The sequence below is a fragment of the Pituophis catenifer genome, unplaced genomic scaffold (genome assembly GCF_029215685.1).
Source record: "Pituophis catenifer annectens isolate HBS135680 unplaced genomic scaffold, rPitCat1.0.hap2 SCAF_3, whole genome shotgun sequence".
NCBI classification, from domain to species: domain Eukaryota; kingdom Metazoa; phylum Chordata; class Lepidosauria; order Squamata; family Colubridae; genus Pituophis; species Pituophis catenifer.
Window position 1 is genome coordinate 52,021,398 of NW_027256883.1, and position 288,358 is coordinate 52,309,755.

Here is a 288,358-nt window from a genome sequence, read left to right on the forward strand (position 1 = left end):
TCCTGAGACTTTTGTCTTATTTAATTGGTAAGCAGAAAAAAGCTCACTGCAAGAAAAAAAAAACCTCTCTTCATTCCTTAATTCATGGAGGAGGATGGTTTTTATTGAAAAACTGGAAAATAAAACCTGAAGGGCTGACATGGCTAAAATTGCTGATAAACCTAGTGAAGCTGATACATTTCTGATGTATGAGAGAGAGCTATTTTAATTCTGATCCTGTCAGCATTCCGGAAACTGTAGAAGTTTCTAATTCAGAACTCCTGGTGCTTTTGAAATCTCTTATTCAGCAGCTACAAACATATTTAGCTAAAGGTGAGATAATTAACCAGAAATTGGATGACTTCTGTAAAGAAATGAAAGATAATTACGAAGTCCTTTAAGATAAGGATCGGGCAACTTGAAAAATACTGATAAGAAATAGACAAAGATATTGGGATGCACCAAGATAAAATACTCTTTCCAAGGTTCATTGTCTATAATTTATTTACACAATGACACCTACTCCTAAGACTTACAATAACATAAAAACCATTGAAAACCTCAAAACAAAGCATTAAAGTGCATAAAATAGATCACATGGCCCTAAATTATGTAATACATCCTCCCTGAGTTGGCTAATTCCAAATAAATTGTGGCTTTCTGATAAGAAATTCAGGAATGGACAAGCTGCTCCACAGTGAGGGAGCTTGTTTCCTGACTCCCTTTCCTTAACCTCTTGTGAAGGAGGAATTCTCAGCTTGTCCTCTTGACTTCTAGTCAAAATCTACCTAGGTCAGGTTGTAAATATAGTGAGGATCCAATCCATATAAGGCTTTATAAATAATAATTAGCACCCAGTGGTGAAATTCAATTTTTTTTACTACTGGTTCTGTGGGTGTGGCTTGGTGGGCGTGGTGTGGCTTGGTGGGTGTGGCTTGGTAGGTGTGGCAGGGAAGGATACTGCAAAATCTCCATTCCCACCCCACTCTGGGGCCAGCCAGAGGTGGTATTTGCCGGTTCTCTGAACTACTCAAATTTTCCGCTACCGGTTCTCTGAACTACTCAAAATTTCCGCTACTGGTTTTCCAGAACCTGTCAGAACCTGCTGGATTTCACCCCTGCTAGCACCTTAAAGTGGCTCTAGTAACCTGATGACAACCAAGGCAGCTCTCACAAGATAAGTATTATACTCTTGTACCACTACTTACCCGTTAGCTGCATTTTGTAGCTTCTAAATTGTCTACTTGGGCAGAGAAGGGTAGATTAAATTGTATTGAGAAACATATAATAAGAGTCTATGAAATCTCCATTTTATGCCTGGGCCTGAACCCAAATTGGAAAGGTTCCAGATAACCTTTCACCTAGAGTCAACTATAAGTGCTGCTATGCCATATTCTCAACAATATTCTCATTTTTTCCCTCCACCATAGTGAGCAAGCAAATTTAGATATTGAATCTGCATATGGTCTGAAGTACTATTCTCATTTAAAATTTAAGGCCTGAACTGAAGCTAAATTGTTTAGATCAGTGTTTCTCAACCTTGACAACTTTCAGATGGGTGACATCAACTCTCAGAATTCCCCAGCTTTCAATTGCTGGCTGGGGAATTCTGGAGGTTGAAGACCACCCATCTAAAAACTGCCAAGATTGAAAAACACTGGTTTAGATCAATCTGTTCAGATAATATTTTGCAGCTTTCTAGGCAACTGTCTCTTTGAAATAATTGAAAATGGAACAAAGATTATTTTTTCCTGATTCATTTCCTCAGTTAATCAACAAACACAGATAGTTTTGTGAGATTCATCTTGCATCAAGATGGAAGATGAAAAAACGTTTTAAGAGCCTGGCAATTTTTGTTTATCTCTATATTCTAGAAAGAAAAGAGTCCGTGGACTGAATGCTAACTAGCACATGGTTTGGAAAAAGAAGATAAGTTTTTTTATATAATTTAAATTATTCCTATTGTAATAGTTTAGTCCTTAGCTCATTGGGAATTTTCTGCCTTGTGTCTTGAGATGCTCCTTCTGGAAGTCCATACAGTATATTTGTAGTATTTTTAAAATTACTATTATTTTGTTCTCATTTTTTGATTTGTGGATTATGCTTGGGATTACAGGTAGAATTAGAATTATCCTAGGTCAACACATTATTAAGATATTTGAAATTTATCTGAGGTCTTGAAATTGGTCATGAAACAGAGGAGATTCTTAAATTTGTCCAGGTGCATATAAGAGATAAGCCACTGCTCAAATTAGAGCAATCACTTTATATACAGAATGTTTATGTTGGATTAAGATAGGCTCTTATCTGATGTTCCTAAGACCTACTTGCAACTCTGTGTAGACCACGGAGTGTCAAACTTGTGGCATCATGTTGCCATCATGTGACATTTTGTGACGTTTTTTCCCTTTGCGGAGCTGGGGTGGGCATGGCCTGCGTGTGATGCATCCGGCCTGCAGGCCGCCAGTTTGACACTCCTGATGTAGACAATACTTAGCTAATTGGACCAATGATCTGCCTTGATCAAGGCAGTTTCCTAAGAAGGCCAAGGAACTGCAGTGTTCATTGCATTCTTCATGAATATCGGGAGTGAAATGTCTTTTATGCAAGCCCTGCATGTTGACATAGGCCACCATTGTTCCACTGACAATGTTCAAATCTTTCTTCCTGGATGTATCCTATATGCATATACATATTATCCACATACTTTCGTCATTCCAATAGAGGACATATACTAATGGAAAGCCAATGATTCCACTCGAGGTCATGCTACAGAGAAGTCAAGGATGAAAAAATCCCATAGAAGCCTCTTTACATTTTTTGCGGGGTGGGGAAGAAATTTTTGAACTACATGCTAATGGAGTCAATACCTCTGGGGCCCTCCTGGAAGAATATGCACAACATGCCCCCAATCACCCTTCTCAATGACGCTTAGGACCTTCAGTTTGCTTTGCAGCTCAAGCTTTGCAGCAAAGAACAGAAAGTAGCTCAACATTGGCGATCAAGCTGCTAAGAAAATGCCCTGAGGAGCAGGGTGGCCAAGACATCAGCTAAGGTATAACAATGACATCTGCACCAGATGGCTGAAGGGACAAATGTGAGCAGGTAGCACCCTGGAGAGGAGAAAGTGGTAAGTTTGCTGCTCAGTGCTCCACCACCACAGATGGCTTCTCAGTCAGGCAGGTGGGTGCTGAGCAAAGACTACAGCTGCAGCATGTTGGATCCCAGCAGGTTTATTAAGAAGCTGGAAGTATTTCTTCAGAGGAAAACCAATATCTTTGGGTTGTTGATATGTGTGTATGTGTGAAATAGATGGAGAGAATTAGCAAGGGACAACTCCAAGCTTCTACCATCTGATCCTCTGTTCAGCACCACCATATGCAGTATAACCATGAGAGTCATTTTAGAATAAGGGTCATCAAAGGAAAAAAAATATGAATTGCTTCCAAAATTTTGTGAGAAAGTCTATATTAATTACTTCACTGCAGACACCTCCTTCCCCTTGTATATCAATAGGAGAAACTTGCACAGCTTTTAGCACAGAAAGGGCTATTTTCAGTTAAGCTAAACAACTGATGTGTGGGAGAACAATTTCTAAAATGGACCTTCTAGCAACTGTTATCCTTATTTGATGGACATGTATTGTGCAGATTCCATTTTTTTTTTTACGGAGAAAAGTGTGTTGACAATGATGAAACATTACATTTTAATCTGAAGATGAGTAATTGCAAGGAGTTTTCTGTCATAATTTTCTATCATAATTTTCTTGATGAAGCAATTTCACTATCCAGATATTCATAAGAGTGAGCTGGCAAGGACTAAAGATTCTGTGTGTGTAGGTTTGTGTGTATTTTTCTGCATTTATAACAAACTAAAAGTTGAATGTAATCGATGTAAAATAATCTTATGTTCTTGTAAATTTCTGGCTGTGGATTTTGAGATGTGTTTTAATTCCATGGGGTCAATGCTATCCAGACCCATTTCCGAAGTTAAGTCAGGAAGGAAACCTGCAGTTTCACCCTTATATATTGCATGAGAAAATTTTTTGTTGTATCCCTAGCTCAGAAACAGCAGCCAGGGGATGTTTGGGATATTTGTTGGAAAAAAGTATATTGTTTTTAGTTTAGATTCAACTTTTAGCCCAAATTACAATTTAGTGGAGGAGAGGACAAATGATACAACTTTGAGTGAAAATATTACATGCTGATTTTAGTGGAACTTTAGATATGTGTGCTTAGAATTGTAACAAAAATAAAAGAAGTGACACATTTGAAGGTAGTAGTTAGGGACATAATTTATGTTTTCAGACAACCAAAGTTCCTATATCCTTACCAATCCAAAATGCATTTTTAATTGATCTATATTTTTAGATATACGTACATGGAATCAGAATACTAAGAGCACAGGCTAATATGAGTGTTTATTAGAGAGATGCTACCTGATAGCATTGATCCTTTCTGGCCTGTAATTCCATTGCTTGCCAGGAACTGAATGCATTACACTACAAACCAGGGGTGAAATCCTTCCGGTTCAGACCGGTTCGGGCAAACTGCTAGGGATTATGAACATCAGTTCGCCAAAAAGGTAGTAATTACCTGTCCTTGGCCCCAGCCACGCCCAGCTGGTCGCCGCTCACCTCTTCTGGCCACTCAATATTCCACAGAATTCAATGTTAAATGCAGCAGAGAGAATGCTAACTTTTCTCCCTCCATTCAGAAAGGAGCTGCTGCAGCCTGTCCCTTTAAGGTAGTCCCCAGGAGGGAGGGTGCCAGGAGGGAACCATAAAGGGAGCAGCAGCTTCGTTCTGAATGGAGGGAGAAAAGTTAGCATTCTCTCTGCTGCATTTAACACTGCTGCAGCCTGTCCCTTTTAAGGTAGTCCCCAGGAGGGAGGGGGATGGGGGGAGCAGCTGGAATGGAGCCGTTTTTGTGAAAAGCTGGAAAATGGGTAAGGGGATTTTTCTGCCTGTCATCCATTCCTCAATCTCAGCACAGAGTGAGGGAAGGATGGTAGGTAGGAATATTCCCCTCCCCATTTTCCTGCCATTTGCGACAAGGAGTGGCTGGGGGGGAGGAGCCAGTGAGGAGTCGCTCGATGTGAGTGATGTCGAGTTGGCCGCACCCACCCAGTCATATGACCTCCCCCCAACAAGCCACACCCACAGAACTGGTAGGGAAAAAATTTTAATTTCACCCCTGCTACAAACCTATGCCTAGACCATGCCTAGGTGGGTTTCAGCAGGTTCTGATCAGTTCTGGAGAACCGGTAGCAGAAATTTTGAGTAGTTTGGAGAACCTGGAGAACCTGACTGGCCCTGCCCCATCTATTCTCTGCCTCCCGAATCCCAGCTCATCAGGAAGAAATGGGGATTTTGCAGTAACCTTGCCCTGGATTGGGGAGAAAATGGAGATTTTTCAGTATCCTTCCCCTGCCACGCCCACCAAGCCACACCAACCAAGCCATGCCACGCCCACCAAGCTACACCCACAGAACCGGTAGTAAACAATTTTGAAACCCACCACTGGTCTAGACACATATGATTTTAATCTCATCATTAGAACAGAAATAAGGCGCTAGTATTTTTCCATTTTGCAAACAGCGCCATGATGACAAACTTCCATTCTTGTGTCAAGCAGTCCATTTTGCATTTGGGTTCTCTTCTTAAAGCATAGCAGCTGCATACCACTATGATGGAACTGAATCAGAGTTCAGATCATCCCTTCAAGTGCAAGGCAGGGATCTGTTGCAGAAGAGGCAAAATGGAGGCCTGTTAGAAATGCAATCCACTGAAATAATGAGAGATGGAAAATAAAACATATTTCCATCTTCCATTCTTCTAAGTGTTTCAGGCAGGATGTGTAATCAAACCCTCCAAAAGTCTATATTTTTTCATAATCGCTATCCATTAGCCACATTACACGGGACTGATGGGAATCCCACGTCATTCTATAGGATGTCCTATTTTAAAGAACTTCTATATGATTGATCATAAGGAAGGTTCTCCTCTAATACATCATCTTCACTTAATGCAGTTATATTGTTTTAAATTATTCTTTAATATTTAATGAACAGTATCTGCGCTTTTAAAATATGAATAATTTAAAAGTATTAAGAGAAAGTACCAGCATTGTTAACTGCCTGAAAATTGCATATTTAATTGAATAGTATTGCTTGTCTTCACCTATATTGTTTCATGCTTTACTAAATGGAACAATGAACTCTGTAGAACAAATGCAATATTAATAAGAACACAGTTAACTTCACTGTATTTTTCTGTGAAAATCTCTTAAGCACTTATGTAAATGAACAGTAAAGTTTTTCTATTCTGAAGTCTGACAACATCTACATTTATATGCTCATTCCTTATGCAACATTCTCTAAAGGTTGAAAATTTCATGGTTGCTGCATCTTACAAAGTTGTACTTGTAGACTCCAAATATTTCTTCAGAACTATAATTTGCTGATAACATAAACAGAAAGAATTGGTCAAAACTAATTTGTTGCATTTTGATAAGCAATGCTTTGCTTTCTCCAGTAATGATATTAAAGTCAACCTTGGCTGGGAGACACGGAAGTCTTCACTTCAGCACATAGAATATCTGTTCTATGGAAAATAAAAGGCTGCTAACATTAGAAGGACATGATCTAACTATAGGATGGCACTCATATTTATGGGGAGGAAAACAAAATATTTATGGATACTTTAGAAGGCACACAATTAGGAATTCTTTAATAATAATTTGGAATAAAATTAAAAAAACAGCATTATATACAAATCCCGTCTTGGATTTCCCCAGAGGAAACTTTAACATATCCAAATTTAGTAGACTGGACAAAAGTACTTAGGTATAGAGACATAATAACCAAGAGGGGAATATTAAAAACTAGAAACGAATTGGAACTGGATTTAGGAAGGGAAGTGCAATGGTGGACATATCTGCAGATAAATTCAAAGTACACAGAGGATATAAAAAAAGATCAAGTTCGACTAGAAGAAACAGAATGAGATAAAATCATACTAGGAAATGATCGAAAACTAATAAGTAGATTATACAAGTTTCTAATTTGGTATAAAATGGAAGAGGAAACGGTGAAAGACACGATGATCAAATGGGCATAAAACTTTAACCATGTGATAGAACTAGACAAGTGGGAGAGGTTGTGGAAAACGAACATGAAACTAACAATTGCGACGGCATACAAGGAAAACCAGATGAAAATGTTTTATAGATGGCACCTCCCACTGGCCAGAATTGCAAAAATGTTCCCTACCAACTCTCCGAAATGTTGGAAATGCAAGACTGGCTACGGAACATACTATCACCAATGGTGGACCTGTACGATGGCACAAAAATTCTGGAAGAAAATCAAAACTTGGATAGTAGAAATAATTCAGAACCCAATAGAGGGAAAACCAGAACAATTTCTGTTAGGAATCTCAATAGACAATTATACTAAAGAAATACAGTACCTTATATTGCATATATTAACTGCAGCACGTATTGTATATGCACAATATTGGAAGAAGGAAACACTATCAACGGAAGAGGATTTAATTAAAAAAATTCTAGAATGTGCAGAATTAGATAAATTAACTAAAGAAATTAAGGGGAAAGAAGAATTAAAGTATTATAAGGTTTGGAGTAGATAGTATGAATGGTTGAAACATAAGGAAATAAGTTAAATGACAGAAAAAAGGAGGGAGGAAATGTGTATGATCTTTTGTTAGTAAAGAAGAAATGATATAAAGTAGAAAATGAACGTCAAATAAGTATATACTTAAATATTTGTAAATATTGATGTATAGAAAGAGCAGACCGCTGTGTATAGCTGAAAGAAAAGTGATATTTTTCTTTTTTGTGTTACTTTTTGTTGTATATATGTTTGATTTTTAATGTGTTTTTAATGTGTTTAAAATAAAAAAACTTTTTAAAATTAAAAAAAAAGAATATCTGTTCTGAGCCACATGTGTAATTGCATGCATAAAATGCTATATATATGATTCATCATCTCAGTTCTTCTGTGGTCTGAAATCTAAAACGGACATGATATTAAATGTAGTAATATATTTATTATAATTGTTTTCCCTCTCTCAACAGTAGCAGCCAGGATGGCGAGAACGGGAACATGGCATTTTTTTAATACATGATATATTTCCATAATGTTTCTTCTACGAGAAGGAAAGGAAATTTTCTTTGGTGCCAAAGAAAACTTATTTCCTGTGCCAAATAATAGTTCCTGAAAGTGGAAATTTTGGTTGGCTCATGGGGAATGGGGAGATTCATTCTTCCATGTCTTTAAAGAAAAGATGATCACAGTGAATATATTTAAATATTTTGGCTATACCAAGATGGAATATGTGTGTGTGTGTGTGTGTGTGTGTGTGTGTGAGAGAGAGAGAGAGAGAGAGAGAGAGAGAGAGAGAGAGAGAGAGAGAGAGAGAGAGAGAGAGAGAGAGAGAGAGAGAGGGAGGGAGAGAAAGAGGGAGAGAAGAAAGAGAGATTCCTCCCCCCCCCCACTTTCTGTTTCCCATGTCAGGAATTTCCATAATTTCCTGAAAGGATACAAGTAAGTCTGTTAAACATAATCTGCAGAAGAAGATTGTGTATCTTATCTAGCACATGTTTCTCATGGATGCAGAGTAATGACATAAAAACATAAAGCATTTATTTTGATAAAATGTACTGCCAACAGTTCATCTCTACTGACTCTTTGGGTAATATATTTAATTATTCTTACTAAAAAAAAAGGTACAAATTACTTTTACAATTCTTTTCATCATTTTATTTTACTGCATCATTTCATTACATTCTATGACTGTTTTCACCATTTTCACTCCTGATTTTCTCAGCTGTAACAAGAGTCAACAGATTGTTATGTATCAACAAATGAATAATTCAAGCAAGAATCTTGATGCAGTGATAAAATAAACACCACAAGGGTGGATGGATTCGCCCTTTGTTACATAGTGGAAGCTTCTCTATCTGCTGCTAATAAAGAGGGATGGTGGATGGTGTTAGAGTCTATGTCAAGCGAAGAGAAGCAGATGAGAAAATCTGGAACTGGGAGTTGGAGGCAAAAATATTAGAAGAAAATTTCAAAAGCTGTTTTCTTTTCATACTATTGAATGAGAACTAATAGAAAAAGTGCTAGCAAGTCTGGGTCTCTTATATGCACTACTCATAAGGTATTTTCCTATGAAAAATTGAAAGATGTGGTTCAGAGACAGTCCTATGTATATGCTAACAAGTTTCAAAATAGGCTAGAATTCAAGATAGCCAGCATGTTAAATCCAATCTCCATATGAAAGAAATGCTTTATAATGATAACATAACTTTTTAATTTGAAACAACAGGTGATAAACAGGAATTCAGAATTTTCCTGATCATCCTAAGTATTATAAATTTCCTTCAGTCACAAACAAAGGATCTGATTTAAAGCTAATCCAGCCTTCGGAGACCAGAGATCCTGCTTTAATCATTATAGAAAACAAGCACCAGGCTTAAAGTACAGACCATCAAAACAATTCATGATTCATAAGAGAGTCACTGTTCTCTTCATTAAATGCTAATTTCATTCATTAAAGAGAAACATTTTTTTCTCAATATTGAATGATAGTACATTAATCACACAATTAAGTATAATTAATTGAACTGTCAGTCAAGGAATTTTGGCTGGTGGGTTCTTGGAAAAGAGCCTTTTCTGCCATGGTCCCCATTCTCTGGAACATTTTGCTGCCAAAGTGAGGTCCGCCATTACCCATTGGGCCTTCCAGAAGGGCCTTGAAACCTGGCTCTGTGATTGGCTTGCATCCCCAGATGGCATGATATGCTGGAGGTGGTTGATGGAGTAATAGAAAAGAGCCCACCCCTCCCCCAGTTCTGTACACGCTCTCAGGTTTTAGTTTAGTTTTTTTAATTATTAATTTTAATGCTTCGTATTTATCATTTTAGGTTTAGGTTTAGGTTTATTTGGATTTATATACTGCCCTTCTCCCGAAGGACTCAGGGTGGTGAACAGCCAAAGATAGAACACATACAATATAAAATTTAAAAACAATTTAAAACATATTAAACAAATTTGGCCCATACTAATTAAAACACCCCTTTTTTAAAAGCAAATTAAAATTAAGCAATTAAAAAGAGTTAGGCCAGCCCAGTTTGTTGGAATAAAAAAGTCTTGAGGCATGGTGGAAAGTGCGTAAATCCGGGATGCTCCATATCTCTGGGGGAGCTCGTTCCAAAGGGCAGGTGCCCCCACAGAGAAGGGTCTTCCCTTGGGGGCCACCAGTCGACACTGTTTGACTGACGGCACCCTGAGGAGCCCCTCTCTGTGGGAACGTACTGGCCGGTGAGAGGCTACCGGTGGCAGAAGGCGGTCTCGAAGGTACCCAGGTCCTAAGCCATAGCATTGGAAGCCACCATGAGTGACTTTGGGTAGTGAAATGGGCAGAAGAAAGAAAGAAAGAAAGAAAGAAAGAAAGAAAGAAAGAAAGAAAGAAAGAAAGAAAGAAAGAAAGAAAGAAAGGTAAGCAGAGGCTTTCTAATTTTAGATAGAATAGAATAGAATAGAATAGAATAGAATAGAATAGAATAGAATAGAATAGAATAGAATAGAATAGAATAGATTTTTTTATTGGCCAAGTGTGATTGGACACACAAGGAATTTGTCTTGGTGCATATGCTCTCAGTGTACATAAAAGAAGAGACGTTCATCAAGAATCATAAGGTACAACACTTAATGATAGTCATAGGATACAAATAAGCAATCAGGAAACAATATCAATGTAAATCGTAACGATACAAACAAAAGTTATTTTGGTATTTTTGTGAATTTATTCTTTCATTTTCATAACTTCTGAAATACATCTATATTAAGCCATAATTCAGATATCTGAACACATGAACCAGATATTTTAGGACTACAACATTTAGAATTCTCATGCAGAAACTCCTGAGAATTGTGATCCTCACACAGTTGGAGGGCAGCAGTTTAGACTAGACCATGCATTAAAGATTATAGGACATTATACAATATACACAACAGTGATAATATACACAGAAAAGGATAACCTCACCAGTGATCCATGCCAACAAGACTGAACAGGAGGTGTCATACTTTGTGTAGGAGCTTTCTGTGTAAACAAGTTTTGCTTTGAATGTTTTTACTTTTAGGTTGGACTAAGACATTTCCTGCATTGGTTGAGTATATCTGTATATTCTTTCTTGGATAATTTGGATATTTCTTTACTGACTTTGCTCATCCTTACTATCTGCAAGGGAATATTTTAAATGTTTACAATATTTTGGTGAAATTCTTTGGGCTATCTGGATGAAACTCTTGGCAAAGTTAATATCTTTTAAAGGATGTATTTGTACCATCTGTGCTATTTTCATTCCATTCTGCCAGAAAAATGACTCCAATTTATTCATATACTGCTAACAATGATAAACCACCTGGCTGATTAAAGTTATTTGATTACAATTGAATGAAGATATTCTTTTCGCACATTTTCTCAAGTCTCTAAACTCTAGATTCATGGTTATTTTGAAACAACTTTTATGATAGAAGAGTATATAAGAAAAAAGGAGGAGAATTTTGAAGATATCAAACTTCAAGTATCCTTTTTTAAATGGATGTATTTTGCAACTAAATAGTAATGCCCAAAGGGAAGAAAAAGAGGTGAAAAGGAAGAATTTTTCTGGGATGTTTCAAGAACTGTGATTTTATCCAGGTCTCCTACATGGAAGGAACTCCATCCATCCAAAGTATGCTTCAATATTTGTAAAGATCATACGGAGCAATCCTTTTTAGTCAAAACAATAAAATACATAAGATTAATAAAATTCCAAGAGTTATTTTGAATTTTTAAATACACCCACATACAATTTATCAACCATTGTTCTGAATGGACAAAGAATACAATAGAATACAAAAAAAAAAATACATTGAGAAATGATATAGTGGAAAAATATGAGTGATGAAGAATTTAAATTAGCATTTTGCCCCTGGGCTTCTCTTGTTCTTAAAAAGGCACTGTTTGAGGTCAATAGCTCCTAGCCATATCATTCAACAAGACATTGTGCAGGAATTCCACCCCACATTCCAGATATTTTACATGATAAAAAAGAAGACAAAATAATGTGAGAATTATAAAAAGGAGATAAGATCTGGAGTTCTCATAAAATTCTACTCAGTAAAAATCTCATCTGGAAGCATCCCAGAACTCTCCTTAAAATTATTTGAGTCTTAATTTATCTCATAAAATACTGATTTAGTTATTTCTGTGGAATCAGAGTACAAAAGCTTCCAAGAAATCCTATTACGTCACAAATTTTCCAAGAGATTTTTTTAATACTTCTCATGCTAATACACTAGACAGAATACACTGGCTACTGTCCAGAATTTAGTTGGGCCTAATAGCAAAGATCAATCTAGATTCTAGCAACATTGAGACCTTTGACTATGGAATTTTATCATCAGTGAATAAAGTCCAATTATACTGGAATTTAATATAGCTTTAAATTATTTTCTAGAGCACAAACTCAATATTAGAAAAATGATGGGATGTATATTGAACAATGTATTCACCAAAATAACTAAGACAACAGTAAAAGATAAATGGTACATTATGCATACATGGATAATACATACAGATTACAACATGAACACACACACACACACACACACACACACACACACACACACACAAAATCTTAGCCCTCAAATAAAAACTAGCAAATTGACAATGTTGTTTGAACCAGTCCTCTTGTAAAGTGATAGCAAATATAGAGGTATTCTAAGCTTACAGATGTCAGTTGATTTCATTCACATGTCAGAAGGTAAAAAAAACCTTCATAGATCCTACTGATAAAGAATTTGAAATTTTGACTTCCAGAAGGTGAAGTCAATGCACAATGATTTTTTTTTTTATAGAACAAGCTAGTATTCACCCTCCCTTAAGTGGAAAAATATCTCATTTACTTCTGAAAAGATATAAAACGGTTGGGGGTTTTGGTTCTTTTTTCCTTTTCTAATGAAGTCCATTCTTTTGCCGTAACATGCCATTAATATCCATCATATTATGTTATATCTCTAATATTGTATATTAGAAACATGAATTTATACTATAGATATTCAAATTTCTATACTGAATTTTGTACCCATAAATGTGTGCACAAAGATAAGAATATGCAAAACCAAACTATAGTAAAACATCCATTCCTGCAAAGGAATAAATGATTCAGAGTCAATAGAAATCCAGTGGCATATAAATTTATAAAATTATTATTGTTATTAACTCAACAACTTGCTAAAACTGTATTATATTTGCAGACAGATTCCCATTTTGATCATAGAGCTGAGCTGAGCTCTCCGTACAAGATTTATCATAATGTCCTATTTACCACAGAACAAGGACAGCTTGCTTACTGATTTAAAGGACTATTTCCTCATATTGTCGGTCCGGTCTCATTTTCAGCCTGCTGTGGCAGCACAAAAGGATTGTTTTACTTGATCTGATGAAAATTTATGCTCTTCTCCCAATATCGCATTTGCTATATGAATAACTGAGAGTACCTTGATGCTGACACCATCAGAAGCACCAATCTGCTCAGTTCCTAATGGCTGAGTAAGTTTACTATAGAGTATTATGACTATTACCATTTTATCTTTTATGCAAGAAAAACATCTCATTTGGCTTCCTAATTTTCTCTTTTTTTTGCTGTCCGAATAGAATATCAGTCTCCAAGGCAATGGTTGCTTCAGAATTGGGCTGATACAATCATGCAAATTATGCCTTATTGAGTGAGGCATTTTTGTGATAAGGAGATGAGACAGTTCTTTTTCATTTCTCATGAATAGTCTCCCAGCTTCACTAATGTCCTGGAAGATGACAAGTACTATTGGATTATTTTTCTCCCTCTGGCAATATAACTAAAGTATTTGGGTGGAAATATTCTACCTACTCTGTATTTTTTTCCCACTCTTAGGTCAAATACTTTTTGGATTGCTTATTACTAGCAACTTTTTTATTGGATAAATATGGTGTGAAAATATTTTAGATTTCTCTCACCAGATTCACACTCGCTCACATGCTTATACTTCCCTTTGCTCCGTTGAGTGATTTGCTAATACATCTCAGCAGGTTGCTTGTGACATAATTAACATCCGAATTTATTTTGTAGTCTACCAAAATTTTGGAGAAATAGCTTGCAAGAGAGAAAAACATGCTCAAGAAAGATGGGAAGAATGCTACCCTCCCTGGCCAGATAATGGGAATTTTCTGGATAAAGAAATAAAAGAAGGAAAGGGAAATGAGAGAGACGAAGAAAAATTCCTAAGCTTATTCTCATAAACAAAATTTACTCTGTAAAACTTAATTAGGGCAGAGGGGGGCATATTTATAGTTAGTCCTTTCAGGTCTTGGTAAAAATGATTTTGGGGAGGTAAAGTAAATAATTATCTTGAATGCCATCAGGGGAAATCATAAGGCTGTTGAAGGTCTCCCAAAGTAAATTTAAAAAAAATAAGTGGAGAGCAATAAAAAGAAAGGAGACCAGACAGTTAAAGCTTCTTAAAGTCTTTTACATGCAATTTTCCTTATTTTGCAAAACGGATTATGTTTTCTTTTGAATTTCTATTTCTTTCCCCAACAGGTCCTTTGGTCTCAGTCACTCTGAGAGGGAGCTACTGGAGGCTGTCAAGCCTCATTCAAGCCTCATTCAAGGACTTTGGGTACCTATTTTTTGTTTTGGGAGGGGAAGTGGGAAGATAAGGACTGCAAGGAATATGCCAATCATTGGTGGACATAACATGGTCCTGTGTTTAAAACAACAATATTGCCAGTGTTGTCACTCAGGCACAGTGTAGTTTATGTTAATATACTTTTCCACAAACTTACGAAGGGGAGAAAAGCACATGAAAGCAGCTGTCACTTAATAAGCCCCAATGTTGCATTCCAATATACTAAACTATTGACTGGAATCCACAGAATTTTAAAATTCAACTTTCATTTTTCAGAAAACGAGATGTTGAGGTTCAAATATAAATGAAGTAGATTAGCCAAGAAAACCAAAACTGATTACAAAGCAAAGACTGAATTTGAATTCTAATTCTCTAGCTATATACTTCCTATATGCAGTATATCAGCAAGGATTTTCATGATGCTATCTACCTCAGTATATATAGACAAAGATGTCCACACATATGTCAATATCAAAAAATGAGATAACACACATCCATCATGCATATAATACACATACGTTCAATGCACACCTATATAGAAGGAAAGCACAGTACAAAGAAACCACATTTGTTCTAATCTAGGACACTCCTTATCTTTTTCATAACTAGATATACTTTATATGTAACAACAAGACCTGGCTGGACAAAGAGGGAAAAATGAGATCTCTCCAGTTAGATCTGGGAGAATGTTTCAGCCTTAAATCCAGAATAATGGTGGTTGTTTACCTACAGTACACTGGCGACCTCGGCAGTTATAAGGAACTCAGTCTTACAGGTGTTCAATGTTAAATTGATATTATCTGGCTTTCAAAGGCTGAGTACTGCAGCTAGCCTGATATAATACCCTCAGCTGTCACTGAGTTGGTTGTTGTCCTGGCCTCCATACTACACAGTGACATCCTTGACAGTGTTGCTTGAGTCCATTGCTGGGTGGGCAGTGACGTTTTCAAGAGCAGACTTTAGCCTGCCCTCATGTGAGATAGAATCTGAAGAAAGTCATGAGTTCATGATGACCCTGGTAATAATGGCTCTAATCAGGTAAGTGAAGGACTGTATGGGCATAAACAAACTTAAGTTCAACACTAGCAAGATTGGGTGACTGTGGTTACATGAACCTTCCAAATCCAGAGACTTTCCATGTGTAGTTCTGAATGAGGTTACAGTCTGCCAGATTGAAGTAGTGTGTAATTTGGGAGTCTTCCTGTACTTTCAACTTTTGTTCAAATAGACAGATAGATAGATTTGATTTGATTTATATAGCTGCCACTTTCACTATTACTAAGCCAAGTTTTCAAGGCCTTATGTCCCTCAATAGGGACAAAGCTAATCTAATCTCGGGGCAATTATGACAGATGTAACCAAGAAGCGTTATCTTGTGCATAGTTGTACCTGTTTCTGAACTGCTGTACTAATTGTAGCCCTACTGAGAGTAGAAGGTGATGCAAGATGCTGGTCATTTATTTAGCGAATGACATATCATACCTGGACTACAATATAAATCAACATAAGAAACTGAAATAAACTCTTTTTGAAAACTTGTCCTTCTTATATATGCCTATTTCATATGTAAATTATTAAGACTTGACAAATGCTGACCGACTAGAATCTCTGATGCTCCATATCTGTATAATATATATGCATTATGAAATTTTACCTCAGTTTTAATCTAGCAATGTTGAAACTGAACACTAAACCAGCTTCCACTTTCACAGCATATTTGCTGTGCTTTTTCATCTGGCATGAGTGGAACACAAAAAGACTTTTTGAAATGATTCCAAACAACGTTTTAGCAAAAGAAGAAAGCTCTTTAGGTTTAAATAGTTTATTTAATTCTATAATGGATTCCACTGAGCAAAGTTTCATGCTCAGTGTATATTGGAGTCAGATAAATATCTTTAATCAACTAGGGATAAAAATAGAATTTTTTTGCCAGAAGTTTGATCCTGACTGGCTCAAGGTTGAATCAGCCTTCCATCCTTCCAAGAATTGATAAAATGAGGATCCAGATTGTTGGGGCAAAACTCCAAGGATCTGTGCTCTCTCCACTTCTCTTCTCTCTATATACCAATGACTGCATCTCAAATGATCCATCTGTTAAACTACTGAAGTTTGCAAATGATACAACAGTGATTGGTCTAATTTGGGACAATGATGAATCCGCATACAGATGAGTGGTTGAACAACTAGCCTCATGGTACGACTGGAATAATCTGGAACTGAACACACTCAAAACCGTAGAAATGGTGGTAGACTTTAGGAGAAACTCTCCCATACTACCACCTCTTACAATACTAGACAACATAGTATCAACAGTAGAGACCTTCAAATTTCTAGGTTTCATATCTCAAGATCTAAAATGGACACCTAACATCAAAAACACCATCAAAAAAGCACAACAAAGAATGTTCTTTCTGTGCTAACTCAGGAAGCTCAAACTGCCCAAGGAGCTGCTGATACAGTTCTACAGAGGAATTATTGAATCTGTCATCTGCACCTCTATAACTTTCTGGTTTGGTTCTGCAACCCAACAAGACAGACACAGACTTCAGAGGATAACTAGAACTGCAGAAAAAAACAATTACTACGAAGCTGCCTTCCATTGAGGACCTGTATACTGCATGAGTCAAAAAGAGGGCTGTGAAAATATTTACAGACCCCTCGCATCCTGGACATAAACTCCTACCCTCAAAACGACGCTATACAGAATTGCACACCAGAACAATTAGACACAAGAACAGTTTTTTCCCCAAAGCCATCACTCTGCTAAACAAATAATTCCCTCAACACTGTCAAACTATTCACTAAGTCTGCATTACTATTACTATTTATCCAAGTCTGCATTACTATTACTATTTATCTTCTCATTGTTTCTGTCATCCATCTCCTCCCACTTATGACTGTATGACTGTAACTTGTTGCTATATCCTTATGATTATATTGTTTCCTAGTGTGATTTGATTGCTTATTTGTACCCTATGACTATCATTAAGTGTTGTACCTTATAATACTTAACGAATGTATCTTTTCTTTTTATGTACACTGAGAGCATATGCACCAAAGACAAATTCCTTGTGTGTCCAATCACACCAATAAAGAATTCTAATTTAATCTAATTTCTAATATGTTGACTCTGTAAACCACTTAGAAAGTGCTATAAAGCACTATTGAGTGGTATATAAGTCTAAGTGCTATTGCTATTGGATGAACAATGTATGCCCAAATAGTTTTGTTTGTGTATGAATTAGTGGGTTTAGTTCTAGAGAAGTACATTTGAAGCTGAATGGATCTCATGCAGTGGATAGTGGTTTCACCTCCTGTAACCACACTACTTACTGATATTCAAATGACTCGGTTCTTGCCCAGAACCAATTCTGCCCTTGAGCTAAAACAAGTTCCTCATTCTGTCTCATACAGTGACTTCTCAGTTCATTTTAATTTTCTTCTGTGTGTGCGCTCTCTCTCTCTCCCTTTCCCTCTCCCTCTCTCTTTCTCTCTCATGCCTTCTAGTCAATCTTGCCTCTTGGCAACTGCCTGGGCAAGTCCATGGAATTTTCTTAGCAACATTTTTAGAAGTGCTTTCCCATTACCTGGTTCCTAGGGCTGAGATTGAGTGAGTGACCGAAAGTCACTCAGCTGACTTCTATACCTAAAGTAGGACTAGAATTCACAATTTCAGTTTCTATCCTGGTACTTTCACCATTACCCAAAACTGACTTTCCTTCCTTCATTTTTAATACTATCAGATACACATTTTCTACTCCCAGTGCATCAGACTTTTAGGTTATCATATTTTTTTTGCATTACATATGAAAGCTTCTTTTAGAGTGTTGAATATTGATATATGTCAGTCCAATCAAATAATATTATGAATGTCGGCCTCATTTTCCCTTCTCCAGATATACCAACATCTGAGAGAAACAGATTATCTATGATTTTTGGAAGGGTTAAGGCATTAGATTGCAGTCAACTGATACATTTCTATCAGTTATCCCTTTGTTTTGTCTAATCTTTAGCTTTAGGAATGATGTTCTTGTGAGTCTCCAGAACAGCTCAGCATTCATTACACTTGAGACCTTTTTGCTCTTGAACTGTGGTTTGAGGATGGGTTAATTGCAGTGTTCCCAGAGAACCTAATCTGAGCAAGGAATAGCAAAGCAGCTCATTGCAACTTTAATAGAAGAGTGATTTATTACAGGAAACACAAATCCTAGCTCTGGGCTAGCCACATCTATCAGGCACAGAGTTAGAGATCAAGCGCCCTTGCAATGACAATGGCCGGAAGGAAGCATCCTGAGATTAACAATTTTACAGACAAAGAGCAGACAGAGTAATATATAAATAGGGAACACAGAAGAAATTTCTAACTATCTTTATGCACTCCACTGCCCCTTGTGGTTATGAGATTGAAGAGTTAAAAGTCACTGCAAGTGAAATTATACTTCCAAATCTAACCATAATAACATCTCAGAAACAGTTTTTTCCCCATCCAAGTCCCAGGACACCAGTAAAACTTGCTTAAATTGTCCCTAGCTGGATAATAAGTAGTATCTCTCTCACTCCCTTATTCTAACATTGTCCAAGGTGGCCTCAAACTATGTGAAATATGTTAGGCCTTGTCCCCGTTTCATTGGAGGGGAGCCAAGTGACTGGAAAAGATTTGAAATGGGGCACTTGAGATAGGGTAAAATGATCAACAGGGATGGCACCAGTAGAGTTTTAAAAATTATTTTTATTGTACCTTCAGTTTTCAACTCCTGGCGACTACAGCTTTCTTGGCAAGATTTTTCAGAAGTGGTTTGCTTCTGAAGACTGAGAGAAAATGATTGTCCCAACATGACCCAGCTGGCTTTCATGCCAGAAGCAGAACTAGAACTTAACCAGCTCTTGGTTTCTAGCCTGATGGTTTAACCACGATACCACACTAGGTATAGGTATAGGTATAGGATTGGGCTGATTAAAGAACAGGTGGATACCTTCAAATTTATGAATGGGGAGTCATTTTATCACATTATCTGGAGTTACTCCAGAATATTTGTATCTAATACCTACTACAAGTGAAATGGAAATGGAAAAACTACATTAAAACTGGACCCAGCTTAAAGGGGTCCTGTCTACCCTGGTATGCATGCAAAACAACTAGATCTGCTAATGATTAAAATAATTTGGATCTTGAGAAGTTTGCAATAGGTTTTTCTGCCCACCTTGTCTATAAACTAACTTTGAACAGCCATAGAAATGCATTGAAGTTGTTCAAATTTAGCAGAAATCAAGAGGAAATGTCAAAACTTGGCAATATAATATCTGTGAAGAAGATACTGGAATTAGGCCTTGATAGAGAAATACTAGAAGAGTACTGGGAATAGATGTGCACAATAGGAAGATAAAAAATCAAGATTCAGTTGTGACTATATCATTTCAACCATCATATTGACTTTTTAAAATCCCCCTTTCCTTACAGATATCCCTGAATTAAAATGAAAGTGGGAAAACTTTGAGGTTCCTTCCTAGCAACTTTCCAGGGACCACAATGAAAGGATTTGTTCCATTGTATCTCGTTCCAGTCATAATTTCATGCATAATGAAAACAAGTACAAATTTTTATTGATTTTTTATTTGTTAAATTTATTTGCCACCTATCTTGCCATGGGCTACTTTAGACATCTTACAAGAATAAAAAAGACGAAATAAAAAGAGTATAAACAAAACAGAAGTAAAATAATAGAACAATGAAATAAACAATGAAAAAGAAAACAATGAGAATACATCAATATGATAAGAAACAGATAGATGGGTGGAGAGCAGAGAGTCTGCCATCAATCCAACAGCCACCTCCAGTGTGGAACTCTTCCATTTGGTCCCCAGGCCAATTGGCAGAGCCAATTCTTCAGGCTCTTGGTGAAGGATAGGAGAGTGGGGGTAGATCTTACCCTAGAGCGGTGGTGGGGAACCTTGGCCTTTTTATGACTTGTGGACTTCAACTCCCATACTGGCTCAGGAATTCTGGGAGTTGAAGTCCACAAGTCATAAAAAGGCCGAGATTCTTCACCCCTGCACTAGAGGATTGGATGTTCCAAAGGATAGGCACTGCCTAAGAGAAGGCTCTTCTTCTGGATCCCAATAGTCGTATTCTTTGACCAGACGGATCCATAATAGGCTCTCCATAGTAAATCAACAAAGCTGCTTTCTACATTTGTTCTTGGTGCATTGGTATAGGTCCCAGAATTTCTAACCATTAGCCATGATGGTTGGCAATTCACAGATTTGTGATTCTCAATTCCCTGAACTGTGGAAGGGTGAGATGCAGTTTAAGGAAGATGGCTCCTCCAGAAGGCCATAGGAATATTCTGAAACTGTTGCAACAGGGTTAGAAAGTAGAAATGTTGATTGGTAAAAATGTTGATTGGTAAAAATTCTGGAGACTGTCAGCGACGTTTCTAGGAGGAATTCATTTAGATTGGCAGCCATTTTTAGAAAACAGCAACATCTTCAAGTACTGTACAGAAAAATCTGTCACATTACCATCCTAGTTTGACAACTAATGGCAGAGCAGATTTTCTGATTTTCAATAACTTTTACAATAATAGTGATAGAAAACTTAGGCACAAGAAAAAGTACATACGGTATTAGGGTTCTTTTTTAAAAAAATGAGGGGCATTATTTTTTAATAAGCGTTTTTCAAAAACAGGAAGTTGGAGAAATGTATTTATTTTCTTCATTTCCTTTCATTTATAAACCTCTCTATATTTAAAAGAAATCAAGAGGAACTTCACAAAACACTGATTACGTTTTCAAATTGAGATTATGCTATAGTTTCCATAATCTGCCTCTTGTTGAAGAAGAATCAAATGATTTGTAAGAAAATGAAATAAGCTTTAGGGAATCATCACAAAAAATGGTGTGAAAGAACAAAATTTAGCTGAGAAAGAAGAAAAAATGCTAAAGCTTTTATCACTGTTGCTTTTCCCTCTATGGTGACTCTAGGAAATATCTCTCACTTTTTTTTTTGCTTGAAGGCTTCTTCGACACTGCTCCCCCCACCTTCAAAGAAAAAAAAAATGTACCACCAACATAGAAGAGAAAGAGATTTGAAAGAAATGTGCATATCATAGAAAGTTTGTACAGATGTAAATTTACAAACAATGGTTTTATATAATGGAGAAAAAAATGTGATAAGGTGAGCTGATTCCTAAATCTTGTATAACTCTAATTATTCAAGAGTCACATCTCTTGTGCTACTGAATGCAGACAACCTGATTTGGACAGTACCATACTGAAGCATCATTCTGATCTAGCACATATGATGGCTTACCGTAGTTTATTATGATTCTATACTTGTTGGAATCCATAAGGGCTTATCTCAATGTCTACCTATTTATTTGAATATGCTTTTAAATGTATGTTCACCGCCCTGAGTCCTTCGAGAGAAGGGCAGTATATAAATTTAAATATTAAATTAAATTAAATTAAATTAAATTATTCTGAATCTTATAAATAATAAATAAATAAACATATTTATATATTTATATAAATATGTTTATATAAATATAAATAAATAAACTTAGGGCTAAGGTTATTTCCAATCCTTCTTGATCTTGTAGTACAGGGACAGGGACTTATTTTGATGTGGGTGCATATTTTGAAATGTTATTGTTTTTAGCTTTGAAGGAATATTTTGCTTGGTTTCACTTTGTTTTGCTTGCTCTGTATTTCCCTCCCCCAGATTTTGACAGCTTTAACAATTGAAGACTTCAATTCCAAGAATTACCCAGCCAGTCAAAAGTTAAAGTTCACAAGTCAGTTATCCCAAGGTTGGGCACCCCTACTGTTATTGGAAGAAATATCCATCTGGTTCAGTTCCAAGCCAGGAGAAAGACACTGGAAACATGGAGGCTGATTGGAAAGATGGTTTAATGATGAAGCAGAACCACCAAGCACATGGTTCTCTGGTGCAGCTGAACACATGGAGTTGAGAATGAGGGTATTTATTCTTTCTCTTGGGCTTTGAACTTGAACTTCCTGTTCCTATGCAAAAACATGTATTCTATTGGCTGTTGTAGGGTTCATAGCTAGCTCTATAGGTTGTCCCAGGATTGGTTGAAGTTTGCTGGATGATCCAATGTCCTTAGGAGATTGTGCAATGTGGTGAACTCTGCTGCTAGTGGGTTAATCCTATTATGTCCTGGAGGGTCATGTCTTAATCCCATCATCCTGGACCTGAAGGTCTTTTGTTTTGTAGATAGGATGGCCCAGTCTCTCTTAATGGGTACAAAATATTTGCTGGGTAGTGGGAGCTGGGGCTGAGTTTCTGTCTCCCTTAAGATTTTTATTTCTCTTTTAGGGGAAATATTTCATCCTGCCTTTTTTAAATATTCCTCAAAAATATTTCATTTTTCTAGGAGACGTGGGTGCTAACTTTCTACACTGTAAATGATGAAAATTGTTATCCATCACATCTGAAAGATACCTGATTGGACCAAACTATATAAAGTAATTTAAACCATACTTTCAAACAAGCATTCCAGTATAGTGGCAATTAATATTTAATCTACTCAATAAAAATAGGTTTCCGGCAAATGCTTTGCCACACAGATGATTTCATAAACCCTTGGGATTTAACTCTGCTTTCCATATAATCAATAGTTAGATCTCTCTTTCTATAAAACAGAATGGCTGTGAGCCCACAAACACAAAAAGGTAAAAGTTGCAGAGTAAATGAGTAATAATAAGTGGAACTAATGGAAATAAAAGACATTTCAAGATTACTTTAAGAATGAAGAACTTTCAGTGTTTGAGGCAAGTTAATAAGTAAATTGTGTTACTGCAGTTCCTCTGGCTGCCAACCTAGTTTCTTTCCTTAGTACCTGTTAATGTCTTCTCAAGTATTCTTCCCTACCTCACAAATGCCAGCTTTTTATTATATATTACAGTGATAGATACAGGGAGTAGGAGAAAAGTAAAGACATTACTTTTAGTTTTAACTTCTTGATATATTTTACATTGCTTTCCCTTTCAATTATGTCTACCTATTTTCATAGAATCACCCCCCCTTTAAATGAATGAATGAATAAATGAATAAATGAATGAATGAATGAATGAATGAATGAATAAATGAATGAATGAATGAATGAATAAATAAATAAATAAATAAATAAATAAATAAATAAATAAATAAATAAATAAATAAATAAATGATGTAGTCTAACTACTCACACTCTAATTTAGGACAAACTGAAATGAGAAAGTGAAAACAAAACCTTATGCTTCCAATTATTTTAATTTATAAAAGAACTTTATCATGTGAACTTATTTACATCGGTATATTTATTTTGCATATGTTTATTTTTCATGTTTTGACATAGCTGTCAAAGAGTATTTTATTCTTTTACACTTCTAGTTCCACTTTTCTAATGGAAAATTAGGGGAAAAAATCTAATCCCACTTTTTTCCTTTTTCTCTTTCTCTGTCACTGCATACATACCCAGCAACTCAGGAATTTGATGGATTAAACCTTAGCCTCTGAAAGTGAGAACATCATAAATACCATAACAAATGCATATATCTTTAAGGTGCCACATGAGGTTGCTTATTTTTAACTATTATTTATCACATGGGAAAGGTATTTATGTACCTGGCAATACATCTGGAAAGATACACTGGATCAGTTTCTAGAAGTAGACACAAGTAGTTAACGTATTTTTGTAGATAAAGCTGATGTATGCTAAATAGGTTTTAATTGATATGGACTGCTTTCTTTATTTTGAACTTAATATATTTTAATAGAGGCTCTTTATCATCAACATGTACATTTAATAAATGTTAAACAACAACTTTCATCGCCCAGCAGTGGATCATTCAATACAACCTAGTTTTGTAATGAATGTTGAAGTAGATAGGCTGTGCCTAATCCAGCAAAAGTTCCAGTAAAGTACATCTCATGATCTCAAGTTAAAAAAAAAAAGCATTCAGGACAGTGGTGGTATTCAGCCTATTCTATCCGGTTTGGGCAAACTGGTAGCGGCGGCAGCAGGAGGCTCCGCCCACCTGCCCGGATGTAATCACGCCCTGTTTTTGACGCTCTGTGAATGCTTGGAAGGTCCTCATTTATGAACAGGTAGTGAAGGTAAGTGTTCTGGTCCCTGATTCAGGACCAGTGAAAGAAATTATATATTATCTATTAAAACAAACTCTGAGTAGGCACTTTTGCTTTGTAAATATGATATATGCTCTGAATACTAGCAGTTCTAATTAGTTTTTTTTTCCTTAGCAAATAGTGCAGGACTACAGTTATTCCTTATTCTACATGATATGACAGATGTGTCAGCAGCTGCTCATAGAACAGATGCCTCTTATAATAAATATTCTAGCTCATAGACTTAAGACTACTGTGGTATGATAGGGAAGGCAGTGAATGCTGGACATCTGTTTTGTTGACTCAGGCAAGGGTCTACTGATAATAAAATGATTGGCAAATCTTGGGTCTGAGTTATTCCTGATATGTTATCCTCCAGTTCTAAAGTTGCAGTATATTTTCCTCAAGTAAGAATTACATTCCTGAAGATGGAATTTGTGCCATCTCAATTCAGTCCTTAGCTTCATCAGAAATCTCTGCCTTTTAATAATTTGTTCTGTAGGGAAGAAGAGGAACTGGAGCCAGGCCACTAATGTTATTTCTTAAATACACAGCTAGTAATTAGATCATCTATTATGAAATGTGCCAAATGCAAATTCCAGGCTTCTCTGTCTCCTTTCCCTCCTCCTATTTTTTTTAAATATAAATGGAGGACAATCTGACATCACTCCACTGTACTATACCTAGCTCTGGCTATAACAACAATTTCTGTCCTCTGTGTGACTAGAACTAGGAGTGGAAAGCATTCAATGACAGGACTCTTAGGCATGAAATTTACAATACTAGATTTTAATATATATTACTTGATGCTGCCTGACAATGCGTTGGTAGTCATGGATGATGTCAAACAGATACTGGGCACTGTCAACTTTGACAAGACTAATCTAGGCATCCCTCCTTTCTCTATTCTTCTTCCCTGTTCCCTATGTTTCTAAGTACATCACTTCCATTATATGAAAAAACATTATATGTTCCGAATAGACAGGGGAGTCTATTTTATTGTGCTATCACTAGGTCATATTATTTCTAAGATTAGGAATTTCTCTGGGATGTTCCCAAAAATAGTATTCCCAAGAAACAATATTTATATTTCAGTTAAATTTGTTTTATTTGGGAAGGGACAGAATAATATTTATTTATATTATTTCAGTTAATATTTATTTTATTTTGGAAGGAACAGAAAAAGAAAAAAGGCTAGAAATTTGGAAAGTGTGGGTAGTATAAATATTAAAAATTTATAATATGTGGTTTGCAGTTTCTGTTATCAGAGATGAATCTGAGGCCTTCTATGATATCAACTGATGATTATGTACTGCATAGTAATTATTCACATTTTCTTATTTTTTAAAATATTTGCTTTATCTTTTAGTGACACTTTTCCCAATATCTAGACAATCTATTCTGGCTAAATTAGATATCTGGCTAAATTTTAAATATGCCACTGCATTTGTGGAAAGCAGGACAACAGCATATAGTTAATTGCTTCTGATACCAGAAGTGTTCCTTCTGTTACGTGCTCCCTTGATGGAAGTTAGCCTGTGGTTCCCTAGGCTTACTGAAGGAGAGAAAATGAAAGGAATAGAATTACAAATAGAAATATGGTACAATAGTATCTAGTATATAACTGGACAAGCTAGTGCTGTCTTCACAAGTCTGATAGCATTAGAAGAACACAGAAAATAGTGAAATAAAATCATTTGCCTTAACACCTTTGCAAACTTCTAAAAAGTAGAAGGAGACAGTAATTCTGGAGGAAAAAGGACTAGTTTGAAAACAACATACAGTCTATGTTCTAATTGTGCTAACCTGTATTAAGTAGTATAGATTGTTTTAGACAAAAATACTGAACCATATTAGCCAAATATCAATCATTCTTATTCCACTCCATTGTTCTAAACAATCTATCAAGGATAACACATAATTGTATCCATTTTGCTTTTACACTGTATGTGAGTCATGTATTTTTTATCTAGGACAAAATGTTTACCTCATTAATGGATGAACTTAAAATAAATAAGAGATGCTAGAAATGATTCTTTACTTCTATAGGAACTTGTGCTTTTAAAGATTTATATGCCTTAAACAATAACTGGTAGATAAATTCAAATGTATCTGGAATAAAAGCTTCCCTCTCTTTTTAGGTTAAAATCAGATTTCAAAGGATTTGAAATCCTTTTTTGGCAGTTATACAACATTGTCTTTCTATAAAAATATGTTTGCTTTAATCATAGAACTAACAGAATGAATGGTTATAATTTAACATTACTTTTGTTCTGTCTTCTATATAACCCATTTCAGTGCTTATCATTTACTGTATAGTGCAATTCAGGAAGAAACTGTACTCTAAAGTATTTGAGAATGTATATCATTCTACTGCACTGAAGCATGGATGATTTTATTTGACAATGTATTTTCCTGACTCAAAATTACGTTTTACTTTTTTTTTAATGGAATGGGTGAATTTCTGACATTTTAAAAGTTGACTTTTTCAAACATACATTATTATTTTTTTTGTAAATTACTTCAGGCAGTGTTGTTTCAATCACAGCCTCTATGGTTGAAATCCCAGTCTTTTGTGGTTGAAATAATGATAACCATCCTTATATGAATCATAATGGCTGAGCTTACCTCTTCCATTTAATCAAGATTTTTAAAGCATGATATGTTGAACAAGTGACAGAAGTTCAGGCTGAGAAAATTACTAAATTATAACTGACTAAGAAGATCTGGGTTTGCCATAGTTAACTATAGAGTAGCCTGAGGAATATATACTGGTAAATGTTCAGATTCTTTATCCACACCATCAATCTCCATACCATGTCTGCTTTTCTCTAATAGAGAAAAATATGCACAATACCTCTTTTGCTTATTTACAGTAGGCAGTGGTTACAAATGGTCCCTAGGTGGTACACCTCTTAGTATTGCCTGGTTGGCACTTCTCTTGATTTTTTTTTCTCAAAGAGAAGTGCTTAGGACAGTTGAGACTAGCTTTTTAAGTGCCAGTGTAGGAAGGTGATCCTCATTATAGGCATTTTCAAGCTCATATTATTAAGAAATAGCCACATCAGAGCACTTTTAATTTTGAAGCACAAGCCCCTGTGTGGTGAATCAAATCAAGGGACATGGTTAGTAATATGGCACCAGCATTGTTGAGGGAAAGGTATGTGGTAGGTATCAAGCCTACCCTATTAACTATTCTTAAATTAAAGAAATTCTGCTGTTCCATTTTTATACAATTTGTAAAGTGTATAACACAACTATAACTGTTGTGGTCAACTATAAGAATGGCAAGCTGTAGAAAGTAATTCAGAATTTAAAAGCTAGCAGCTACTTGGTAGGTCCCTGCTCATAAAGTTTTCATAAAGAGTTTATATAGTTAAATAGAGGACATAAAAGCAATAAGAGGGAACACATGTCCAGGCCCATATCTCAGTTATAAGCCCATGTTCATGTCCTATTTTACTTTGGGACAGATGTATGAACGAAGAAGCTATTAAGCAGGTAGACTTTGAAAAAGAATAACCAGTGATGAATTTGAGAAACTCATTGATTTATAGGCAGCTCCAAGAAACTGAAACTGAACACTTTTGAAGAAAGATAATTCAGACATTTGAGTGGAGGTAATCTTTATTAAGGCAAAACTCAGGTAGTATACACTTCTAATAAATAAATAAAAAGGTTAGAAATAGGAAATATAATTGAAGTGGCTTTTGATCTGGTCTGGAGTAAATAAAAAAGACAGTCAGTAAAAGAAACAGTTTCCTATAAAACTAAATACAAGAGTGGAATATATTATTCATATAAAAATCATAAACAAAAGAAAAAGAAGGAAAAGTGTGAAATTGAAATGAAGAAACTCATTGTTTAGGGGATTGTTTTTTGCAAAGACTGTCAGTAATTATTGATTTAATACTTTGTAATTGATTACTAAAAAACCCTATCATTTGGTGAACTATTATTTATTTATTTATTTATTTATTTATTTATTTATTTATTTATTTATTTACCTAATGTGACTTCAGAATATCTGTACAATATCTCCAATAATGTCTTTGTGCCTTTGACAAAAAGCCAAAATAGATAGCATATTCAAAATAAATACAATCTATAGTTCTTATAGAACTAATATAGTTAGTATATTTCTATAGAATATATATTAGTTCTTATAGAACTAAATAGTTCTATATTAAAAGTGTATTTAAATACAGAAGCTTAAATGTACATAACTTCTGACTTTTTACCTTTGTCTCCACCATTAAGATAATGTCATACGTGGATAATCATACCAGCATATTATTATACCTCTGGATATATAGAATAATCATTTTATGTTACAGATTAATAAAGAGATCCTGACCTTATGGAGGATAAATACTCCTAGCATATAAATTCCTTGTCATGCAGGGAAAAGTATTGTGGATTATTTTCAGCGGTGACAGCCATAAATATGGGCAGTAAAGAACATATTTTTTGAACTCTTTGCTATATTAAAAGCAACATTCTATAAATAAGGAGATTTTGGGAATCACTCATATATATTAAAGGCATACTGTATCTGTATGACAAGAAAAGGCATATGTTGGAGTAAAGTTGGACCATGGCTTTTTTTTAGCTTTGGCGATCCATAAATCATTCATCTGAGATAAAGGGGAAATAAGAAGGAATTATGTTTAATTTCTTTTGTGGAAGAGGCCAAGTTATCCATGCTGTAACTTTTCCAATACAGTTTATTCAATCTTTTACTCAAAGTCCTGGGTGTATGGCCAGGTTCTTATTTTCTGCAGACATCCCAATCTATCTTGCCCTATATTACATTGATTAGCGGTAATCCTGAGAAAGTTTAATGTCTCAGTACAATTCTGCCATCACTGACTTGTTTTAAAGTTCTCAGACAGCATTAAATGGTGAAATGGTGAAATTTTAATAAGCCCAACTAGTAAAAGTGAAGCAAAAAGCAAAATAAAGACAAAGTAAATTAGATTTAGGATGATGTTATTTTTTTAAAAATGCCAATCTCAAGAGACATATTGACTGAAATGTCTTCCTGTCTCTGATCTTAAACATTTCTGTCTGTTCCCTAATCACATATTTCAAAAGAACATACTTAGTTCTGTTTTTATTTCCATGAGTATGATAACCAGTTTGAAAGCGTCCTAAAAAGTTCACAATTTTTGAAACAAAAGAAATATACATATTTTACTTCTCCAAATCTGAATGTTATAGATATTAAGTTCCTCAGCACAAAACTGAGCCATAATTTCAAAAGCTCACATCCCGACATTAAATTAAAACCTATGTTTAGTTTGTGTGTGTTATACTTCAACTGTCAAATCCAGAGGAGTATGGTAATTCTAGTAAAACTCTATAACAATTTATAAATCTTTAACTGAGACAAAACCAGAAAATGATATTGTTTTTCAATATTTGTAAGTAAAATTAAGCATAATTGACTCTGCAGGCCAAATACTATTCCATGAGTGACTTATTACTTACAAACTTTTGAGTTACAAACTCTCACCGATTCTAAAAAAAACCACCCCTGCCTGCAACTCCATCCTAAAGGGTTATATGCTAGGAGTATTTATTGAGCATAAATACTCAGTTGGGGGAAGGCTAATTGTTTCCTGCCTTCTTCAGACTACCCCTTGCATCTTTTTTAATGCTTGTTTGGAGTTATAAACAAAATAGACTTATAAGCATTCTCTTTGTAATCCTTTTGTAAGTAGAGCACTGCCTGTAGTATGTAGCTTGATTGTAGCCAAATCAAGGCATTCCTTCATAACTGTTACATAAATAAAAGACATGTTTTAATGATATCATATTCTTGGGGACTATCTGGATTAATCCCTGCAGTTTTCTTGGCAAGGATTTTCAGGAGTGGTTTGTAATTGACTCCTTCCTAGACTAAGAGAGAGTGCCTGGCCCAAGGTCAACCAGTTGGCATAATGTCTAAGGCAGAACTGGAACTCCCGATCTCCACTTTAATCACTACACCGAACTGGCTCTCAGGCCAAGTTCTACTCTGTATCAAACCATACTCAGACCTTGTTTTATTTCTTATAGGGTTGAGTCAATATAATTTAAAATAAATTTGATATTAAGTTGACTTAAAGACTGTGTTCACACATTACACTAAATCAAGGCAGTAGTTTGTGACAACAGTTACAACAGTTTGTTTAGTGACTGTTTGAAATTACAATGGAACTGAATGGAACTACTATGGCCATTTTCACACTTACAACCATTACATCATCCCTCATCCCTACGGTCACACGATCAAAATTCAAATGCTTGGCAACTGGTTCATATTCATGACAGTTGAAGAGTTCTGGGGTGATGTGACCATCTTTTGTGACCTTCTGTCAATCAAAGTCAACGGGAAAGCCTGATTCACTTAACTACCTGTGTTACTAATTTAAGAACTTTAGTGATTCACTTAACAAATGTGGCAAGAAAAGTTGTAAAATGGGACAAAACTCAATTAACAAATTTCTTACTTAGCAATATAAACTCTGGGCTCAATTGTGGTCATAAGTCGAGGACTACTTCTATAGTTTCTTTAAAAATCTATAACTGGCTAGATTTCTACATAAAAATGATAAAAAATAGATAAAAAATACAAAATGGCTGGGCTAGAAAATTATGCTAAAAAAAATAAACAAACCACATTATTAGTTATAAAACAATGTATATCTCAGACGCTTGGCCACACTTGTGCTGAGCCCTTAAAATCAACTGGAAACACATGGAATGGTTGCCAGATGTGGGTTTATTCCTGCTACAAGCTGGCTACAAGTAACATTGAGCTTTGACATTCGCAAAGTCGGCGCTGAGAGCTTTCGCCTCCCAGCGCCAGTTTTCAAAGCAATGCCCCACCCCTCCAATTGCCTAGGCGCGTGGCGGTGGCTCTCTCAGCTGTTCTGCGGTCTGAATGAAACGGGCTGCCCACTTGCCGCTCCTGATGTCATCCGATAGCGCTGTAAGTCCAACTCGCCCAATCGATCACCCCGTGCCACCACCACCAGTTGTGTCCCCGTCTTTGTTGCAGCTTCCCCCCCCCCCGTGCGTTTTCTCTCTGCAGGCCCTCGCGCCCCCCGTGCATTTTCTTGCTACGGCCCCTTGCACCCACCCGGCTTCCCACATTTCCGTCTCATTTGCGGCTCATGTATTGAGCTGCGGACATGGCTCGCCAATATGATCCTATTTTTATTTTTAAATATCATCTTATATTACTTCAGACCAATAGCATCATTAATTTTATAATTGTCATTGAATATTAGGGAAAGTTATATTATATGTACAAAATTTACCAGTATGTTGGGCATGAGCCAATATATTCATATTCAGTCTCTCAAGCAACAGAATGGAATTTTTAGCGCATTAACGTCTATTGGGGCCAGTTTAAATTAACACTAGTATCACATTTGTTCCCACTCAAAATATAGATTTACGAAGACATTCAATGTCTGTAACTATTTCTGTTTTTTCAAAAAAAAAGAATTATGTCAGTTGAAAGCAATATGATCATAATGTCTATTTTCATAATATAGAAACATGAAATTCTTCAGATGCAAGAACATCTTTTATTTATAGATTCTGTATCACCAGAAACATTATTAATAGAACACTTTTCACATATCTTCTAATTGTGTCAAAGTGAATACATGGAACAAAATCAGAATTCCACATGCTACTCCTTCATGTTTAATTATGGCCTATACAATACAGGATACAAAGGTATAATCTGTTTGCACTTGAATGGTAATGTTAAATAATATTAACAGTCCAAAATATTAATATGCATTTTATTTCATGATAAGGTGAGGATTTCTCATTTGCTATCTGTTTGTTACGCCTAATTTCAATGTTATTACTTTTCTGATATAAGTGATTGGAACCAACTGAAGGTCGCTCTCATGATATCTTTATTTGACAAAAGGCAGGTAATCCTTGATTTATGACAATTGAGCCCCAAATTTTTGTTGCTAAGTGAAACATTTGTTAAGTGAGTTTTGCCTCATTCTATGACCCTGCTTGCCAGTTGTTAAGTGAATCACTGCAGATGTTAATTTAGTAACACGGTTGTTAAGTGAATCTGGCTTCCCCATTGTCATTGAAGCTTGCAAAAGGTGATCACATGACCCTGGGACATTGCAACCATCATAAATATGAGTCAGTGGCCAAACATCTGATTTGTGATCACAGGACTATGGAGATGCTGCAATGATTGTAAGTATGAAAAATGGTCATAAATCACTTTTTTCACTGCTGATGTAACTTTGATTGGTCACTGAATAAACTGTTGTAAATCGAGGACTACCTGTAGTCCTCAAACCTGAATGGAAAGTTCTTTATCTTTTCATTTCATTAAAGATTTCTGACAAATGTTGAATATCATAAAGCTCAAACTGTTTTAGTTGAGACAAAGTGGCATGGCACACCCTTATGCAAGTTTTTATCTGTGGTGCATTTATGGAAGAGCTCAATATATCATAAAAAATATGCCCTGGTCAAAAATCTGGACTTTTCTTGCAATTGGGATGGTAGGGGAGTGTTGTTGAAGGACAAAATTAATGCTGTCAAAATTGCAGATTCTTTTTAAATTCCTGAACCTATCTCTTCAAAACAGCCCTAAGATTTGCCCACTCCATTTTTGAAATGTGAACCTTGCCATGCTACTCAAACTTGAGATGTTCCTTGACCCAATGGAACTACATTCTAGGTCTAGTTTAATACTGATGATTTTTACAATGCAAACAGTTAACCAACCAACCCAACTTTCACTTGGCTGTCTATTCTTGAAAAGTTAATTCAAAGGCAGAAATCAAAAAAATTTCTATATCAACTAACAGATTATAGCTTGACTCTAAATTCATTAAATATTTAGGTGGCGTGCTTGTCAGGGTAGATGGCTGGTATATCCATCACCCTGATTTAGGGTATTTTTTTTTTTAAATGTGTTCTGCATTCTTATTTATTTTTATTTATTTTATTTTATTTTGAATTTGTATACCGCCCTTCTCCCTGAGGACTCAGGGCGGTGAACAGCCAAGTAAAAACATCAAGTACAAATATTAAAATACAGTTAAAATATACATATATAAATTTGGCCCCATTAATTAAAAACAATAAACAAAACACTTAAAAACACTTAAAAAATTAGGCCAGCCCGGCTTGCTGGAAAAGGAAGGTTTTAAGGGCACGGCGGAAGGCACCGAGGTCTTGGATTCTCCTTATCTCCTTATCTCCTTCTACATTTGGGTTGCACTTTGTGCTTTATTATGTGTTCCCATAATTTCTTTTTGTTTAGAAATCTGATGTACAATATGATGGGGTGGGTTTTTTCCTCCTATGGTTTAGATCCTGTAGAAGCCAAATATTTTGCAGTATGAGAAAACACGGAAATAATTGCTCCGGAATGTTAATGGTTACAAGTGTGCAGCAGTATAAGTAATTGCAATGAAATACAGTACTAAAGAACTAAATGAAGAGTGGAACCCACATTAACAATGTGTCATTTCGCTTTTGCTGCTGTTTGCAAATTCCTCCTCCACTGTTAGTTTATTCTTGTAGCATTTGCTGAATATGCACCACCTTTCATTTGTTTTTCTAGAGTCATACCGCTGTACAGAAATGACTGATCTGTTTAGAGTTTTCCCTGAGCTTCAAGCATTCATTGGTTAATGTTTATTTCCTGCCAGATCACAGTGATGATGTCAGCTCTCCAAATTGAACAAATGAAACACTGCATATAAGAAACAGAACTTTATTAGATAAATAAATTAATATAACATCCCTTTCAGATTAAGCCTATAGAGGTTTGTAAATATACAAACTATGACTAAGAACTACATGAATGTAAGCAACAAAAGGAAGAAGGCTTAGAAGCCTTAGAAGATTAACATTAATTGTTTCCATAACACTGTAACTAACTCCTGGAAGATCTGAAACTTCATTCCCTCTGTGTAGTTGGATACAGAATGTTAATAGAATCATAAGAAATGAAAATATTGAAAATGAAGAGAAAGACCTAATAAATTATTAGTCTTTCAATTAAAACAGCAAATAATAATAATAATAATAATAATAATAATAATAATAATAATCAAGCAAGTTCTGATTTAACAAAAACAGAATTTTTTAAAAAAATTACTATCTGTTTTATCCTGCTGACAATAACAGTTGAATAAGACATTAATTCTTATTTTTTGTTATATATTTTTTCTAATAAAGTTGTTTATAAAGTTATACTCTCCAGAAATAAAAATACTGCTGTATTAAATCTATGAGCACAAGAAAACTTCCTAATCCTGATGGTTATCTAGTAGAATAGTACAAGATATACATTATTTTTTTGTTTCTATTAACACTGAATGTTTATATATTTTTTTCAAGCTTTACAAAACAGTGAAGACTGTCAAAAGTCTGCTAATTGGCCAAGTTGTTAGCTGGTTTCTTTGTTTAATGTTGATGCCAAATTTTTGACATGTAGAGTACATATTACTTCTAATTCACCATTTGTGCTATATGATTTTATCAAAAGGTTAAAAGCCTTGATAATATTAGCTTATTAACTGATTAATAGATATAAATTAGCAACATATTTCTGCATTAAATCTGTGCAGAAAAAGCTACTGATACGGCACAATGGAAGATTTTGGAGCCCATTTTGCTCAAATGTGGATTTCCTTTTCTTTTTATTAATTGAATTAAATGTGGTTTCATGAAAGATTATAACAAATGAAATTATCTCTTGATCTATCAAGATGTTCTATTGAATGCATCAAGGATTGCATTCATTGCACTTTAACTATTCTTAAATTAAGACTGATAAGAACCATTGGCCTCTCTTATCAGGTAACTGGAAGTCCTTTTTTTAGCATAACAATAAATGGAATTATTATTACATGATAATTTACTTTAATATATCACTATAAAATGGGTTGATGTAGCACAATCATTTGGCAAATTATCAGAGTATTCAATTCACTGATGTTTCATCTCCTTTCTATATGTTCTAAGGCTGTGATGGTGAACTTATGGCACATGTGCCATACGTGGCATGCAGCACCCTCTCTGTGGGCACGCGAGCCATCGCCCCAGCTCAGCTCTGCCGCACATGTGTGTGCCTCCCGCCGTTCAGCTGGTCTTCAGGTCTCTGCTGTGCATGTGTGTGGGGGCGGGGCACATGCAGGGGGGCCATGCAAGCATGCGCGGGGGTGGAATGCATGTGGGGGCGAAGGTGCATGTGTGGGGCACATGCACAGGACCGTGTACACATTGCATTTTCAGGTTGCACTCGCACATGTTTTCTGAGTCCTTTCTAAGGACCTGAAAAAAGAATATTCTGTTGTTTGATGGTATTAAAAGGTCTTATCACAAGATGTTAGCTGTTCCTAGTAAAGCTGGATTTTGCAATTGAATGCTGGTCATTTTGATGCCCATAATGTTCAAGTGGTGCTCCAGATGTTTTGGGAATGCACCCAAGAAACCTATTACTGTTAGTGTTATTTTGGCTTTCTTTTGCCAAAGTCATTCTATTTATGTATTTTGTGATTTTGTCCACTTTTTTCCATTCTGCTCTCTTCAGGTACTGCTATATCCGCTATCCAGACTTTTTTGTATTTTTATTGACATTGTGAAGTGTGAGCAAGTGTCTGTCTGTTTGAATTCTAAAGTCTCAGAGTATTTAAGCTTCTTCATTTTCTATTGCAGCAAAATGATATTTTGCAGGTATTCCAATGCACCATTGTGCTACTTTGTCAGGCCATTGTTTGTAGTCATACTCTATGATCTTCTTGCAGCAGCTAACAAAGTAGTTTGTTATTATTGTATTCACAAAAAAGGGGAAATCATAGCTGTGAGTTCTTTAGCAGGTATTGGTCTTCATGCGCATCAACATTTTCCCAGAATCTAAGATATCATAATGTATTGGTGTAGTACAGTGTGGATCCAAGCAACATGGCCTTTTGTAACTGACCAATGGAAATTTTGTCAATGATTATATTGTTATTATTTCTACCTAGTTATGTGGGAGCTTCATCACTTGATAGTTTCAATAAAAGATTGGACTGCCATTTGTCAGGGTCTCCTGCTTGAGCGGGGGGTTGAGACTAGATGACCTATAAAGTCCCTTCCAACTCTGTTAATCTGTATGAGTTAGTTGGGCTGAAAGAGTGTGACTGGCCTATAACTCATAGGATCCCAGTTTCTAGGCAGCATCTTAACCACTAGAACAAACTGTCTTGTAAAGGATATCTGTGTTGGGTAGGAATCGAACCTGGGTCAACTGCTTCAAATTTTAAAATATTTCCAGTGTAAAAGGCTCTAAAGCATATTTAAATGTTGCTGGATGAAGGCACAAATTTAGCCTATATTCATATGTTACATTTACACTTTTCAATGATTCTAGTTTGAAATTATCAGACATTTCTTTTCTTTCTAATTAATGGATTAGTTGATGTATTGATATTTTAAATTAACTTCCTAGTCAAGTTTTTAAACCACTTGAATTGTCATGTCACACTGCAAAAATGGCAAAAGTAGCACAGCATTTAATTATAACACCTGCTCATATTAGAATTCAGACCAAATTGTATTAGTAATATCTAAATATTCATAATTACAATTGGCATTGAAATGTGTTTTGGAATGATTCCAAATCTACAGTACTCTTTCCATAGAAAATTAAAGTATTGCTAAGGTGAATATTGGTTATTCGCAAAAATGTTGGTAGCATTAAAATATCCCATATTAACGATATATTTATCAGTGGATAAAGTGTGTTTCCAATGTTTCTAAATAAAATGAAGTTTTTCACTGAAACAGATACTTCATTAGAGGTGTAAAATGATGTAAGAGACATCTACACATATTATATTATGTAGCATGACTACTGTTCTGTTTCCTAATATGTTTATTAATACTACCGTTTCTCCAAAAATAAGACATCTCCTGATAATAAGCCCAATCGGACTTTTGAGCGCATGCGCTAAAATAAGCCTCCCCCCGAAAATAAGCCCTCCCTGAAAATATTTAAACACAGAGCTGGAAATTAGTTAAGATGGCAAGAGGAGCCCCATCTTGCTCCACGCACCCCAAAATAATAAGACCTCCCCAAAAATAAGCCTGCTTATTTCAGGTTCAAAAAAATATAAGACAGGGTCTTATCTTCGGGGAAACACGGTATTTGGTTTTGAAAAGAGTAATGTAGGTTTTTTTAAAAAGTATGTGATTTTGAATCAAATAGACCATGTTTGGAATTTTCGGTACAGAAAAAAACTATGGAATTAGCACAATGAGTTGCAACAAAAAAAAAAAAAGTACTGTTTTACAATGGAAAAGCAATGCCACCCTGGATTTAGACTTAGATTGATATATCTTTGCTCTCTGCTTCTGAACCGTCTCTATCTATGCAATGAAAGAAATGGATTAATATTCTTCCATATTTTCTTTAGAAACCGATCTTTCGAAAAATAAATATAATTTGTGAGGGTTTTTTTTTCCCTTTCATTTCTTTTTTTCCCCTTTCTGCATACTCAAGCGATAACATACGCGTGTAAAAAGAGGAAGAACCCTGAGTTCGCATTTTCTTGGAAAACTTTAGAAAAGTACAGCAAAATGCGGAGGTGGGGGGGAGAGGTGGGAGTAGACGGAGGAGTATGGGCTTCTGGACTTCAGTGCCACGCAGGGCAGGGCTTCTTCTGGTTTCTAGTTACTTAGAAACTCGGGGCTTTCTTCGAGGGAGGCGGGCGAGGGGGCGGCGTTTTGGAATCTACGTTAATTCATATGTTCTGGCAGGAGGAAGAGCCTCGTTCTCGCCTGCCCGGCAATCCGTAACAAGGGAACGGGCTCTTAAAGGGCAAGGCCATGCCTGCCTGGCTTGACAGAGTCCTTTGATCCAAAGAAGCCAAAGGCTTCCCGTAGACAACTTGTCGGTCGCCAGGCGTTGAGGAAGACATGCGCGTCCCATAATGGAGATAAAGGATTCGGGCAGCGTGGTGCTGACAGCCTACCATTCTTACACTCCATCCCGGCTGCCGAGCAGGGTGGAGCAGAGCTTTGTTCCAGAGAGTCCCCCAAGGCGGTCTTCTCTCAGGTAAAGTGGAAGGGGGGAAAAAAAGCGCTTGGTCCGACCAGACGTGCTTTTTTTTTTTTTTTTAATTGTCCGGGCGTTCGGCTCTTCCCTCGCCTGGCGGACGCTGCCATTGCGGGGGAGTTTTGAGTCGCCCTTCGGGAGGAATCCCCCCACCCTCCCTTCGCCGCCGTCTTTCAATCTTTCAATCGGGGAGCTGCAGTTAGTTGCTCCGGCTTTTAACGCCGTTCCGCTCTAAGGCGCGACCCGAGGGAGCCCGTCCACTCCTGAAGGAATGCGCGGTTCTTCTGGTGGTGCCCTGGCGAGGGGAAGCAGTGTGTGTGTGTGTGTGTGTGTGTGTGTGTGTTACGCAAATGGCCAAATGGCTCCGTTTCAAGGCACCGGAGAGAGCTCGCAGATCAAGTTTGTTTGCTAACCGAGATTAGCCTGGAGATAACCTAAAAAGTAATGAGGGGACAGAGAGCGGAAGGGACGCGGAAATGGTCACTTATTAAGAAGAGGCTCAGTTCCGAGTTAGGGAATCAGCTGGCAGACGGAGCGTCCCTTGCCTTCAAACAACCCCCAAGTTATTCCCTCTCCCCATCATTTCAGAACTAGGCTAACGAGACTAGCGGCCAGAGGAAGGATTTAGGATTGCGGTTAAGGGGGGGCGGATTTCTTCTTATTTGCGCACCTGTTGATTTTATAAATACATCTGTCTGGATCTAATTTATAATACTCAGTTGTGCTCATTCCGAAAGGAGGTAACCAGTCATTCGACTAGCAATCCATCAATTGAGTTAAAACAGTATACAGGATTCTCAACCAACACACACACACACACACACACACACACACACACACACACACACACACACACACTTTGTTTCTTCCTTCCCCTGCAAGGTAAAGCATTTCACAATATTCGTGTGTATCTTGGAGACATTCCTAGCATTTGTCCCAGATAAAATTGCTGATAGAGGAAATAGTTTGGGTAGTATGTTCACCAGCAACACCTTTTTTCGACTGGGCGAAGCTGACCTTTCTTCCCCCTTGGGAATCTGAGTTTGGATAGCCTCTGCAAATTGAAACAATTATAAAACGGAGATGGTAGGGTTGAAGTTATTGCACTTTGTCCTTTAAATGTGGATATTGGTTGCTTCGAAAATAATACAAAACGAATAAATCAAAGGTAACAGAGTCACAATACTGCAATGTTCCAGACCTAGTACCGATATTAGCGATAAATTAGTTTATTAACTGGATGCAATTGATTCACTCATGCTGCTTACTCAGCACTTTAACAATGACCAGTATAGGCATGACATGGCCAAACTAATCTAATCAAATAGCTTGTCACGATAGGTTCAATATTTGGATAGGGCAGTTTCCAATTGGACTTTTAAAATAGCTTTTTAAAGCCTCTTCTCTCTCTAGTTCTGATTTTTCTATCCTTTATACTTTAATGATGTCCATAAAAAGACACTATTTTATATTATACCATAATTCTATATTTGTTTACTTTATAGTTAAAGACACTGCATGCAATAGAAGTTTCAGTCTAAGAACTGGCATAATTATAATAGCTGTATTATGTGTGTTTGTATAATACCTGTTAGCTGCTTGTACAATCTAGAATTGGTTGGAGAGAAAAGAAATAGTATATTCCAGGTATAAAACCTAGATCTTCCAGATGTTTTGCATCAATCATATGCTAGTATGTTGTATTGCTCAGGTTTAGTTTTTTTCTCTTCACTTTTGGCATAAGAAGGAGAACTTTAATGCTTTAAGCATCTAAGACCCAAATGTTGGCCAAAAAGAAGAGTTTGTTAATAAAATAGATAGTTGTTGTTTGTCTTGCAGTACCAACCTTGACCATGAAGTTGTATGTGTGTCTGTGTCTGTGTCTGTGTGTGTCGCGTGCATGTATATGTGTAAAAAACTGCAGAAGGGAAGTATTGAATATCTGGAATTATAAATTGACATAATTCTTGTAGTGCTCTTACATACAAGGAATGCACCACCTCAGCCCAAAGGTAAACTATTTAAACTATTACTGTTTGTTTTGTATATCTCTACCTGTCTTTTGAGGAGCACAAGATGATGTAATGTAAGGTCAGCCTCTCATTTATCTTCATTCTGTTCCTGTGAGATAGGCTGGAAGAAGAGAAAAGGACTAGCTAAAAGTCAGGCTAGAGAATTTTCTGATCAAATAATGATTTCAAATTGTATCTTCCTGGTCCAGTTCAAGATTGGATCTCAAGACAGAGAAAAAGAAATGTTACCTAGATCTGATAGGAGGTAGTATAGATAGTCCTCACTTACTGACTGCCTCGTTCAGCAACTGTTAAAAGTTATCATGGTGCTGAAAAATATAACGTTATGATCTATGGCTGCATTTACAACCTTTATAGTATCCATCAGTCACATGATTGCCACTGCAGTTTATTAATACATGACCTGTGCTTAACCTATTGTTCCCCCCCCAAATGCAGAATGGCAAAAATGGAAAACAAGGGATGAGAAACGAGGTACAATTGGGAATGCCCATCAAAAGCAGTGTGCTGCCAGTGACAGCTCCAGCACACTATGTAAAAGCCTGTTGTATTCCCCATTGTGTGTCTGCTTACTCTCTTGTAATCCCTTCCTCCCCAATATCTATAGTCTATGGAGGAAGCAGGAAAAAAAATCTATAGGCAATCTTTCCTGTGCCTGATCTTGTTACTCTCCTCTCCACAAAGCAAAGAGATTGTAGAGAAAGGGATTACAAGAGAATAAGCAGGCATTCAATTGGTACTACACCAGGCTATTTATAGAGACTACTTATGGCTGCAGGTGCCAGCATATTGGTATTGATGCCCCATTATATGCTGGCTTTTCTTTTGTAAAATAAACATTAGTTCACTAATGTTAATTATCCATAAGTAAGTAAGTGGGAAATCATGTGATTGTGACTGTGCTTTCCAGTTTGAAACTGACAAGACTAATCAGTTTTACACTTTTTTTTTTTTTTTGCCTCGTAACAACTATCCCACCCTCACCCTCAGGGTGAACATTCCAAAGGCTGGGGGAATTGTTAGGAGTTAGTATTTAGCAACTACTTCACTTATTAATGGAGTTATTGATTCCCAACTTTGGCTGCTAAATGAGGACTACTAGTATTCCTATGCATCTTTTGTTACTATTGTTGATTCTGCTTAGGAACAGAAACACTATACAAAAAGAACCTATATACAAAGCTTCTCCAAACTTGTGTCCTCCACACTATTTGGGACTACAACTTTGAGAACTCCATTAGAACACTTCCTTTTTATCCTGCCAATCAATTAAGATCCAATGATCTCATTCATCAAGCAACCCTAGAGAGGGTATTCTCAGTAAAAGCACTCCAGTTGTGGAATTTCCTCTTTGTTCAGTTACGATTGGCACAGAGCCTTATGAGATTTTTATGCCAGTTTAAGACATTCACTCAGCCTTTTGTTTCAATTTAAATGTACTGTGCCACATTTATTATTTTGCATTCTGATTTTCACTCGTAATGCTTACTGTTATTTGATTCACCTCCCAAGTGATCAAAACATACTCATTCACTTATTGTTGAAACTTATTATTATTATTAGCCAGGCAAAAGAGGGAATGGAAACTAAATCTGAAAGTTCTCTCTATGATTTGCCCCTGCCCTACTAAAAGAGACCCCTTCCTATTTGTTTGAAGAACAGTCTGGATCCAATTTAAAAGTATAATTTTACTCCTAACGTACCAGTTAAGGAGAATCAGTTTACATGCTTTCCAAAACAGATTCAAAATTGGCTAGAATTCTAAACTTTCTGAAATATTCCCGAAGAGTTACAATATGATATACAATCTGTAACAAATATATGTGCAAGTAAAATGTTATAACAGGGGCTCTATGTGAGATAATATGAGCAACACGTTTCATGAGTTCCTGCAAAATTCAGAACACCAACAGGGCTTTGGAATGGCTGTCCTAGTGAGGTTGCCCACTTCCTGCAGCTGTCTGGTTGCAATAGCTAGTTATTGCCATATGGGCAGTCAGAAACTCCATCTGTGTTTCCAAAACATGCTGTGCAAGGTTATATTACCTCAGCATTGGCCTAGCGGAATGCAGAATGCATGAAACAAATGAACTGGTGGTGTCAGACTTCAAAAGACTAGATGCATGAATGTTTTCCAAATCTTTTTTTAATAAATACTGTCATATTAATTCTCTTACTCTCTTCCTTATTTACGGTCCCTATTGGTTCATTTGCAGACAGTAATCTACTTACTGTCTAATGGATCAAATTTTCTATAGTAGTAGTAATAATAATCTAAGAAAGCATTAGAGAACATCAGAAAATATCAGATTTGAAATTTGAAGTTGAAAGATTATGGCATAAACTGGTATGGGTGCTCCCAGCGGTTATTGGCACTCTGCGTACCAAATGAAACAATTTTGGACGGAACTTAGAAAATCTGCGTATTGACAACATTTTCATCTGTCAATTACAAAATGACACACTGGTTACATTATGACATCTTAGTTTATGGAAAGAACTTCATACATATGAAGACCAGTTAAAGTACCGGTGATTTTATATTGTTGTGCACAAAATAATCATCTAAGCTTTTTTGCTTGTGTTTGCTGAAGAAGTAAAAACTTTAATGTGGAATTATTGCAAAAAATTTACACTGATGTCCAAAGTTACTGAATTAAGTATGTGCCACATTGCATTAGTGTATGGTGTTACATAGAGAAACAAAGATTTTTAAATTCAGACAATAGGTTTTCCAGAATTGAGATGGCTTTCACCTGTACAGCCAGTTTCATTTCAACAGAATAGCTATGCCTGAAATTAATGATAAACCTATGATATGTCATGACAGGTCTAGAGAATAGCCTGTGTGAAATAGGCTGTTTTCTGCAGCTGAAGCATCAAGGAGATTTGCCCTGACCAGAACTGGAGGAAGGGTCTTAACTGTCTCAATTGGCAGCTGATTTCTAGAAATTGCAGAAATCTCTCCATTTATTTTAACAAAATAATACTGCTGTTCTGTCTTTTAGAGGCAGGAGGCACTTTATCAGAATGTTTTGAAACATGAAACTTGATCAAAAATGTTGTTGAGGCAAAAGACTTCTTTGAAATTGGACTGTTTTTTTTTTTCCTATTCCATCATCCTGAAAGCTGTAAAGAAGACAGCTTTCCAGATTTTAGCTCCCAAAGTTTAGCATTACCTTTTATTTTAAGAATGATTCGTTGAATCAAGAAAGTTTCAAAACCATGATTTTTGAAGATTAAGCACACATGACATCAGCTATGGTTTAGTCAACAAATGCAAAGTCTTCTAAGCAGTTCCTTCTGACCTCACTATTGTAGGAGAAAGCAATGTCATGGCTGAGGCTATAATATCTTGTGTCTTTATAATGAGCACAATCAGTATAAAATTCTTTATTCTAATATTTATCATATATATTTATATTCATAGGCGGCAGTGGGGTTCAACATTTTTTACTACCAGTTTTGTGGGTGTGGCTTGGTGGGCGTGGCATGGCTTGGTGGGTGTGGCAGGGGAAGGATACTGTAAAATCTCCATTTCTTCCCGATCAGCTGGGACTCAGGAGGCAGAGAATAGATGGGGGCGGGGCCAATAAGAGGTGGTATTTACCGGTTCTCTGAACTACTCAAAATTTGTAAATAAATATAAGATATTTATACTGCTTTATATTGCTATTTATACTGCTTTATAGATTTTTCCAAAATACTTTTGTTTTAGGATTTGGCATTCTTGGATCTTTCATAAAATACTATTTTAGCTCCATGAATAAATTCAGAGGAAAAGTAGCAACAATGATCCTAAAATAAAATATTAACTTGATGTGGCTAAAACAGAAGTCCAGCCTTTTTACCTCTATGGGAGTGGTGCTCAACCAGAGGTCCACGGACCTCTGAGGGGATGTGATGTTGTCACAGGGAGTCCACAAAAGGTTGAAGAAATGTTATGATTTAAATTTTGAGTTAAGTCTTGGTGGTTCATGGCCATGCTTCATGCCCACAAAAGGCCATTTAAAGTGGGTCCATGGTGAAGAAAACTGTTGAGAACTACTGCTATATGGTTTTGGGAATAATACAGCTTTTTTCCCCTCTGCTTTCAGAATCAACTCATTTATTTTCAACATATATATACTGCTTGCCATGCAAATCTTTCTTAAGTGTTAAGCAACAGTGAAAATGCAACATAAAATGTGACTAAATAAAACACACAAAGCTATATAATCATAGCCATGACATGACAAGCACAGGATATCATGAAAAATGAGGATAAGAAAAAAATCCTGAAATGTAATTATGTTGCCATGTATACAGTAGGTTATCTAGAAGAAGGAAATATTACCTTCTATTTCATTTGTGCTTGTATTTGATTTTTAAATATATGGAAATAAAGCATGCATTCACAATTAGCGAATGATAAGTGCATAGTGTTCTGGAAAAACTTCATAAATCAAATAGGGATTGCTAATACATCAGTACCTTTGTGGAAATAAAATAAACTGATTAACAATTCACAAAGCTATTGCAATTTTCAATGGAAAGAAGTTCTTAAATATTAGATATGCAGAAAAATCAATATGAATTTGAAAACAGTAATTCTTATTGAAATATTTTCTTAAATTCACAATGTAGTAGTTCCATAAATTATAAACGGAACTGGCTTCATAATTCATTGTCATCTTCTTTATTTTATATTGTTTCTCATAAACACAAAATTTTGGCAAACTTCCTTTGTTACTGTAATTGAGGATATTAATCTAGCTTAAAATGATTCATCTGTATTTCTTGAAGGAGTTTATTCCCAAATACACTTTTTTTTGCTCTATCAGGTGATATATTTCTCTTTACAGAAATAAAATCAATGTATCTACCAATCTTAATCATTCATTATACACAGTGTTATATACCACAAAATATGTGTTCCTCGCATTTCTTTACATATTTCGTAAACTCTCTTACACAGTGATAAAAATTAGCTCGTAATGTCCAGTTGAGAAAAAACAGTCATTGAATTATAGTATCAGTACATTGGATGAAAATAAGAAATGACATTTAATGCTCAACTCTTTTTATAGTTGGATCATTGAGAAATTTATGTGTGTACATATGGAAGTCAGTAAGAAGGTTAGCTGATTTACAAAATGTGTTATAAAGTGAAAAAGCCTTAATGAAGAGAGGGGTAAGACATTTAAAGAATAAAAGGTAATATATGAAACAGTGTATGAAGAGGTGGAACAAGGTCACTTTGAGAAATGAAAGGCCGTTGAGAAGAATATTGTTGATGTAAACTAGTTTTAGATGTTTTCTTTTTCTTACCTCAAGCCTTTGTTTTGGATTACTATTTCATGCTTCCTTTTGCAGTCTGTATAATGTTGCTTATTCCAAAAGTGAATTATTTGGTGTATGTGTGTGTATACACCCAAACACACATAAACACAATACCTATAACACAAAACATTCTTGAGATTATCTTCCATCTACCATTTGATTGACAAGCTGCAGAAGAAATTTGTTAGTTTAAACTGCAACTTTTCTAAAAGTATGGTTCAGGTATTGCTGTAAAACAAGATTATAAACCAAGCAGTGCTTAAATTGCAGCTTCCTGATTTGAGTGTCATAGGAAACCTTTGGTATATAAGAATTTAGGAAGGTGGTTTTTGTTTTTGTTTTTTGCTTATACTCATCTGCAATAATTCACCCAAACCTGTGGCGAAATGAACAGTGGTAATACAGCCCAGTTAAGGAATAGTAATAGCCAAATATGGTCCTTGATTTATAGCCATTCATTAGAAATGACTCAAAGTCATAATGGCACTGAAAAAAGTGACTTACAACTGGTCCTTACAGTTACGACCATTACAACATTCCAGGGGTCGTGTAATCAGAATTCAGGCACTTAGCAATGATAGTAGCATTCCAAAATCATATGATCATCATTTGCGACCTTCTCAGATGACTTTTGACAAGCAGTCAATAGGGGAAACTGGATTAGTGTAATGACCGCATGGTTCATTTAACTGCAGTGATTTGCTTAACAACCATGGCAAAAAATATAGTAAACTAAGGCATGTCTCACTTAACAACAGACCCTGTTGTTCCGCCAGGCCGGGCTATCAACTTAATAATTTTAAATTGGGGTATTTTAAATTTTTGGGGTTTTAAATCGGCCAAATCTATTTAATTATTTTAATTTTTAATTATTGTTGTGTCTTGTGTTTTTAAATTGGCTGTACACCGCCCTGAGTCCTTCGGGAGAAGGGCGGTATAGAAATAAAATTATTATTATTATTATTATTATTATTATTATTATTATTATTATTATTATTATTATTATTATTATTATTGCCTGCCTTGCTTAACGCTGGAAATTCTGGTCCCAATTTTGGTTGTAAGTTGAGGACTACCTGTACTACTGGTTTACAATGATAGCCAATTGCTTTGTGCTTCACCCTTTTTAGATAGATGAAATAATAAGATAGAATTCAGGACTCTTACTTCAGGCATCATTAATTGAGCATTTTAAATAATGGTATCTATTTTAATCTTTAGAAAAATATGTTCCAAGCATATTGCAAGGCTACTTTATCATGCAAACAGTTCATGGCATATTGTTTCATGAACAACCATTCCTATATATTTCCTTAACAAACATTGATATGGAGAAAATCCACCAAGAAAATGAAAGGTTCTTTGGGTGATTTTCAGCAGCTTCGTTCTACAGTTCCATTTGAGATACAAATGATGTCAAGACCCTTCTGTTGAGGTGCCGTGTAAACAGTCTTAGATTATTCTTGATGTTGTTCATTAGATCATAAACTCATCAGTTGATGGGAATGGAATGATTTCAAGTGTCACTTTTTAAAAGTGTATCAAAGTTAAATATAAACATGTGTTTTTCTTATTTATGTATTGGTTTAAAAAGCTATGTAATTTTGAAAAATAGATGAAATAAAACAGAAGTCAAGATAGAGAAATATGAAATGTCTGTATTTCATTTGGCTTGGGCAAATAGTGAATGGCTTTTTTTAAAGAATGGAATGTAAAAGTCACTTTTTAACCAGAATTTTGCAAGCCATTTGTTTTTTTCAACTACAAACTATTGTTAAATTATATAGGAAGTAACACTTATAATTAAACCAGACAATTGTAGATTCAATTTTTCCTATACACTCTATAGACTGATTCTTTGAGACACTGACTAAGGAAATGCAGTATTTATAGTCTTGATAGAATTTCATGTTATGATTGAACTTCTCTGGCTTCTTTAGCATTAGTGCCCTGCTGATTTCCCTGGTGCCTTCATATGCAGAACTTATGAGAAACATCTGGCACTGTCTTTTTGATCAGCTTGTTTGGTTAAACATTTGAGCAGCTGCCTTCCATTTATTTTAACAATGTAACTTACTATACATTGATTAAATGTGCTTGAAGTACTTGCAGAAAGAAGAAAAGGTTTATTTCTAAAAATGGATTCAAGTGTGTATATCATTATATTCCAATGATTTTATTAAGAATTATATTAAACAGAAAAAAAACAACCAAGATAACTCATACATACATACATACATACATACATACATACATACATACATACATATATACATATATACATACATGTATATATATATATGTGTGTGTGTGTGTGTGTGTGTGTGTGTGTGTGTGTGTGTGTGTGTGTGCAGAGTTATTAAACATCACCACAAATACTATCCCTTATTTAAGTATCCAAAAATAATAATGTAAATATTACAACCTAATCCATTACAACATTGAACATTTCCAGAAGAGAAACTATCCAATCCATATAACTATTAAATATTACTAAAGGTAGCAATTCACAGTCAAGCCAATTGTATGCTTTTTTATCTTCTTCCTCCCAGCCATCTTTAAATCCTACAATAAAACAAAGCAGATTTTCTTTCCTCACGAGAGGATTTTTCCGATTAATTCAAAGTCTTTCTTGAAATCATTCTCACAAAGCCTTTGAAAACAACTCTAAAGTCACTTCTTTGCTTTGTATTGCAAAAAGTTACAAAAAGCATTTAAAAAGCTGTAAAAACATATCAGAGTTATGGTACTAAGATACAGTGGCTGTTAAGTGGATCACCATGTGACTGTATTTAGTTTTATGATCTTTTTTACATAGTCATTAGATAAATACCACAGTAGTTAAAGAAGTCTGTTTTCTCCAATGGCTTTTTTTTTTTTCCTGAAAAGCAGAAATAAACCCTGAAAACCCATAAAATATGTTGAAAATCAGAGTTAGGTGACTGAGGGATGCTACCGATGGCATACCTAAATGCAAGCCAGTTTCCAAAATGCAATCGCCAGACTGTGTGTCCATCAGAACTTTGGAAATAGTTATAAACAGCTATGCTATATTAAGCCACCTTGTTGTTTAGTGAGGACTACCATGGTTTCCTTTCTTAGTAAATAGATTGAAGGGAAACTCATCCAGAGCCTTGTAAAAGCCCCTCATTGTTCAAAGGGTTATATCAAGGGTGTCAAACTCACATCATGGCAGCTTCACATGATATGGGACTTTTTTCCCCTGCGCTAAACCGGCCGTGGCCGTGGCCAGCACATGACACATCTGGGCCACGGACTGGGAGTTTGATAGCCCTGGGTTATATGGTGCTATACCCATGAAGGTCATGTGTGAATCCTGAGACCAAAATTTATAAACCAGGGTTTTCTTAAATTTAATAATTTCATATATTTGTTTTGAAAAAAAAATCGTATAAATATCTTAGTCAGAAAGCTTCATTTTTTTGCTAGGGAATGAGATTTTAATAGTTTAAAAATGTTTAATAAGATATAACTTTTTTGGCAAGTTAAAGAATACCCAGTTTTGCCTCTTAGCATGTTTGAAACCTCTTATCACTTAACATGGCATTTAGGATACATTTAATAAGGGAGACATACTGTATGAACACCAATTGACTGATTGTATGCCATCAAATCAATGTGGACTATTTGTAACTACGTAGATGGGTTGTCTCCAGAATAATTTGTCTCCAACCTGGGTTGAGAGAGAGAGAGAGAAAGAAAGATACCCAGCTGGCTTTCATGGCCTAAGGTGGCATTGAATTCACTATCTTCCACTTTCTAGCCTAATGCCTTAAACTGACTCTCCTTCAAATCTGAAGTTATTTTCTGCTGAACTTTTTTAAATCAAGACAATTCTAACCAGTCATTGCTTCCATTAGAACATGACTTTCAGAATATAACTTAACCATTCCAGAGTACTCACTCAAGGGCTCATTTACATACTAGTTTCTAGGAATATATGGCACTTTTACAGGTGTTTTACAGTGGGTCTTGTTTCTAAGGGATCAAGTAGAATTGCTAAGACATATTACCTTAGATAACTAAAGTAGATTCTCTACACAGACCACATTTTCTTTAGTTCTTGTTTAATCCCAGGGACTTGTCTCCATTCTCTCTCCTGTAAGTATTATTGAATTAGTCTTACTATCTTATATGTTCCTTAATTTATCTATTCTAGTTATTGTGCGTGTTGTATTGGATAGGCAATAGCCTTTCCAACTACAGAGCCAGAAGGTATAATATTTATTTTAACTTTGAAGTTAAAATAGTTCCTCAATGATAGCCATTGAGAAATCATGCTTAACAGTCTTCTACAATCAAGACATGGGAGGAGATGCAAAACCTTTACTCATACTGTTTCTATGCATGTCTAGTTTTCACATGTGCTTGTTGTGTGGCAATTTCATATGTATATGCAAACATACATTTGGTCCATCATCAGTCATTACCCATAAAGAAAGTGTCTTTATCCATCACTCTGCTAAACAAATAATTCCCTCAACACTGTCAAACTAGTTACTAAGTCTGCATTACTATTAATCTTATCGTTCCTATCACCCATCTCCTCCCACTTACGACTGTATGACTCTAACCTTGTTGCTGGTATCCTTAAGATTTATATTGACTGTTTTTTAATAGGATTTGATTGCTTATTTGTTCCCTATGACTATCATTAAGTGTTGTACCTTATGATTCTTGACGAATGTATCTTTTCTTTTATGTACACTGAGAGCGTATGCACCAAGACAAATTCCTTGTGTGTCCAATCACACTTGGCCAATAAAGAATTATATTCTATTCTATTCTTTTGAACTCCACTTTATATGTATATATATATAGTTGCTATTGTCTCTCTGTTTTGTAAGCTTTCAGTAAAATTATATTTTCTATTACTTAGTGTGATTGTCAGGAATCATCAGTCATATAAGAAGTGTGTATTTAAAGTCAAAGGTTATCAATATATATTTTTGCTGAAGAAATATTACAAAATGTGGTAGCTGTTCAAGCATGAGAAATATTGAAATTATGTTGTGACATTCTGTATTATTCATTAATACTGTTATTGTCAGTATACAACAGCAAGTCTGTTGTATTTCCCACTGGCCTTAACAATGACTGGACAGTCAATTTCCATGTACAATTTATATTGTAGAAATTGCTTTAAAATGAAAAAGTTAAGGAAAGGTTACATTTAACAGGTTAGGATATGCAAAAATGAATTGACTGCAAACTGGAATACAGTTTGGAATACAGTGGTGTAATTAAACTGATTTATTGCAAATTCACAATTTACTTTCCTACTAGGCCTCATACTACTACTTCAAAATGGATCTCTTCTTGAAATGTTAATAGTTTATATAAATTAAAAACAGTAATACATTGTTCTCATTCTCTTATTTCTACATAAACACTGAAAAATACACCATTATCAAAAATACAACATTTATAGTATTTATTGTAAATTCAAATTAAAAGTCATTAAGTAGTTATTGGTTAGCGTGGGCAATGCCCACTTAAATTATTTCAGGAATTTTGTGTTGCTAATAACAGCTTCCTTTTAGACTAAGCCTGCCAACTGCAACTAAGCCTGTGTAGGCTGACAAAGTACATTCCTGACTGTATCAGAATATAGAGAGTTAGACTGCATTGCATTCTTGGTGGTTGTTTTAGATGAGGTTTTTTTTTATAATCAGGATAGATTTTAATATTTTATTGCAGCATAAACTGTGTATTTTTATTTACTGTGTTTATTATATTTATCTAAATTTCAAAAGACTACTTTAGGACTGAAAAGACTGTAGGAAACAGTGAATGCTTTCTTTCACTTCTACATTCTGTGTGTGTCTCAGTGATCTATATAGATCACTGGTTGATCTATGCAAGGAAAAGTGTGTGGTTTTGTCATGTAGTCTCTAGATTAGATCTCTTACTTTTATAAATAGCATGAACATCTTTGGAATCAAATTGGACTTTGGTTCTACCTATAATATACTGGCTAAAATTTTCTTAAATTGACTGATTTTATTTCTTACTACTAGCAGAAAATGTTGATGTGGCACTGGTAAGGCTGTTTTACCTGGTCTACATCTTCTCTGTATTATTATAAGGTATGATGTAAAAGCTTAAACTGACCAGAGCCATAATAGGTGGCAGAGACCTAGATCTATATATTTAAGAATCCAACTGATGGTGCCTGCAGTGTGTAAAATATTATGATAAGGAATAAAAGAAAATAAAAGTAGTAAAGAGTATAGCTGAATGAGGACAGGAAAGGAAGGGAAGGGAAGGGAAGGGAAGGGAAGGGAAGGGAAGGGAAGGAAGGAAGGAAGGAAGGAAGGAAGGAAGGAAGGAAGGAAGGAAGGAAGGATGGATTTTGTTTTTCTGTGAAACAAAAGAAGGGAGAAGGATTAATAGAGCCGAATTAAGAAGGCTTATTTTTGTGAAAAGGAATTCATGAATACATGTAAGGCAGTGAAGATGTAGATATGAATGAATGAAAAGGCTAAGAAAATATAAATCAGTGTCACCTAAGCTGATGTAGGCATGTATAAAGACAGAATTCATAAGTTAATTGATAGTTACTTATTCTGTTCTAGTGAATGTTGATAATAGAAGAACCAAAGAGAAAATTTGTGCAGCATTCTGAATGAATGTGATTTGTAGGGATAAAAATTATTCTGCTAGGTGACGTGAAATGAGAGAGTACAAAAGAACCCAAAAAGTTTGGGCCATTTGGAGATCAAGAAGAAATGTAAATGGTCTGTTTCATATAATTATTGGAAGCAAAAGATAGTCATATGTATTGAATATATGAAAGATATGGTTGCCTAGTGGTGAAAATGCTTGCCTCCCACTTGGAAGGTTGGCAGTTAAATCCTAGGTAGCTGCAGATGTTTTTCTCCTAGGGGGCAAAGAAAATATCTGCTGCAAACTCTGCATAGGCATCAGGAAGGGCATTCAGCCAGTAAATGCTCAACTCCATCTAGTTGCCCTGACTCTACCCAGATTTAAGAGATTATAGGGTAGTAAAATGGGAGTTTTTTGTTGAATATATGAAAGATAAAATTAAAGATTGACTATACACCTGAAGCATAATTTGACTGTTTCAAAAGTGGATTTAAAGAGAAATGAATATAGAAGATAAGGATTGAAGTAAAACAAGAGTGGAAATAGAATAAGAGCAGGACAAGAAAATAGGTGTCCTGAATGAAAAAAAAGTATTTGAAAATAAATTGAAATAAATTGAAAATAAATTATTGTTTGACTTCCAGAGACCTGATTTCAATAATTTAGAGCTTGAGAAAGATTCCATCGATGAGAACTTGGGAAACTTTGAAAAGTGAGATTAAAAAAGCCTAGTCTAGCACAATTCCAATGAAGAAAAAAAATCAGAATTCTCAAAGTAAACTAGTATGTCTGCACAAAAAATTCTCTGAAAAACTGAAAAACAAAAAGAACAAGTATAAAAAGTGGAAAGAGGGGCATATAACTAAGGCAGAATATCAGTAAATAGCCAGAACGTATAAAGATAAAATCAGAAAAGCTGAGGCTCACAATGAACTAAGCCTTGCGACAAAAGTCAAAAATAGCCCAAAAAAAGCTTCTTTCAACATGTGAAAAACAAGAAAAAGTTAAGGAATGAGAGAGGGAATGCTGGAAAGAGTATCTTAGAGATGTTTGTGAGAAAAACAGTAATATACCAAAATGGAAATTAAGACTTAAATGCAATAAGAATATTAAGCAATTGCAAAACTGCAAGTATAATTGCAAAAAATGATAAATTATAAATATATTTAGTAATGGGTTGTCTGTGTCTTTTGTTTGCACTTTTGAGAAAACTAACAAAATGCAAAGACTAGATTGGCTTGACTGTTCCTGGGAAGGATATTGTCAGCATGTTGACTGAAAGCAAATTACTGGTGACAATTGGGAAATGCAGTATAATCCACAAATGATATACAGACAAGATATCTGATTTTTAGTAGGTCACTGAAAAATGTCTATGGAGATTCTCAGTCATCCAGGACATGGTTGTCCCAAAGGTGCTTTTTCAAAAGGCAACTGGACTTTGTTTTTCTTTTAAGACATTTGCTTCTCATCCAAGAAGCTTTTTCAGTTCTAACTGAATGGTGGACAGTGGAAGGATTTATTTTACTTGCAATCATCTGGCTGTTAACATTCATTCTGAGAGTTGTTGAAGCCACTTGGAGGTTTATCTGTGCCCTCAGGATCACTTGAATAATGCAAATGGGTGTGGAACCTTCTTGGAACTGCTGAAAGGACTGTGTTGTAAACAGGAGAGAGGTGGTGTCATATCCCTTCCCCTGTAGATGACCTCTTTGACCCCTCTTTCAAACCAGTAGTTCTCTCTGTCCAGAATGTGGATTTTGTTGTCTTCAAAAGAGTGACCTTTGTCTTTAAAATGCAGATGGACTTCTGAATCTTGTCCTGATGTCCATTCAGTCAGAACTGAAGAAGCTTCTGGGATGAGAAGTCCAGTTGCCTTTTGAAAAGGCACCTCTGGGTTACTGAGAAATATATATCCCCTTTTAAAACGGAATAAAGAGAAAATCAAAAGTCCCTTCATAGCTGTAGTTTAGGTAGAAAAAGCCTACTGGTGTGTCCTTCCCATAAAATGTTCTTAGCGTATTATTAATCCGGTTCAAATAAGTTAAATGTATTAAGGTAGAAATGAGAGCCAATTTGGTGTAGTAATTGTAAACACTGGCTAGAACTGGGAGATCATGTATTCTAACTATGTTTAATGTAAAGAAGTTAGATAGGTGGCTTCAGGCTACTAATTGTCCCAGCCCAGGGAAGAGGGCAGTGGCAAGCCACTTCCAAAAATGTTGCAAGTCAGCTGAAGTGACTTAATAGACACCTTCCCCACCCCACCCCCAGAAAGTGTGTCGTATGTTCATTATTAGTATAAATTACAATCAGCAGAGACCAGTTGTTTCATTTTAATTATAAATTATATATGCTAACTACTACAATCATCTGAGAGCATAGTGCTGCTTAGGGGAATGTATTAGAATTCCTATTCATCTTTTATTTACATAACAAAATGTTCATCCTTTGTTTTGGAAGTAGCACAAAACTGTTTCCTTATGTTACAAATGGAAATTTTATCACATGTTAACCTTGGACATAAAACGCAAAATAAAACAATATAGCAACACAGTTCTTCCTTCCTTTTCCTGATTGCATCACTGGAATCACTAGCTAAGAAAGGGATTGAAGGGAAAAAAAACCTCTTTAGCTTGCATTTCTCTTAATGCTTTAGCATCTGAATTGGTCTGCATCTGTGGTTTCATTACATGAATTAAACTTAATGAAGTTAAGTACAATGCAGTAATAATAGCCTATAAATAGCCTCATTATTACTGTACTACTTTTTAAAGAAGGAAAAATACAGATGCAGTTTCTTGACAAGCTGGCTTTGTGGCAATACAATTATTATGGTCCCTGAACCGGAGATGTAAGCAGGTTCAAAGGTCCTGTTCCTTGTGGATATAAACAATGCTTCTGCTTCAGATATACCAATGCCTGAACATTTGGAATTAATCAGTTAAGCTACATTGTGAGTATGTTTGTACAGTTTTTCTGGTTTTTTTACCTGTAAGCATATATTATTATTCTTCATTTTGCATGCATTGTTATTTTTGTAAATATACCCACTGATTTCAAGTCTGTGTTTGAAATGGGAAGAAGGTGGGTTTTTTTTTGGGGGGGGGGGTTTGTTGTATCCCATGAACTATCCTTGCTTGGGTGACATTTATGAGAATAACAATAATTCATATTATGACTGTAAGACATTTAAGGGGAAACAGATATAATTGTGGGAGTGTAGAACATTTAGGAGGAATCAATATAATAGATTTATATTGTTCTAAATTTGCTGGAAAATAGTATTTTGGATCAAATGTTTGTAAAATCAAAAATCTAAAAAAACAAAAAAATAACCTTTTTTTAAACTAAAATTTTAAATAGTCCTTTTAAATCTTTATATAATATACAAAGTATATTACACTAGGAATTATGTGTGATTATTATTAATTTTATAATTGTAAATAATTACCCAAACACAAATAGCTAACTCTACGGCAACATTTTCACAATTGTATTGATTTATATTTCTAGACTGTCAGGTACTATGTCTGGCTCAGCCATAACAGAAGGTAGAAAAACTAAATCATTTCAAGCCACCTGAAGCAGCACTTATATTCCCAGTTCTAAAATGTATGGGGACCAGTGTCATGTGAAACCTGATGAGTGGCATTTGCTAGTCTAGAATGGACTAAAACTGTATTTTATGTTCTCAAACTCCCTATAAAAAAGCCAGACACCCTACAGAAACCAACAGTATGATGCCTAAACTCCCAGTTGTTCAACCCAAAGATCTCTCAATACATAGCAATTGCATCTGTCTGCTATAGAAGCAAGAAACCAATAGATACAACTCCACAAGGCTAGTTTTGAGTATCAAAACTATTGCAGTATTTTATTTAGCAAATTTATCAATTTATTAAATTTATATGGCTACCCATCTCTTTTCCATCTCTTCCTCTTGCTAAACTGTAATGGAAGGGAAAGTCCATATTAATGGTTGGGAAACTGAGCCTTTTTCTCTCAAGCAACACTTCTTTAGCAAGGCATGTTTCACATTTTGGTAACCAGTGCTAAAGAGTGTTTGGAAAGTATATAATTATGAAACATGATTAAATGTGATCACTGCAATTAGAAAAAAATGAATTGCTGGCAGCTCCACTTAAACCATGATACCTTATCATTTTGAAAAGTTTTCTTTTTTGATCCTCCTCTTTCCAAACTCTGGTTAGCAACTTTTTCTTGCAAAAGCTGACAAAAGCATTTGAGTTATCATTTTCTAACTTTCCTATGTATAGATAAAATGCTTATCTCATTTAAAATTGTGCAGGCCAGCAAACAAAAGTATTGTGATGTTTTAAAAAAATTGTTTTAACACGTTGGAGAAAGGAATGCACTTTCAGATAATTAGCTGAATCTGTGAAAGCCATTCCCAGTAATCATTGGTTATTTTAAAGCAGATATTGAAATGGGCTGGGCTAGACTGGGCTGAAATAGTAGGTTTTGTATTCTTGAAAAGCCTAACTACACATTTTAGAAACCTTACATTATAATACAGTTTTGAAAGAGAAGTATCAAAGAAAAGAAACTCTTAACTGTTTCATAGCAATCCACTGCTAAATTACTTTTAACCCCATTTTTTAATTGATAAGTGACTGTGATTTAAACCAACTTGGTCATCTACTTTGATTGGAAATCAGAAAAACATAACCAAATGGTGGAAAATGATAACACTGTTGTCTGGATTAGCAATGTTCAGTGTTTATATTTAAATCAGTGACAGCTGGGCATATAAAAATTGACTGCATGCTAAAATTATGGAAAGGTAATTCAATTAAAAATATATATATAATTAGCTACCTGGACTCCACTTGTATCACACTATTCTGTCAGAAGTATAAGAAACATAATTATGTGACTAGAGATTCAAATTGTTGATATTATAACATGAAAATTTGATTAACTTTTAACTGAATAATTACCTAAAGGTTATAGAACAGAATATGTTATATCTGTCTAAGTTTGGAAAAAAGATGTATCTTAGCACCTTGGCAGCATACATCATAAATAGATTACCACATTATTAGCAATTAAGATGCCCTGCAATAAAGTATAACAAACAAAAACAAATATTTTTATACAAAAACAATATTTGTACAAGAATAAAGACGAATTAATAACATTGAAAGATTTCAAAGATGAAAATTGTGAAGGAATCTTTGTATATAGGAAAGATGGTTTACTGTCCAATTCCATAAGCAGCTGTATTTCAGATATCATAATAAACTGTAGAATTCCCACAAGATGAAATGTGAACAGTGTGAGTAAAGAAAATACGTTAAATAATTCATAATCATTTTTAATTCTCCCATTCAAATTTGTAAAATTTCTCCAGTCTGTGCTATAGGGCTTTTTCAAGAAATTCTATTTACAGATTGTTAAAAGTATCAGTGAAGAACCTTTGAAAGATTATCAATTAAGTTAGTAAATTCAGCTTCTTAGTAACAGTAAATTAAACAATGACAATGGGTAGAAAGTAGTTGAGAACAGATAGGAATATCAGGGACGATAGAGAATCAAGTAGTTTTCAATCCTTAGGCTATAATAAGAAAGGGAAAGATCAGATGAGGGCTTTTTTGTCCTGAAGTATGAAAAATTCTGAAGGAAGTATGGTGAATTTAAGTCAGCTGTGGAAAAGTAGATCTGTCAACTACAGCAAGGACAAGTAACCAATTTGTCTATTGATAAGAGATGGGATGTAGGATGAAGAATTAATTTTTTGTAACCTCAGAGGGGTGAAGAGTCCTTGAATTTTTATTTTTTTCCCTCTTTTTTAGTTCATATTATATTTTATAATCAAAAAACTTATATAGGTATATCTGGCAGCCACAGCCATTGATCCAAGCTCTGAACCTTTTTGCATGTCTCTTAATTTTCTTTTGACCCCTGGACATTGCTGGTGCGATGTGCTTTAGTCCACTCCTTGTACAGGTAGCCCTTGATTTACTACCACAATTGAGCCCAAAATTTCTGTTGCTAAGTGAGACATTTGTTAAATGAATTTTGCCCCATTTAACGAACCTTCTTGCCACAAGTGTTACATGAACCACTGAAGTTGTTAAATTAGTAACATGGTTGTTAAGTGAATCTGGCTTCCCCACTGACTTTGTTCGTCAGAAGGCCACCAAAGGAGATTGCATGATACTGGGACACTGCAATTGTCATAAATACGAGTCAGTTGCCAAGAGTCTGAATTTTGATCACATGACTATAGGGATGCTGTAATGGTCATAAATATGAAAAATGATCATAAGTCACTTTTTTCAGTGTCATTGTAATTTTGAATGGTCACTTAGTGAATTGTTGTAAGGACTATCTGTACTCTAATAAAAATTGCATTTATAATTGTATTGTCTTTCCATGAAAATAGCAAATATTAGAACCAAATCTGTCATCCCTGGATGTACCCAAATGAACATTCCCCGACACCATACTCTTCCAAAGCTTGCTACAATTGAATTCCTCATTTTGGTTTATAATGAGTTTGCTTGGTCATGAGCTCTTCATTTATAGAAGAGATAACTACATTAAAAAAATTAAAATGTGAAATATGAAAATAAATATAAAATATTTTGGAGAGTAGTTGGAGGACCAGCCGCTCCGAATCCGACCGAACACTGGTGAGGTCTCATATTAAGACCTACCTAGTGGCGATAAAAGCGGCGAAATCTAGCTCTTATCGCATCATCAGATAATCGCCCGGCCGCCCTGTTTAGGGTGACCTGCTCCCTCCTCCATCTGGAAGCGCGGGATGACCCCTTGCAGGGCCGGGCTGAGGACTTTGTGCAGTATCTGTATGACAAAATCGCTCAGATTCGGGAAGGGCTGGCCTCTGACTGGGTATGTCCAGATGGGATGACTGAGGCAGGTCTTGAGAGTGTTATCTGGGGGGAGTTCGATCCTGTGGCTCCCGAGGACATGGACAGGGTCCTGGGACAGCTGAATGCGACCACATGTTTATTGGACCCGTGTCCCTCCTGGTTGGTACTGGCTTCCCGGGAGGTGACATGAGACTGGCTCCAGAAGATTGTTAACGCTTCTTTGAGTGAGGGGGTCCTGCCGGCTGCTTTGAAAGAAGCGGTTGTGAGGCCCCTCCTCAAGAAGCCCTCTCTGGAACCGGCTGTTTTGGCTAACTATCGTCCAGTCTCCAACCTTCGCTTCGTTGCGAAGGTTGTTGAGAGTGTGGTAGCGCAACAGCTTCCCCGGTACCTGGATGAAGCTGTCTATCTAGACCCGCTCCAGTCCAGCTTCCGGCCTGGGCACAGCACGGAAACGGCATTGGTCGCGTTGGTGGATGATCTCTGGAGGGCTCGGGATAGGGGTTGCTCCTCTATCCTGGTCCTGTTAGACCTCTCAGCGGCTTTTGATATCATCGACCATGGTATCATGTTGCACCGGTTGGCAGGGTTGGGGGTGGGGGGCACCGTTCTGCGGTGGTTCTCCTCCTATCTCTCTGACCGGTTGCAATCTGTGTTGACGGGGCAGCGGTCGACCTCGAGGCACCTTGCTTGTGGGGTGCCACAAGGGTCGGTCCTCTCGCCCCTTCTGTTCAACATTTATGTAAAGCCGCTGGGTGAGATCATCCGTGGCTTCGGGGTGGAGTTCCATCAGTACGCTGATGACACCCAGCTGTACATCTCCACCCCAGGCCACCCCAACGATGCCCTTGAAGTGATGTCCCAGTGCCTGGAGGCCGTGCGGGCCTGGATGGGGAGAAACAGGCTCCGACTCAACCCCTCCAAGACCGAGTGGCTGTGGCTTCCAGCGTCCCGATATAGCCAGCTGACGCCATCGCTGGCTATTGGGGGCGAATCACTCACCCCCACGGAGAGGGCTCGTAACTTGGGCGTCCTCCTGGACGCACGGCTGTCTTTAGAAGATCATGTGATGGGCGTGGCCAGGGGGGATTTTATCAGGTTCGCCTGATACGCCAGTTGCGTCCCTTTCTAGATCGGGACTCTCTACGCACAGTCACTCAGGCACTAGTCACTTCCCGCCTGGACTACTGCAACGCTCTCTACATGGGGCTCCCCCTGGGGTGCACCCGGAGGCTCCAGCTGGTCCAGAACGCGGCCGCGCGGGGGATTATGGGGGCGACAAGGCGCTCCCATGTGACACCTCTCCTGCGCGAGCTGCACTGGCTTCCGGTGGTCTTCCGGGTGCGCTTCAAGGTGTTGGTGACCACCTTTAAAGCGCTCCATGGCTTAGGGCCGGGGTACTTACGAGACCGCCTTCTGCCACCAATAGCCTCCCACCGGCCAGTACGCTCGCACAGAGTGGGCCTCCTCAGGGTGCCGTCCGCCAGACAATGTCGGCTGGCGACCCCCAGGGGGAGAGCCTTCTCTGTGACGGCGCCCACCCTCTGGAACAACCTTCCCCCAGAGTTACGTACAATAACAGACCTCCGGATTTTTTGTCGGGCCCTGAAAACCTATTTATTTCAACTAGCTGGGCTGGCTTGAGTTAAATTTTAAATTGATTTTAAATTGGGTTGTTTTAATTTACGGCCAAAATATTTAATTATTTTAATACTGTTTTTAAATTTTGTATGCTCTGTTTTTACCTTGGCTGTGCACCGCCCTGAGTCCTATTTGGAGAAGGGCGGTATAGAAATTTAATAAATAAATAAATAAATAAATAAAATATTTAAACACAACAAATAAAATACTTATGTTTAAATTTAAATTAAGTTTTAATATAAAACTAATACAAAATAATAATGTAGCTTAAATATTAATGCAATTTACCAGTTTAGCAGTCAATCGTGCAGCAAATTGAAAAAAGTTAATTATCCTAATAACAGAGATATATTTGCTCTTGGGCAAACAGGATTAATTTGAGTTTCCTGATTGAAAGATAGTTTTGATGAGGCTACTCGCATATCTCTAATGGAAAAAATATGCAGCAGTCTGGTACTATCTGTACTTGCATAATATCTAAGAGAGAGTTTCATTATCAAATATACAGTAAATTCTAAAAATACTTGACAATTCAGGAAGAACTAATTTTTATAATAAAATTTGTGAGTTTTGGAAAGAGGCTGGTAACTGGAACGTCTAATGGAATCTTGGATAGGCAAGTATAGAGACAGCGCAGAATTATGTTGTTTAGATAATATTTTTAATGTACATCTAAACAGGTGAGTGAACGGAAATTTTCCTAATGTTACCTCTCTGGTTTTTTAAGATATTGGCTCGAAAACAAAACTATTACCTGTACTTAAAAATATCCAGAAATAATTTATTCCTAATAGAAATCTCATTGTCCTATATTATGAGAATTTAATTCATTTTCTAATTGCTAGTAATTTTTAAAATCTTTTCCAGAATTATAATTAATTTATATAGCTTCTAACAATTTAATGTTAAATAACCATATGATTTAATTTCCTTAAACATAGCCAAGTCTTGTTATACTGCTAAAACCAGACACACCTTGAATTCCCGTCAATAAACCAGGGGTGAAATGCTCCCATTCGGACTGGATCGCCTGATCCGGTAGCAATGGAGGCGGGTGGTTCGGAGAACCGGTAGCAAAAATCCCTGCCACCCACCCCCCACTGCCCAGCTGATCCACGCAATCATCAGAAGCTTTTTTTTATTTTTAAAAGCATTTTTTCTACAACCTCTTTGGCCGAAAAAAATGCTTTTAAAAGTAAAAAAAAAAGCCTCTGATGATCGCGCAGCTCAGCTGGGATCATCAGAAGCTTTAAAAAAAAAAAAGAAACCCTCGGCCGATCAGTCAAGTCAGCCTGGGATTGTCAGAGGCTTTAAAAAAAAGAAAGAAAGCCTCTGCTGATCAGGCAAGTCAGCTGGGATTGTCAGAGGCTTTAAAAGAAAAAAGAAAGCCTCTGCAGATCAGGCAAATCAGCTGGGATTGTCAGAGGCTTTAAAAAAAAGAAAGAAAGCCTCTGCCGATCAGGCAAGTCAGCTGGATCGTCAGAGGCTTTAAAAGCATTTTTTTTACAACCTCTTCAGCCGAAGACGTAGAAAAAATGATTTTAAAAGTAAAAAAAAAAAAAGTTGGCCATGCCCACTCAGTCATATTACCCCACCACCAAGCCACGCCCACAGAACCAGTAGTAACAAATTTTACATTTCACCACTGCAATAAACCCACCACTTGTAACATTCTTATCTCATTTTGGGGTTTTCTTATTCTTATTTTTCAACTCTACTCCGTGATCATAATAAACCCCATCTAATAATTCATAATTCTTTCAATCATTTTGAAATCAAATTACTATTTTCTTAAAAGAAGAAAGTACTGTATGTATGTTTGAGATGGAAATAATTGCAGCATCTCCCATCACTCACAGCAAGCAGCACAGTCTTAATTTTTAGACCTTATCATCTAAAAAATCATAGTTAGAAAATAATTTTAGATTTTAGAAGTACTTTCCCAATATAGTCCTTCAAGGCTGGCAGATGTGTGTGTGGAACTGTCTGTTTGGTTAAAATAATCTGCATTGCTTAGAGGAATATTCCGTTTCACGGGAATACTGTGATTCAGTGAAGACATATAATCTGTGCATGTAAAGTTGTATTACCATAAAATGATAAGGTAAAGGTAAAGGTTCCCCTCGCACATATGTGCTAGTCGTTCCCGACTCTAGGGGGCGATGCTCTAGGGTTTCAAAGCCGAAGAGCCAGCACTGTCTGAAGATGTCTCCATGGTCATGTGGCAGGCATGACTAAACGCCAAAGGTGCACGGAACGCTGTTACTTTCCCACCAAAGGTGGTCTCTATTTTTCTACTTGCATTTTTTATGTGCTTTTGAACTGCTAGATTGGCAGAAGCTGGGACAAGTCACGGGAGCTCACCCTGTTACACGGCACTAGGAATTTGAACCGCTGAACTGAGGATCTTTCTATGAACCTTTCGAGGGTCTTAGCCACTGAGCCACCACGTCCCTATAAAGTGATACGGACCATGCAAATCTTTGAGGAGGATACTTTACTTTAATGAAAACTTGGGTCTCTCACTTGAGCCGTTCTTTGCCTCCTTGACACTTTGCTTAGAGATTAAAAATAGTGACTTTGTTTCCTTTAGCTTCCTGCTGTAATTCTAATAATCAAAAGAAGCTCTTGCATATTCTGTATATGTGCAGAAGTTTCTTCTGATGCTTCTCATCAGCTGCTGAATGTCACTTTTCATTAATGGAGCTTCAAGTCAAGGCTTTTAGGACATGTGAAGTGTCTCATTGAGGCAAATCAGATTGCCTCTTCACTGCAGTGAATGGAATAGCAGTGTGACTCTGGAACATGAAGAGCTTCATGAAGACAAATCAAAGTTAATTTTCACAGATCTACATCTTACTGGCAGGCAAATAGCAAGAGAATTGCCTCAGCAGACATGACAGGGTTTTTTTGGTTGTTGTTTTGTTTTTGATGTGTATATTTGAGGGGGGGAGATAAAAGTAGGGCATAACCCTGTTGCCTAGTTACATAGTGAATATTATAGCACCCCTGCTTCAACTGACAACTCATACAAGATGCATCATTTACACACAATCAGGCTAAAATATATAGGCCCAAGGCAGTGGTGGGTTTCAAAAAATTTTTACCACCGGTTCTGTGGATGTGGCTCGGTGGGCGTGGCATGGCTTGGTGGGCATGGCTTGGGCTTGGCAGGGGAAAATACTGTAAAATCTCCATTCCCACCCCACTCCAGGAAAAGGATACTATAAAATCTCCATTCCCTCCCCACTACAGGGGAAGGTTACTGCAAAATCCCCATTTCCTCCTGATCAGCTGGGACTTGGGAGGCAGAGAATAGATGGTGGCGGGGCCAGTCAGAATTTTTACTACCAGTTCTCTGAACTACTCAAAATTTCTGCTACCGGTTTTCCAGAACTGGTCAGAACCTGCTGAAACCCACCTCTGGCCCAAGGACAGTTTTCAGTCTTTGCTGTTATAATGGGAAATATGGTAAGCAATAGTAAAATAAATTCATTTTTCATTTTTTTTTTGTTTTATTTGTTTCCTCAGTTCATTGATATGGCTGCGAATGGCAGAGATCAAAACTGGTATTGTGGAAAGTTCGTGGGTCATTCAGTGTTTTAAAGCATTGGAATAAAGTATAGTCATTTATGTATTCTGGACAAGTTAATCTGCATTATATGCTTTGTTTCCTATCACATGTAGTGTTTTTATTTTATTTAATCTGATTCTAAGATTAAATGGTATTTTAGAATCAAAGTTGGAGTTGCACTTCCTGAGACTTCCTTTTCTCATAAGTGTTTTTACCTAGGACAGCTCTGTAGGCAATACACAACAGCACTGTCAAAGATAAATTGATAACTTTTCAAAATCAGTATCTTTTTCTTTATATTTTTAAAGTTTACACTAGCACATGTTACAGAGGATTATTGATTTTTACATATTTTTAATAATGCTTTATTTGCATAATTGGTTTTTTATTACTGTCTAAGTACACATTTGTAATATATGTTGTTACATTTACATTAATAAATTTCAGTACATGGAAACAATGCAGTTTTGATTGGTTGTTGATCAGTCTCTAGATGAGATTTTAGAAAGAAGACAAATAGCATCATTATTCATTACAAAATATATTATTAATTAAAATAGTGTTATATGTAATAACAGATATTTAGATGAATAAAAAATTCAAAAATGTTCTTTAAAATTATATTCACTATATCACTATTTCTCTGCAGTTGTTCAAAATGATGTCATTCAACTAAGATAGTAGTACAAACGCTTAATATATCCTAGAAGAAATTTTAAAATGTTCACTAATATATTTCTGGGGAGAGTTAAACAGCTGGGCTGGATCAACATAGCTACAGTTAATAAAAGAGATTTGAAAATATTCACTGAAACAACTGTTGCTGCATACACCTCTCCCCCCCACACACATAAACACACACATTCAGAGAGAAATACACAAATATACCTATACCTGCCCAGGTAAGACTGGATTTATAGATAAACATTTTCATTATATAACAATCAAAAATATAGATACTACACAAAAGTAGTAAATTCAACAATATAGTAGATTCAACATTACTTAAAAATTCTCTGATACATGTACCCATTTCCACAGAATCAAATATATAATAATAATCCTCCATTAATATAATAAGCTCACCAGCGTGCCTACTGTCCCTGTTCTACTGTCCCCGTTTATATGTAATCATTCTATGTGTTTATGGCTATGTTTTGCCTATTTATTATCCTTTTATTTGTGCCAATTTTTTTCATGTGTCCATGTCCATGTCTATACTGTTACTTGTTTCCTTGTACTTGTTGACAAATAAATAAATAAAATGATTTGCATGATGGGCAAAAAAAAAATAAAAATAAAAAAATGAGATAGACTGTACTGACAATAAAATTAAAGTACCTTTATCAATAGAGTTTACAGGATTAAATAAAGAATTATAAATCAGATTTTTTTCCCAAGTAGCATGCATTTTTGTTCTGGATAATGTTACATCCTTTCTGGCACTTTTTATATTGACTTTGGCTTCAAATGCGAGAGAAACTCTCCTCTGAAACAAATTGTGGGCCATTAACATTTTCTATTTTGTTCTGGCCATTGTGCCCCTGAAAATAAACATCACTTGTCCTCATTCCTATTTCAGTTGCCTCAAATGTAGCAACACATTTCATGCATTTCATACCACCATGATGCATAGATGCAGAAGTGCCTGCTTGGTCTAGCATATTGTGAAGCTTGCCAATGCATTATTAAAGCTATTCGATACAAAAATCTTGTCAATATTTCCAAATTATCCTATATAAAGTCCTATTAGAGCTGGGGTCTCCAGCCGTTTTGGATCTGTGCCAGTGGTGGGCTGCTACCGGTTCTCCTCGGTTCTTGCGAACCGGTAGTGGAAATTTTGAGCTAGAAGGAAAAAAACTGTTTAAACTCTTGCCCTTCAGAGAGTTTAAACTCTCGCCCTTCAAAGGGCTGCCCTACAGCTGATCAGCGGTAAAAGGCAGAGTGGTGGTAGACCAATGCGTTCCAAAAACAAATGGGTAGACCAAAAGTGAAGAGCTGACACAGCGTGCCGGGGGAGCGTATCGGTTTCTCCCCGGGCTGGCTGACTTGAACTTTATTTTTTGCGGTTGATGAGGCTGCGGTTGTGATCATAGGCGGCCAGCTCGATCGGGCTCAGCGAACACTTGCCCAGCAGGTCGGTGGCGGCCAGGGTACTCACCAGAAGGTAGAAAGCAGACACCCACAGGCGCCCCTGCCCGCGCTGCAACTTCACCTTGAGATGGTGCTGCCACACAGCAGCCCCAACACCAACACGTTGCCCAGCAGCCCCACTGCGAAGAGTAAGGAACTCGGCAGCACCGACTGACCTGCTTCGAGCCTCAGGATCCGGTTGCATCAGTAGTTGCCTGCGGCCATGGAGAGGGTCCAGCTGGGCTGGGCGCAAGGGGCAATGGTGCGTGTAGGGAGCCGGTGGATGCGGTGTGTGTGTGTGTATGTGTGGGAGGAGTGGGGACCATAGATAGAGCCCTACTTATGAAGGGAAGTAAAGGAAATGGAGGGGGAAGACGAATGAAGAGATGCTTGACGGGGCGAGAGTGGGGAGGAAAAAGGGCAGGGAGGTGGGACAAGACAGGCGTTGGCTAACAGAAAAAGGCCAGTCTATACTGCAGCGGGGGTGGGGGGAGCTGTTTGTTCCCACGGAGACCGGCGAAAGGAGTCCTGCCCTTCCTGAGGAAGAGGAAGGGTGGCAAGCGAGAGAGGGAGAACGCTGGGAAGCTGAGAGCAGGCAAAAGTTGGTAGATAATCTTCTGACCAGAAACCTTGACTTCTCTTAGTCTCAAGTTGATAGAAGTGATCTCTCTAGAGTCGCCGGCAGAGTTTTGCCAACATCTGAAAATGAGTGAGGTTTTTAGCTAGGCTTCAGCACCAAACGTTGAAGTAGGCAGAGGTCCATGTCATCTCAACCTCAGTGGAGACCAGAGTGAAGAGTTGGTTAGTCTCTATTGACTAATTAATAACATGCTGAGTAATAGGTTCTTTCAGATAATAATGGGGGACAATATAAATAAGGTAAGAAAAAAAATTATGAGCAACTCACTCCTACCAATGCATGCTGATCTTCCTCATTTATTACATATTGTTTTTGTGATTAATCATTATGCTTTAATTATGTTCAATTTGTAACAATGAAAATACATCCTGCATATCAGATATTTACATTACGATTCATAACAGTAGCAAAATTACAGTTATGAAGTAGCAACGAAAATAATTTTATGGTTGGGGGTCACCACAACATGAGGAACTGTATTAAAGGGTCGCGGCATTAGGAAGGTTGAGAACCACTGACCTATAGTATGAAGTAAATTCAAAAATATTTTCAGTGGATACTCTGCCAGGATTTGGAGAATCCTGATTATGAGTTATGCCTTGGAATCTTCTTCTGTTTCTCTGTGCAAGGAAATCTTACTGAATTTTTTCATCTCAAGACAGCTAGGTCATCACTTCTGAACAAAGGATAATTTTCCAGCCTCAGGATAAAGATACTACAGTCTTAAAACCTTGACCAAATCTTGTTTCCTGATAGTGTTTAAATAACTGGAACAATACAGTATACTTTTCCAGCAAGTCCCGATACTAGTCATATACATGATTTATCATTTTTCAGTATTCTACAGACTTTGCACCACATTCTCACAGTATGAAATAAAGGATAAGATATTTTGCTATATGAGAAAGAAATATTATTTCCAGTTATTACAGTACCTCTGAACATAAACTGTTTTTTCAGAAAAAAATTCCTTTGTACATGTTTTTTCTTAGACTTACTATAACATGACGTCTTCTCTTGATCACCATGTTTTGAAAATCTTTGAAAATCTATTTCAAATAAGGAAATATGTTTACTTTCAAACTGGAATGTTGCTAAAATTGGAATTTTCCCATGTACAGGTAGTCTTCGCTTAACAACACTGACTGGTCAAAGTTACAACAGACCTATTCAAAGGGTACTTACAACCAAGTTCTGGCACTTGGTATCTGGGTTTACTTGAATTCCTCAGATTCTTATCAATTAGGTTCAGGACATCCAAGTGATTCCTGATATTTGTCTTGAAATAGTGAGTATATGCTCACAATCATAGAAATGGGTTTGCTTTGTTCTTTTGCTTCAGCTTCACTTGGAACTTGTGAATCTTTGTAATTCACAAGGATTCAAGAACCTTGTAAAATCAGCTTCAGAATATCACATCTTTTCTATTATAATTGATCTCTTCTACCTCCACGTACCAATAATATAGTTCATTTTATTTCTGGGTACTTTCTAAATGGTTAAGAGTAGTTTGACTGTGGAAGCAACTGTTCAGAGAAGAGAAGGACTCCTTTCAATGAAGTTAAATGGCCGTCTACCATTTATTATGATTTCTATATTGGAGTTGAATTAAATTCCCTAAGTTTGATCACTAATATTTTTGATATTGCTGATAGATTGTCTGATCATTTTGTTGCAGATGTAATCTGCAGGTAATCCTTACTTAATGATCACCTTGTTTATCAATCATTTGAGGTTACAACAGTATAAAAAAACAGTTTTGGAACCAATACTCACATTTATGACCATTGAAATGTCCAAAGTCATGTGATTGCTATTTGCATGCTTCCAAATCAGTTTGCAACAAACAGTATTAGTGGAAAATGTGGAAATAAAATCATAAGTCACAGTCACATAGTGTTTTGCTTAATGACCACAGTGACTTTCTTAATGGACAAATGGGAAATAAGTATGTTGTAGTCACATAATTCTCCACTTAGCAACTATGGGACTTAGTGATGGAGTTTTGCTGCTCCCAATTGTGGTAGCTAAGAAAGGACTCTTTGAAGTATTCTTTAAAGCAGAAATGTAACTCTCATTGTTTTGTAACTTTTAAAAAGACCACTTTTCAAGAAACTTTTCCAAAGAATGATTTTAATAAAGATTCTTTACAAATTTTATGAATTTATATTTTCAGTGCATTTTATTGTACATTATAAATTCTGGGCAGGATGATGGCAATAGATTCTAATTTCTTAACTAAATGAGGTATTATAGTCTTGTAGTGGAAAATAAATAATTTTTGGTTTGTTTCCCCCATTCTTAGAAATGGAGCTCTTATGAATCATCAGGATTACTCACAGCCAATTGAGCTTTAATTTTTTTACTAGGCAAGTGTATGAAAGGTTTAAGTCCTGACACAGCCAGAAAAATGTAGTCCAAGCATTTGTCCTGAAGGCATCAAGCATTTAATTAGTAACTGTGAAGAGAGGTTCTATTTCTCTCAAAGACCAACAGTCTCTCTCCCTCCTTTTTTTGCAAAGACGAGAACCTTTTTTTAAAACCAGAAATACAAAGCTTTAGTCTATCTTATCAGAGGCAGAAGAGTTTCAGAATATGTATGTTTGTTAGAAGAAGATCAGCTGCCACGGGTTTATGACAAAAGGCATTATTTTTACTCTATATTTTCAATAAAAACCTAACCCACTAAGGTAAGTTGTTCTATAGACATAGCTCATCAATATTTTCCTCTCATTTTAAAAAATAACCAAGGGTTGCAGAAAAAAACCCGAACATGCAGTTACAATCTATATTACCACAATATTGAGCAAAATATAGCTTTAAAAAAAGAATAGATACTGAAAAGTGAGATTATATGCATTTTTCTAAGAGTTGATAGTATTGTGAATCAGATCCAAACTTTCTATATGCTAGTAAGTTTAACAAATATTTGCAATCCAAACTATCTATGCACATTATCTATTGTGTAGATATATAAATATGCTTTTCAAATTTAAAAATGATAGATATTACCCAAATTGACAAATTTTTACAGGGCATTTGAAATAAAGTTTGAGGAAAATGATGGTGAATATATGTTGCGGGTTTCTTTCTAACTAAATGTTCATAAGGTTAATACTCTATAATGTCACAGTACTTTTTAGCTAAATGATTTTATGAGTGTTCATTATTATCAGTAAATATAGAAACAAAACTTTAATAATAGAAATATAATTCAATTCTATTTTAAAAATATGAAATGCATATAAGTATAATTGCAGCAAATGTTCTGATTTGTAATCATCACTAAGTTATTACTTTAGAAAATGGGAGATAAAAGTACAGTATGCTAGAAGTTGGTTCTATGCTATTTAAGACTTGAAAATTGTTCTATTTAACAAACTTAGAGGCAAAACATGTGATGCTAATTTGCCAAATATTTTATGAAGACTACATAAAAATCTCTCATTGGGAATTTATCCTCTTTGATTTCTTACGTCAATGTCTTAAATATTTTGAATTCTGCCGTCTTTCTATGTTTCCTATTTGTGGAAGACAAAAAGGTTGAATTAGGATTGCCAATTCATGCCACATATTCAGAAGATATCAACATACTTATAAGCCCAAATTTAGGACATGTCATGATTTATATGGGAAAATAACAGGTATAGCAATATATATTATTTCTTCTTGTATACAATTAGAAATTTTCTTCAAATCAATTAATTGAGGATTTTGATGATGCTAATTAGGGGTAAATTCCAAAAATTAAACTTTTACTATAAAATGAAAGTGTTAGTAAATTACATCATCTTAAATAACCTCTCAATTATATCCTGCACTAGCTTTTAATTTGCACTTTTCTATTGATTTTGAGGTGCTATTTAATCTAGTCAAGAGATGATTGTGCAGAAAAATCTTTGCCAACTTGACCTCTCTTTAATAACAACTTGTTATTTAACAATCAGTTTGATCCCATCATCCCATCATCCCTACTACTACCTTTTCTTTTAATTCCTCCAAGCTTTCCCAACATGATCGTTTTTAATCTATCATTCATTTACAAACACGAAGTCTGTGAGTTTCTGCTCAAGGAGACATTATATTTTTATTTGATCCATTAATAATAGTAATTTGAAACTGGTCTTTTCAAATTCTAGGTCACCTAGTCTTGTTCCATACATTATTAGCATTCCATTTCTGTATCTGGGCTCAAGGCCTAATAACACATCATAGGTGAAGGGTTTATAATTTGAGAGCTACTAAAATATGAATATGGTTTTCTAATAGAGTAGTTTTATAAGTGACAATGCATGTGAACACCACAACTGAAACAAATCGATAAATAGAGGTGAAAAAAATGATAAAAAGGATGAAATAAATGTAAGAACATTGAAAGAGATAAAGCTGCAGGTATAGATGGTATAATTGGGGAACTACTAAAATATGAATGTGCTTTACTAATAAAATGGGTTTAAAACTGGTTTGATGAATGTTCACAATTGTGGATTTGAAAAAATGATGTTTTGCTCTATAAAGAGAAGATAGTTATTGCTTAATGACTGGTCCCTTAGAGATTATTCAAAATTATAATGGGCCCCCACCAAAAAGTTTTTATGACACCAGTTCCAGAATTCCAGCAGCAGCAACCCCACCACCCCCTATGATCACATTTTATATGCTTGACAACAGGCTCACCTTTATGGCTTATGCAATGTTGTGCAATTATGTAATGTGATTTATGATTTTTTTTGTTGGAAACCAGCAAGATACAAGAGTTGGAAAAGAACAAAATTTGTAAAATGCAGTATAATTAACATAATTATACCAGGCAAACATATACATGCCAAATTTTTACTCTTCAGCAGGTCTTTGAGAAATGAATTGATATCACAAATAAAACTTATTCTGTTCTCTGGTTTAGATAAAATAAATGGCTTTGAATTATAGGCTGCTCTGTACAAAAAACTACATCAACTAAATGATTTGGTATGTTGCATTAAAGTTTAAGCATGTAACAATAAAAAGGAACTCCCTTGTCCCTATCTTATTGATTCATCCTACATGGTCAAGCAGGAAAAGTATGTTGCACACTGATGGTTAAAATAATTTTGGCTGGCAGCGTTTAGAAAGAGAGCTTTTCCTACTGTTGTCCCCACTCTATGGAACATCTTATGAGCTGAGATGGGCCACCACTCTTCTGGTCTTTCAGAAAAGTGTCAAGACCTGGTTCTGCCAACAGGCATCGGGACTAAAAGTGGCATGCAACTGTGCAGGTAGTTGGAAGAAAGTTGGCTGAAAGATGGACAGCTATATAAATATTTTGAACACAATACAATGAATGAATGAATGAATGAATGAATGAATGAATGAATGAATGAATGTTAAGATAGTCTGATGATATAAGGTGATTCAATAACAATTTCTTTCAAATTCCTGAAAGAAGAGTGAATAGGATTAAGAAGAATAGAAATTTGTTTCAATGGAGTTGATGGGAGCCTCAAAAGGAGGAAGTTGCGAAGTTTAAACAACAAAAGGAAATATATGAAATGGTGCATTGATGTGATGGAACAAAACTTGATTTCTATGATAGGAAATTATGGAGTAATCTGATGAATAGTTTGGGTGTGAACAAACACTTTAATTTTATTTTTATTTTTTCCTACCTTTAATTTTGTTCGGCTTTCTAGTTTTTACTTCTTTTTTGTGAATTGCTTGACAGTGCTTATTGCAAAATGAAATAGCCTGATAGCTGTGTGCATGATGAGAATTTTCCAATGCATTCAAGGCATCCTTTTCAAAACCAAATGTGTTTTTAAAATGTTTTTTTAATGCGTGTATATATCATAACAAGAACAGAATGTATTTTTGTTCAGATTGTTTTGATCAGATAAAAATTAGTCAACCAATGAAGATTTTATCAAGACTACTGTATCTGGGCTCACCACAAGATGTAAGTCTTCACTGCCATCTAGTTTTTGTTTGAATTTTTGCAAACCAGAAATAGTGGTCATATAACATATTAGGTAAATATTCTGTTAGCATTGTTTTCATAGAACATTAGAACAGATAGACTGTCTCTTTCAAAATAGCGGTGAGGATAAAAGGACCAGAGCTTTAGCTGCATAAACAAAAGCCAAAAGCAACCCCAGAGCTGTAATGCACTAACATGCACTTTTGAAAAAGTTATGACCATGCAGTGCATCAAAAAGCCATATACCTCTCAGGCAGTGGTGGGTTGCTCCCAGTTCTGTCTGGTTTTTTAGAACCAGTAGTAAAAGTGATAGGAAGCTCCGCTCACCCACCTGGATGTCATAATTGATGATCTGCCCATGCACAGAAGTGTGCGCATGAGCAAAGCGAGCTCCTGTTGCGAACCAGTAGTAAAGGTAAGTAGAACCCACCCCTGTTCTCAGGTATGGGAGTCCTTTGGGCTTTTTTCCCCCTTTATGGAATCAAAGCTTTACCCTGCCAGGAGCTCCTTGCAAAATAATGTTTTGGGGTTTTTTTCCTCACCATGAAGGTAGCCTGAGCCTGGACCAGAAGTGAGCAAAGGAGTATTCTGGTGCACTGTGCCTCTATGGCTACAAAAGCAGCCCCTGCACTGCAGCAAAATCCAGCCCCAGGCCAGCCCATCAATCTTGCTAGGCATGCCTGGTGAGAGCAAGAAGATGGTGAAGGTCACCTGGGGTGGCAGAGTGCAAGACAGCAAGGGGCCAAAAGGCATAGATGGGGAGCTAAGCAGAGTTGAAATGCTCCCAAGTATGGCTGGGTTGCCTAATACATAAAATTATCTGCTACAACGTCCTACCTGTCAATGATTACTTCAGTTTCAACCACAATAATACAGGAGCACACAATAGATACAAACTCAAGGTAAACCGCTCCAAACTCTATTGCAGAAAATACAACTTCAGCCACAGAGTGGTCAATGCCTGGAATGCACCACCTGACTCTGTGGTTTCATCCCCAAACCCCCACAACTTTAACCTTAGACTGTCTACTGTTGACCTCACCCCATTCCTAAGAGTCTGTAAGGGGCATGCATAAGCACACCAACGTGCCTACCGTCCCTGTCCTAATGTCTTCATTTATTCATATCTATTTCATATATTCATAATCATGTTTATACTTATATCTGTTATCTTATACATGCCTAGTGCCTGAATTTTGATCACAACTGGGGGGGGCCTGCAATAGTTGGAATTTTGGGTATGAATTGTTAAGTCCCTTTGTTCAGCGCTTGTCCTACTGTTGAATGGTTGCTGAATGAACAATCCCAAGTAGTACCCTATCTGTAAATGTAGCCTGGCAGACTAAACACCTATCAAAAGAGAGAGAAAAAACCCAAATATGGTACCACAAGAAAATTTATTCTTCACACTTGAAAATACCTCCTTGATTCACTTTTTCTTCCATATACTTTGATATTATTTATTTATTTATTTATTTATTTATTTATTGGTTCGATTAATATGCCGCCCTTCTCTGGAGACTCAGGGCGGCTTACAATGCGTTAAGCAATAGCCTTTATACTTTTGTATATACCTGCTTAGTAGGGCTTTCGCACCCCCCCTAAGTGGTGTTCTTTTTTATACAAAGTCAGCTTATTGCCCCCACAATCCGGGTCCTCATTTTACCTACCTCAAAAAGATGGAAGGCTGAATCAACTTTGAGCCTGGTGAGATTTGAACTTGCAGTAATTGCAGGCAGCTAGTGCTACTTAACAGCGCTTCAGTCTGCTGCGCCTCCAAGGCTCCTATGGTCTATATGCTAATAGAGCTATACAAAAGCATTAGAATTTGGAAGAATTACATGTAGAATATGTATCTATTTCATGATTCTTGTGAAAGCCGAAAAAGAAATGCTTCTCTGGCTAACATCAAATTGCATCCAGAACGCTTAACATTTCAAAATTCAATATGGGAGTCCTTTCTGAAAGAAGAATTGACTAATAAAACCTTTCAGCTGAGCACAGGATAACACTGATGGATAACACTGCTTTTTTAATTGTATACTATACTGCATACAATATTTTCTCACCCAGTTAATTTGAAATATTATGTACCATCAAGTCATTGTTGACTCTTAGCAACCACATAGATTTTCTCCAAGACAATCTGTCCTTGACCTGCTCTTTCAGGTCTTCCAACAATCATTGCCACTGTAATTGAGTTATTCTCAATTAGGTCTTTGCATAATGTGTGAGAAGTAGGATGAGCCTGTTCATTTGTGTCTTGAGTGAGAAATCTGGGTTGTATGATGAACCATTTGTTTGTTTTCTTAGCTGTCTCCGGTATTCCATTACTAATTGAAATGGAATGCCATTTAAAGCTCATGGTTTTTTTCTCCCTGGATTTTCCAGGGAATCTTCAGGTTTTTTCTGGTTCCAGGTTTTCCAGAAAGGTGGTTTTTTTTTTTTGGCATCCTTTTAAATCAAACTAACACCATCATGCAATCCCTGTCTTTCACCTTCAGTAAACACTTAGCAAAGGGCAGCTGGATAGTAGTGTTTGTTTCATATCCTCTTCAATTATCCAATTCAGGCATTATTTTTCTACAGGCATTCGACTCAGTTCATCTAGCTGACATTAGACCCAGATGATTTTGTACATTTAGAAATGATTCTGTAATCTCGTTCACATCATTTGAAAGGTAGTGAAGATCAATGGAGGAACAAAAGCATATTGGTATATAATTAATTATTTTGGCAAAAGAATTTGATTGATTGATTGTAATTTATCTGCATATTGCTTCTGCTACATGGACCTTGGGAATGCATAGATAAAAAGACAACCCAAACATTTTCACATAATTATTGTCGCAATGGGGGCAGCCAATCACAGAATACCAATTTCCAAGTTGGCTAGTAGGTTATTTCCCCATGAAATATAATATAAACTTCAGTCCATACTGCAATATAACATGCACATCAAATATCCATTTTATACAAGCCAGTCTTGAAGACCTCTGTGTGTTTCATACATTCATGTTCCTATAAGATGTAAATACTAGAAAACAATATAATCACAAAATTAAACTGCATATACTCCATTCATGTCTTAGATGTTTCTTAGATGTTTCTTGCTTAATTGGTCTGAACAGCTGTGAATGTCCTTTTAAACAACACAAATGAGTTGAATGCTACAAGTGTGACACAATCAGTTTTGTATTTGTTTCTTACATGGTACCATAATAAAAAGAAAAGCCTGCTGTTGAAATCACAAACTCTTTTTTTCCTTATATGGTGGTTATGCTAACAAAGTAATGGGGCTAGATGAGGGCAAAGATCATGTTAGTGGCCCTTTCTCTGAGAGACAGGAATGTTTTAATTTCCTGACAGTGATTAACAGTCCATCTAATCCAAGCAAAACCATTTTGTTCCTCTATCATCTCTTCAGTCCTCAGATGCCTCTACAGCATGAAACCGATTATATGAAAGAATGGTCCAAAAATAATACAGCTTGGAAAGCTGCTGTCATGTGCAACGTTTCATAATTTACAATGAGTTTATTTTCTTAACTGTTACATGTAATAAATACATCTTGCCCAAACTTAAAAATCTAAAAATGTTTGCACTTAAGATAATATGAAAAGAACAGCTGTGTTGTCTATGTCATTGTTATTATCTGATCCTTTCTGAAGTGCTTCCTATGTACAGAAGTGCATTGTTCACACAACACTATTTTAGATTTATATTTTATATTTCTTGAGTCTCCATAAGAAATTATGTAGGGAAATTCGTTATCTAACACGTAGCTATTGTTTATCTACAATAAGTAGTTAACAATTGTTTCTAAACTTTCTAAAGTTTTTGGACTTGTTTGCAAAAGAGGGCAACACCATAGTATATTGTGATATATATATCAGCTTATTTCCTGATATCCCCAATAATGCATGCAAAAAATTAAGTACATTTTAATGGCCGCAAGGTTTTATAAGTCAACAAATACACATATATACATATACATACATACATACATACATACATACATACATACATACATACATAAATATATGCATGTATGTAGATCTTTGGTTATTCGGGTTTTCTCCTGCGTAAAATTGGAAGTGTCTTGGCGACGTTTCGACGAAGTCTCATTCATCATCTTCAGGCTGGTGTTTTCGGCTTTGTGCTTCTAGGAGTAATGTGTGATTGCAGCTGTTTCTTCCTTTTATCTGCCAGTGGGGGTGTGAACTGATTGGGTGGGAGCTTGGCTGTGTTCTGATTGGGTGGAGGTGTGTTATGATTGGTAGACACTTCCAATTTTAGAAAACAAATATGTATGTATGTATACACACACACACACACACATACACAAATATAAGCTAGAAGCTAGGCTAGGATAACTTATCTATACTTCGCTTACTCTTGCATGTAAGCAAAGTATAGGTTTGGTGATGCATGTGCCTCAAAATATTTTGCCGTTCTAAATCCTCTCCCACTGCTTCCCATTTCTAATTTCTACTGTGGCACTTATCATGGCATTCAGTTCCTACTTCTATAGGGCCGTGGCGCTTGATCCTGTTACTACTTCCCACTTCCCAGCTTTATGCTATTATTCAGCTTTAATTTCTTAATTTTTTTATATGGTTTATGTAAAGATTCTGCCTATTCTCCTAGTCACAAGCAATTGTACCCAAGGAGTACCATAACTAAAATCTGAAGAGTCCTACGTAGAATTTTGTAATTCTTTGGGATTGTGATAGGATATAAAAATAAAATTAATTAATTAGGACAAATTGCCTTGCTTCTTCAGCTTGGTAGGCAACCAGTGTCATCATGAAATAAAGCCCTTAATAGATATAATCATGATTGCTTTGTGATTGTTAAGACCAACACTTACCTCAGTCTAATATCATTCAAATATGCAGAGTTCTGGCAAGAGACCTCCAACTTTATACAGCAGCAGTTATGTGTACTCTCTGAAATTAAGTATCATGTGATATTTTTAAAAAGTAAACTTCATCTGTTCATGTAGTAGCATAGGAATGACAACTCTAGAGGTAAACTAGAGTTAGATTTAGTTTCTTCTAAAAATCATAGTACAAACAGCCTTTAAAATTACTTTATTCCCTTTTTATGCAGTACCAATAACCAAACTAGATGGAATCCACTTCATTGACTTGAGTCATTTAAATATACTTAATAATATTTGTTCTGTATCTTATCTATCTCAAAGCAGTAACTGTCCTAATGCATATGAAATATGAAATATTTGCATTTACCTACAATTAATATTTTTTCTTCCATAAAAATATTACTCCATAAAACCAAAAAAGTTATTGTTTTTTGCAAAATATACCATCTGCTTTAAAAGTCTGAATTATATCTTATCATTTGACAGATGGTTAATAGGTACATTTGGTTAGAATCATTTCACTATTGTTTATTTGCATATCACAGAGTTATGTGGAACATTCTTTTCCACTGACTTGTATAAAACTTTCTCTTACAAAAACTTGCCATTTTGATTTTTCCTTTCATACAATTTGATTTTTCTCTATATCCTTAAACTTTTAATCTTGACATTAAAGATTAATGGACACAGTTACTTGGAAAGCAGGCAATTTATTGTAATGCGTTAATAACAAAACCATACTTGCAATATTCAGACACTTTTTCTCTTGATTATTAAAACAATTATAATCCTTTATAATGTAGTACTGGAAAAATAGGACACTCTCTCTCTCTCTCTCTCTTTCTCTCTCTCTCTGTCTCTGTCTCTGTCTCTCCCTCCCTCCCTCCCTCCCTCTTCTGTGTGTGTGTGTGTGTGTGTGTGTGTGTGTGTGTGTGTGTGTAAACAGAACATGTGCTTTACTGTCTTCTTTCTTTATTATCTGGAATATCATTATTTAAGGCAGTGGGGACAATCTACTATAAACTTAACCATGAGCTCCATTTTTGCAACCATTAATATTTCCCAGATTGTGCTGTCAAAACTTATGGCACACTATCATATAACATGAATACGATTTTCTACTGTTTTGACTTGACATAAAACACAATGCAGGTAGTCCTCATATGGCAACCACATTTGATTCTTATAAGTTGGTCATTAAGTGAAGCAGTTGCTAAGTGAAAACCACATAACTGTGCTTACAATTTTACTTCAGGTTTTCTTTGCTTTAAAGAGTCAGAAGGATATGACCTCAAACAGTTTGGTGAGCCCAAACACCAAAGTGGGGAAGTTTGAATGAATGATAGAGATTCCTGATTTTTATTTTCCACCTGAAACTCACTTTTACACATGCAGAGAACAAAATGAACAGCTTGGCTAATTGAGTATAAATACTCAAGAATCTGCCCATTGGGTGAATAATATAAGATTATTTCTTCATTATTCTCCTGATCTTTATTTTTGTTTTGTTTCAGGAAATCTCTCCCTCGGTGCCAACGAATTAGCAGAATGCTTTCCAATGAATCATTGCGCCCTCCCGTGTATAGCCGTTCCAATTCTCAAGCGTCTGTTGATAGCACTTCAATGGAGGATTTCTGGTGTGAGGTAGAAAACATCAAGGAGAGCACAGAAGACAGGCAAGATGAGCAAAACCTGTTAGAAGTCAAGCCTCCTGATGGTATGAATAAACAATTCTGATCTTCCTTGATCCTTGTTTTTATTCCAAAAAAGTGCTGGTGTAATAAATGTTCATTTATGTTTGAGAACTGAATCAGAAGCACTGCAGAGCTGTATTCGATAATAATATTTCTAAGGTTTTAAATTTTACTGATTTTAGAATGAAGTTTTGCATGAAAAACACAGAAGTGTATAAGAAAACTGAGGGGGAAGATTGAATTCCTGGATAACATTTAAAAGATAAAAATAAGTATCACTGCAGGATGGATTCCATGATTAATTGACTAATGGTTCCCTGTACAAGACTTCAACAGAAATTATACAAAAAAAGAGTCAAATGCAGAAGTTTGTGGTATGATTTTTACTAGCCATAATTCTTTGAAATTGTATTTGTCTCCTTTTGGATATATAGAGAGTCTGGATAAACAACTACCCCAAAGTTTGTTCCTTTTTTCATTTTATTGCATTAAATAATCAGTGTGAAACATTGGTTCCTGATTCAATTAATTCATTTAAGTCAGGGGTCCCTAACCCCTGGTCCATGGACTGGCACCAGTTCATGGCATACCTTCGAGACCGTCTTCTGCCACCAATAGCCTCCCACCGACCAGTCCGTTCCCACAGAGAGGGTCTCCTCAGGGTGCCATCAGCCAAGTTATGTCGGCTGGCGACACCCAGGGGAAGGGCCTTCTCTGTGGGAGCCCCAACCCTGTGGAATGAACTGCCCCCGGAAATACGTAAGATCTCCGACCTCCGGGTGTTCCGCTGCGCACTGAAGACCCTGTTGTTCCGCCAGGCAGGGCTGTCAATATAATAATTTTAAATTGGGGTATTTTAATTTTGGGGGTTTTAAATTGGCCAAATCTATTTAATTATTTTAATTTTTAATTATTGTTGTGTCTTGTGTTTTTAAATTGGCTGTACACCGCCCTGAGTCCTTCGGGAGAAGGGCGGTATAGAAATAAAATTATTATTATTATTATACCCGAAACTGGGTTATACAAACAAGTGATGCTCCATCTGCGGGATGCAGGCAGCACACAAAACCACACCCCATTTGGTCCAAAGAAAAATCTCTCCACAGAATTGGTCCTGGTGCCCAAAAGGTTGGGGGCCGCTGATTTAAGTTGGCAATTGAATGTGTGAGTACATCATAGAATAATCAATACTAATATGGGACAGCCCACTGACGCACAGAGCTCAGGTTTTAAACCTGGGTTGCCATCTTTCCAACTGACAAGTTTAGTATCTTTAACCACTGACCCATCACACTCCTATTTAGGACAATATTATTCAAAGATATTTGCTTTTTCGTAGCAAGAAATTGATATAAAGTTTGTTTACATGAAGATCGTTTCAGTGAGCACTGAAATGTCTTCCCTATAGCCACACAAGATAAATACTTTCAAAAATGTGCCCTGTTGTGCACATGTCAAGTTGCTATGGCTCAGCTGGAGTGATAAAAACAGCAAATAAACAGAGATTCATTATTTTTCCTTTGTATTAAAGGCTTACATCTTCAAAATTTTATTCACAATTTGGTTAACACTCTTTAGGTCTCATTGATTTTAAATGGGGGAAGTACTCTGAAGATGAGCACATTTTTAATTCTTCTACAAAGATTATTGTTTTTTCTGCAGTCTCTAAGCAGTTATGCAAAGGCTTATTTCTTGACAAGTAGGATAACACCACAGCCTTGACGTCCTTTACTCTGAATGGATTGCATCCAGCATTTATTTAAAAAAAACACAGAGCTATATTTATTTCGTATGTGGGGAGGAAAGGGGAGAAAAGATCTGTATGAAGACCTAGAGGTTAAATATTGCCTTGGAACCATGGATATGAATTATAGTCCCAGTTGTGTCTTCTAAGCATAAAGTTTCTTGAGCCTTGGGGGCTAAGTTAATGAATCAGTTATACAGCTTTATTAAAATTGTGTTGATAAAATCATGAGGCAGCATTCTTCTAGAGCTAATCGAAAGTAAAGCTACATTTATACTGCAGCATCAAATAGCAATTTAATTTTCTGCCTCTTTTTTCTCAAGATTAGGTCAAAGTTTCTAAACATAAAAATTATTTCTGAAGTTTTCCTTACTTTCCCATTTTATTCCTTTAAAGATATTTATTTGTTAGGATTTTAAGTCTGGAAGCCACCCAAAGTCCTTCGCTACAAGATAGACATCAAATAAATTCAATAAATAAATAAAATAAATGTCTATGCCTTGGATCACTCGCTGTTTTGGTTTCTTTCTCCACCTGAATACAACATAACCCCCAACGCAGCCCTTGTCATCTTTTGTAGTAATAACTTCAGCATGCTTTATGTGGCCTACCTTGACATCTACCTGGAAGCTGTAATTGTGGCATCACACCAGTACAGTAGCTCTTCATTGGTTACTAGTAGGCTTCAAAGATATTCAGCTGAGCTTTTCAAAAGGGCCCTTGAGAATTAGTTCATTGTCATTGGGATGCCTTTAATAATTTTAGTAATGATTTTATGATTTAATAATACATTAATTATGTATAGTAGCCTGATTATGGTTTCTCGGTGGCCATAACCCCTTTTGGAGAATTACAATATATAATATAGAAAACAAATACCTTTTTATGTTACTGTATTGTGCTACTCTCAATAACATAGAAAGATACATATTGAGTCAGGCCAAAGGCAAAATTAGTCCAGTAATCTGCCTCCAAGGACCTCTATTGGAAGCTTACAATGATATCTTTCCATTTATGTTTTTCAATAAAAGACAGTTGTGAAAGTATTTAGATGCTTTTAGCTTATCCATGTATTTTAGTGCAGAGATAGGGCAATGTTTTTAAAAATATTGGTAAAATATAACATATAAAAAGTAATGCAATAAAGAATATGAATGATACAATTAAAAATCAACTAAAACCTAAGGGAGAATCCACAGTACAAGTTCAATGCTTTAACAAATTATTAAGAGCCATATATAAACACATCATCATTTTTATACTATAAAATACATACTTTATTTTACTTAGGTATTTGCATCCTGTCTTTATTATTTTTTATAAATAACTCAAGGCAGCAAAAATATCCAACACAGATTCTTCCTATTTTCCCCATAATAACAAACCTGTGAGGGTAGTTGGGCTGAGAGAAAGTGACTGGCCAAGGTCACCCCACTGGTTTCATGGCTAAGAAAGGACTTGAATGCATGATCTCCCAGTTTGTAGTCTGGTGCCTTAGCCACTAGACCAGGGGTGTCAAACTCAAGGCTCGTGGGCTGGATCCAGCCTGTGATGCGGTCAGATCCAACCCATGGAGTCGTCCTGCTCTACCCAATGTGAAGAGGAAAAATCAGGTCAGCATGTCTTCAGCCTGGTCTACCCAATGTGAAAAGGAAAGATCAGGCCAACGTAGCTTCAGCCTGGTCTACCCAGTGCGAAAGGTCAGGCCAGAGTGGCTTCAGCCCAGTCTACCCAATGCAAAGAGGAAACATGGCAGCAGTTTGGGGACTGGCAGCAAGCTGGCCGTGCCCACCCATTTGGCCATGCCCACCCGGTTGGCCACACACCCCCAGTCAGCCATGCCCACCTGCCCCCCCCAAGGTTAACCACAGCCCTACTGTGGCCCTCAATGAAATTGAGTTTGACACCCATGCTACTAGATCAAACTGGCTCTCTATCAAATATTAACAGTTAATATAAGTAACACATCCTTTGAATCCACTAATACTATTTCTCTTATTACCTACATAGGGTAATTCTCTTTCTGGAAACCTTGTCTCAGAAGACATAAAAATCTCCATAAAATGTTAAATTTCATTTTATTTGATGAAATGATTTTCAGCTCATGAAAGTTGATGCCTTTTCATAAAATTTATTAGTCAGAAAAGTCTGCTACCAGATTTCTTCTGATTTTGGATATCAAACACTAATATGGCTCACCAGGAGTAGCCTGAGGAGATGGTGGTGGTGAACATCTCATGAAGGGACCCGAGCTCAGCTACCCATCACCACCTTGATCAAAGAAGCATCTTGTGCACAAATGGGCAAAACTAACCAGGAGTTATTGGCTCAGCCCTCCACAATAATTCCAGTTCCTCATGTGCCCCTTGGGAAAATTAATTGCTCATTCCTGCTCCAGACCATCCATACTGTTGACCCCTGATTCAACCTCAAGCTATTCTAAAAGACCAGGGTGGCTACAAAGAAATCACATCTCCAAGGTTCCATCACATGACAGTGTTTAAAGAATGGATCTGGAATGTGCCCATTGTACCTGGTCTAGTTGGATGGGCAGGTGTTCTCACATTGAGGCAGTCCTGAATATAACCTGGGTCTATGTGATGTAGAATTTTAAGGGTGATAACCAGTAACTTGAATTGCACCTGGAAAGCAACTCAGTACAGCTCATTCAATAGTGGTGTAACACTAGCATGGACAAACCACAAAGTGCCCAGAACTGCAAATGCCACATTCTAGACTATTTTCAGCTTTTGGATGGTCTTCAAGAGTAGCCTCATGTAGAGCACATGGCAATAATCCAATATATAAAAAGGGCTCTACATAGTTAAAAATAATAAAAAGGAACAAATTCACAATATAGAGTCACATATATTATAGTCCCCTAACATCTCAGTCCTAACATCTGGGGGCCAGGTGTTGACAGCCTTCCGAAAGACCAAGAGGTTGGGGGACTCAGACTCTTTGGCTTAAGGCATTACAAATAGAAGCTATGTGTGTGCCCCTGCATATTCCAAATCATATTTTCTCTTCAAAATCAGATCACTGTGCAACCCTTGACCCTAGAATGTCAAATACCAGTATTCTCAGCCAATTATTTTTAAAAGATGAAAGAACTTGTCTGCAAGATGACATATAAGCCTGTTTCAAAGATATAGACAGATATAGTTTGTCTTAGATCAGTATGATTGTGCAGAAAGGTTTCCCTGATTTATTCCCAATATCAAAACATTTTGCATTTAGACATCTCAAACATATATCCTCCCCTCCCTACTCTTTTCCAAATTTGTTCTTTCAAGTTTTCTGAAATGTTTCTACTAAACTGCGTTGTTCTACGGATTTTGTGCCTGCCTGCTCATACAAAGCTGTTTTCAGAAGTATATTTTAACAAAGATTCTTATTAAAAGAAATTGTAACCACATAGAATCTAGCCCTACAGAGGTGAGCATGATTCGTGGTTATGGCACACTGACTAGCAATTAGATCAGGTGAGGAAGGAAGAATGAAAAAAATACTAAAATAATGTTGAAAGGATCATGTTTGTGGGTCTTGAATAACATTGGTTTACATCACAGTATTTTCTTGTGGATCTTGCTAGTTATCTCCCTATCAAAATTTGAGAACCAGATGATCAGACGAAGAAGGAATTTTGTGGTGACAATCTTCTTGTCCTTTCATCATATTCCTAATGGTAATCTGACCCTGGACTTATCTTTTTGGACTAATAGATTAAAAGATATGAATTTTCATGAGCTGGACCTCACTTCATCAAATTCTTAGAATGGCTAGATTGATAGAAGATTTAAACTGGGATGATATTAGGGGTAAGGAGTAGAAGCAAATTGGTCGTGCAGATACAGGTTACATGTGAAACAGATTAGATGTATCTTATCAATTAATTACAAAAATGTGTTAATCAGAAAAGGTGTGACCAGACTCCTTATATTTTGCTACCATAGACTAACCCAGCTTGCTTCCTGTAATATCTGCTCCTCTATAGAAGGTGAACTAGAAGCTGAATGGTTGCAAGATGTTGGCCTGTCTACATTAATATCGGAATCTGAAGAAGACAATGGAGAAGCATTGCTATCAACATTGACCCGAACTCAAGCAGCTGCAGTGCAGAAGAGATATACCACATATTCTCAGACCATGAGAAAGAAAAATAAACACACAATCAGAGATGTGCGTGATATCTTTGGTATCCATAATTCCTCTGTAAGTGAACTATTTTAATGCTTTAGACATTTTTGAAATTTATTTTTTTATTATTTTGGTTACTGGTTGATTACTCTGTGGAGTTTCACTGTAAATTGGTATAATACTCTGTACCAAAATGCTGAGAAAATGTTTAGGAAAGCCTTTCAAAAAGTAGTTTCTGCTTCCCTTTTTGTTTTATACATTCTGCTCTTGAATGTGATGACAATACATAGGAACTGCACTCTTCTTTAAAACTTTCACCAGATAGTGTTCATAAATTCAAGTCAATTTTTTTTCCTATAAGAGCTACAAAGTTGAAAAAAAAAGAATTAAAAAATTACATGATTTATCTAATCACCTTTTATGTGTTTCCATGAAGAAATTATGTAACATTAAACCTCATTTAAAGTTTGTAAAAAGGAATGCAGTATGTGCAAGTACAAATGTGTATCCAATTATTTAGGCCACCTCATTCTTTTTTCTAAACTTATTGGTTAGTGATTAACAAAAAAAATATTATGACTATACCATATGTTTATATGTAAGGTAGATGTTTTGCAATAGAAGTCTACTTATTCTTTCAATATATCTTCACTGAAGTATTTTATGTATAGGACTTAATAATTGTTTTAAAAAATCACGTTATTATTGAAACTAAAATGCCTTTCTATGAAATACATATCAAAACTTCCTTTTACCCACAGTTCTGTCAGTTAAAAACTTGTGAAATTTAAGGCAGTTTTACCATCAGTAATATCAGTACACAAGAACGCACTCTGTTATCAATATTTTGTTTTTTATCCTGTTCATTAATAAATTATTTTATTTCCAGTTGTCATTGTATAATTTCATTTATATGATAAGCAGAGCTAAAATGGGAGAAGCCATACTTAACTATTGTATTTCAATCAGTGTGAATTATTTTTTAAATAAACATACTATTTAATTTAATAATTTAATAAAATATTTTAATATTAAATATTAAATTAAAATTTAATAAAAATAATTTAATAAAAAACTAATTATTTCAATTTGTACTTTTAGGTAATTAGGTAATAATTCCTTGGAATTGTATGTGGTTTTCTTTTCCCCTTTTTGTTTTAATGAACTATAATTTTATTTTAATTATAATTACAATTTAATTTGTACAGTATGAAGAAAGAAAAATTGTATAATATTAAGTAAAGTCAATGAATTGTATCTTTAAAGATTGTATAAGATTTGTATCAGAGATAAATTATTCTAATGTTTTCTTGTCTTCCAGCCTACATTTGAGACGATACCAGCGTTACCTGTTGCAACCAATGGTATCAATTTTTCTGTGCAGAATCCAGATTGGAAAATGGTTAGCTGTGAGTACTATTAAATAATATAGCTTGTTTTTTTAAAAAGAAATCTGGGTAATAATTTGATCATTGGTGACAGTATCCAATTTAAATTTTATGCAGAAATCCTATCTATTATTACTTCAGAATAAATGTCTTTTATCACTATGGGATTTATGACTAATTATTTATCAGATTTTGTCCTAGGTTTACTAGTCTACTAAATTTTATGCTATTCTTTCTGACCCCAGAATTTTTTTTTTATAATACATTTTTATTAGTTTATAAAAATATAAAATACAAAGAGAAATTTTAAAAAGTAATAGTAAACTGGGGGAAGAAAGAAAAAGGCATTGACTCGCAACTGTCTTTGTCAGAGTATGAATATTCATAAACTGGAATAGATCAGCCAATGAATAGGCACAGCAACTAAATCACCCAATTGGGAACTGAGACAGACTAGAGCCAGGGTGTGTCTTAGTCTTCAGCTTCTGAGTCTGTGCAGAGAAATAAAACTGAAACCAGTGTGTTAATATGTCTGCTCTGGTGAATTGAAACTAAGAACTGTTTTCTTCTCTGCTTGTGAACCAGCTATTGTTGGTGAACTAACATTACATCTTCAACTTTTTACTTTTTCACAACAGTATATACTAGCCATTTCTATAGCAAAAACCTATCTAATCAGTAAAAACAAAATCAAAGGTTTTTTGGCAAGCACAAAATCTGTGGGGAAATCTGTGGGGAATGCTTCTGTTTACTTATTAATCTTTATAATATAATGTATAATAGAATATAAATCTTTCAAAATGTATATTAAAAGAATTCCTTATATTATTTCAATTTTTTTTAACCCTTGTTGGAAGAAATGTCCTTCTGGGTTCAGTTCCAAGTGGGAAAAACATGGAGACTGCTTGGAAAGATGGTTTAATGGTGGACAGGATCACATGGTTTGAGTTCCTGAACAGAAAAGGGATGAGATGCTGAGCGTGCCTTGGTTTTATGCCCTCTCTGACCTTTGAACTTCCTGGGGCACAGGAAGAATATCCTGATTGGTTGTCAGACTCCCAGGGGGTGGTGGTCTTACCTAGCCTTGTTGGCTGATGTAATCTTCCCAGGTGCCTCGTGGCAAAATTTCTGTTGCTAGATGGGTCCTATTGTGTTGTAGATGATGGTCCATTGACAAAGGTGGGGGAGGATTGGGTTTCTGCCTCTGGCCCATTGACAAAAGGGGGGGGAGGCAAGAAGCTGCTTTGTCTTTAAAACATGTTTCTCCATTTCTCATCCAGGGAAATATAATATTCTGCCTTTTTAATATTTCCTAAAATATTTCATTCTTCTAGGAGAGGGGTGCCTTTTGGCAGAAACCAAACCAGGGATTTTGTTACCATGAGCATCATATTGTCTGCACCTGATTAAAACCCATTGAGTTTACAATTGGGAGAAAAAAAACCATATATTTTTTCAGGTCCCTCATTTCTGAGTCCTGGACCTCAGTTCAGAAACTGAGGTAGAATAAATGAATAACAAATATCTTCATAATTCTTTCATAAATTACCATGTAGTTCTTACTATAAACAAACAAAAATATATGGTTAATGCTCTGGAATTAGTTTATCCAGCCTTTGAGTATGTTTTTTTTCCCCATGGACAAATACAGCATTCATGAAAATTGTCCCTTGATTTCAGCTAGTGACTGTATGGAATATGATAAAGGCAGCCAGTTGGAGAAAGAGGAGCTTTCCCTTGAAATTTCCTTCTCAGAATCAATCACGGTGCCTCCAAAACACAGAGAATGTCACAAAAGTCAAAGGTTAAAAAAGGACGATTCTGCATTATCTGTAAGTTTAAGCTCCTCAAGTTTATGTACTCTATATCATGACTGAATTTCTTTCAAGCATAATGGCTATCTTAAAATATGTTACATTGAAAAAAAAGGAAAACCAGTTTGTTTTCTAACATGTGCTATTACTCTGAAATGAATAACAAAGAAATAACAAAGAAATAAATAACAAAGAAATACAAACAAAGGTAACTTGCTGAAATTATTCACAGAATACTCATATTGGGAGAAAAGTCTTTGACAGGCTTTAATTGCAAATTATGAAAGGCAAGAGAAATTTCATGCCCTATCAAATTTTATTAAAAATGCCTAATAAACAGCCACATGCTATATTCAAATTAGTCAAAGTTACTACAAATTTGGTATACAAAACCTTGTTCTATCCGTCAAAAGTTTTAAAAGGAGCAAAGAACTTAATAAAATTACTTTATCTCTCCTCCTGAACTCAAGCACATTTTTCATGAGTTCCAGAATCTGTTGGGCAAGCTCAGAAAAGGCAGAAGGCTTTAAGATCCCAAGGTTTAGAGGGTTTTCACCCCCCAGAAATTGAAGAATGAGTGCTGCTTCAGGAGTTCCATAACAATATAATAATTAGCAAAAACATAGAAAGAGAAAAATCTCAGTGTTAAAAAAACTAATTATTGTAAAACAGCATTTTGTATAAGTGGATAAATAAAATAATTATATCAGGTTTTTTTGCCCTCTATAATTACATAAATTACTACATGAAGTGCTGAGAGCTATATATCAAGATGTTTTGAATAAATTCATAAATATTAAAAAAACAATAAATATTGACTCTTAATATTCTGTTGCATACAAATATTATTTCAGAATTTCCCATACAATGGAAGAAGGGAAACATTGGGCTGGTGTATAGGTCTACTATCTATAAATACTTGAATTTGTACAGATTTTCCCATGTATCAGATCACATACATAATCTTTGTTTGAAAACACTGTTTATAATTTATTTGTCCTTCTCTATTAAGTTTATCCTTCATAGGAAGACTTGCTGGTAATTGCTACAGGGATGCATATTAATATATAATAATTTCCCTAAACATAAAATAAATTTAGTCTAATCTTATGCATAATTATTCAGAAATAAAAAACAATTCTAAATGAATTTGGATGGGAGAGTGAAAAGGTTCCATGCTACTTGTAAGTCTTCTATATTTGCACTTAACAAGGCAAGAATTCAGATACAGTTTGTTTAATATTTTTCCCCTAAATCCCTACAACATAAAGAGAAACTAACTATGCCATCTATAGACTGAGGATTGTATTCAGCACTCTTCTTAAGAGAATGATTTATAATTTGATTCATTTGCATTTTAAAAAAAAATACACTTAAGCATGAAGTACTATATGCATGCATGCATACTTAATAATGTTTTAATGTTAAATAATTATTTAAAATCTATTACAGAAATATACAATTAGGAAAAGTCGACTTGGATTAACTGAAGTTGGAGATTTGTCTCCTGAGGACATGAAGAAAATTCGTTATCTCTCACTGATTGAATTAACTGCTGTCTACGATGCTTTAGGAATAGAGTTGAAAAGGAACCGGACAGAAAGGATGAAAAGGCGAGGTAGTTACAAACAATGTTATGACATTATATATTTAAGTTTTTAGTAACCAGCAAAATGTTACTTAGCTGAAGTCTCTTATTTAAAATTATTTTTCTTTAAGAAAATGGTCTTTTTGGAGTTCCATTAGCAGTACTCTTGGAAAATGATCAAAAGAAGTTTCCAGGAATTAAAGTCCCCCTCATTTTTCAAAAAGTGAGTACTTTTTTAAAGAACTTAATCTAAATCACCATTGCACATATAAGGAATAATAGTCATTAATCTTATAGTTTCAGGGCAGTTGACAAGATTATTTCTGCTTATGTTTTGAGTCAGAAAGATATAACTTCAGGTAAAATCATTCCTCTCATAGATCACTGTGCATATTGTGTTTCCTCAACCTGAAGCCTCCAGATGTATTTTGGATCATAAACCCAAGAATTCCAATAGTTTGTTCACAGAATAGCTAGGAATTCTGGGACTTACATTCTAGTCCTTCTAGAACAGGAGTGTCAAACTCATATTGTCATGGTGTCATCACATGACATATCGGGACTTTTCCCCTCTTCGCTAAACCAGGTGTGGGCGTGGCCAGAGTGTGACGCATCCAGCCCATGGGCTGGGAGTTTGACAGCCCTGTTCTAGAAGATTCCAATTGGAGGCCCTGCTCTAGAAAAGATAACATAGTCACCACTGAGTACAAAAGTTCAGTTTGCTGACTCTTCATTAAATGATAAAAATAGGAACAATTGTTTTATCTCTTGATTTTATTTGGCTTGTATTTTCTTACTAAGAATAACATTAGAATTTAATAAGTGATTACTATTATTATTATCTAGAAGAACATAATACTATTTTATTTCTTAAAGAGCCCTAACAACTTCTTCAATAGAAAGTTTTAATTTCTTGTTAAATTTTGTTTTGGGCAAAAGTTCAGGGTATCTGTTATTTTTAAGTTTCTCACTCAGTAGATGGAATTCAAAAACTAATAAAAAAAAGCCACTTAGGGATTTGGACTCGTTCTGCTTACTTAATCACACAGATTATTTTGGTTAGGCATAATGTTTTACGTTTACAGGAGCCAATTGTTGTAAAAATGTCTCTTTCTATATTTAAAAAAATCTCTGCACTAAAAAATTGCATAAAAGTACTTTGTTTATTATGACATAGCTATTGCTCAAACTTGAGGAAACTGGTCTGGAAACAGAAGGTATTCTTCGAGTGCCTGGATCTGCTTGCAGAGTGAAGGTAATCAGTTTTTTCTTTCAGAATTAAAGACCTTTGATATTGATGTAGGGAGAAAATCATTTATGGGCAAGTTCTGTTTACCACTGCTTTATAAAATTGCAGGGTGCTAATGAATTCCTCTTGCATGCATCTTTGAAATTGAATCCAAAGATGCATGCAAGAGGAATTCATTAGCACCCTGCAATTTTATAAAGCAGTGGTAAACTGGTCCTATGGTTACCCCATGCAACTGACTTTGTACATCCCAAAGCAACCTTTCTGCATTGACTCCAAACAATCCCTTAGAGCCCCGCCCCCTTCTTTTTCTTTTTCTTTTCTTTTGTTTAGGCATGTTCAATTCTCAGAGACTGTCTGGACAAGTCCCTGCAGTTTTCTTGGCAAGGTTTTTGAGAAGTGATTTTTCAATTGCCTCCTTCCTATGGCTGAGAGAAAGTGATTGGATCAAGTTCGCATCGCTGACTCTGTGCCCAAGAAGGCCTCCTGGTTTCTAGCCTTATGTTTTAATCACTATACCAAACTGGCTCTCATCCCATACCCATATTGAGTATTAAATATGCTGAGTAAAAACAACAAAGAAATTAATGAAGTGTGGCAAATAGGTACTGTATATTCTGTCCAGCATCCTATTTCTGCAGATCTGCAAATAATTATTGACTCTTAGTAACCACATAGCTTTTCTCATAATGTTATGTTCCTAACTAGGTCTTTCAGACCTTTCAATGGTCACCTATTATCACTATAACTGAGTCAATTCACCTTGTTGTTGGTCATTCCCTTTTCTCTTTCCTTCTGCCTTTCCCAGAGTTAGAATTTTTTCCAGAGAACTAGGTATTTAACCTTTTTGCCATCGCATGCCAGGAGGTGGGGGGCGGGGGAGGTTTGTGCGTGCATGTGCCCACACCCATAATTCTATGCACCCCACCTCACACATGCACACATGATTCCCTCTTCCCCCCTGCTCTTGTCACACAACGGTCCGGAAGGCCCATTTTTCTTTCTCACCTGGCTCCAGATCCTCTCTATGTGCCTGGGGAGGGTGAAAACAGCCTTCCCCACCCCCTCAGAGGCCCTCCGGAGGCATGAAACGGCCCGTTTCCCAACTTCCGGTTGGACAGGAAGTGATTTTTTTGCTGTCCCCAGCCTGCAGAGCCTCTAGGAGTCTCTGGAGGCTGGGAATAGCAAAAAACATCATTTCCTGTCCAACCGGAAGTTGGGAAATGGGCCATTTCGGGCCTCCAGAGGGCTTCCGAGAGGGTGGGAAAGGCTGTTTTCGCCCTCCCCAGATGCATAGAGAGGATCTGGAGCCAGGTGAGAAAGAAAAATGGGCCTTCCCACCCACCCCCACCCCCCAGGCCCTCTGGAGGCAGGAAACAGCCTGTTTCCCTACTTCTGATGGGCCCAAAAGGCCCAAAAATCAGCTGGTTGGCACACATGCACCTCAGACCTGAGCTGGCATGCCCACTAATATGGCTACACATGCCACAGGTTCACCATCACAGGTGTAAGTTATCCGAAGGATGACAACTTGAGCTTGTTCATTTGTACCTCTAGTGAGAATTCTGGTTTTAAATTTTTCATTTGATTTTTTTTTTCTTGACTGGTCATATTATTTTCAGGAATTTTTCCCAATATCAAAGTTCCAATGTCAATAATCTTCCTATCCTACTTCTTCAAATTCCAATTTTTACTTCCATAGATTGTCACAGACAATACCATGATATTATGATCTTTGTAGGTATAGACACATTGTAGCATTTCAATATCTTTTACAAAGTGAATTGGGTCTGATAATTTTGTTAAATCATTACAGTATTTGCTGCTATATTTGCTGCTATAGTGTTATTAACCATGACAGTTATCATCTGCTTGCTTTAGCTCATTGTTTAAAACTGGGAAAAATACTTAAGATTATGTATGTATGTTTGCATCTTTGACCTAGATCTGGTGTACTGTTTTGCTGCATAATGCATTATCCCACCCATCAAGCTTTCCTGAAGATGGGTGATATCATCTCTTTTAAATATTAAATAAACATGCTGAAGTGATGCAGCAAAAGAGTAGATGTGAAGGAGAGAAAGAGAGAGGCAAAAACAGAGGCAGAAAAAGACTAGACAGAACAGTTCTTCCACCTAAACAAAATCTCCTCAGAAGATATCTTACCAAGACCTTCTGTTTGGAGGCCTCTGTCAGCCTTGCCAATTATATTCAATTTATGCAAGAGAACAAATGTATAATTCAAAGAACACAAAATTCCATTACTATGGGAGAGATTATTCAAAATAAATTATAAGATGATGCTACTTGTAAGGAAGTCGTCTTCTCTATCTTTTTCTTTTAGAAGTATCCATAAAACCCAAGAGTAAATAGCCCTATTACATTACCATAGTTTCAGATACATAATTCTAGCTTATCAGTTCTTTGGTGCATGTATCAGATTTCCTACTGATAAAGAGCTAATTTTGCTGATGTTCCTCAGTTCCAGTTTTGAGTCAATAAATATTGTTGTAGCTATGCTAATCTGCTTCTTGCCTACTGAAGCTCACTACACAATAGCTGATATTACCAGTAAGAAGCCATGTGGTGTTATGCTAGGAGAAGGAAGACCAAGTTCAAATTCACCTCCAGCCATGGAAACTCAATGGGTGACTTTCTCGCAGGGCTATTGTGAAGCGAAACAGATGAGGTGAATGCTATGCATTCTGCATTGAAGAGAGGCTGGATACAGCTCTGAGAAATCTGACTACAACTAAAAAATAAATCCATTAGAAACACCTTTCCATATTAATCTGAAGTATCTTGTATCTTTAGCTTGGATTTTTTTTTCAACTGGTCATTTCCTAAACATTCAATGCTTTATCTGTTCCAATTATTATATATTGCAGCAAGAACAATACTATCAGCATTAGATTTCATACAGTTTATAAACTGCCTTATTTGTTTTCTTTATTTGTCTTCTGAGCCACCGTGATATGTTTTTACTAGGTCAGACTTCCCTGTATTAGAAGAAAAGCCAAAAATCCCTAGGAAAAATGAAAATGTAATGCTTTTAATTTCAGTTATTGAATCATTTAATGTTAGCCAAAAAGTGGAAACAGAAAAAGGACATTTTTAAAGCTGATCCAGATTTAACCATTCAAAGCCATTGTTTATTATGTTGACATTCCCATTTGAAAACATTCCCATTTCTTAAAGAAAATACATGTGGTTCTGATTTAAAATTATTCTTTGAATGTAACAGCTGAATAAAGTCTCAAAGAATCTTCTGTGTTCTTTAATTTCTACTTGTATCTATAAAAGGTTGGTGCCAGCTGGGCCATGTTTCAGTGCAGGCAAGAAATGTGCAAAGCTATCTAGATATTGTGTGGGGTTACAAACTTAAGAAGATAAATAATCTATTTTAGAGTGATATGTAAACCATTAGTTCAAATATCTTTATTATCTTTTATATTACTTGCTTCATGAACATTACCAGAACAACAAGAATTTGTCATGGGAGTTATCCACCAAAATGCAGACATAGAGCAGATTTTATTTTTGCCTGTGCTATATCATCTTCTCCTTTGTCAGTGGGATTTCTCTGCTTAACTTAAAATTTCTTGTGATAGCTACTTCAGAATTAGAAAATACTGTGAGAAAAAAGACTATTTCATTATTCTACTGCACTGCTCAATGCTAAATTGCAAAGTCTTGAGTCTATGTATAATCAAAGTACAGCTTAGTCTAATTGAATTGAGTATTATTTGTATTATTACATATGTTTGATATTGATATTCAAACTATATAAAATGGTTTAAAAGTGTTATACTTAATCCAGGAGCAAACTATATATACTTTATAAATTATATGATAAATAATAAATTAATAAAATGTATTAATTTTATATTAAGTAATTATATTAATTTAATAATAACTTCATTGATAAATACTGTATTCTGTCTAATCGAGTTGTTTCAAAACAATAAAATATAATACAATTTCTTTTATCAGTGGTCATGTTTAACATTAGTCACATTTGCTTATCCTGTAGAGTCTTCGCCAAGAAATTGAAACAAAATTTGATGAAGATACTTTTGACTGGGATCAAGTACGCAACAATGATGCCGCAGGACTGCTGAAGATGTTTGTACGAGAACTACCAAGTCCTCTGTTCCCTGTGGAATATTTGCCTGCTTTTATCACATTAGTAGAAAGTAAGTAGGGAGGACTCAGTGTTTCACAGACGAATTGTTTTTATTAAAAAAATTAAGCACTGTAGTATATTTTTTAATTTCAGCAAATTCATCTACCTCACTCCATGTCAGCTGTAACTCCACATCAATACACATAACTCCTATTGCTTTTCCCAGGGGACATGTGCATTTCTGATTTACTTCTATTAAATCTGTGAGATTGCTTCCTCCAGCTCAGGTACCTAGTCTGGATAGTTGGATAGAATATGCCATGCGTGCCATATAATAGAGAGAAAAATGAAGAGAGAAAAGTGAAAAGTGAAATTTTTGGCTGTATCAATAGGTACCATCTCTCAGGTCTAGATGGTACTCTTTCAAAATACAGACCATGTTCATAATATTTATAACTTGAAAAATGTATAAGCAGTTTATTAATAGAAAGAACTTAGTCTCCATGACAAATCTACAGTATTGTAAAATATATCATTTAAGTTATGTACATCTCATTATTCCACAGTCATGTGCAAAGGACATTCTTTCTTATCATGATAAGCCAAAAGTAAACAAACCACAAAATGACTTGCCTCAGTGTATAACCAAGGCATAATTTGAGCTGGACTTGCAGTTTAGTGGCCCAATGCTGCTAGACCTAGGCAACGTGACAATAGTGATAGAATGATGTAAAGCAATGCTCTTCACTTGTCAAAACACAAAAGTGAAAGAACTCATCTCACTGGGGTGTTTTATGTCATTCCAACACCACCTACAGTTTCTAGACCTGCACATGAGTAGAAGTCTCTGACAGCATTTTCCAATACCCCATAGAAAGCACTGGAAGAAGCCATTGGAGCAACATGAAGAGAAATAATGTGCCCATTTATTTTTTAGAAGCAAGAGAGCAAAGAATACCTTTCAAATGTAAAATACCTCAACTTCAATAGGATAATATTAGTACACAAGAATGCACCCTGTTATCAATATTTTGTTTTCTATCCTGTTCAGTAAAAATAGATCATTTTATTTCCAGTTCACATTGTATAATTTCAGTGATTGCCAGTGCTATTGTAAGTTATATGGCATTCCAAGGGCTAATGATGGGCAGAGCTGAAATGATACATTTCACCTTGATAATACCATAGCTAAGCAAATGGGAGAAGCCATACTGAACTGCTGTATTTCAATCAATGTGAATTATTTTGTAATGAAAAACTAATTGTTTCCATTCATATTTTTAGATAATTGGGGTATAATTTTATGGAATTCTATGTGGTTTTCTTTTCCCCTTTTTGTTTTAATAAAATATAATTTTATTTTAATTACAATTACAATTTAATTTGTATGGAATGAAGAAAGAAAAATTGTGTAATGCTAACTAAAGTCAATGAATTTTGCCCAAGCAAAAATTAAATTATATTTTGATCTTCATTTTGTTTGAAATACTACTTTGCGTTTATATCAGGCTCTATCACGCTGAGAATATTTCAAGCTTGAAATAGCCACATTTTCAGCTCAAAATCCCTGTTTCATAATAAAAGCAGAGCAGCTTTAGCCTTAAAACACTTCTGGTATAGTGGGAACAACTCCTTTTTAACTCTGAAGAATGTTTTAAGCTCAAATTATTTTTAATTAAAATAATTAAATGAAATTGTACTTTTAAAACATGCACAGTATAGCACTAATAGGTGGTTTTTAGGGAGGATTATAGATCTGATTATATAAAGTCCAGCTTTGTTGAAAGATATTTCTGTGAATTTTTAAAGGATTTTTACTGATCATCTAAAAACAGTTAATTTTTCATAACTCCAGTTCATCTTTTCAGACAGAAATGTTATGCTATTTCATATAATGTCTGTGGCATTATCCCCTTTAATAAAAAACACATTTTTTGGACTGTTGAAAGAGGATCTTCTGGGAGACAGTTCCATGTTGTTTATTATTGTAATGTCTTGTCCCTTAGCTACTTTTTATACTTTCATCCATGCAGGATATAGAATCCCTGCCAAAGGCAAAACTGCCAGTGATATCAGTGATATAATTGGTTGAGTCAGGATAGTCTGTATCACAGGATTTAAATAAACTGCTGGGAATTGATGCCAACCAATCCCCTTATACCCCCTTTACTTTGGGTTAGAAAGACAATGTTGTTTCTATGCCATTTACAAATCCTTGGCTAATATGGTTCAGTACTTTCATATAAACTGATGGCGAGTGATAAATTATCCTAGGACTGTAAAAACGTGAAGGAATTTTTCAAACTGATGACGTTTTGATTAAATCAGCCCATTGAGACATCTCCAATGAAGGGACATGGATCCTGCTTCCAGCTAGTATATTGAATTAGGAGAGTTCAAAGTCCTTCATAGGCTTTGAAGTGCTTCAGAACTAATTGGCTTCGCAATTATTGTTATCTCTGCCTCCTAAGGCAGGCCCTGCAGGTACCTCAAAGTGATTTAGAGTAAAGCATATGATGAAGTAACTTATGATACATGGCATAGCAAGAAAGTTATACCATGGGTGTCACAACAATTAAGTGGTCTCAAAAAATACTTCTTAAACAGTGTTTTAACTATGGTTTCTCAAGGATTTATCATTAAGTAGAATTCAAATTGAATTTGACAGGTTAAATAAATGGGCTGTAAATAACACAATGGATTTTAATAGAGACAGATACAAAGGTATTTCCTTAGGAAATAGAAATCAAATGTATTGACAATGAATGAAAGACGTCTTGCTTTAGATTCATTCAATGGGCAAGAAGTAGATTTAACAGAGACAGCTTTTTGTGGTTCTGTCTGGATTTTAGCAGAGAGAATTTTACAATGCTTCAGTTAAGATTTTTCAACCAACTGCAAAACTATGTTCAGGTTGGATTGTCATTTCCCTATAGAAAAGATGGTTTTCTCATCAGTGAAAAGTAAATTGAGGTTTTTATGTATTCTCCAAAATAGTTTCCAGATTGTAGTGGTGTTTTACATGAGTACTTTGTGCCTAATCTAATTTTGGGATCTTGGAAATAGCTCTGCAGGCATTAGTCATGGTCTTTTTTCTTAAGAGGCTATAAGGAGAGCATACATCTACCACTCTTCAGTGTAAGGCGCCTCAGGATTCATTTAAAAGCTTATTGTTGTTATTGCTTTTAATAGGGTTACTGTTATTTAGAATAGACTCTTTCATAGCCACTTAAACTGGCCTTGCTTCAAAATGAAGAGAATAAGGGGTGGGGATGGGGTGGGTGGGGAACGGCTCTCACCCTGGTCACCACTTTTTTATCATCCTACCATCGGAAAGGAGATATAGAAATATAGCCAGATGCACAAACAGGCTGAAGAACAGTTTTTATCCGTGGACTGTCAGATTCCTGAATGAGAAATAACATCATAACTACGCAGTATGATGGACTGCAGGGCCAATGTGTAACTTGTTCACACTGGTGTAATAGGACTGGGTGTTTTGTTAATATGATTTATTGGGTTAGGGATTTTCTGTCTACACTGTGAGTTGTATTGTGTTGGGGTGTGTGCACTGAGTGAGCTCAACCAATCTCATTGTACATATGTTGTGCACTGACAATAAAGATTTGAAATTGAAATTGAAATAGGTGGAACTGGTATATATGATAGAATTATTAGAAAATTACGGGCCGGGCCGCTATACATTTAATCAACCCAATCACTAATTAAATTACAATAATTGAGAAAATGCAACCCTACTGCATATTCCAAAGCCTTCAGTAACAATAGCAATAGTTTAGTGTCAGGGCTTTATTTTCCATGGTCAGTAACTGAATTAGGTAACCAGTTTTGTTTTACATCTTATTCAAGAATAAATTCTAGGAAGCATAGCTAATGAATAGAACTGCTTGAAGGTATTTAGTAATATCTGGGGTATTACAGGTTGCTGACTCTGTAATTTCAGGTTTTTTAAAAAAAATTAGAAAGAGGAAAAGTGTCACTTTATTATGGGATTAATTTCTAGACTCTTTTCTTATCCTTGCACCTTTTGCATGTGCAGGCAAGATTTAAATCTGCTCTAAGACATGGCAGAGCCACTCTGCTTTTAGAAAGCTAAAGTATTGAAATGAACTATTTTCAGCTATCAAGACAGAGATGTATTATGTTATACAGAGGACTTGTCCTTTGAACTAAAAATTATGGTTTTTCAGACATCAAAGAACTGATTGGCAAGCGATAATGAAAAATGGCCTGTTTGTGACCCAGATAATATCAGCTATGCAGAGAATGAATCCCGAAAGACAAGGCTTCCTTGTGAAGGATATAGTATTTTAATAGCCCAAGCAGATGTTTTCCATATTATATAATGCGCACTTGAGACTGACTAAATAAATAAATGAAAAAAAAAATACCCAAACTGCATAGAAATTAAGAAGTAAATCCATACTCAATTTCAGGTGTGAAAAAACCTCCTAATCTTGAATATGAATCTGTAGAATGTGAGGAACTACAAAATAATATTTTCTTAATCATTGCTTTATCAAATGTTTTTGTTGTGGGTTGTGACTTTTTTATTATCACTACAATAATCCAAAGGTTAGTGAAAACATCAAGAAAATGATATACAAATTAGACCATTCTGGAAGAAGGATTAACAATATCAAAAAAAATATATACCAATGCAATCTTGTTGATTTTTTTTTTTTTTTGGTTCCAGAAGAATGTCCCAATCTGAATAGACTATTCATCTGATGTCATCAAAACAATCTTGTCTGTTTTTCTTTATTTATTTTCCTCCCAGGCAAGAATGGCAAAATAATTAAGACTTGTGCCAGCATGTGGACAGGCTAGAGCTATTAACACATTCAATTCTAACATTGTTAATAATAGAACAGAGTTTAGCTAAGACTAAAAATAGTGCTCTTAGTGGGGCATTAGAAAGCATGCAGCGTATTGCCAATTTTTAAAGGGAGATTACACAGTAGATCCAACAAATTGTAAGAGCTGTAGGCTTCCTGCAGGAAGCCAGAAGGCAAACTTGGAATGTAGAATGGGTCTAATGCCCATAGAAAATAATCATCCTACATATACAGTACTTTTCAATTGGCACAATATCTGAAAAAGTAAACTAATGAGAATGCTCCATACTTTTTCTAACCACCAAGGTTACTCTCTGCTTTTTTCCCCCAACTATCTTCACCATTTTATTTTCTAAGAAAATTTTACACATGCCCTTAGGGCATTCCTGGGATTTATTTGATAAGTTATTGATATCCAATACTTCACTTTGCGCTGTCAAAATTTTCACTTAATTGATTACAAAATATATTTAACATAATATGAACCTAAAATTTTTAAAGTTAAATTGATTAGGGAATTAACATCAAAAAAGAAACACAAGAATTATCAGATACCACTTCAAATGTCAGGTCTAATGACTTTAGAACTCAGGAATAGCACAAATCTGACATAGATTGTTCAGGCTCTATTTCAGACATTTGGGAATTTATCAGTAAATTATGAATTAATAGAATCTCTACATGCCTGAATAGAATTAAACTCATTCAATGAGGATAATTTTAGTAACAGCTTTTCAGCTAAGAAAATGAAAAGCTATATATCATTGCCATTGTACATCTCTGCCACAGCTTAAAACCAGTGTTTCCCTTTCTGTCCTATTCCTTAAAGCTACTGAGGAAGGAATAGTGAATGAAGTTTACTTCTTGTTTGATTTATGTTCCTATTTGACAAGTATCTTTAATCCTTACCTATGACATTCATTGAAAGCCATAGCTTCATATGTCATGCTAGATTCCTACCAGGTAGCCCACTTCAGTTGTTTTACAGACTTTTTCTGATCTTTCATTCTTAGAAATCTCCAAAATCAAACTGCAGCTTCAAGCTTTGCATTTGCTGATCATGCTTCTTCCCGATGCTAGTCGCGATGCAGCCAAGGTAGGCATTTGTTCAATAGGGCTTGACATTAACCTATATTTGATCATGTTCCCGTGATCCAATAATAAATGCAATAAATAAAATTCCCCCAAGCCTTCAACAAACCTGCCACTTTCTTGTCCTTAGGCAATTTCCTCAGCCTGGAACCTCCCAGCTTCCACAACTCCCAGCTCATTTCTACATAAAGCTCTTTTTGAAGTGAAAAGACTAGCAGAGTTGTATCTATGATTTATGGAGCTCCAAACCTTTTCTCTGAATTCTCAGGAAAAATGCTTTATAAATGTACTTAATGAGGCTGAGTGAAACTTCAGTTTTTCAAATCAAATGGACTTATTAAATTGAATGACAATCATATAGGATATTGGGTGATTCACACTTGGTTACTTGGTAGGTAATCCTTGGTACTGGCATATATACACCAAATGGAATAATTTGTACAACAAACGTGCAATTTGTACAATTGTAATTATAACTTCGATCGCCTTATGAGATGAGTCCACACATTGATAGATTAAGGACAATCTGTCGTATAATTTCTTCAATTTGATTTTAAATTGGCAGAATTAAAATATTTCAAATACATAGTGTTATACTATTATATAAGCTTTAGTTGTTTTTTGGGAAATATAGTCCAGCGTTATTTAAATCCATGGAAATAATTTTTTTTTTTTTTTTTTTACAAAATGCAATCAACAGCAGTGTTTATCAATAAATATCAGTGATTTTATTGATTTTTATTTAGGCCCTTCTACAGTTTTTGAAGAAGGTAGTTGCTAATGAAAATAAAAATAAAATGACTTTATGGAATGTCTCCATGATTGTTGCCCCAAACCTCTTCATCTACAAAGGCAAACATGCCAATCAAGAAGAGATGCTAGCAGCGGCCACCACTGCTCATGTTGTAAGGCTTTTGATTAAATACCAAGATATCCTATGGATGGTAAGCAATGATTTCAGTTTTACTGTTAAATAGTATTGCCATTTTTCTTGCAGAGATCTTCCCTTTGTCTGGGTCTTAAAATATCTAGAAATTATACCCATGTAAAGCTAGCTCAGTGACTAAGACACTGAGCTTGTTGATCAGAAGGTCAGCGGTTCAGTGGTTCAAATCCCTAATGCCGCGTAATGGGGTGAGTTACTTGTCCCAGCTTCTGCCAACTGTTACTTGTCCCAGGTTCTGCCAACCTAGCAGTTCGAAAGCACGTAAAAAATGCAAGTGGAAAAATAAGGACCACCTTTGGTGGGAAGGTAACAGTGTTCTGTGGCCTTTACTGTTTAGTCATGCCGGTCACATGACCATGGAGATATCTTCAGACAACGCTGGCTCTTCGGCTTTGAAACAGAGATGAGCACTGTCCCCTAGAGTCAGAAACAACTAGCACATATGTGCGAGAGGAACCTTTACCTTTACCTTTAAAGGTAGCTGCCTTGCAAGATAAAGCTGATATTTATGTTTAAATTAAGTGCTTATTCAGCAGCAATAAAGTCATGCCTTCCCAAGCACTAGTAGTAAGCTTTTTCCATGTATTTAGAAGTTACAAGAATCTATAAGGAGTGCTGATTAAATAATACCACATTTATAATTCACCGATTCCTGTATTGTTGTTTTCATACTTTTCGGTCCATGACAGTATTTGTGAATGGTGTAGACGCAAATAAAATCTGATTTGTGTAGCCATGAAAAGAGCAGGCACCAAGATAAGAAACCATATATGTTTTCATCCTATGAAAGTACTTGTAAAATGGTGGTTCTGGAGCTATAGAATTATTTTTTTACCTCCTTCACTTGTGTCCGATTCTTGGAGACTTCCTGGACAACTCCTTGCAGTTTTCTTAACAAGATTTTTCAGAAGTGTCTCCTTTCTAGAGCTGTAAGAAAGCGACTGGTCCTATTGCTATTTGTTCATTCATTCATTCATTCATTCATTCATTCATTCATTCATTCATTTGCTGCCCATCTTAACCTTACTTTTTACCTTTATTATTCTGATGAAACTCAGAAAACTATTTGTCATGTAAACTTATCTTCCTTTTATTTTTATATGTAGGTCCCAACATTTCTAATTACTCAAGTGAGAAAGATGAACGAGGCAGCAATGAACAATATGAAAAAGCAGCTCATGTTTGACAAGGGTGTAAGAAAACTATTGAGAAGGAAAACTATGGACCGGGAGAGACCAGAAAAAACAGAGGTTGTTATTTTATTAAGAAAATAAATTTTCTTAAACAAATCAGCATAGATTCCAAATAATGTGCAATAAAATAAATGAAATAATATAATGGGATCCAGAGGAGATTAACTAGTCTTTGTAGAATGAATCTAAGTGCTATGGGTTACAATTGCCTAGGTGCCAAAGTTTTATATTTGCACATACAGTTATTTATTTAGAAGTGCTAATTCTATCTATATTAGTTTTACTTAAAGAATAAAACTTAACTAAAGACAGAGCAGTTAATCCAGTGGTTGCCTTTTAAGGGGTAGGCTTTTTAGAATAGAATAGAATAGAATAGAATAGAATAGAATAGAATAGAATAGAATAGAATAGAATAGAACAGAACAGAACAGAACAGAACAGAACAGAACAGAACAGAACAGAACAGAACAGAACAGAACAGAACAGAACAGAACAGAACAGAATAGAATAGAATAGAATAGAATAGAATAGAATAGAATAGAATAGAACAGAATAGAATAGAATTTTTTATTGGCCAAGTGTGATTGGACACAAAGGAATTTGTCTTGGTGCATACGCTCTCAGTGTACAAAAAAGAAAAGATACGTTTGTCAAGAATCATAAGGTTCAACACTTAATGATAATCATAGGGTACAAATAAGTAATCAGGAAACAATATCAATATAAATCGTAAAGATGCAAGCAACAAAGTTACAGTCATACAGTCATAAGTGGAAGAAGATGGGTTGTGGGAACGATGAGAAGATTAGTGTAGATTTAGTAAATAGTTTGACAGTGTTGAGGGAATTATTTGTTTAGCAGAGTGATGGCGTTCGGGAAAAAACTGTTCTTGTGTCTAGTTGTTCAGGTGTGCAGTGCTCTATAGCGTCATTTTGAGGGTAGGAGTTGAAACAGTTTATGTCTAGGATGTGAGGGGTCTGTAAATATTTTCCTTTTTTCTTTTTTTAAGCAATGCCTCTGTACTTAAGAATTTCATTTGTTATTGGAGTTTATTTTTCAGGAGGCAGGTACAGTATTCTGCTATAAGTGAAATAGCTATTTGCCATGCACTATTTAGGCAGCTCCAGTGGATGGATTCTCCTTGTTTATGAATGAAGATTTCATAGATGATAAGTCTAGAATTTATGACCAAATTTACAGCAAGGCTTTAAATCTGGTGTGCCAATTGACAGAAAATATTTCTATCCATAATAAGAGATGAAACTGATAGTGCTTGGATCAGTCAGCTAAATGTTTGTGAATTTAGCATAAATGTTAGTTTTCAGAACTTTTAAATTATGCATGCCCAGAAAGAGGAAATAAACTGTTAAATAGTTGTTCTTTTCTTTCAGTGGCACTAATTGTTTTAAGGACTGGAAGCAAGTATTACAAATTAAATTATTTTAATCTGATACTTTTCAAAAAAAGAATTGGCCATCTGTAGGCACCTAGTGTAAGGCCAGTCAAATTGTGTTTGCAACTACCTTTTCAACCAGCAATTTACTTTAGTATTAACTGCAATAATAAAATTACTGTCTTTTTATGCCATCAAATTACAATTGAAATTCTCATTAAGTGGATAATTTATTTTATATGCCATTACATTATGTGAGTAGAGTAATAATACTTTGGAGGACAGGAGACTTCCTATCTTATTCAGGAATACTGTTCACAGTGAATCTGTGCTGTGCTGTTTACATATGGTTTTAGCACACTGTGTAAATGGTCAATAAACAGTACCATTTGGTCAATATACAATTGGAAAAGATCCAGCAATTTCTAAAGTTAGTTGTTAACCTGTGATCACTAGTCTCTTACATTCAGATGAGCAAGAGCAACAGTCTCAAAGTTATATATATAATGACAAAGATAGTTGGTCAAAGATAGTTCAAGCACATGCACAATTATTGAGATCCCAAATTAAAATGTGTACATATATAGCATAGTCTTGGACATCTTGTATGTAAAGCTGTTGCATTTCAAAGAATCTCCCTAAACTCTGAATGATACCCTTATAGTTATATAAACCAATTGTCCCTTGCATTTATTATAATTTACTGTGTTGTTATGCCCTTGCTTCAGTATCAGAGCTTGCAATAACACTGTAATATAATACCTATAGTACAAATCCTAAAATTTTCTTGATTAGGTCTCTTGATTTTGCCTACAGTTGCAAACACAAAAGGATTATTCAAAATCCCACTTGCAAGCAAAAAGTACACTTGCTATAGTCCTCCTAGGCAAAATGGGACAACTCAGTCCGGCCAGCTGGGGATGGCCTCCTCACCACTGCCAAGTCTCCTCTGCAAACTCACTGCTGCCAGATCATTGCAAGACAACTCAACATGGGCAAATCACTGTGGAGAAAATACTCTGGGTATATAGGTTTCCACCCTCCCTTACTGCTGCCACAGCCGTGCATTCTGTCCATCCACTCACTCACTTGCCTGCCTCATTTGCACTCCTCTGTCTCTCCATCTGGGTGCCAGAAGCAAGTTGTCACCGCAGTGAATTGCCCATGTTGAGTTGTCCTGCAATGACCTGGTGGCAATGAGTTGGCAGAGGGGAATTGGCCATGGCGATGGGGCCATCCCCATCTGGCCATGCTGAGTTCTCTTAGATCCCCCTCCTAGGTTTACATTCACTTGGACTACTTTCCTTGATTTAGACTTCTCTTGAATCCTTTCTTTAGCTTGGTTTCAGAATCCTTTCACCTTCCTTTTTTATGTGACACTACAGAAATACAGCCAGTGGGATGGGGTGGGGGAGTTTTACAGACTGATACATAATTATTTGACAAAGTTGATTTCAGGTTAGGGTTTATTGAGAGTGCATTTTTAAACACTTTTTGTGACTTTTTTTTTTTTGAAAAAAACCTATGCTTTAATTTAAATCTCAACCATTCTTGTAGGTAATCTTTGAACGGTAAGAAATTTAGCAATAGTGGCAGAGATTCAGAGGCAGAGAAGAGATTTTTTCACCCACTTGTGTCCTCTGCATCTCAAAAAAAAAATTTCATGTATGTTTTCAAGATGTACAGTAGCTGTCCCTGTAAAACCCTGGAAGTGTGAAAATGCTGTGTGAAAATGCTCTGAAGTGAAAATGCTCTGCCTTTGCTGTTTTGCCTCTTCCTTTGCAGCCTTTTTCTCAGAGTTGGTCTTTTCTGAAAGTATCCAGACCAGGATTGGCTTTGTACAGGAGAGAAAGTTGCCATAAGGAAAAGGAGGCATGAAAATGCAATTCAGTATAGCATAGTGATTTACAATCATACTATAATATATATTAAATACCGCAGTGGTTTTGCTAAATTATTGTTTGTTCCTTTTTTTGTAGTCTGATATACCTGAAGGTGTGATAAGAGTCCATGCTCCACTGCATTCAAAAGTTTCTATGGCAATTCAACCAAATAATCAAACAAAAGCCAAAGATATTGTGGCACGATTCTATTGTGAAAACAGGCAAGTAAAAGCAGAACAATGGGCGAATAGCCCAGATTCAAGGTTCGTTGTTCAAGTAGCCTTTACCTTGTTGAAGAAGTAAAGAAAGCTTGAGCTTGTATTTGACTCTAGTTAATATGCGAGGTTAAGATGGGTCATTATTAATGGAAAGCATCCGTGTGATTGCTCTGCCAGAGCATTAATCTACTGTTCATTCACTTGTTCAAGTCATAATTTCCAAGTTTACTAACTTTAGGAACTGAGCTCTGAGCCAAGAAACAAAAGGGAAACAAAAAATGAATTGCTCTAATATCAGCTGAAGCCAAGTGTTACACAAATGAGACCCATTCACCAGTGTTTTCCCCCCCCACAAATTGCTCATATTAAAATGAATGAATCTAAAAATTACAACAAGCTGGTTTTAATTATAGTTTCTCTGGCTCAGCTAAGAAAACTAGCTCTGAACAGCATTTCCTCTCAACAGGCAGAGTAATTAAGAGAAAACCCATGGTTCTTAAAATGCCACTTGCAAAGTCCCATTAGGTGTTCACAGACAAGACAGCAGGTAGACAATTTTCATATAGCTTCTTTTTATGGCTTTACAACTTCACTTTTTTTTCCCCATTGTCCATTGCTTCCCACTTTTAATGACAGCTGGATAAGTTTACAAGTTCTAAAGCTAGCATAATTTCCCTCCATTCAAACATATATTACCAGGGATTTGGGTCCATAAATCACTGCGCCCACTAGTGTTCCAATGGCAGAAGAGTGCTGAAAGTTGAGCCTTTTTTTGATACAAAATCTATGGTATCTCCTCTACCAGTGTAGAAAGACTTCCAGTATGTCCTACAGTTTTTTGTAATTTGTAATTAAAGAGAAAGGTGCATATTTTCAATATGTGTGCCAAACAATTGCATTTATTTACTGAGAATCTAATTTAATGTAGGGAATCTTGAAGAAAAATGTACAGCTAGAATTTGCATAATGTTACATTCACTCCACCAGAAATGCTTGACAGAAATTATCACAGAATTTCATTCTAATTGTAAAATGTAGCTATCCAGAATCATGATGGAGTTGGGAGGTCTGTAAATCAGATTATGAAATAAATAGAATGAAGCTAGGTACAGTATACTGTTGATTCTACACAGAAGACTTAAAATTAAATTTGTAGCAGCAATTCCATTTTATATAAAAGCACTACAATTGCAAAATAGTTAATTTGATTAAATGGTTCTGTACAAAAATAATAGATGTAAATCAGGGGTGATATCCAGCAGGTTCTGACAGGTTCTGGAGAGCCGGTAGTGGAAATTTTGAGCAGTTTGGACAACCAGAAGCGGAAATTTTGAGTAGTTTGGAAAACTGGCAAATACCACCTCTGGCTGGCCCCAGAGTGGGGTGGGAATGGAGATTTTGCAATATCCTTCCCCCAGGAGTGGGGAGGGAATGGGAATTTTGCAGTATCCTTTCCTGGAGTGGGGTGGGAATGGAGATTTTGCAATATCCTTCCCCTGCCACGCCCACCAAGCCTCACCACACCACACCCACCAAGCCATGCCCACGGAACCAGTAGTAAAAAAAGTTTGGATTTCACCACTGATGTGAATTCTTTCCAGACGCTTTTAGGATCCAGTAAACATTAGCCCCAGACAACATAGCGAGAGGTTTAATTCCAGACTTAATCAGAAACCTACCTCTTTGCTACTAGAATGCTTTATTTTTCTATTCTTAGATCTGGATCATCAGAAGAATTGAAAATGCCAATCCAAAGTTTATATGAAATTGGAGGAAATATAGGTAAGTCCTTATTTAAATCTCAGTAATAGCAACTATGTCTTTGATGCTACCGTTGTCAGTCCAGCCAAGTAGAATATGCAGCAAGTATGATAGGGCTACACAGTGCTGCTCCAATTTCTTTTAGTACCTAATCCATTTATCTTTATAAAGCAAGATATGAATATGGGACCCCACTAGATCGATGTTCTGCAAGTCTTAATTGTTTTCTGCATAAGTGCCATGTACCAAGTGCTTATTTCAATGCTGTAAATTAGAGCATCTCAGAGGAAGTAAATGGATTTACTAAGTGATTTTAGGACATGATGTAATCTGAAAAGACACTCACCATAATTGTTTTTGGTTTTTTTAGTTTAGAATTAAATTATTTTTCAAGATGAAAGGCAGTGGGCCAGCTAGCTGCTCAGTCTTAAGCTAGAAGGTCAGGGAATCTGTCTTCTCTGTTGGCAACTGCATCATTGTCTGTCTACACACTAACTTTTACACAGTCAGTGTATAGAATTGTCATATATATTTCTCAAGATTCTCAAGACATCATAATTTGAACACCAAGGCCAAGCATTACGTAAGTTCTCCAAAAAGGGGTGGCTGCTTTAATACTCCAAGAAAGGATACTTCACTCATCCTAAAATGCTTTGCGTAATCCTAAATGTAAGGAATTTTTTAAAGGTTAATTTTTTTTTAACAGCTGATGTTTCTTTCAGGGGAGCACTGTTTGGATCCAGATGCGTATATGCTGGATGTGTACCGTGCCAATCCTCAAGCAGAGTGGGTAATTAAAGAAAAAAGAAGTTCAGTATTTTAAAGACATATTGGCAGAGTGCCTGGGTCAATCTGAAAAGAACAATGCAAAAGTCTTCCCATCAGGAGCCATAATAAAGCCAAGCAGGTGTCCTCTGTATCTTTTAATCATAAACTAAGCCCTTTATCCTCAAGTATTATAGAACCTGAGAGAACTTCAGGTAATAGTTTGTTATAATAATAATAATAATAATTTATTTTTAGTGAATACATTTTTACTGGTTTTATTGGTACAGTTGATACGGTTAAAGAATACAATTTGAAACGTAAATCAACAGAAAAGAAACTTGTTTTTTCCCCCAATGTCCCTGAGAAGGGAGTTGTACAGTGGCATCCCAAGACCAAGAATCACATTTTAATAGTAAGGTTCTCAATATAAAGGGGATAGCATTTTTTAAAACAGATGGTTTTAAACAGAAGGGTAGATGGTCAGAATGCTATGATAACTTTTTCCTGTTCAAGAACATTTTTTTTATTGTGAAATATTATTACATCTGTGACTCAGTTCCTATTACTAGCTACCAATGAGAAGGAAAACTACTGTGTAAAGTATATTTAGTGTATTGTATATGAATATAAATAGTATATAGAATTGCCATTTTTTCTGAATTTGCCCATTATTGTACAGCTAACACCATTTAATATACAGTATAAATATTTTGTATGGTATACCAATGATAAGCTTACATATCACGTTGAAACTCCCCCCCCCGTACAGAAAAAAAATGTAAATGTAGTTAGATACTTCACAAAATGTTCTTTTAAAATTTAATATCCACACCATATTCATCCAGGTAGTGCTCGACTTGCAATAGTTCATTTAATGACCGTTTTAAGTTACAATGGCACTGAAAAAAATGACTTAAGATCGTTTTTCACACGTACAACCATTGCTGCATCCCCATGATTACGTGATCAAAATTCAGAACTCTTGGCACGGACTCATATTTATGACAGCTGCAATGTCTTGGGGTCATGTGATCACGTTTTGCGACCTTCTGACAAGCAAGTCAGTGCGGAAGCCAGATTCACTTAAAATCTGTGTTACTAACTTAACAACTGTAGTGATTCACTTAGCTCTGACAAGAAAAGTCGGAAATTGGACAAAATTCACTTAACAACTGCTTCACTTAGAAACAGAAATTTTGACCTCAATTGTGGCTGTAAGTCAAGAACTATGTGCAGTTGTTTTGCAAGTACAGAGAGTTATTTGTCTTCCTTGTCCAAAACATATTTTCTTATTTCTTTTGCTTGATGTTTAAAATATATCATGGAAAATGATTTCTTTTTGAAGTTTACATAAAATATAACTCTTGATTAAATCAATGCCTATTAAAGCCGAGTGTCCTTTAAATGTTGTACATGTTCACGTATGAGAGAACATATGAAAGAAGCGTATGGGTGGTGAGAAAAGGAATAAATAAATCAAAATAAAATAAATATTGGTAAAAATACTTTACTGATAAAATTGTAAATACCCATTTTTGAAGAAAAGCAGCAAACTTTGAGTGAATTTGCCAAAAAACAGATTCATTTCATTGTTTTAGGCCAGGGCTATCAAACTCGCAACCTGTGGGCCGGATGCGTTTCACTGGCCACACCCATGCCCAGTTTAGCGGACAAAAGTCACAATACATCACGTGACAATGCAAGTTTGATACCCCTATTTTAGGCAAAAACCATTGCTGCTTGAAATTCAGATAAAACTTGGACTTGGTATATTTTGTTCATTAAATCTGAATTATTTCAAAATGAGACCCAGGCCAATGGTGTTATGGTATAGATTAGTGTTATGGTTCCTTTATTATATCATCTCTTACCAAAGAAATTATATATCATTTTCAAGCTCCTATTAAATGTTTAGTGCTTTTAAGCCCAATGGTTTCAACTGGAAAATTGAGAAGGTGCTTCAAACATTTTTGCCTTAAAACAAATGGAATGTAAAACACTTGTCTGAATGACACAATTTATCTCCACTCTCAGTCAGTTGACACACTTTGTGGCATCACTTGATCTCAGATGAGCTTGTCAATCATTCAGCAGCCATGATTCTCAATTATGGCAAAGGACTCGCTTTCCAAGCTTTCCTTCTATGGTGGTACCTTCAGGGCTGGTGCAATTATGCGTCATCCTACCCATTTCTTTCTCATTTTAACTGCCTCTGGCTGTGAATAGCAAAATGATCACAGACAAAATGCGGAGAAGCCAGTTTTGTAGGCATCTGGAAGATTTCATCCCAATGAAGGACAATGGCAAGGCAGTTTACCCTCTGGCAAGTAGTTCACATAATATTGTGGGAGTTGATAGATCAGGAAAATTAGTTTAGCCGTAAACAAGACCAGATCGGATTTTAATATTTCTTGCTTAATTGGGTCAATCAAGTGACTCCAGCTTAGAGTTTGCATCCTGTACTTTACCCACACCTATGATCTAGTTAAGCATGTTTGCAAACTGTATTAAAATGTAATATTTAATAGATAATATTGTGTTTCTCAATGAAGCGAAACTAATCTTGAACAAATAAAAACACACTGTAAAAGAGAGAAATTACTGATGTGGTTCAAGGGGTATATGTCTACTGCATGAACTTTGATATTTTTGTTGTATTTTAATAACTCTACTTAACAGTGTGGTTATAATTCTCATAAGCTACAAAATAGAATTTAAGCATATCTAAATAATGTAAAATATTTACATGGGTGGCTCAGTGAACTTTGTGAATCTTTAAAAAGAGTCAGCTATAAAAGAAGATAAATTCCTTTGAAATGATACATATTTGAACTACAGTAGGTCTGTGGGATCATTCAAATATAACATATTCTGGGTTGTACATCACACAATCAGTATCTTATGATGTTATTTAAAGATGTGTAGTTATACCCGTATGAATAGCGTATAGAGAAAATACAGGTAGCCCTCGAGTTGCCTATGATGGCAATTGGGACCAGAATTTCCATCACTAAGTAATGCGGTTGTAGTCTGGCCACATCACTTAGCAATCTCAATCCCTGTAGTTCTTGTTGTCATTGACATACAATGGCTTCCCATAACCAAAATCACCGGGAAAGAGGCAGGAAATTGCAAGTCCCAGGCCTGAAGGCAGGTAAGGCACCATGCAAGTTGGGAGGTTGGTGCATGAGAGCTATGGGTTGGGGAGAGTAAGGGGTTGTGCGAGAGGTGCAGCACAGGCAGGATGAATGAGGGTACACAAGTGGTTAGCATGGGTTGAGTTCAGGCTAGACTTACTAACTTGCAACCTTCTCTGCTGGCTTCCACTTTGACTTTCTGTAGAAACTAGCATGGAAGCTTGAAAATAGTAATTAGATGATCTCAGGGTGCTTGGCAACCAATCGTTTGAACAGGTTGCCTAGCACCCAGTTAGCGATGATGTGACCACAGCGATACTGAGATGGCCAAAAGTCTGAAGACTAGTAATAACTACCATTCATTCAGCGCTGTCCTAACTTTGAATGTTCGCTGAACAAATGGCCACATGTCAAGGACTACATGTTTTTTAAAATGATTTGGAGCATTAAAAGTTTTATTGTTTATTCTTTGAAAGATAGACATCTACAAAATATCATTTCCTAATTAGTTTCAACATTCCATGTTTTATCAAATACATAAGGGAAACATTCTATGCAGAGACTTATTTCCTTGTTTTTTCCTATTTTCTGCCTCCATCTTTTATATCCTACAGATAAATATCCCTGAGGAAAGTGCTTATTCAATAGCCTTTTGTAATTTGGTCTCAGTATGAAGGGAAGCATATGGAAAACTGTCACCCTTTTAGTCTGATGATTGGCTTGGCTATCAAAATGCAGTATAATACCAGCAGGCATACACAGTGAATGCCAGTCTGAAGGTATTAAATAGGCCAAATTTTCTCGTTGCTTTCAAAAGTTTCACTCAAATCAATATTGCCCTTAATATTCTGGATGTTTGCTCTCTTCTAAATTGCTAAAACTACCATCATAGTTAAAGACTAATCATTCACCCTCGAGGTTCTTGTGTCTTTTCAAGGCTAAATCTGGAAGTTAGCCAATGTTGAATATGCGGAATAAAATCTAAATGTACTATGTGAAAAGACACACAGAGGTGTTCAGTTTTATTGTTATTCTACTCAAAGCAATTTGAAGTGAATATAAAAAAGGTATCCCTTTTAAAAGTCTTTAAAATGCTTTTCTAGTAACAGTACTCTGCTGAGTCAAGTAATTTAGTGTTTGTTTCCATTGCCTATATTTCATAGTTTGAATGCAGACATTGTCACTGAATGCAAAGGTTTTAGAAAGAATTAACCTATATGTATTTAATCCATGTTAAACATGAACCACTATTAATTGAACCACTAATATATTTCATTGAATCCTACATTAAAATATAGTCTAAAAGTAAATTTATTAATGATACACTCCATTAATCTATTAAAATAAAGTGCTATATAAACATATATTTTGCATAACATTTAGTAAACTGTTATAAATCCCACTTATTCTTAAGAAACTAGGTCAATAATATAAGTAATGCTATTTGTTCCTTATATTTGTGCCAGAAATAGGCCTGTACTCTGATTTGATAAGTTGCTCTTCATGCAGAGAAAAACATATGCCAAAGAGTAATTATTGTTTAGTCTTCTCCCTTATGTGATACCTTTTTGTTTTGATGACTGCAGAGCAACGTTCGAACATCTACTGTGTCCCACACTTATCAATACAGTAGTTCAGACCATTTTACGAGATTAAGTATTTCAAACTGATCTACAAAATCTTATCTGGAAGAATAGAGAACTAGTGGAACCCCAGTGTTAATGCCTACCATACAATATAGAGAGCAGTCACACAAACAGTAAACAAATGTTTTGTACTTGGAACAAGTTAGATCTGCTCAAAGAACAGTTACTAGCACGATCAAGCATTTTATGTTCCAATGAAACTTCAGAATCTTGTGTGTGTTATTCCTTTGAAAACAGCGGATTTAAACAATGAACCACCACGGAATTAGGTGCAGTTAGGATATGTGCTATGTGTGGGGGAGGGAAAGTAAATAGGATGATTTAAAGAAGATTTTAAAAAATTAACCCAGACCACAAATAAATTAACTACAAAAAAAACCCCAGCAACCAGTCCTCTGTACATGACCTTGAGGCTTTTTCCAAATGCACATATGGAGTGCACACATTTTGCTTTTACCATCCTGCCTGCATACAAAACAGCAGTTGACAAACAATCCAAGCACACTTTTGCACATTGCCTTCCTTTTTGAGACCGATGCTTCAGTGCAGAGAACATAGATGGGCATACATACATGCAAGACACAAACTTTCTCAAAAGTTAAATCACATACATACAGTTTCCTTAGCAACAATATTAAAATAGCCTGTGTCTCTTTGTCTTGGATATGTTTTTAATCTAGTTTATGGCCTTGGGATCCTGGTGGTCTCTGGTTGAAACATTAGCCAGGCCTGGTATTCCTTAGTGTCCAAGCCCAGAGTTAAGCATGCAAACAATTAAAACCATAATAAATAGATTGACTGGGCAGTCAACGTTCCCTTTCTTATTCTAAAACAGTTCTAAAAATATGAATCCCTTTTTGCTTGAAGCATTCTCTAATTCTGCAACTCTGGAGAAACATAACATTAAGGCCCAAGCAGTAAAAAAGAACATGAAATAAAATGTCTGCATTTTGCCCCAAAATAAGAACAAAACTCAAGCTCCCCCCCCCAATTTCAGAACATTTTGCAGTCTTCGTAGAAAATAAGCATTATTTAATAGCCCACAAAACTTATGTTCTGTACCCAGTCTTTAAACTTTCAAATTTCATCTGAATTATTTTGTATGCAAATTAAGACTATGAAAAAAAATGAATCTGGTATGTTTGATTTGGTTCAGGTTTTTCCTCCCCTTAAACCCAAAGTTAATTCCATTCAATTGCTGCATCTATTTTCATATAAAAATCATTAATATATTAAATATATTAATGTAGTTTGTTATGTATACATAACATGTATACATAATGTTATGTATTTTGTTACATTTTTGTAATTCTGGGCTGATAACAAAATTAGGAAAACTTGCCATCACTTTTATATAACTATTCCAATTTATACCACATTTTAATTTCTTCCCCAATGCTAAATATCAGTGGTAGCATCAATAAAGATTTTGTCAGTAGTTACCTGTGTTTTGCTAAATGTGTTAGAGAAAATGTATTTGAGGTTAGCCTTCAGCTTCTATTTTAGCTGCAGCAATTTTAGCAGTAATTAGGGATAAAAGAAAGTTATGAGCAAAATTTGTTGAAAATGAGCTTTCTACTAATTCATCTCTAAATGTATGCTATATTACTTTTCATACTTAAAATCCACACACGGCATGAAAGAATATGTTTGTTGACTAGGGCCTTATATTACATATTTATTATAAATGGACCCATATACGCCAAAGTAATAAAGGTTAAATAATTAACAAAAGATTTATTGTAAATACTGATTTTAAAAATCTTCCATCAACCATAAAAAACAGATTCAGCAAATGTAGTTAATTTTTTTTTATTTTTAAAAATGTGTAGATGTTCTAGCTAAAAACATATTTTTCTTGAGCTGGAAAGTAAGAGGGAAATCGCTTAAATCAGTATTATCATTAAAAGCATTCCTTTTTCATTAAGAGTTGATAGACAAAGCCTCTTAAAATGGAACATTTTTCTTCCCATTTAGTAGTCAGGCTGCAGGGCAGGAATGTGGAAAAACTCCACGCAGGTCAAAGGCTTCACTGAAGTCTAAGAAATTTGCTTGCTGGGCTTTAATCAGCATAAAGTTTCTCAAACACCCTTGGAAGGAATTCTTAGTGGTCAAGCAATTTTGTTTTATGTCAGCTGGAAAACAAATGAAAGAACACAGAAGACATGTTTACTGTGTGGATGAGACTGAATGTACATCTTGAAAGCAATAATTGAAGATAAATTGTCAAGTTAGAGCATGCAGTAATTCTTTCAATCAATCTAATTTGCATATGGTAGCTTCATGCAATAAAGGGAATCTTGTTGATCATAAAATCAATGAATGAAAATGCTGGTCTGTAACCGTAAGAGTAATTATTATATTATTATTAAATCAATGAATAAATAGTTCTTAAGGGCTAGATGGATGTCTGAGCCCAGGATTGTGTTCAGACAGATTTTCTGGGGGCCTGAGGTATAAAGCTGTAAGAAAAGGAACAAAACCGCAACCAAAACACTTAGGTAAATGAACACTGGTGTTTTAATAGGCTTCATGTTTCAGAGAATTAACTTTATGTGGTTTACTATTTCTACATTAGTTACTTAGAAAAATATGCAACAAGTCAAGATTAAGTTAAGATTATCTTCTGCTTTGCTTTGAATGTGAATTACATACCAGGATACCCTCCAACATAAATGGGATTATTTGTATCTGCAGAGGTTGAATGAACATGTGGATTATCAGTCTGAACCACATTTCCATCAACTGTTAGAGCAATATGATGCTTGTTTTTCTTAGCCTCCACTTTATGCCACTGTCCATCACACAGATTAGACATTCCTTTTGGTTCATAGGAAGCCGTTATTCTTCCAGCTCCATTATTGACATTGAATAAAATCTACAAAAACAAAATAAATCACAACTGAACAGCCAAATGGAGTAAGGATAGAAGATGGTTCTTTTAACCCAATACATTTTCAGAACTGCTGTGAGAGTGGGTAATTATTAAATCAATGTTCATTTAATATGTCTTTCTTAGCTTTGCATTTTGCCAAGAAACAACTAATTTAATGTACCCTATTTCTATTTCAATTCTGAAAGATTTGTTTTACATTATAGTCATTTCTCCTCCTCCACCATCCCCTTGATAACTTATGATAGGTACATTTCTAAGTATAATGGTAAAGTATAGACAAGGTTTAAGAGACGAATACTGACTATGTATCTTCCCTGAAAACTTTAATGTTAGATTCTGCTGTCCAGCAATTGATTAAAATGGTTAACTATAGTTTGGACCAACTTTCATAATAAAGGGATTCTGAAAAGGGGGAAATGTGGAAGCTCCCTTTGATACTTTAGGGAACAGTGATATCTTGATGTATGTAGGCTGATTATTTTTGGAGTATGGTTCATGCAAAAATAAACATCAAGGTTGACTCAGCCTTCCATCCTTTCAAAGGTAGGTGAAATGAGGACCCAGATTGTGGGGGCAATAAGCTGACTTTGTATAAATATACAAAAGTATGAAGGCTATTGCTTAACGCATTGTAAGCCGCCCTGAATCTCCGGAGAAGGGCGGCATATAAATTAAAGCAAAAAAAAAAATCTGTTTTTTTTTCAAACAACTATTCCTAATGTTGGTCTGGGAGCACTTTGATTCCCCCCCCCCCAATTTCTTTTATTTTAACCACTGAACTTTTCACACAAGCCAAAATAATAAATATATTTGTAAAATCTTAGGCATTTGTCTTCAAATTGGTTTTTTTATCATTTCATCTATTTCATAATTTTATTTCAGAGCTCTCTCACATCACCAATTGAACTGTTTCTTCTAGTATAACATTCCTTTTTTCCTATGTATAATATCTATAAATAGCAAATTGTAACTGTCTTAATAATATAAAGCTAGTTTTCAGAATACAAAATTCTATTCCTGAAGGATAGCCAGATATGTTTCACAGAGATCATGAAAACATTAATTCCAGAATCATTATTATATATTAATAATTACCCCAGCTTTTCTCTCAAAAGTTGCATACGTAACTTTCTTATATATATTCAGATCCATCAGTTTAGGTACCGCTTAAGATTTATTAGGATAAATATATTGCAGTATATCCATTTCAGAACCTACCTTCCCATTTACAATCTCCAGCCCAATGGCATCTATTTTAGCGTTACTGATTCCAAGAAGAACTCCATTCACAACATTCGTACGGAATTCAAATGTAATGTTAACTTCAGATCTGACTTTATAGCCTTCCCTAACTACAAAAGAAAGAATGAAATTTATGAAGTTAGAGAATTGTTGTCTATAACTGACATTATCAGTAGATCCAAAGAATTTTGAGAAAAGGTTTAGAATAAAATAATATATTATATTGCAGGTCTAATCCATATTAATTAAAGGCATCCATATTGCATGGTGTCCATATGTTGCATGGAAACCATAAATCTAATATATCTTGGTTTGTGCTCCAAAGACAATGCTTGCCTTTTCCTACACAAATAGGAAAGGAAAGGATCCTGACCAAATGAACAGACCAATCAAATGACCACTTGACCAAAACAAGACGTAAGAGATAAATACAATGAAAAATAAAATTAGCAAAACCACTAAAAATAAGAGTTTATTGAACCATCTGCAAAAAATTACATAACCACCAACTTCAAAACTAAATCTGTGTCTAAATGACACTTCAGTTAGCAGTTTACAGAAACTGAATAGGCCTCCATTTTAAAGAATTTCCTACTTATCTTTTATACATGAAAGTTACTGTAAAAAACATAGCTATCTAGGTGGGAATGTGTGCTCACTTTAAGTCTCTCCTTGAACTAGACAAGTGGGTTGGCTTTATTGGAAACAGAAGTTGTCTGCAATACAGAGATTTCCTTGTTCTTCAGTGAAGCCATACTATTTCTGAGCAAGGGAAATTATTTTATGATTCTTACCCACTACCAGCAGCTACAATAACTCAGAATTGGAAATAAAAGAACAAGAGGAAAACAAGAGGAAAACATTTAATGTTACTGGATATTTTTTATATTTCATTTTACACATATTTGGGGCGGGGGGTGGGGGATAAAATAATACTTTACTTACCAAAGGCAGCAAAACCACTTCCATCAAAGTAAGTTCCTTTCTGGATTGCAGCATAGCATTTATTCACAGCAAAAATTGAGACCGGACTATCTAATTGCTTACTATTAATGGTTACTTCACTAATGCATGCAGGAATGCTGTGAGTAATCTGCAAAGACAATTTGGTAGTGTAGTTACTCCTATAGAACAGTATTTCTGAATCTTAGCAACCTCAAGACTTGTGGACTTCAACTCCTAGAATTCCCTAAAATTCCCCAGCCAGCATAATCGTCTGTTTCCAAGATTAAGAACCATTGCTATAGAAAATCTGTATAATGCAGACATCTGTCACAGATATATCATTGAGAGCCTTGCTACTTTATAATGATTAGTCATTGAGAAATTCAGACATCTATTAGAGGAAGTCACTCAAACTTTGTGGTAAATTTACACATCATTTTATATAGCTTTTTGTTTTCACATAGGTCCCATTGCGGCTTGGTGGCCTAGATGGGGGCAGGGGAGAGGGGAACATGCAGCTCAAATTGTGCGATTGCCTGCTGGCCCACTGCTTGCGCAAGTTGAGCAGCATGTGTGCACGCACTCCAGCCAGCCACTCGCACGATCCAATTCTGAGTAGGCCATGGGCCGGTAGTGGGGTGCAGCCCAGAGACGGGATCCCTGAGGTAGAGAGCAAAGGATTAAAATCTATCCCTTATACAAAGGTTCAGGGCAGACTGGATATTCCCTTATATTCTTTTTTTGCTTATCTTTATGCTGCTATAGGGACGCGGTGGCTCAGTGGCTAAGACAGTGAGATTGTCTATCGAAAGGTCGGCAGTTTAGCAGTTCGAATCCCTAATGCTGTATAACGGGGTGAGCTCCTGTTACTTGTCCCAACTTTTGTCAACCTAGCAGTTCGAAAGCATGTAAAAAATGCAAGTACAAAAATATGGACCACCTTTGGTGGGGAGGTAACAACATTCCATGTGCCTTTGGTGTTTAGTCATGCCAGCCACATGACCATGGAGACATCTTCGGACAGCGCTGGCTCTTCGGCTTTGAAACTGAGATGAGCACTGCCCCCTAGAGTCGGGAACGACTAGCATATATGTGCGAGGGGAACCTTTACCTTTACCTTATGCTGCTATAGATTAAAAATAATTTCACAGGAATATTTTTTTAAAAAAACAAGGAACAGAATGGGAAATCTTAGATGGGGGGGGGAAAGAGAGCTGAACTATAACAAATACAGTAGGTACACTTTTGCATTTTATGATAGAAATAAGATAGGATACAGAAAATCTGTGATCAGGGGTCATCAACCCAGCCATTTTTCTATGCTTTCCTCCTGACCTTGCCCTGTCAGTCTGAGTCTTGCTGTCATCTGTCTGGAACTCCTTGTGGGGAAAACAGATGCAATCCAAACAACAATGCTTTTTTCTGTCGTAAATCTGAATAGCTATTTGGAATAAGGAGACGATTTAGGACAGAAAAACAGCGCAGCAAAAGGTTAATTCTGCTCTTTTCCACTACCGCTGTGGAGATCAAAATCCGACTTACAAGAGTTGTTTTATTTTTTAAAAAATGTTGGGAAATCCATCTGTTTTCCAGCTTAAAATAGTTTCTTTCCATAGTGTGCAATTTAATACTGCTATTGTTATGGCTGTGACCATGAGCCTGCTTATTATGGTTACTGGAGGAGCTGAACATGCTGTTTCAGATACAGACATGTTTGATATCTTTTAACAAATTTAGTAAAAAAAAAATAGTCTTGTTATTTGAAGTAAAATGCAAACAGAGGAACTGGAATGTTTCAGATCAAATGTGGATAAGCAATTATAAAATACCAAAATAGCATGTATAATACAAATCTATTATCAGCATTATCCTGAGTCAATTCAAATATATTACAGAGGGAATTCAGTTCTTAATTCATTCTGTATGTTATCACTTGACAGCTCATGGTAAACAACAATTCCTATCCTTCCTATGAAACTTCCACACAACTAATAACAACCACTATTTACACTTCACAACTCTACCAATTAATTTTGAACTGGCAAAATTGCCCTCAATTCTAGCTTTTGAGACTCATCTGAACAGTTCAGAGCTCACTCCTATCCTCTCAACTTGGCTAATGGCAGAGGGCAATGAATCGGGAGGCTAGCAATCTTCTGCCCCTTCTGTCTGGTGCCTTGCTGTGTTTGCAAAAGGGTGTATATAGGGAAATCCCTTGGATTGAGCAAGACAACATTAAGGAGGGAAAGAAAAGGAGCCTGAATATGGCACAAGTCCTATCAATGGAAATAACCAGTTGCCCACCAGAGGAGATGCAAAATTATCTTCACAAGAGCTGATGTGAGCTGTTCTATATACAAAACACACCACCCTACAAAAACTTCATATCCTGGTGGAGTCACAGCTTTTCCTTGGATCAGCGGAACATTGATATGAAATATAGTATGATATGTTTGCATACCTGGCACACAAAGGATCAATAAGAAAGTAAAGTCCTTACATTTCTAACGTTCTTTGTGAGGTAACCTAAGGGTAGACCCCCCAAGTACAATTTCCCATCCACATCCAAGGTGTTTCCGTCACCTGAAACATTGACAGCTTCAATTGCCTGCCCATCAACTATGATTACACCTTTCCTCTTAGCATAATCTGTTTGCACCTGTAAGATAAGACACATTATTTGTGAGCAGTTATTCATAGTTAAGAAACATGCAACTAAGAATAGTATTCCATGTATTTATCTGTGACCAGAATTTTTTATTCTTATTTCACAATTGTTTAGGCTTATAAATACATCAACCAAATAGGTCAAATGCAAAAACTATTGTGTACCTAATAAAATCCCCCTCCCTCGCTTGGGAATTTAATGTACCAAAACATTTATGTATCTGGGCAGTTGAATATAAGAATTTAAGAAATGTACCGTATGCCATTTTCCATCGCTGATCACTGCTCCATGAGAAACTATTGACTGTCCTTTTCCAAGATCAAATGAAAAACGAAGCTTTCCTTCTTGTAGTTGAAGGACTGCATAATCAACTTGCTTCTGATGTGCTGTGTAATATATTAGTCCACTAGAAGCAAGGGTCCTGACTCTTAATTGGACAGAAAACCTACAAAATAAGATATGGAACTGATCAAAGTTTGGACATTTCAATGCATCCTATGAATACCATTGAAAATACTGTCTTTCTTCCGGTTTGATGCCATGGCGAGACAGCCAAATGAAAGCAGGGCTCTGCATTCCATGACTGATTTCTTTCTGCCAGAGGCCCCTAAGGGCCTGTAGAGGTGGCAATAAAAGTGGAAATCCTGTAGATCCCATCCTGACGGCAGTTGGCACGGTAGATTCAATAAAAACCCTCTAACTGACAGAAGAAAGGGCGCGGCTTTCTTTTTAAAGACAGAAAATAATGTTAAGTTCAATAAATATTCTAGGCTGAACTGTTGTGAGCTACCCAGAGTTGTTGAGAGTCAGGTGGCATGCAAGTTTAATAAATTGTTGTTGTCATTCAAGCATGTTGAGGAGCCGTGATGGTGCAGTGGTTAGAATGCAGTATTGCAAGCTAATTCATCTCACTGCCAGCAGTTCGATCCTCACCAGCTCAAGGTTGATTCAGCCTTCCATCATTCCTTCCCAGGTTGGTAAAATGAAGTCCTAGATTGTTGGGGGCAACTGATCTGTCCCCATCCACACACACACACAAACACAGCCAGCCGAGGGTTAAGGAAACACTTTGGCACACACCCAGGTCTTATCTCCAACTTGGCAGCGATTTACACACCGTCTGCCAAGTGCGTTTATTTCCACAAAACAGAAAGATAAGATACTTAGCGTACAAAAAGTCCAATCAGAATAATTTCTCTCAGCAGTTCCGGACGAGGCTTTAGTGACTATCCAAGGTTTACTTTTGTTCGTCACAGGGATCACTGGCCACCACCCTCTATTATATAGTCTCTGGGGTGTGGTCCAGTAACTCAGTTCTAATCCCTAGCACGCCTCCTGAGCTGCTGCAATTGTTTATCACGCCTTCGGAGGCGTGCGTCCAGGAATGATGTTTCTCCTCCGCTCTCATCCGAGCCACCTGTCTCCCTGCTAATCTCCTCTCCCTCGGCCGGCACCTGAGACAGTGCCAGAGGGGAGGGGCCTGGAGAGGGAGGCCTGGCTGACTCCTCTTCCTCATGCTCGGAGCTTTCTTCCTCCGATGGGACAGGCTCAGAGGGCGGGGCCACAACAGCAACATGCTGACTCTGTGAAACACTTACAGAGGACTGTAAAGCACTGTGAAGTGGTATATTGCTATTGCTATGTTCAGAGAGAGGCATTCACAAGAAGCAAGATAAACCAATTGATGAAAGCTGTGTTGTGTTGTTGCCCATCACTTTATTGTGTGGCTTATTATACTGCAAACAAATACCAAGGGCAGAGTTTATGGAAAAGTGATGCAAGACTACTTTCACAATCTTAATGAAAGTAGATCCTGCAAGGATCTTTGGTTCAAATATTCTGTGATCCTTCTTCCTCCGACTCTAAATAATATCATCCATGCTATTCAGGAAGCTTGGCAGATCCCCTGGAGTGGCATCGCAGATAATACTGGCAACTATCCACCGGTTTCTAGTTCCCTCTAATGGGAAATTCCCCTAACATTAACTGGAGTAGTCATAAATGAAATCTACTTTCATTTTCTGAGTGTTATAGTAGGCGAATAATTATTGTAGAATAATACAGAAATTCTAGGAAGCTATTACCCATGAAGAAATCCATTGGAAAGAAAATAGTATAGGCAGAAACTAAGGAAAAGGAGTTATAGTAAACTGCTAACATTCCAATTTACACTTAAAATTTTGTCTATTGTAATGGGAAATAACTTTTAAAAATAGCTATGAGAAAGATCAGTGAACTTTTTTTGGCTATTTTTAAATGAAGTGTTTAATGTTAGTTTTATCTAGTTTAATAATATCTACTCTACATATGACTGACAAGGAACAATCTCAATTATTTTCAGGGTCTGCACAACCCCCAATCTTTAATGTTCAGAAAACTATCCTACTACTGCATATGTATGTAGGAGCAGGAAAAGCATTTTAAAAAATGAATGAAAAATAGGTACTTGTTATGTGGCTATAGATAACAATACAAGAATGAATGGAATTTAACAGTGCCACATAGTGTAATTCTCTGAATTGTTATTGCTTAACTTCATGTTTTCTAGCTGCACATCTAGCTGCACATATTCTATCTCACATGTAGCAATTCTATACAATAATTTAAGATATACCTACTTTTTTCTTACTGTAGACTGATTGAAAAGTAGCATTAAATGACTGTTTCTGGTAACACCAAACTGATGGGCATTGGAAATGTACTTCAGCTCTCCACTTTCTGCACACTGTTTCTGTAAATAGAAGAACTGAAGTAAATGAACTAATTCTCCATCCAATATTCATTCTCTTGTTTTATTAAATATTGACGACATACAAAATTCATGTTCAAATTATCATAATCCAAGACAACACAAGCCTGATTTTCATCTGTTCAGGCAACTGTGGTAGCTTTATTTTATTTTTTTAAGGACAACGGACCATTTTCATGTCTTTCCTGTGAGGTGGGTTGAACTCACAGACAGACAGACAGAAGGACTGGCTCTAAGTCACCCAGTCAGTTTTCATACCTAAAGCGGGACTAGAACTCACAGGCTCCTGGTATATAGCCTGGTGCCTTAACCACTACACCAAAATAGTTATCTTGCTTCCTTCAATTCCAGTAATAAGCCATACTAATTGGAAATAAGGAAATTATGTTCCATTGTTTTTGTAGGATACTAGGTTAGAGATCAGCACTGTGGTACTTCCTCATTTTGATGATCAAAAGAACTGAATTTGTGAAATATCCTCATGTTTAAAAGCAAAACTAGACCTACATTCAAGACAATCTGCAGCAGAACTGAGTACAGCTTCTATCATTTTTACATCTATGTTTATAATGATACACAATTGAAATTATACATATCTAACTTTATATACAATGATACTTATTGATCCAGTATTACAGTTGCAAAAACACACACTAATATCCAGAAATCACGAGTAAAAACCAAATAAAAATAAAATAAAATTGATTTTATTTATGTGTATACTTAATGAAAAGTAAATGAGTTAATTAAATATGGTTAATAGGATTACTTTCCCATGTATTTAATAAATTGCCCTGTGAGAGAGCAGGCTGCCCAGAAAATTGCCAGCACCTGTGCTGCTTTCTTTCCTTCTCTTTAAGCTGTCTCCCCAGTAGCAGTACAGCAAAGCTGCCTATAAAAGGATTATTGTGAAACAATGGAGGTGGGGAGGTATGTGTGTTGTTTGTAATGAAGAAAAGTAACCTAAAGTAGCAGAAAGCAGTGAGAAACTATTTTTTTTTCTAGCAGTACTCACAAGGAGCATGAGCAATAGTGGAGAAGAATGAGTAGTAGAGAATAGTGAGTAATAGTGTGTGAGTACTATGTGTGCTTGTGTGTGTTGTCTAGGCACTTGTGTTGTTGTTAACTCTTTTGTGTCTTGAATCCACCAAATTGGGGCATAGTTAAAAGAACCCATAACAAAGTGGTGGCTTTATGATTTACCTATGGTGAAGAGGTGAATTATGAAACTGAAATTGGAAAACAGGAAAAAAAAATCATTCCCAGCTTAGTTTTGCTTCATTATGATCATAAGCACAGATATAACCATCATAACATACTTCCTTAGTCTGTGAAAAAGACTTTAAAGAACTTGGCAGCATCTGTGTTTCAGATCGGATTTCAAAGTCTACTGGTTGAATAGCAGGCTTAGATTTCTCTGAAAGAAAGCAGCTGTCCATATCAACACCTTCATACCTTACTGCAGTGGTGAAATCCAGAAATCTGTATTTTTTTTTTTAAAGGAAGGGAAGGAAAGAAGAAACAAATCACAAGAAACATGAATTATTTTTCAGGCATAAGCTGAAAACTAAGAACACAAAACTATTTATCAAATGCCAACTACTTTTCTCACATATCTTTGATGTGAAATTCTAAAGAATTATCATGTTTACTCCAATCCAACACTGTGCAAGTCCATGATTTCCATGTTATATATCTATGGATCTTATTTGCTATCATGTTCCATATAAGTGACATCTTCTATTGTAGTCAATAGTTACAGAATAGTCTCAATGTCTGTAGACCAAAAATTATCCAGCTAAATATGACATTTTCTCCACTGAACAACTAATAAAATCAGATATATTTGGTGTGAAAATAAGTTCTATATATGGACAAAGGAGAATAATTTAAAATCAAATCTGTCCATTAATAAAGCAAAAGACATGGAAATCAGACCTTCTGCCTAAAAGAAGGGACCAGCCAGCCAATTGCATTTTAGACAGGAAAAAGGGAAACAAGAATTCAAACACTGTTTCACTATAAATAGACTGGCACTTGATACTCAGCATTATTTGGAATTCTTTAATAATGGTTCTTGGCTTTTCTACATAAAACACTGGATCAGAGTTTCTGGATTCTTCCATGCCTGTTAAGTGGTTTTAGTTTAAGCTTCTCTGACATTTGGCAGAGAAGATATTGATTTAAAAAATGCAGAACTATCATATCATGGTAAAAACAGTAAATGATGCCCTCCAATAAAGGAATCCTTCTGGAGATAGTATAGTAAAACCGAAGTAAAGGTTATTTTTTAAAAAAATGTAACTTTTTATCCATTAGTTAATAAAATAACTTATATAAAATATATATTCTTTAGAACTAAAGAAGCTTCTTGGAAGAGTTTTCACAGAAAAAAACCCAAGAAAATTCTATTGGCTTTTGGAAAAAGTATCTTTGGGACAACCAGGATGACTGAGAATAATAGTATAAGGTGAAATAAGAAATTTCCCATGCATGGAAACTAATTTTAACTTACTGTGTGTTAAATATCACATTAGCTATACAACCATAGAAAGAATCCATCATCATTAATCCTGAAATGCTTTCTCCAGCAGGAATTCCACCAATGAAGAGTATTGATATATTAATTGATCTGCTTTCTGCCATGAGCCCAAGTCTAATTTCTTCAGGTTTACTTTCATCCACTTGTACACTTATTACTCTGTGCAGCAAAAGAAGTGGGGAAAAAACAGAGAGAAATACAAGTCTGTAACAATTTTTTCAAGAGAATAATTTCAAGGAAGAGAAATCAAGTAAATTTTGCAATCCACCCTGAATAACTAGAGCATAAATTTGGTTCTCCAACATGTGTTAGAGACTTGCTACTGTGAGACATCAGACTTTCTAATGACTTTCTAATTAATTTCTCTTGTAGGCTTTTTTTAAAAAATACATAAGACCTGAAGGCTTCTTAGTGTAGACATCTTAAAGTTAATTATGTATTTTTATGTTCTACAAATATTTGGTAACATTCCCTTTGGAAGTCAAAGCATCTACAAATTATAAAGGGAATAATCACACACATTTTAATCAGTACCCAGACACAAAATATAATTAACACAGGAAACTGAACTACCCTGAACAACAGGAAAATATGTGATTATTTTTCTGAAATAATGTTAGTTCCTTAGACAACATAGTAGGTAGCATTAAGTGGGAATTAAATTACTACTTCAGCTTGTACCTCTTATTCCGAGTGAGGATAACTGAATGTTCTTTTCCATCACTGTAAGTTCCATTAGTAGATTTAACCAGGACCCTTTTTGCACTTGCTCGGTCACCAGCAAGGACTTGCACAGCCAAGTGACCATTCACTAGCATGATGGAGAAAAAGGGCTACAAGGAATAGGGGGGGAAGAAAAGTTCCATTATTGCTAGGCCTGTTAAAATGTGGAAAGGGGAGGAGAGGGGAAGGACATCTCTCTTTCTTCCTCTGTCTGCCTTGGAATTTTATTTTATTTTATTGTTTTATTTTTTGGAGAAAGGGTTTGACATAAAACTGTACAGGTAAGCCTCAACCTATGACAGCAATTGGAACTAGAATTCGCTAAGTGATATGGTGATAAATGCAAACGCATTTATCCTTGTAGTCCCAAATTGCCGTTGTTATCCAAATCCCATTGTCATTCGGCAGGGAAACTTCCTGCCACTTTCCCACAACCAAAGTAGAGGACACAATACAACAAGGGTCAGGAAAATGTAGCAAGGGTCAGGGAGGTTATACAAGGTTGTAGGTCGGGGAGGATTTTATTTTATTTATTATATTGCCGTCCATTTGCACATGGCGACTCAAGGCAGTTTACAGAATATAAAACCTCATATAAAAACAATAAAAGAAGAGTCATACAATAAATTAATGTAATAAAATCACCCCCTGCCCCAGCGACAGCACCTCACATGAGTCATTTAATGGGCTCCATCCTGCTCTGGCTTCCCCAGGTCCGCTGACAGGTATTCAGCGCCTTCTGGAAGAGTGTGGAGTGGGGGCCATTCTAATCTCTGGGGGAATGATGCCCCAGAGAGAATAGCCACCACAGAAAAGGCCCTTCTTCTGGGTCCCACTAGGTGTATCTCCCTTGGGGATGGGACCCGCAACATTCCCTGTCTCCCTGCTCTGATGGGTCGGGTAGATGTGATCGGCAAGAAACGGTCCCTCAGATAACCTGGACCCAAACCATGAAGGGCTTTAAAGGTGACAACCAGCACCTTGAATTGCACCCAGAAGCAAATCGGCAGCCAATGCAGTTCCCACAGGAAAGGTGATACATGTGCACGCCGGGGTTTGCACAAAACCATGCTGGCCGCTGCATTTTGCACCAACTGGAGCTTCCGGATGCTCTTCAAGGGCAGCCCCATGTAGAGTGCATTGCAATAGTCAAGATGGGAAGTAACTAGGGCATGAGTTACTGTGAGTAGGGATTGTTGGTCCAGGAAAGGGCGTAACTGGCTCGCAACCTGCAGTTGCGCAAAGTCCCTCTTGGCCACAACCGCCACCTTCTCTTTGAGCACTGAAAACCCTCAGATTATGCCCAGGGCCTGTGCATCCCATCCAAGACCAGAGGTGGCAATTCTCCCTGAGCCAACGAACCCCAAACTGAGAGCCACTCGGATATAAGTCAGAGAGAGTGACTTATCAGGGAGGGTATGCAGGCAGCACAAGGTGGATGTATAAAGATATAGTGGTGAATGGGAAAGATGTGCAGGGGTGCACAAGTGAGTGATGCAGTATGACACAGAGGGACTCAGGCAGGAAGCATAGGTGGAGGAGACTTACACCAGCAATTTGTGACCTTCCCTGCTAGCTTCCCCATTGGACTTTCTGGAAGTTGGCAGGGAAGGTTGCAGTCACATGATTGCAGGTTGCTGCAACCAGTCGGTAGAGACCTAACTTCAAAAAGTCACTGAACAAATGGCTGTAGGGCAAAGACTACCTGCTTACCATAGTGATGCGCACTCTTCTACTCAATCCATTTTTAACAGAAAAGAGAAACTGTCATTGTCTCAAAATGTTCTCAAACTTTACATGTTTATTGTACCGACCAACCCAATTTTATTTGCAGAATTCAAACAGAAGCACTCACTTATGTGAGCATCCTTATTTCTTTTATGCCACCCTAACCTTTAATGGAGTAACAGCTGATGATAAACATCTGTATTTCCTCTGAATTGAACTCAAGGTCTAGTGACTTCACAGGCTTGTAATTTCTTGGCAATAATGCAGAACTGGCTTGCCACTGCCTTCTTCCTGGATAGTCTGTGATTTTTTCCAAGCTAGACAGCAGCCCTGGTGGTCTCCAGCCCAAGTATTACCTCAATCATACCCTGCTTCACTTTTAGAGATTAGTCAAGATCCATTCCAGAAATAACTAAAAGTATAAAATTAAAGGTGACTGGGTACTCACAAGATGGACTTGCCGGCGTCTTCGTTTTGCTTCACCTTTGCTAAGCCCCACAAGAATGATTCCACTGGAGTTCTTTGTAGCAAAAGTAGCCATAAATTCAGATTCCACCAAAAGGGGTTTGGGTGGCAACTCAATGTAACCATTATGTAAGATACTAGCACTGCGTATAGGCTAGATTGCAAAAGGAAAGAAACAATCAGTTAATACATCACTCTAAATAAAAAAAACAAAAAAATAGAGCTTTTGATTATTTAACACTCAACATACTAGTCATTATAAAGTCAACATGTATGATTAATTAATTTTCAGTAGCAAACAGTTTAAATCTAGTGAACAGAACTGCTGGTATGTTTAGTATGTCTTACCTCTAGGATACAGCCTTTTCTCACACCATATGAATTTTTAAGCAAGTCAAAAGTAGATCGGGATATTTCCAAGTTCTTCATGCATCCCACGAACGTTCTGCTTTGAACCCCTTTCCTAATAAAGGAAAATACTGTGCTGTTAAAATTGAACAAAATACTGAATTCTTCATAAAAGTCAGGATGGAATCACTGCGTAATTATCTTCTGACAAATCAACACTTTTCCAACAATACTCAGAGACTACATCAATTACAAAATATAACAATAATTCAAAAAAATACAAAGCACAATAGGCAGCTTTTCTTTCCATTTGATGTTGGCAGTCCTTGTGTTCTAAATTTCTATAATGAATTTTTACGACTGATGAGTAAAACTGTCATTAGGTGTTTGTACTTTTTGTTGTTGTTTGAAACTAAGAGAAGTCTCTTTAGGTATCAGGGAAGGAAAGCAAATGAACCACAAAGTATGGCCCTTCCCCTCCTCTTCCCCATCCAATTTTCTGATGTTTATAGGGAAGGTCTGAAGTAAGAGTGGCTGATAAAGTTAGTATCTCAACCAATGGGGAACTTTGATCTATGTAATCAGGGTGGCAGGTGCTCAGGCAATTACTGTTGTTATAGTCTCTCTTTCCAATCTAATACAAAGAGACAGAAATGAAAGCTATCAGATGGCATGGATATCTCATTTCCCCTCCATGCATTCTTTTTCCTCATGCCTTAAGAAATCTCTGATCAAAAGAGTGAGTGTACGCTCCATATTAAACATGAAAGTGGAGAATTGTAAGCAAGTTTTTTAAAAACCCTCACAGTATAGTGGATATTCTTTGTTCAGAGCCTTCACTCAAAATCTGTGTTTGAAAGTACGTATTTCCTACTCTTAAGGATTTCCCTTGAACATGCTTAATTGTACCTTACTGTCCTTGATCTTGGTAATCCTCCAATGTAAATTGGGTCTTTATCAGAACGATTCAGGTCAGAGGCTACACCAGGGGATTCTCCTTGCTTGATTTCTTTAGAATTGAGGCTGTAAGCATCCATGACTGCCAAAATTCCTGAAAGATAAAAGAAATATCTAAGGTAAGCAAATAGGAACAGTTTGTAGGAATTCAGGAATTTCTATTTAAACAAACAGTGCAGAAAATGTAACTAACAATACATTGTTTTGTTAGTCATTAAAATCATTTAAACCCCACTCTCATATAGTAGAAATATGAAGCATATTATATTCATGTTATTTCAGACAGTACATTTACAACACATTTCAATTTAAACAAAATAGCAAGAAAACAATCTACCCTTCGTTATTCGACAATTGAAAGTATTATAAATATGTACAAAGAAGATTTATTTTAGGAGAAATGGTTTTCGGCTAACCCAATATGATATGATCTCAAAATTTTAGAAAAATGCCACATTATTTAATATCCACCCAGTTTTATCAGGTAATTGTTAGAAAAGTGACAATTTCAATCTTTTTTTTTTTTGCTTCAAGATAACCAACCAAGTCTTGAGATGGAATCATTTTGCTTTATAAATGTCTTGCTTTTTTCAGCTTCATCTCATTCATTGTTAAACTGATATAAAGATGTTTCGTCTAATTAAGATAATTCCCAAATACTAGAAGCTCATACAGAATCCATTAAAGACCATCATCTTAATTCACCTTTCTGCCGAATTTTCAGTTGATTTTTTTTAAAATGCTATCGGACTTGTAAACTATCAGATACTGGTAGTATTTGAATAAACCATTCAAATCGAACTTCTACCAAAAAGCAACAAAAAACCCCTGTTCATTTTAATTTTCAAAACTTTCTTGTATGTGCAGAAACCATCGTTTTGAAGTGAAAAATTAGATGAAGCAGGTCAGTTCTGCTATGTGCTTTTTAAGGTAGAACGTGCCACTTCTAATTCTTCAATTTCAGTGAAAACATGGTGCCACCTCTGATTCTTCAATCAAAGTAATAAAGGGATTGTGTCTAATTTTGATAGTCCTATGATTTAAATTTTATAATTAAAATCAACGTCAAGGACAAACACACTCAACTACGTCTGGATTGAGCTAACATATTTTACCTTCCTTTTTGTTTCGGCTGAATGAAAGTTTATACCATGTTCCATTATTGTACCGGTTTTCTGTTTTAAGTGTAAGGGGACCTGAACCAAGATCAACAGTTACTTTAATTCTGCCATCAACAAGCTCCAGAGACAAAAAATCCTTCTGCAGAAAAAGAAACAAAAGTTAGGGAAATGCACCACATTCAATGCTGTAACTATTCAACTATACAACAAGTAAAATAACCTTGGAAACTTCTAACAGTTGTATTATTATATTATTAGTTGTATTATATGAAATCAAATGTATTTCATTTGAAAATCAGAATGTGTCACATATATTATCTTGATACAAATTCTGTATTATTAATTCTATTCTGAAAATGAGGAGCTGAGATTTAGTAAAAGCTACTAACTCTCTATTATAAGTCATGACAGATTCAACGATAGTTTAGCTAATCTATCATACAATGTAATTTATGTAATTTATTTTTGAGTGTTCACTATAGCAATGTCCACATGGGGTCAACAACATCCAAATTACTGGACAATCAAATCCCACTCATTTTTATGAGAATGCTATGCATGTAACACTGCACAGGTATGCCATTCTTATAAGGCATTAGGCATGAAAGCTAACTGGGTAACTTTGGATCAGTCGCTCTCTCTTAGACCCACCCACCTCACAGGGTTATTGTAGGGAAAATAAAGGGGAGGAGGAAGGAGTATGTTCATTGCCTTAAATGACTTATAAAGTAATAAAGGCAAGATAAAAATCTAATAAATAAATAAATAGCTGATTGTTAGGCATAGGGATGAATTTATTCATTTTTATTTAGTTACTTATCAAAAAATACCATAAATACCATAAAAGATTATGGAACTGATTATATCTTTTTTGTTAAATTGGGATGATCTTACTGTGCCATTGGAAGCCAGGTATACTAAGAGTCCGTTAGTTGAAAAAGTGTTGAAAAATACAATTATCTGGGTCACAGTGGAGCGAAGTGCTTTCTCCACCACTGAATATCCACTGCCATCAAAATGAAATGAAGGATCTTCATACTGTGGGCTAGAGAAAACAAAAAAACGGAAGATTGAGACTGGCAGGATATAACTAAGTTCTTAACAAGATGCATTTTGCTCACAGAACTCTACATAACTATACTCTGTAATGAAAATCCAATTTAGCAACAGTCAAAATAGGCATCAACTGAATCTATGTGTAAAATTGCTGAACTGCTTTTTTAGCCTAGGAATAAAAGTAGTGCAAATGATCAGGACAAAATTAATTTGATGTAATTTAATGTACATCTAAATTTTGGTAAAATTGTATTAAATTAATTAAAGACAGTTTAAAAGTATATACAAGTAGAAGTGATTTACCTTTTGAAGTCTGATTTAAATGTATATATGAAACTTTCTAATATATTATTTTCCTTTTTCAGGAAAGAAGGCAATATATGAATTTCAAATATTTTCACCACATCAGTAAAATGGTCACATTTAAAAAGCAATATAATAAACCTTTTTATAGTGTCTTCAGCAATTTAAAGGAGAATACTCTATTATCAGTAGCCATAACTCTACTGTTTATTAGGATTCTGCAAAACAGATTTATAAAATAATCATCTATCTCCCTCTGCTGGTTAAAACATATTTATACAGGTACGAGCCTTTTTTAAATTGGTTTTGATATAAAATGATCATTTACAGAATTATCTCTGAATCATCTCTTAGCTCGGAGGAAATCCAGAAGGTAATTTTCAAGAGACATCATTACAACAATTTAAAAACAGGAAAACAACATTGAAGTCCAGGAGCACCCAAAATGGAACATGATATAGAGGCATTTGTAAAAAAAATCACCCAAAAATTGAATGTACAATAATGCTTTTACAACCTATCTACAAATTTGCTTGCCTTCTGAACAGGTAAATTCCCCATCTAAGTGTGCTTTGACAGAAATGCCTTGCCTCATCTTTATTTCACAAGGCAGGTCAGAAGGAAAGCTAGAGGGTCCCATGGCATTCTTCACTTCCGGATTGTGATAGATGATCCAAACAATTAGAAAGATCACTTATTTTTTTAAGTTGCTTTATAGTGATCAGGGAAACCCTAATTAGATTTATAAACGCCTCAAGTACTCCATATGGCCATAGGCATAGTTTTCAAACCCTAGGTACTTGTAGGCCCCAAATTAAATTCCTTTATCTATTGCCTCAGATGATGATATACAAAATAAATAAATAAAATGGATATCAGCAGCTATTTTCTAGTTCTCACCTTCCAAAGCATCCAGTGCACTTGCCTTCTCTTTCCATAAAATTCCAAAGTCCCACTGGTCTGCCATTCAGGAATGTCTCCCCAATGCACCCTTTGAAATGTGTTACCTTAATTGATGGTGATTTCTATAGAACACAGAACACATTTACAGTAAATAAAATAAGCATTGGCTATTTCAAATTCCTTCAGATACACAGTTACAAAGGTAATCGAAAAAAAAGTTTGATTTATTATTCCCTGCTCTTTTATATATATATATATAAAAATCGGATCAAACAAAATCAGTTAATAGAACGATGTTTTATCTGAGCTCCACTGTGGAACTCTACTGCATTTGAGTAGCCATAGTCCGCACTGCAAAAATGAGACAATGGTATTTAATTCAAATCAAGTTAGTATTGACTAACATCATTAATCCCCATATATGTAATAACTTTCATCTATCTCCGGTGGTATCCTCAGGGACTTGCTGCTTTTGGCAGTATTGCAGCACAATACTGCAAAGTCTGTTCCTGTGTGTGTGTTTGCAACAACATATGTCCAAAAGAGAGGAACTTGAGTCTTGAAATTAGTTTCATGAATTTGTCCCCTAGCCCACCCCTTGTTCCACAAGGATGGTGCAATTTCTCACATTAAAATTATAGTCACTGGCAATTTTTTAAAGGACTTTGGTTTACAAGAACAAGCAACCTTCATATAGATGTCTTTCTTTTCATTTCTGAATATTTGACAGCTCTTACAGGTTCATCACAGTGAAAAGGAAATCATGTTTAATATTCACCAACTGAACTATCACAATATATTACAGTAAACCGTTCACCTTGATTTGTCCTCCAAGTCCACCAATGAACATTAGAGTTGACGGATTTACATCTAGCACAGTGGCTGTTCCAGGGGAGGTGGCACTTCTTCTGATGGGTTTCTGAGGCGAAGTAGTCTCCTCTACACTCAGAGTGCCAGTTTTTCCAAACCTAAGTAGAAAAATAATGAAGGAACTAAAATAGTTAAATCTGCTAACTAGTGTTACACATAGCAGTTTAAGAAAAAGATGCAAATATTTATATAGTTGATGGCAACTGTTCTAAATACCTTATCATTTAGATGTTATTTACTGATTTGATTTACCGTATTTTTCTGACTATAAAACACACTTCCCCCCACACCCCTAAAGTGGGTGGAAATGTCTGTGTGTCTTATAGAGCAAATATTGTAGCAGGGGCAGGGAGGGGGGTTGGTGTGGCGCCAATTAGCTGTTCTAGGCTGCAGGGATAGATGAGGTTTCAGCCTGAGCCAAAAAAATGATGATTTACAAAAATTCCTCAAACAAGATTTGGAATGGTGTCTATTTGGAAATAATTGTTTAGAATTTTGGGCGATATAGTAGAATGATAAATGTTTAAAATAAGATTTTTTTTCTTTTTTTCTTTTCTTTTTTTAAGATGTAAATGGATAAAATTTAGAACAAAATTGGTTGAGGAATGTGAGTAATTTTACCTATTTTATACCGGATCAAATCCTTGCTCTAAAAAGATGTATTTTATGTTGTATGTCTAAAAAAATAATAAAAAAATAAAAAAAATCCTCAAACAGCATTGCCTCTCTTTCTTAATTCCAAGAGGATACCAATTCTAATACAAGTAACTTTAGGTCTGCACAATGAATGCTTTTTAGTCTGTCTATCTCATAGAATTGACACAGCCTTGACATAATGGTGATATTTTTCAGCTTAAAAAGTACCTGGGAGTCAAATTGCATTAAGCTACATAAATTGCAAAAGCCATTTAAGTGAGTTTCTGTGGTAGTCAGTCTCCCTGCTTCTAGTGTAACTCTTTAATGAAGGCTCCTGGGCTGAGAGAGAGAAATTGGCCCAGTGAGCTTTCTTATCTGTGGATAATTAAAAGGCTCCTCTCTTCTACTCCAACCCCTTAACTATTGTACCACACAGCTCTCAAAATATCTATGTCTGTATTGGGTTCTGTGATTATGTGTGACTTATCAGCATTAAAGTCAATATGTTTTTACATTTGGGAGAATGAAGATGGGTTTTAAAAGGCAGAACGATTACTTTATATTTTACAAAGGTTTAAGGCATCACTTTCAACATTTAAAATTGTTGAATGTGCTCAAAATTTGGTATTAACTAGCTGTTGAAATTACAAAACCAATAGTATCTATATATCTCTGGTTTGTATCTGTTTATCTCTTACATCATTTTATGATAAATACCTTTATCAGATAAATTAAACTATTATTCTAAAAATGCGAAAAGCTGTTTATTCCCAATACAGTTTACCTTTTCTAGATATCTGATGTCCTACATAGATAGTATCACATCTATAGTATTTTTTACCTTGTAGCATGTATTCTATGCCACTTGTTGTTGTTAATAGATAAATCAGGATATTCCAATCTTGTTGATCCAGACCCCAAATCCCACAAGAAGGCCACCTTGCCACGTCTCATCTCCACTGCCATGAAATCAGTCTAAGAAAAAGTTTGTGAATATTAAAGGACCAACATGTCTAAAAGTGTTCTAAAGTTTTTAAAAATCTTTTTAAAACAACCTCAATCATTGTGATTCCATAAGAGAAACTATAATCACAATCATTTTAATTTTTACTTTACCTTTCTGGTCTTGTGAAGGAAAACTGCTGTGAAGTGGGCTATCTCAAATACAGCAACTTAAATATGATATATACTATACAGCTGAAAGTAGCCAACCACAAAAAACACATTGGAAAGCCCAGGGAAAAAATAATATAAGGTAATATTAATGCCGATCACAGTCATATTTGAAAAGTCAGTAGGATACACAAAGTGTGCTAAACTTTTCCAACTCAATTTTAAGAACTTAAAATGAAGTGAGGGACTGTTAGACATTTTGCTTGTAAATGAAGCATTCAAGAAAAAAACATTTTGAAAATGTAAAGACCACATACAATTATATAGGCTTAATTAACCACAGAATCATTTAAATGAACATACTGTACCTCTAACTCTACTATAAAGTACAAGCCATGTAGTTAAAGAACAAATTAGTATTGCATAACTATAAACTACTATAAAAATCAATCCAAATTAACTGTACCAATTGAGATACAATTGATTATAATTAACTGATTGGTAGCAATTGTGATGGTAAAAAATGCAAAAAGAAAAGAAAAGATAGCATTGTTTTTTGAAATTCACGTAATTTACTATTGAAATTCTTTTTTCCAATTGAACAGCTACCTACTGCCACCTATAAAGGTTAAAGGAAATAGGGTTTCATTACCTTATATATAGATTTCTACTGACCATCATAGTTTACTTCATGTAAAAGCAAAAAAGTATCTTTAGATGTATCAAATTATGGTTTGTATAATATCTTGTCATTTGGCCATGCTTCTGGCCTCATGAGAATTAGTCCATATTTCACGTCCAGTTTTAAGAATCGTATTTTCTGATCATTAATGTTTGAATATTTAGGATACTAAATTTAAGAGAATATTTATTACTGACCCACTGAAGTCTGACATACTTGAAATATGCAAGAGATTGCACCCTTGCCTTTCATAATAACCCCAAATATTATGCAACATTATTTCATTATCTCATATATTAAGAAATATTAAAGTTGCCACTATACTCATAAACATGGCCAAAAAACCCTCTTTTATAACCACTGAAATTGACCACTGAAATGTAACTTATTTGTTGTATGGATGTCAGATAATATAATTCAGTAGAAACCCAATGTAACTCGGGACTAATAGTTGGTAAAGTACCAAGCCTATAGAAGAATTGAGATATAAAATCCTTTACTTACTTTACCACTGCTACCCAGATAGAACAAAAGATTGTCAGGTTCCATTGTTTTAACATTTAATGTTAATGTATTGTAGTTAGTAGATAATATCTGGGGTTGGTAGGCCCGAATACAGTCTTTTTCCACAGATACTGCAACTTTAATCTGACAAAAGGAAAAACAAAAAACTTACATAATGCAGGTATAATTTACACCCATACGTATACATTTAGAGACACATAATGGATATCATAGAAATATTATTTCCATTAATGAATAAAATACTTGACATAATCAATATGCTGACTCTATAAACTGCTTAGAGAAAGCTGTAAAGCACCGTGAAGCGGTATGTTAAGTCTAAGTGCTGTTGCTATTGCTAATCAGATGTATGAGTCAATAAGATGGGCAGCATATAAATTTATTAAATAAAAAATAAAATAAACCAATGGGAGGGAGCATCTTTCTTTACGTCTTTATATTTCACCAAAATCACGAATGGTATTTCTATATGTTGCTGGTGGAGGCTGCTCTGTATATCCTACAATGCAAAACATATTGAGGAAATAGTAGATAGTGGAAAACAATGCATGTTTTTTCAGGACCTTGGTTAGTTGTACTTGATTAGGGACTTATGTTCCCTAAGATGTGGGAAATAGCTGATTGAAGCAAAAGCCACATGCAAAGTATAGCTTCTGAGAAAAGACTGGAACAGATGGATTAGGTAGTTCCTAAGGTGATAGTTTTAGGAGGGAACAGGAATTTTTGAATCGTTGAAGACAGCACTATGCAGAATGGATTGATGAAGGGTCCTTAGTGCTCTCTGAACTTGGTTGTTTTCTTGCAGATGTTTCATTACCCAAACTAGGAAAACATCATCACTGTTAGTTATCATTTAGCACTGATGATGTTACCTAGTTTGGACAATGAAATCTGCAAAAAACTACCAAATTCAGAGAGTTCCAACGACCTCTCATTTCAAACTTGAGCTACAAATAGTCTCCTTTATTAGAAAGAAATGAAGAATGTCCTGGGATGAAAATAGAGAGATGCAGGAAGGCCATTGAAAGCTTTGACAATAGAATCAGTAGTTTGTACTAATTAGTAGTCTCATACATTGCATGCACCTGTTCTCTTTGAAACTGCATTTTTGAAACTGAAAGATCATAGGTAGCCATGGAAGTGGAAGAAAAATACAAGTCCTTTCCTCCCTCACTATCTACCATAGTAATAGTAGATACAACTATTTAGGGAACATATGTACTTTGACAGTTATAGTTTATTACAATGATGCAACTATTTAGGATATATCCTGGAACAAAATAGCAGTTTCTTTTCTGGAATACACAAAAAAAGTTAGATGCTTACAGAAGCTGCCTGTTTACGAGCCTGGTTTATGAGCTCTTTAATTTCAGAGATGTTTCTGCTTAAATTCTCCTCCAATATTTTTAGAGGTTTCAATCTTCCATATAACAGACCAGCCTGGATTTCAACTTCATTCACTTTTTTTTCAGCTGATGCTGCTGCCAAAACAGAAGTGGAGATATCCTGAAAAAGAGTTTTGGGGCAATTCTGCTAACTATTTATTCTTGTTTTAAACTGCAAATGAATAATGAATACACATACAAAAAAATATGTAACTAAGTACATTTAATTTTTTTTACTGATTTTTCATTCAGCCTTGCTAGTCTGAAAATGTCAACTTTCAAACAAAAAAGATAGCAAATCTCATCACAAGTATACTAGTACAAACTGCTTTCAATGTGAACAGGATAAAGAATGCTTTAGGTTAAAAATTAATCCCACTCTTGCATGCAGTAACATTTCTAGTAAGCAATCAAGCAGCAAACCTACCAGCATTTGTTGAGTCAATTATAAGTGCATTTGTTTTCTGCAACGTATCATTAACCTTAGACAATGCAGATGAAGAATTCAACAGCTTCTCACTAAAACCGTCAGTATGGCTTATACCATTAAGGGCAGTCAAATTAGCAGAAATAGCCAGCCTTTTTATTGCCAAAATATTTTTATTAGTATCTGCAACAAATGATCAACATAAATTTGATTATCTATCATCATGCTTGCAAAGAGTAGAAGACTCATTTTTTGAAATTTGGTTACTATCACCCTCAGGAACAAAATGAACCTAGTACAGAAGATCTGTGATCAGAATCTCATATTTATTTTAATTCCCTAAAGTGTAGCCTACTCTGATAAATGCAGTAGTATCTTATGTCTGTAATTGAACAAGTAATCTCAGCATAAAAACCCCCTGGATGCAGTATGCCTGCTCACTTCGTTTAGTCACTGATCCCCTATTATATGGTGGGACTATTGAAGTTCATATAAATTGAAATAAAGGCTTTCCACATGACTGTTCACTATCACATAAACTGGTCAGTTTACAATTAAATGAACACAAGAATAATCAGACTCTGCTATATAACTATCAAGGTTTGGAATTAGGAAACGTGAGTCTGCAAGCAGTTCATTTGCTTTTGTACTTTGGGCATAAAACGATCCTAATTATCTCAACAATCATTCTAATGTGACACCTGTCAAATTAACAGTTAAATTTAGGGTTCTTTTTAATCCCTATATCCAAATGTCCTGAATTGGTTTTTGTTTTTAATCTTAAAGAATTGACCATCAAAACCCGAGTTAATGTGGAAAAACTAAAGTTATACATATAGTTATACATATAAAAGTTATTCATATAAACATTATATGATTTTTTTTCATTGCGGTTTTCTTTTAGCTCCGGTATATTAACTAGGTGACATCTATTACAATGAAGAAGTAAAAGTAGTATTATCTTGAAAAAGGAAATGAATAACATTTCATCTATTTGTTAATACAAAAAACTGCTACTATGAAGCTTAATACAACTGGTTATTACTTATACATGCAGTGTTAAATTATGGTTTATTGGCCGTGAAAAAGACCAATAAAATACCATTCAAATCTGCAGTCCTATTTCAGCATGGCTAGGTTTCAGAGCTTTAATGGGCAGAAATCCAGCCAATGAATCTTTGCTTAGACGATGCACAGCAATGTAATTTCCTATTCATTTTTTTTCTTTTTTCTTTTAAATGAACGAGAACATGCTGAAAACAGCAACCATATATTGTCCTCTTACACACATGCAATAAATAAATAAATAAATAAATAAATAAATAAATAAATAAATAAATAAATAAATAAATAAATAAATAAATAAATCTGAAATAAAAAGTTCAGATTTTCCTGTGGTGATGAAGTTAAATAGATGTACTTTCTAGAATGAAGTAGAATGTTATCAAGATGAACTTCCCTTACCTCTGGGCAATGCAGTCAGCTGAAGTAGAGAATCATTAAACCTTTTAGCAATTCCACTGGCTTTCGCTTTAAGTCTTTCCACTTTTATATTAATTTCATTTAACCCTGACCTGAGTCCTACAAAGAAAAATAGTTGTAAATCCAAAGCAGATTACTTTTTGTAAGAAACTAAAAGCAGTGAATTGTGCCTTACATAATCTGTACTCTATATGCTAAAAAGATACCTATTCAGCAGATGGCTATATATAGGTTAAACTAATGAGCAAAGCCAAATGTTGCCAGGAATCACACATAAAAAAATGCACTAAAACATAATTGCCGCCTGTGCCAAATAGGTGGCTGTTTTATTGCTTCCAGGAGGATAATTTGTATGTGGCCCAAGTTTATAGGTTCTTTATTACAAAATTTCTCATGCTAATATACAGCAACCAATATTTACATCCTGCAAACGTGGAGTAAGCACCTTAATTTTATTAGCACAAGAGTCTTGTGATGATAAAAGGTCTAACATTTCCCGGTAAGCTTCATTACTGAGCAAAAATTAATATCTCAACCTATATGTAATGAAACCTACCATCATACTTCTTGTGAAGACGTTTTGCATCAGTTAAGACTGTCGAGCCAAGCTGAAGAACATTTTTCCCAGTAGTGTTAAAGGGCCCTCTTTGCTTAAAACAATCACAAAACAAGAAAACATTATTTATGCGGAAAAAGCAATATTAATATTACATGATTCAAGCATAAGATACCCCCAAAATAAGACCTCCCCTGATAATAAACCCAATCGGGCTTTTGAGCGCATGCGCTAAAATAAGCCTCCCCCAAAAATAAGCCCTTCCTGAAAATATTTAAACACAGAACTGGAAATCAGGTAAAATGGCAAGAGGAGCCCCATCTTGCTCCACACGCCCCAAAATAATAAGATCTCCCTGAAAATAAGGCCAAGCGTTTATTTAGGAGTTCAAAAAAATATAAGACAGGTCTTATTTTTGGGGAAACACGATAATTTTGGGAAAACCCTGTTATATGTTATGTGGCTATAAAAAAACTCATTTCTATAGTTTTATATCATTTTTAGCTTAAGCTTCCAATCTCAAGTCCTATGATCAAACACATCAGATATATTAATATGAGACATGAGACAGAAAACCATAAAAACATATCTTCACATACATAACATGCAACTATATTAGAAATAGGGTATTGTGAAGATCATGAATGCTTACTAAAATGTTTTGCTAAAATGGCCTTGTACAGATGTAGTTGATTTTCATCAACACATTCCATAGCTGCTGCTGTGGCTTGGACTTGTTCCCAGAGATCCCGGGGTTGCACCAAATGCTTACATTGTGCATAATTATTTGGATTTCTGAGAACTTTGACCTCGAGAAGAAGGGTCTCATCCCTTAACCCATTTACACAGTAAGAAAAAAAAAGATTATGCCAAAGGTTAGCCAGGTGTCACAACACAAAGATTAGGTCTGCCTAAAACTGAAAACAGTTACGCTTTCCAATTCTTTTCAATGGATTGAATTTCTTAAAAGGAAAAGTAAGGAGATACAAGTACAAATAAGGAGATACTTATCATTCCTTGCTTTCATTATGTTTTCAGAAGATCGGAAAAATATTGAGTTTTTATAAATTCCAATACAGAGCTTTCAACAAAGAAAAATTATGATTGATGAACAAGCTTTTGAACAAGTCAGAAGCTACTTCCATTGTATGCAGTGGTGCTTATTTTTTGTAAAGCTTACATAATTTCATAATTAGAAAGAAAATCTGGGCATTGTAGTTAGCCATTAGAACATTCCAAAGCCTTTCATTTATTTGAGAAAGGAAACAAATTCATGTGTAGGATTTTTAAAAATCTGATATTGTGGGGTCCAAGCTATACATACTCAAGACACAGCTGCTTTAAAGAGTTGCATTAGAGACACAGGTATTTTAATGAGGCAACTCCACACATTTTTTTCAGGTTTACTTAGAAAAATGTAGGTCCTTTAAAAAGATGAAGGGTTTCATTCCCAGATGTTCCAAAACATCTCTACCATGGAAGTTTTGAATGATGAATATCCATATTGAAGAATGTATACATGTATTGATCTTACCCAGACTTATTAAGCACTCACCACATGTATTGGTTCATAGATAATCTTAGTGATATCGCTTGCCAGGTTCTCTGCACTTTCAACTAGATTTCTGATAGTAGAGTACACATGGACAGAATTTGTCACATTCACAGTCACATTTCTAACATTCAAAAGGCCACTGCAATAGAAGATGAAAATTATATCTTTTGCATAGAATTTAAACCTATTAAAATACTAGAACCTAGAACCTATTTTAAGCCTTATATTTGGAACAGTTTTTTATTTATTTTATTGATTAAATTGCTACAATGGCCATCTCGCCTAAATGACTCAGTGATTTACAACAACATGCACTTGAAAAAAAATAGCATTGCATTCTTTTAAAAACATAGAATGTAAGTTGCATATTGAACAATACATTGCCTTTCATTCCTAATGCAGTCATTAATTCCAGTGTCCTGTCACAATTGAAAGTTTATTTTCCTGAATAATTATATGATATTCTAAATGAAGCAGCTTATGCATTTCAGTTTCAGTAATACTTTGCCTATCTATATGTAGTAATTAAATATGTTAGAGCTTAGTATAAAAGAAACATATAAATTCAGAAGAGCTGCAGCATCAGTATTGGTTACAATTGCTGAAGAAGGAAATTGTGACCATCAGTTTGAAGCACTTGTCATAACTTCATGTATAACATGCATATAGAATCTATGTCCTTAAAATTCTACGTGTGCCGAATTCATAATTGATTTCTGGTTTGAATGTAAGGGTTGAATTCCATACTTTAGGCTGGAAGTTTTATATTTCCTATGTAAAGTTTTGTGTCTAATAATCTTTGAGGCAGAAAGCCATTTCTAGTAGACATTTTAGGCACTACAGACTGTCTACGATCTATTTAAGTAAAACATAACCTAATGATGACACTCTTACCTGTCTAATGCATGAGCATTTTTTTCTAACTCAGCAGCATGATCTTCTGTTTTATAGACAAGTTCAAGAGCACCTCGAGTAGACATCTGCATAACCAGGTCATCCACATGTTGTCTTAATTTACTATTCCATAACATCAATTCATCCTGGTGGATTTCTACATCCTAAATATTCAAAATCAGTTAATATCATATTATGGTTAATTAACTATGTATAATTTAAGATTATGAGTGTTCAGTGACTTACAGATGTAGAATTAAATATATCCCTTGCAAAGGCAGCAGCAGCAGTTGTTTGGATTTTTCCTTCTTTTATCAGTGTAATAGAGAGCTCCTCATCTTCTTTAACATTCAGCTTTTTATTCTGAATACAATATTGGGTATAATTAACACTTTATGTCAGCTATTACAGAGTAAGTATATCTTACATAAAATCCCTTTATGCTTAAAAGGATGCAAATGTTAAGTATAATATACTGTACTTTGCCTAATGCTAATATTAAACCTAATTTTTTTCTTTAAAGACTATTTTACACACTCAGACAAATCTACTATAAAATCATGTGAAATATGTCGCGAGTCTCTTCTTACATTTAACTCATTGAGGTTGTTATTAATAAGAACAAGCAGACGTCTAGCCTCTTCAGTGTTACTGTTTGCTACGTTCATAACATCTTGGGCTTCTTGATGTTTGGTGCTATGGTCAGATAAGGCACGTTTTGCTGCTTTTTGAAAGTCCTTAATTTTTTGCTGTGGTCTCCAATATTCTCTCTGGATTTGTGTCAGCAATTTTTCTGCACCTCTAATAAATATAGAAGACATACACAAAGTCATATAATCCTCTTGAAAGTAAAAGCCATTCTGGAGGAAGTTAAGATCTGTCTCATATAGCTAATGAGAAATTTGACTATTGTTTACTTACATTGTTTGTAGCCATTCTATAAAATCATTATTCTAGGATTACAGGCTAGTGCTTATGATATAAAGTGCAAACTTGCATTTAATCTTGGCTTGTTTGACTGGACTAAAGTATGACTTGTGTTTGAATATCACAAGATGTTATTCCCAAAATATTTAAAGGAAAGGAGATAAAGAAACTATCTCCTATTTAGTGACAAGACCATGAACATTCTGTGCATTCTTAAAGCACTTTTTCAAAAAGGAGCTGGACTTCTTGAAGATGTTTTGCTTCTCATCCAAGAGGCTTCTTCAGTTCTGAAGAAGCACCTTTGGGGCAACCATGACCTGGATGACTGAGAATCTCCATAAGACATTCTGTGCATTCATATCCCAAATTGTTAAACTTATCTGTTTGGTATAAAGTAGTGAATGCACTTAACTTTTATTCTTGCCATGAAAAATCAGTGGAAAAGTATCAGAACTCTTGATGGAAATCAAGAGACCTTTTCTTGGATGGCATCTTCTTGACTATAACTTTAAGAATATTTCTGAATTCTTTTATATATATTTTACAAATTTATTTCATACATTAAATCAGGTTTTGTTATTTTCTGTTTTTTTTTTTTTTTTACAAACTCCCATTTTGATATTTTGTCTAAACCTATACAAAATTACATTAAAACACAGTTTTGGATTTTATCACAAGCAAAATCTTGGCTGTGGTTCTCAGTTAAATATCTTTGATATATATCCCAATAAGAGAAATTTTACCTTCTACTTCTAACACTTCTAACTTCTAATCTAAATTCTAAATCAATTTACTCTAAAGACAGCTTGAAACAATTTATCTGCATGAGGTATGAATTATGTACAATAGACCGTTTAATTCTGCAACTGGAAAAATTTAAAGCACATATGAAAATCAATGAATCATGTTATACCTTTAAAAAATTAAGTATTCTAATTTTAGTGAAAATCCCCTGTTGTTTGATGACATTAAGCTTTTAATTTGATTTAATACATTAAGCATTTTAGAAATTACATTTAGCAATTCATTCTTATCATAAAGGTCAGATACATTTTTCTTTACTTGTCTTAAATATTAATTATGAGCACTGCAGCAAGCCACAAAAAGACTTACTTTAATTCACGTATACTATTTTGATGTAGTTGTTGGAAATATCTTCCACGCATTATGTCCAACATCATGGGAATATCATCTTGCAATTTCTGAAGTGTTTTATTTGATTGTGGGAAATCACTATCTACTGTTGTATTAAGAGTAGCTGCCATTTCTACAAGCACTTGGTGGAGAAAGAAAAAAAATAATTGGGAAGAAAAAAGGATTTAAAAAATCACTTTATACAAATGCAGGAACAACAGATTTTTATTTATAAATATCTTATTCCTACTCCAAAATTATAACATCCCCAAGCCAATCACCACATTACCTTTAATATTTGCCTCCAATGTGTTGATAAATTTAGTCAATTCTTTACTCTTGCTCAAGGTACCTTCTGAAGCATTGTTGAGATGTTCTCCTCTTTCTAGTATTCTTGTTAACTAGTACAAAAGCAAATATATATTTTTTATGAAATACACTATTGAAATTGTGGCTCTTAATTAGTGTAACAAAGAATGAGGAACATATCTACAATTGTGACTCTGTTATATGCAAATCTTTTTATTTTGTAAAAATAGCATTTTATATTATTCTTACCAAATCAATACTGCAGAAAGAGTAAAATGTTTCAGATATTTAACATCTATGTTAAAAAAAAAATAAGTGGAAAAGTAATGGCATTTATAAATACTTGCATAGAGGAGATAATCTTATATTCCCTAAAAAAAGCTTAACAGAGCCAGTGAAAGGTAGAGGTAGAAGTTTTTGCTGCAAATAATGAAAAGAAATGATTGGAGAAGGGAGAAACTACCATGCACCAGAAGATGTGTAAGAAGATCCTAAGTGAAGTAGAGATCAGGATTCCATGAACGTAGGCAAAGGCATTGAACTCAATAGCATTTATTCTAAAGTAAGCATGCCAGGATGTCCTTTTTGTTATTTCATTAACTTATTATCATCTCTACAGCCTAATTGATCCTCATTCTTTTTAGAGCAAGAAAAGTAAGACTCTTTTGACAGTACTTCTAAATTTCTTCGAGCTGCTAAGTAGACTGGACTAAGCAGCAACTAATGCTGGACTAAGCAGCAATTTAGGAATAAGAACTACTAAACTCTGTGCAACTTACTACAAAGTAAAGGGTGATTAGGCCTAGGTTCAAACCCTTTCTTGTGGTTTTCAGACTTCTTTTCTTTCTCTTTTGTCCTTCCCCATGCCTATTTCAATCTAATTGTAATTATTGTTGCAGGGGGTGTATGTGATTATATTATACGTGAATTGAGAGATATGAGAGAACAATTAATTCTGCAAGTCTTTTTTTTTACAAACAATTAATTTTAATCAATGTATTAATATTAGCTGATTTATTTTCTTAATTTTCCGTGTTTTGGAGTGCAGTATACACACAGACACATATCTCACACTTTCACATCTCACACTTCCATACATGCACACTGCTAGGGCAGAAAAATATCAAGGATGGGTTTCAGCTGAGCTGAATCCCTAAGGTGGCCAAAACAAAACAAAACAAAACAAAACAAAACAAAACAAAACAAAACAAAACAAAACAAAACAAAACAAAACAAAACAAAACAAAACAAAACAAAACAAAACAAAACTGTATCAAAACACATAATAATCACAGATAATTAGAACTGCAGAAAAAACAATTGCTACCAACCTGCCTTCCATTGAGGACCTGTATGCTGCATGAGTCAAAAAGAGCGCTGTGAAAATATTTACAGACCCCTCACTTCCTGGACATAAACTGTTTGAACTACTATCCTCAAAACGAAGCTAGAGGCATTGCACACCAGAACAACTAGACACAGCGACAGTCCTCCCCATGCCATCACTCTGCTAAACAACCAATTCCCACAACATTGTCAAACTACTTATTAAGGCTGTATTACTATCTTTCCTATTATCTATCTCCTTTTCTACTTATGACTACAACTTTGTTGCTTGTATCTTTATGATTTATATTGTTTTATTTAGTTTCCTAGTATGACTTTTGTTGATTGCTTATTTAGTATCCTATGACTATCACTAAGTGTTGTATCTTACGATTTATGATGAATGTATTTTTATGATGACTATAATCATGATTTATCACTTATAGCTTTTATGTACACTGAGAGCTTATGCACCATAGACCAATTCCTAATGTGTCCAATCACACTTGGCCATTAAAGAATTCTATTCTGTTCTGTTCTGTTCTGTTCTGTTCTGTTCTGTTCTGTTCTGTTCTATTCTATTCTATTCTATTCTATTCTATTCTATTCTATTCTATTCTATTCTATTCTATTCTATTCTAGATAAGCTTTACAGTAAATATGGAAAATTCCTGCTTCTTTTTTAATTATGGAACAGGTTTTCACCCAGTAAATATAGAGCTAAACATTTACAATTACCCGGTTCAATTCAATGTTGTTGTAAATCTTCTACTTGCAAGTCTACTTTTACCAATTTTTACTTTACCTATTTTTCTAATAGGTAAGCTTAAACTTGAAGGCACAAAATTCCTACCTCTTTGTAGTACTGATACGAAACATTTGATATTGTATCAAGATTGCCATTCATAATTTTCATTAAAGAGTTTGGACTTCCTTCAACGCCCAAAGATTCCTGGAAATAAAATGTGTATGCAAACAGCGTCAGGATTGGAGACAAGGATTTAAATTTAGACCTTTTAGCGTGCAATTATTCCCACTTAAGTGCTTTAACAGTCCTATTCATCAAATAACTTTCCTAGAAAACTTCAAAATGTCTATATAATACCTAAGCAATTTGTTGGAATATAATAGAAAATGAAATAAAAACTATATTACATTGGTATGTAACTGAAACTGATCAACATGTGAGATTTTGATTCAGTCAAGATGTCAGTGAGACAGTCTAAAAAATATTAAGTTACAGATTCAATTGATGAATCTTGGAAAACCTGAATCTGTAATAACATTTCAATGTAAGTTTACCAGTGCTGTACAGTGATCCAGATTTGAAGGGCATAATGTGATTTAGAACTCGCATAAGCACAAACATAGCACCTCTCAGGAACACCTTAAAACAAATCAATATTTCTTAAGAATCAGTGATGAAGGAAAGGGCACTGGGAGCATCCACATATGCTCCCGTTCACATGTTGCACACTGTGCAACATGTGAATGGAAGCATATATTGGGGCACAATGATTAGAATGCAATATTGTAGACTAACTCTGCCCCAGGATTTCGATTTTGACCAGTTCAAGATTGATTCAGCCTTCCATTCTTCCATGATCGGCAAAATGAGGACCAGATTGTTGGACGCAATATGCTGACATCTGTAAACAACTCAGAGAGTACTGTATGGCTATATATACAACTATGGAGTGCTATATACATCTGAGTGCTATTGCTATTGCATAGCTGCATGTCTAACTACAAAACTGCCCCTCCCAGTTTTATTACAGAATATTTGAAGATTTTTTATAAAAGCAATTATATAAGTAATTATATTAATAACAACTTAATTCTTATTAGTATCATCATCACTGAACATTAGAAATTTAACATGTGAAAGGATAGTCTCTTTCCAGTAGATAACACATAGATTAATTTTGATACACTTTATATAGGATTTACAGTAAGACAGAAAGCTGTTCCTTAACCATAACACCTGACAGAATCAGCCCAGCTCCCAACCATGGCTTATTGGGCGGCAGGTTCAGAAGAGTTGATTCCATAGAATTATGTCTAATTAGAAATAGTGTTTTATCAAAGAAGGCAGAAGAACCAATCAAACCATACTTAAAATAGGCCAGTGGTAACCAATATATTAATCTTCAGCTACCTACAAAATAATATAAACTGCAATGTTAAAAATAAGCAACAGCTTACACACCTTTAAATGTTTTGTGGCATTTTCCAAGTCTGAAAGTGCTCCATAAGGTGCCAAGATAGCACCAGTGAAGTTTACCAAAAGCATAGCTTTGCCAAAATTATCCAGATCATTCAACAACCGCCCTGTACAGTCATCATCACAAGCTGAAGAAAGAATTTCTAGATATTATTTTCAGCATAATACACATATTTGTATTGATGCTTACATTAAGTTTTGTATACTCATGAACTAAACAGAAAGTGAAAAAAATCCCAAAACAAAAAAAGGAGAGCCCTCACATTTGTACCCCTTTAAACTAATACAAGAATGACTACCTTTGTGATGTCTCTTTAGAGTCTCATGTTTGGGCTCCAAAAATAAGGGGGAAAAACCATATAACTTCAGAAACTCTTTCATGGTTAGATTATCATCATATACATGGTTACAATTTTTTCTCTGCAATACTCAGTATTTTAATTCATGTACACTATATAACATTTACCATTTAGACACTTATTCCTTTAGTTTTGTAAATATTTTTGGAGTTCTTCATTGCCACTTTTCTTCTACTGAATAATAACAGTAGGTTTTATTGTATATTGCATATGTTGAAAACCACCAGTTCACTGTTCAAATTTACATTAAATCTTCCACTCTGTTTTTTTATGCATCAATATTTATTTATTGATCAGAAAACAGAGTTCTTATCCCCCCAAATTTTGTTAGGTGGAGAACATTATCAAAATCCAAATAAATATATTGAGTGGATATTTTTATATGTATGCGTTTCATTCTTCTCTTATATGTGCATTTATTTCTGTAGCTATTTCTTTTGTACTCTCTACAGGAATACATACACTGATATTCAATAGCTTTATCTATTTAGTTGGCCCTATCCAAAATATAGACAGCATTTTTTAAGAATGTTATTTTTTTGAACAAGTATGTTTCATGCTGCAGTATCTTGCAGATTGTTGCCGATAGCCTCCCACCGACCAGTACACTCCCACAGAGAGGGATGCCTCAGGGTGCCGTCAGCCAGGCAATGTCAGCTGGCGACCCCCAGGGAGAGGGCCTTCTCTGTGGCAGCTCCTGCCCTCTGGAACGATTTGTCCCCGGAGATAAGAAGGATATCGGATCTCCGGGTCTTTCGCCGTGCCCTGAAAACTTTTCTTTTCCATCAAGCAGGGCTGGCATGAACCCCCCCCTTTTTTAGTTTTTTTTTAGTTTTTTAGCTTTTAATCTGTCAATGGGTTTTAATTCAAATTGTTTTAAATTTGGGCCAAAGTATGTAATTCTTTTAATAATTTTAAATTTTGTATTGGTATGTGTTTTAGTTCTGGCTGTGCACCGCCCTGAGTCCACTAGGAGAAGGGCAGTATAGAAATTGAATTAAATAAATAAATAAATAAATATTAAACTGCATTTATCAGTTCCCATTCCAGGCACACTTCAACTTAAAAAGCAAAAGGGAAAAAGAAAAAGAAAGCACTTACAAACACATTCATTCTCCATAAGGATGTGCCTTGAATCACACTGATCACACAACTGTCCTGTTACACCTTGCTTACAAACACACTGCCCAGAAGTATGATCACAGTGGTGATGGAGAGAACCATTTGGGTTGCACTGACATTGCTGACATTTGCCACCTGGTACTCTAGGATTTCCATAGTAACCTGGAGAACATCTAGAAAGAATCAAGACAAGTTTCTTGAATGTCTAGTCTTGTAAAAAAAAAAAAAGTTACCTTGACATACCTTATCATAAAACCACAATATCGTCTCTATTCTTTCAGGATTTCCAGTCTTTTATTCCAGCATGCTACAAATCTCACAATAGTCTGAGACTTAAACATACAACATATTTCCCATGTTGAAGGGCATTCTACATTCTATAGACCTTGCAAATAAATTCTGAGAAATCACAGCGGTAATACTTCAATTTTTTAAATAGCATCACAGTCCTATTGAGAGAATTTCATACTAGGATTGGACTAGTAACATATAAAAAAGCAAAGGCATACTTTTTGATTGAATGATGGCACATTACAACATTTATTAGAATAGCCAATAAATCAGGTTTAATAGTAACTAGGGGTTTATGTTAATACTTTAATTCTACAATGAAACAATATAACAACAACTTGCTATCTACCGTACTATATTTCTAATAAGGTAAGACATGGGTTTATGCATCCCTTTTGCCTAATATTGTCTGAATCAACTAAAATTAAGCTATGTCAACTCTTCTTAATGTAGGCACATTTGTTGCAAAAGTTTTAATGAGCTGAATAACTTACCTTTCACAATACTGCCCTTCATATCCAGTGACACAAGCATTGCAATGGAAATCCTTTATACCTTTTGCAACACATGTTGGACTAAAACTTGAAGAACAAAAAAAAATCATTAGGTTTAGGAAAAACATATTTATCCCAACTGGTATATAATTTTATTTATTATATTTGTATTGTTTCATTCAATGACTTAAGGAAATAGACAGTCCTTGCTCTCCCCATTTTTCCCCGATCACAACCCTGTGAAATAAATTGGGTTGTCAGTGAATGGTTGACCCAAAGTAATCCAATGAGCTCCAATAGATGTGGGTGAACTTCAACCTGACTCTCCCCATTATCACCCCAACATCTTGTACAGCCATAATTAGGTATGTAGGAACATTAAGTCATGTTTCTTTTGATGTCTAAAAAAACTACAGTTCCAGTACCATTCAATTCAAGTATTGAACATTATACATATGGATTCAGAAAAGTCTCACTGATTTCAATGAGGCTTTTCCCTAGGTAAATAAGATTGTTAATTAACTATATCAATGCATAAATATAATTCTGTTCCTTGTTGCGGTCTTAGTGTAACTTAATACTTTTCCAAAAGTGTTGAACTGTTATATTTAGTCATTGTGAAAGGCTGATATGATGTAACCACAAGATCAACCACTGGACTATGATAATGTCTATTGAATTATCTGACTAAGCTGAATTACAAATCCCATTTTAGTCAAGGATTTTAAAAAGAAGGTAGAATCACCTAGAAATATAGCTGGCAACACCAGCTATTACTGATATAATACTATATTAAGTATAATAATTATTAAGACAGCCAGGTTAATACTTAGCTACCTTTCAGGGCTCATTTTTGGACATGCACATAGTGAACAATCATTGATGGATCCTTTAACTTTGCCGTAATAACCAGGGGCACAAATATTGCAATGATCACCAACTGTATTATCTCTGCAGTCCTAGGAAGCAATAATTCATGAATTTTAAAATTAAAATAATTTTAAAAAGCTTTCCACTTCATAAATACAGTGCTCTTACTAATTACCTAAAATGTCAAGAGATAGAAATGACAGATAGTATATTTATTCCTTTAATTATAAAAAAGATTGGTATTTAAACCAATGGAGTAAAACTGTAGAAAATTCTTGCCATTTCAATATGGGTAATCCTTGGAGTAAAAGTAATTAGTTCTATTTCTTATTTTAACATTCTTTGATGATTGCCCTAATTTCTTCAAGCCATCTGAGTCATCTCCATCAGTGATTCATTTTTGATAATGTTTCAATTAAAATTGTAAAATTTAAGAGGTTAAGACCACTATGCTAACCTAAACTATTGCAACACACTCCATAGAAACAGTTATTTTGAATTCAGAGCAACTTGAACCAGGGGTGAAATGCTACCGTTCACACCAGTTCAGACTACCCGGTAGTAAAAAAAAGCTACCGTTTTGTCCGAACCAGTATTTCCAATGATCAGCTGTGCCTGCAATTTATATTCGCTAGAAAGCAGAAAATCCTTAAGCCTCCTTTTTCTGTGCATGTTCTGACCCAGCTATGGATCCCAAAGAACATAGCACACACAAACTGTGAACAACTTAAACTTAAACTTAGTTTACTCAAATAATGCAGTTTTAGCAAATGCCGGCTGTTAATAAGCGTTATTACAGCCTGCCAGAATTCCACAGATAAGATAGTCAGAGTCTTACTGGAGTTGGCAGAAAGCCCAGAAACCAGGTTGCAGAGAAATCCCAACACGATGATTAGCAAACTAAAGTTTTGTTTAGCAGCTTGTTGCAAGCTGTGTTCTTTCTTAAATATGCTAAGAGAGTGGCCAATTAGCCCCAAGCCTTACTCTCGAAGAGACCTCCTTCCGGGGAACCACTCCTGCCTTTTGGCAGCTCTGCGTGCCCGTGCATTGAGAAGAGGCTCCTTGTCTTCATCCTCTGTACTTAAAGGAGCCTCTGGAGGTTCTGAAGGCTCTGACTGCATCCCTGCCTCTGGCACCACATCTTCTTCAGCCTCTTCGCTGTCCGACTCGAGCGCCGGCTGCACAGGCTGCTGGCGCACCACCACACCAGCCTCCTCATCATCGGGATCAGCAACAATCTGCGCAGGCCACTAGTGGGCCACAACAGCACACAGCGTGCGTTTGGCATGTACCGCGCATGCACAGGCAACAAACCGGTGGCAAACCGTGGAGGATTTTACCACTGTCTTAAACCATTATGTGCCTCAGTTTAATTTATTGTTTCAATCCGTTCTTCTTTGTACTGGTTTCTTTCAGAAAATAACCTCTTAGACATAGTTTGAATTGTTTGTTTGTATTAGCTTTGTAAATACTTTTGTGAACAAGGTAAAATGACTAAAAGTTATTAACTCATTCTGGCTTCCCCACTTTGCTGGTCAGAAGGTTGCAAAAGTTGATTCCATGAGCCCGGGACACTGCAAGCATCATAAATATGAACCAGTTGCCAAGAATCTGGATTTTGATTGTGTGACCATGGAGAAACTGCAGTGATCATAAGTGTGAAAACAACCTTAGGTCCCTTTTTTCAGTGCCACTGTAACTTCGAGCGATCACTAAACAAACTGTTGTAAGTTGAGGACTATCTCTAGTCCATGATAATATTACAAAGTTTGCAGCATGAATATTATTAGATATATACCATTTTTACTATCTGAATATAAAAATTGTTCTTGGCGGGCTTGCATTTCTAATGTTAATCATCTCATTTTTCAGAGGGTTTTTTTTATCTTGAATTATTTCATTTATTTTAAACATTTATATAACTGCCCACCTTAAAGCCAATTGGGCAGTTCCGAAATATTGATACAAAGAGGATTTATTTGTAGGAGTTTACATACCAAACACTTCCCTGTTTCTGGATCACAAGCACTGCTGTGATTGTTGCACTGACAGGGCATACATAGTGAAACTACCGAGGGCAACACTTTTAGGTGTGAATTTCCATGCCTCTCCCTATAGTATCCTGGTGCACAGTCCTATATAGAAAAGAGCTTTATTAACATGGCAGAATTATTTTTAAATAAGGCATTTAACATATGATACCCTAAAATAACCTAATACCCTAAAATATTTTTTCACTAAGACATACCATACCTGACAGGAGAGTCCTGCATAACCTCCAGGACACAGGCATTTTTCAATGTGGTGAGCTGGTTCCTTGGCCAAGGGCATGTGATCAGCTTTCACTGCAATTTCCATGGAGACATTTGAGATTCTAAAAGGTGTTCCATAAAAACAAAGTAAAAATGAGACAATCTTCATTTATCGAACAAGAGATAAAAACTGCTTATTACTTCCTACCAATTGGAATGGCTTCTGTAAATATTTTAGTCAGGGTTATAGGTTACAAAACTAAAAGGTAGAAATAAATTTCAAAACACAAGATTTGGAATCCTGAGGTACTAGCAGGTAATAAAAATGAATAAAGGCTTAAAGAAATGGCCCTCTTGGTTAGACATTTCTGGAGGTTTTCATCCCAAAATATTTAGAAGAACCAGAAGAGCAAAGCTGGTCTGCATAGCAACCCTGTGATAATAATTTTCCTGAATATGATAGTCCTTAGGTGTGCCCATTAACTTCATTTATTAACTTCGTTTTACACCACTTAGTCACTTCTTTTGTGACATGGATGACTATATGAATTTGATAATAAAATAAAATAAATAAAAATCAAAGTTTTAGCACTTTACCTGCTTTGTTGCAATCCTTGACCATATGAAGCCTTGATAAGAATATATTCAATATGGCTCAGAACTGACATGAAGTCAGAATGTGAAACAGATTCATCTGAAACAGCATTGAAGTATTTCCAGGTATTCTGATAAAGACAAGAAAAATATAAACATAAATGAATTACAAACTGTTAATAACACATACCAGTTTAATGAAATTGCTTTTAGTTTTTTGTGTATCAGTATTCCTCATTTAATGACCACAATTGGGACTGGCAACTTTGTCAGCATTGTGATTGTCTTTATGATGTTACTTCAGCTTTCCTTTGCTTTACTAATCTGTAAAGGTCATAAATGCAAGCATTGGTTATAAACTTCCTTTTTTTATTGCTGTGATAATTGTAAATGGTCATTGAATGAGTATTATCAATATTGCCCTCAACACCTTAGCTGCAAAATTAATTGTATATAAAATGTAAAGTGCTTCTGCATTTAATAAAACTGATCATAAGAACTAGTCATGCCACTTCCCTAATTAAGTCTTCACTGGCTTTATGAGCCCAGTGGAGTAAAATTAATAACCTGGAGAAACAAACATATAGTAAATTAAGCATATTCTAAATTACTATGCTAAATTTGAAAGATGTTGAAAGTTATTTTCAGAGACAGATGCATCCTGACAAGGCTCTAAGGAACAAGGCTGATGCAAGAAAATCTCTCCTGCTCAAAGTATAGTAGATACCTCCCAGGGTTTTGGATAGTACCCAGCAGAAGAATATTATTTGATAGATTCAAACCCAAAGTAGTACTACTGATTATACAATGAGTGTGATAATATTTTTGCCTCTTCAAATCATAAAGTTTACACGTTGAAAACCATATAATTTTTATTCCTATGTTGCTCAACAACAAGTGTTTGTGCAAGAATTTCCAAACCAACTCAAGCGGATATTTGTATTCTGCTTTTGTTTCTGGGACAGTTTGTTTATGTATGTATGTACGTATGTATGTATGTATGTATGTATGTACAGTATGTATGTATATATAACTTCTAATTCACCTTTATTATTAAAAACAATTCTAAAATGATTATAGTTTATAATCTTGGATAGAACACTAACTCCTCAAAGTGGGTTTCATTCACAGTTTCTATAGGTTTCCAATCAATATTTGAAAGAGAATAAGGACATTTTTCATGGATGTAAGACATTTTAATATGTCACTTGATAATGTCATACAACTTATGTTATAAAAGATAAACAACCTAAAGAGAAATAGCTGGTGATTTTTCGATTTTCACAAAAAAGTAAAGAGTAAACAATGTCTCTATTCAACTGTGAGCAAAGACTCTAGATACATTTCTACATATATAACCAAAATTTTAGTCTCACCTCCATCATTAGTATCTTTTTATCTTGCCTTAATCCATTTTCTGGAGCAGGAATATCCACATACATGACCTGTTTCCTAGAGAGACCTCCCTTAATCAAGACTTGCGGTTCAAGATTTGCAGTTCCAAGACCATCCAGAGCATAAAAAGCTACTGAATATTTCAATTTCCCACCATATGCCATGAGCTGTTTTGATAAATAATTATATTGTTAATTTGAGACATTTTTGAAGTATTTTCACTAAAATATAGATCGGTAGCGGACCATCTTTTTCTTCATGGTCTGCTCCAAGATCTGATCTCCAGAATCATCTCTTTTTTCCTACTACTTTTCATTTCATTTTCAAATCAAGCAGGAATTGAAACTTTTCAAACTCCTACTTTTCAAATCAAGCAGGAATTTCTTATTCTCCAATATAATCAATATAATTGGATTTTGTTTTTCGTTTTTCATTAAGCATAATTTCTTGTGCTATCTGAATCAAGAACTATAATCAACTTAATCTATATTCAGTTTTAAAATGCCAGTTCAGGAATCTAAGATTTCAAACATGTGTTTAAAACAATCTAAAGTTAACAATTGCATGTCCTTTTAGAAAAGTAAAAGTAAAATTTTACAAGCTTCTCCACCTGAGAATATGGGAAAAAATGAGGTGAATTTGCAATATATTGTAATTTGGTGAAAACAGGATAAATCTTATTTTAACTTCTGTTACAATAAGATATGTAATTCAACAGGACCCAATACTAGTTTATATCCTTGCTTCTGGACTTCTTGGGGGATCATTTCATTTTTTTTCTCTACCTCTTAGTTTTAGTCACCTTTTAATCACTTGCTTTCATTATTTGCTTGCTTTCAACAGCAATTTTTCTATTACAGTATTCTTAACAAATAGAAGACCTTAGACGTTTTGCCATCACACCTCCCCTTAGTATAATCTTAATATACACACCTTGTCTAAAAATCCAAATACAAGAATAAACACAATAAACAATTAAACAATACAATGAAACTTAGGAAATGTAGATTATTGTAAAAATGTACAATTAAAAGATTCTTCATTCCTACGGACTCTGTCTGCACCTCCCCAGGAGAAGTACAGCTCACAGTGTTCACAGCCCCATATTCAGGGGTGGATTGCTGGGGGTTCACAGGAGTTCAGGAGAACCTCTAGCTAAGATTCTGTGCAGTTCGGAGAACCCCCAAATCCCACTCCTGGCTGGCCCCGCCCTGCCCACTCTGCCCCTCCCAGGAGTCCCCATGTGGCATGTTTTTGGATGCAGGTAAGTGCAGGGTGCGCGCGAAGGCTTGGGAAGGGCGAAAAACTTCTGGGCCTACCAGAAGTTTGGGCTTACCAGAGGACCTCTGGAGCCTGGGAAAGCCATTTTCGCCCTCCCAGAGGCTTGAGGAAAGCCTCCGGAGCCTGGAGAGGGCAAAAGCGCCCCCCGCTGCCATGGTGCAGGAGGCCGACTAGGCCATGCTCACCATGGCCATGCCCACCCAGCAACCGGGCAGAGAACCCCTTGCTAAAGTTTTTGAAACCCACCCCTGCCCTTATCTATCTTCCTTTTAGAAAAATACCGTGGTTTAAAATCCAAGTAGCAATTGTGTTAAGCTACCAACACATCAGACAGTTAGGTCAGCATGAATAGTCAGAAAATCAGGGCATTTTGTTGGGCCTTCAATGACAGTACTAGCTACAACCCCAGGAATATGCCATAGACTCTGTCTCGGAATGTTGACTTCGATTTTAGATTCTATTGAGTCTAGTAGCTTTCAAAATTCTGCAAGCAGTCTTACGTATATTATGTGGTCTCAAAAAACAAAGATATATAAAATTTTAATAGTTTTGCTGTGAAAGTACAGTGAACATATATGAATGAATGTAAGTATTCAGAAATACACAGTGAATTCTTTTCAGAATTTTTAGATATTAAGTTGCAGACTTATCCACAGAAAGGATAGAAAAATAAACATTTACCTGGTTTCCCTGGAACTGATCAGGTAATTTCCAGTAAAAGGGTTCTGCATTCAAGTGTTGGCGGACTGTTGCTGCATCCATTACTATGTCCGGAAATTGGGAAAATACACCTTCACTTGTTCCAGTAAAGTTACTGAGAGAAACCACGTGTAATAGTTCCTGTTCTGGAGTCAGTGTTACCTACAATACCAAGCCAACAGGTTATCCAGTTTCATAAAATGAACTACATGTGGTCTCAGACCAAGAAAGATTTCACATGCTTCCTGAAAATAACTAATCACCCATCCTTTGAAATTTGGGAGCAATTTTATTAATGCACCTTACATTTTATATTAGTATAAAGTTGCCTGTACATTGAATGCCCAATTTTCTTTCATCTTTTATATTTTTCTCCTTCTACCTCTACATATAAACCAGCTGAAGGTAAGGATGCAGAAAAAGAAAGCAAAAAGAAACAAAACTTAGAAACTGTATTCCTTAGACAAAAAGCACTGGTTGGGTTTGAAGAATGCATAGAGAATCCTACAGTAAAGACAATTCAAAACAATATAAATTTGCCTGGAAGTGGAATGCATATAAATAAATGCAACTGAGTTACTTAAGATTTGTATCGAACTTTCAATCAATCAGGACAGCTTGAAACAAATTTTAAGAAATTTAAAGTAGCAAAGTAAACTGATTTGGAGTTGGATATGTCTAAATCAATAAAATAGAATAAAATAATTAATTTTTTAATAGCAGGAAAATTCTAAACACAATACTAGGAAACATTAAGACTCTTCCAAACATTCTGGTGTCTTCCCACCTTAGCTGCAATCCAAGTGGCTTACAAGAACAGGTGTGATCAAGTGAGGAAGAAATTAGAATAGCAAGAAAAGACAACTAGTACACTTTACTAACCGGAACTCTCACATAACCTTCTACTTCTGCACAGAATTCTGTCATCCCAGAACAGAAGCAAGGGATGCATCCCAAAGGATTAATAGCATGTAAAGCAAAGGTCCCGCTTTTGCATTCACTGCAGTGCAATCCAAAGACATTTTCCTGAAGTAAGATGAGATCATGATCAACATCACGCCTTGAATAATTTTTGTAGCCTTAATAGTATGTCAACAATAGGCATTTAGTATGTATAATTCTAAAAGATACCTATAGAACAGGGGTGGGCAACTGTGGCCCTTTTACAACCTGTGGACTTCAACTCCCAGAATTCCTGAGACAGCCAAGCTGGCTCAGGAATTCTGGGAGTTGAAGTCCACAGGTCATAAAGGGGCCATATTTGCCCACCCCTGCTATAGAAACTTGCATTTATTCCCTATGTAATTGTATTAGTCCTAGCCAACTCACTTCCCCATTAAGACTCTGCCCCACTTTAAAGGGAACACCAAACTTCTGTGATCATAGTAAATATATTTATGGCTCAGTTCGGGTGTATCTAACCTGGGAAAAAAAACTTTTTACCCTGCAATGCTGAGGCTTGAAAGTGATTTAGATTGTCCATTTCTTCAATTTAATATTCCCTTAATTACTTAGCTACCGCAGGTCTCTTAAGAAAAATAGCTCCCTTACTTAAGGTGAAACTGACAAAGATTCTGTTGGTTTCCTTTTCTCTTTCACCAGAAATGTCGTATGAGATTGTTTGGGGTAAGTTTTTCTTTTTTGATGTAATGGCAAAGTGAATAGGAAATTTTGGTTTTTTGCAGAAGTGCCTTTATAATGCTTCTCAATTCCTGCTGCTTCAAAAGATTACCAAAAGTTTCTTTAGACTTTATCTTTCTCTCTCCCCTACAGTATACAGCCATGATTAAAAACATTATGAAAATCTTAATAGGTCAATACTTTATCATTATGCTATACCTTGCAAACACACACACCAGTTTCTTCTTCGCAACTGCAGATTCCTTGATTACACATCTCTGCTTTACTCCCACGCACATCACAATCACAAGGAATACAATCAGGATAGTCCCTGTAACCCAAAGCACACAGGGCACACCTATCCCCTCCGTATCCTTGCTTACATTGGCATTGAGAAGTTAGCTGGTCACATTGGAGACTGAGGGAACCTAAATGACTACAATTGCAAGCCTGGAAAAAAAAAAAAAAAGATAGAACCCTGTAATTTGAAAAAGCCATGTTTACAAATTACTTTTGCAGTCATTAAAAAGTCACCGGTATTGTTTTTTTTTTTTACAAGACTGTTTGTTTGTTTTGCCATAAGAAAGAGAAACATGGCTACTTCTCTAAAAATTATTATTAGAACTCATTTTAAAAGTTGGCTCAAATTAATTTACAAATATACTTTTGTAGTAGTGATTTTAGGATGCAATAAAGTTGACTGTAATGAAATCAGTCAACTGAAATAGGAAGAGGGGAAATACAGTTTCTTGAGGTGCTCCATTTAGAAAAATTCCCTGGATTTTAAAATTGTGCATCTAGGAAGGAATTGGGCAAGTTCAGAAAGTTTCAGGAAATGTCAAAGCACTGTTGTTGCTATACATTATCTAATAAATGATTGTGATTCTATTATGGTTTTAAATTGCTGGATAAATTGCTGGCTTATATAATATTTTCAATGCTAGTTTTAAATAAGACGCTATAATGTATTACAAAAATATAATATACATGTGAAAAAATGAACTAGGAATCCAATTTTTCTATATAACTTTTTTTATAAGTAACAGTGCAAAAGATTGTATAGCAAGATTTCTTACAGTTCAATTAGTATATTAGTGAATAATTTAGAACTTTAGTAATTGAGATATTTACATTTGCATTGTCTAAAAGTTGGATTAGCAAAAATAAAACTTTGTATTGACCATTTTTGCTAGAAGAGGGATTCTCTGGTCCAAGCCTTCTGAGAAATAATTTTCTTTCATCAGGCAAGAAAAGCCTTATTACACATAATATAGCAACATTTTGTATAGCAGATATAAATGTGTCCAATTGATCTACAACAGTCCTATCTTTGCTCCATCAATCTTTGATCATGTATAAACTATCACCTACAGCTTATTAATACTTTAGATTATAAGTTTTTGTAAAACAATGTTTTTCTATATCCTGAACTTAATGCACTGTAGATTGATTTTCTATTTTTAGAATTCATTGATAATTTTAATGTTTTTTTCTTCACCTTAGGTTTAGTCTTCATGTTACATTGTTTTACTTATACCCAAGTATTTTGTGGCTTGTATTGTAGATTTCATCTTGATTTAACCTATCTATCCATCTACCTATCTATCTATCTATCTATCTATCTATCTATCTATCTATCTATCTATCTATCTATCATCTAACTATCCATTTAAATACATTTAAAAAAAGAGGAAACTACTCTGAAATAACACATGGTGGAAAGAAATCTAATACGTATATTTTTATATAAAATAGTTCATTAAATTTCATTCAACTTTTCAAAAATTCTTAATTTCCTTTTTTAACATATTACAACAAGCACATTACCTTGCATCCCTTTTCTGTATCATGACCCCAGAAATTTTCTTCACAAAGTTCACATTTTTCTCCAGTTGTATGAGGAGCACAAATGCATTGTCCCGAATCTTTATCACATGTATTGTGAGTATGAGCACAATCACAAGCTGCAATTAGGGCAAGACAGAAACAAGTAAACTGGAAGAATTATTAGTTCATTTTTTTAAATCTAGGATTTAAGAATTCTGAAAATCAATGTTTTATGAAATCCTAACATTTTCCAATTTTTATTAAAAGAAATTTCTCCCATCCACTATTGTAAATGTAAATGTTTTTGCAAATAAATTGTCAAGTAAATGTTTTTGCAAATAAATGTGATATATTTTTTCCTTTTTTATTATTCCTATTTTATTATCTTTTCCATCTGTATTCTCCATTAAAATAGACCAGTTTCATAATATGAAAGAAAAAAAGAGAGAGGCACAGAAAGAGAGAGGCACAGAGAGAGACAAACTCAGTTTGGTGCTGGATTAGAAACCAGGAGACATGAGTTCTAGTCTCGCCTTAAGTACAAAAATGAGCTGGGTGGCTTTGGGCCACTCATTCTTTCTCAAACCACCTCACAAAGTCGTTGTCATAGGGAAACTAGGAGAAGGAAAGAGTGTTAAGTATGGTCACTGCTTTGAGTTACTTGAAAAGTAATAAGGGCAGGATAAAAATCTAATAAATAAATAAATATAAAATAAGTATAATGTAGCTATTGCAGGAGCTAAAAACAGGTTAGATAGCACAATTCTCCATGTTAAAGTGACAACATGAATATCTTCAAAGAGATATTTTATATCACTTTGATATCCTTGTTTGCAGGTCCTGGGCAAGGGACTGTTTTCACTTTTAGAACAATTTTAGTTATTGCAAGATCTGTTTGTGAGCTAAAACTTACGTTTGCAACCACCTTCCTGAAATGCATAAAACCCTGGAGCACAATGATCACACTTGTCTCCAACCACTCCTGGTGCACAGCGACACTGTCCTCTTTCATTACAATCTTCTGCAGCCGAGCCAATTTTATTGCAATGGCAGGGAAAGCAACTAGCTGTAGTACTGAGGCCATAATAACCAAACTGCAAGAAAGAAAGAAAAAAGAATTTGGGTACTTTTTAAATCCTTCTCCTCCTTCTCCTCTTCTAATACCACATTTGCTATAGACTCTTGCTGTTCTCTTTGGAAGCGCGTTAGAAAGGAGTGGTTTTTTTCTCTCTACTTTTTACAGCACAGAAAAATGTAAAAAAAAAACAAAAAAACATTTGGGTACTTCTAAAAGTAATGCCCTGAGATTCTTCTAATAAAAAAAGAACAATGAAACATTTTAACAGTCAACTATCTACTAATATTTGTCAAAATGTAGAAATACATTAAAATCAGATTGATTAGACAAAACCAATTAAATGCTAATGTCATAAATTTAACATTTAGACAGAAAGTGCAATCTTTTACTAGCATATAAACAGCTCCTAAATGTGTTAGGTTTTTAATATTTTGATAGCTAGAATTTGCAAGAGTTGAAAACATGAAACTACTTTCAAAGGTATTTTTAAGATTGGTGAGATAAAAAGCTTATTTCATTCCTAATTAATGCCAGATCCGCTGGCTGTATAATATTAGCCTTTATATTTTTAACAGATGGGTCAATTCTAAAATGTGACAAGAGGATAGGAGCCTATGATAATAAAGAGTTTGATTATATCAATTCAAGTATGCCTTTCTAGAGGTGAGCAGTACATCTGTTTCTATTTTGCTTTTTTGAATTTCCTAATTTTAAATTACTAGGAAAAAACCCCCTAAAATTTAATGATAAAGCAATACTTCAATTATCTGAAGCTTTATCTCTATCCAACAGCTTTGTTGCATTTGCACAGACGGTATCATTTTAAATGTTATTTTTTCCCCCCAATCAATTTTATTTATAAAACTGATCTCAGAATTCCTTGGAGTCTGAGAAATATGCTTTTGTCACTTCCCAGCATTCCTGCCTTGCAGATGCCAGCTGTATTTGGAATAAATAAAAGAAAGACAGATGTAAATTATGTCGGGTGATGAGAAGGCTCTATTCTCCAAGATCTCTGAAACTAAAATTAGACCAGTCTGTTATGATATCTCGGTGGGCAGTATGACTTTAAGCAAAAAAGAATAAAAGTCATTTTTTGTGTATCATCTTAGTTTGATTGTGCCTTTCAGTTACTATGAATTACATCTAGATTGTTTCACTATTATACTGAAATTTAAATATATGTGCCCTGTTTCCCCAAAAATAAGACATCCTCTGATAATAAGCCCAATCGGGCTTTTGAGCGCATGCGCTAAAATAAGCTTCCCCCCAAAAATAAGCCCTCCCCAAAATATTTAAATGCAGAGCTGGAAATCAGGTAAGACGGCAAGAGGAGCCCCATTTTGCTCCATGCGCCCCAAAAATAAGGCCAAGTGCTTATTTCGGGGTTCAAAAAAAATATAAGACAGGGTCTTATTTTCAGGGAAACATGTACATTGTTAGACCCTATGGACAAATAATTAGTAAAAACATAATGTGTTAGTAATGTAATTGCTGTTTTTTTACCAAGCACTTATCACATCTCTTTCCGACTACATTGGCTTTGCATTGGCAGAGGCCAGTTTCATGATGACAGATGTTGGAAAACGAGCCATTTATGTCACATTCACAAGCTTAGATATAAAATGAACAAAGAGAAAAGATTATTATTATTGTGACAAAATACATAATACTAACTATTATATATATTTTTTTCCAAATAAAATGTAGAATTCAATTTCTTACTTTTCTATAGTCTGGGCATTACTATTTTAAATTTATATCTTTGGAAAAACAAATTAATGTTACAATCCAAGGAACTCCAAGTGTATTTCTACTCAAAGAAGAGTTCCCTGATTTTATTAATGCGTGAATTGTGTTTATGATAGTCTCACAATCTTGGGGTGGGGAGAGCTCAAATGCAGAAAAAGGAGATACATTGTTGATTGGTCAGTGTTGAAAAGATACTGAAAATAAGTACTGTACTGAAAATCACTACACATTTTTAAATTAGAAATACATACTCTCCACTCTAATCTTAAAATCAACAATTGTAAGCAATGTCCTTGTTGTAAAACAAAATGCTTTGGCAAAATCTATGAAAAGTTCATGCAGAACAACAGTTCGAAACAAGATATGATACGCCCAGTGAAAGTGTTTAGCATCAGGGGACCAAACTGGTCAAAATGGCTGTAGTCAACTAAAAATACTTTATATTTAATTCATCATGAGGAACTCACCATAACAATGTTTGTTAGTGACTGCATCCCCATAATAGCCATCAGCACACCTTTCACAGTGACGTCCCACAGTATTTCCAATGCATTTCAAACACTCCCCTGTAACTAAATGACAGTGGCCATCTTCCAATGGGTTTACATTGCCATTGCAGTCACAAGGAATACATGGTTTTCCTGGCACTAACGGATTGCCATAATATCCATTTGCACATCTGCACATAAGATAGGACAATTGCATCAGAGTAGAAGTTTGTTGGTTGGTTTGTTTATTATGCCACCCATCTTACGGATACAGTGATTCTGTTTAGATAGTAAGACTACAATCACATTTCCGATTTATTTTTATAATTTGGATCTATTGTGCAAAAAGAAAAAACATTACAGAAAGATACCATGCTTAACAAAGTTATATAACAAAGCAAAAGATGGATCAATACAGTAACAACAGCTCTTATAGGAAAGAAATGGCAAACTGTAGACAGCTCTGTTAAAGTCCACAACTGCAGCAGGATAAAGAACTGACAATAGACCAACTTGTCATAATTCCTCTCCATGTCTGGAATGGATTTGAGATCACCCACAAATGCTTCATACAGTTGTTCCTGATAAGGAGACCATAAGATAGTGGTCTCTGGTGGATCAGGGTGATGAGGGAATAGCAAACTTTTTGCTCAAATCACGGTTGGCCGTTTCAAAGGGACACTGAGTTTCCATGCTTCTTTTTCTAATCACTTTCAGAAATTGCTTATTAACTGCTTTTCAGTTATTGTAGTTGCTGTTATTGTAACCTTTGGATCAATAATCAAGTTTGATAGCTCTAGCTCTAAGGATCTTCAATCCTTAGCGAAGAGGTTTTAAACACAAATTTAAGGACTAAAAATGTTTTGAAATAAACAGCAAAAGGGGATTAGAATTTAAATTTTAGAAAGTTACAAATGAACTAATATCCATCTGTAGGAAATAGGTTTCAATAAAAACTTGGAATTAATTATAAGATTCCTTCCTATGGGAAAATGCTGCTGTTTTGAATTTTCTTTTTTTTAAAAAGTCAGACTTTGAAGATTGGACATTAGAGGAAACCAGAAGAACTATAGATTAAAGGAGAAGAACACTTAAATTTTATTTACTAATATAGAATGAAAACAAAATATTTTAATATTTAATACATTGAGGGAAATTTTTGAACATTGCACCCAGAAGTTAATTTTAAGAGTGTCTGACTCTATAGATAGACTCTGTTTAAAAGACAAGACTAAAAATGATTGAAAATGCATTTAAGAATGACAGGCTGTCAGAATTATATGTAAAAGATGCTATGCTGCAGATACCAATGAAACTAGCTGATGTCTTAATAATTAAAAGGTATATATAAATGACAAAGCAACAGAGTGACCTGGATAAGTTTACTATTTAATTGGACTTACAAAAGAAAGCTTTGAAGAATTTTGGGAGAAGGAACAAAGAAAAAAAATGGAAAAAATGAAGTTCTAGGACACCCTTTGAAGGAACTAAAGGTCAAGATTGTTGAAAGTAAAAGAAAGGAGATAAAGCTAATTTATTTTATCAAGGTTAAAATAGAATATTATTATCTCTGATTTTAATGCACTTTTATTGATCAGAACTGAACAACAAATTATTAAGGACTTGTTTATGGATAAAGAAAGACATATATAAAGAAGAAATATTCTGTTGTATAAATTACTAAAATGTTTATATGTGTGATGAAGGAGGAAGTCATTTCTTTATATATTTCTTTACTATATTCTTATGTTTTCCTTCTTTACATTTTTTCTTTACATTTTTTTCTGCAATTTCTATTTTTTTATTTATTTATTTCTCTTTTTTAATTTTCATTTAAACAGCTATGGATATCACTCCAGCAAGGACTGGTCCAGTTCAGGGCAATTGTCTTTTATTTTCCTGCAACCCCTTTAACTATTCTTATACTATGAACAAAATTACTTTCTTGCATAATCAACCATTCATTTCAAACAAAAGAACCTTACTGCCAACAACACCAATGTCATAGATGTTAAAGCAAAACATCATATTTTGATAGCTAGATATGCTAGTTAATGCTGAGACTATTTAGCAAATGTATTGAAAAGTTTAGATAGATTTGAAAGGAGTTTGTTTAAGATCAAATTTGCAACACATTTTGTATATCAAATAATTCATCTTCATGGTCACTTGCGTTTGATGTAATATAAGGTGATCTGCCCTATCAGGTAGTTGGGCTTATTGGATCTTGAAGAAATAAACCAAACTGTACAAATTCCAAATATGTTTACAGGTAGTCCTCAACTTACGACCACAATTGAGTCCAGAATTTATGTTGCTAAGTGAGAAATTTGTTAAGTGACAAATTTTATGACTTTTCTGGCCAAGTGAATCACTGCAGTTGTTAAATTAGTTACATGATTGTTAAGTAAATTTGACTTCAACATTGACTTTGCTTGTCAGAAGTTCTAAAAATAATCATATGACCCCGGGATACTGCAAACATCATAAATATGAACCAGTTGTCAAGCATCCAAATATAAATCATATGACCATGGGAATGCCGCAAGGGTCATAAGTGTGAAAAATAGGCATAAGTCACTTTTTCAGGTTGTTGTAACTTCAAACTGTCACTAAATGAACTGTTGTAAGTTGAGGACTACCTGTACTTGATAGCAGTTTTGACTCTTTTTGAATATGAATAGTGAAGAGTTCACAAGAACTAATATGACCATTAGTTCGTATAGAGCTGTATTTAGGTTTAATTATATTTGACTAACAACAATTTCTGCTACTCCATACCTTTCACACCTGACTCCTGCATAACCTGGAGCACATTTATCACAGACAACTTCATCTCTGTTATCCAAATGACAAGTAGGACTGAAACTAAAAATAAACAACTTAAGAATTATCATATAGATTATATAAAGTTAATACATCAAATACATGCACAATTCATGACTGCACAATGTAGTAATTAGTGGACACTGAAAATACAATCAGTGCACAATCCTGTATGTGCCTATTCAAAATCAATCCATACTCATTACCGTTTCAAATTGTGTTATACCTGTATAAGTATATACACCATTTCATTCTTAGCTACATGCATGTCCATCTGCATAAACAACTTTATAGTATCTGAAAGATTCAGTACTTAGGAGAGAAAAACTTTTAAATCCCTTAAAAGATAAACCCCTCCAGAATGTCTGAAACATTTACTGGACTGCTACCAATCACTTGGCAAGACTCAGCTTAAATTACTACTATTTCATATAAATAGCAAAATGCTAGCAGATTTTTTAAAAAATATTGAGCAGCACGCAACACTACTTTTCAAGAAAGGCACTACGTTCCAAGAAGGAACATTTTAACTTTTTTAAAAAAAAACTGAGAAAAACAAAACTTCTCCATTTGGGCCAACAAGAGTGATCATTTCAGAAGAATGAAGTGGAATTTTTGTCTTGACTTTCCCCCTTCCCATTCTGATTCTCCTTCCTCTGCTCTCTTGTCCCTTAGTGGCCCCGCCTGTCTGAAATTGCTGGAGTTTTCATATATCATTCCCAATAAGCAGTTTACTTGTTAGTAGCACTTCTCAGTGGACAGGCACATGGCCGGCAATCTTCTGTGGTTCCCCTCGAAGGCATTCCGTAAAATCCTGGCAAACACTGCTCACAAGATTGCCCTGTGGTATTATGCTCACAAGCCTATAAACACACAAGAAGCCTTTTGATACTTAATTTGGATGGAATTTTATTCCCAGAGGGAGCTCAATATGAAAAAGTATGCAGATTTAGTATTCAAAGAACAAACACAAAGAAACAGGGATGCCAGTGGCAATAAGCTTTTGTAAACTCACAGCAACAACTTATGCATGCGCCCTTTACCAGAACTGATACACACATTTGATTTCATACATTAGCTGTGTTACTTTGATGGGGAATGAAAGCAAATTAAATGTATTTTAATTTGGGAATCATACAATTCATTCAGGTATTTTCATTCCATCGTTAAAGAAATAATGCATAAGAAAATATTATCTGGAAATAATGTTCACAATAGGTTTTTTAAAAAAATAACTTAATTACCAGTTAGGAGCCACCCAGAATTACTTTGATGAGATGGTCGGCCATACAAAAAAATAATAATATAATAAAATAATATACTCCAGTATTTTTCCATCCAGATCTATAGGAATTTGGCCATTGACTTGAATGGAAAAAAGCTGTAGCTTGCATTATAAAATATGTTTTACATTAGTTATAACTAAAGACAGGCTTCAAAGGTACTTTAATGTGCATAAAAAAGTAGGCTTTAAAGGTAGCAGAAATAGTTAGGAAAATGTGTATCCCTCCTTGTTTGATGCATGTTTAAAAATTCAACATTTTAAAAACCAGGAATGGTTTGATTTAGAAGCAGAACACAAACTTACAATACAAACACCATGACTATCACATTCCGTTGCATGACCATTGCAATCACATGGTAGGCAAATCCCTCCGAAAAGTATTGCATCCACTCGATAGTACCCAGGAACACAGGACTAAAAATAGTATAAAGAAAGAAATTACAGCTAGCATGTGTTAATTATCATAAATCTGCACTCACAGATTCAGTATAGTGATATTTTGAAAACCCATTGAACCAAATCAAACGATGTTACCTATAAATAAGACTTTACGATTTTGGATCTATAATGCTTTTTCAGGAAATTTAACAAAAACTGATTGCATAGAGATCTCACTCTATGCCTGACAATAATTTCAAACGCGAGCTAAACTATCTGAATTCTTAGAAAATATTTTCTAAAGATATTAATATCCTTATGAGTTTCATTAATAGATAAATAATAAATAATAATAATAACAGTTTTCACAAGAGAAAGGATAACAATTATATGATTTTAATTTTAGATCTAGCTATAGGGAAAATGAACTCTCACCAGGTTCCTTAAAAAATATAAGAGAGAGGTTATGTTATTCCCAAAGTGGAAAATATGTGAAGTTGTTTTAGACAGACAGAATAGGAAATGGTATTTTGGCACTGCAATTTTCAAAACTGCAGATCAAAAGGCAGTTTGTATGTAGACTGTAATTGATGTAAACTTCTAAAAATTTATATAGATTAGGGATATGACACAAAACCAAATTTGAAGGGAAAAAATGACTTGGTATGCACATTGGTGCCCATTAAATGCTTTAAAAGTCATATTTTTCCCTTTGGATCACACTGTATTGTCCTAATATGCATGCTAAGTGGCTATCTTAGAGTCAGTTACTAGAGTTATCTTAAAAGCCAGTATGGTATAGTAGTTAAGGTGCTGCCCTGGAAACCAGGAAACTGTGAGTTCTAATCCCAATTTAGGCATGAAAGTTGACTGAGTGACTTTGGGTCCACCATTTCTTCTCAGCCCAACCCACTTCACAGGATTATTGTTTTGGGGAAAATAGGAGGAAGTAGTATTGCTGCCTTGAGTCATATATAAAAATAATAAAGGAAGAAAATCAATCAATCAATCAATCAATCAATCTTTAGAAGTCTTATTCACTGAGGAGGACATCTTTATGGTAGATGCCTCACAATTTTGGAATTTTCTGAAAGAAGCAATGACTGCACATATTGTATCATTTTGGCAGTGCTGGCAAGTAACATTTTATTCTCTAATATATTTAATTCTGATCATATTTATTAAATATGGCCTTTTAAATACATTACTTGGGAGGGTTGTTTTGGTTTTGATGATCAGTGGTTACTGATTGTGCTTGATGATTTTTGCTGCTTACTACTTGGTTACATGCTGATGTTTTTTGATTGTACTTCTATATCTGGGTTCACTGATAAGTAAATTGATCATGTGATCCCTTTGGAAAACCCATTTTTAAAATGAGGCAATACTATTACATAACAAATAAATAAATAAAATATTGAAATTACTTCACAAGATATTCCAGAGTAACCCTGTGGACATTCACAATATTCTACATGTACAGCTGAAGACAGATCTATGAGATTAGCATTTGCTGTATCCAAAGTCACAGAGTCCAATCTGTAATCACATAAAAATGGGAAATCAACAATGTAAACAATGTATTGTTTTTTTTCACTGTATAAAATAATGCATATCCACAAAATATACAAATGCACAACTAAAATTTTGCATTCTTTCTTGTTCTGAACGCATAATTCCACATAAAATACATTTCATAATCTATTATACATTCAGTAGTTCTAAATAAAATCCAGTTGTAATCAGTATAAGCTTTACAACATGTGTAATACAGCCAGGATCCTGGCAAATATGGGTAATGGATAATACAGGAAGTTGCAATTTCAGTTCAAATTATTTGTCTGTTATTCTTTTACATTCCCTACCACTTAATCCTATTTAACTAAAAAAAATTGGGAACCTGAACATTACCTATATACAGATTTTTCTGCAGTGTTGTAACTCGCCCTAAGTAGAATACGGGTCACATTAACTAAAACTGTCATCAGGATGTCTCGATCTATTGACTTCTTTGTATTAAAATCAATGAAGTTTTCAGAGATAAGATGCACTGTACTGGAATATTCCTCATATGGTTGTAAAGACAGCCCTTCAGATCTTGTAGACAGAATATGTCCATTGCCCTGAAATGACAGGTATTGTTGTTTTATACATTTCTAAAGTATAACTGGAAATTGTTTAAAATTACACTTAATGGAAACCATACAAGGTTCCCAACATTGCTCTTTTCCCCAAAACCCACTCTATCTTTTCCAAACTTTACATTTCTTTTAAGAGTATGTAATATGTTTTGAATCTGAAACTGTTCTTAATGGAAAACATCAGTTTCAAATGTCATATATCTTTATCTATACATCAATTATATTGGAAGTACATCAAGATTTGAAAAAAAAGTATGTTTCAAGTGCAAAACCTTCCACTTTCTAAACTCTGCTCAAATAGGTGTATGCTGAACAATCCAAATTCAAAACCTTCTGCACACCATTAATTTCTTTCAAACCATCTTATACAATTTTCCAGGTGTAAAGTAATATTAAGAAATGCCTAGATCATGAATTTAAACACATTTTCATGGAAACAAAACCCACTTAGCCATAAAAACCCACTTAACATCTTTACTTCCCCATCCAAATCAAGTCTCAATACAACTGGAAGACACCATGATGGAGAAGACAACTCTTGACTTTAAATCAGATGCACTAACAGAGTACACAAATATCACCACATTAAAGGACCATCTGCAGAAATTGAGAAAACCCTCTAGGAAGCACTGCCAAAGGAACAAGAACTTCTATCAGAAGAAAGAACTACAGGTAGTCCCCGACTTACAACAATTCATTTAGTGACCATTCAAAGTTACAACAGCACCAAAAAAAGTAATTTATGACCGTTTTTCATACTTACAACCTTTGTAGCAACCCCATGATCATGTGATCAAAATTCAGACGCTTGGCAACCGATCCATATTTATGACCATTGCTGAGTCCCAAGGTCATGTGATCACTTTTTGTGACCTTCTGACAAGCAAAGTCAGTGGGGAAACCAGATTCACTTAACAACCAAGTTACTAATTTATGTACTGCTGTGGTTCACTTAACAACTGAGGCAAGCAAAGTTGTAAAATGGTGCAAAACTCACAACAGATGTCTCACTTAACAATAGAAATTTGGGGCTCAATTATGGTCGTAAGTCGAGGACTACCTGTACCAAGTCAGGAACTTTCTCCCACAAAAGCATTCAGAATACTTTATGCATTCATACTTTGTATCCTTGCCCATTTAACACGATTACCTGGATAATAACATCAACACTAGATACCAAGTCACTATCTGTACTGTCCATGGGAATATCATATGACACGGTATACTTTAAATAGCCACCAAAGGCAGTGAGCTGAAAGCATAAAAGGCAAGAATTCAAAAGTGTTATTTGTTATCTTCTTTTTCATTTAGCAATATGAAGATGAAATATAAACTTTTCATCAAATAACATAGTTTTCACCTTTTTAAGATTTCTTATTAAATTATCTGTTAAAATGCTAGATTAGACACAAAACAAATAAATCCTAAGAAAAATCTTATTTTCTATATTTACCATCACATTCTAACATCTATGTCTAACTTGACAGAGTTTTACATATTCTGATTTTTTAAAATTCCGAACTTCTTTTTAGTTTCACTATCTTTCCATTACATAAAATTGTAAATTTTCAAAACTGATTCTTAGTTTTTGGAACAACTGCAGTGCCTAAATATAATTATTGTTTAACATCTAAATTGTATCTTGCAACAGTTCTCTGAATATTTCTTAAATCAAATCTTTCCTGTACAATGAGTAAATCATAAATACAGACATGGAAGAACAGCTACTATATTTAAATACACATTCCTTTTTGCGCACAATGTTTGCATCTTAATTCCAACACCAATATTTTTTGGGCGGAGGCAAAGATGACTTATATTCCAGATATAACTTTAATAATCCTAATATGATAAAAGATTCCTAGTAAAAGATGCCCTATGCATTTTTAAACATTACATTATATACATAATAAAGTGAATATGCAATGCAGAAAACTTGATACATACACAGAACACTGAAAAAAACACATTTCCTCCATACGTACCTTATTTCCAAGGTATGATTTAGGTGCAGACCAGTAATAAGGAGGGTTTAGTACTTTTGCAACCTCAGTGTCGTTAATAGTTATTTGATGAGATTTATCAAACTGATCTTCTTGAGGTTGTATAGTTTTTGAAGAATATAGAGCTGTCATCTCCCACCCAGTCATAGAAGACACCTTAATAAAACAGGAAACTTGATGAAGCATTTAAGTAATCAAGAAACAGAGAGAAAGTTTGTGATTGTGTGTGTTTTCCTTTAGCAAAGCTCTATTTTTATTTGGCCCACAATATGATATTGTGGGCAGAGTAATAAGCAAAATAGAAATCACAAGATATGGTTTTTACCAAAGAAAGCATTAAAATGCTTTATATAGGAATGTGGTTTCAGAATAGCAGTACAAAGAGTTTGAGTGGCTTTATGTAATATGTAGTCATATGTAGTATGCCTACATATAGACAGATAATGCTTCTCTATTGGGACTGCTAGCAAACAGAAGAAGCTGTCCATCAGAAGTACTAGAGCACGTGTGTCAATCTCGCCGTGTCACATTGCCATCATGTGACATTTCACAACGTTTTCCCATTTGCGGAGCTGGGCTGGGCGTGGGCTGGGCGTGACACATCTGGCCTATGGGCTGCCAGTTTGACATTCCTGTTCTAGAGATAACCTAGAAAGATTTGAATACATCTTCCAGAAGATGCCTCATACTTTACAGGTTTAAATCAATTCATACTTTACAGGTTTATACATTTAAATCAATTCATAGTAATATATGAAAATAGCAACATATGTAAGTTACCAATTATACGTGTACAAAAATAACAATTTTCAGATCTTACTAGAATAGTAGCATGAACAATATTATAGCAAAACCTGTAAAATCAACATGTAATAAGGCCTCAGTCATTCCTAACTGAATAATAGATGAAAGAGCCAGCCTGGCATGTATTGGTAAAACTTATTAGGGCATGGAGGAGGTATTACCCTTGTGAGAAATGTGCCCAGCCAGGATTTGAGTGTGGCAGCACTCAGTCATTTCTCCTAGGTAGGGTGGTAGAATATTTCTTATCATTAGAGAGTGGCTTCCCAGGCTATCCCATACTTTCCTGTTTTCCATGACATGCAATGCTAGTATACAAACAGTCCCCTACTGGAAAACACTTTTAACAGTTTTTAAACTAATATTATTGCAATACTCAGTTGCAAAACTAAACATTTTAAATTACTAATACTTCAAATTCAAGTATCTCTTTTACTTTAACTATTAGTGCTTGGTTTTCAATAGGGAAATTGTATGCAAACCTGCAACTGAACAGTATTTTCAAATATTATATCTTTAGATAATTTGCCGCTGTTTATAAATTAAACACATATAAAATAGAAGTATGAATTATGTTTTTCTCATTTGGGATCCAATCCATTATGTTTATCATATTCCATTTCTTAGATATTATTTGGCTTTTTAGTTTGAACCTAAATTGCAGTCTTTTACACCTAAGTTTTTATTGAGTGAAATAATTAACAGAGTAAAAGCATTTATGGAAATCAGTTTGAGAAGGAATGCCTGCCAAGCAAGATTAACACAGGAAGGGTGTTCATGCTTGAGGAAAACAAATGAGATACTAATTGTGAGATATTAGTCATATTATACCTTAGTAGTGGACCAAGGAAGACTTTTACACACATCAGAAACACCAAAACAGAAGCATTCAGTGCAACCCTGTGGGTTTCTTTCTTGGAGATTATAGAATCCAGATTTGCAACGGTCACAATTTTCTCCTTCTACGTTTTCCTATGAACATAATCAGAACCAGCATACAATAAAACGTAGTTAGCAATTTTACCTTAATATTTTCTAGGACTTTTCTTCTGAAATAAAGTATTGAGCAGAAAATTTTCACCCCTTATATATTATGTGTCGATAAGTACTTGTATTTTATACTAGGAATGTCACATGATAAGCAAAGATACCAATCATCATACTGGCTAGGGATACTGAGGCCACAGGTGCCACATAACTGATAATTATCAGTTCAAAAAAGTCAATCTACTTCATGGTCACAAAAAAAGTCAACTTTTGCCATGATCATTTTTGCCATGATCATTTTTGGTTTGAATTTCATTCAGTTTCTTATTTTGGCAATATTGAGCCTAATGCTAGGTAAATGAAGTTTCTTGAAGTTTATAAAATCATATTAGAACATCAACTTCATTATAGATAGTAGACTTTTGCTCCTCAGTAAATAATGTGTGGGTAAATGTGAATGGTTAAAAAAAAATCAACTAATGAATTCACAAGCATCCCCCCCAATATCATCTTAATTTGGAATTGCTCTTTCCATGCCAAGATTTACTCACAGAATCTGATATATAAGCCAATGTAAAATGTATGATATACTTGTATCATGTATCTTAGTTTAAATCCCGATCTAGGATATTTTTGCTTAAACTCAACTTAATTGTTAGATATAGGATTGCTATTAAGAGAGAAATTTCCCAAAATAAATAAATAGACAAATTTCCACTTTAAAGTGTATTATTATTAAATTTTTAGTACAGTAGTACTCATCATTAATTAGTTCCAGGAGGCAGATGAGTACCAAAAATGATGAGTACCAAACAATTTCTTCCCATAAGGAATAAGGTAGTGAGTCACAAGACAGCTGACACCCACAAGTTCAAGCTTATATATTGAATACCAAACAAACGATGAGTGCAAGGACAAAATTTTCATATAAAATGCATTTAGTACCAAATTTGATGAGTTTCAAAGCAATTAAGTACCAAGGTACCATTGTATAGTAAATCAAAGTAAAGATCAGAAATGTACTTACTTTGCAAAGGCAAGGTTCAGTACATGGATCATCATTGATGCTGCCAACGAGGCTACAATTACATTGTATGCAATTTGGATAACCTTTGTAGCCAAAGGCACAATGGTCACATTTTTTTCCAGCATACCCTTCTTTGCAATGACATTGACCAGGTTGAATACCTTGAAAAAAATAAAACAAATTTAAGAAAGTTATTTATTCTTTTTTTTTTATTTAAAAAGTTTTACAAATACATTTTGTCCCCAATTTCCCCCCCCCAAACCCTCCATACCCTCCCTAGCCCTCCCCTTTTCCCCCCAGGACTTCCACAAAATAAAATCCTAATCAAAAATACATTTTATGAGACTTAAACCCCTCCACCCCCTATATACTATTTATACCTTCATAAAACTCAATTAATCTATCCCTACATAATACATTCATTCAGCTAAAAGCTATCTGATATTTCCTAGTTTGATATTTATTCTGTACATAATCTATCCACTTTTTCCACTCCCATACATAAGTCTCTTGAGTTCGGTCTTTTAAATATGCTGAAATCTTCGCCATCTCTGCAAAACTGGCCATCTTCAAAGTCCATTCTTCAATAGTGGGCATAGCTTCATTTTTCCAATATTGACTTATCAATAATCTTGCTGCTGTCACCATATACAATATCGAAAGTTATTTATTCTTCATAAAGGTACTAATAAGATCCAAATAAATTGAATTTAATTTTATGTTTGGTTGTTTCTTACCTTTTTGGGAGCCAGCATGATTATTATCCTTAACACAGTCAAAGCCAAAGGACCCAAATAAATCGCATTCACATGGACAGCAAGGATTGCTGTCATAAGGAGACACCTGGAATATTTTATTTTTTATTAATTGTTTGATGCTATTGAAAATGAATTCTTGTTCCTGTTTAGGAGTATATATGAAGACATACATCATACAGCAAGAATAATTAATTATTTTCATGGGATGAGTGCAAGGCAAAAACTAGATAAATGCAAGCATAAATGAGGTAATGTTGAACAGCTATTATGGCACCGGGAAACACTCTGTATGTTACAAAAATGAACATAAGATTTATTTCTAAAAACATGAGCATCTGTACAACCCTGGCCCTACAACTTGAGTATGACTCTGTGGGGAAAAGACATGATATAGGGAAACTGGCATAGATGATGCTATAACACAGCAAAAGACTTCATGGGATAGTTTCTTAAATTGAGAAATTGCTACTACAGGGTCCTATAAGCCAGAAATTCCCTTCTTTTGATTTAATATGTATTTGTTAATGACCTCTTGACAAATGTTAAGTTTATATACATATAGATAACAAGTACAATAACACAAAATATACACAAGATACTATTTTCACAAATTGTTTTTACATGGCTGCAAAGACTTCCTAGAATCCTTTCCATTTTCCTTTCAGTATGAATCCACATGGTTTTAATCACATATTAAATGAACAAGAAGTAAGGCTCAAAAAAAAAACCTAGATATGAACATTTAGCATTGTTTACAAGTAATGATATACAATATTTCAGAATTCTCTTACTTTTTGTGGTCTGTAGTAGCCATCACTACACATGTCACAGTTTATTCCAGTGGTGTGTTGTGTACAATTTATACATACTCCACCTCCTTTGAATTGACCAAATATGTTTATACTTTTTTTTTCATCTGCTACACTCTGGTTATAATAACAATCTTCTGTTTTGTTGTGACAGTTGCATCCTAAAAAAAACCAATACTCTTTTAGTGTGTGTGTGTGTGTGTCTGTGTGTGTGTGAATAAGTGAATCAACCAGCTAAACAAACTGAACACATTATATTCTACACACAAAATTATCATTTTACATAACACTCAATATTAAATACTGATGGAAGACTGTAATCTTCTATTAAAATACATAATCATTAATAGCCACACAGAGTTGCCTTATCAGGGAGATGGGTGGAATAAACAAACAAACAAACAAACAAACAAACAAACAAACAAACTTTTGTCTCCCATCTTTCACTAAGCAAAATAGCTTTATTAATACACCTTATAGTAAAAAAGAGTACTATGCTGCTAGTCTTTATTTAGTATTTCCAATTTTATTCTAATAAGATTATTTATGAATTCACATCTAATTTTCTACAATATATTTATACCTAACATGAGATATTCAGGTTAATAAATGCATTCTGTTCCTCAAAACATATAGATACTGGATTATATCTTTTATGTAAAGATTAGAATGAAAATTAAATGAATATCTAAATTTTACTTGAAATAGGGTGACAGACTGATAATTTATGCTCCAAAGAAATAATGAAAAGTTTATAGATTTTACAAGCTTGCTTTAAATTTTACAACTCATAAATTTTGAGTGTTAGAAATGCATCATTAAAGAGAATTCCCCTTGTCAAACTCATGGCTTTAGTGATGGATGGATTACTTATCTAATCAGTAAAGTGGTAAACTTTAAAGGAGCTGTCACTTAGTACCACATACTTTCACATTTGTTGCCAGCAGAAATAGTTCCAGGTCTCCATGGTGCCTGATGGTAGCCAGGACAACACTCATTACAACTTTCACCACAAGTATTGTGTTCACATTGGCATTGTAGTTTCTACATGGAAATAAATTATAATATAATTATATTACCAATCACCCTAAGACAAAACTATTTATCTCAGATTTAAGAAATACCTGAAATATCCTCTAAATGTTTAGGGCTGGATAGATTCTTGTGTATACTACAAGTCTATACAAAACCTTGGTGCAAAATCTCATCTGTAAGAGTTGTAGGAATCCAATGAAAAAGTAACAATAGCTTAAGAAACTGATAAATACAAGTAGTTCAATAGTATGAACAAAAGAAAAACAAAAGAGATAGGAAAGGGAAAAGCTTCTTTTAAAATCCAGATACCACAAGCAAAGCTGCTTGTTGATGACGCAGACCGATTCTACAAGGTGTAAATGTGGATATTTATTTAAACATAGATATGAAAAACTGAATGATTTAATAAAGAATTGGAGAAAGTTATATCTGTTTCTACCCAACATAGACTGTTCTGAAAAAGGTGGAGCAAAGGTTAACCTGGTTACTATTTAAAAGGCAGACTATATGGAAACCCTGGGCTTGAAAGCTGGGGAAAAAGTCCAGCTGAAGCTGATATGCCAATGTAGTCATTTGAAAAATTCTTTATTGCTACTTCAGTCCTTTGCTTATCTGGTTCATTAGAGCTGAAAACAAAATTCCAGATGATGTTTGTTTTTTACTATTGGTTTTCCACATAACAGAAAACGAATATTGCATAGTATTTAAAATGGTAAGTCTCTGTTTGACCTCACGGCTGGCTTTTCTCTGTGACTTCATATATTTCATTAAACACCACTTCTGTGTAATCTATTTGGATCTTAACTGTCCATTTCATGAACACTGTCCTATTTTCTTTCTACTTATAAAATAATAAAACCATTTATTTTACAGCAAGAACTAAAAGCCTGTTAAATTTCATGGTTCTAAAAATCCAACTCTCAGTAACAAGTCACTCTTAATTTACTCCATCTCATGATTCTTCATCACCTATCTGATACTCTGGATAAAGCATATTAATATGTGGTGCATGATTGCAGATAAGTAATTTCAGCATTTTGTATAAAAATAAACAAATTACCATAGAGGTAAATTTGCTAGAGACAAAAAGCTAATAATACATTAAAGCATAATATAGAAAGATAAACTGTAGTATATATTTCATTTACAAAATAATTCCTCAGATGCTTCAAGCACTTAGCTATGAAAATAATTGCAGAAAAATGTGAAGAGACTTTTTAAAAATCTAAGACATTTTAATGATTCAGGTCTTAAACTAGTTTTCACAAGGCAGTGTGCTTGTGCAATGCTTAGGCATTGTTAACACTTGTCATGTCTGCACAGCTGTTTGTTTGCACCCAGATGTTATCTATATATGAATGTGTAACTGTGTATACAAAGTAGCTTTATTTGGTAAGGAAAGATGTCCAGAAAAGGAAACATAATGCATTTGAACTGGGTCTATACATTCTTATGTAGCATGTTTTCTTAATTCCTACTTAATGTTAAAGCAATCCACTGGATGTCTGTTCCTATTCCTGTAAGCATTTTTGGATTTGTATATATTTGTTCACTGATTTAAAAGGCCCTTTAGTTCATGTAAAGTTTATATGATAGAAAGCAAAGAAAAATGTCAGAAATACTATCATTTCAATAAATAGCAGACAACCATATTATCTTTCTAAATAATCTTGTTTTTCAAAAAAGGCAAGAATGTATATTTGTCTGTAGGAAGAAATTAAAAAATTGTACCTTTGTGTCTTTATCCAAAGGGCAACTTCGAGCATGGCCATAGCAAATGCACATGCCTCCAATAGAGATGTCTTTTATTGAGTAGTAATACTAAATAAAGCAAAGTTTGATTCATTAAGTTTAATGCATTTAATATTAGAATAGGCCAATATTCATTAGAAAAAATGATGCATAAATATTTAATTACAATTTTTTAAAAATCCAGTTTCTAAATTGCAATTGACTTCAGTTAGAATTTACATATGAGATCTACATGAGAAGGTCTTCATACACACACATACACAAATTACATTGATCAGTCAGGGCACTGAAGTCATATTCTTATGCTAGATCTAAAAATACCTACAAATAACATAAAACTGTTCAAGGACATACATATACAACACATTATATTGTATGAGCTCAGATTTATATGTGTTCAAAATTAAAATTACTTTAATATATAGAAATATTTTTAATAAGGTTGTTTTTAAAGAAAGTTTAAAAATTAATTATACGTCTTCCTTCTCATAGAAATGAAACAAGAATAGTTTTAGCATGGCACCTGTTAGGTTAAGCTAAGTGTAAAATAGTATTAGAGCCTTCAGATCAGAGGTATCAAACTTGCGGCCTGAGGGCCGGATGTGTCAGGCACTGGCCACGCCCACACCTGTTTTAGCAAAGGTGAAAAAAGTCACAATATGTCACGTGACGACAATATGACACCACAAGTTTGACACCCCTGCTTCAGACAATACTACTTTACCACTATTGTTGTTGCTCTACAACAAAGCACTGTTTGCAATATAATCACGACATCAAGATGCTACCTGTATTTTATATAAAACTATACTCAGGGCATAAATTGAGTATATACTCTTGATTTTTACAGAACAAGGTTTATGAGCTAGACGTCAGAGTTAAGGCAGTGCATTCTAACATGGTATCATGCTCCTTGCCTCACATGTTGGCTTCAGCAATCAGTTCTGTATTTGAAGAGCAACTCTTGTTTACTAATGTTTAATTAACTAGGTAATAAACAAATTGACCCTCAAAGAGCTCTAAATCCATACTTAAATCCCTTGTCATAGTTACCAAACAGATAGTTGACTAATGTGGAAGGTAGCTGTTGTGGCCTGTTGACAGCTGGCCCCTCCAGCAGCCAAATCAGATAAGGAGGAGGCGTGGGAGTCAGGTCAGCATCAAGGCAACCTGAGAGCTCCAAGGGGGAAGAGTGAATGGAACTGTCAGAGAGAGAGAGAGACAGAGGTGAAGCCTGGACCCTCTGTCAACTCTCAGATGGAGAGTCAACAGCCCCCAGGTCTGGAGATGGCTGATGAGGAAGAGGAGGAACAGCTGGGTCCAGTGCCTGATGCGCGGATGCACAGAAGACAGAGGACAGGAGAGCAGTGGAAATATGTGGGTGGCTCCCAAGGTGGCTCCCAAGGAAATATCCTTGGGAGCCACCGCTGCTAGCGAAGTCCCACTCTAGTTCTGGGGATAAAAGGCAGGGGGTGGAGATGAGTAGATGTGGCAGACAACTATTCATCTCCCTGCCGGACAGACTTGTTAGCCTGTGGTGAGAGATAAACTTTTTGCTGGGGTTGCTGGCGTTCCTAATAAAGGAAACATTGATTTAACTACAGATGGTTTGTCATGTTTGGGAAGCTGGGTCAGAAAAGTAGCCCATGTCTCATCACATCACCATATACACTATTTTAGCATATTAGTATATCTCAGTAGTCCTAATTTCCAGGAATAGTATTTAAAAAGCACCCCGTAAGACAATGATAAGCAAGTGTCTTAATTTTTCCATGCTGAAAAATTAACAAGTACTCTCGATCTTAGCCTATTTTAGGATAAATTCTATCAAAGCAGAGATAATAGGTTTCAAACACACTGATAAATGAACATCACCTGCTTACCCTTCTTGTAACAATAGGATCGACATCTTTAGGATCATGGTGACTAAGGGTCATGAGATCAGCATTAAGAGTTCTTATCCGCTGCAATCGGAGACGGATATATCTTGCAGAGGTAAACTCCAGTAATGTTGGTGAAGGATCATCAGCACTAGGTCTCCCATTAATCAGTGATGTATGTATCTAAACAAGAAGAGTAATTTAATTATAAATACATTGTCCACATTTGTGCAAAAATAACCATGGTGTTTCCTCATTCATAGGCTTTTGTAGGAATTTAGAATAATGTACCTGAGCCAATAAGATTATAGTACAGAAACAAAACAAAAAAAGCTTTTGTATGCTATTAAAACAAAACAGGTCAAAAGAAAAATGGTGAGCAATCAAAGTTTTGTGAAACTCGGGGCAAATAGTGCTTTATTTTCTCATTTGCAGTTTGTTATCCTTGTTGTGTATATATTTACTTATCTAAAACTACTTTTTCAAAGTCATTTTTAAAAAAAGGTCAAGAACACAATAACAGAACTGGACTGATCTGCACAAGATTTACCAAATTCAAATTCTATTATGTTCACTGAATACCTCCTCTCACACACACATCCCTTACATTCCTTCTTAAAGATGTTGAATCAGCTGTCTGTTGAGATACAGACTCTTTTTTTCTATGGGGAGATAAACCCTGCCAAAAGTGCACCTCCCTGGAAATTTCTAACTCACAATCCTGACAAATTTCTGCTTTAGAAGTTTGAAAAAAGCACAGGAAGATCAGCAGTCCTTGACCTGTTACTAACTAACAGAGGAAAATCAAAGAAATAAACAGTGTGGAAATGCAATCATACTGAACGTATGGATTTTACAGGACACTAAATGTTCTTAAAGAAGTATTTTGAACTTCAAAAATATAGATTAAAAGAAGCTCAACAACAATCTACAGGGCTGCAGGATCCCACAGCAAAAGGATATAATGGGAAAAGGAGCTTAAGGTAGTTAGCAATTCCTAAAAAGAAAGTACTAAAAGCAGAACTAGAAAAATTCCAAAGACAAAAAAAAAATGAGGATTTGCAATAGAAGCCAACAGCTCAAAAAAGTCTAATGCAAACTTGAAAACGAATGATATATGTGAGACAGAAAAAGGGACTGGACACTAAGACTATAGGCTATAGAGAAAGTGTCACTAAGTTAAAGCTCAGAATGTGCCAAGATGTACTGTATGCAGAGCATATTTCTTACTTTATTCCCTTACCCATTTAACAAAATTGGACATTGGAAGAATCTATATTTTATTCTTTGTAACAAAATAATGGAATGTATTCCATCTGTGCATATGTTTGTGTGTGTGTGTTTCTGTTCTCCCCATCGGTTACATCTGTGTTTGTGCCCTTGGAAGTTCAGAGAGAGCTATACTTAAGAACAATTCATTCAGCAACTATTGAGAGTTACAGCAACACTGAATGAAAGTTAGTGCTGATCCTCAAAGTTCTGGCTGTTGCAGTGTCTTTGGGTTCACCTGATCAGAATTTGGCAACTTTGACAGCTCGCCTGTGCTTACAACCTGCAAAGTGTGTATGTGAAGCAGCCTGAACAACCAATCTGTGAATTTCAATACAAAACCCTGCAAGGCTTTGTTAGGATGAAGACTTGGCCAAGAACAAGTAGAAGGCCTGAAGACTCTGCTTTTACTGGGCTCACTTCTATCCCTCATTGAAGCCTGCTGAAGCACTTCCAACGTGATGTGCAGAACATACCCTGGCCCTCCAAGAAGCCTTCATCCTTCCACCCTGTCCAATTTTGCCACCACTCTGAATAGTGCCTTCTTCATAGCCTCTACTTTCACCCAGGGAAACACTACAATCTCTCCAGCCTTGCCTGCAACAAAGTATGCCATGCCTGTCCCACTCCCTTTTTGGGCCTAGCGGTCTCTCTTTGGCAGATGAGACTCCACTGCCCTGCTTGGTGTTCACATCTCAGAGCTGCCTCCTCATCCACTGCCTGAATCCCTGGCTAGCAGCAGCAGGATGAAGACAGTGAAGTTGACAGCTGGATTTTTGTTTAAATAATTTGAGAACTTAAACCTGCCTTCTCCTACTTGGATGCTCTCCAGATGTTGACTTTAATTCAAAGAATTCTCCATGATATAAAATCTGTCTGGAACGTATAGACGCTAATTCCATTTAACTATAAAACGTTCAAAGTCAGGAAAGCATTAAACCCAGTTAAAGTCTACTAAAATTTCCTAACATGCTTTATTCTAAATTTCTTTCAATTATGAGGATTAGAACAAATGTTTCAGTTCAGGAAACATCAGAAGTATCCAGAAATCTGATATTTCAATTTAATGCTGGACCATGCTTGTAATTGGGTCTAAAGCAGTAATTTAACATTTACTAAATCAATATTAGTAGTGGTTTTAGTTCCAAACACATACCCTTTTAAGAAAAAAAATAGATTTCTTTTTTGGTAACTTTGTATTGAGGTCAGAGTTCTATCTGCTGGTATATAAGAAAAGATATTCATTGTAGGTTAGTTTTCAATGCACAATTTCCTTATAACATGGATTGCTTCTCTGACTTATGCCAGACAGCAAAAGTATAAATAGAGCTGCTTAAAAGGAATAACAATCAACTGTTGACCTGCCAATTCCAGCTCTTTTGATCAAGCTCTCCTTGAAACAATGCCAACAATTATTTCAGAGTTCAAGCTGCATACAGTCATTCAGGTTTTTATTCCGGTGTTTTTTTTTTCCTAAAGCTATTAAACAATTTTATTAGAAACTTTCCCTACAAAACAACTGAGATCCAGCTAAATGGGAATACACATTTTATCTATCCCTGCCCTTTGGAATGAACTGTCCCCAGACATACGCAAGATCTCTGACCTCCGAGTTTTCCGCTGTGCTCTTAAGACCCTGCTCTTCCGACAGGCAGGGCTAGCTTCATAACTGAGTTTTAAATTCGGAGTTCTTGAATTTTTGGGTTTTTTAGCTAATTTTGGCCTTAAATGTAATACTTTTAATAATTTTTTTAAATTTAAATTGTGATATTTGTATTGTGTTTTTACCTGGCTGTACACCGCCCCGAGTCCTTCGGGAGAGGGGCAGTATAGAAATAAAATTATCCTTATCCTTATCCTTATTGTGCTATTTAATTATTTATGAAGCTTATCAACTGTTCTATTTTGATAAGCAAACAAAGTAGATCTCAAGATTTAAAATAACAATACAAGTGTAAAGCAAAATAACATAATCAGTACAAATCGAAATCAATTTTATAAATTCTGAGCGCGTACAGTCAAATTCACATCCTTAGGAGAAAAATACAAAATAATGACAACCAGAATAAGGCCCTTCCCATTTATTAGAAATAGATACTGGTATCTGGTCAACATCTTCAAAAGGGCTCTCTAAAATGTTGAATAGGTTCACAGAAGAAGAGTTATTTTAACCCTCTCATAAACACCTTAAATTATGCCTAGAAAACAACTGGCACCCATTGTAAATTTTTCTATAAAGACATGTGATCCCTGTAGCTTTCCTTTCCTGGGTTAGCAGCGTCCATGCAGTACTTTTCATTAATTTCAACTTCTAAACATTTTTCAAATAGTCCCACTTACAATGTGTTGCACTAGTTTAGTATCAAAACAAAGAATAATTGCCTTGTTCAGATACTTCCAGATTCTACCTGAGAGGAAACGAAAACCTCCCAAGAATGATTCATAAATTGGAAAGCTTTTGATCCTCAGAAATCGCATCAGTTGCTACTAATGACCGGGGGGGGGGATTGATAGAGGAAAAACAGGATTAATTTTCAGCAGAGAAATTTTTGTTAACGCTTTATCATTTTATTCCCTCCATGACCACAAATAATTGGCACATGAACGAAAAGAAAACGTACCTCTCCATGCTCAAGTGGAACAAGTTTAGAATAATAGGAAGTGCATATCACTTCATTGTCTTTCTTGTATGTAGGAGGACCAAGTCTTGGTGTCACGTTGTATCTGGTTAGGCACTCGGTATCACTAATTGCATAGTATTGCCAGGGGCTGAATTCAATACCATTCACAGAACGTTCCAAAATCCAATTTCCAGGCCTTGGAGCATTAGCAGCTTTTATGATGATGTAAGCAACTTGAAAGATCTAAAATTAATGTAACAGAAAGGACCAATATTTTATCAGAAACATGCCCAAAATAAGGTTTACAGGCTTCAATAAAATGCAAGGTTACTTCTTTTGATTATATAGCTTATTATAGAAATAATTTGCATTACATTTCAACTGCTGATTGTACTTACATGACTGTTCTTTATACAGAGTTCAATTTAATTTTGATCTAATTTTCAGACTCAAAAGTTACATATTTTCCCCAACATAAGAAACCTTTAAAACCAAGCATCGAGGGATGATAGAATTAAAATGTAGCATCATAAATATAAAACCAGAATATACTAAGTAAAGCTGAAAAATACATTTTAATTAGAATTTTTAAAATATTTTAATATTGCTGGTTTGTACTAGGCTATAGATCCATGCTAAAAGGTCTCTTTCAGATTGAATATATACAAAGATAAATTTTGACATTCCTAACAATGTAATTTAATTTATAAAATTTATTTTAATTATTTATTAAATATACTTGTATGCTGCCACAATAAAAAAAAAATCTCAGTGACTCCCTCAAACCATCCTTGGTTCTGTGAGGGGAGAAATTGTCCCCCTCAGAACAGGCTCGCAATTTGGGTGTTCTCCTAGACTCACAGCTAAGATTAGAGCAACATGTGACAGCTGTGTCTAGGGGGACCTTTGCACAAGTTCGCCTGGTGCACCAATTACGACCCTACTTGGATTGGGAGGCTCTCCTCACAGTCACTCATGCCCTTGTCACCTCACGGTTAGATTATTGCAACGCGCTCTACATGGGGCTACCCTTGAAAAGTGTTCGGAGACTACAGTTGGTCCAGAATGCAGCCACGCGAGCTATCGTGGGTGCACCTAGATACACCCACATTACACCAATTCTTCGCGAGCTGCACTGGCTCCCTATTGGTCTCCGGGCACAATTCAACACCAAGGTGTTGGTTATTATCTTTAAAGCCCTACATGGCTCAGGGCCAGGTTATCTTCGAGACCGCCTTCTACCACATAGCTCCCAGCGACCGGTAAGATCCAACAGAGTTGGTCTCCTCCAGGTCCTGTCAGCTAAACAATGCCGGCTGGCGGGCCCGTGGGGGAGGACCTTCTCTGTGGCTGCCCCAGCTCTCTGGAACCAGTTACCTCCTGAGGTCCGGACCACCCCCACCCTATTGGCCTTCCGAAAAGCGGTGAAAACCTGGCTTTTCTGGCAGGCCTGGGGCTGTTGATCTCGCTGTTGCAATCGTGTGAGATCCGGCCATGAATGTTGTGAATGGGTTTTAATATTTTAATTTTAAATGTTTTTATAATGGTTTTTTAAATGCATTGTAAGCCGCCCTTAGTCTCCGGAGAAATGCGGCATATAAATTGAACTAAATAAATTGAACTAAATAAAATACAATGTAAAACAAGTCCATACAAAAATAAAACACAACATTTACATGCCCTGATAGCATGAAACAGCTTGATCACTTAAATCATACAATTTTATATTTTAAGTACTACAACATATTTTTAAAAAACCTGATCTAACAGGCTGCCATTTAAGCATAAAATATCTAATGAGAGCCATACCAGTTATCTATCCTATTAAGTAAGCTATTTGTGTGATTTAAGACAATTATGGGTCTGGTAAATCTGTAATTAGGTCTGTGTAAATCTGCAATTGCTTATTTACATAATTTCTAACATAATCAACAAATTGCAAATAATACGATGCTATGCATAAAGTTGCCAGCAACAATATTCTTACATTATTCAGGTGCAGTATCTGAGTTTAAAAACGTGCATAATCCAGCTGTAGCATTTCAAAATAAATTTCATTTCTAATGTCTTCCTACTATTTGTGGGAAACTGAGATCCCTTAGGTACCACAACCTGTCATAACGTAATTATTGCATATAAATGGGAGTTGAAGAGCATGTATTTGAGTGTTTTCTTCAAAAGAAAAATTCCTAATCTTAATATATTTGATACAGCTGTGCATGTATCTTTTTTTCAGGTTGTGCTTTTAAAAAAAAAAAATACAGGTGTGCTTTAATGAATAGCCCAGAGATGCTGCGATTATGCAATGATGAATATTTTTTTTTCCTAATAAATTTAAAAGTGTGCATATCCCTAATATTTAGGAACCATCAGTTAACATTCCAGCTGTCGTATGTTAGAACTAATTAAGGAAATGCAAATGGTGTTTTTTAATTCTACTTTTCAGAGGACAGCAGGGAGAAACAGGCAAGAAAGTAACCTGGGTGAAGTTCAAGCAGTAATATTTTTATGCAATCAGGGGTTGTTTGAGCCTGGTTGTTTTCTTGCAGGGGTTTCATTACTCAGACTAGGTAACATCATCACTAGCACAAATATTGTCCTTTATTTGTTCTATGTAATCACCACATATTTCAGGACTGGATTTTTGTACAGTAACTCTGAACTCATCTTTTGTGTCTGTATAAATTTGCTGAGTTCGTTATTGATTTTAATATTTGCAAATCATCAGGAAACAGTTGGAAGTGGAACTGAAGTGCATTACTGGACCAGAACATGTTATGAATTCACATGTTATAGCACCTTTCTTTCCTATTCCCATGTTTGTAATTTACAGTGTTTCTGAGTAACTTTTCTCCCACAGGAAATCACAGGTGCAGTTAGTCTGTTTCCAAGCAGGAGTATAGGCATAAATCTTTTCTCCATTCTTCATAGAATCAGAAAATCTATTAACGATACACATGACGTGAAAAATGAATGGAACAAACATATTTTGAAGCAGACGTTCAGCAGGACCACTCTGGATAGACCATTATTTTAACTCTCCTTAACCACTGCCTTGTTTGTTTGTTCGTTCAAGTACAGCTTAGAGGTCACTCAACTGCAGATAACTCAGGGTGACAGACATTAAAAGCTAGGGACAATTAAAAAGAAAAGGAAATTAAAGAGATCATAAACTTTCAAAAGGGAAACTCCATATAACAACAAAACATCCTATGATGGCTCAACCAATACTCTTGACTCAAAGCTAGGGAGAACAGGCACGTTTTCAGCAACTTTCTGAACATCATCAGAAAGGAACTTAAGTGTGCCAAACACTGGGTCTATCCATACCTACCTTAACTTTCCTGTGCCACCAGTATCATCCCATACCCACCTGCGCCCTCTTTCTACCACTGCATTATTTCCTTTCCCACTGCCACTTCATTCCTATTGTTGCATCCACTGGCTCCAGGCATCTTACCCTTCTAGCAACACAAAGCTTCTTTCCCACCCACCTCCTACTTTCTACTTTTCTGGATGCCACCATCTTCCTATAATTCTATATCTTACTTCCATTCAACACCACCTATTTTTCATCTCCAATGACCACCTTGCTTTCCTGCTCTCATTGCTTAGCACCCACCTGCCACATACATTCTACTTCTCCATGTTCACATGCTACGAGACTTCCTTTTGTCAGCTCTCTCTCTCTCTCCAACTCCAGAAGATCTTTGCCAGAATGCACAGGTTCCAAGTCCACGCACAGACCTAGCACAAATGCTTTGGATTTAAATCTATGCCTGAATTGCCCTATACCCTTAAATCACGCAGAGAAATTGTTGCAGGCTTTCTAACTTAGATGAGATGGAAATGATTCAATAGGTCATCATCTGATTCAATTTCCTGCTGGGTACAGGAATTCACAAAACCATAATCAACAGGTCAGCCCCTGTTTGAAAACCCCTAGTAATTCTAGGTCGCACACTTTTCTAGACAGATTATTCCTTACTATAAAGAAACTTCTGTTCAGCATCCAATTTTCCTTGGATCAATTAATTTTAATTAAAACAACAAAAAAGAGTTTTCCCCTTTAGGGAAACATTACAGTCATTTGTATAAAGTTAGCTAACAATTCCCTTACTAAAGATTGCAGGGTTGCCTCAAACCATAATGTTCTAATGATAAATAATGCATGACTAGTTAGGCTGTAGGAAATAAATGGAGGCAGTGAATGCAAAGAAACCTTTTGTTGCATTTCCCATCAACAGTTGCTCTATTATTCTCCCTTCACAGTCACGTGAACAACTGCACAACTACCAAGGCACAAAAAAATGCATTAATATGCTCTTGCTACCCTCCAGGTCTTTTCCCTTTTCCCTTTGTTATTCTTTTATTTGTTCTGTTTTCTCATGTATGTTACTTGGCAATATGAAATGGGAAGGGAATGATGGAAATACTTGGAGGTGTGATATACTATTAAAGCCATTATCTGTATCTTAAAAAAAAGAAAAATAAACTCTTAATAAAGTCAATCAGAAAATATCAGGGCTGTAGACTGGACTGGAAACTAAAAAAAAATATATCCGATACTCAAATAAGGCAATTAGAAATCATTCCATTACTATAGCCAAGAAAACAACAAGTACATAAAGTTATGAAAGATAAAGAGTGACTCAAAAACGATTTTACCTGCAATCTTTTCTTTGCCCTGGTCTTATAGCTACCAATCTGGTTTCATAGGCCAGGTGCAACAAACTGTCCAAAACAGTTTGCACACAATTGATTAAGAATTATGGCTATCATAATTAACTGAAAATCATGTCATCATGATTGAAATTCTACCCCTTTGTACATTTGTGTGACCTCAACCAGAGCAATTGCAAGCTGTGACTACCATCTTGCCTACTTTGATACTCCTCCCAGAAGATACTGCTAGAAGGATATAATACTAATCCAAGGATCACCCTAACAAATCATTTCATAAATTTCAGACTTTACCCAACAGGCAGAACCATTAATAGATAAGATCATAAAAATTCAAGAACTTCTGTCAAGTAACTTTTCTCAGGGCAAAAAAGGAAGCCATAGAAAAAGAATTTTGATGTGTCATTTTGTTTCAAAAGTAAGTTCTAAATCTACATAATGAATAAATAACTCCACATCTCTGCCTCTTCTCTGCCCACTCTTGGCAGTTTATTATCTTCCACAAAAGTGGACTGATTTTCATCATCTTGTATTTTTCTATGGGCAGATTTACTATCAAACTATGTTTCACTTACTGTATATAAATTAACCCTCCAAAACCAATATATTAATGTATGTTTTAATTTATATCTACTTGGAAAATGGTTAATAATTCAAGATTAGTTTTAGAAATTAATATATATGTATTCCCCTTGAGGCAATTCAAACAGCTGAAGAACTTGGAACACATTGGGCAATTTCTCCATGTTAAAATTACTAACTGAGGAGTAATCATTCACAGATCCCAAGCAATCTTTATTAAGCCAAATGCTTTCTTACTGAAAACAAATGTATATCAGTATGAAATGCTTTTTTAAAAAATAAAATGCTGTAAAGCAGAAAGAAATAAGGAAAAAGAGACACTTCATGGTGAAAGGTATAAAATCAATTTAATGAATGCTGGAATGCCTTAAGAAGAAAAATGCAATGCCGATTTGGAAAGATTTTATACATATAAATGATATGATGCTTCTTTTTAAAAAGTTAATTAAAGTCTGAATAATATGTTTAGCAGTGAACTGCAGATGGGCCAATGTTAATTTTTGTCTCTTACAAGTTTAATTTTAAACCAATGCCATATAATGAAAGGCTAGTTCAAAGCTGATAAAATATATATCAACTGCAAATTACTCAATCAGAGCTACTTCCATATTTATATAACTAGCTAGGTCAACAGCTGTTCCATATTTTAAGTTATCACTTAACTTTTCATAGAAAAGTGATCTTTTTTAGAAATAATGGCTTAGTATTGAGACATAAATTGCTTTTCTGAGTATGCTTTCATCTTTAAAGCTCTCCAAAGAAATAGTTTTCTTATCTCATGATGGAGTTTTGATATGTAATTTCAAAATAATCCTTTAATCCTTTTTCAAAAGATAATCATTCCATTTTAGCACATATTAAGTATGTATGTGTAAGTGTCTATGAATTTTACTCATTTATTTTAAGTTTCTTCAGTTAGTACAGGATATATAGCTAAACTGCACTAACCAAACTGCATTTTTAATATAACAGTAAGCAAAAACAATTATTATGTTTCTGTAAATTGTTAAATACAACTTACTAAAATTACTTTCATTTTGTCTTTGTTCTGACCCCAGGCATTGCCTTTTTGAATGTTTCTTAGCACACTATTCGAGATCAAATATTGCACTCAATCCAGAGAAAGCTCAACATTTCTTGCTGAATTCTAGTAATCAAAGGCTTATGAAGAAAGAATGAAAATTTAAATGATATGTCATATATATTGTTGATATCAGTGGTGGGTTGCTACCAGTTCTATCCGGATCAGCAAACCGGTAGTGGCGGCGGCGGAAGGCTCCACCCACCCATTCCAGACGCTTCTGCACATGCGCAGAAGCAGCATGTGCGCGCGCGCAAGCAAACCAGCAGCAATGGGTTTTGCAACCCACTACTGGTTGATATATAGGGTCAATCAACTGAGTGTCAGCTAGTTTACACTGAATAGTTTAGAGCAATTCTGACATTTGCTAGTACAGTGTGTCGATATGTACCATGAACAGAAAAAAATTAAATGCAAGACTCAACTGGACCATGCATGCATTGAGTTGCTACGGGCATTTATTTATCTCAATCCAATCTACTTCACAGAAATGTTATGGAGATAAAGATAAGGGTGACCTTCAATGTATGTTGCCTTAAGCTTCTAAGAAACATGAGATAATTTTCCAATTGCCATCACTGTACATTAAAGAGCAATAATTAAAAAAATTCAAATAGTCCATTAGGAATTAAAACAAATTGCCTCCACTTACCTGTCTTAGGTCTAGAGTTATTGTTACCCAATGGTATTCTCTTCCATTCTGAATGCTAGGACTTTGCCACCAGTGATTAGTACCATCTATAGCATTTGAGATAGGATGTTGTTCTAAAATAAACACAAATTACGATCAAATTTTCTCAGTTTCTTTTAATGTATTATTGCCATGCTACAACCACTCCTATATATTAATGTACACAAGTCATAAAAGAAAATAGATCAGTTCAATCAATCTAGACTATGATATATAAAGACCAGACCACAAATCTAAGATTAAATACAACTCAGAATTCTGTTTTAATTTAAATTGGAGCTTTCACATGAGTTGACCTTACTACTATGCACAACAAATAGTTGTGGTTGTAGAGAATAAGAAAGAGGACCTTGATGGAAATAAGCAGTAGTTACTTAGTTGAAAATTCAGAACAATGAGATAACAAGCAGAAGCAGCTGAACACCTTTAATTCACCTTTAATACTTTAATTCCTAAGTATAAGTATAAGATATAATATGAAGCATTCAGTATAATCAGAGTTGCAAAATTCTATTATTATAGCCAATCTCAATAAAAGTCATTTTAGCCTTTCTGTAGAGTTGCTTTCCTGGTCTGATCTACTTGGTAGACAATGATTCACAAAATGTCTAGAAAAAGTATAATGTAATAAACTTGCCTTTGGAATTTGCACTATTGTAATCACAAATTCGACACTGTGCATTGCGTAGGGGCCGGCCTGGAACGTGCTCCACAAGTTTACAAAACATTTCAGGGCCTTTTTCACCACAAGTAGCATTAGTGCTGATATGAGCATTACTAGCTAGGTTTAGAATGGCAGGAAATAAACCTGAAAGAGATTAGATGTGAACCTTTATTAACATTCTATGGCAGTCTTTATCAAATCATCAAGTAATGTCTTATGTATCAGTAGCAACATGCTATAAATTTACTACATTAACAAATAATTGCTTTAGTATAATATATCACAGAATCACTACATGAAGAATAGTTATCTGAAGTTCAAGAAAGATGTTTTCCCCCATCATAGTTCAATTTAATCAGTATTTCTGCCAAAAACTAATTTAATAATACATGACAAAAAGAAATTGCTATGCATTATAAAATATTAGTTCTTAACACACAATTCAGGATAGCTGAATATAAACTTCTACCAGATTTATTCAATGAAGCAGTAACATTTAAGGACCCTTAACCTCTAAGCTATACTTCGAGGATACTTTAAAACAAAACAAAAAGTAAAAATCTTCTAAACAAGTTTAACAAAGAATAGTCAACTAACACAATATTCTACTAACTCAAGGACAATATAAAGCCTTGCATGACACGCTGAAGTTTGTATATCAAAAGTACAATTTATATTGGCCCAATTCCGAGTGTGAGAAGTGCTGTAGAGGTGTAATGGATATTTTTAATCATAAAGGGGCTTTCATTTTGCTTCCTAAAATCGTCATAAAGCATAATAAGTGTAATTATTGTAAGTGTAAGGCTGTCTTTAGAAGAGCATATGACGGCCGTGGCCAGGAGCGCTTTCTATCAGGTTTGCCTGATACGCCAGTTGTGCCCCTTTCTGGATCGGGACTCCATATGCATGGTCACTCATGCCCTCGTCACTTCCAGCCTCGACTACTGCAATGCTCTCTACATGTGGCTCCCCTTGAGGAGCACTCGGAGGCTCCAACTGGTGCAGAATGCGGCCGCGCGGGTACTTATGGGGGCGACATGGCACTCCCACGTGACACCTCTCCTGCGCGAGCTGCATTGGCTTCCAGTGGTCTTCCGAGTGCGCTTCAAGGTGTTGGTTCTCATCTTCAAAGCGCTCCATGGCTTAGGACCCGGTTACTTACGAGACCACCTTCTGCCTCCGATAACCTCCCACCAGCCAACACGCTCCCACAGAGAGGGCCTCCTCAGGGTGCCGTCTGTCAGGCAATGTCGGCTGGCGACCCCCCGGGGAAGAGCCTTCTCTGTGGGGGCACCCGCCCTCTGGAATGAGCTACCCCCAGGGATACGACTAATCCCGGACCTCCGGACCTTCCGCCGGGCCCTGAAGACTTTTTTATTTCAGCAAGCCGGGCTGGGTTAAAAATCTTTTAATTGGGGAATTTTATGGGTAAGAGGTTTTAAATTGGAGAAGCCAAAGATAATTTAATTTCGTTTTAATGTATTTTAATATTTGTATTGTGTGTTTTTAATTCTGGCTGTTCACCGCCCCGAGTCCTTCGGGAGAGGGGGCAGTATAAAAATTTAATAAATAAAATAAATAAATAATTATTTGGCAAAATACGGTGCAGTTAATCCTCAACTTACAATCATTTGTTTAGTGACTAAAGTTTCAATGGCACTGTTATTTATAACCATTTTTCACTGCAGCATGCCCATGGTCACATGATCAAAATTCAGGTTGCAATGTCCCGAGGTCATGTGATCACATTGCAACCTTCTGACAAGCCAAATTCACTTAATGGGGAAGCCAAATTCACTTAACAATTGTGTTACTAACTTAACAATTGCAGTGATTCACTTAATAAGAAAGATCATAAAATGGGGGAAAAACAGATTTAACCACAATTTTGCTTAACAATGGATATTTTGGGCTCAGTTGTAGCCATAAATTGAGCACTACCTGTATGTTATTTTTATTGCAACAGACTAATAAGGCTGTTCCCCAGGAAACTGCAAATATATTTATGATTTGGGACTACCAATTTCCTGGCCTTCTTTTTTTTTCTTTAAATCTTGTAGCTGAAAAAGTACTAATGGGATAATAATGCTAATCTGTGCTTAGGAAAATAAATAAATGAGGCAGTACTAATTTAAACAATGAACTGTGAAGAATTGGAGTTCTTTCAAAACTTTTACCTACCATAACAATGTGGCATTCATTTTATGCTTTTTTTACCCAACTGTGCATTCTTTCTTTTAAGAGACAGATATGTTGTCTCAGTTTTTTTTAAAAAAAAAGTTGGTGTAATTTGAACATACCTACATAATGCTAAATCAAAAAGCATAATTCACTGTGCTTGAATAGCCCATATTAAATATTATTGAGGAATAATTAGATTTATAGATAGTACTCAAAAATATTTTTGTTGTAAGCCGCCCAGAGACCCTTGGGAGTTGGGCGGCATAGAAATATGATTAATTAAATTAAATTAAATTAAATTAAATTAAATATTGTTGGTTATAAAACTGACTGCAATTATGGATACATTTTCCATTTTAGCATTTAAATTTCATTTTGCAATCTTCTTTATACCTTGGAAAGTTCATCTGACATTTATTGTTACAGTACTGAATTTTTAAAAGCCTACCTATTTCAGCTGGGAGAAAGAAGTACACATTTTGAATACCATGGTATTAAAACAGAAGAGTACACCGGTATGTGTATATTTTATTTCAGAACAAATATTCTGGTTATCTTTTACTTAATGATAGATCCTAACACCCTAACAAATTTCAATGGGTTAGAGGCAGGGGTGAAATCTACTTACCTTCACTACCAGTTCGGAAGTGTGCGCATGGGTCACATGCGATTTTGGACTTTCGCACATGAACAAAGCCTTCTGCGCATGCATAGAGGGTAAAAACAGGTTACTTCCTGGTTAAAACCAGGAAGTAACGACGTCCAGGTGGGTGGGCGGAGCCTCACACTGCCGCCACTACCGGTTCTCTGAACCACCCGCCACCGCTGCTACCGGTTCGCCCGAACCAGTGCAAACAGGTAGCATTTTATCCCTGGTTAGAGAGGCTGAATATTTTCCAAGTATGAATGACATTTGAATAAAAAAGTGATAAATTTTTAAGTGGAAAAATTTATTATTTAAGAGTCTTTCTCTGTTGTCTTATTTAAAAAGGGCAAACTGTTGTATTCTGTCTACTCGTTTAAGTATTGTCTTATAAGTTCTGGAGAAAGTCTGTATTCTGGTGATTCTACCAACATGTGATGGAGTAATTCCCGTCACTTGCCTCAGCTTCTGCCAAGCTACAGTTCAAAACCATGTTACATATAAACTACATACAGATAAATAGGTATCACTTCAATGGGAGAAATAACAGCACTGCATGCAGAAGTATGATCCCAACCGGTACCGGATCTGCCCGAATGCCCAAACGCGAGGCAGTATCTGTGAAGGGAAAAGCTCGTGATGCACCATAAATAGTGCGCGAGTCTGAACCGAATATACTAGAGTAATTTTAGGCAGCCAAACAATTACTCTGTAGTCTCCTATCTAATGTCATACACTAAATAAATATATGCTTTCAATCTTACAACTCTATTGGGCCTCTTTTGAGGGAGTGTGTTAACTGAACATTTGTTACCTGCCCCAATTCCAAAGGAGTTCAATTCTATTTCTGCAAACTTTTACATTCTCCTGAAGCTAGTAATAAAAAATAAAATGGCACATTGTCCTGCCACAGAATAGCTATTCTACTTTATTTAATGCTACAACTTTGCTTATAATACCTGACTGCTCTAGGAGAAAAAATTATAACCAGTTAAAGTATAGCTTATTTAAAAACTATAAATACCATATTTATAAGAAAAAAGCTGATTGGTGGATCGGAATAGCCCCAATCAGCTGTTTCCAGAAGTGAATTTTAGCAACAGGTTGGTTGTGAGCTCTGTGCCTTGCTTTTTTTTCCTGCCTTTGAAACTTCTGAAATTCTGTTTCAGAAAAAAAAAAAATTCTGCCTCTGAAAGCCTCTGAAACAGAGCTTCAGAAAAAAAGGCTTTTTTCCCCAAAGCTTCTTTCAGAGGCTTTTTTTCTGAAGGACTATCTGTACTCTGTTCAATCTCCTTTCTTTGGTATTGGTATGTAGATTAACCTCTTCCGATTTGTTGGTTATTGTCATTCTCCAGATTTGTTAACATAGTTTGGTTAGAACCTTTACTGATTCTTCTTTTGTTGCTTGACATATTATTTTAGATAAAAACCTTTCAGAGGCTTTTTTTCTGAAGCTTCGTTTCTGAGGCTTCTTTTCTGAAGCTTCTTTCAGCTTTCTTTCAGCCTCTTCCGTCAGAAGAGGGGGGGCTTCCGTCACTGGAGGTTTTCAAGAAGAGATTGGATAGCCGTTTGTCCAAAATGGTATAGGGAAGTGACGGCGAGCTTTTTCGACACCGAGTGCTCAAACCGGAACGCACATGTATGTGCGTGCATGTGTGCATGTACACGTGTCGGAGCGCTGGAAACCCGAAGACCAGCTGGCTGGCGCACGCATGCCTGTTTTTGGGCCACAATTTCCGTTTGCGAGGCTGTGCGGGCTACATTTGGAGTATAAGACGCACCCAGATTTTCACCCTCTTTTTGGGGGGGGGGGAAAGTGCGCCTTATATTCTGAAAAATACGGCATACTTTCCTCCTCAGTATTAAATATATATTCAGTACAGATATCTTGTTAATAACTAAATCCTTAGATTTTTTTTACATCAAGGAGATAACAATCTTAAATATAAAAACTATTTTTTAATTATTTAAACATATATAATTTTTTTAAATTATTAAACTATGCTGTAGATTTCAATATTCTATTTTAGTCAATTATGTTTTTTATATTTAGCATTAGGACAATGTGATGATTTTTCTGTCACATATTCTAGGAAAACTTTATTCTCAATTCTCATTCTCTACATTTTAAGACATAATCACATTATTTTTGTTGTCTCTGACAAAGAGACAACAAATGCTTGAAAAGCATTTTGCAATACTTCGGACAACATTTTGAAGCCATTTATTCCAAGAGGAAGTAATAAAACCATCTGCTTTGCTGCTTGAATATTTCAGAGTCTAGGTGATCTCATTAAAGCTCACAATCCTCTAAATTCCTTCAAGTTATTTACTACACAAACTTCACAGATAATATTTCTTATCAGTTTGGCACCACCATACCCTGCTGACAGTAAAAAGAAAAAAAAAAAGCTTCCTTCCAGAAGATAAAAAGTGATGTATACATAGAAATCCTAAAAAGATTGGAGCAGCTACAGTTTATGGTAAATATATTTGAAAAAAACAAGATTTTTATTTCACGGTAATATCTACTAAGAGTCCCATTTTGTGAGATTCACAAAGTAATAAAATTATCAAAATAATTCATCTTCAGAGACTAAATTAATTTCTAAAAAAACATGTCATTTAGTGGCATTCTGGAAAAAACAGTAAGTTTTTAGTTTACTACTAAATTGTTTACTACTTAGTGCTTACTACTAAATTGTTAAAGCAAACTACTAACAAAAGCTCAAATGAATTGGTTCTATCTCCGTTAGATAAATGATAAGAAAAATTGTTTTTAATAAAGTTTGGTCTCAACAATTTGTTGGATTTTTTTAATATTCTTCTCCCCACCCCCACCCCACTCCCCTCCCAAAAAAAGAATGTGGACAAATTTACATCTACAAAATAATTGTCACTAACACCAAACTGCTGTTTCAAGAGACAATATGAGGATTTTATAAAAGTTGTACTATAACCATTAAATATTTTTAGGAATTTTTGATATTTTATTTGTAAAAAATAATTAAGTAACCTCTTAATATAGCATATTTTTCTAACATACATAGTATTTCGTTATCCTGTCTGGAAGATAACAGCAAGGAGTGTCCCAAGGACAGCAGCTGCTGAATCCTTATTAAAGAACAAAGAAAAGGGAACTTTCAGATGAATTCTTCGGTCTGTTTAAGTCCTGTAAATACCTGCAACTAATCAGTACATGCTGACATCATTTTCTGAGATAGGAAAAAGTATTTGTTTACTAAACTTAATCTTTATCCTATTCAGAACAGCTTCACAACATTTGTATGTGTCACCCCTTTGTGGGCAGAACAAATGCTACTTTATTCTAGCTGGAGTTGTATATATAGGTAGTCCCTGACTTACAACCACAATTGAGCCCAAAATTTCTGTTATTGAGAAAGTTGTTTGCCCCAATTTACAACCTTTCTTGCCACAGTTGTATGGTTGTGAAGTGAATCTGACTTCGTCATTGACTTTGTCAGAAGGTCACAAAAGGCGATCACACAAACCTGAGAGACTGGAATCATCATAAATATGAATCAGTTGCCAAGCAACTGAATTTTGATCACGTAACTGTGGGGATGCTGCAATGGTCATGTGAAAAACAGCCATAAGTCACTAGACACAAGAACATTTTTTCCCCCGAACACCATCACTCTGCTAAACAAATAATTCCCTCAACACTGTCAAACTATTTACTAAATCTGCACTACTATTAATCTTCTCATCATTCCTATCACCCATTTCCTCCCACTTATGACTGTATGACTGTAACTTGGTTGCTTGTATCCTTACGATTTATATTGTTTCCTAATATGATTTGATTGCTTATTTGTACCCTATGACAATCATTAAGTGTTGTACCTTATGATTCTTGATGAATGTATCTTTTCTTTTATGTACACTGAGAGCATATGCACCAAGACAAATTCCTTGTGTGTCCAATCACACTTGGCCAATAAAGAATTCTATTCTATTCTATTTTCAGTGCCATTGTAACTCTGAACAGTCATTAAATGAACTGTTGTAAGTAGAAGGCTACCTGTAATAACCGACTTATTCTGCATACAATGCATGACCATCAGTTTAGTACACAATTAATTAGAAGAGAAGTAGGCTTATTCATAACTGCTTTTCATCTATTCAGGTCAAAATATACAAGTCAAAACATTTTAAATTTTGGGTTTTTACCTACTCCATTCTGGGTATAGCAAGAGGTAATAGCACCAAGAGAATATGGAAGGATAAGAGAAAGATGAGTTTGAGTCAGTTCCTTTCTCAAAAGAAATTCTTGTTTGCCTTGGAGATGCCAATCACAATATTTGGGTGGGGGAGGAAGCTTTAATAAAAACTGGGGGCTGAGAAGATTTCCTGTGCCTTTTATCCACTTTTATCCTGGGCAGCTGTGTGAGGTTTTATCAGCTATTGCTCATCTGACCTAGAGATGTATTTATTTGTAGAAAAGTCAGTAAAATTCTCCATTATAATTCTGACTCATCAGTCATCTTCCCTGCACTCAGGAAAAGTAATCATCTTTTAAAATAATTTTATTGTACTCTGATGAAAAATAAAAATTGATTTTCAAACTTTTAGAGTCTGAATTTCATTTTTTGCTTCAGGTCCAGACATCAGTGGGACTGGACTGTATGATCCAGATCAGATTACTCATTTTAGAGTTCTGGGTCACCTCAAATTAGGCCCTAAATCAGATTTGTTATTGTATAGATCTACTCTATAAAAATTACTAAAAAATAATTACGAAAATCTTAACTTTTAGCAAAACCTCAAAAGTATTGGATTAATCCTGGAATCATAATTAAATTACATTTCAGTGGTTTCATTATTAATTTATAACTCAAAATAAACTTCTGGATGGAATTAATATAGTTGCCATCAAATAAATCTGAAAGGTATCATATTGAAGAAGGATGAATACAGTGAGGAAACTTTTAAATCAGTCTCTACACCTTATACATATTAGGCTCAACTGTTTTTGTGTGAGTTTGTTGCTAAAGCTACTGAATACCCATAGGCGCATCCTGCAGAGAATAAATTGTAAATCTTTCACAGCCTAAATAGGATCCCCATGTACGGTATATCAGCAGTAAGACAGGCCATAGTTAACTATGTAAGACTCCTCCTCCTTTCAGCATATGCACATAAAGCTGTTCCTCTTGGGATCACATTTCTCTCTCATGTATCCTACTCTTTTGCACACAAAAGAATCTTCAGATTTTATTTACCATAGTCGTTACTGCGAGAATTTTGATTAAACTACAGTTATATCAAAATAGTTTTGAATTTGTCATTCGGATTAGATAAGGCAGAAGGCACATTACTCCTAGATCACTTTAGATCAATAAACCATAATTTTTATTCTGTTCAAATTAATTCAAAAAAATTATGCATTTCTTTTCAAAATGTTAACAGCTGCATTCTCAAAGGATTTAAGATCTTTTTAAATCAAGGAGTTTTATGCTGTTTATGTTGGAGAATACAACATAATAGGAATGACGCTTTTAAAAAGCTACTTACAAATTTCAATCCCAATTGTGATAGTAAATTGAAGACTACCTGTATGCCATGTTATGTTGTACAATGCCATGTTATGTTGTACAAAAGAGGTGAGATATAAAACCCATAGACACTGGTTTTGCAGGGGGCTGGTTTTCATTCATTCATTCAGATTTCTATCAGATGCTTGCCAATACATTCATGAAATAGTAGAGATTTGTGGCAAAGAAAATAAACAGATGTGTAATCACATAATGGTCATGACACTTCTGCAAAAAAAAAACTGTTCATGAACACAGTCAATCCTTTATAACTATCAGTAATTCCACTTTAAAAAAGATAGACATTAAAACTTCCAAAGATAAAAATAAACAATCACAAAATAATCAATATAATTGGTTGCAAAATCTACTGTAACCAATCATATTGATTAGCGCATAGAACATAGAATAAAAGTTGGAAGGGACCTTGGAGATCTTCTAGTCCAATCCCCTGCTCAAGACCTTATACCAGTGGTGAAATGTAAAATTTGTTACTACCGGTTCTGTGGGCGTGGCTTGGTGGGGGTGGGGATGGCTTGGTGGAGGTGGCAAACTTTTGTTTTTACTTTTAAAAGTATTTTTTCTACAACCTCTTCGGTCAAAGAGGTTGTAGAAAAAATGCTTTTAAAAGGCTCTGATGATGCCAGCTGAGCTGCATGATCATCAGAGGCTTTTTTTTTAACTTTTAAAAGCATTTGTAGAAAAAATGTTTTTAAAAGTAAAAAAAAGCCTCTGATGATCGCGCGGCTCAGCTGGGCATGGGGGGGGCAGGGATTTCTGCTACCAGTTCTCCAAACCACCCACCACCATCGCTACCAGATCGGTCGATCTGGTCCGAACTGGGAGCATTTCACCCCTGCCTTATACCATTTCAGACAAATGTTTGTCCAGTCTCTTTTTGAAAGTATCCAGTGATGTTTAGTTTTACTTTATTTTATATATTTTAATTTTTTAAACTGCAATTCTGGTCACTAACAGCAATAGAGATTGACTGATTGTTAAGTCCACTGAAAATGTATTTACTGTTTAGCATCAAAGGAAACAGTATCCCATCCAGCAAGTCTGTCTAGAGCCCGAAAAAAAATATAACTGCAAGGTGCTTTAAATATTGACAATAACTTATAAAGCCCATCTTACCATAATGTGATTTGTTTAGCATGTAAATACCATGTTTCGTGTATTATTAGTGTGTGGACAGGTATTGTGGATTTTCAGCAAACCATAGCTTAAAACATGACTTGTGTCCCTTTTTATTTCTTGATACTGTCTAGATCACAGGTGTTAAATTTGTCGTCTTATGACGTATCACGATGTTTTTTCCTTTTGCAGAGCTGGAGTGGGTGTGGCCTGCGCATGACCCATCTGGCCCAGGGACCGCCAGTTTGACACCACTGATCTAGATGGTAATACAAAAATCTCTCCTCATAGAAGAGGACGATACATATATTTTTACTGCAAGGACCATTACAACTGCTCATACCAAACTAGCAGAAATGAATACGTTGCCCTTTAAGATAATTTAAAAAACCATACAATACTACAATCTCTGCTTCACAGTCTTTTATCCAAAATCTTATTATCTCAGAAGTAAATGATATATATGTACCCTTATACAAAACTGTAAAATGCTTATAATACTACTGATCTATTAAAAAGTCATTTTTTAATGTGTTCGGGAAAGGAATACATTGTTTGCAATCTGCTGAGCAAGTAATTCAAACAGTTTAAAACAAAAGATACTGTAAAGTTATTCCATTTTTTGCACATTTTCCATGGAAAGGAATTACAGAAAATTGGTTGGAAATTAAAGAGCACTTAAAAATGAAAGGAGATATTGTAAAAATTGGTGAAGGGGGCCCAGCATTTCCAATACAGTAATGAAAAGCAGGTCACAAATTTGTAAGTAAAGAAAAGTCTTGTTTTGCAGCATCTAGCAGAGAGAAAAGAAAGACTTAGATAAATAAAACACACCAAGCAACGCATGTTCTTTTTTAGCATTGCATGTTATTCTTTTTTCATCATTTTCATCATTGCATATTATAAGAAATCAAGTATTACATGTAATAAAGTAGAATCTACATACTATCTATTATGTAAGCAGCTATCACAGCTATATCAAAATTATATTTAAAATTATTTTTCTACCATGAAATATCAATACATTGATTCCACGTGATTGAATTTATCACATCCATTTATCTATCTCTAACAGTGAGTTTTTGTCAGATAAGTGCATTTCTTGAAATATATAGAAAGTTTCTGTAATAGCAAATATATAATGAAATCTGGATTATCATGCATATAATCACAATGAGATTTAGGCAAAAAAACTTTTTTTTTTCCAATTTCTCTGATACACATAGTAAATACACCTCACATACACATATCCACAAGCTGTTCTCTTCAGATCTGGTATGAGTAAAAGTTACACAATTCTCAAATAATAAATTCTGGTATGTGGAATTCCAGCACTTCCAGAAAAGGAGAGATTAGAGAGAGAGAAATGGTATCCATACACCAGTGTTCTTGTCCAAGACAGACAACTACTATAGATTTCTTGGGATTTCATGCTTCCAGTGTATCAGTCTCCTCCAACCCCTCCAAATATACCAGATTATAATTATCATTCTATAACATTGTTATAGAATAGGATAGGAATTGTAATCTAGCACATCTAGAAAGCACCAGGAAAGCCTGCTAGTCTTTCCTTTATGATAAACTAACAATATGTAGCAATCAGTCGACTTACCTAAAATTCCAACAAAACTGTATCCTATTCCTGGGATAATCTGGGACCATTTGGCAAAAATGGTCCATAGGTTACTTCAGATGCATACTTAATAGCTCACAGAAATGATTTACTCATAACAAAAAATTCCATAGTGATCTGCAGTGACCTTTTGGAAATGGTGATTCTCGTTTAAGGAAATAATTGTCTTTGTCAGAGTTTCACAATCTTAGCAACTTCATGATATGTGAAGTTCAACTTCCAGAATTCCCCAGAAAGCAAGTTGGCTAAGTTAATTCTGGGAATTGAAGTCCACACATCTTAAAACTCACTAAGGTTGAGAAACCTTAGTATTATCAAGAGACAATCATATGAACAGAAGGCAGAGCTTTAGGTCATCAAGTCTAACCTTTTTCATCATTTAGGAATCCAAGTTAAAGCAACCCAGAGAAATGGCTGCCCCTCTATTTGAACTTATCCACTGAAAGGAGTCAATCACCTGATTTAATAGCTGCTAATACAGGAAGTCCTCAACTTACAACCACAATCGAGCCCAAAATTTATGCTGTTAAGTGAGAAATTTGTTAAGCAAGTTTTGCCCCATTTTACAACTTTTCTTGCCACATTTGTCAAGTGAATCACTGAAGTTATTAAATTAGTAATATGGTTGTTAAGTGAATCTGGCTTCCCCATTGACTTTGCTTGTAAGAAGGTTGCGATAGGTGATCACATGACCCTGAGACACTGCAACTGTCATAAATATGAACCAGTTATCAAGCATCCAAATATAAATCACATGACCATGGGAATGCTGCAACAGTAATAAGTGTGGAAAATGGTCATAAATCACTTTTTTCAGTGACGTAACTTTGAACGGTCACTACATGAACTGTTGTAAGTCAAGGACTACCTGTACTGTTAAGACTTATCCAGTTCTTCCATGTCTCTTCATAAGGCTTAATTCAGTGTTCTTAAACTGAGGTTAATTACCAGGATTGACACTAATTTGGGCACTTCCTGGATGTAATGGAGTTTGTGAGTTGAGGATCCAGTTTGAGACAGCCACTGCCTAAAAGGACTTCAAATGTATGCTGACATCAGCAAGAATGTTCTATGCACAAAAATGGAAAGACACTTTAATTCCCACAAAAGATAACTTGCTGCAAAAGCTGATGGAGTAAGCATAGATGGCCAAATTGACTGCTTCAATTAAAGAAAAGAATACAATTAACTTTCCCTTTACTTGGAAACCACTTCTGTATTTTTGTGCTTGAGTTGGAAAAAAATGAAACTTATTAGGTAGGTTTGTTGTTATTATAGAATTGGCTAGTATATATTACAACGTAAAAGTAAAAAGTTGAGGTTGTATGTTATCTTATTCTACTGGGCTAAAGAGTTGGAAGTCAATGCTTTTCTTCTTTTCCCTTCACTTTTTCTTTCCCCTGTCCCTAGGTCCTCCCCTACTTTCCCATTATTTTTGTTTGTATGTTATATGTTGCTAAACAAATAAAATGTGAAGTAAAAAGAGGCTGCCACTGCCACTATGTGTTACAAAGTTACAAAGTCTTTGGGGAGCGGGGACAATGACATTGAGATCAGGAAAGGGGTGAAACAATTTAAGAATCACTGGCTTAGTTTCTAACTCCTTGATCATCTTTACTACTGTTCACTGAACCTGTTTCAATCTCCCTAAATCTTAAAGCAATTCCCGATTATAAAATTATGTTGTTTTAAATTGAAATGTATACGGTTATGCTGTTGTTTGTCCCCCACACAAAAAGAGAGAGAATTAAGACATGATTTCTTCTACCATAGAATTTTTAAAAACAACTTTTGGCATTAATAATTATATCTTTATAAAACAACATGTGTTTTCAATCTTAATAGTTTTATTCTCTTCCTCATCTGTCCCCCCATTCAGAATAGAGATCCAGCTGTAATCTTTACAGACAATTTATAATGTGCTTAGACCACCTACAGCAGCTCTGCAAGATTTTTTTTTTCAATTTCTAGTCCACATGGTACAAGATATATTCCAAAGCTTTGTTTCTCCCATTCACCAGAACCCACACTATTGTATACCATCACCGTTATCTGTTCTGAATAGCTGATTACACACTTGTTTCAGTCTCACAAAAGCAACTTCATGACATCCAGCTCTCCCCTGCGGTGCTTCACGGGTCTGACTAGCCCCATGCAGGATCCCCTTCCTAGCCTTGAAGTCCCAAATTCCATTTTGCTAGGAATGGAGTTTGGCAAACTCCAGAGGAGGGGGGGAGAGAGAGAGAAGAAAAATAAAAGAGAGGGAAGAGAACCAGCAGCTTTCAGAGTTGCAATGGTTCTAAAAACCCCTAATAGTAAACAGCCAATTTACAAAGAAAAGAGCATCTGAAGGCTGGAAGGGGAATACTGTCAGTCTGGCTATTTATTTTTGTTGGGAGGAAAGATGCCAGCCTTGAGGGCAATTCCACCAAGCCCGCAAGAAGACAAACATTTCTAAACTTTTCAAAAAGCATATTTAATTTAATTTTGTTTTGTTTTTGTTTTACCCAATTGAAAACAAAACGAAGAACACAAAAAACCCACTTTAAAGCAAACGGGCGGGGGCTTCAACTCAAACCGGCAAAAGGCGAAAACCCCCTTCCCGCAAGAAGATGAAACAGCGGAGAAGAGTAGAGTGGAAAGGAGTTGTAAATTGCAAACAGGATGGCCGGCAAGAACAGAGGGGCGGATGGGAACTGGAAGAGCCAAGCCGGTGGGGAGAAGCGAATCGTGGCGAGGGGTAGCAGGGCTGCTCTCGGGGCAAAGAAGGATCTTTCCTGGATTCAAGAACCCCGTGATACATCAATGAAGCCCCCAGCCCCTTTCGGCATCTTAACGCTGGCCTTTGTCTCTCTCTCTCCCCTTCGGTGGAGACCGAAAACTTAACTTTTAGCACGTGCTACCGGCGGAGCACGAACTCCGGGAGCTTTTCCACCCTCCCCGTTGAGGTGGGGGGGGAGCACGCGAAGAAATCGAAGGTGTTTGTCCGCCGCCGGAGCATCACGCCCCGCTGACCCAGGCGCGCTGACCTCCTTCCCCTTAGCTCCGGCTGCGCGCCCTCGCCTTGCGCGGCCGGACGAATCAGGCACGCGGGTCACCGACTTAAACGGCCGGGAGGATCGAGGATTACAACCCATCTTCACGTGCTTTCGACAAGGATTAGGTGACCCGGGCAAGGGCTCGACCGCCGCCACTCTGGGCACGGCGGCTAAGGCCCGGGGTTCAACCCTCGGGATTCCCCGCAGCCTGGTCGGAACGGAGCGCTCACCTCGAAGCTGACCCTCGGCGCCGCCGAGGAGCAGCAGAGCCGGGAGCACCAGCTGCCACGAGCAGGCGCGGCTGCCCATTTCCCCGCGGTTTGGCTGAAGCGGCGCGAAGCGGCTCCACAGGTGGAAGGGCGGGAAGCTTCAGGCTCCGGAGATGCCTTTTGTTGCCGCTTTCTACTCTGCCGCGAAGCAGCAGTCCGGCTCCGCCGCGCCCGCCCCTTCTTGTCACCCGCCCTTATCTCTGCCGCCCTCTGCAGTACGTGAGCCTTCCAGCCCTTGGCAAGCTGCAGGTCCGGCGGAAACCATTCCCACAAGGATGGGGTCCTTCTCTGGGGCTTGGGTGCTCCGGGGGTGTAATCCCGGGGTCCCGCGGGAACCCCCAAAGTGGAAATATTTCTGTCTACATTCAAAGAGGTTAAGGACAATCTGCTTGGCGACCTGAGACCCCCGCCCAGGGACGGTGCTATTTCCCAAGAGTCACATCGCCACCCTTGGCGGGTGGTTCGCTCCGGCAGTAGCTGTGGTAGCGAAAGACCCTGAAATGGGGATGGGGAGGGGGGGCGGTTCGTGATGCGGGAGGGAAACATTCCTGAGACGTTGAGAACGATTTTAAGCCGCTTCCTCGGAAAACGGGGATGGTTTCTAGAGTAAAGGCAGCTGATTCAGGTCCGAGGCAAGGACTTCGCTCAGTTTCAAAGGTCATAGTATGCATCTTTGAAAAGAAAGAACGTGGCTCGTTGTCTATATAAAATGCCCCAGCTTGGGATAACCAGTGATACAGAGGAGTGTCCGGTGTTAACTTGTTCAGATGATCTTTTCTATTGCCCAAGGACAGAAGTTATTGTTAATATAGGGATGCACCCGAGTTTTAAAAGATGCATTATCTCATTATCTGCAATGAATCATTTTCTTTTGAAACTTTTTGCTCACTTTCTTTTAGGGAGAAAAAAAAGCTTTTTATCATTGGGGAAACAGGCGTACGATTATAATTTGTTAAAAAGGAAAATACTGTGAAAATGCAGCTATAAATCACAATAATTTTGTCCATAATAAATAAGCCTATAATATTTTAGCATGCGGTGCTGCAAAAGTGGATTCAGAGTGTTAGGTGAATTTAGAAAAGTGGATTCTGCAAACAATTGGTAAATCAACTATAGGCAATAATGCCCTAACAGGCTGATTTTGAACCTATTGTTTCTATTGTTCTTACCATTGGTTTTTTTTTTTGTTTTTTGTTTTTGTATACAGTCTTGGAAATATTCATTCTAAAGAAAGGTTCTACATTTCCTAATACATACATATAAATCAATAGAAGGAAACCTATGCTACATAAAAGGTGACTTTGTACCAAATAATCACTAATAACTTTTGACCAAGTACATTTCACAAAATATGAAGTACGTCTAACAACATATAGACACGGTAGTCAGGAATCGGTATAAGAAATCTCAATAAATATAAGAACGTTCCATTTAATTAAGTATATTATTTGGAGTTAGTGAATGTCAGAAAGCTACTCCTCTACTCATTCCAGCAGCTTATGTTTCAGTTCTGGCACGAAAGAAGAAAGCAAAACATCCGCAGGAGAAAAAGTCAACATATTTCCAGAAACAGCATGTCAGTGGGAAGAATCTTCTCTGTAGTGACACAAAGCCAGATGGGGAGCAAAGAACAAAAGGCAAAAAAGTTAGAAAAGAAAACATGACCATTTGCGTATTTTTGGAACACAGTCAAATCTTACACTTAATTTTTTTTTCAAATCACAAATCGATCTTAAGCATTTATTTCTATACGCTACATTATTGTAGCAGATATTTAAGACCTGATGAACCTTTGGGCTCAGAGAGATAAAGGGGTTAGGAATTAGATGGGGCAGAACCTCCAGGAAATTCTTGGGGTGTATAGGCTTGATGGAGAAGAAACATCCCCGAAAACAGCCATGCAACGCGCTTCCATGCTGTTGCCAAGAAAATGACATGAATATGACTGTGCACACCCCAGGAGTCAGGTTCAAGTCAAGGGCATTTTTCACCTTTTGACTGTTTCCAAGCCAATAAAAGGTTGGAAAGAAAGTATAAAAAGAGTCTCATTACTCTGCCCATCTCTACCTGTCTGACTTCCCATAAACAGGATATCTACTGTTTCTGAAAACAGAACAGAAACGAACCAAATTTGATGTGCGGGTTTAGGCAAATAAATAAGAATTATGCAAATAAATAAGGTCATGTTACAAAACGGGCTGAATCAGGAAGGGCAGCAGAGAAAAAAATATTCCAGAAAAATGGACCCAAATGGATCCCTCTGAGAAAGGCAGGTGGAAAACAGTGGCTCAAATGTTGCTGTTTGTTCATTTATAAGCTTCCTCTGCCCATTATATATTTCTGCCTCCTTTAATGCTTGGACATACACAGAGAAACTACTGTACAAGAAGGAAGAGATGCAATCTGTTGATTTATTACTCAAAACAAAGTTATATCCTATGGTCATTGCTGGCAAAGGGATTGGAAAAGCCATTTTCTGCATGCTTTCTCTATTTTGTTTTTTATCCAACCAAAAGTAATGTGGCAATGAAAACATATAAAGAGAGGCCACATTTGATAAAAAGGGATAAATTGGCAAAAGAAAGTTTAAGCTTGAAAACGAACTGGATTAGGCTGGGTCAGCAGAGAAAACAATTTCCAGAAAATGGTTGTAAATTTTGTAAAGCAGCAATTTAAAGCAGCATTTCTCAAGCTTAGCAATTTTAATATGAGTGGACCTGAACTCCCAGAATTCTCCAGCTGGCATGCTAAATTCTGGAGTTGAAGTCCACATATCTTAAAAGTCATTAAGGTTGAGCAATACGACTTCAGGGCATTTCTAGCGTTTGAGAATGTTGCTACTCCTACACTGTAAAACTCTAAATTCCAGGTCATGTGACTCATAGCTATTATTAAGGCATTTGAAAGAATTTTGCACAATACATTTTGCATGCTTTCCCCATCTTCTTATACTACCACATTACCGAAGGCCATTCTATAATATAAAAATAAGGAAGGGATGTAAAGAAAGAGAGAGGTAAGCTATTTTCCTCTGGAGTGTCTTGATCTTGGCACCATCAGCAACTTCTGTTGGCCAGACACTGAAGCTCTCAGGTTAGAGCCAACCATGGTGTTATGCCATAATGTCATTTGCAGCAACTGTACTGTGTCTTCACTAAAAATTTAGCAATGTCACAGTTAGGAAATAGCAAAGATAGTCACTGACATCCATGGAGAAGAGAAGTGAAAAACTCTTTGAAGTCTTTAGATTCCATATCTTAAGGTCAAAAGTGATAATAATGTCAACAATTATCCTAGGAGGATTATATTTTGCATTCCATGAGATCAAAGCAGTTTAAATGCATTATTTTAGGAACAAGACACAATACACACAAACCTAATGTTAGTGATTGATTAAAACCTGTATATATATATATTTTAATTTGATTTATATGCTACCCTTCTCCGGAGACTCAGGGCGGCTTACAATGTGCTCAGCAATAGCCTTCATCCTTTTGTATATTTATACAAAGTCAGCTTATTGCCCCCACAACTGGGTCCTCAATTTACCTACCTTAGAAAGGATGGAAGGCTGAGTCAACCTTGAGCCTTGGCGTGATTCGAACCTGCAGTAATTGCAGGCAGCTGGTCTTAATAACCAGCTTAATAACAGGGTGCCTTAGACCACTGTACTACCAAGGCTCTTTAATAATGTATAGTGTGGATATTAATCCATACTACACATATATATTAGTGTGTATGGTTTCCTTGAAAGAGCTGGGCTACAATTGGATGCTGTATTGTGCTTTGAAGCCACTTTGCTGTTTCCTGACATTCAGGGCATAAGTGTTGAAAGGGTGTCTTCTTTCATTGCTAATGGTGGAACTTGAGAGAGGGGGACTGTGTCACCAATGCCTTCATAATTTCCTACTTAGATCATTGCCACATGCTTTACTTAAGGGTTATGCCTGAAGAAATTTTGAAAGCCATATTAGTGCAAACAAGCTAGAGTTTATTTAGGAAAATTGCAAAGCTCCCTTACACATTTTAATTCCATTTCAGTGCCTGCCAAATTAAGGAGATCAAAGCATCATCTGTTGGATAACTTCATGGTTACCTCTTATATCTTCTGAATATTCTGCCATCCTTTTAACATGTCATCTGCCTGAAGCAATGTCTTTGGGGCTACTTAGTGGGAATTATAAATATGTCACTTCTCCAAACTACAATGCTTTTTCTTTTTACAATGAACAGATTTCTTTTTTGAGTTTTCTTAGATAAGTATTTGTTGTAGTGAAAAGACAAGAAAATGTTTCATGCTAGAAAAAGACACCAAAAAACCCCCCTCCTATTTGTGACATTTCATTGTACTCTTCTATATTTCATTGTCACCACTCAAATAATTAGATGACACAAACTAAGGAACTAGAACAAAGAACAAACCACGCTAAATGTTTTAGGGAAAGGAGATGAATATAATTTAAGACTATCACTTTTGGCAGTCACTTCATAAGGTTTATAAATAGACCTGCACTGAGCAAATCATGAAGCACAGGGCAATAAAGAGACCAAGACCCAAATGAATTGAGTTATGAAGCTTATGATAATATTTGGCAACCTGGCATGTTGCTGTGTTGATTAAAAGAAAAGACTTGCAAATGTTTTCAGCATAAACTGATATTTGGGTAAGAGGCATTTACTAATTTATGAAGATTGTGTTTCTGTGTAAACAAGAGCTGTTGATTAGAGGCATGATGCTGAGAATGAGAAATATGTGGAATCACAACCTAATTAGGTATCTCAAGAGATAAGCGCTCTATCTAGCCTTTATCATCAAAGACTGTGTTTAGACAAGAGAAGAACTTTTCAGGTTCATTTGTGTTGCTGTTGCTGACTCAACTTTAGTTGTTCAGTAACCAGGAAAATACTCTTCCATCCTTGATCTTCTGCATAGCTGTTCCACTCCTCTGATAAAGCCTTCTGAATTAATGGATTCTTCTGCTGGGGATTAAAGTAATGAAAATCAACTTTCAATTAAAATAATATTCCTGTATATAAGTATATGTGTGTGTTTTGGGTTTTGCGTTCCATGAATATTCACTAACAATCTCGTCCCCCCCCCCTCCAAAATACACCTTCCTAGGTTTAAAATTTCTTTGAAACCTAAAGTTTAATCATAACACAAGAATTACTGAAAGAACTGTGGGTTATTACCCTCATTGTATGTAAATATCCTCAAACCAATAGTGAGGCATTCAATTAACACCTAACTTGAGGTGGATCAATACTTGTTAGTTAACACAAGAGGTCTTACTAATCCAGTCTTACTAAAAAAGCTAGTATTAGTTATATATGCATGAGGTATGTTGAAATGTTGTGAGGTCATGACATAAACTCAGCAGCGATGAGCCTCCTGCCACCGGCCCTACCAGTTCACGCGACCCAGATAGATCCGGCCAGATTTTACCATTGAAATTCAGGGTCTTTTGTACTTACACCATGATTTTGCAGGAACATATATCAGGGTGGCGCTTGTGTGATGTCATAGCAAATGTATTGATGAAATTTCAGCTTGGATGCTCCTGATGATTGTTAGCCATAATAATGGCTTTAACTTATTGCTAAAGAATTTACAATTTTATAATAGTCAGTGCTTGGTGCTTTCTGAACTTGATTATTTTCACAATTAACAAGCCAAAAAAGGGACAAAAAGATCAAAATACCTCCTACCAGCAATCAGCATCCAGATGAGCATACATTAATTCAAGATTAACATCAGACCAACAATCAAGTAAACAATACCCCAATCAAGGAACTGCCAAACAAACCAAGGATAAACAGGCCAACCAAAGAACCTCTAAGACCACCCCCACCAACACTTCTTCGGCTCTGACTGGATGGTAGGGAATGGAAGGATTTATATTCCTTGCAGACAGCTGGTCGTTTGCATTCTTTTTAGAGAATTGTTATGGCCACTTAGATGTTTGTCTGTGATGTCAGGATCATCTGAGTAGTCCAAATGGCTATTTAGCCTTCTTGGTCCTGCTGAAAGGACTTCTTCAGAGCTGAAGAAGCTTCTTGGATAAAAAGTGGGATAAAAAGTAAAAAGTAAGAAACAAGAAAGTCCAGTTGCCTCTTGAAAAAGCACCTTTGGGATAACCATGACCAGGATGACAGAGAATTGCCATAAACATTTAGCTATGCACTTTGGGATAAACACCTTTCAAATTATCCGGGAATATGAATGGGTTCCCAGAAAAATTGCAGACTACAGGAACCATTTGCGCTTCAGTTTGAGATGCAGACAACACAGATTCATCCCCAACAGCCTGCACCTGTGTTCCACAGTGAAGGGACACAGGCAGAAAACATCCTGCAGAAAGCACAGCTCCACAACACAGTCCTTTCAGCAGTTCCAAGAAGGCTCCACACCCATGTGCACTACTCAGGTGACCCTGAGGAGATAAACTTCCAAGTGCTTTAACAACCCTCTCAAAGAATGCAAATGACCAGCTGCCTGCAAAGAATATAAATCTTTCCATTCCCACCATCCAGTCGGATCGGAAGAAGCTTTTTGGATGAGAAGTAAAATGTCTTCAAAGAAAAATGATGTCCAGTTGTCTCTTTAAAAAGGCACCTTTGGGACATTTTCCTTTATTGTTTTTTTTACTTGTAGACATTTCATTACCAAACTAGGTAACATCATCAATGCTAGTAGGGAGTGGAATTCTGCTCTCATTTTATATTCTAGTGGTTTGCCTTGTCAGTGTTGGTGGGAGTGGTCTTGGCGGTACGTTGATTAGGCTGTTTACTGTTAGCTTGTTTGGAATTTTCCTGATTGGGGTATTGTTTGCTTCTTGATTGTTGTATAATGTTAATCGTGGTGTTAATCTCTGCTCAACTGGGTGTTGATTGCTGGTGAGGAGGTGTTTTGATCTTTTTGTTCCCTTTTTGTTTTTGTTTTATTGTCTCTTTTGAGTAGTATGTAAATGTTGTCTATGCCTATCTGCCCATTGATGGCCAATTTATCTGAGTACCAAACTTCCAGGACTTCTCTAGCATTTTTGAACTTGTCTTGGTCCAGGATTCTCACAGTTTCCCAGTTAAAACTATGGTTATGTCTGTCCATATGTTGTGAAATTAAGGAGTTTACATCATGTCTTCTGACTGCTAGTTGGTGTTCATGGACTGCTAGTTGATATCCATGGTCATCTTCTATATAGTCAATATCCTGATTATATACAGTGTAATAGTCAGTGAATATTTAGAAAGTAATTTAAGGCCAGTGTCTTATGGCATTCCTTTTTTAAAAAAGGACATTGGTTTTATAACTTTATTTTTAGTTCATAATATTTTATAATTTTTTACGGTTTTACCATTTATGCTTTAAAATGCAATAAGCTACTTGAAATGAACTTTGGTTAATGTGTATGCTGCATAATTAGTAGTTAGAGGTCTATTTGTCCAACAGCATCAATTAATGTATTAAAACAATTTAAGCCAGTTGTATAAAATCCAAAAACTATAATTTATATTTAAAATCACTTATTAGTATTTAACCCCCTGAAAGCTCAATGTAAAAAGGTTATTAAGAGCTGGGAGACATGAAAAAGATCTAGTTAAATTATTACTTATAAAGAATAACATGTAACAGATGCACAATCTAGAAAATGTGTAAATACAGTAATGGACCATATGACTTAGGGCTGGCTGGAATAAAATTGCATGTGCTACTCATAAAACATTAGTTTCATATTTGAGGTTTGCTCTCTGATCCTGCACTTCTTTTAAATGGAAAGATATTTGTAAAGAGCTTCAGTTGGAGATAGTCATTCCATGACTATCTCCAAGTATCTAAAGCATTCTATTAGGAGCTACTTTTCTTTTTTTTAAAAAGCAACTTTGGAAACTATTTAAAAGATGAAAATACTGTCAGGATGCTGATTCTAGGTGTTCAGAATGTATTGCAACTATTTATTACATGAACATTGGAATTTGTTTCCAGGCTCAGGTCAAGATGCTGGTTTTAACCTTTTAATCTCTTGGGAATGTCAAGGATTCCTTCCTTCTCCATTCAACATCTTGCTCCAGCTTTCACTAAAGTACAGTTAATATACTGGTGTTGGCTTTCACAGCAAATCTCTGTTAGGCTGGGCTGTGCTTCAAGTGGTCATCTTGCCTCTGAAGATGCCAGCCAATTTCCAGAGAAATATCCACAGTCACTGAAGGCCAACAATGCCCAACGTATAGTTAATTTCTAAAATTAATTTTTAATAACTCCTTCTGCTTCATATAATACTTAGCTGAGGAAACGTTGCTCACTTCTCCCTTTTTCTTGGCTAAAACAAGTAGAAAACCTGTTGCCCCAACTCAACCTTTTGTGGCCCACAGAATTCTTCTAACCATGATAGAGGAACACAGAGTTTTGCAAGACCCATCCTGCCTGTTAGCCCCATAGTTTAGTTAGTTTAGTTTAGTTTATTTGATTTGTATACCGCCCTACTCCCAAAGGACTCAGGGCGGTGAACAGCCAAACAATAAAATACATAAATATAAAAATTTAAAAACCAGATAAAATCAAATTAAATCATTTTGGCCCAGACAAATTAAAACACCCCAATAAATTAAAAACAGATTTAAAATTTACATATTAAAAGAAGGAGGAGATTAGGCCAAGCCCGCTTGATGGAATAAAAAAGTCTTCACAGGGCGGTGGAAGGTGCGCAGATCCGGGATCCTCCGTATCTCTGGGGGGAGCTCATTCCAGACGGTAGGTGTCCCCACAGAGAAGGCTCTCCCCCTAGGGGTCGCCAGCCGACATTGTTTGGCTGACGGCACCCGGAAGAGTCCCTCTCTATGAGAGTGTACTGGCCGGTGGGAGGCTATTGGTGGTAGTAGGCGGTCCCGTAGATAACCAGGTCCTAAGCCATGGAGCGCTTTAAAGGTGGTAACCAAAACCTTGAAGCGCACCCGGAAGACCACCGGGAGCCAGTGCAGCTCGCGCAGGAGAGGTGTCACATGGGAGCGCCATGTCGCTCCCATTACCACCCGCGCAGCCGCACTCTGCGCCAGTTGGACCCTCCGGGTGCTCCTCAAGGGGAGCCCCATGTAGAGAGCATTACAATAGTCCAGGCGGAAGGTGACGAGGGCATGAGTGACCGTGTGTAACGAGTCCCGATCCAGAAAGGGACGCAACTGGCGAATCAGGCGAACCTGATAAAAAATCCTCCCGGTCACGGCCGTCAAGTGCTCTTCTAAAGACAGCCGTGAATCCAGGAGGACGCCCAAGTTGCGAGCCCTCTCCGTGGGGGCCAGTGATTCGCCCCCAATAGTCAGTGATGGCGTCAACTGACTATATCGGGACGTCGGAAACCACAGCCACTCGGTCTTGGATGGGTTGAGCCTGAGCCTGTTCCTCCCCATCCAGATCCGTACAGCCTCCAGGCACCGGGACATCACTTCAAGGGTATCGTTGGGGTGATCCGGGGTGGAGATGTACAGCTGGGTGTCGTCAGCGTACTGATGGTACTCCACCCCAAAACCACGCCCAGCGGCTTCACATAAATGTTGAACAGGAGAGGCGAGAGGACTGACCCTTGCGGCACCCCACATATGAGGGGCCTCGGGGTCGACCTCTGTCCCCCTGTCAACACAGACTGCGACCGGTCAGAGAGGAAGGAGGAGAACCACCGCAACACAGTGCCTCCCACCCCTAACTCTTCCAACTGGTGCAGCATGATACCATGGTCGATGGTATCAAAAGCCACTGAGAGATCTAACAGGACCAGGACAGAGGAGCAACCCTGTCCCGAGCCCTCCAGAGATCATCAACCAATGCGACCAATGCCGTTTCCATGCTGTATCCGGGCCTGAAGCCCGACTGGAACGGATCCAGATACGTCGTTTCATCCAGGTGCTGGGGGAGCTGTTGCGCGACCACACTCTCAACAACCTTCGCCACAAAACGAAGGTTGGAGACCGGACAATAATTTATCAACATTGCCGGGTCCAGGGAAGGCTTCTTGAGGAGAGGCCTCACCACCGCCTCTTTCAAGGCAGCAGGAAAGACACCCTCACCCAACGAAGCATTTATAATCCCCTGAAACCAGCCTCGTGTCACCTCCCGAGAAGCCAGCACTAACCAGGAGGGACACAGGTCCAATAAACAAGTGGTCACGTTTAGTCTACCCAGAATCCTGTCCACGTCCTCAGGGGTCACAGGATCAAACTCATCCCAGATAACATTCTCAAGACCTGCCCCAGTTCCTCCCCCTGAGACTACCCAGTCGGAGTCCAGATCTTCCCGAATCTGAGTGATTTTGTCATACAGATATTGAACAAAATCCTCGGCCCTACCCTCCAAGGGGTCCTCCCGCGCTTCCTGGTGGAGCAGGGAGTGGGTCACCCTAAACAGGGCGGCCGGGCGATTATCTGATGACGCAATAAGAGCAGCAAAATAGCTACATTTCGCTGCTTTTATTGCCACTAGGTAATTCCTAATATGAGATCTTACCAGTGTCCGGTCAGATTCAGAACGGCTGGCCCTCCAACTACTCTCTAGGCGTCTTTTCCAGCGCTTCAACTCCCTCAGCTCCTCAGTGAACCAAGGAGCTAAATGAGATCGGCGCCGGGTCAGAGGCCGCAAAGGCACGACCCGGTCCAGAGCTCCAGCGGCCGCCCTATCCCAGGCAGCCACTAGGTCTCCAGTTGAGGCGCGTGCCAGAGCCTCAGGGAATCGCCCAAGCTCCATCTGGAACCTATCAGGTTCCATCAGGCGCCTGGGGCGGAACCATCTTACCGGCTCTGCCTCCCTGCAGTGGGGTGCAGCGGTTCGAAGGTCGAGACGAAGGAGAGAGTGATCAGACCATGACAAGGGCTCGGTGACTATATCCCCTATCTCAAGATCACTCAACCACTGTCCAGAGACAAAAATCAGATCCAGCGTGTTTCCCCCCGTGTGGGTAGGACCATGAATTAACTGGGTCAGGTCCATAGCTGTCATGGAAGCCATGAACTCCCGAGCCACCTCAGATGCCTCGCCCACGGACGGTAGATTGAAATTCCCCATGACCATAAGCCTGGGGGTATCAACCGCCACCGCGGCGATGACGTTAAGTAGCTCGGGCACGGCTGCTGCCACGTGGCAGGGAGCCAGGTACGTGATCAGCAAACCCATCTGAACCCCGTGGCCCCATTTCACAAGGAGGGATTCACAGCTGGTTGTCTGAGGGACAGTGGCCTCCCTCGGTTTCAGACCTTCCTTAATGATAACCGTTACCCCCCCCCCCGCCCCTCCCTTGTGACCTCGGCTGATGGAAGGCAAGGAAACCTGGAGGGCACATTTCAATGAGGGGAACCCCCCCTCCTGGCCCAACCAGGTCTCCGTAACACCTGCCAGGTCCGCACCCCCCTCCTGAATAAGATCACAAATGAGGGGGGCTTTATTTACTACGGACCTGGCATTGCACAGCATCAGCTGAAGGCCAGGGCCCTGAGGGTCTGTGCAACCTGGGAAACGGGTGGAGCTTTGGGGGCCGGAGCACGCCATCGCTCGTAAACAGCGAGTGCGTCCTCCCCTAACACGATATGGCCCCCTGCTCCCGCCGTATCTACCCCTCCCACCCACAGTATTGATATATACACAGCCCCATACACAGTCACATCGGATAAGGCAGAACTGTCAAACTGGATTTCTCTGAGGGCTGGATCAGCAGTGTAGTTCTTGGGGGGGGGACAGAGGGGATAGCCTCCTCCTGCAAAAACAGGGCACAGAGGGGCCATGTACAACACCCCGTGCTCCATTTTGGCTGGCAGAGTGCTGCAGGAGATCTTCCAGACGAAAACAGGTCTAGGAAATTTGAGGACTACCTATATAATTTTCACACCAGTCATTCCTCCAAAAGTCAAATGTGGACCTTAGCCACCTACCTCAGCTAAAATATGAATTTTGCAAAAGTTGTTAACTTCTTGCTGTTACTTTAAATTGCTTCATTAGTGACATTTTGTAATTGTTTATTTTCTGGATAGGAATTGTATTCATATATGTATCACAAGGTGATAGAGTCATTGCCTTAATAAATAAATCACCTAGTACACTCAGACCAGTTCCATGACACTCTCGAGGAAAGTATTCAGCTAAGAATGTCTTCAGGGCTTCAAAAAATTTTTTTTCACTCTTTGTTGTATAAATAAATAAATAAATGCAGCAGAGAAATTTGAGAATTCCCATCTAGTTCTTCTTGTGCAAATAGTCACACATCAGTAGGATGATTTGTTATCTTATTCTCACATCCCTAGATCTATTTGGATGACTTTGGTGGGTGATCATGTCTTATGGAGTCTCAGGCTTCATTTCAAATAATCATGCAAAGAATCAGCATGTATGCATCATTACAGAGGAACTAGTCAGAATGAATGAAATCAGTTTTTCAAGTAAAGATTTTTAGCATTATTCAGAAGGACAGAAAAAAGAGAAATAAGGGAAACAGACAAGAGGATGGCTAGTTTAAAAAAACAAAGGTATGCAGAAGCATACTTACTTAAGCTTTCCTTTTAGCACCCAAGAAAATCTTTTGACAGAGATTTTAAAGAGTTAATCATAGAAAGCTAGTATATACTTCCCTGTATGTATACTCAAAACTAAGCTAAACCAGGTTAGGGTTAAAATAAATTTATTCGCAGGCAATATGTACTGTTAGTGTGCTGCATAAATCAAGGTTAGCAATAGGGCTAAGTAGATTTTGGAAGGGCTGCCTTTATAGCATAGCCTCAGGCTCTGAACTCTGAGCAAAACACTCTTTTTGATTGCAACAAGTGCTTCATCACATGCACAGAAACCACCAGCAAATAATCAAGCAGTGTCTCAGCTAGCCCTTCCCTCACCTTGCCTCCAGGAGGCGATGGACCTCACTGAGTAGTATTGCCTCCAATAGCACACCCCAATTCTCTAGCATTAATAGAAAATAATGTTAATTAGTCAACTGACAAGTTATGGGATTGCTTTTATATGAATCTACTCATTAACTTATTGCTCTGATTGTCAATACTTGTGACTTATTGTATCTCAGGAACATTTAAAAACAAGATTTGCTTTTTCTTTCTTCTAATTGTTTCTTGATTTAACATATTTAAGACTACAGGTGGATACAATTTTTTTTTAAAAAAAATCTGAACTTGTTTCGGTACCCACTAGATGGCAGTGGTTGATAATACCACAAAATGGGTCATGTAACAAATATAATTCATAGTCACTGCTACTATTCAGGAGGAGGAAAAAGTCTAGCAAGTGCCTAACAGTAGGGTTTATAAATGATCCACTGAAAGGCTGGGAATATACATCTGTCTCAAAACCTCCATACTCAATTTTCACCTCAGCAATTGGGATTGCATAAAATGCAGTGATCAGATGCAGGTGATTGGTGAAAAAAGTCAGGGCTTTAAAAGAACAGCTTAATCTTCACAAAACATTACTCATGTTCCATATAAGTTTGTTTTTAAAAAGTCAATAGAAAAATGTTCTTGAATCTAATTGCAATTTAGACTATTTCATTCTAACAGTTCTCCAAGCTTAGTTTTAGTGTTTAGTTTTTAATTCTGTTAGATAACATTATCATTACAGAAGTTTGGAGAAGTGCAATTCATTGCTGTATGATCTGTGATGTTGATACCAGTGTGATGGCGTGGTTCACCCTGAGGATGCTGTTTTCATGTAATTGTGAACTGCTTTAAGAAAAAAAAAAGTTTGATAAATAAATGTTGATTATTGTGTCAGAGAAAGTTCAGCACTGAGCTGATAGTCTTTGGTTATGTCTTTTGATAGGTCCGTAGAGAGAGTTGGAGTCTATATGTCAGTGATATGTCTAATCATTACTTGATTAGAGTACTTTACCTCTAAGAATTCTCTTGCATTTTTCAATATAGCTTTGTTCTATTATTTCCAATTTCCCTGCTGAAATCATGCTCAAGGTTATCTTGAAAATAATTTCTCTGGAAATTATGTTATGTCTTTTGACCATTAGTTGTCAATACATTCTGCTAGATTGTTTTTTAAAAACTTATATTTTATGTAACGGGTGTCAAACTCGATCACATCACAGGCTGAATCATGATATATTGCAACACTTTTTGCCTTTGCGGAGCTGGGCTGGGCATGGCCTGCGCATGACATATACTGGTACTGGGTCTTTGAGTTCACTTCGGATGCTTTGGATGGACTTCATGGGTTTCTGTGCCATGGTTTCTTCAAACTGGAGGACCTGCTAGTGCAGGGGTGTCAAACTTGTGGGCCACGGGTCGGATGTGTCACCCATTGGCCACCCCCCCCCCCGGTTTAGCGAAGGGGAAAAAAGTTGCGATATATCATGTGATGATGTGACAACACGAATTTGACACCCCTGTCCTATTGTATTTGAGATGCCTTTGATAAAGAGGACGCTTGTCCTTTTGTGGGTTGAGATGTTTCTGTCTGTTAATTGCATTGACTTGCACTTTTGCATAAAATTGCTTTCATTGGAACTGAAAACCATCAGTTACTGCTGAACTGTAAACTGATCTCCAAATGTTGAAATACCTTTCTCTTCCTATAGTGTATTGTTAAAAGATAAACCATAGAGATCTTTCAGATGAAGATCTGTTAGTAAAAAGAAATGGTGATCATAATGTTGGTTTAAGATAAATAAAACCTAGGCTACCAGATCAAGGCTGAAAGACTTTAGATAGCCACTAGATGGCAATCAGGTCTTATCATCACCCATAGACCTGGCTTTTTCTTCAAATCTATTCTGAGCCATACTGTAGAAATTTACTCGACTGGCTTCAAGCCAATCATTATTTCCATTATGAATCCCAATACTTGACAAGATTTTCTTGCATCGATAAAATGGAAAATGAGAGTGCCATCTAGCTGGTGATCGAAAAAGAGATGGGAAGGAAGACAGGAAGCTACATTCTTAGAGGAAAAACAGAATACAAAGAAAATGAATGTCAGGGGCATGATTTCTTATGGCATATTAGGTCAGCTTTAGCTAAACCAATGCCCCTGAATATTTTTCACTTCATCTTATATCAACCCTGCCAACGTGGCTAGGTAGTTGGAAGATGTGCGTCAACACATGTAGAAGGGACTAGGATAAGGAAGGCCTTGTAATTTAAGGTGACCAGATTTTAACATTGGTAAAGAGGGACATTGTGGGCGTGGCTTATTTTGTGGGCATGGCTAGTTGGTCATGTGACTGGGTGGGCGTGGCTAGCTGGTCATGTGACCGGGTGGCCATGGCTATGTGTATAGGGTAAGGTGAACAGATTTTAACATTGGTAAGAGGGACACCATTGTGGGCGTGGCTTATTGTGTGGGCGTGGCTTGGAGGCCATGTGACTGGGTGGGCGTGGCTAGCTGGTCATGTGACCGGGTGGCCATGGCTATGTGTATAGGGACTACTCAGAGGGCTGGAAAGTCATTTCTGACAGGTCCTCACACTTTTGACTGGTCCTCACACTTATGACCATCCTCACATTTATGCCCGTGCAGCATTCTTAACAACCATGTCACTCATTTCACAACTGCTTCTCTTCACCATGGTGACAAGATAGGGCAAAAACGTAAAATGCGAGGACAGTTGTAAGTTCGAGGACTGGTCAAAAATGCGAGGACCAGTCAAAAATAACTTTTTCAGCCCTCTGAGTAGTCCATATGCACAAAAGGACTAACCAGAGGGCTGAAAAAAGTCATTTCTGACAGGTCCTCGCACTTTTGACTGGTCCTCACACTTATGACCATCCTCACATTTATGCCCGTGCAGCATTCTTAACAACCATGTCACTCATTTCACAACTGCTTCTCTTCACCATGATGACAAGATAGGGCAAAAATGTAAAATGTGAGGACAGTCGTAAGTTCGAGGACTGGTCAAAAGTGCGAGGACCAGTCAAAAATAACTTTTTCAGCCCTCTGAGTAGTCCATATGCACAAAAGGACTAACCAGAGGGCTGAAAAAAGTCATTTCTGACAGGTCCTCACACTTTTGACTGGTCCTCACACTTATGACCATCCTCACATTTATGCCCGTGCAGCATTCTTAACAACCACGTCACTCATTTCACAACTGCTTCTCTTCACCATGATGACAAGATAGGGCAAAAATGTAAAATGTGAGGACAGTCGTAAGTTCGAGGACTGGTCAAAAGTGCGAGGACCAGTCAAAAATAACTTTTTCAGCCCTCTGAGTAGTCCATATGCACAAAAGGACTAACCAGAGGGCTGAAAAAAGTCATTTCTGACAGGTCCTCACACTTTTGACTGGTCCTCACACTTATGACCATCCTCACATTTATGCCCGTGCAGCATTCTTAACAACCACGTCACTCATTTCACAACTGCTTCTCTTCACCATGATGACAAGATAGGGCAAAAATGTAAAATGTGAGGACAGTCGTAAGTTTGAGGACTGGTCAAAAGTGCGAGGACCAGTCAAAAATAACTTTTTCAGCCCTCTGAGTAGTCCATATGCATAAAAGGATACAGTAATTGAGAGGGATGAAGGAAGGGAAGGGAAATTAAAGTAGGAGTGACGGTTAAGAGAGGGAGGAAGAGAGGAGGAGAAGGAGAAAGGAAGAGGAAGTAGGGAGGAGAAGAAGAGGGGGGGAAGAGAAAGTAAGAAGGAAAGAAAAGAGAGGTGGTAGGTTTGAGGAGAAAGATTGCTGTACAATAAAAAAGATGAAAGGGAAGAAAGCCAACCCCAAACAAATATAAAGATATTAAGATAAAGAATGAATTGTTAAACTTTAAAGAATAAAAGAGAACAAATATGAATAAATAGCAATAATTAGAAACACACATACATACAATGTATTTTCTTTGAACAGAATATTTGGCTGGTTCACAAATTTAAACAGTGTTTAGTCATTTCAATTAAATTTACAATTTTTATATTTCCTTTTTACCATATTTATTCCTCATCTATTTTTTAAAAAACCAATATTACCCTTCATCCTCATCTCTAATCTTAATCAAATTCAATTTTTCCCTTCTATTCTATATTATACCCCTTCCCATTGTCATCTATTTTCATATCCATCCTCACATTGGTTAATTATGTAATACAGTTGTTTAATACAAATTCAACATTTTAATATAAATCAATTAGTTATATAGCTACCTTTTTTGTATATTAATCAATATGAACATGAATATTCCAATTATTTCCATGCAATCCAATTTCTTACAAATCAATTAATTATATTTACCAATAATAATAAACCAAATTATTTCCCCCATATATTCCTCCAAACCACAACTTAACCATTTCTGCTTTCAACACAGTATACAATTAATAATATCTCAATTATTACAATTCCCTAGTTAAAAAGAGCTTTTTTTTCTTTTGTGTTTTAAAATCTTGAACTCTCCTCTTTTGCCCTAAATAATTTTCCATTGTTTGCACTTACCTTTTTTGGTGAGGAAAAGGAAAATAAATCTGCTGCCTAATTTTCCAAAGTTGCAAGCAAACCGCAAAGCCAACAGCCTGTTTTACTTTCACTTTCGTTTTGAGCTTGGTTTGCACAAAGAGAAAAAAAAAACTGCTGAGCAATTTAGCAAGAGCAGAGCCCTGTGCAAATCAGCTGAGAGGGGGAAGCCGAGCTAATTAACGTAGGGCGGCCCTTTGAAGTCCCGCGGCAAGAGTTTAAACAGGTTTTTTCCCTCTAGCCATCAGCGGGGATTCAGGAGGCAGCCGGGAACCAGGAGGCAGAATGAAAAATCGGGACTTTTTTAAAACGCCGCGGGACGCGGGACAAATTGCTCAAAAGCGGGACTGTCCCGCCAAAAGCGGGACGTCTGGTCACCTTATTGTAATTACACGTCATATAAGATATATTACTCTTTACTGGATATAAATTACAATGAGATGCAAAACTGTTGCTGCTAAGTATCATCCCTGATTCACTGGCTTATAGATTGGCAACTGTTTTTGAGTTATAAAAAAACATCTCATTGAAAATTTTACTGTATTCTGACTCCTCTTGTTTTTTGCTTTTCTCTCAGACTTCTTTATAACAGAAGGAAGTCTGATAATCTTCTTAAAGGTAAAATGTAAGCAATCTTCATAACCTGATATTGGCAATATGTATATATTTTAAAATCCCACTCCCAAAATAAAAGTATAGATGAATCGTGTAATACAGGTAGTTTTCAACTTATGAACACAATTGAGCCCAATATTTGTACTGCTAAGCAAAATATTTCTGAAGTGAGTTTTGTCCCATTTTATGACCTTTTTTTGCCACAGTTAAGTGAATCACTGCAGTTGTTAAGTCAGTAATGTGGTTGTTAAGTGAATCTGGATTTCCCATTGACTTTGCTTGTCAGAAGGTGACAAAAGGTGTTAACAGGATCCTGAGATACAGCAAGTGGGTTAGTTGCCATGCATCTGAATTTTGATCATGTGACCATAGGGATGCTCCAAGGGTCATAAGTGTGAAAAACAATCATAACTCACTTTTTTCAGTGCCCTTGTAACTTTGAACGGTCACTAAACAAGTTGTTGTAAGGTGAGCAGAGGTGGGTTTCAGCAGGTTCTGACCAGTTCTGGAGAACTGGTAGTGGAAATTTTGAGTAGTTCAGAGAACCGGTAGTAAAAATTCTGACTGGCCCTGCCCCCATCTATTCTCTGCCTCCCAAGTCCCAGCTGATCAGGAGGAAATGGGGATTTGGCAGTAACCTTCCCCTGGAGTGGGGTGGGAATGGAGATTTTACAGTATCCTTCCCCTGCCACGCCGGCCATGCCCACCACGCCACACCCACCAAGCCACGCCACGTCCACCAAGCCATGCCCACAGAACTGGTAGTAAAAAAAATTGAAACTCGCCACTGGTGAGCACCACCTGAATAAACAAGCAGAGGGTTTTAAGGCTATAATGTATAATGTAGATTGTTTGATTTAAAAAAAAACCAACAACTTTAAGTTGCATGAATAAGAAGAACTATGTATATTTGTTTGTTTTTTAAAAAAATAGTTATCTTCGTGCCATATTGCAAATTGCCTTTCAAACTAATATAAGTTACAAACACAATTTGCAGTATGACATGATAACCATCTGGTAAGGCAAGTATCCAATACAGACCAAGTAAAGAGCTTCTATCCTAGCTCTTATAAGTTTGTATCTTATAGTATTTTTCTCTTAAGAAATTATAAATTAAATATGGATCTATAAAAATGAATTGTTTGTGTGCATTCCCTTCCAGTCAGACAAACACAATTATTAAACTGATGGGCATATCAAAATTTTATCTCGTTGCTTTGTGAGATGGAAGGACCTATACATATATACACACATACAGATAATACTGTGTGAGTATAATGTGTATATATGTACAGGTTTGAAATTACCCCAGAAAATCAGACTGTATTCTGTACAGGTTTAATTCAATGCAGGGAGAAAAAACATTCCATTTCCAGACTAATCCTCAGATTACAGGTTGCCTGTAATCGAAATAACCATGTTAGCTCAGAATTCTGAATTATATTCTCAAAACATCTAGAGGGCATGAAGATAATATAAATTGGTTTAGAAATGCAGTATATTACAGCACTCTGCTAAAACATTATTCTTCCTTTTTTGACAATTCTCATGATGGGATGCCAAATTCTTGAACTTATTCTCATTGCGAGCTCATAAAAGTATTCATGAGACCTGTCTTTCATGTGCCATCATTCTCATAATAGTCTGCTGTTCTTTTCCTTCCCATAATTCAGTGAAATCCCAAAGAAAACATCTTGGGCATTTTCAAGGCAAAACGCATGCAATGCCAAAGGAGTTTCAGACTGTTGGATAAAAATAATAAAAAGAGAAAACTGCTTTGCTACTTTTAAACAAAAGAAGATCAGAAGTACTTTATTTACATTTCCAAATAATTCAGAGCGCATAGATCAGTTTATATTACTCTATGCCCAGTTCAGCTAAGGGTGATACAAGCAAAAACAAGTTCTATGTGTTTCTGTGGACTTGGAAAGGGTATTTATAAACACAACAGCACAAGTGATAGAGTTATGTGTCTATCATTTTGTGTGAAAGACTAACATTAATAGTACATGTAATCTTTGCGCACCTTTTATTCTGCAGCTGTCAAGAGGTCAAGGAGTATAAATCAAGTTCTTATTCGGCAAGAAGGTATGTAGTTGGCACATAAGCCTGTTACATACCAGTTCCAAGTACTGTAGCTGAGCAGGCAAGGCCAAAGCTTTTGAATCCATCAGTCAGTGGAACTTGCTTCCGAAGTTCTCTTCTGAAATGTACGGTATATGGTTTTCTCCATATATTAAAGGTAGGCTTTGGTAAGTTACTGATTATAGAATTTTCCTACATTGTTGTCTCTTTAAAATCCAGTAGTAGAGATCTTTAGCTTACAATGGTTTATGTTTTGTTGTAAGAATGTAATAGCAATTGGGAAATAAAGAAATCTGAGCTACGGTTACTTAACAGTAGATATTTGATAATATCAAATCTGACTTTTAGAATCAGGAGTAAAATATGATTCACCAAAATTTAAAGCATGGCTCATTTTGAATAAACATACAGGTAAAGTTTTGCAGAATTATCCATAGGTATTTTTAATCCAACATCTTATTTGATAGAATAGTCTAGAAATTATCTCTAAATATCACTATATCTTCTGCTGCTGCTGCCGCTGATTTTCTTCTTCTTCTTCTTCTTCTTCTTCCTCTTCTTCCTCCTCTTCTTCTTCTTCTTCTTCTTCTTCTTCTTCTTCTTCTTCTTCTTCTTCTTCTTCTTCTTCTTCTTCTTCTTCTTCTTCTTCTTCTTTTAACCAGACTAACTTTTCATCTGTTTTTCTACAATCACTCTTGCACTAACTGCTGTGATATAGTTGCATTCAACAGCAGAAGCCTCAACTTTAAGAAACACAGGACTTTTCCATCACACTTAACTGGATCAATAAGGAAGCTATTGTGTTGTTAGTATATCAAAAAGGAATCACATTAGTTAACTACACCTCACCCCCCAAGATTAACCCAAAGAGTTTAACCTCTAAAAAACAAAGTTAAACTAACTCCATCTGTTGGTCATATCATCAGAACACATGAACCCAATCAATTTTTCATACTTATTCCAACATATAAAAGAGCACCGTCCATCCCCCCCCAATTTTTTTCCCCATAATACAACTCACTGCCAAAATCTGGCAGTACAGAACACATATCTAAACATTAATTATCTGAGTTGGCCAAATATACTTTCTGCTACCTGATTTTTGTTCTGGAGAAGGACTAGTGACATCACAAAGTTTGCCAGGACTATGCTAGTGCAGAGGCTTAAGGGATACTAGGCACTCTCTGGGAACAAAAAGTGATTGATTGCAAACTGAATATGAATCAATAGTGTGACAGTTCCACAAAAAACAAAAATTAATCAACAGAAATCTATCATGGGACATAGTACTTAGAGATTATATTCTGAGTGGCTTAATTTTTATCTTGAATATTGTGTGTAATTCTGGGCATGACACTAAGAAATTAGACATGATTAACAGAGAGCAGGGGTGTTAAATTGGCAGCCCATTGGCCAGATGTGTCACATGCACGCACGCTCACCATCGCTCCACAAAGACAAAAAACATCACAATATGTCACAATATGTCACAATGTGTCATATGACACAATCAAGTTTGACACCCGTGATGTAGAGGAGTATCGATGTTTGAGGAGTTCCAATAGGGGCAAATTTGGTCGTCCAATGATTCCTGGTGGTCATTGTAACTGGAAATCCCATACAGGATATATATTGTGCAAAATTAGAGATCTCGCCCCTCCAAGAGGGAGGATGGAACTCATGTCAAATCCAATATCTGACATAATGTAACATCTGCATCTCACTGCTCAAGGGTTTAAGGAGAGGTGAACGTAAACATCTTTCTGATAACTGTAGACTTCTCTTCTTGCAACCACTGAGCACCTGATTTTTCCCAAAGCTGTTGTACTTTATCTATTCATCTAAAATGAGAAGGGCTGTGAATTCAATTCCTAGGAGAAGACTTGAACCCCATGGAATAACATCTGGCTACCCATGCCTGAGGAATCCCAATTAAGACAAAAGCAGTCACCTGGTGCCTCTTGTGGTCAGTGTGACTGACTTTTCCAGCTTAGAAGGTAATCTTCTAAAGAGAACAGGTGGAAGGAGATGAAAATAATCACTAATATTTATGGATAAATCTTCATTAGATGATTTTTACATATAAATATTTGATGCTTACATATAATTTAATGTCAAGATTAAAAGTTATAAATAGTTGGAAGTCAAGGAAGTTCTATTTATTTACATGTACCATACCTGAAGCCTCCTGGAACCAAAAATGGGGTGCAAGGGCAGGCCACACACACACACCCGCGCTCCCCCCCATGCATGCCTACACTGTTACAGGTGTTATGTCTGCCTTGTATGCAGCTTTATTCCACTCTAGCATTCATCTCCATTGTTCAGTGATGCATTTCCTGCCACTCTAGGATTTACCTCTATCTGCTCCTGTGAGGCATTTTCTGTTCCTGTTGGATGTGTATAGTTATATTCTCGATGGCTTGTATAGCGTTTTAATTGCATTTTGATTAAACAACAGTGCTGCAGAGACCTGGAAATCAGGTGGCCGGTGGTAGAGCTCAGCTGGGGTGAGGACTCACATGCCGGCAGAGAGGCCTACGCGTGCCGCCTGTGGCCCGCATGCCATAGGTTCGCCATCACGGCTCTAGGGATTCTTCCAATATTTCTACTAGTGCAGTCTAACTGAGTTTTAGTTTTACTATGAGAAAATTCTTCACACTCAAGCTGAAGGAGGACTTAAGTTAAAAAAAAACTTAATCCAGAGATCATCAAGTTTTTAAAATTTGAATTGGAGAAAAATTATTGTTTTCCTTTCCCTCTCTTTAGCTGCCTTCTCATTATTAAATAACTCACCCACCAGGTATCAGCTCCCCAAGGCACCTATTTTTGTTAACTTATTAAACTGGTTGCATAGACTATAAACAGCAGGAGCCCATTGGGCACAATGCCTCTTCTCCATTATCCATTCGGTCTGGACTGCCATTCCACAACATATCAGTATAAAGGAGGCATGGACAAAGAAGTGGATTCTTTTCATTTCAGACAGACTGGGGCTGTTTTTGGTGATATAATTCTTTTTTAACCAATTCCAAGTTAAAACTAAGATGAGATAGAAATAAGCATGTCTTTAAAGCAATAGTAACGGAATACTACACAATATGGGAGAACTGGTATGACTGGATTGAGAACAGAAAAATGGAAAAGAAATAGACAAAATAGAAGTAGAATTAAAATGTATAGTAAAAATGTATAGAATGTATTTGAATTGGAATGTTACGGTATGTAAATGGTCGCAGTTATGCATAAGATGTGAGTAAGATTTGTTTAACTGTAAAAATACAATTAAAAAAATAGTAACAACAAAAGTACAACTTAAAGTATATGTTGTATTTTTGTAGATGAGGAGACAAATCCTAAATCAGATCTATTTTTAGATGTATAAAATAGAATGATTTATTGTAAACTTTCCATTCAAAAAGAACCATTGCAAAATATCAGGGGTGAAATTCTCCCAGTTTGGACTGGATTGCCCGATCCAGTAGCGATGGTGGCGAGTGGTTTAGAGATCTGGTAGCAAAAATCTCTGCCATGCCCAGCTGAGCCGCTTAATCACCAGAGGCTTTTTTTTTTAATTTTTAAAAGCATTTTTTAAACAACCTCTTCGGCCAAAAAAATGCTTTTAAAAGTAAAAAAAAAAAGCCTTTGACGATCGCGCGGCTCAGCTGGGAACCTCAGAGGCTTTTAAAAGCATTTTTTTCTAGAAAAAATGCTTTTAAAAGAAAAAAAGCCTCTGACGATCAGGCAACTCAGCTGGGATCATCAGAGGCTTTTAAAAGAAAAAAAAAAGCCTCTGCCGATCAGGCAAGTCAGCTGGGATCGTCAGAGGCTTTAAAAGCATTTTTTTTACAACCTCTTCGGGCGAAGAGGTTATAGAAAAAAATGGTTTTTAAAGTAAAAAAAAAAAGTTGGCCATGCCCACCCAGTCACATTACCCCCATCACCACCAGCAAGCCATGCCCACAGAACTGGTAGTAACAAATTTTACATTTCACCACTGGGATATGTATTCTTGTGTGTGTATGTGTGTGTGTACATGCATTCTGATTTGTTACACTGTCAGTCAGATGTTTAGACTGGATTTGCCATTTTTATTCACTATCAAGTTTTTCCCAAGGACATTACTATTATTACTTATGTAATTACATTTATTGGCTGCTCAACTTCAGTAGATTCTGTGTGGCATATCTGTATTCCCATGGAACCCCAAAATAAGAACACCATGAAAAAATTCAAAGCCATTACAATTTGGAACTCCACATCAAAGTTACTAGGAAAGTCGTTCCTCAGCTGAATAAACATTATGGGGTGGGGGTGGGGACAGAGATTATCCTCTATCCATGGTTTTTTTATAGTTACTCTTCCTAATTGTCTTACTGCTACCTCATACACCAAATATTCAAGAAAGCTGACATGGTAAAGTTATATACAGCATTGAAGTGACCTCTTTGCAATGAGGATGCTTATCTATCCAATAAAGCCCTAGACAAATGACAGTGACAGCTGCCTGGCAGCATTCACTTTGAATGGAACAGGATTGTCAGTATCATGATAGCATATAGCATCAAGACAAACATCTCAAAGCCCATTTTGGAAAAGGGAATATTCTTTTCTTGGTTGCAGAAGTATTTAGGATGCAAAGTTTTCTTCTTATGGGATGCATACCTTTTTGGCTTGCTTTTGTTATAGGAATCTTCTGAAAGCTCAGTGATTTAACCAGATGTTAATAGTTGGCAGCTACAAAACAAAATTTGGGTCAGCAGAAGCAGCAAAAGAAAGAAAATTATGGGGGGAAAGAATTCCAAGGATCAAGGAGAAGAAAGCACAATGCTAAAGAAAAGCCAGAAGCTACCTCTTTGGGAAGAAACTCTTCTTTCTGGAAAAGATCCCAAAACACTGTTAAAGCGTGGGCTGCACTATGTCAGTCTGAACCTCATCATGAAGGGGATGATAAAGACACCTAACTTTTTATGGGGACTACCACAAGTCCAGAAATTGAATCTTTCACACAACCGACTGGTGGCCCTTCCTCCTGCTTTGGGGAAACTTGAACAGCTGGTGGTCCTGAACTTGTGTGGGAACCGCATAAAGTCCCTGCCTAAAGAGATTGGACTGCTTAGGAATCTGAAGGTTTTGTTTGCCAATATGAATTGCTTGACTGAAGTTCCGTTGGAGCTTGGACACTGTAAGAAGTTGGAAATTTTGAGCCTCTCACACAATTACATCTCTTGGTTCCCTTCTAGCATTGCAGAACTGGTCAACTTAAGGAAGTTGAATATGAGCAACAATCGGTTTGTTTATATTCCCATGAGTGTGTTTGCGTTGAGAAATTTGGATTTTTTGCATGTAGGCTGCAACAAACTTGAAAACATTGGAGACAGTGTCCAGTTTCTAAGCAAACTGCAGATCCTGATTGCTGACTCTAACAACATTCATGCATTGCCAAGGTCTATCTGCTCAATCACTACTCTCGAATTGCTAAATGTTGATTACAATGCTATACAAGCACTTCCGTATGAACTTTATTTGCTAAATCGATTGCCCAAAATTGCTTGGAATCCTCTGGATAAGGGACTCCATATTTTGCACAATCCTTTGTCAAAACCATTGCCACAAATTATAGACGGAGGAATAAATGCACTCTACAAATACCTTAAAGAGAAAAGTCAGCTTGCATAAATATATACCTTGGTTTGGAACAGATCTGGTAGTAATGCCTCAATTCTGCCATTTATTTTTTTCTGGTCAATGGCTTTTAATATACAAAACAGATACTGGAATACAGTTATAATTGGGTTTTTTTCTGGAAACAGGTACATTGTCTATGGAATATTTTTTTCCCTAAATAAATGTATCCTTTGAATACTGATGTAGGAGTCAGAATAACTCTCTCCAGTAATTTAAATATTTATCTGTATTTAATTGTCAATTAAAATAATAGCAACATGAATTTAAATGTTTTTTCTTCTTCTGTAAGGCTTCACTGGTGTTATTTTAAAGGGCATAAACTGAGCTGTTATGCAGTTGTGACTATAACTCTTATTCAATATGTTATGCATACAACTCACATATATATGTCATTGCTACTGAAACACCAAAAACTAGAAGATGAACTGCTATTTTAGGAAGCTTTTACTGGTATATAGTCACTGAGTAATTGTTATTGTTATATCACCTGTCATGGTTTGCACTTATTCTATTCTTCTGGTTCATTAGAAAACAAGCTTCCAAAAATCATGATAGAATTAAGTTTGCTGCTAATGAGACAAATGTCCACATTCGAAACTACTAAGAATTGCAAAAATAGTTTTAAAACTCAATACAACAGAAATTGGCATGATGAGAGAAACAGTAAGAGACAGCACAGAAATGTGTTCTGTTGCAAATACTAGGTGGAATCCACACTTAATTGCATGAGATTTGAGCAGTGGGGTCATTGCATGTTGTGATGCAGCTTATAGTACTGAAAACCAACTGCATTTGTTTCCACCCTTCCAAGATTTTTTTTTTAATATGAGCTGCAAATTATTTTTCCTGTTCTTTGCCTTCATTTCCCTTAATTGTGGTATGGCTTGTGCATAAAAAATATCCCAGGACAAGTCAGAGAGATGTCAAAGTACTGTAGAGATCTTTTTATGCTTTAGGCCTGGACACCTGTAATACAGTTCTTATATTATACAAACTGATTCATGGGATTATTTTGTGGCAGCATAAAGAATACTGTAAATAATTACCCGGCCTGATTCTTTCATCCACTAACTTTCTTAAAACTCAAGTAGTAGCCATTCCCATGCTCAAACATCTAAGTAAGGAAGATTAAGGGGAAAAATTTAGTTGTGAATCTACTTCTGTTGATACTCAAATTAATCTACCTGGGAAGGATGTGAATATGAATACAGTAAATGCCTTGGTAATGATGTGGTGTTATCTGTACATTGTATCATCATTCTATGAAAATGCAATGCACTCTTCAAGTATTTCCATTTTTATTCCACTTTACAGAGAAATAAATTTTTCTCAGTGTTGTGTTTTTCTCACCTGTCACCATTACAGAATAACCTCCCAAGGGCTGACATTAGAGTTGAAATCCTGACAGCTTTTTAAAATAAAACTTTGCTTCAAAAACAAAACTCTGTAACTGTGAAATGCACTTTCAAAACACTAGTATTAGCAGTTTTAGCTATTTCCCTGTGTGAGATGCAGCAGTGCAGAGCAAAGGGTACTGACAGATAATTTGGGACTAACAGCATATTCAAAGGTAAGCAGCTGCCTAGTTTGCAGAGGTTGTAAACTTGATTTGTATCTTACTTGGAGTTATATGTGTAAGAAAATTAATTCTAAATATGCATATATAAGTTTGAATTCTGTGGATGCTATTAAGAAAAAGAGAAGGCATACAACAAGTATAATAGTCATATTTGACTATTATCTGGAGATTAAAAAATAAACCACCCAATTAATCAACAGGTTAGACATCAAAGCACATTCACTTCTGAATAAGTTATATTGTTATTAAAGTGATTAGTTGCTTAATGAAACAAAATAAACTGTGTATTTTGTGATTCACTTAAGAACCATGATAAAATTAAGACATTTCAGTTCTATATGTTGCAGAGTAAAATATTTTACTGTGTGCACAGCTGAAGTCATACTTAAAAACACTTGCTTTCAGTGGGACCCTGATTTCTGCTTTACACTTTTTATTAAAACATAGGTACCTTGCAGCTTTGGATGCAGAGGACACATTGAAATAAATACACAAGGCAATAGAACTGTGTTGATACTTGATTTGGAGATTTGATTCAAAAGTGATTTGATAGATTCAAATGTTCAGTTTGAACTGAATTGAACATCAGAATCGATCCTGATGCAGTTTGAAAATTTCACAGGTTTTTATATATGTGCAAATGTATTTTTTCACCTATGACAGTGGTTGAGCTGTCAGTCTATAATTCACTTGTTCTCAGCCCAGGGTTAATGAGGAAATAAAATGGAGATTCTTATACCTTGAGCCTATAGAAAAATGGAGGGGACAATTCTGACAAATTAATAATGAACCATATAGATCGCATTTAGGACAGTTGAAAGTATGGATCTGATACATTTTTCAAATAGATTTAAAATTTTAAATCAAATATTGAACATTTGAATTAGATCAAACCTTTTTCACACACTGTCAGCCCCTCAAAGTAGACTATTGTTGTAGGATATCATAACATAAATGAGAAAGCCAGGCCAATGGCAATTTTGACATTCCTTCCCATTTTTCTGTGGCAAGCTGATGTTTTCACAACAATAGCATCTTCAAGACTACCTCACTGCTTCTTTGTATATACCCCTACAAAGTAGTACATTTAATACTGGGGTGGAAAATCTGAATATCCATATGAATACAAACTTGAATAACCATTTATTCTTCTTTAGTTGATGACCACCTTTAAAGCGCTCCATAGCTTAGGGCCGGGGTACTTATGAGACCGCCTTCTGCCACCAATAGCCTCCCACCGGCCAGTACGCTCGCACAGAGTGAGCCTCCTCAGAGTGCCGTCCGCCAGACAATGTCGGCTGGCGACCCACAGGTCATGCTCAGTCAGACTAACTGATCTCATGAGGTTCTGGTGGGAAAAAAACCTGGAGAATGGAATGCTGTGTATATCACCCTATGGAAGAAAAAGTAAGACATAAATCTAAAAAGAAATATACCCCTTTTAAATAATTTACTCAGGGAAACTCCAAAGCTATCCTATGAGGAGTATTAGCGTTGAAAAAAACAGAAGTGATGGCAAGAGTATATTGAATATTCTATTGTATGTCAGAATTATAACTAATTTGAAGAGTAATGATTAAGTGATCTTATTTGAAACAAATACTGAGATGTCAGGTCTTTTAAGCAGTTGTGAATTGTGTATATGAGTCAGCCTTTAATACTTTAAATTCTTGTGATATATACCACTTCTGTGGGAGGAACTATCTATGCATCAGTAAATAAGAATTAGATCATTGCAATTAGTTCTGAGGTTAGTCACATTTCAGTTTGTATAGATTTTTAAGAAAAAAAATGCACTCTGAGAATGTTTAGGTTCTGTTTCACAAGATAAAAACCAGCAGATGGTATAAGGGAAACATATCCAGATGGAAAATGAACATTAATAAAAATCAAAATATGTTGGGGGTGTTGGGAGGAAAAGAGACTATAAAATAGAACAATTGAAAGCAGTGGTGATACTGAAAATGATGGTACTTTTCTTGTCCTAATAAAATTATTAGGTCTGAATGAACTGGTTGATCTACCCCAACATGATACTTTTTTCCCAGGAAGGCAGCAGAATTTATTTTCTTCAGGGAAAAAGGCGTGCATATTTTGTGTCTGTGAGGCACCTGCTTCATCTCATCCTTGTTTTTCTTTAATTCTTTTGTAGTACTTTTAAAAACTTTAAAGAAGTTTTTGCAAACACTAAAGAAAGAGGAGAAACAAAGCAACATGGAAACGTCATTTGCTTTTGGAAGAGAAGTGGTTACTTTGGTTCATGAAACAGCTTTGAGGGGGTGATGGGTTTGAATTGTTGGCCGAAGCAAAACAGCCGTCAAAACTTTAAAACCCATTTAACAGGAATAAACATTATATCATTTTCTGGCCAATTTCTATTGGAAATACAAATCCTTGAATTCCAAATATGGCCTTAATCAAACCTCCTTCCATAAATTCTGTAGAACTTATTTCCAGATGCACATATATAATTACAAAATCCAATTAGATTTGCAAAGAGGCAAAGTATCTCTTTTGCAATCTATTTTTAATCTTTGGGATTGATCTGTATTTTATTTTTGTCCTGTTGTCCTGCTCTCTACGAGGCATCTTATATAGGGCAATAGATTTTGGGTTTGGTTGTAGGAATAACTATGTCCAACATTACAATACTATAGACACAACATAGATAGATACAAACATCAGTAGCAGAACACATCATTGGATACCACCCAGAGTCAAGTACTTGACAGCATTCTTAGAGAGTAACACAAAACTAGATAGATGTCATTTGTGTTTTCATTAAAAAAAAAAAGAGGTTTTGATTTCATAATTTACTCACTTTGATCTATACTCAAAAACCTTTATATCAATATAATGAAAATGAATTCCTTAGTTTTACAACTCTCAAACGCTTCATGCTAATCACAGCAATTATTTAGTAATCTTGTAATTAAATATGACTATTATTTCTTGTTGTTTTTATGGATATTTCACATAATTGTTCCTTATTTTAAAAAAATGACAGATATATTTACCCAAGCACCTGCAAAGTGCAAGATAAGTAATTTTGTGTGTGTGTGTGTGTGTATGAGCTCCTGGTTCTGCTCAATTAAGCTTTAGCTCCCTTGATTTCATTACAATTTAAGGAGCATAACTTTATGTTAAATTGCAGCTTAATCAACAGAGAGATCCTTTAGCATATAAACAAAAAATGGATTTCAAATTTCTTGCTTCCTTCAATATATAGGATATTGAAATTCCATTTCTTACCAAAGAAAGAATTTGAATGTTTTAAGTGATCTTGGCCTAGTTATATACTCTTAGCCCTAGGAAGAAGGTAATGGAAAACCCACTTCTGAAAAACCTTGTCAAGAAAACTTCAGAACTTGTCCAGGAGGATTTTCAAAAATTGGACATGACTGAAATAATAATAATAATAATAAAAGAATATAAAGCAAATATTTATATCCCATCACAATTATGCATTTCCCATAATTTTATCATCCCATTTAGTTCTAAAATAATGGTGAAATTATGAATTACCTTGCTTCCTCCTAAATATAACTCTTATGGCCTGATCTGATTCCTTAAGGCAGGAACAATAATTAGGCAGTTACAGAATTATCTACAATAGCTCAGGCCCAAAGATAGAAGTTGAGCGAGAATCAGACACTGTAGTCTCTTCCTTCTGAATTGTTGAGAAAGGTGTTGGTATTGAGTAAATATCACATAATACAGAAACACTGAATTTCTTCTTTGCAAGAGAAACCACACTGGGAATGATGGTCTACTTAAGGGTAGTTCAGCATGCTGAATAACCTTGAAATTAGATCAAGCTTAATGAACATTTGCTGAGTTAATTCTGTTAACTTAATACATGTGTATCACTTTGCAGTCAAATGAGCTAACTCATATAATAACTCCTAAGCTCTGTTAATGCCAATATACATTTTTGGCACTCAAATAAGAAAAAAATCCTTTTTTGTTGCTGTCATTAAATAATTTTGATTTTTCTTCTATTCACATGTAAAAGTGTTAATAGGCTTTGTATTTTATTCCCTGCTGAGTGGAGCAGAATATATTTACCTGCAAACTCTTATTAGTGATGTGAATAGATGTTTATAATTTGGTTTTATGGAGTGTGTCTAAACAATATTTAAAATCTTGCAAATTCTCAAGGGAAATGGATTACAAGTAGTTGTTGACTTACATTCAAAGTTACAACAGTGCTGATGAAGGGATTTCCAATTTACAGCTGTTGCAGTGCCCCCTGTGTGATCACATGACTGAAATTCACACACTTTGCTGGCTATTCACTGTTCCAACCACAGGGGTGCTTCAACCCCCTCCAAGTCCAACCACCTATCTTCCCCCCCCCCATGCCCTTTTGGTTCACTGTATTCTGTGGCCCCTACCACCCCAGCTGACCTTTGCTGTCTTTTTGCTTCTGCTGCTGACCAATCATGCCTGCCTGGCCCTTTGCAAGGTAGCTGATGGCCATACAAGGCTTTCTTCCCAAAGGCGGCACTGCACTTTCCTCATGCGACCTGATGACCTCATATCACCAGTAGCTGCTTCATGAAAGTCCAGGTTGGGCCCACCTGATCAGCTGTGGGAACAAGAAGACAATGAAGGTCAGCTGTGATGGTAGAGCACAGAGTAACGGGCTTCAGAATGCAGGGTGCCATAGATGACTATGGTTGAGACTGGGATGGGGTGGCTGTGGCTTTGTACCATGCTGCTGGGTCAGCTGAGCCTAGGATTTGCTGGATCCCCTTCTTCTTGCAATTCCAGAGCCACAGCACATCAGAAAGGCCCTTAGTTCCAAGCTACTGTCCCGGGCTTCACACTGTGAAGCACTTCATGCTGCACTGCAGCTCAGAGACTTCTTGGGGTCACAGAGCCATGGCACATCAAGAAGTCCCTTTCCACTGTAACCATTAGATCAGGGTAGGGCTGAGCTTGGTGCTGTGCTATGGCTCAGGGGCTTCTTGCACTGCGAGAGCTGTAGCATGCCAAGAAGTCCTTTTTGCAGCACGGCTGGGCTGGGTTGGAATGTCTGTCCTTTGTACAATGCTGTAATTCAGGAGTTTCTTGTAGCCCCAGAGTTGTGATGTGCCAGAAAACCCCTGACCTGCAGCATATTCTACCCCAACCACCCTGAACTTGTACAGTACTACAGCACTCCTTCCCACAACTCATGCATGGCCTGTGCTGAGCCTTCCGGGGCCTCCCCCACCACCCTGCAGCCCTCCTATTCTTTACTCTTTACATGGGATCCCCTCCACTTCCTGCTTAATCACCCACAAACTTTTTTTTTTTAATTTGATTTATATGCCGCCCTTCTCCAAAGACTCAGGGCGGCTTACAATGTGCTCAGCAATAGCTTTCATCCTTTTGTTTATTTATACAAAGTCAGCTTATTGCCCCCACAAACTGGGTCCTCATTTCACCTACCTTAGAAAGGATGGAAGGCTGAGTCAACCTTGAGCCTTGGCGAGATTCGAACCCTGCAGTAATTGCAGGCAGCTGGTCTTAATAAGCTTAATAACAGGGTGCCTTAAACCCCTGTACTACCAAGGCTCTTGGGTCATTGGGACTGCCGTAACATCATGCTTTATGACCACATTGCTTAGTGATGGAAATTCCGATCCCAAATGTGGTCATAAGAACTACCTGTAATAGTATTTTTCATTTTAAAAAAGCATGTAATATTACATTACATGGTTTAGCCATACATTTTAAATTCAGTGTTTCCCTTCCCTGATAGAAAACTCCCATTTCCCAGATGAGTGGAAGACTCCATCATCAACACTGAAGAAAACTCTACTGTTAGGTTACTTCATTGTGTAAATGGAATGCTAGCAAGCTATTTGTTATTTGCTTTATGGAGACCATCTCTGCTGATTTCATTTCACTGCCTAATTAACAATAGACAATCCTTTTGTCCAAGACCTTCCCTTAATATTTGAGTGATATACTGGGAATGTTTATCCAAATCAATGCAAAGAAATAGTTCAGTGTAAAAACTAACTATGATTTGTTTTAATATCAGTTTAGGATTAAGTTGACAGTAAAAGTAAGAAATGATCCAATATGTTTAATGATTATTTCCCTTCTGTATCATTTAGAATTAAAATTCAATTGCAAATTTGGAAAAATTCTAGAAATCTTATGCAAGATAAAGAAGGTAGAAGATACCACACACAACATAACACGTATGCATGTCTCAAATAATACACTGATGACAAAGCAAAAGATTCAGGATTGCCTGGACATGCATTAAACTTTCCCCACAGTTTTAATATTATCTGCCAACCCAGAGTTTGAGGATACAAGGATCACTATGGGGAGTAAAAAGATCAATCTTATATGAACACACTTCATCTAGGCCTTTAGACTTGTGTAATATGCAAACTATCACAAATTCAAATCGTAACATCCCCATACAATGGGGGAAAAATGCTACTAAAAACTCTGACAAGGAGTGCTACTTCATGTTGATAGCATTAAACTAGATTGACCAAGAGCCTTTCTTAGTATAGGCAGCTTTCTAAGTTCCCTTTGGAGCTACTTTAGGATGTCACCCAAGGCTACATGAGGATGCTGCTCATGTTAATTATAGCTACTTCAGTCATGCATTTGTTTGGTACACAGTCCCTAGAAACTAGGTATGCTGTTTTCGAATGTCCTTAAATTGTTTGCAAGTAAACAAATTCTATTTCAGAGTCAACTGGTATGCAACTCTATAAATAGTGTTAGATGCTCGCTGATCAAGCTCTAAGCAAGCGTTGCAAAAGAATCTCCTCACAATTACAAATTAATTAATTCAATTTTGATTAACATATGCTATCTCCCTCTGCATACTTCTCAGTGCATATCAACCTTGTCCATTTTGCAATACAGATCGGATCCTTTCCTATCTGGGAAATAAGAATGTTCAATATACATTTTAAATGTACTAAGAATTTATTCAATGCAAAATTGTACAAATATATAGGTACCTTGGAGACTATTAATTTAAGCATCTATTTATTTACAGCAGTCTAAGCATGTTTGTATGGCTATATTGCAGCCTGTCAAAAGAATTGTGATACTGTTTAAAATGTGTCCTCTCCTGACTGTTACTCAGTAGATTAACAGAATATTTTAGTCTTATTAAAGGATCAATAAAATTACATATAGACTAAACAATTTGAAGACTTTTGCTTCTTTACATATATTGATTTTGTTCTGGATAAATTTATCTTCTCTCTAGTCTAAAAGCATTAAATAGGACATAATCAATTGTCTGCAGCTGATAGGCCACTCTGATTCTGAAAAGCCTAATCTAAATAAACTCATTGGCAGTTCCTTTTTCAGTAAGTGCTGGAAATACAATTCTTAGGAAATACTTTCTTCATGGTTATTCCACAGTGAAAAATCCTTCTAGCAATAGAGTTGAGGTTTGTTTGTCATGTGCCATTTTGACAGTGTCATCTGATCCCATGGCTATCATTCTGCTAAATTACATATTGCAAGCTGACAGCCTGACATCAGTAATGGGGGTGGGGGGTGTAAAAGAGGGACCAGTGCTGGTGGGGATGCAGGGAGGGAACTCAGAGGAATTGAAACCAAGCAGTACCATCCTGTTGGAAGCACCAGCCATCTCAAGGTCACACCAAAAGAATGTGGAGCTGGAGAACACAGGGACAATTTCCTAAACAATTTATTAACACCGGATTGGTCATTGACTGATAACCAGGGGGTTGGCCAGGAACAAGGAAAAGTGAATTGTATCTTTTGTGTGTGAAAATCTCAGATGCAGCTTTGCCTCTTCTGTAACCACTTTGGCTACCGAACTTGGTTATTTTTGCCATTTTTGGTTAATCATGGGTCAGGAGTTTTTCTTTCCTAACTGACCAAGTTGGGACTGTTGACATCTGATTTCTTGTCTAGAGCCTGAATCGTTCATATTGACAAGCTTGGGAAGGCAAAGGTTAAAAGAAAAGGCGCTGCATCATCAGAGTTTGATGAAAGGAAACCAAGTTCAGAACAAATATTTCTCAAGATCTGCCTCAATTGAACTGACAGAATATACTATCCAAGTGCTTTCAAATATACCAGAACCGCAAAGAAATAAAATTCGCCAGCCATTCACAGGGTTTTCTTTCTTTCTTTCTTTTTTTGTTCATAAATGTATCCTGGCAAACTGGGCCAGCTAAGCAGCTTTTGCATTCAAATCTGTCAATCACACCTCAAGAAAGGAAGTTATGATCAGCAGGTGGGCCAACAGGCCAGGAGTTGACAATCAATCATGCTGTGCGGCATGATTGAGTCTTGTACATTTCTAAATGGGAGAATTCAACCCACCCAGGGAAACTCCGTATAATACAATCTTTCTTTTCTACAACAGTGCTTACATTAGTCAGTGTTATAAACTCATCTACTCTGAATCTATATATATAGCATTTTATATATATTTTAAATTATGTATCTACCTGTAAGATAAACAGTAAAATTGCCTTCTCATGCAGTTTGAACACTTAGTGACTGTCCAGATGTATATAATTTTAATATAAAGTGCAAAATATTAATTCAAACACACTAATCTGTTTTGGAATGTTGGAAAGCCACATTAACCCCAGCAGAATGCTTTGGGGGATATAAAAATAGATGGAACTGATGGGTGAACAAAACACGTATTCATTCATGAAAACATTCAGAATCATTGTAGCAAGTTTGAATATCTATTACCTACTATGGACATTATCTATTTACCCATAAATATAAGCATCACATATTTATTATATGATTGTTGAATCTTGCAGTCTTATTCTTGTCCCTTCCTCATCACCATACCACGCATCCATCCATATATTCATATCTTCCTTTTTTCTCTTTCATTCTTCCCCAGGAAAGAAACCACTCTGAACAACGTGGAAGAAAATTTACTTACTATTTCTTTCAGCAATTCTATCCCAGGTTTATCAGAATGCTTTTATTATGTGATTGGGAAGCAGGGGTTTTGGTCACAATCAGTTGATTGTTCATGATTATTATTCTCCACTGCTATTAATAATAGGAAATATAGTTGTTTCTTCTTTGTTACTGCAATCAGAGGCTTCACGGCCACAATTGTGTTCTCAATATCTTCATCTTTTAGATTTTCATGCTAAGAAGTTTTGAGACTGAAGAAGAAAACTCGTATTTAATAAAACTATTTAATCAGTTTTAGTGAATTGAAAGAAAATACAGATAGTCCTTGACTTACAACAGTTCATTTTGTGACCATTCGAAGTTACAACAGCACTGAAAAAAGTGGCTTAAAAGACCATTTTTCACACTACTGACCATTGCAGCATCCCCATGGTCACATGATCAAAATTCAGATGCTTGGCAACTGATTCATATTTATGACAGTTGCAGTGTCCCGAGGTCCTGGAATTACCTTTTGCAACCTTCTGACAAGCAATGTCAATGGGGAAGCCAGATTCATTTAACAACTATGTTACTAACGTAATAACTGCAGTGTATGACACTCAGGTGCCACACTGTTCACACATTGATATGTATATGTAAAATAAAATAAAAAACTTGAAACAAAAAAAAGCATAACAAATGTGGCAAAAAAAGTCGTAAAATGGGGCAAAACTCATTTAACAAATTTCTCACTTAGCAAGATAAATGTTGGGCTCAATTGTAGTTGTAAGTTGAGGATGACCTGTAATATACAATGGACCTTATAACTTAAACTTTATTATGTAACAATGGCAATAAACCAGTGATGAAATCAAAATTTTTTTACTTCCGGTTCTGTGGGTGTGGCTTGGTGGGCTTGGCTTGGTGGGCGTGGCAGGGGAAGGATACTGCAAAATCTCCATTCCCACCCCACTCCTGGGGGAAGGATATTGCAAAATCTCCATTCCCACCCCACTCTGGGACCAGCCAGAGGTGGTATTTGCCGATTCTCTGAACGACTCAAAATTTCCCCTGCCAGTTCTCCGAACTGCTCAAATTTCTGCTATCTCAAATTTCCAGAACCTGTCAGAACCTGCTGGATTTCACTCCTGCAATAGAAAAATAGATACTCTTTGGATATCCATTGTAAATGTACTGATTTTAAAGCACCACAGAATTATGTTATGAAGATTACATAATCCAAATGATGTTCATAATGTGGCCATGTGTTACCTCACTTCAAATCCCCTATTTAAAAGAGTCTAGTTGTAGGATAACGAACTATAGAAAGGGAGCATTTCAATCAAGGTTTCCTAATGCTTTTGCCATCACACCTCCTCTTAGCATGATCTTAATGTATATACCTCCTCTAAAAATCCAAATACCAAAATGAGCATAAATGAACAATGAAAACAATACAGTGAAACTTTGGAAAGGGTTAGGGTGAATTATAATATAGTATAATATAATTAGTGAATTATATCTCTTTACAAATATAGGAATTATTTCTAAGCTTGCTGCATATATACCATTATATGCTAATTTCATAGAACACTATACTGGCTTCCTCCCCATTTTTTTGGAGAGTCATGGGTAATAACTATATAACTATAAATGTTACTGTTTTACCCATTCTACTAATGTATATGATGTAACAATGTAAAAAGAGTCCAGCTGGATTAAGCCATAAAGTATTCAAAGACTCTGCACACACAGGAGCCTATTGGATTGTTTGGGAAGCTCACAAGCCTGGTATGAGGACAATAGCTCTTCAACTCTTGCTTCCCAGCATGTTGCCTTTGATCAGGAGGTGGTAAACAACCCTCAATATTAGTAGCCATTTAAAGCTTGATTCAGCATGAGCCAGACCAGTCTTCTTTTAAAGCTATCCTGATCGTCTGCCATTATCACAACTGCTGGCAGTGAATTCCACAGTTAAACCAGGCCATATGTGGAAAACAAATCTCCCTTCTGTCAATCCTGAATCGCCCGGTATTTATTTCAATAGTTAACCTTGAGTTCTGAGAGTGTGGCAGAGGAAAAAAAACAAAACTTCTTTCTGTCCACATTAATCATGCCATATATGATTTTACATATCTCTGTCATGTTTCCTGCACCACCAAGCTTCACTCCAAGTTTTGTCTTTCTTCTCAGATAGGTGTTTTGGACTCCTAATAACTTTAATGCAGGGGTGAAATCCAGCAGGTTCTGATAGGTTCTGGAGAACTGGTAGCGGAAATTTTGAGTCATTCAGAGAACTGGCAAATACCACCTGGCCCCAGAGTGGGGTGGAGAATGGAGATTTTGCAATATTCTTCTCCCAGAAGTGGGGAGGGAATGGAAATTTTGCAGTATCCTTCCCCCGACATGCCTACCAAGCCACGCCCATCAAGCCACACCATGCCCACCAAGCCACACCCACAGAACTGGTAGTAAAAAAATTTGGATTTCACCACTGCTTTAATGCCTCCCATTTTCAAGTTCTGGAACCACATTTCTCAACCTCAATAACTTTAAGATGTATGGACTTTAACTCCCAGCAATCCCCAGCATCTTCACACATTGGCTGTGGAGAATTCTGGGAACTGAAGTCCACACATCTTTGCTGAGGTTGAGAAAACACTATTCTGGAATAAGGATTCTCAATCATTTTGTGCCATGGACCCCCTTTATAGTGTGATGAAACTTGCAGATTCCTTCTCAAAAATGTATTTAAAGGCATTACATAAAATATATATAGATTGTATTATAAAGGAAACCAGCTATGCTCTAATACAGTTACCAAAAGAATATAGTAACATGTGATTTATTACTCTATTAAATCATTAACAAGATAATATTCCTTTTTAGGGTATGAGAGTTTTAGATAGTAAAATTTATTAACAGCTTCAGAGTCTGGATGCCACAATTACTTTGTTGTCCACTATATATATATATTACTGGCTGAAAATATAAACTTTAAATTTAGTAAAACTGAAATTGTCCTTTTTTCTGATCCAAGTTTATGGACTCCCTGAAATCAAGAACCCCCTGCTCTAGAATATTTTTTTAAAAATATAGTAACTTTAGAATGGTATGTTACTTCATAATCCATGAAAGGGTCATATTGTTATAGATTTCTGCTATTTGTTTATTTTATTTCTATTTATATCCTCCCTTTACTATGCCATTATTATATCAGCAGTTCTATTTTCATCTCTCTTCCTAATAATTCCAAGTACAGAATTGTCTTTTTAAAATAGCAACTGAACCTTGAGTTGACATTTTGATCAATTTGTCTACTCTGATTGCAAAATCCTTGCCTGCTTAGTCATAGATGACATTTGGAATTGTTCTGCTAACAAATACCCTTTAGAATTCTCTATCATACATTTGCCATTTTGAAGTCCATTTACCCAGGAACCTGTTTTGCGCATCGAGACTGTGTAGGAATTGTCCATTTTTATTTCTATTTTCAGATTTTTAATCAGTTGCCATGGCACTTCTCACCAGAAAATTGAGCAAAACATTCAGTGTAGTTCTTTTTTTTGAGAGAGAGAAAAGAGCTAGCTAAAAGCTATAAGGTTTGTGAATTCAAGAGAAAAAGAGGGCAGTGAGAATTATAATCCAATTTAGAGAAAACAATAATAAGAAAATCATGTTTTCAAAAATAGTTGGATGTAATATGTCCAGAAGTTTATTAGAATAAGTGAGTGACTGATTACAATTGCATGCTAGTATTCAGGATTACATTGTGGCAATAAGACCAGCGAAGCATGTTACTTCTCTGACTTACTGTGTCTGCAAACTGACATTCAGCTACTTGATCCAGATTTTGGAAAGTTACTAACCAATTTCCAACATGCGTACACACACACACACTCACACACACACACACACACACACACACACACTTTTAAGAAAAGGGGAAGCTTCAGCCTCAATCATCTTGGAGGTCTTTCAGTCCAACTCCTATACCATTTCCTACAATTTCTGAAGGCAAGCTGTTTGTCACTGTTAGGAAGTTTCTCTTTAATTCCAGGTTGCTTCTCTCCTTGATTAATTTCTATCCATTGTTCCTCGTCTTGCCTTCTGGTACTTTAGAAAATAAGTTGATCCCCTCTTCTTTGTGGCAGCCCCTCAAATACTGGAATACTGCTATCATGTCACCCCAGTCCTTTTTTTCTCTAGACTAGCCATACCCAATTCTTCCAACCATTCTACATATGATTTTGTGTCCAGGCCCTTAATCATCTTGAGACTCTAGAAAAAGTTCAGAGAAGAGCAACCAAGATGATTAGAGGACTGGAGACTAAACATATGAAGAATGGTTACAGGAACTGGGCTAGTTTAGTGAAAAGAAGGACCAGAGAAGACATGATAGCAATGTTCCAATATTTGAGGGGCTGCCACAGTGAGGAAGGGGTCAAGCTATTTTCCAAGGCACCTGAAGGCCAAACAAGGAATAATGGATGGAAACTGATCAAGGAGAGATTCAACCTAGAAATAAGGATAAATTTTCTCACAGTGAGAACAATCATTCAATGGAACAGCTTGCCTTTGGAAGTTGTGGGAGCTTCATGACTGGAGGCTTTTAAGAAGAGATTGGACTGCCATTTGTCAGAAATGGTGTAGGGTCTCCTGCTGGGGGGAGGGTTGGACTAGATGACCTATAAAGTCCCTTCCAACTCTGTTAATCTGTTAATCTGAGTTGCTCTTCTTTACACTTTTCTCAATATCTTTTTTGTAATGTGGTGATCAAAGCTGGATGCAGTATTCCAGGTTTACTAAAGTTTTATAAACACTTTACATGATTTTGATTCCATGCTTCTGTTTATACAACCAAGGATTGTATTAACTTTTTTGGCTGCTGCCGCATGCTGCTTATTCATGTTCAAGTGATCATTCACTAGGTCTCCAAGGTGCTTCTCACAGTTACTGTTTTTAAGACAGATTTCACCTAATCTGTACTTGTACCTTTGGTTTCTCCTCCCTAAATGTAAAACCTTGCTTTTCTCCACATTAAATTTGTTGGATAGGATTCATTGTTCAAGTCTGTTAAGATCTTTTTGGATACTGAACTTGTATTCTGGGGTGGTTCAGAGGTGGGTTTCAGCAGGTTCTGACCAGTTCTGGAGAACCGGTAGCGGAAATTTTGAGTAGTTTGGAGAACCGGTAGTAAAAATTCTGACTGGCCCCACCCCCATCTATTCTCTGCGTCCCAAATCCCAGCTGATCGGGAGGAAATGGGGATTTTACAGTATCCTTCCCCTGGAGTGGGGTGGGAATGGAGATTTTACAGTATCCTTCCCCTGCCATGCCCACCAAGCCACGCCTACCAAGCCATGCCACACCCACCATTTCACATCCACAGAACCGGTAGTAAAAAAATTTGAAACCCACCACTGGGTTGGTTATTCCTGCCAGTTTACTATCACCTGCAAATTTGATGAGTTCCCTTTCTATTCTGTTATCTAAGTCATTTATGAAGATATTAAAGTGTGTCGGGCCTAAGATGGAAGCTTGTAGTACACCACTGCTTCCTTCCATGTAGATGTAGTACCATTAAGGACTACTCGTTGAGTATGGTGTGTCAGCCCATTACAAATCTATCTGGTGGTGATGCTGACTATCCCACATTTTTCTAGTTTACCAAGAAGTAGGTTGTTGTCTACTTTGTCAAATGCCTTGCTGAAGTCTAAATATACTATGTCCACAGCATTTTGTTGGTCTACTAATTTAATCACTCTGCAAAAAATGAAATAAGATTGGTTTGGCATGATCTGTTTTTAACAAACCCGTGCTGGCTGCTAGTTATAACTTTATTTGTTTCTATATAGTTACATATCTCTTTTTATGATTTTTCCCAGTATCTTCCCAGGCATTGATGTTAGGCTGATTTGTTTGTAGCTTCCTGGGTCTGTTTTTATTTTTGTTTTCTTTTTTTAAAGATGGGAACTATATCCGCTTTTTTCCAGTCCTCTGGTAGTTCCCCGGTGCTCCAGGATTTTTAAAGATATGGTACAATGGTTCTGAGATAATATCCACTAGCTCCTTCAGAAGTCTGTGGTATAATCCATCAGGTCCCTGTGTTTTATATTCATCAAGATCAGACAAGTATTCTCTTACCATTTTCTTGCTTACTTTAATTTTTATTTCTAGTCTGTCTTTTTCAGTTGTGTGTTTGTTAAGTTGGGCTATAGTTTCTTTTTCTGTGAAGACTAATGCAAAAAATGAGTTAAGCAGCTCTGTTTTCTCTCTACTGCCTGCTACTTTCTTGCCATCTTCTCTCTTTAGTGGACTGTTTCCTTGACTGTTTCCTTGTTATTTATATCTTGAAATAAACTTTTTAAAAATTATATTTGACTTTTGTTGCAAGTCTTTGTTCATTCTGAGTCTTAGCTATCTAAACTTCATCTTTGCAGATTCAGGCTATCTGCTGATATTCTGCCTTAATTATGTGTCCCTCTTTCCATTTAATTTAATTTTATTTCAGTTTATAGCCAAAACAAATTTTATAGACCCCTTTTATTCAGCCAGTATTTAGGTCTAGTGGATTATTTTTCTTGGAACCTGGAATAGAATGTCTCCCTGACCCTATTATATCTCTCAAACAAAACAATTCCATATAATACAAATCCTTCTAGATCTCCTGTGTGGGTTGAGGATTGTTAAGTCTGCAATTCTATTCAGAACCAACGTTTTATTGGGGAAGAATGTTAGTTCAATGTAAGTGCTATAGAGCTCAGAAAATCATCTGCCACTTTGAAATGAGGTATCATTAATATACTCAATTATATAACACCAGTCCAGGATGGACCAGGATTGCCATCAACATTTTGTCCTGGTGCTTAGTGGCTGTGAGGCTGGGTCAAAAGAAGATAAGATTAGCTCCTGAAAGATTTTATTTTGATTCCAAATTTGGTTTTGGTTGGGAGCATATTTCCCTAAGAGAGCAATTACACAATTTGGGAGTCCTGCTAGAACATCAGTAGAAGATTTTTCTCTAGCTTTGGCTGGTGCATCCGTTAGACTCTTTTATGAACTAGGAGGTTCTAACCCCATTGACTTATCATTACCTCATCATTTAATTATATAATGCACTCTACATGGAGCTGCACTTGAAGGTGACTCAGAAGCAACAACTGATCCAAAACATGACAGCCCATTTTCTAAATGGGAGAGAAGAAATTTAACAATGTGAAACCAATGTTGCAGATCAGGGGTGGGTTCTAAAATTTTTTACTACCGGTTCTGTGGGCATGGCTTATTTTGTGAGCATGGTTTGATGGTCATGTGACAATTCTTTAGGATTTAGCAGAGGTACTGGTCTACCAGTAGGCTTTTAACTGCTTGCAGAGCTGTTCTTGGAGCATTCCGGTCTACCCATTTGTTTTTGGAGGCACCGGTCTACCCATTTTTTTTTGGAGGCACCGGTCTACCCATTTGTTTTTGGAGGCACCGCTACCCATTTGTTTTTGGAGGCACCGGTCTACCCATTTGTTTTTGGAGGCACCGATCTACCCATTTGTTTTTGGAGGCACTGTCTACCCATTTGATTTTCGAGCGCACTGGTCTACCACCACACTGCCTTTTAAGACTGATCAGCTATAGGGTGGCCCTTTGAAGCCCCATGGCAAGAGTTTAAACAGTTTTTTTCCTTCTAGCCGATCAGCTGGGACTCAGGAGGCAGAGAATAGACTGGGGGTGGGGCCAAATAAAGGGTAAGAATAATGCGGGGGCCGGCAGGAGGGCCCAGCTCACAAACAAAGAGAACCAGTTCAGTGACATCATATAGTCACCGAACCCGGCCGAACCGGGAGGAACCCACCACTGTTGCAGATACTGCACTAGTTATTTATTCGCTTCTGCTTCCAATTCAAAGTGCTGGCTATAGCTTTCATGTACATGGCTCTTTGGCCCTTACAAGTTCATCTTTCCCAGCAAGATCTGTGCTTTAAGTGAGTATGTTTCACATGAAGTGAAGAGGTAAGAGCCCAACTTTCTCAGTGTTTGCTCCCAACTCTGGAACCATTGTTCTCTGCTTCAAAGTTGACTCAGCCTTCCATCTTTCCAAGGTGGTAAAATGAGGACCCAATATGCTGACTCTGTAAACCACTTAGAGAGGGCTGTAAAAGCACTGTGAAGCGGTATATAAGTCTAAGTGCTATTGCTATTGCTATTGCTATTAATACTGCAGGGCATTTCAATGCTGATGATGGAAGTGTTACCTTCACATAGTTTTCTTTTCGGTTGTAATTATTGTAAACTGCCTTGAATCCTTCCAAGTAGCAGTATATAAAAACTTGTATAATCTGCTCCAATGTAAATTGTATTTCTGTCAGGAAGTCTGCTGGCTATTCCATATATTATAAAATACAAAGAGGAAAATACTTCCACATAAAATAGAAATATGTGCATATTGTTGATACAATATTTATACATGTTGTTTTTCATTCTGCATAAATATTAACTGGGGGCTTGTAAACAACCAAGGTTTTTCTGAGTAATTGATAAGCTAAACACCACACTAAATCAGGGCCTTTTTTAACAGAAAACTGTACAGCTGGGTGATGTCAGAGGAGTAAGATCCATCAGCAAGAGTCACTAGAAAATCAATGGATCTTTCTTGCAAATAAATAATTCTTTATCCTGCAGTTACTGTTTTCCACATTTCCCCCCAAAGGTATCTTTCCATAGTATTCTTTTTTGAGGAACAAAACTATAATATCCAATCTATCCACCAGACAGAAGTCCCTTTGTTATTTCTATATGCTTTTGATTTTATTTACTTTATTGCTCAAATACCTCACTGTGGTTTAACCTCGTTTAACAAAAATAATATATTTAGAGACTCATGGAAACATATAATCTTTTTTTTTCATATCATTAGCACAGCATATAACTTCTAGCATTATGCGAACACAGTACTTTTGATGAGGTCTCCCACTGATTAAATACAGTACATCCTGGATGTCCATTTTGTATTTCTGCAGTACAGTTTCGTATCTTCCCTGGAACAAAGCTGCACATTATGAAACACTTTCTGCAACTACATTGACTTTCATAACTGCAGGATCACAGTAGGCCATTTTGTCTTATTTTCTTTGCAATAGAGAAAAAAGATAATACTGGATTCACACCTCCAACTTCCAGTATTAGCATGTGTCACCTGAAATGTAAATGCATGTTTCAATATCTGGAGCACTTTTTGCTTTTTGGGGGGGACATGTTTCATTCATAAAATAAGCATCAAACAACAATGGTGAGAAAAAGCAGGACCAAAACGAGAGCTGCTTAGCAGCTCATCCATATCTCTTCAAACTACTTTTTTTCATTTTTTTTGTACATATAAATTTTATTAAAAGTTATAAAGAGAACATTAAAAAGAACACAAATTAATAAAGAAAAGAAAGAAAGAAAAAGGGAGAAGAGAGACAAAAGTGGGAAAAGAATAAAGAAAGAAAAAGAAAAAGCTTCCAATTTTTCAGGCAATATAATTATGATTACAAAGTTATCACTTACTCTATGATTACACAAAAACTCACTTTTTTTCATTGTCTAATCTTTTTTCTAATCATGAAAGCCACAAGTTATAAGTGCATGTTTTTCCATTTGAGTTTCCAATCAGCCATAAATGTAGATACTGTCTTTTTTCTAATCAAGGAAGTCAGTTGAGTATCTCTGCAAGATCCATCATCTTCACCAGCTATTTCTCCATTGTGAATAATGTTGAACCTTTCCAGTTTTGCTGCAGTTGTCATATATAAAAACAAGTTTCATTTTTTTTTCTAGTTGTCTTTCCATTATCGTAATTCCAAAAGAAAACTCTCTGGTTTTAATTGTACATTAGTCTTTAAAATCTTTATCTATATCCAAAAATGTTGGTTTTTTAACATGGCTCCATATATGATAAAATATACTTTCATTTTGTTCACATTTCCAGCAAAGATTTGAAGTAACTTTATACATTCTAGACAATTTCTCTGATGACAAATGCCACCCATACATCATTTTATAAAAATTCTCCTTAGGCTAGAACATAATGTAAATTCCAATCCTTTCAACCACATATTTTCTCACTGATGCATTTGTATATTGTAGCAAAAACATTTAGCTCATTTTATCATATATTCTTTCACTTGTTCTTTCTGCCTCATATTTCATATCTCATATTTCAACAAAAACATGTTAGCAAAAACATGTTCATCATTTATACATAATTTTGTTTCAAACACAATCTTCTATTGTTCAAAATTATAATACCTTTTATCCAAATTTAAACCTTTCTGATAATTATACATAAGAAAGCCATTGATAAGTATATTCTTTTGTTCACAACTCTCTTGATTTTATTTTACAATCCTCTTGAGAAAATCCCAGTACATCACAATAAATTAACCATTTATGTTTACTTAACATTTCTTGAATTAAATGTTTCTTGTGCTGAGAGCCCCAAAAGTGTTTTTTTGAGCGCGCACTAGATTTTTATTTACTCCATTCTTTAAGAATGGCTGATCTGAGATAATAATGGTTTTTTAAAAAAATCCACATTAACTTTAGTTTTATCATGCCTTAAAAAGCCCTGGTGGTGCAGGAGACTAAAGCACTGTTATTAACATCAGCTTCCTGCAATTACTGCAAGTTCAAATCTCACCAGGCTCAAGGTTGACTCAGCCTTCCATCCTTTCTAAGATAGGTAAAATGAGGACCAGGATTGTGGGGGCAATAAGCTGATTTTGTATAAATATACAAAAGTATGAAGGCTATTGCTTAACGCACTGTAAGACACCCTGAGTCTCCGGAGAAGGGCGGCATATAAATCAAATAAAAATATATATATATCAATGTCACCCAAATCTCAGATCGTGCCTTTTTAACTGCAATAGCCCTCTATTTCTTAATATCATGCACTCTTTCATTCAAGGTAAATAGCAAGCAACGAAGTATAATCCAATCCTCCTCTTTCCTTTGCATCTTGTAAAACCTTATATTTAACTAAGATTTTTTTTCTTTTGCCATACAAATTTAGATATATCCTTCTGCCATTATTTAATTGGTACAACAATTATAAAAACAAGTATTTTCTGCAACAAAAATTACACTATAAGTAAAACATTGATCTTAATCATTGAAATTATTCCCAACAATGACAATTGTACATTACAAATAGTCCTTAACTTACAACAGTTTATTTAGTGACTGTTCAAAGATACAGTTGCACTGAAAGGTGTGACTTATGGGCTTGGTACTCTCTCCATTCCTTTTTAACATCTACATGAAGTCACTGGGTAAGATCATCTACCACCATAGGATGAGATTCCATCAGTACACTTTACAATTTACATCTCCACCCCAGGTAACTCTAGTGATGCTGTCACTGCCCTCTTGCAGTTCCTGGAGGCTATGGGGGTCCAGATAAGAACTTATAACCATTATTTAGTAATGATATTGGTCTGTCATTTCTTGCTAAAGTCAAATTTTCAGCAGTAGAAAATGGGAACACATTAATGATGACAGGTATCAGCAGCTGGCACATCTAAATCAGCAACGATTAACTAGAGGTCTGGAGAGGAAAATTAGAATTTACATTTATTAGTACTTGGTATATTTCCACTATATGTGAGTCTTATAATTTGCAATAGTGGTGAATATCTGTAGCTCGGGTGTAGGATGAGAGTGAAGGGTCATTTTCTGAGCTTGTGGGTTGGTTTCCAAACATTTTGTTACCAGACTAAGTAATATCTTCAGCAGTGATGGGATTCAAATTTTTTACAACCGGTTCTGTGGGCGTGGCTTGGTGGGCGTGGCAGGGGAAGGATACTGTAAAATCTCCATTCCCACCCCACTCCAGGGGAAGGTTACTGCAAAATCCCCATTTCCTCCCAATCAACTGGGACTCGGGAGGCAGAGAATAGGCGGGGGTGGGGCCAGTCAGAGGTGATATTTACCGATTCTCTGAACTACTCTGAACTACTCAGTCAGAGGTGATATTTACCAGTTCTCTGAACTACTCTGAACTACTCAAAATTTCCACTACCAGTTCTCCAAAACTGGTCAGACCTGTTGAATACCACCTCTGATCTTCAGTGGAGGTTAGGGGATGTCAATGTTCTCCTGTTTACTAAGGGCTTCAGGTGTGGGTGTGGCTGTCAAATGTCGGTCTTGTAATGGATCATCTGATGAGTAAGTGTGAGTCATTAGTGAAAGTCTTGTGATGGATCTTGTGATGGGAAGGTTACATCAGGTGAGGGTCATTGGGTGGTGAACAGTGTGGGGGGGCTTGCATGTGTGGGTTGAGGGTCAATGCTGTCTCTGGTTGGCTGTGTAGTTGATTTGGATTCTATGGGATTTGTAGGTTGATTGTAGGTCAATGTGTCTATTGATGGAATTGCTCGTGGAGTGCCAGGCTTCGATGAACTCACAAGCGTGGTGGGTGGTAGTATGGCTGATGACTTTTTGTGTTGCTCTAATCAAACTGGTGCTGTTTAGTGTTGGGTAGAAATTAAGGATTTGGGATCGTGGCATTTGACTGCCAGGCGGTGTTCATAGATCCTGGTTTTTAATTGATGTGATGTTTGTCCTACGTAGAATTGGTTACAATGGTTGCAGTTGATTTTGTAGATTGTTTCTTTCATCCTTTTATATCTTGTCTTTAGTTCTGGATAATTCCTGGGGGAGTATGGCTGTGGGTTTGTAGGCTATTCCTATTCCTAGGGCATGACTGTCATTTCTTTTTGTGTATGGTTGGGTTAGTTTTTGTATGGTGGTTGGCTATGTCGTATGTTGTAGTTTGAGTATTGTGTATCAGAATATGAAGTTTTTTGGATAGCCATTATGGAGAAAGACGTCAAGCAGCTGTTTCCCTTCTGCTTTTTTTAGTGTTATGGCGTTGAGGTGTATCCTGGCTCTTCTAAAGAGGGTCTGGATACAGCTTTTTTTCTATGCAGAGGGGTGGTTGCTTGCAAAGCTGAAGATCTGGTCTGTGTGTCTGTTTGTGGTAGACACGGGTTTCCAGTTTTCCGTTGTCTAGTCTACTTATGTTGATGTCGAGGAATGGGAACCTGTTGTCTATTTCTTCTTTGCATGTGACTTTTATCCCGGGGAATATGTTATTGAGTAGGTGGTGTGTTTCTTCAATTTGGGAGCATTTGATGATGACAAAGGTGTCATCGATGTAGCATGTCCAGAATTTTGATTGGATGGTGGGTAGAGCTATGGATTCGAGTCATTGCGTGACAGCTTCTGTTATGAGGCCAGATATGGGTGATCCCATTGGGATACATTGTACTTGCTAGATTTTCTCACGGCTATGTATCATAGAGCCAGCTGTTCTGACCTAGGCTCTAGGCTCTATGACCTAGGCTTAACAAGCAGGAGGCAGGAATTGATCCTGGCAAAACCTCTTTTATTTACATGACTGTGAATTACATTCATTCACAGTCAGCAAGGTTTGTCCAAACAGTTTTTCAAAGGAATATTTCTCAACACACCTTATCTCGTTTGGCAAGCTGCCATGTAACTTGTTTCCAACCATAGTACAAGGCAAAGTCAGAGTCTCTCAGACTCATGGAATGAACAAATTGTTTCCTGCAAAAGCCCACTCCCTGTTTGCTCTTCTTTTATTTCCTATGGGAGGGGCCAATCACCTCCAAGGTGTGGCTTTACTCCCGAGTCAACCCTGCTTTCTGAGTTGTTCTTGTGTTCTGGCAGCTCTGTGCATGCGCACACTGGGAATGGGCTGCAGCTGTTCATCTGTCTTGCTGCTGTATAGCTCCCTCTCTGGCTCTGATGCAGAGCCCTCATCCAAGCTTTCCCCAGCCCCAAGGACTGGCCCAAGTTCCTCCCCAACCTCCTCACTGTCCAATTTTGCTGCCAGCTCTGCTGGCCTCTGGCAGGCCACAACACCAGCTCTACTGTGCGGTAAGATAAGTAAGAAAGTAAGTGGCAAATGAGGAGGGAGGCAGGAGAAACCACCTAAAAGAACAACCACTGGTGCTGCTTTCATATCTATGAACAGATACTATCAGTATTATAAATACTTAGGCTTTGCCTCTCTAAGCAGTATGACATGCAGTTAGACTGATGTTTATGAATGTTCTATTTTACTTTTAATTAGCATTTCAGACCAAGTTTTGGAGACAGAAATTCAGTGTCAAGGTTCCAAGTAACATGCCCAATGAAAGAAGACTCTGAGGCTAGAAGTTCCTCAAAGTTCCACTTTATTAGAGATGTCATATTGGCACATCTGGGCAAACCCAAATCTGAAAGCTTCTGGGTTTTCCCCACCCAAAGGAAAGTCAAAGTCCCTTCCCCTGCACTCACATGTCCATCACATGGTCCAATCAATCCACCATCCCAATCCACTGTCCCAGTGATGCCTCCCAGTCACGCCACTCCAGGTACAGGCTGAATGTCTTTGACTCCCAGAAAAAAGAATGTTGTTATGGTTGGATATCTCTACAGCTCCATGCAATCTCCCCTTCCAATTTTTCACAGCACCAAGTGTGACAGCCCTGAAGAGCCAAAAAAAAAAAAAAAAGATGGCCTCCAGGGCTGACATTCAGAGTCCATAACTGAATGACCAGGAAGCCCAACTGGGTTGACATGCAACATATAGAAATGCATATAATTTTGTATGGATGGAAAGGAGGCATAAGGCTATCATATTCAGATCTAAAGTTACTAAATTGAATGCCACATCACTGAATGCCACTGTCAGTTTTGGAAGACAATTTTCTTTTTTGCTTCTTAACTGCCACATATTTTAGCTGGGGAAGTTGGGAGGGGGTTGTTATTGGAACGGTAGAAAATTAGTCATAACAACATTCCATATTCAAGGACTTTTGCCTGCATCTGATGGAGACTGCCTGAAGATTGTATCCAGTTGAGTGTGAAGAGTTGATTGGACAATGTGATGAACTTGTGGTGTGGGGCAGGGCTGTCATCTGGGTGTGGAAAACCTGGAAGCTTTCAGATTCGGGTTTTCCCAGATGTGCCAACATGACATCTCTAATAAATTGGAACTTTGAGGAACCTCAGGCCTCAGAGCTTTATTTCGTTGGGGGTGTTCCTTGGAACCCTGACATTCACATCAATTATTGTGATGCTATGAAGCACCACTGTTTACTGTTATTCAAACCTCAAGAAGCTGGAACACAGTCCAAAATAGCAGTGATTATTTGTCCTCAAAACCAACTATGCATATGAAACTTCCTGGCAGTTACAATAGAGTCTTTTCATTTGACCTGAAGTCAAATATCTAAGAAAATTCCCTGTAGAATAGATTTGTGTATCAAATCTCTATGCAAGGAAAAAGGGGACCTGTCAGGAATCAAAGTATTGATAGCTAGCAAAAAAGCCTCCTTAGAAGCTTTTGTGTAATGTCCAAGTCTCTCTTATGAGCATGAAAATTAGTTCTAAAATATTGCTATGCTTGGATGCATTCCAGACATCTCTATTAACTAGTGTAAAAAAAAAAAACCACACCACATGAATTTTGAAAGCAAACTCGATCAGATTCTACACCATGTATGCATATCAGCAATAAACCATATGCTTGGTCTCATACTGCTACCAAGATTCTACTATCAGCATTTGTACATTCTAAAATGTTCTTGAAAGGAATGGATTACAACTGGAAATAAGTTAGCCCGTGTAATTTATTTATTACAAATCAAATGGGAGAGATTTAAAATGTCTCCTTGCTCTCTCTCTCCAGGAGTTGTTCTTTAAAAAAACTAACCCAAAACTGGAGTACAATCTTTTTTTAAAAAACAACAACAACTATAGTATAGGTTTATTTGATTTCTTTTCCTTCACAAATATCTTAAAAGTCTTAAGATATTTTTATGAAACAGAAGCTCCTAGAACTGACATGGGAGGTATCAAGCCTAGCGATCTTATATGCATGCTAAATAATTAATGATAAATTCAGATCTTACACCTCCTTATATCTAAAGAAATCCTGCAAAATAATAATAATAATAATTGTGCTGAAAGAAATTGAAAATTGCACCTGAGCCAAAGAATTGAGGCCAAAGGAGTTCCATTTTGATGCCTGTGCTCTATTAGATACTGATTTTAAAGGGTGTTCAGGGACTGAGGGATGTATTTGAAAATACTTTTAAAATAACCAAGCAGTGTACTCTCTGCTTGTACCAGTGCAAGGGCAGGCCACCTACCATTTTGAGAGGGCAGGAATAGTTGACCTCATTCTCAACCTGTCCCTCGGTTAGTAGGAAGGTGATATTGGTTTTGCTTTGCGCCAAAGTGGTATTTTTCCCTTCTGCTGTTTGAGCAAGGCAGTCTAGTCTCTTCATACTGTCTTTTAACAAATACCTCCATTCCAATTGGATGGTGTACTCTTGGGGGGGGTATGCCTTTCCCTTGTCCCCCATCCCCTTTTTGACATTGACAGCCATTTCATGCTGGGCTGTTGGGCTGCCTGTCACAAAAATGTCACAAAACATTAGGCATTGGCAAACCTATGGCATTGGCAGGGGACAGTGGATGAGTGGGAAATCATTAGTGGGTGATGAAATGCAGGAACTTTTGGGGTATTCAGTTTAACAGCTTCAGCAGAAGAACAGAGAAAAGCTGCCTGTTTGTTTGATTATGGTTGTATGATGTTGTTTTAATTGGATAAACTGACAGAAGATCTACCAAATATCCTCTTCTAGCCCAAATGACAAGAAAAGAGTAAAACTGTGATGGTTAGGGTTTTTTTCCCCTCCCCACTAAATTGTGTGTACAGAATGGAAAACAATAGACACTTGCTTTCCTGGCACTGGGGCAGTGAGGGGGGGGAAAGGGAGGGAAACCCAGTAGTCAGATTCCATGTTAACCACAGTCCAGATAGAATTCCTTCTATCACTGTAGCCAAAGAGGAGGAAGTGACTGAGATCTGTTTGAAAACCAGCTGGTTTACATGTGGAAGATGAACAGTTGAAAGCTTCAATGTTGAAAAACCCAGCTGCTATTTAACTTTGGATGACTTCAAAAAAGCTTAGCAAGATTAGATCGGTTTAGTACTCAGGCATAAGACTAGGAGGACTATAGTCTGGACTGGGAAGTAAAAATAAATAACATTATATAATATTATTATATTAATAAATAATAAAAGAAAACCAAGGCAAACTGCCTCTGTATTTTGAGAACAGCATTGGCATATCCATATATCTACCAGGAGCTGAGCTCAGCTTGAGGTTGACTTTAATAGCATTTAGACTTATAGCAATAGTACTTAGACTTATATATCACTTCATAGTGCTTTGCAGCCCTTTATAAGCAGTTTACAGAGTCAACATATCACCCTCAACAATCTGGGTTCTCATTTCACCGACCTCGGAAAGATGGAAGGCTGAGTCAACCTTGAGCTGGTCAGGATCAAAAGAATCAAACTCCTGGCAATGTAAGCAGAGTTAGCCTGCAATACTGCAATCTAACCACTGCACCACCATGGCTCTTCCAAGTTCCGTAAAGTAGAACAATGATGGGAAATGATGTACAGTGAATTCAGGGCTACTTAGTGCTCTCTAAGCTTGGTTGTTTTCTTGCAAATATTTCATTAAACTAGGTAACATCATCAGTGCATTAATGATGTTACCTAGTTTGGGTAATGAAATGTTTGCCAGAAAACAACCAAGCTCAGAGAGCACCAAGGACTTCTTATTTCAACCCTGAAATATTCTCCTTTATTTGTACAGTGAATTTAATCAAATATTATTGTAAGGATTACTCCAGGGGTGAAATGCTCCCAGTTCGAACCGGATCGCCGGATCTGGTAGCAATGGCGGCGGGTGGTTTGGAGAACAAAGCAAAAATCCCTGCGCCCCCTCCCACCATGCCCAGCTGAGCCGCACGATCATCAGAGACTTTTTTTTTTGCTTTTAAAAGCATTTTTTCTATAACCTCTTCGGCTAAAAAAATGCTTTTAAAAGTAAAAAAAAAAAGCCTCTGATGATCGTGCAGCTCAGCTGGGATCATCAGAGGCTTTTCAAAGCATTTTTTTCTGCAACCTCTTGGCCGAAGAGGAGGTAAAAAAAATACTTTGAAAAGTCTCTGACGTTCCCAGTTGAGTTCCTGATCGCAGAGAGGCTTTTTAAAGCATTAGAAAAAATGCTTTGAAAAGTTTTTTTTTTTAAAAAAAGTTGGCCATGCCCACCCAGTCACATTAACCCCACCAAGCCACACACACAGAACTGGTAGTAACAGATTTTACATTTCACCCCTGGATTACTCTGCGTCTGTAATCATGCAATATAAAAACATCAAGTTTTATTCATTGTTAACTTATGAGGTCTTTTATTATCAAGGTGTCCAATGCTTGAAGGATATCTCCGTGGGCCATTGTAACCAGTTTACAGATTGCTTCAGGGATAAAAAAAAATGTTGTATCTGTACTAACAGTATCTGATAACCTCTTCTGCTATTAACTGTCGCAATTAGTAATTAAAATAGAATTGTTTACTCTCTCTTTTGTGGGGAAGGAAGATTAAGCATATAATTGCAATTAACACATGAGAATTCCAGGAACAAATGGATTATTTGGATCTATTCAGTGTAATGTCAGAGTTAATATCTCTCCAGTTGATGATTGCCCATGGCATCAAGACGAAGGGAAAGCCTCGATGCTCCAACTGTGTTCAGCCCTGATTTTGATATATTTGGCATGGATCTATATCAAGGATTAGCAAAGGATTAGCAAGTCTTTTACAGTCCTGCTAGATTACTCATTTTTTAAAAAAAAATGTCTGAAAACTTCAGAAATCATCAGAACTCACAAAATTTTGGCAATCCATCTCCACCATCTTGCACAATAGCAATATAATTTTCTATATGTACCGTAATGTATCTTTGTTGTTTGACTTTTTTCCTATGGTTTTCTAGCCTTTTCCCCCTTTTCTATCCTTTTTTTCTTGATCTTTTATATTTGCATAATATATGAAATCAATTAAAATGATTTTAAAATGGGACAGTAATGGGACTTCAGAAGGACACTTTGAGATTTCTGTTAGTGCTAAAAACAACTTTGTTGCTAGAATTTTAGATGCCCGTTCATTCTGAGTACAACTCAACCTTTAAAGTGTGAAATGGCAAAGGATCTGGCAACACAATGAACTCTCTTCCCCCATGTGAATCTCCCTGTACTTTAAGATAATTTGTTGCACTTCTGTGTGTCATTGTTTTCAAAGTCATGGGTCAATGACATCCCGTTCTGAGCCATCATGGGCACAGTTCCAGAGAAAATGAGTCTTTTGTAGTCTTTGCCCAAAACTCTTCAAGTGTCTTTGAATCTAAGTACCAGTTATTTCTTTTTTTAGTCTCTCTTTGTTACGTTTCTCCTTATTTGTGCCTTCTCTCATTCAGGAAAGTTCAAAACAGTAGAACTATCTCAATTCCATGTTAGAACCTGGCAGTGTGGAGCAGGGCTTAGAAGAATCTGAGGGGCCATCTCAATCATCAACACAAGGTGGGTCAGATTAAATGTGTGGGTTAATGGCTCCCAATAATGAACAACTGAAACTCTGCCTTTAAGCACAGTATTTAAACATTTTATAGAAAGATAATAGAGTGAGAGAACATAAGAAAAGATTAGACTGGAAAGTTAGGTAAACAAAGTGAAGGAAGAACAATAAAGACTGAGGACGGTAAGAAAAATATGTTGGCCTACATCAGTGGTGGGTTTCACATTTTGTTACCACCAGTTCGCCCCGCGCACACACGCTTGCTTCACGTGTGTGCCTTCTGCCTTGCGCCTGGCCTCAAAAATGTGCCTAAATAGGACGGCATAGAGCCGGGGTCTGAACTGGTTGAATATCACCTCTGGTCTACATAGCCTACTCCTAAAGAGTTTCTGGATGAACTATTAGTATAAAATATATATCATGGGTTTTCTTCATCTACCATATCTCAACAAAAGGTTTTCATTCGTGATTACAGAGTCACCTTGACTTATAAATGCCATTCAGGGATCCTGTATTTTCTTCCTCACTAACCAGATTCAATATTTATCTAAAAGATTACCTTACTTGTTAAAAATAAGTATGAGAGTAACAAGCTAAAATAGTCTAAATAATAGAAAATAATAACAGTTGCGTTAAATCAAAGCTAAATATGATATGGTTCACATTTGATATGAATTATAGATCTGAAATATCTACGCATATTTGGAAATATAAACCACAAATTTGCAGCAGTTGTTATATTATGTCCCAGTTTATCCATGATCTATTAAAACAAATACCTCAGCATTATATTGTGAGATAATTAAATGACAACAAAAACAAATCCATATGATTTACCCCAGCCCCAATTTTTTAAAAAAATATAATTCAATTTATTTGATTTAGGCACCATCCAATTCCAGAATCACTCCAGATGGCTCACAATATGGCAAATAAATAAATAAATAAATAAATTTATTTTATTTTATTTTATCATATTTGTATACCGCCCTACTCCCGAAGGACTCAGGGCGGTGAACAGCCAAAATAAAATACAAAGACATACAAAAGTTAAAAAACTATTAAAAACAGATTAAATAATTTAGGCTCAAAAAACAAATTAAAACATCCAATTTATCTAAAAAACATTTAAACCCAATTTAAAAGCCAATTTAAAAGGGAGAGTTAGGCCAGACCAGCCTGTTGGAATAAAAACGTTTTTAGGGCGCGGCGGAAGATGCGTAAGTCTTGGATCCTCCGTATCTCCGGGGGGAGCTCGTTCCAGATGGCAGGTGCCCCCACAGAGAAGGCTCTCCCCCTGGGGGCTGCCAGTCGACATTGTTTGGCCGACGGCACCCTGAGGAGCTCCTCTCTATGGTAGCGAACTGGTCGGTGAGAGGCTACTGGTGGCAGAAGGCGGTCTTGTAAGTACCCTGGTCCTGAGCCATAGAGCGCTCTAAAGGTGGCAACCAAAACCTTGAAGCGCACCCAGAAGACCACTGGGAGCCAGTGCAGCTCGCGCAGGAGGGGGGTCACATGGGAGCGCCACATCGCTCCCGTCACCACCCACGCGGCCGCATTCTGGACCAATTGCAGCCTCCGGGTACTCCTCAAGGGGAGCCCCATGTAGAGAGCATTGCAATAATCCAGGCGTGAGGTGACAAGGGCGTGAGTGACTGTGCGTAACGAGTCCCGATCCAGAAAGGGACGCAACTGGCGAATCAGGCGAACCTGATAAAAAGTCCTCCTGGCCACGGCCGCCATATGCTCTTCTAAAGAAAGCCGCGAGTCCAGGAGGATGCCCAAATTGTGAACCCCATCTGTGGGGGCCAACGACTCGTCCCCAATAGTCAGAGATGGCGCCAACTTACTATATCGGGACGTTGGAAACCACAGCCACTCGGTCTTGGATGGGTTGAGCCTGAGTCTGTTCCTCCCCATCCAGATCCGTACAGCCTCCAGGCACCGGGACATCACCTCAAGGGCATCATTGGGGTGGTCTGGGGTGGAGATGTACAGCTGGGTGTCATCAGTGTACTGATGGTACTTCACCCCAAAACCACGGATGATCTCACCCAGCGGCTTCACATAAATGTTGAACAGAAGGGGCGAGAGGACCGATCCTTGCAGCACCCCACATACAAGGGGCCTCGGGGTCGACCTCTGCCCCTTGTCAACACAGACTGCGACCGGTCGGAGAGAAAGGAGGAGAACCACTGTAAAACAGTGCCCCCCACCCCCAACCCTTCCAACTGGTGCAGCATGATACCATGGTCGATGGTATCAAAAGCCGCTGAGAGGTCTAATAGGACCAGGACAGAGGAGCAACCCCTGTCCCGAGCCCTCCAGAGATCATCAACCAATGCGACCAATGCCGTCTCTGTGCTGTACCCGGGCTTGAAGCCCGACTGGAACGGATCTAGATAAGTCGATTCATCCAGGTACTGAGGCAGCTGTCGTGCAACCACACTCTCAACAACCTTTGCAACAAAGCGAAGGTTGGAGACAGGATGATAATTTGCTAACACAGCCGGGTCCAGGGAGGGCTTCTTGAGGAGTGGCCTCACCACCGCCTCTTTCAAAATAAATAAATAAATAAATAAATAAATAAATAAATAAATAAATAAATAAATAAAATTACAATACAATTTAAAAAGAGAAACCAACATCAAAAATAAATAAAGAACAAGGTGAAAAATCTGGCCAGAAATTCAAAAGCAAACATCAGCAAAACCTGCAAAGGGCACCAATTACCTAACCAAAGGTCTGAAAAAACAGCCATGTCTTCAAGGCCCCTGGAACACTATCAGGTGGGAGTCACCCAGATCTTAATAGTCTAAAATGTTTCAGAGATTGTGACAGCCAGTCCAAGTCATCCTTGGAAAGATGCAGAAAATCATAATCCAGTAAATTGGGCAGCAGATGGTGCTATTGTTCAGGAGACAAACAGTGCCCTTCCTCCCCTAAACTGGGCATCTTAAAAGCTTTTGCAAACTTGTTATCATTTTTCCGTGCTGGAGTTCTTTCATAATTTCATTAATCAGGTTTATTTGCTTATTTTGCCATTTTATTACAAAATGAGGTTATGTACAATTTATGCATTTCCACATTTATGGAACGAACATTGGTGGGAGGAAAGATACATCAGAGTGTTGACTCAAATCAGTCACTTTACAAAAAGAAAAGATTATCACCTATTTACATAATGTTTCCCACTGGATCTTATGTTAAAATAACATTCTAACATTTGACAAACTCTTTTTTTTTTTAATTTTTGGGTTTTAACACTAGTCTGGGGATGTTGGGAAGTCACTGAATTTCATTAGACATTTATCTGGCTCATGAAAATATTTTATCATATCGTTTCATTAGTAGCTTTCTGTTTGATCTCTTGATTGGTATTGATTATTTTGTTTCAGAAAGTAAAAATACTGTCTAACATATGGGCTGTTCCTCAGCTGTCCTTTCAAAGCTGATAAACAAAAATACCTTTCACAGCTCATACATTGGTTAGTTCCTAAAGGGATTTTTTTTTGTGTTGAGAAAAACAATATACAGTATGTATGAAAGCACTTCTAAAAGTGAGCTCTATTCATCTTTTGGGTGTTACATGTAGCAGCAAAATTGGGGATGGAGCCGCCTCTAATCCCTCAATCTGATGTTACCTTTCAGTTTTAGTACTACCCCATCTTCTCCTATGTTGACCAAGTTTGGATTACATCATAACATGAAGACCTATTTCATGCCATAGAGATGGTTTATACAAACTCATTCTGGCTGCAGGTTATTGTGAGTGTTATCCCCATCCTTAGTGACAACTTTGTCAGCAATGTTGAATCCAGACACATCTGGTAGAATGCTTCATTGGTGACAGAAGTAGCTAGGTTGGGCTGATCTCAAGAAGCTCAGCAGGATTGAATCTGGTTATTTCTTGGATGGGATCCCACCAGGAAAACCCAGAGAGTTAGGCTGGACTACATAATTTTTTAAAAAAGAAGAAGATAACCATACTGTTATCTTCCATATTGTTGCCAAAAAGCTCTGTTGTCATAAGACATTAAGGTTGATTTGAGGAAGTCTTTAATTTAAAAATGGTTGGGATCATTTATATAGCTTTTGAATTATTGTACATTCTTCTTATAAATTAAAAAATTGTAATCTATGCAGATTAGTATAAAGCCTGTCTATTCTCAGCTGAGGATATATTTTATTAAATATCACATCATTATACAAATTATTAAAAAGAAGCAAATTGTCTGTGGTTGTATACAAAACTTGCCCTAGCAAACACATACTTGAATTAATTTAGTAATTGTAGTATATAACTTACCTACTCATTCAGAAATGAAGAGCCCATTTAAGTTCATGGCCCAAATAAAATTTTTGACACCCCTTTTTCGATGGATTATTATTGGAGTCACATAGTGGAGTCACATTTGCCCTTCAGTATTACTTACTTATAAGATATTGCCAAATGTTTCTCTATCTTGGTGGCATTATTATGGCGCTGCAACCAGTGAAAGAGTTGGCTTGTGTGGTAAATTATATTTCCAATTTTACTTACCTATTTTTAGAACTGTAATTCACTTTTTCTTTATCCACCCTACAAAAGTCTCAATATAAAAAGTATAAAAAATGACTGGAAATCATGAAAACATTTTTAGAATAGACTAAAACCAGCAGCAGGCTAAAATTAACACTCTATAAATAAAATAAGCAACAATAGCATCAACTACTCATTAAAGAGGTATATGTGCATTTGCTACCAAAACCAGATAAAAAATGGTAAAATGACCTAACATTTCCTAGCAGGGAATTTCACTGCCCTCAAGAAAACCCTCTTACAATCTTCTGCCATCTGTGTCTCTGCAAGCAATGGCACTGAGAAATGAGTGCCAGCCAATCTTAAAAGATTGGAAGATTTACATTGGAGAGGATATCTGTTCAGCAGGATACCAATTGAGAACAATAGCCTCAGTAATGTGCATATATTTTGTGAAACATTCCAGAAAAAGAATGTCAGGATGTTAATTGTTACTTGTTTTAAACTTGACATTTGTGTTGGATTTGAGATGGGCATAAATTAGACCCAATTATTCCACTGAGGTGATTCCTTTGACTTAAAATTTCACAGGGCGCTTGACCAAGCCCTGGTATACGGCCTCCAAAAAGTCATTTATCTTACTCATAAAATGTGAATAACAGCACACCCAACTTCACAGAAAGGTGCAAAACAGATACATGATATCAATGTGTATTGTATCTATCCAGAGCTTTAAGCAAATATTTCTGTCAGTACTTGAAGAGAGTTGGACATTCACAGAATTCTATGACTGGGTTTATTCACTGTACCAAGCTATTCTTTTATTTGTTTCTATTTGGGCTTTGCTAGAAAGTGAAAAAGGCCATTATATCTTGTTACACAAAGCATGGCTTAAATATTGCAGTTCAACATGGTTTATACAGCATGTATGTAGTTAACGCTACGCTGCGATCCTGTTTTTCAATTTCTTCCATTTTTTTCCAGCATAGAAGAGACCATCACCTTCCTCTTTACCCTCACTTTCATCATGTTCTCCTCCATTCTCATTTTTAGGAATGGTATATAATTTTCTTGTGATTTTGTGTGTGTGTGTGTGTGATGATAATTGAGTTCACTATATTGTTGCAAGGTGATAGTAGGTACTGTCATTCTAGTTTCAGCTACAACATCTTCACTGTCGTGCAATGCTTCTGGCTGTACATGTCTATTGTTCTAAAAAAAAAGTTCATGACCAATTTGTTTTTTGATGTTTCTTTCCTCAAATGTCATTAGCAGATGGAAAATTGGGGGGCTACAAACTCCTGAAGAGATGGTGAGTCAAGAACCTCTGTTAGTGCAAGTATCCTGCACTTCACACAAGGGGTTGTCACCAAAAATTATTTTCTGTAAATTAGAAGAATTGAAACATACAGATTTAATTTTCAGTATAACAGCGGTCCTATCAATAGTGTAAGAAACAACCCACCATTGTCTCTTGCTTTGCCTGACACAGCATTTATCCTCCAAAACTATGTTGGACAATACTCATGCATGGCTCTAGAAGTGGAAGGGACAAGACAATATTTTCTTCCTGACCTTTTTGGCATTTGTGGGTCAAATTAGCATTAGACCTCATGGAAAACAGAAGAACAGATTGGATAAAAACCTAACACATCTGTCCTCTTCTCCCCTTTTTTTCTTACCCCTTCTCTTCCTCACTAGCGTCTATCTACCCAATTATATCCTTCAGTCTGCCTGATGACTGGATACTGTGCTGCCATATTATTATTACCAGCAGAAATATAGCTACCTTAGTGCCCCCAGCTGCCTGGCCTTTTCAAGTCAGAAGGCTGATCTACTAGTGCCCGGAGCCATACAAGTCACTACTTGCCACTGGCATATAAGACACACTGCTGGAATGTGATGTTACTATCAAAGCTTCCAAAGAGTCAAAGAAAGCATTATTTTGCCATGTTCCTTTCATTAAGGCAGCCAGAAAGCATATGCTAATGGAAATTTATATTGTCTGCTAATCTAATACACTCAAAATTAGCATATCAATCATGAAAATTAGACAATAAAGTCTTACTCTTAAAAACCCTGCAAAAATATATTGCAAAAATAATTAAGAGATAATGTCATTTGGTCAGAGCTTTATCGTAAGACAATGGGTTCCATTTTTTAAATCTTGCAAATGACAAATCACAGGCATTTATCAAAAACTATCAAGTCGGAGGCATGTTTTTTTTCATAACAAGCAACACATCCATTGACAAAATTTCATTACAATGACACTATTTCTATTAAAATGTATGATTGATGGATGCCTAAGGCAACTGAGAGACAATTTGCTCAGCTGCTTCAGAAAAAAAGGGTATTTCTATGCCAATAAAATAACGTTGTGAGCAAAAATAGATTTTAAAAAAATGAAACTATTCATATTCATTTGTGGCTCTGGACTTGCATTAAACCATTACTGTAGATATGATGCCACATGACCTTAGCATTCCTAGATAGAAACTAGTCATGAAGTTATTGGCAACCTGTTTAAAAGATATTAGTAGGTTGCATATGTGTGTTTTATTTTAATTTTATAATTGAGAGGCTGCACAATTCTGCTAGATTTTGTGCAGCTTATAGGGTTACAATCGAATACCATAATAAAAAAAATGAAGGGCTATGGGCAAGAAGCCTCTCCTGGCCATTTTCTTTTACTCATCTACCACTCTTTACTTTGCAGGTAGTCTTCAACTTATGACACAATTGCACCCAGCATTTCTGTTGCTAAGCGAAGCATTTGTTAAGTGAGTTTAGCCCCAATTTACAACCTTTCTTGCCACAGTTGTTAAGCGAAGCACTGGAGTTGTTAAGTTAAGTAACATGGGTGTTAAGTGACATCTGGCTTCCCCATTGACTTGCTTGTCAGAAGGTCAGAAAACGTGATCACATGACTGTGGGACACTGCAACCATCATAAATATGAGCCAGTTGCCAAGCATCCAAATTTTGATCATGCGAGCATGGGGATGCTGCAACAGTCGTGTGAAAAACGGTCATTTTTTCCAGTGCTGTGGTAACTTCGAACGATCACTAAAGAAATTGTTGTAAATCAGGAACCACCTGTACTAACTACATTAGTCATACCATTTCCATTTTGGCCACTGCTATCTCATTTCCAGTCTGATCTGCAAAATTGCTAGAGATGCAGAAGCTGCACCTTCTTAGTCATGTCCAGTTTTTATATAGAATAGAATAGAATAGAAGAGAAGAGAAGAGAAGAGAAGAGAAGAGAAGAGAAGAGAAGAGAAGAGAAGAGAAGAGAAGAGGTGGAAGGGACCTTGGAGGTGTTGAAGTCCTACCCCCTGCTTAGGCAGGAAACCCTATGCCATTTCAGACAAATGATTGTCCAATCTCTTCTTTAAAATTTCCAGTGTTGGAGCATTCGCAACTTCTGGAGGCAAGTTATTCCACTGATTGATTGTTCTAACTGTCAGGAAATTTCTCCTTAGTTCTAGGTTGCTTCTCTCCTTGATTGGTTTCCATCCATTGCTTCTTGTCCTGTCCTCAATTTTTATCGTTATATTTTTTTAATTTTTATCATTATATTTCATAATTTACATATTCAATATTTACATAAATTAACTTGAGGACTTTCATATTCATGTAATTGTTTATAGTATAAAGTAACTAAGTTGAAGGTATCTGAATGGCACCCTGCTACAAATTACGCTGTGTATTCATATCTTAGAAGAGATACTAGACATTGAGAAGCTAACGGATATGTTCTCTTGCATATACTTCAGAGAAACAAATTGTATGTTATGCTGTCACACAAGGACATTGTTATAAGATTTTCAACTGTTTATTAGAATCTGTAAACAAAAAGTCAAACTAGATAATATCAGAATCCAAATCTTGTCTTCAAACAATATTATTTACTGGAAGCTCTCCAAATAGGTTGGACTTCAAATCTCGGGACTGCTGCAGATTATGGGAATTTAAATCAAATATGTCTGGGGAGAAATTTAGCTAAAGCACGTTTGTCTTTAAAAATACCTAAAGAAACAAATCTTCTCCTTGTACCATGTGACCTCATAATGGGGACTAATTCATTCAACAATCCATGAAATGTGCATATGTCTGAAAAAATACCCTTGCCGCTTGACTCAAGGAAAAAGCACTTATCTAATTCAATAAGAAATATGACTTCATTGCTTGAAGGTGAAGGAACCATCATATTCTTTGAGGTTAGGATGCACTGGAACATACACAGATGAATGCTTAATTTAAAACAAACTCTATGTGGAGATAAAAGTGGAAGTTTCTTCTCCCTTATGCATTTACTTCTAACCAAGCAATATTTCCAAATGCATTTTAATATAAAGCAACAGCTGCGCTGACATGGCATTATATAAGATAATGCATATGAGATATAAAACTACAGTAATATGAGATATAAAACTACAGTACTACTTTTAAGTTTTAATTAAGAACTGGAAATATGTTTTTTACAATGTGAGCCATAGGGCTTAACCTATAAAAGCTATGTTAATGGCATGTTATAGAAGTTCGGCCTTTCAAGCATCAAGGAAAAAAGTCACTGAATTTAGCTTCCTCTCGTAGTTTAAAAAACTGTTAAAGAGATGTTCATATTTATTCTTTTACTACAATTCAAAGTAAAATGTTTATCAGTACAGAAATATCTATATGTTAAAAAATAGCAGTAGAGAATGAATCACCCAACAGTTAAATGGTAATCAAAATTCTATTAAGGTTTTTTAAGGAACATTCTGGGAGTAATTACCTATGCTATGATATAACTAAAACCTTGGTATTTTTGATGTATTCAGTCTTTGGAGTGAGTTTGTACATGCTGCCATCTGTAGGAGCTTGTACATTACTAATTTATAATGATAGTTTTTGACATTGTATTGGTTCCCATGGGCTAGGTTTAGCAATACCTGCTCATCCAAATCCATGCTTTTTGTAGAGATTGTAGAGATTTGTAGAAAATGATTATTCATTTTGTGAAGACAAAAGAAAAATTAACAAAGGAAAGTGACAGAGGGCATCTGGTCAGATCTGAGAGACCAGAAACAGTTTTTTTTTCTGTTCTCCTGGCCTGGGTGTGTGGGTGGGTGTGGGAAATATAAATAAAAATGAATTAATTTGTACCTGACCCATGAGGTCTATCTAGTTTATGATTGTGGATGAGAAAGGGTAGATTCTACAGAAGAAGAACTTTAACATTTATCTGTTATTAGATTTCCCCAGAAGTTGACATTGTTTACAATAAACATGAATATACAAAGCAATTTTAAAGATGTACATCCAGAAGAATAAAATAACTAAACATGAAGCCAACTAAAAAGCCCCTAACTTTATAATGCTCAGATAGCAGAGGGAGCAAGAGCCTTGGAATAGGCCATCATCTTATTAGTCTGTCAGGGTTTTTTGTTTGTTTGTCTTGTATGTGGAGAAATGTGGTGCAGAGGAATGTTCAGCTGAGCTCACCTGGACTTGGCCTTTTTTTGATTGCGCTCCTGGAGAAGAAACGTCTGGAGAACATGTTCAGTTGAAGCCTGTTATTCCAGATCCAGATCCCCACAACCATCAGGTAGGGGTAGGAGATCAACACAAAAGGTTAGGTCATCAACAGCACTGCTTAATTTGGTGCACATGTGGATATCATCAGAATGCTAATGATGACCTATCCTGGTACCTGGAGATTGTGGGGATCTGGATGGGAAAGAACTCTTAAACTGAACCTGGTAAAACTGAGCAGTTTCTTGTTCTAAGACTATCCTATCCTTGGTAATGAAAGACTTGGTAGCTGGCAGACCTAATATGCAATGGGGCTCCTTATGGATTCACATGTGGACATTTGCACTAGAAAGGCTTTTGCACAACTTTGAGTTGTACATCAATTGCATCTGTTCCTGGATCACTGGCCACTCTAGGTCATGGTCATTCTTGTCCTGGTCACCTCCTAGGTGGACTTTGATTTCCTGTACATGGGGCTGCCCTTGAAGAGTATCCACAACAGGGGCAGGTTTCAAAACCCGCCTCTACCAGTTTGCCCAATATGAGGTGAACCGATAGCAACCCACCACTGATCCACAAGCTTCAGCTAGTGCAAAATGCAGCAACATGAACAGTGCTCCTGGAATGGCACATGTTACACCTATGCTCAGAAAGCTACTTTTTACTTCTAGATTCAATTCAAGGTATAATTTATGACTTTAAAAACTCTCTATGGCATGGAACTGGGTTATTTGAAGAACCATCTCTCTCCAATTACCGATCCACCCATCCGATCGTGTCTCGCAGAAATGGCATGCTCCAAATCCCATCTGCTAAGGAGCCATGTTGCTTTCTGCTGTGGAGCCCACTCTTGGAACTTAACCCACCCCAAGGTAATAATGGCCTCCTCTTTTATGTCCTTCTGCAACTCTCTTTAAAATTTGATTATGTCAACAGGCTTGAGGTTTCATGGAAAGGGGATTTCGTGAGGTAGCTACACTGTGTGTACAATCTATGCTCTCTACTTAAAAAACAAACAAACATTGTACTAATATTTATGTTTTAATCCTAGTATATTTTTGTAATTGTTGATTTTTAGGGCTTTACTGTACACCACCCAAAGTCAAATTTCTGTGTGATGATCAGCATAGAAATATGATAAATAAATAAACATTCCTAATACTGCAAAGTTTGATTCATGTACATACTTGAATCAAACTTTGGACACAAAAACATGGCATTTACATGATTACATCATTGTATACGTGTTATTTTAGCATCACGTGGTTTGCTATAAGATCTGGTATCTATAATCTTCAATATAGCATTGTGGTCTTTGATGAATAGAGGTTTTCATTGGAAGTGTAACTGAGTCTCCAGGACTTACAAACACTAATCATTGCTTAGATTAGATTCCTAACCTCAGGAACAGTCATATGAATACAAAAATGTTTTCTCTTCAATGGGGTCACAGGCTCAAGACTGAAGTTAATCTACAAAAAAGGTTTCATAATGGAGAGAAAAAGGGTGAATCTCTTGAGCAGCTAAAGGAACAGTATGAAAAGAAAGCAAATAACTTTCAGAGTCAAGAAAGTTTTACCCTGTGGAGAAGCTGAAAGTACCAGAATTTTCTTTCTGGTCTTTCAAGATCAAAATGCTTCTGAAGTCCTAAGGAATCACCTTTGTGTTAGACAAAGAAAGAATCATGGAAGTAGGACAGGAGATGGTGCAAACAATAAAGCAGATAAATCTAGCAGTGAATGATTTGATTTTTATGCATTTATGGGACTTGGATCAAGCCAAGCTTGTTTGAAAAACCATCTCAGATTTATTGCAGAAAAGATCCGCAGTTTCCAAAGAAGACTCCAAAGTACATATTGTCAGAAAGATATGCAACAAGCAGTTTAAGAATTGAGGCAGTCTAACTTTGCAATTAAATCAATATGAGAAATTGTAAGACAGTTTAAAAGGGAAAAGACGGCTATACATCAGTCCTTTGAAAGTAGTTCAGACAAAAAGCACCAACCATGAGAACTAAATTACCTTTATTGTAAGGTTATACTAACAGAATCTTGCAAGTCTGAAAGTACCTCTCCCCTTTCCTATTTTTATTCCTCAGCAAAAGCTTTCTTCAACCCTCCCCTTCCTTTAGACCTAGATTTCATTTATGAAACCATTGTCTAGGCCCGTGATGGCGAACCTATGGCACGCGTGCCAGAAGTGGCACATAGAGCCCTCTCTGTGGGCACGCGCACCGTTGCCAGCTGTTCTTCTGGTTCCCGGCACACACATGCATGCCGGCCAGCTGATCTTTGAGGGCACTCGAGCACCGGAAAACAGCCTGAAAATGGTCCAAGCTGTTTTCCAGGGCCTTTTCAGGGCCTTTTCAGCCCGTTTTTTGGGCCAAAAACTGACCTAAAATTGCTGAAAAATAGCCTGAAAATGACCCAAAAAACAGCCTAAAACGCCCAAAAAGCAGGCATGCACTCGCCAGCCAGCTGGTCTTTGGTTTCTGGCACTCCAGCAATGCACATTCTGGTTTGGGCACTCGGTGCCAAAAAGGTTCGCCATCACTGGTCTAGGCTATGGCTCTTCTTCCTTTCTCCCAAGATTATTACCACATACCATTACAATATACAATTAGAAAAGCTGACTGTTTTTGATTCTAAATTCATTGCCTATGAGTTACCATGCTGTGTTGCATGTAATAGAAATGAAAGAAGCTATTAATTGTACAATGAACCTTTTCCAACACTTTGATCTTCTTTAAGGCTAGAAGAAAAGAAAGGAAATGTTTCCTTGGCAATGGCTTGGGTCATTTGCAAATCAAATGTCCTAGGTGAGAAAGACAAGAAAAACCGCTTAGACTACATTCCGAATATAAAATCTGACTTTGTTTCAGTATAAAAAAAAAGAAATAAAGTTCTCAAAGCTAAAGTTCATGGGCCACCAGATGGCATCATAAATGACCTTCAACTTTATCAAAGAACAGTAGATATTTATTGATCTGGCCAATGAATATGTTGTGGTAAATATAATTCCTCAAGAAAGCAACAACTTTCTTGAGGAAAGGCCAAATGATGAGATCATTAGTCCAAAACAAACAGGTTACAGTGAGCTATTGTCTGTTGCATCCCAACAAACAGCAGGACTTAAAGGATTACATAGCAATTACGGGAATTTGAGCAAGCCACTAGTAGGGGACCATAGCTACAAGGGAATTGGTTGACAACTGTCAAGGAAACATAATAACCACAAAAGGAGACACTAGGTAGCCTTCATTGTGTGAAATTATTACAGAAAGATTCCTTTAAAAACCACTCCATAGTACCTTTGATATATAAATGGAGCCAAGATTCTCACCGTTGTTCTAACAGACTGAATTTATAGCAGGAATAGATAAGGAGTCATTGTATCATAAATCCTTGAATCTTTGAGGTTTCATCTCTACAATCAATTAGTCATTACCAGGCACTGATAGGAACAATAATAAATTCCAGTCCTAAAGAGGTTAGTATGAAAGATATTAAGAAGGGCATCTATAAACTTAAAGAGATACACGACAGTACAATACTTATAAAAGCAAAAATAAGTGGGACTATAAAATTGATTCATCCTGATATCTTATTCTAACTCACCACATTTATAAATCTAACATTTTACTCAGCAAATGGATAAAAGATTACCTTAGCTGGGAAGGTTCTGTAAGATTCTACTGAGTGTTACCTAAATTAACAATTAAGGATCTCTTATATCTGGAATCAAGGCTGCCCTTAATAAAATATATCATTCAGAAAGGATATAGAATAAAACCTAAAAGACTAAAACTAAAGCATTTTTTATGAAAGGTATCAACAAAGAAGTGCAATCAAAATAATTGTTTAAATTTATGGCACAGGAGAATGGGACATAAAGACTCAAATGCCATTTGTGAATTGGACTTTTCAGCCAAATAACTGTAAACCAATATTGCTTCACTTATTACATAGAGGAAAAACACATTAGAACAATAAATATGGAAATAAAAGAAAGGACCCACTAGACCAGTGTGCTGCGATATCTATATTCTAATGCTTGTCGTCATATTAAATGGGAACAAATAAATATTAGCATTCATATATAATTGTTATTGATATACTATTGCTACTTACTCAGTGAAAAGATTACTGAAAAAATTTAAAGATTAGGTGGATTTAGTAAGGATTTTTAAAAAAAAAAGACTTAAGAGCAGTACACAAACAATAAAGTTCAATATATATCAGCAACACTCAAAAGTTTATGAAAGAACAAGAGACTAAGTGTGAAACTATAGTGGCTTACGTTCTGGAACAGAATGTATTTTCTTCCATCAGTTGATGAGAGATGTAGGACCAGTATATAAATAGCGAGAAGAATCAGGCAACCATCAACTAATACATAATTTTACATATTACAATATTTTGATATTGCATATTAAAACAGATTCCCAGCGAAACTCACAGAATCAATGCTACACAGAAGGAAGCTCACCTTAGGGCATATAAAAGTATTTGGTTTTTATATGTTTGCATACGTGCTAAAATAAAAGAGAAACAAACTGAACTGAGGTGTAAGAAAGAAGTGATGGTTGAATACCTACAATACTGCAAGAGATCCTGCCACACAAATCATTAAGATATACAACTTTGCTTATTTTGATGAAAAAAAAAGATTAAAAAAAAGTTTAAAAAAGAATATAAGCATAAAGAGTTACAGCACCTGGAATCCTTGCAACAACCAAGGTAGGCTGATTTGAAATCAAGAGGGTGAGCAGATATTAGATACTGTACTGCATACTATATAGCATAATAATCTAAGAAATATCTTTCAAATCCAGCTCCTTGCCTAGCTTATGGTCACTAGCCACAGTCATCCCTATTTTCAAAAAGTGTCTCCCCAGCCTAGTTGAAAATTACAGATCAATCTCAATATGTTGCATAACTTGCAAAGTCATGGAATCAATCATAAACCAATCCATTACCCTCTTCTTAGAGACGAACAACCTACTCTCTAACAAGCAGTTTGGCTTCAGAAAACTGTCTTGCAGTCTGCAACTCCTATACTGCAAAAACATATGGACTTCACAACTCGACCAGGGTAAAGCAATAGACGCAATTTATATAGACTTCTGTAAAGCCTTTGATTCAATAGTACACGACAAGCTACTTCTAAAACTAAAATCTTATGGCATTTCCGGATCCCTGCATAAATGGTTAGCTGCATTCCTATCAAACAGGCAACAAGTAGTCAAAATAGGGAACTATCAAACCCTGCACCAGTTAACAGCAGTGTCCCCCAAGGAAGCGTTTTAGGACCCACACTCTTTATACTTTACATAAATGACCTTTGTGATCATATTATAAGCAACTGCGTTCTCTTCGCTGGTGATGTAAAACTATTCAACACCACCAACAATGCTACTACCCTACAAAAAGACCTTGACTATCTATCAGAATAGTCAAACAATTGGCAACTCCAAATCTCAACCAACAAATGTTCTGTCCTACATATTGGCAAAAATCAAAACACTAAATACAAGCTGGGTGGATGCGACCTTGTAGACGACCCTTACTCTGTTAAGGACCTTGGAGTACTCATCTCAAATGATCTAAGTGCCAAAAAAGCATTAAAAGTTGTTAACCTAATCTTGCGTAGCTTCTTCTCTGGTAATATTGAACTACAAACCAGGGCATACAAAACTTTTGCTAGACCAATTCTTGAATACAGCTCATCTGTCTGGAACCCGCACTGCATATCGGATATTAACACAATCGAACGAGTCCAGAGATATTTCACAAGAAGAGTCCTCCACTCCTCTGCTCGCAACAGAATACCTTATGCCACCAGACTTCAGATTTTGGGATTAGACAATTTAGAACTTCGCCGTCTTCAGTCAGACCTAAGTATAGCACATAAAATTATCTGCTACAATGTCCTACCTGTCAATGACTACTTCAGCTTCAACCACAACAATACACAAGAAGACAATAAATACAAACTTATGGTAAACCACACTAAACTTGATTGCAGAAAATATGACTTCAGTAACAGAGTTATTAATGCCTGGAATGCACTACCTGACTCTGTAGTTTCTTCCCCTAACCCCCAAAACTTCAACTTTAGACCGTCTACTGTCAACCTCACCCCATTCCTAAGAGGTCTCTAAGGGGCATTCATAAGCGGACCAGCGTGCCTACCATCCCTGTCCTAATGTTCCCTTTTATATGTATCCATTTCATGTATTCATAATTATGTTTATACTTATGTTATCTATTACATGCTTGACGAAATAAATAAATAAAATAAAATAAAATGCTTAGAATTCAGATTGCTAGTTAACCCAAAGTGGTATGTATAATTTCAGTGGCACTGATTCTTCCACTCCTTAAGCTGTTGATCCAAACGGAACACAAAGAATTCAGAAATTTCTCTGTGTCCTTTGTCTAGCACTCTACCTGTTCTTTGTCCATGAGATGGACTTCAGATTGTTCCCTTCTGCCTTTATTCCCAAGCACACATGCATAGAGTGATTACTTTCTGAGTGCTCTTTGTGGTAAGGTTATGACATAAGGTTCTGCAAATTTCTCTAATGTAGTTCCATAAATAACCCTCCTTTCTGTTACAGCGTTATAATGGTTATAAACCCTGCTTTACAATTTAATGTTCAGATTAAATTCCTATGACCGGGAACACACATGCTTATGCACAAATGCTTTCTCTCCAACATCTTTTGCTTGCTGCTTCTTGGACTGGTAAGAGACCACACTTTTCCTTTTAGTTATCAGTATTTTCTAGAGCAGTGATGGCTGACTTTTTTGCTGTCATGTGCCAAAAATGGGGGGAGCATGGGGGGGTCATGGGTGCATATGCCCACACCCATAATTCAATGCCCCCCGTGCATGCACACGCGACCCTCCTTCCCTCACTTTTGGGACCCAACAGCAAAAAGGTTACCGGTGGGCCCGGTAGGTCCATTTTTCGCCCTCCTCGGGCTCCAGAGGCTTTCTTGGAGCCTGGGAACAACGAAAACAGCCTTCCCCATTCCCCCAGAGGCCCTCCAGAGGCCGGAAACAGCCTGTTTCCCAACTTCTGGTGGGACCGCAAGGCCTGAAAATCAGCTGGCCGGCATGCAAATGCGCGCTGGAGCTGAGCTAGGGCAATGAAGAGCCTTGGTGGCACAGCAGACTAAAGTGCTGTTAAATAGCATCAGCTGCCTGCAATTACTGCAAGTTCAAATCTCACCAGGCTCAAGGTTGATTCAGCCTTCCATCCTTTCGAGGAAGGTAAAAGAAGGACCCGGTTTGTGTGGGCAATAAACTGACTTTGTATAAAAAAGAACATCGTTTGGGGGCAGGGGCGAAAGCCCTACTAAGCAGGTATACACAAAAGTATGAAGGCTATTGCTTAATGCATTGTAAGCCGCCCTGAGTCTCCGGAGAAGGGCGGCATATAAATCGAATCAATCAATCAATCAATCAATCAATCAATCAATCAATCAATGCTTGCGTGCCCACAGATATGGCTCTGCGTGCCACTTGTAGCACGCATGCCATAAATTCGCCATCACGGTTCTAGAGAATTATGACCATTGACAGAACTTGGTTCTTCTGTAGATCTATTACACAGTGAAATAAATACAGATAGTCCTCAACTTACAACAGTTCATTTAGAGACTGTTCAATGTTAAAAGAGCACTGATGAACGTTGCACTTAGAGGCAGAAATTTTGAAATTGTTTCACTTAGAGACAGAAATTTTGGCCTCAGTTATGGTCAACGACTACCTGTAAGGAAATGCTTCCCATTCACTTAGGAGGTAATAGACTTTCTTTTAGATGAAAACATGAGAGAGGAAAAGCACAGTGTAGCTGCATTCTTTAGTGAAATCCTGCATTGCTAATACAGTTCGAGTGGGGAGTTAAACAGATGTCTGAACTTTCAAAGCTATGGTTGTAGAACAGTCACCGGGATCAGCAGAATAATGTTTGATTGGCCATGCCATGAGTTTTCCATCATCTATACTAATCAGCAATCTCTGCTCATTTTCAAGCCTCTGAAAATGACACCATACAAATAATTCTATGCCAAGTGAAAGACTATCCAGAAAAATGCAAGGTTTTAGGGAATTATGGGAATTGCAGTCCAACAGTTTGAGTGTCTATAGGACATCAGGAGGTAGAAAGCCAATTATAAAATCTAAATCAGAGAAGCAATTTGGCATGATGCAGTATAGAGGATTTTTAGGGTAAGCTATTGTTCTTTTAAAAATAGCTCTTGAAGTAAATATATGGCAGGTTCCTTAACAATAGTCTGCTGTTTGATATACAAGCAAATCTTGTTGTTATACTTCTGGAGGCCTTGACTTGCAAAAACTTCCAAAGTCAATTACAAACTGAATTTTTTAAAAAATATATTCACTTGATTTTGTTTCTTCTTTTTATTTACCTGCAGGTATCTCAGTGTATGTTATGCTACAACCTGATTAGGTGCTTCAATTTTTGTATTAAATCACTTTCAACTCAATTTGCTTTCATATTATACCTCAAGCCTCTGAAAGTGACGGCTAAAGAGAAATGCCCCATTCTCTTTATTTTTAATATTTTTGCATATTATTTCTAGCTTTTATGTAGCTATACAGACACAGATATGGACTTTCTTTTTTTTTTTTTAAAGCCCTTCCTTGCATAATTTTTCTACGCTGCTTTTAACTTTTGTCTTTTTCCTCACAAAGGAATTTGAAAAGCAGACAGTCTCCTCCACTGAAGCCTTTTAGTCGGTATTTTGTTTTCAATGGCTTTTTTTTTCTTCAAACCATTTTACATTTGCAGCTTGCAGCATCTTTATCCTCTGCTCTTCACAGAATCTCTTCATGATATCTCTGGAGGTTTTTCTGCCCAATTTTTCAGAAAAAAAGGATTGATACACATTCCTTTGCTGAACAGTCGGTGGAAAAGCAATGAAGGTCTTAAAGGGTTTGATGCCCAGAGCCAGACTTCTGATATCCCCAACGAATGCTGGAAGGTGATGCAGCATGGACTAAGTTCAGAAAGAACTTCTGAGATAATCTTTTTTAAATGCCACAGAAAGAACAAAAATGGTTTATTCTCTCTCACAAACAGATCTTCTAGTCTTAGGCTGGGATTATAAACAATCAACTTGATACTCCTTTAAAGTAAATTGTTGAACCTATACTAATCTTTCATGATCTCTTTTTTTTTTTGCCTCCTCGGGTTCTGTCAAAAAATTTCAAGGATATTAAATGCAGCTTCTGGTTCGCCCGCTTTTTATACACTCGCTTTCGTCCTGAGTTCAAGAGATAATTCCCCAGATATTTTCCAAACGGGATCACTTTCAGCTCCTATAGAGTTTATTTTCATCAAGCTTGCTGCCAAATTTTCCATCAGCAGAGAGATTTTAAGGGGAAACTGACCCCACTCCCCAATTCAAGTAAGAAGTTATGAACAGACAAAAATAAATTCACTTTTCCATTAAAACTGGTAACCACACAGTTCTGCAAACAGCATTACAAAGAATAACTTTAAAGAACAGTAGTTATTGAACTCAGTGGAGATGAATCCCTCAGTCCTGAGAGACTGGCTGAGAGGCAACTTGCTTGCGCTCTCTCTCGCTCCCTCTCTCTCTCTCTCTCTCTCTCTCTCTCTCTCTCTCTCTCTCTCTCTCTCTCTCTTTTGCAGTCAATAGAGCTCCTTAATGGGTTCTATCTTTTAAATGCACAGTGCCTGAGCAATTCCACACTATCACCAGCTCTCTTCTCCCCATTGGTAAGTGTCAACCTTTCCAGGTAGACCAGATAGGAAACCCAATCAGATGTTTTAATATTACTTTATTGTAAGGCTATTTTAAGGGAACCTTGCAAGCCTGGAAGTACAAATTTGTCTCCTTCACAACTCAAGATATTAGGGAGGGTTCTTTCTGAGTTTCTTTTTCTTTCTTTCTTTCTTTTTTTTTTTTGCCATTATGCAGCTGTGGGCTATGTCCCCTCTTATCTGATTGTACTCTAGGCAGCATCTCTTTGCCCCTTTTCTCAAAGTCTTTCCCACAAATATTACAGATATTCCTCAACTTACAACCATTCATTTAGTGATTGTTCAAAGTTACAATGACACTGAAGAAAGTGACTTATGACCATTTTTCACACTTACACATTGCAGACTGCCCATGGTCACGTGATCAAAATTTGGATGCTTGGCAACTGTCATGTATTTAGGATGTTTGCAGTGTCCCAGAATCAGGCAGTCATCTTTTGTGACTTTATGACAAGCAAAGTCAATGGGGAAGCCAGATTCACTTAACAACCATGCTTCTAACAACCGCAGTGCTTCACTTAACAACTGCGGCAAGAAAGGTTTAAAAAAGGGCAAAACTCACAACTGTCTCACTTAGCAACAGAAATTTGGGGCTCAATTGTGGTTGTAAATTGACGACTACCTGTATATCACCCTCCCATCGCCCCTCCCAAGTTACCCAAGGAAACAGATTGTGAGCTGTAAGAATGAAATATTAGCAATGTCACCCCTTCCCTTTTCTCCTGGTAGCTCCCCAAGATAACGTGAGATATCCTGTAAATCAGCTGCTCCTGTAGAGGTGGAATCTGTTGGTTTCCCTCTGTCATGTCTTGTATGCCTGATTTGAAAGGAGATGGTTCATTTCCCATGTTCCCTACTTGGTCTCTTGCTATCCCTGAAGCCCCATATACCCAACCACACCTGGCTT

The 288,358-nt window shown here is 36.3% G+C and overlaps 3 protein-coding genes across 3 annotated transcripts; 2 read left to right on the forward strand and 1 right to left on the reverse strand.

Moving 5' to 3' along the window:
* The first annotated feature begins 80,158 nt into the window (after positions 1-80,158).
* ARHGAP28 (Rho GTPase activating protein 28) lies at positions 80,159-110,717 on the forward strand. Its single transcript, XM_070942371.1, has 14 exons — positions 80,159-80,342; positions 86,061-86,278; positions 87,525-87,612; positions 89,272-89,423; positions 90,858-91,023; positions 91,125-91,216; positions 92,171-92,248; positions 96,276-96,438; positions 102,241-102,323; positions 103,066-103,263; positions 104,372-104,515; positions 107,831-107,955; positions 109,670-109,734; positions 110,436-110,717. The coding sequence occupies exons 1-14, from the start codon at positions 80,174-80,176 to the stop codon at positions 110,534-110,536; spliced, it is 1,842 nt and encodes a 613-aa protein (XP_070798472.1). The 5' UTR covers positions 80,159-80,173; the 3' UTR covers positions 110,537-110,717.
* A 6,418-nt stretch (positions 110,718-117,135) lies between these two features.
* LAMA1 (laminin subunit alpha 1) lies at positions 117,136-205,782 on the reverse strand. The gene is made up of 63 exons (XM_070940992.1): positions 205,713-205,782; positions 197,324-197,494; positions 196,648-196,760; positions 189,650-189,892; positions 185,763-185,942; positions 183,859-183,948; positions 182,019-182,136; positions 181,075-181,253; positions 180,263-180,368; positions 179,526-179,686; positions 178,343-178,483; positions 176,693-176,866; positions 175,858-175,959; positions 174,478-174,689; positions 173,994-174,105; positions 172,492-172,602; positions 171,639-171,766; positions 170,859-170,945; positions 168,057-168,268; positions 167,344-167,450; positions 165,673-165,853; positions 164,760-164,896; positions 163,152-163,382; positions 162,195-162,338; positions 161,295-161,474; positions 159,314-159,499; positions 157,941-158,068; positions 157,345-157,465; positions 157,089-157,226; positions 155,059-155,180; positions 154,222-154,308; positions 153,416-153,609; positions 151,941-152,083; positions 150,585-150,683; positions 148,386-148,497; positions 148,076-148,238; positions 146,626-146,836; positions 146,282-146,398; positions 146,036-146,199; positions 145,142-145,280; positions 143,587-143,680; positions 143,013-143,129; positions 141,549-141,731; positions 141,063-141,217; positions 139,716-139,859; positions 138,258-138,391; positions 136,728-136,878; positions 135,908-136,032; positions 134,543-134,693; positions 133,643-133,787; positions 132,480-132,621; positions 131,571-131,685; positions 131,206-131,376; positions 128,988-129,139; positions 128,280-128,465; positions 127,084-127,246; positions 125,634-125,746; positions 123,271-123,460; positions 122,848-123,006; positions 120,348-120,495; positions 119,379-119,512; positions 117,920-118,142; positions 117,136-117,399 (listed from the first exon to the last, which is right to left on the reverse strand). Exons 1-63 carry the CDS (start codon positions 205,780-205,782, stop codon positions 117,245-117,247), a joined length of 9,264 nt encoding a protein of 3,087 aa, XP_070797093.1. The 3' UTR covers positions 117,136-117,244.
* Positions 205,783-232,065: 26,283 nt separating this feature from the next.
* LRRC30 (leucine rich repeat containing 30) lies at positions 232,066-237,817 on the forward strand. The gene is made up of 2 exons (XM_070942372.1): positions 232,066-232,115; positions 236,638-237,817. The coding sequence occupies exon 2, from the start codon at positions 236,734-236,736 to the stop codon at positions 237,625-237,627; it is 894 nt and encodes a 297-aa protein (XP_070798473.1). The 5' UTR covers positions 232,066-232,115; positions 236,638-236,733; the 3' UTR covers positions 237,628-237,817.
* The last annotated feature ends 50,541 nt before the right edge of the window (positions 237,818-288,358 follow it).

Excerpts from the sequence above, each read along its gene's own strand:
- LAMA1 (XM_070940992.1), bottom strand. The coding sequence starts at position 205,782 with ATGGCATTGTACAACATAACATGGCATACAGGTAGTCTTCAATTTACT. Across the intron at positions 176,867-178,342 it reads TTCCTTGGTCCACTACTAAG|GTGTCTTCTATGACTGGGTG; the intron begins GTATAATATGAC and ends TGTTTTATTAAG. Across the intron at positions 172,603-173,993 it reads ACTCTGGAATATCTTGTGAA|TCCTGTGTTCCTGGGTACTA; the intron begins GTAATTTCAATA and ends TACTATTTTTAG.
- LRRC30 (XM_070942372.1), top strand. The coding sequence starts at position 236,734 with ATGGGGGGAAAGAATTCCAAGGATCAAGGAGAAGAAAGCACAATGCTA.
- ARHGAP28 (XM_070942371.1), top strand. The coding sequence starts at position 80,174 with ATGCTTTCCAATGAATCATTGCGCCCTCCCGTGTATAGCCGTTCCAAT. Across the intron at positions 89,424-90,857 it reads AGGACGATTCTGCATTATCT|AAATATACAATTAGGAAAAG; the intron begins GTAAGTTTAAGC and ends AATCTATTACAG. Across the intron at positions 103,264-104,371 it reads ACCAAGATATCCTATGGATG|GTCCCAACATTTCTAATTAC; the intron begins GTAAGCAATGAT and ends TTTTATATGTAG.